The sequence below is a fragment of the Xiphophorus maculatus genome, chromosome 1, assembly GCF_002775205.1.
Source record: "Xiphophorus maculatus strain JP 163 A chromosome 1, X_maculatus-5.0-male, whole genome shotgun sequence".
Taxonomy (NCBI): Eukaryota; Metazoa; Chordata; class Actinopteri; order Cyprinodontiformes; family Poeciliidae; genus Xiphophorus; species Xiphophorus maculatus.
Genome location: NC_036443.1, coordinates 24,137,108 through 24,408,668, shown reverse-complemented (window position 1 = coordinate 24,408,668; position 271,561 = coordinate 24,137,108). Strand labels below are relative to the sequence as shown.

Genomic DNA, 271,561 nt, shown 5'->3' with positions numbered 1-271,561 from the left:
ATTTGTGCCGACGCTTCAACTTCCTGTTTGTCTTACTGTGTTGCACATTATGTTCTTTCTTCTTCACCAGAACCCCCTGCAGGAAACAATTATGCTGCCACCACCGTACTCTACAGTTGGGATGTTGTTGTTTTTAGGCTTGCAAGCTTCCTAAATTTTCCTCTAACTATAGCAATGGTCACTGAGACCAATAACTTTTTAATAAATGTCTATAAAAAATAAAAGGTCTTTATCTTTGAATATATTTGCAAACAGTAATCGCGTGATTTCAGACTGCTTGGAATAATGGCTTCTTCCTGTTTGAGTGGCCTTTAGGTCCACATGTCCGGTAAATGGCGGGCATTTACTTACCTGCTAGCTGCTTGCAGGGTTTGCCCAAGGTAACAATTAATGATGAACATCGACCCGAAGCCCCAACAAGTAGCTGGAGAAAGGTTTTAAGATGTTCGCCTCCTTATACACAGATACGAAGGTGAGTTTTACTTTCTTTAAACTTTGTGGCCAACATTAGCTTTAGCTTATGTGTAGTGGTTATAAAACTATTTTAGACAACCAAAAGGGAAAACAAGATCTAGTGATCTGCGATCGTTATTTTGGTCTTTCAAGTTCAGTGCTACAGACAGATACAGTAAAGGGTAGCCTAAGTTTAATAAAGTTTAAAAACAATGTATTTTTCTTTAATGTCACTTTTCCGGGTATGTTTGGTTATAATTCTTGAAAAGTTCAACCTTTTAGATTTTAAGTTATGAGGGTTTAATCATTCGAGTTTCGATTGGTTTTGTCTGATCGGATGTAGGGGAACGCGACGCTTCTGCTCCTCCATTACAACACTGGAGACGAAAGCAGTGACATCGTGTCCGTGTTTTTATTATTCCCCTACAGGTAGAGTTCGTACTACCTATTACAAGCCTTAAAAGTTATTGATTATGCTTGTTTAATGAACAGGGAGCGTTGTGGTGACTGTGATAACTAGCCTAAGAGCTACTATACTCACCTTAGCTTCCTGGTTAGCTGCGTCCTGTGTGTGCTAAGTTTGTTTTACTGTGTTAGCATAACCAGAATGGGTGTAATGTTTACTCAGTATGTGACAGTGTAATGTCTGAAACTGTTTTGAAATATTACCATTACAACACTGGAGACGAAAGCAGTGACATCGTGTCCGTGTTTTTATTATTCCCCTACAGATAGAGTCCTTACTCATAAGGGGCGTAACATTTTGGAGGCACCGCGCTGGGATTGAGTGAGACAAAGATTGACTTCTGCTAGGACCAGACGTCTCCAGCTCTCATTCAGCTCCCCTTAACTTACTTACCCAGGCCGACAACATCTACTGGACAACTGTGTGGCAGTGTGAGTTTCTGCAACCGATGGCAACAGTAATCTGAGGTTAACCTAAAGTGCCAGGAGTGCTGCAACCAAGGTTTAGCAAACAAACTACTGCTACAACAGAACACTGATCAGCTACCACAACGAAGATGGAGTCAACCGAGGTAGAGGCATTACAGTTGGAGATAATCGGACTTTTGTGCACACTGCCTGCAGAAAGCCTAACAGAACTGTGTGATTTTCTCACCATTGCTGGGCCAAAATTTGAACATGTGACAGGAAAGAATAGAACATCGCTCATCTTAATGATTAGTAATCATCTACAGAGTGATGAGTTCCAAAAGTTAGAGGATTTGGGAATGTCAGCATTTCTCTGCTTTAGAGATAAGATAACTGAGCTCCAAGTTGAGGCTACAGATATCCATGTAAAGGAACTTAAAGCAGCACGACACGAACAGCAGAATGAATATGATGAGATACTAGGCACTACATCAACAAAAACCAGACCTTCTCAGTCTCATGTACCATCCCAAATAAAACATACTCACGAGGAGGATGTACATAAAGTTCAGACTGCCATGTCCAGCCTTGGAATTCCAGCTTCAGCTCTACGTCAGACCCCTGCTGTATGGCACAAAGAATTTAAAATATCTGGACAAATTGGAGACCCAGGACAAAAGGATCGCCTCACATTTTCCAGTCTCGCACGACAGATTGAGCATGGCCTCCTCAAAGGCTTTCCAGAGACGGAGATTGTTGATGCTGTCATAAGGGCCATTGTCCCGGGGATGCAATTGCGGAGCTACCTAGAGGGAAAAAATGACCTTACTCTCCCCACTCTGAGAAGAATACTGCGCTGCCATTATCAGGAAAAAAGTGCAACAGAATTATATAAACAGCTGTCATCAGAAGCACAAAGCGTTAAAGAGACCCCTCAGAGTTTTCTCATCCGCACTCTAGACCTACGACAGAAGATTCTGTTTGCATCACAAGAGTCAGAGTCAGGCTTACGTTATGATCCAGTGCTAGTGCAGAACATGTTTCTCCATACAGTTATGACTGGTTTGTTGAATGATAACATAAAACGTGACCTTCAGCCATCTCTAGAACAAGCTGGTGTTTCTGATGAACTGTTATTTGAAAAGTTAAATATTGCATGTGCCTATGAAAGTGAGAGGCAGGACAAGAAAAAAATGCACGCACCACAGCGATCTGTGACTGTCCACTCTGCTCAGTCTGACTACACCACCACTGAGAAGAAGGACAAAATAAGCCAGTCGAGTCACAGTAAGAGTCAAACAGATATTCTCTCAGAACTGCAGGAGATGAAAGCAAACATGACCCTGCTTAAAGATCTGAAAGCTGAAGTGTCTTCTATTAAAGAGTCTATGCAGCAGCCCTCTTATCTGCAGAGGCAGCACCCAAGCCCGGTATCAGAACCAGATTGCACACCAGCACAATCAGCACCAGCTTACCACAACTCATCACAGACACACAAGCCTGCAATACATCATAGTTACCATCAAGCTACTCCAGTGCAATACAGCTACTTGCAACCCCATCCAACATATCACAATTATTTACCACCACCCTCAGGACAACATGATCATCTTCCACCCAATCAGAGATATGGAAATCAACGCCCCCTCTCCACAACTTCACCACGGCCTAGGAGGAGGTGCTACGCCTGCCAGCAGGAAAATTTGGAGGACTGCATTCATTGCTTCAGGTGTGGCAGCAGTGAACACTTCTCAGCTGGCTGCAGGATGAGGAGATCAGGCCAATTCAGAGGGAGTGCTTTAAACGAGCAAGGGTTACCCCAGCGGGGCAGGGAGTGACCACATCATCAGCAGTGCCCCAACTCTGTGCACACTGTGGTGCAAGCGGGTTAAAGGTGAGACTGAGACAATGTTCATCTTGTAAAAGTGTGTTATACTGTTCCGAGAGATGTCAACATGAACATTGGACTGTACATAAAAATCAATGCTCGACAGCTTCCTGTAGTACTGTCCAAGCCACACCACGAAAGAAAACCCAAGTTAAATTTGCTCCACTAGTTGGACAAAAATATTTGGTTGACTGCTATATCCAAGGTCAGCAAACTAGGGCATTGTGGGACTCTGGCTCACAAGTGACTGTAGTCAGTGAACAATGGAAAGCAGAACATCTGCCACATGTGACTTTGAGAGGCATTACTGAGATCATTGAAAACAGTGATACTTTGAATCTCATTGCAGCCAATGGCCAAAACATGCCGTACTTGGGATGGATAGAAGTCACATTCAAGCTAGCTGCAGATGGAGTCCCAACAACAGAGGTTGTTGTCCCTTCACTAGTAATTAAAGGCAACAGTCTTGCTCGCCCTATTATAGGTTCAAATGTCATTGGCCTGATAGTGGATACAGAGCTGCAGCAAAGCAAAGACACCAATAAACAGCAGTTAATCAAAGCTGTCCACGCAGCTTTTTCTGACTTTGAAATGGATGATGCTGAAGTGTTTGTGGCTAGAGTTGCTGCTGAACAGCAATTTTTGGAATATAATGTCAAGACCACCAGAGGACAAGTACATGTCCCAAAACACACATCAGTAAAAGTAGAGTGCCGTGTTAATGCAACCCTCTTACAGGAGACAACTCTGATCTTCGAACCCAGTGTCAACCCACAGTGGTCGGAAGGCCTAGAGTTCACTGACACCCTCTTAAAACTGGAGAAAGGTACAAAATCAGTTGTGATTGTGGATGTGCAAAACCCAACAGACCATGACATAATACTCTCTGGAAGGTCTGTTATTGGGACAGCACAGCCAGTCCAAGCAGTTTACCCGACGACAATCTTTGAACAGCCCTGCTCCACGTCCCCATCAACAGTTGCTAATGTAGAGGTGAGGAAACAACAAACCACTGATTGTGACTGGGACCCCCCAGTTAATTTGGATCATCTCAGTCCCCCTGAAAGAGATCTGGTTAAACAGATGTTGAGAGAGGAGTCAGGCTCCTTTTCCTGTTCCGATGATGATATTGGATGCATCGAGAACCTGCGACTGTCCATCTCACTGAAAGACACAGAACCTGTGGCCAAAACTTACCTCTCAGTTCCAAAACTATTATACCAAGAAATGAAGACCTATCTACATGATCTGATCACACAAGGTTGGGTGCGCAAATCGAATTCCCCCTATTCTTCTCCAGTGGTGTGTGTCCGAAAAAAAGATGGAAGCTTACGCCTTTGTATCGACTACCGTGAGTTGAACCATAAGACTGTACCAGACCGCCAGCCCATTCCCAGAGTACAGGACATTATGGATGGCCTGGGGGGCAACTCATGGTTTTCGCTGTTAGATCAAGGTAAAGCTTACCATCAGGGGTTTATGGCGGAACACAGTCAGCCCCTCACTGCTTTTGTGACCCCTTGGGGTTTATATGAATGGATTCGTATACCATTTGGTTTAATGAACGCACCAGCTGCCTTCCAGCGGTGCATGGAAGAATGTCTCGAGGGACTCAGGGATGAAATTTGCATTCCATACCTTGATGACATCCTTGTTTTCAGTAAGTCATTCGAAAGCCATGTTGAACATGTCAGAACTGTGCTTAGACGATTGAGAATGTATGGCATCAAGTTGAAGCCAGCCAAATGTGAAATGTTTCGGCATGAGGTTCGCTATCTTGGGCGGGTCATTTCATCAGAGGGCAGTAAAATCGACCCTGCTGATACCATTGCTGTCAGGGCCCTGAAAGACAAACGGCCAGCCACTGTGGGAGAACTGAGAGCCATTATGGGCCTTCTGAGCTATTATCGTCAGTATATTCGAGACTTTTCTCAAATAGCTGCCCCTCTTTATGATCTCATGAGAGCTCCTGCAGATTCAAATCAAAGTGACACACATGTTACAAGACAGAGACAGAATAAAAGAAAAACGGGGACTCCCTCCAACTTTCCCATTGTGTGGTCAGAAAACCACCAGCACTTGCTTGAGGAACTGTTGGATCACCTGGTGGAGCCACCAATCCTTGCCTTTCCTGATTTTAGTAAACCCTTTGTACTACACACAGATGCTTCCAATCTGGGTCTGGGGGCAGTTTTGTATCAGGAACAGGAAGGAAAAATGCGTGTAATAGCATATGCCTCGCGAACACTCACCAAATCTGAAAAAAACTACCATTTCCACTCTGGAAAATTGGAATTTCTTGCCTTAAAATGGGCTGTCTGTGAAAAATTTAGAGACTATTTGATTGGCTCATCATGCACTGTATATACAGATAATAATCCGCTCACTTATGTCTTGTCTACAGCGAAGTTGAATGCAACCGGGTGTCGGTGGGTGGCTGAATTAGCGGATTTTCACCTTACCATTCGATACCGACCAGGGAAAGAAAACATCGATGCAGACTGTCTGTCAAGGCTGCCAGTGGATATTAACACCATGATGGAACACTGTACTGAGGAAATGTCATCCCGTTCAGTTCAAGCAGTTGTACAGTCAGTTGAGGACCCAAGTTCCCATGCGGTGTGGTCCATGGCACTCTCTGCTCAATGTAAAGAAATCAGCACTTCACACCAGTCGCTTCTTTCATTGGAAGAGATTTGTCGAGCTCAGAGGGAAGATAAAAATATTGGCCCTGTGATTGAATATTGTCAGTTAAATAAAAAACCTGACAGAAAACAGCTAAAATCACTCAGCAAAGAGAGTAAAAGACTACTACACGAATGGGAAAAACTGATTTTGGATGATGACAGCATCCTGCGTCGAAAGACAGCCAAACGGATACAACTTGTTTTGCCTGAAAAGTACAAAGCAACCGTTATGAAGGAACTACATGATGGCATGGGACATCAAGGGGTTGATCGAACCACTTCATTGGTGAGAGAACGTTTCTTCTGGCCATACATGCAACATGACATTCAGCACTATGTGGCTCAGAGATGCACATGTATAAAACAGAAGAAACCAAGCCGAGAGGTCAGGGCGCCTCTTACTAATATTGTCACAACCCAGCCTTTTGAGTTGGTTTCTCTCGATTTCTTGCATGTTGACAAGTCAGCTGGCGGATATGAGTACATATTGGTCATAATTGATCATTTCTCAAGATTCGCCCAGGCTTACGCCACAACATCTAAGTCAGCAAAAACTGTGGCTGATAAACTTTTTAATGATTATGCATTGAAATTTGGATTCCCCCTACGTATTCATCACGATCAAGGTGGTGAATTCGAAAACCAGCTTATGTCACAACTAAAAAGAACCTCTGGAGTTTTGGGCTCGCGGACAACACCGTACCATCCTGAAGGCAACGGTCAAGTCGAACGTTTCAACCGTACACTCATACAAATGCTGAGGACCCTTACAGAGAAAGAGAAGTCCAACTGGAAAGAGTCACTGAACAGATTGATTTTTGCATACAATTGCACAAAATGTGAAGTCACTGGTTTTTCCCCCTTCTTTCTTCTGTTTGGAAGGACTCCAAGACTGCCGATTGATGTACTCTTCTGCTTGACACCAGAAACAGGTACACCTGATCACAGAGAGTACATGCGAAAATGGCGAGAAGGGATGCAACAAGCTTATGAGATAACACGGAACAATGCAAGAAAATCAGCTGAAAGAGGCAAAAGAAACCATGATTGCAAAATAAAGAGCTCAGAGCTGGAACCTGGAGACCGTGTCCTGGTTAGGAATTTGACCCCGAGAGGCGGGACTGGTAAACTCCGCAGTCATTGGGAGGACATCATCCACAAGGTTGTGCGGCGAGTAAATAAGGATGCTCCTGTATATGAGGTGGTACCTGAACAAGGAAAGGGGAGAGATAGTAGGATACTACACCGCAACCTCTTACTTCCCTGTGACCACCTACCTCTGGAAGTTCCCCTAAAAGTTGCCAGATCACGGAAAAAAGGTTCGACACAAACAAGTGACAGTGAACATAATAGTCAACAAAAGGACATCAGTGGTGAGGATTCAGAGGATGAATGGTTTTACTACCCATGCCCTGAGCCACACAACCGAACAGGTCCCACTGCTGAGGAGCACACTGATGTGTCGGCAGACCCTGAGCCCACATCAGCAAGGGGAGGGACAAGGCCAGAAGAGGACCGAGAGACGGTGTTAAATCTGGAGGAAGATCAAGCGATGCCTGACCTGCTCATGGAAGATGAAGCGCCTGAACAACTGGAAAATTGTGGAGACAACCCTCTACCACCATCCATGTCACCTCCTTCATGTGAGAACCACGGTGGAGATGAGCGAGTACAAGATAGGCCTAGGAGAGAACGGCGACCACCACGGCGATTTACCTATGATGAACTGGGTTGTCCATCTTGTTACAGTTTGGGACTTCCACCAAGGTCCACATATTGGCTTGACCCAGTGCACTATTGTGGACCCTTTCAAGCAAGGTCTATGTGGCCGGAGCCAGTTCAGGTGTCAACCTACGATCCTGTATTTGTGTATTGCTGATCCACCTTTTTCTTTTGGACTTAATTATTGGCATTTAAAGACTTTGATTAGGTCATGTGCCTGTGTATGGACCAAGTAATCTCTTTATGGTTTTATGGATTATATTTGTCATCTTACTCCTTTCCTTATTGGATGTCGAGGACAACATTTCTGTTGAAGGGGAGTGTGTAGTGGTTATAAAACTATTTTAGACAACCAAAAGGGAAAACAAGATCTAGTGATCTGCGATCGTTATTTTGGTCTTTCAAGTTCAGTGCTACAGACAGATACAGTAAAGGGTAGCCTAAGTTTAATAAAGTTTAAAAACAATGTATTTTTCTTTAATGTCACTTTTCCGGGTATGTTTGGTTATAATTCTTGAAAAGTTCAACCTTTTAGATTTTAAGTTATGAGGGTTTAATCATTCGAGTTTCGATTGGTTTTGTCTGATCGGATGTAGGGGAACGCGACGCTTCTGCTCCTCCATTACAACACTGGAGACGAAAGCAGTGACATCGTGTCCGTGTTTTTATTATTCCCCTACAGGTAGAGTTCGTACTACCTATTACAAGCCTTAAAAGTTATTGATTATGCTTGTTTAATGAACAGGGAGCGTTGTGGTGACTGTGATAACTAGCCTAAGAGCTACTATACTCACCTTAGCTTCCTGGTTAGCTGCGTCCTGTGTGTGCTAAGTTTGTTTTACTGTGTTAGCATAACCAGAATGGGTGTAATGTTTACTCAGTATGTGACAGTGTAATGTCTGAAACTGTTTTGAAATATTACCATTACAACACTGGAGACGAAAGCAGTGACATCGTGTCCGTGTTTTTATTATTCCCCTACAGATAGAGTCCTTACTCATAAGGGGCGTAACATATGCTAGTAGGCAACATTCTCGGACATTTTCATTATAAAAATGTGCCATTTCAGTATCTAAACATTTTCATGTTTTATTTTGTACTTATGTGTGTTTATTGTCGTTAGTGTCAGAGACCAAGTAACGGGGGATTTTAGGGTTCGGGCTTTTTTGCTTCCGAAGCAGGAAGCACAACAAGCCCATAGCTTAACAGTAGAGCAGCTCTGGTGTCACAGTTTGAATTCAGCTGACTGTTCAGGTTCAAAGTTGTTGCTTTTAGAAAAACTATGACCGTGTTCCTTAAGGTCTCCGTGTTATTACTTTTACATGCTTCTTGTGAAGCAGGACGGTGTTTACAGCAGTGTGTACATTTGGATCAGTTGCTCGGTTGTCTGGCTCTGGTCTGCTCTCTCGTTCCCATAAACTCTTTCAGGCTGAATACAGAAGTGATTCCATGGAAATAACACAGGAACGGCTCCTTTATTTACATTCCGTCTCCCCCCGGTACTTTTAGGCTGAAGAAGCTGATCTGGAGTGAAGTGAAGGCTGTAAACTTTGCTGTGCGGTGTTAGCTTTAACTGGTAGCAAAGCCGCCGTCTTCTTAATTCAGGATCGTTTGGAAATCCGTGAAAACTTAAAAGCCCATTATATTAGGAAGACAACAATGTTCACGGTATTGCTTTATTTGTGTCTGAAATACGACTTTGTCTTTTCTAGCTGTCATGGTAACTCAAGGCAGAAGCAAGAAAGCCGCATTTCGCTCATACGGATGTGACGTCAGCGCAGTACGTGCAAAGAGCTTCTCTTCAGCTTCTGCAAGTATTTTGGTTGATTTAACAACAAAACACATAAAACATGTTAATCTCTTGAGCAAAACACCTTCCCCTGGTGATTATTATTATCAGACTTGTGGAAGTTCATGATTCTCTTCCTTATATGTTGCCAAATTTGATTTGATTTTGCGATTAGGTAAAAAAAAAAAGGAAATGTTTTGTGTTAAAATGCACCCAGACGTGTCTCCATTTAATTCAGTGATTCCAAACATCATCATCTGATTTTCCAAAACTGCTATGTTGCAGACTAATATCAATGTTTGCAAATATCTCAATTTGAAGACAGTATTGTGAAATTTTCTAAAAGAAAAAAACAAAGCATATGTGGATTAAAAATGACAGACGTGTAGAAACAAAAGATTTTTATTGCAATATGTTAGTAAATCCAGTCAGAAAATGAACAGGTTGCTTCACAAAGGTAACAAGTGTTTTGGACCAATTTCACAGAAAACCCTTTATTTTAACCTTATCAATGGGTAACATACTGAAACATTTCTGAACGTGATGAAGCTTGGTAACACTGGATGCTTTGAGGCTCTACTTTTACACCTGATAAATTAAAAAGAGGTAACTTTTCCGTCAATATAACTGCATAAACACACTCTTTGGTCTGCAGCTAAACTAATATTTAAAAAAAACATTGCGTTCCTTGTGCAAAAACCTTTTTCTGCATTTTGGCTCACATGATTGTCAGGAAATTGTCTGAACAGCAGCAAAATCCTGCACATTGCACCGGATTATTTGGTCACCTCAGACTCTGCCTGAAAGATAGTAATTCTTTACATCATTCACAACAAGAGACATAAAAAATATCACATTAGATGAACTTCACTTCATAGATAGTTGTTTCTTTACTAAATAAAACAATCTCTGTGAAAATGCAGTCATTGTTCTTTACATTTTTCAAGACACATGTAGGGGAAAACTATTCTGTTTTGTTTGGTGAAACGGTAAATAAATGTAATTTGAAATATTAGGGAAGTATACTGGAGGGATGTTGGCAGTGACTGAACTATTCCATGGAACACTGAAGTGGGATTTCCAACTTAGTCATGCTGTTCTCATTCATCCTCTTGCTGCCATCTTCAGCCTGACTTTGAGCTGCAGCAGGGCGGCGGACTCGGAATAAACGTCGTGCCATCCTGTGCTCCCTCCTCCTCAACAGGACATTTTTCTGCGCCATCACACATCAAAACATTTTCCTGATATCGACGCTGGCGAAGGTTCTTCATTTGTTTTTCCTTCGTTGAAAATCTCCAGACTCTGGACTGGGTCTCAGCTGAACGGGGTTATTTTTTGGGAGTGTTTAGGTTGACATTCTGTTTGTAGTACCTTTGTTCAGTCACAGCATATCTAGCGCGAAGCTAGTGGGCGCCTCCGCTTCGGGACTTTCCGGTACTCCAGTCGATGAATATAAATGACAGGCTCATGATCATAAAGATGAAACCTAATGCTGCAAAGCATGCGGCCTGCAGGAGACATAAAGAGAATATCATGTGCCCATTAATTAGATTTAAAAATAGTAAAGCAAACATAAAACACAGTGAGTGTGTTTCACTAAACCTACGTTCACACAACAGGTAAATGCGGCCCAAATCTGCTATTTTTTTGCCCTTTTGTGACCTATACAACACTTTTTCAGTCTGAACAGCCTGATTCCGATCTTATCACCCAAATAAATATCTGACCTGTGCCGCTTCCACATGTGGTACTGATTTGTTTTCAAAGCGTCTGCAGTCTGAATAGTCACGTTGCATTTTATTCAGCTTTTTATGTCATTGATGTGAGAAATGCGTCATAATTCTGCACCAGAAGCGATAAATCAGGATGTAAACAATGGTTGAAAATTATGATCATAAACTTGTGGCAGAGGTCTGTGTAGCTGAATTGGGACACATCACAATCCAACCACTTCCGGTGCTGATCATTACGCATCCAAACAGGTTTCTCTATATAAATTACAGTCAAAACGCCACAAAAAGTCGTCACTATTAGTTGTGGTTTCTTTTTATTACCTTCCTCTGTCTTCTTACGATTTTGTCACGGTACTGTCGGCTCTCGTTGCTGAGTAAACTTTAGAATCGATCCGTAAACGGCTCCATCCATTATTACTTCCGTAAACAGGGCGCTGCTGTGTGACGTCAACGTCCTTCTGCGCATGGGGTTCGTTTTGGAAACGTGAACTTTTTCACACGGAAGTCTCACTGCGGTCAGGTTCAATCAAAATAGGAGAAAAACTTCGCCCAGAAACCACATTCGTGCGGCACGAACCGCTGCGTGCACCCCCCACAATAAATACCAAAACGTGCCGCTCGGTCTGGAGAGGGGAGCTGCTACTTCCGTTGCCGTTTCGTGTCACCATGGCGACGTTACCATGACAACGCTTATTTGATCGAAAAGCTACGCTCAAAAAAGCGTTTTAGCTGATTTATTTATTTATTAACTATGTGGAGCATACTGAATGTAGTAAGTCAACACGCTCTTGACAGCATTTAAGCTAATGTTTACACACCGAATGTTATTTTAGTCAACATGATAATCACCTGCATCCTACTGGTAGCATCAACATGCTAGTGATAGCCCTCATGCTAACGTTAATCTAGCACCTAAAATAAGCATTTTAGCTATTTTTTTAAATTTTATTTATGAAGCATGTTTATCATATACCACACATGCTACTGAGTAATTCCATGTTAGTCAACACAATAATGGTACTGACAGCATTTTAGTTCACACTAACATTGTTGGTAGTTTTCAGCATCAGAACGCTGGGTTCCAACCAACAAGCAAGCTTTGGTTAGTAGTATGACTGACCATGCAAAAAAACAAAAAAAAAACAAAACAGAATTAAGCAGCAAGACCTGCTGTAGCCTTAGATACGTACCTGAATCTTTGGTTTTGACTTGAAAGGCTCCTGGTCTTCAGGAACAATCCGAATGTAGAAAATAGCGGGTAGGATGAAAATGAGACTGGGGGCCGATGTGGCTCCTGCACAAGACAAGAACGGAAAGCAACAAGGATTTTTTATTGTAATTGGTTAATTTGACTGTAGAATATAAGTAAAGCACTGACAATGAAGTTTTACAACATTGAAAAATTAACTTATATCAGTTTTTCCATTCAAAAAGAGAGGATTTTGTATGTTATATAGAGTCACTAAACCACGAGTGATTAATTTTAAGCTCTTTTTTTAACCTGTTTTAATTAATAGATTCTCTCTCTACAGGGTTTTGTCTCAGACCAATTTAAAGGCCACTGAGATCCTGGAAGATATTGGTACTTTTGGTAATGTGGATAGGTACCAAATTTAAATTAGCACCTCCACAAAGCTTTTTTTTTTTTAGCAGAACCAAATTGTAAGTGTTGTAAAACTTTTGGCTACACTGTGGAAAAAACACAGTGGAACAACACCAGTAGATGTCATGACTCAACAATTCACCACCAACTGTGAAAACCTTGAAAAAAATTTAAAATCCTCTCTTTTTCTTTCCACTCAACTTTCTATTAATGTACTTCGATATAGCTCTTTGAAGAAGTAGCTTCTTTAGCAATGACGACTGTGAGTTATCCTCCTTGTGGACGGTGTCAAGTCCACAAGATTATTTAGACATGACACCATCTCTTTATTTTATTGGTCTCATGTTATATATTTATGTTTTTAAGGAACAAAATTATATGTTTTTATTAGCTGTAAATCATAAAAATCTAAATTAAGTTTCAAATTTATAACCCTTTACTTTTCAATACTCTAATTAAATGAGATGGACCTGAAATTTAGAGTGGAGTTCACACTATAGCATCTGCAGTGAGGCTCCTATTTCTTTTCCCTGCAGTGCGAACGTACCGATGACGCCAAAGATGTCCTTGATTGAAGGGACAAATATAACGAGCAAATTGACCACAAAGATGAGACTGAATGCAATGAGGATATGTCTGGCCCAGTGGAAAGGCTTATCAGGGAAGAAGATCTGGAGCACCGCTCTGCGAATCTACAAAAAAAATGAGATAAAAAGAAAGGGAAAACAAAATCAGTTCCTTTCAAACACAAACATTGAGCATAAAGACTGCAAAAAAAATCCTAAAACATTTAAAGAAAATTTTATGTGCTCTTTAAAGTGATTGGGAAAGAAAGATCAAGCAGTTTACAAAACTCATTAATTTGCTTAAAGGTTAGCTTAACTTGGTTTTAGCACAAAATCTTGACTTAAGTTTGTCGTATATATTTGTTACATAAATTAAAGACACATAATATTTAAGGATATTTACATACATTGTGTATCCTTCGAATGGCTACCATGCTCTTGAACTGATGCTAAACTAAGCTAAGCTACATGCAGGCCTTAAATTCACATTGGGATAATCTGATGACATCAAACTCATATTGATCTTTCACTTTAGGTATTTGCAAGAAAAATAGACTCACTTATAAAAAAAGGTTGAATAATTTTAACTGTAAAAAGTTAATTTAGTGTCATCTACAATCAGTTTTCTTTTTTCTTCTTGTGAACAAAACAAAACGGTTTTCATAACTTCTTGTTGCATCTGTAAGTTAAGAAGCAAAAGTTATTACAGAAGCTCCCCAGAGTCGATATGGCTAAAGGAAGTCGACCTATTTCCTTTGTTGTTACTGCGTCAGTTTCAGTACCCTGTTAGCATAAAGTCAAGATGGTAGATTAAAGATCCGATAAGCCCAAACAGTAAGAATTTGGACTGGGGGTAGGTTCAGCTTTGTTCAACGTAGGAACCCAAAATAGCTAAATTTGTCTAAGCTAAATCCAAAATTTAGCAACTTTAAATTCCAGGATTTAAAACTACTCTTAGGGTTTCAAATAATAAAATCTTAAGCAAATATATAAATTGCAGTTAAAACAAAAATACCCCCTTGCTATTGTCATACTTACATTTTTCATGTCATTAAGCAAATATAGGTATGTAATCTACATGTAGATTAAAAATAACCATCAGTTTGGTTAAAGCTGTGAAAGAAATTCATGTCTAAAGTTAACGATGAAATTGATAACTAAGATAAATTACTATTTTAAAACACTTTAAAAAATTGTCATACACTAAAAAATTTGAAAATTTAAATTGCCTTGAAAATGCAATTTAAGTCAAAAATTAAATTGCTTTGGTTGTAACTCAGAAATTAAAATTCATGGAGTTGTTTTAACAACAAGAGACAAGTTGTCTAAACATTGGTTTTTATGTTCATTAATCTTGAGCTGCGAGTTTTACCTTAATGATCTAATTTAAATAAAATAATTATTTCCCAATATGCAAGAAAATAATGCCCCCACCTGGTTAAAGAGCCACATTTCTCTGTTATTTTACTCACAATATGAAGTTAAAATATCTACTTATTTTACTTTAGAATCATTTAAACTCTTGTTTCAAACTGCATGAATAAAATTTCTGATCTGATAATGAATTTTATTAAACATCACAATGAATTCAGCTCAGAAACATTTAGTGTGAACAGGACATTATGCTCAAGTTGCATTAAAATAAACTTTTGCTTTAATAAGAGTCAGGATACAAAAACATGCCGCTAAGCATTCTGGGAAATAGCTTCCACTCCTGTTTTTTCCTCTTCTTTTAGTTTTTTTAAGTAATCTAAAAACTCTAGTTTATTCAACTATTGGAGGTTTGACAAAATTAATTAAAAGTTAACACAACTCACTACTGCAAGTTAATCTTTCATAAACTCACATATTTAGATTCAAAATCCAAAACTCACTAAATTTATTTGACTTAAAGAGTAGAAGAGAGCAGACACGACTAAATGCGGCTCAAATGTTTTACAGTGTGGCAGAGAATCAATCTCCCCTATTAATGTTTTCACTTTATGAAATTGTTAATCGAAGCTTTTCTAATTAACGGATGTTTTTTGGGGAAACTAAGGAACTGAACAGACAACAGGTGAAAAGAGACAAAGTCTAAAGATTAAACATAGACAAGAGCTTTAGTGGATTAGAAAGTTACTGAGAAAAAAGTAAATATTTCACCAATAAATTATTGGTTTGATTTTCTGCTCATTGGTTTTGTTGTGTAGTCTGTTAGATATGTGGGACCTATTATTGTACATCTGAATACTTTCCCACTGTTTCTTACCGGGAACAGAACCACGGGGACAGTGAGAGTGACGGCCACCAGTACAGCCAGACGCACGCAGAGAATCAGGACGTCCAGAGGATCCACTTTACTGTAGGTGTGAAGCAGCTCTGCCTCGACTCCAGCTACCCAGACAACACAAAACACTTTTCTCAATTTTTCCTCATTTGCTGCACTTTTCCAGACATAAGTGTTCGTATTTGTTTTCTGTCAGTGAATTGTCTCATGCTACACCAGTACTTCTCAAATAGTGTCAAAAAGTCTGGTTCTTTGAAATAAGTGAAATAAGACCATTCTTTAAATGGTCGTTTCAAAGTCCTGCGGCTGATTTTTTTTATTCTGATGTGTTAAAAAATTAAGTTTTTCCTTATTTATGAGTAATACCAACAATAACTTTACAAGACAAAGCATAAAAGCGTGAACGTAAAATGTTTTTATCCCTTCTGACAAGCTGATACATAAGCAACATTGTTGCAAATTTAAAATGTAAAACTATAAACTTCTGATAAACAAGCTGAATGCATTTTTATAATTTTAAAAGTTTTACTGTAAAATTGTACATCCCAGTGAATCATTTTAATTTTCTCTGTTGACTGAGCAGTCTTGATTAAATGTTACTGATTGAGTTAATGAACTGAATTTGGAAATTGTTTTGAAACTTAAAACAATAAAATGAGCTACTACCATATGGAGAGCAATGTCAGCCAAAATTAATTAATATAATTAAATAAATAGATGTGTAAATGAATAAATAAATAAAAAACAAATAAGTGTATAAATAAAATAAATAAATGTATAGATAAATAAGTAAACGAACAAATAATTGAATAAATATAATAATGAATGTATAAATAAAGAATAAATACATAAAATAATAAATAACTCAATACATAATTAGCTATGAATAAGAATAACAAAGCCAATTACTTATTTATTTAGTTTTGGCTGAAATGGCTCTCCATAGTTTTAATATTTGGGTCATTTAGTGGTGGAGCCAGTATGAAGTAAAGATAAATTATTAAATATGATCTGATCTGACAGAAAATAATTGAGAAACACTTTACTATGCTGTAAATGACATTTACAGCATATATGTAAAAAAAAATTTCAAATATTTATAAAAGTTACATATTGCAGCTTTAGAGAGAATCTTACCGTAAAAGGTGAGGTAACCGAAAATAGCGGTCAGCAGATACATGACAAACATCGCCAGGATGGAGATGTTGGCAACTTTCTGCATGCGCTTCTTGTTGGCACTGCAAGAGGGGAAAAAACTTTATTATCGCTGTTCTACATAGCAGAGACTGACTATGACGTCCTGACTTACTTCCGTAGCTCTGTGTAGATGGGCAACACCTCTGGGTGGCAGACAAAAGCGAAAGCTATGATCGGGATGGTGTACGCTGCCTAAACGCCATAACAAAGTAGAAGCCTGAATATCAGCGATCAGATGTTCGCAACACAGCTGTTGACACAACACTACACACACACTACTGTTGACTTTACACACTCTGGTGTGTACATGACCTGTGCAAAGCAGGACATGAAATGCACACGGCAATAAAGGCGATGTGGTGCTTTACTGACCTCGGAGTTGATGGTAAATAGTTTGGCATCACATGTTGAATTAAGCTTTGAGAAGTCATCATCATGAAGGCTTGTAGTATTACTGGAATCAAAGAAGCAGGGGAGGCTGAATTTCTTGTAGATGACCTGGACAAAATGCATCCACAAATTTATTAAAAGACAAATATTTGATGGGAGAGCAGCTGTTTATATTCTTTCTTTTCCATTTTGATGACTCACTGAAATAAGGAAAAACACCATGCAGGAGAGAGAGAAGCCACTTGTATAGCCAAGGTACCCTGGAGTCCAATAAAAAAGAAAATAACATGATTATTTAAGTTATTTTTTATCACTTTCAGAGTCAGACATGGAAACAGACAACAAAAATGTCTACATGAGAAGAGCATGAGGAGTGACAAAACAGCAGGCTCTTTTCCACTAGACCGCCTCGAACCGGTTCGATACCGGTCTTCTGTCAGAACGGGAAACATGCAGCGAGTACGGATGCGTGCGCATGCGCATTAAAATGTCCGCGACCGACAAGATACGACGAAAATAAGTCAATAAATTGTTTTAAATGATAATTACACGGATCAGCGCCGAAGCGACAGCGGACAGCAATCATTGATTGGCTCGTGATTTACGTCACTAAAAACTGCAATCGGCATTTAGCATTTAGCTGGTCCACACACCTTACCGGTTGGTGGCAGTAATGCTCACCCAATGTTTTTTTTTTGACAACCGTCAATAAATTTCAGTAAGAAGAAGAAGAAGCGTTTAGGCGGAGAGCTGTTCAGTATGACCGCGAATTAGCAGCGCTACTAGCCGCTAGCAGCTAGCCGTTCTGAAATACGGGGAATTTCTACAAGACAAAATAAAATATCTGGGTTTATTTTAATTGAATCCATCAGAACCAGGTCGTCGATGAAAACATTTGCTGAACACAGCTGCTGCGATAACAGCCCACCCACAGTAACGAGGAACAGATCGTACAATGGAGAAGCTCTGTGCCTGGTGGAAAACCGAGCTGCCCGTTAACCGGTTGGTGCGCGACGTGCCAGTGGAAAAGCGGCCAAAAGAAGGTGAGAGTGGCTGGCCGACGTACCGAGCTGCTTCATGAGTGCAAGGGGAAGAATGATGATGGCACTGACAATGATGATCAAATACCTTCCATCCAGGAACCATTCTCTGCGATTCGGCCACACAAACAGGTGAGAAAATCAGAATGCAATCAAGCAAAAAACGATGACAACAAAAAACTGAACGTGCCATGAGAGAAACCAAGAAGAAATGTGAAATAAATGCTTACCCTGTGTTTACGTGTTGTTTACCAAGAAAAGCTTGAATAACCAGAGGGAGCTCGGACTTTACAATGTAAAGATAACTGGACATGGCTGCAAACACATAAGAACGAGGTTATGTTGTTTATTTGTGTATACTGTATTTTGTGACAGCAAAACTATTATTTTTACTTTTTAATTCAAATATATGCAGTCATATTCATTAAATTAGAATATGCATTCTGGGGATCATTTGTGAAATTAAAAGTACCTTCCGAAAATAACTGTTAAGCATTAAAAATAGTTTTCATTATCTGTGAAAAATCACAATAAATAACAGGAAATAAAAGCTTGATAACATCAGTCTATGTGTAATTAATCTATATAATGTGATTCACACTGCAAAAAACACAAAATCTTAAGTTTTTTGGTCTATTTTCTAATTTAAATGTCTTAGTTTTGACTTATTTCAAATGTATTAACTTGCAAGTGATGTTTCAGCAATATATGGGAGCTTGTTTTAAATAAATAAGTCCCTAATATTGATGAATAAGTACTAGTTATAAGTAAAATCATCTACCAGTGGAACAAGTACTTTTTCATTACTAAATTAAAATAAGCTCGTATTTCTTGCAGAAAACTTACTTGTAAGTTACTTTTGCCTTATTTCGAGTGTACTCAGATATTTGCACTAGAAAGTAAACCAAAAATACTTGGTAGAACACTCAGTAAACTAGGTTACTGGAATAAATTAACTTTCCAATTATATTCCAATTTATTAAAAATGACTGTATATTGACATAGAAAAAAACCCCAAGATAATATAGAAATGCATCATAAGAGATTAATTAAAAATACCTCCAATATTGTGCACAGTGATGACGATGGCAGCTAGCATTTTCCCCGGGGGTCCAAAAGCTCGATTTCCTAGCTGCTCATACGCACGGATACCTGAAAACCAACCGTGGGAATAAATATTAAGACTCAATTTGCTGTCATCCATTTTTAAAGATGTGTTTTAAAGGGCTTAAAAGTATCTTTTATCACAGAAAAATAATCTCACACTGATTTTAGCTACAATCAGTTTTTCAGTAGTGGGAAAAAAAATCTCATGTCAATTTTGAGTGTCAACTTTGCATTATTTGGTAAATAATGACACTTCTAAAGAAAAGTTGCATTAAAATCAGCATTAAAAGTAAATTGAAAGAATCAACTTTGCATTAGAAGTGTAATTATTTACCAAATGACACTTCATGACAACAGTCAAGCATTCATGAAGCATTCATGACACTTCTTGTGTCATTCTTATCAAAAATTTTCTGTAAGAATAAATGATGACCCGTTTTTAGTTTGCTGTTAGAGGCCACCAAGTCTTTATTTAAGATGTTTTGGTATTTTGAAGAGTTCATGATGTCAAGCACTCTCAACAGGTTTCCAGAGTCTTTAGAAGAAAAACTTGCTCAAAGCATAACAGATTCCCCGCCATTGTTACCAGATGGAATGAGGTGTTTTTCTATCCATTAAATCCACCATTTATTTTAGACAAAACCTTACCTGGAGTATGTTTGGCAAAAGTAACCATTTTAGTCCTATTTTACCAATTCACACATCTTTAGTTAAAACTCAGCAGGGTTTCTGTTTACCTTCGAGATGGTAGGGCAGAAAAGGTGATTTCCTGGCTTTAATTAGTGTTTTGGTTGTAGATATGGGCGTCGAATCATTTTTTTGTGAGTATTTCTTGCTATATTTCAATGGCTTGTTCGATTGTCTTTCCAATTTTGAAGAACAGCTAAAAGAAATTGGTCTCAGTGTCACCTCCTAACTCTTCCCCTGGGAAACAAACTTGTGTGCCATGAAATAAAAGTTTCTAGACACTCAGATCGAGTAACATCTGAATAAAAAAATGCTTCAGTAACATTTCTTTTAAAGGGATATTGTTTAGAAATATTCTTCTTAATATCTGATTTTTCCCCCTATACTGAATAAATGTACAGAATACTAAAAAAATTTCAGAGTGAAATTAAACTACTTTTAGGCTTTTACAAATCTTTACCAGGGACGTCAAAAGTTTTCCTACTTATTAAGGCATAAGTGGAAAAGCTATGTAAGTTTAGTTGAGCCTCTTACCTACAACTCCGGCACATTTTAGCAGGAGGTGAATTGAATATGCAGACAGAAGAGCGATGAACAACAACAGGATTCTGAAAGACAAAAACCACATCTGTTGGCACTCAATCATAAAAGTAAAAAAAAAACAACAATAATTTGGATTAAACCATTTTTATAATAATTCCTGAGATTATCATTTCAGAACAGACACTTCCCACACCCACCACATGGTTCAGTCCAGCTCCAGGAAGGCGTGACCTGATCGGGTTTCTATATTTAACCATTTAAATCTGATTTACAGGAGCTGTCTGCTCCAACGCAGGTTCTGAGATCAGAACCTACCAGTAGAAAAGCTGTTCATGGCGTAACGCTGTTTACATTACACCTGAACCATAAACAGGATTCCAAGAAAGGCGAACGCGATTTCACAGAAACATTTCAACGAAACTTTGATCATTTTAACAAGATTGTCTAATAACCTGGGAATCTGAGCTGTATCAAATGACACATCTATCTATCTATCTATCTATCTATCTATCTATCTATCTATCTATCTATCTATCTATCTATCTATCTATCTATCTATCTATCTATCTATCTATCTATCTATCTATCTATCTATCTATCATATTTATTATTATCTTTATTATTAAATGTATTATTGATAATGGTAAGGATGATAAATATGAATTTATTAAAAATAAAATAATACTATTTTATAATAAAAAATTTAAGAAATATTTTTATTTATTATGAATACATTTATAATAAATAAAATATTTTATTATAAAGTAATAAAATAATATTTATTATAAAATAATACAATTATTTTATAAATAAAATAATTTATAGGAGTAGGAATACTGCTGTTATTCCTACTTAATAACGGCAGTAGGATTAACAACAATGTTAATTAAATTATTTTAAGAAATGTTCACTATTGGTATTTAATAATAATAATAATTTTATTTACTTATATTTTTACATCTTGGACAAACAATTGCATGAACATGTAAGAAATCTCACAATCTGTTAATTTTATTTGTCTACGATTCTAGAATATTATCTAATTCACATTGTACCTTTAATTAAATTTTTTAAAGATTACGTATTTGTGAAGTCATAAAGAAAAAGGCACAAAGTGGCTAGAAAAGCTGAGATAAAAGTACTACAAAATAAACAAAAAAGTGATTGAAACTCAAAAGAGAAAAATGTAAAATGTGCTGTCAGTAGATATAAGAAAATGTTTTCAAATAAGGATATTTTGTTAAAATCCTTTTACTTCCATTTGCAAACCACATGTTTCAGTCCACAACATAATTCCCAATAAACTCGCATGACAAACAGTCCTGCTGTAATTTTTAGAGAGCAATCAGGGATTCACCAAAAATCAAATAAGTATCACAAGCAGCTGATGAAATACAACACTGTGTAGTGTGTTTTCAGTCTGTGCACTGAGCAGATGGATAAAACAATTTAGTTTAGTTTACTCACATAAACAGAATGATTCCTGTGTTGGACATTGCATATGCGAGTCCCAGGATTCCACTGCCCATGATGGCGTTACTAAGGTTAAAGATGGACATGCCGAATGACGTCTTTCCCTCAAACTGAAACAAAAGACATGAAAATGTTTCTTTCTTTATGACAAAAAAAGAAAATCATTTAAAATGAAGGAGAAATATATGGTTGCGTTCACAGTGCTGCCTAAGGTGACCCAATTCCGACTTTTATTTTTTGCCTTTATGCGACCTGAATCTCATATTTTCAATACAATCTGAACAATACAGGTCAGATTTTTTTTTTTAATGCGACCCAGGTCACTTGGATATCCGATACGTATATCGATACGTATTCGATCTTTTCAAATGCGGTCAGGTCGCATTCACCGACCTGAACGTCACTGATACTCGGCCAACGTCTCTATTCTGCGTCCTGATATGCCCAAGCGGGAAGAAAAACAACAACCATGGCGGCTTAAGTTGTTAATGTGCTGCTTCGGTCGGACAACAGCTTTAAAATCGTAAGCTCTGCTCCACCGTTAGCATCCATGTTTACTTCGGAAAACACTGAGCACTTTTTCTTCTGCCTCCTCTTCTTCTTCTTTAGATTCTAACGGCAGCTTGCTGTTAAAATCACTGAACACTTCTTCCTTAGATTTTAATGGCAGCTTGTCGTTAGATTTTTTTTTTTCTCCCCTCCAGGGGTCTTTTTTGGGCTCTAGTGTCCCTTATATGAAAGTAGGCTGACAGGAAAGGGGGAAGGCCATGTGGCAAATATCGTGGGGTCCGGGAGTCGAACCCGCGACTTCCGCGTCGAGGACTCAAGGCCTCCAAACATGGGTCGCGCTATCCCCTACGCTACCACAGCACGCCCTTCTTTAGATTTAAACGGCAGCTTGCATCCATTATTAACACTGGACACGTCTTTGTCTTCGTCTTTTTTATGGCGATTGTGGCAAAACACTGAGCACGCGCTCTATTTGTGTCGATATTGCGCCCCCTACTGCGCGTGCGGGACACTTTCAGGTCTATTGCAGTTCACACTTTAGATCACGTACAGGTCAGAAGTGTGAACCATGCCAAAAAAATCCAGTTTGACAAAAAAAATAGGAATTGTGCCACTTCAGGCTGCTGTGTAAACGTAGCCTGAAACTCACATCTGTGAAGTGAACTTCTTTCTTTATGCTGGTTTTATGTGGGAGAAACTCAGAGTTTTCTTCCATGGCTTCAACTGAATCAAACCTACATTGGAGGAAGAGTCAAAGTGTTAACTTAAGATCAACTCGATGAACTTGATCGTCATTCTTGCTCACGTGGAGTTACTCACCCGTCATCTCTGCTGTGTCCATTCATCTTTTGAAGCTCCATTTTTATTTTACTTGCTGTGGTTGGGCTGGTTCTGGTTGAATGAGTCTTTGAAACTTGAAATGACTGGAAGCAGATAAACAAACGCCTCATTATTGACACATCCAAAAGAAATCCCTGCAAATCATAAAATCGCTTAAGTACGGGGAACCTTTGGTGTCAGCTGGATTGATTTGGACATTTAAACTCATAGAAAGTACAGACTAAGCCAAATTATCTTTCATCTTGAATCGTTATAGGGTGTATCTTACATTACATCTGAATGTATCACCTTCTCTCTCGTTTAACCTGCTTTTAAAGTTGAGATAAGATCTTGAAATGTATCTTACAGGAAGCACCAGCAGTATTATCTGCCTGATACAATCCTAATGCAACGGTGGCACACTTTTAAAGGTTATATAAGCATCATCGCCTGCCTACACTGCAAAAACACAAAATCTTACCAATATTTTTGGTCTATTTTCTAGTGCAACTGTCTTGGCACACTTGAAATAAGACAAAACTAATTTACAAGTAACTTTTAAGCAAGACATAGGAGCTTGTTTTAAGTCAATAATTCCTTGGTATTCATTTTAAAAACTACTAGCTCCATTGGCAGATTATTTCACTTATAAGAAATGTTCCCCATGTTATAAATGAACTAGTGCTTTTTCATCTATATTAAGAATTATTCACTTAAAAAAGCCATCTTGCTGAAAAGTTACTTTTAAGTTAGTTTGTCTTATTTCAAGTGCGCTAAATACTAAACCAAAAAGAAAAAGAATACAACACCTTTTCTTATTCAGTAGGGTTAACATTTTTTACTACCTAGTTAGAATAGAAACCAAAAAGACTGTAGTTTTTAGAGATAGGCATATCAGACTCAATCCACAGGGTTGTACAGCTGAGTCAGATCACTTTTTCAAAGATGTACATAATGTTAATCAATCAAATTTTATTTGTATAGCACATTTCAGCAGCAAGGCATTTCCAAGTGCTTTACATCATAACAAACACAAAAACACAAAGTCATGCAACATAGAATCAACATTCAAAACACGACATTAAATCAAGTGCCACCATTAAATTAGTACTTGATTAAGTTTCGAATACAATTCTAAACAAGTGGGTTTTTAGTCGAGATTTAAAGGAAGTCAGTGTTTCAGCTGTTTTACAGTTTTCTGGAAGTTTAAACAAATATTATGGCTGACTTAGATGTTTGGTGTTCATCCACGTCCCTTTACCCATTTGGTCAAGTTACAACAGGATTTTATTGGGATTTATTTATTGGAAAGTAGTGAAGACTTGTGAAATGTAAGAAAATTTGTGGTTTCTATATTTTCTTAAAGACTAAATGGATTTAAGTTCAGCCCCAATGAGTCAAAGCTTTTTTTAGAACCAGATATTGTAACACTAATAGCTGACAGTCCACGTGACATTTTTCTACTTTCTTCTTCTCAAAATAGTTCAAGCTCAGATAATTTGGATGGAAAGATTATCAATTGGAATTTGCTCTGGACTTTGATTGTGCCATGATAGCACATGAATATGCCTTTAATGTCGACAACATCGAAGGTTAAAGATGGACATGGTGGATAAAGTCTTTCCCTTAAACGGAAAGTAAAATTCCCAACAGTTTTACTTTCCTGCTGGAACACCAACTACAGAATAAAGTTCTTTACAGCTTCTAAGAGTTTTATTTCAGAGATTGTTGTGTTTTTAGCAATCTCGGTTTTCCCATAAACTCTGAAAATATCTCCACAGCATGATGTTACCTCCACCAAGTTTCTTTATTGCTGAGCTGTGAATCTCTGCAGCTCCTCCAGAGTTAACTTGGGCCTGTTGGCTGCTTCTGCTAGTTTAGGTGGATGGTAAAGTCTTGGTTTCTGGTTGCTTTACAAATATGCACTAATTTGGGTTTGTCCGTCACATAAAATGCTTATGAAATATATTGAAGTTTAATTGTATGAGTGCTTTTGGATCCACTGTTTCCAGGAAACATAAAATGTAGATCCAAGAAGTTCAACATTTGTTTTTAAGAGTTCTGCTTTCTAATTTAGAGATGTTAGAAACGGAAATCGGATGAACAAAGAACCTCTGCTTGGTGTTCTTTTAAACCTCGGTTAAGCAACTGGAGTCGCTTTTTAAAAATGTTTTAAAAATCATTATTGAATCCCAAGAAAGCTAATTTTACAAAACATATAGTCACAATATCTTAACGCTAATTTCAATATGAAGGAAAGACATGGTAAATAAAACAATAGTTACAACTGTATTTCCCAGAGAAAATGATCGGGATGAAAAATAGGATAATGTAAAGGAAAAAAAATAATAGTAAGAAATAGTTGAATAGTTTACTAAACGAGATTATAACTTGTAGTTGTAAAATGTTTGCACATTTGGCAAAAATGTGGTTGTTAAATAAGGAGATTTGTACATTTTCTGAATTCTCTGTTGGTTTTTTTGTTTGGCTTGCTTGGTTTTTAGAGAAATTTGTATAATAATTTGTCAAACATGTATGTAATTAATTACGAAATTGGCTTTTTACCAAGTAATAATTTGGTACCATGGATCTCACCTTTTAAAAGATTAATGAAACCTCTTTTTTTATAAATAAACAAAGAAATAACTACAAATACACAAACTAGAAACAGAAGAGAGTCTGTCACTAAAAATAAAATCAGATCTGAGTTTCACGTAGTCTATCCAACTTCTCCACCACATCCAGCCTTGTGATTGTTGTTTCTTCCATTTTATGCATGCTAAATGTTACATCCATCCATCATTTAGGGTTGGCTTGTCCTGTGGTAACCATTTTCTTGTAATGTTATTTTTACTTGCTGTTAAGACTGGAGCAGCTTTAAGTCACAAGGACTCGTGTTGCCCTAATCTCCTATGGGACGCGTAAAGCTGGCATGGACACCTCTGGGAAAACCCGCAGCTCTGTCCTCCGGCCCTCCAGGGTCATGGGATACTTCCTTGTTGCTCCAGAGTCAAACTTCCCCCTGGTTTCTCACATATGACCTCCAAAGGGCACTCTGTCACCAGACTTGACCCGCCGTCGAGAATTTCGTACAAAACCAGAATAATGAGCAGTTCTGTCGGCGTACAACCACCCATAGAAGTTGGCACTTGGTAGCAGCCGGCTACAGAGATAAACAAAGAGCGGCAGTGTAAATTGGTGCCGTTTAGACTAAATACAGGGTAGTGCTTTCCCAGAAGGCTAGCCTGAGGTCAGGTTTGGTTGGACTCACTTTCTTCAGCTGCATACCCTGTAACTTTCCCAGGGCGGACAGCCAATTCATGAAACCACTGAAAGCATACCAAATGTCAGGAACAGTTTGCAACTAAACAAGTCTTTTGTTGGGTTCTGACTCTTTAAAAGGCAACGTTTGCTCTGAGCAAGCTTCACATATTTTAATGAGGATGGAGACTAGGAGAGGGGGTGAGCAAACTAGTCAAACCTGGTTAACAAGGAGCACGACCCATCAAATACGTCTTCTGTTTGATTTTACACACAGACAAAACAGAATATGTGGATACCAGGCGATAAACACAATAGCAGCCCTGTTATTTTTATTCATAAATACCAATTAAGCTGACCCAAAATACCCTCTCTCTGTGCTCTCATTATAAAAACATCACAATAAGACATTAAATAAAATGTTCTCATTGAGAACAACATTTTCATTGACACACAGTAGATCATTCTTAATATTTGGCTGAGTGTGCCACATGGCTTTTGTCTGACGCAAGACTCACACACTATTGACAGTTAGCCCTTCCCTTCCCTTCCACATCATCTACAAACCAGTGAGACTCACACAGTTTAGCAGCAACTTACTCCAGATGTAGATCTCCTTTATGAAATAATAAATCCTGATGGAAGTTTGCCTAAGTTTTCCAGAATCCACCAGTGTCTGTGTGGAGTGTGGCTCCAGGGAGTCTCTCCAAAGCTCCTTGGTAGTGAAGAAAGGAGAGTGTGAGGGAGATTAGAGCCGGAGCAGGAAATGGGAACACCCATTTTTAACCCTTTGTTAAACCCCTCACAGGTGGTGTTAGAGCTGCACGTATGCAGGCAGGGATCCGTTTACCGCCGAAACGGTCCAAACACTGGTGGCTGTGTGAAGGCAATGAAGTGCCGGCTGTGTCCAGAGAAAGTGATTACTTCACAGAACCCCATTATTTATAACTATTTCTGTTAAAGACTTTGGTTCAAATCCCATCTTTTTGCTGCTGTTCTCTAAAAATTTTACTTTTTAATTTTTTTTACCCTCTTCTTCACTCTGTAAGTGGTGAGATAATTTAAGTTTGTCACAGGTAGAGTTTTAAACTTTTAATCAGCTGTGGATTTAAGTGAGTGGCTACTTACTGTAGCTACTGTTGAATAGCCGGTTATTTCTTTGAATGTGTGGCATGTTTTCTTGTCTTTCCCATTTAGAAAAGTGGATGAGTGGAACTTTAATGTGAGGTATTCATTTTACAAAAATGATTTTAACTGCATTTATTTCATAGGAATAATTATTTTATATGAACATGTTACTTATTAATGCTGGAACAGAGTCAAAATAAAAGCTGATATTTTATAACATAATATATAATCTACATTTTCAGCATGAGATTATTCTACTCAATGAAATTTATTTTAAGCTATTTGTATGCATTCCTTCTTTACCAGGAGTGTATAGAAATGCTAAAAACCATTTATTCTCAATAATTTTTCACATTTTTCCCACAAACTTCAATTTATTTGATTTGGATTCCGTGTAAGAAACCAATACTAAGTAGGGAATAGTAGTGAAGAGGAAGGAAACTGATTTTTAAAATGTTATGCAAAGGAAAAACCCTGGAATCCAGAGCAACCAATCGCCTTCAGGAGCCACTTAATTACTAATAATTACAGTTTTAAATCTCTACAGCTGTTCAATGACTGACAGACCACCAGTTAGGTATCCAAACTTTTAAGGGAGTGATGTTGGGTTAATCATTCAAAAATAATTTTTTTAGTACATTTTTATATCTACCAAGACCTGGTTTTCCACCTGCACTGAGCGCGTTAACCTGAGAGGTGTGGTGCGTTTTTGTTCGTCGCCTCACTGAGTAAATAGTTTCAATAAGAGTTACAGCTGCAGGCTTTTTCGGAATATATTTGAACCAACTATGCAAATCCAAAAGACCCAGTGAATTAAAATCAAGCCAGATTGGGATTATTTACAGTCAGATTCCTAATCAGTTTAGGTCTGGACTTTGACTGGGCCATTTAAACACATGAATACACTGCAAAAACACAAACTCTTACCAAGTATATTTGGTCTAGTTTCTAGTGCAGACATCTTAGTACATTTGGAATAAGACCAACTTAAAAGTAACCTTTTAGCAAGATATAGGGCAATGTGAAACTAATTTCTGTTTTGGGCCATATCAAAGATCTAAATGTTCTTAAAGGGCCGGTTGTGCCAGAATCTATTGCTAGAATCCATTAAACGGTTTAAATATCAATAAATAGCTGTTGATTTCAGCATTCAATAAGTAAAATATAATGAAACTAGAAAATTTCGGAAGAAATTTAGCCGGGGCCTGCCAAGGCGCGCCCGTCGGGCATGGGCCCGGCGTCGTCGCGCCACAAATCGGCGTCGACGCCAAAGGACGCCGCGACGTGATCAGTGGCACGCGGAGAACCGCAAGAACGTTAAGCGAGGCGGACGTGCACCGTTCGGTACGATTTAAAATGTTGTCGAGGCTTTTATTTTGGAAGTTTTGTTAACCTTCATTTCAAAGGGCCAAACTAATCCCATGCGTAATAGTCCTTGGGTTAAAATAGTTATATAATGCTCAAAACACAAGTAGCTGATGTAAAAATATTCAAGGCTTTTATTTTGAAATTTTCAGTATGCTTCATTTCAAAGGGCCAAACTAATACCACGTGTAACAGTGCTTTGGATGAAAAAGTCAAATAAAGCCAAAAAGAGCAATTACGTCATGTAAAATTATTCAAGGCTTTTATTTTGAAATTTTCAGAATGCTTCATTTCAAAGGGCCAAACTAATACCACGTGTAACAGTGCTTTGGATGAAAAAGTCAAATAAAGCCAAAAAGAGCAATTACCTGATGTAAAAATATTCAAGGCTTTTATTTTGAAATTATTATTATGCTCCATTTTAAAGTTCCAAACTAATCCCATGTGTAACAGTGCTTTGGATGAAAAGTCATATAAAGCCAAAAACAGCAATTACCTGATGTAAAAATATTCAAGGCTTTTATTTTGAAATTATTATTATTCTCCATTTTAAAGTTCCAAAGTAATCCCATGTGTAACAGTGCTTTGGATGAAAACGTCAAATAAAGCCAAAAACAGCAATTACCTGATGTAAAAATATTCAAGGCTTTTATTTTGAAATTATTATTATGCTCCATTTTAAAGTTCCGAACTAATCCCATGTGTAACATTGCTTTGGATGAAAAAGTCATATACGGCCAAAAAGAGCAATTACTTCATGTAAAATATTCAAGGCTTTTATTTTGAAATTTTCAGTATGCTTCATTTTAAAGTTCTGAACTAATACCACGTGTAAGAGTGCTTTGGATGAAAAAGTCAAATAAAGCCAAAAAGAGCAATTACGTCATGTAAAAATATTCAAGGCTTTTATTTTGAAACTTTTGTTAAGCTTCATTTCAAAGGGCCAAACTAATACCACGTGTAACAGTGCTTTGGATGAAAAAGTCAAATAAAGCCAAAAAGAGCAATTACATGATGTAAAAATATTCAAGGCTTTAATTTTGAAATTTTTGTTAATATTCATTTCAAAGGGCCAAACTAATACCATGTGTAACAGTGCTTTGGATGAAAAAGTCAAATAAAGCCAAAAAGAGCAATTACGTCATGTAAAAATATTCAAGGCTTTTATTTTGAAATTTGCAGGATGCTTCATTTCAAAGGGCCAAACTAATCCCATGCGTAATAGTCCTTCGGTTAAAATAGTTATATAATGCTCAAAACACAAGTAGCTGATGTAAAAATATTCAAGGCTTTTATTTTGAAATTTTTGTTAAGCTTCATTTTAAAGGGCCAAACTAATACCATGTGTAACAGTGCTTTGGATGAAAAAGTCAAATAAAGCCAAAAAAGAGCAATTACGTCATGTAAAAATATTCAGGGCTTTTATTGTGAAATTTTCAATATGCTTAATTTTAAAGTGTAAAACTAATCCCATGTGTAACAGTTACTGAGTTAAATCAGTTATATACAGCCCAAAGCAGCAAGTAGTTGTAAAGGCCAGTTCTCAGTCCTGATCTGTTTCAACTGAGGATAGATAGAACTACAACGATGCGTATTCGTAGTCCTAACCAGCAGCCAATAGCCTCTTGAGTTCCGTTGCTATGGCAAATAATGGTCTCAGCAGGTGTGAGCTCTGAGCTGTGAGCTCTCAAACACACAAGTGTGTTTGAGCAAACACACTTTACTGAAAAAAAGCATTGGAAACAAATCCTTCTTGTTCGGGAACCGTAATACATATTCGAAAAGCGTTTTAAGCGTATGACAGTTCAATGTGTCTTCTGCGATAGTCCCGAGATTCATATCTGTACCTCACTCAGAGCATTTACAGTGATGAGAGAAAGAAATGTTGTGCCCAGATATGAACCGAGGTCGGCTGTCACTCTAATATGAGCAAAAATGAGAAACTTTGGGTCGCTTAGAGGCAAATTGTGGACAAACCATAACTGGTATCGACGAGCCGTCTTCACTTTCGAAGAGATCACAGACGTATCTACAAAATGAAATTTGAATGGCATTTCTAGGTGAATTTGTGACGACACAGCAAATCCTCAAAAATAGGGTATTTCTAGGATTTTTCCCATTGAGTTATAATGGGGTTTTTTTCGTAGTTTTTTGCGAATTATGTCGCCATGTTAATCCCGAATCCCACCAAAAGTAATAGCTGGAATGGCGTGAATTTTCTGCACGTTTTGATACCTCTTTTGTAGGTGTGCACGCAGCGGTATGAGCCGCATTAACGGTTACGGATGAAAAATAAAGAATAATAATAATAAAGAAACTTTTCTTGGGAGAATAGCAATAGGTTCCTGCCATTGCGCCCCAATAATATTGAACACCTTTTCAGTCCATCCAGAATTTTGTGATGCTAATTTAGAAATATTTGTAAGAAATGTTTACAATATTTGCTCTAATGTATGATGTTAAATGTAACTTCTTATTAATCTCATTCGCAGTATAGATCCCCGACTACAACTTGACACCGAGTAAGGCTGAAGCAGCAGTCACTTAAACACAATATTTTGGGCCAATTTTGAGAAAAATGTGCACTACAATCAGAAACATTTTTTGATTTTGTGTGAGGTTGGTATAAATGGACTTATTGATGTATCTTAGACTTTAGAGGGCCACATAAAAAGCTACAGCGGGCCAGATTTGGCCCCTGGGCCTTGAGTTTGACACATGTGATAGAAAAGTTTATTTTATGTAAATAATTCCTTTATATTGATTAAAAAATACTTGTTCTATTGAGAGATAAATTCACATAAAACATCAGAAAATGTATTGTTATAAGTTAAATAGTTTGCCAATGGAACAATGACTTTTTAATCAATTATTTACTTAAAATTAGCCTCTATGTGTTGCTAAAAAGGTACTTTTAGGTTAGTTTGGTCTTATTTCAAGTTTTCTATGATGTTTGCACTAGAAACTAGACAAAAATACTTGGTAAAATTTTGTTCTTGTGGTGTATGACTTAAGCTAAACCATTCTGTTGTCCATTTGGCTGCATGTTTGTTGTTGTGAACCTCCACTGTAGTATCAAGTCGAAAGCTTTTCTTTCAGGATTGCTCTACATTTCCATCCATCCATCCATCTCTCTACCAACTCTGAGCCGCTTTATTGCTGCCTCTATGTTTCACGGTGAACATATTGTGTTCACAATGATGTTTATTCAATAAATGTTAACACTTATGCCCATATTTATGTCGCTTTATCCCATAACACACTACAAAAACACAAAAGTATTTTTGTCTAGTGGAAATATCTTAGTACACTTGATATAATAAAAAAATCTAAATTACAAGTAATTTTTCAGGATGTTGTATGATCTTACTTCCAGTAAATAATCCTTTATCATTGACTTTAAAAGGACTAGTTCCATTATTTAACTTATAACAAAACATTTTCCCAAGTTATAAGTGAAAAAATCTGCCAATGGAAGTAATAGGTTTAATCAATATTAAGGAGTTATTAAAGAATAAATCATTCTTAATGTTAATGACAAAATGCTTGTTCTATTGGCAGATAAATTAACTTATAAAATGGGAAACATTTCTTATTAGTGAAATAATCTGCCAATGGGACTAGTACTTTAAAAAAAAAAAATCAGTATTAAGGAATTATTGTCTTAAAACAAGCACATATATCTTTCTTAAGTTACTTGTAGGTTAGTGTTTTCCTTATGTCAAGTGTACAAAGATATTTACACTAAAAACCAGACCATAAATAGTAAGATTTTGTGTTTTTGCAATGCTAAAAAGTTACTGAAATGTGAAAATATATATATATCAATCCTCATAGGGGGGAATACTTCTACAAGGAAATGTAAATATTGACAATTCAAGCAAAGAAAAAAAATGGGAGAGTAGAGAATGCCATCTGAGGTTGCTGGTTTGCATCCTGCCCGTCGCCGTGGCGATGGTAATTAGCTTAGCAGATCAGTGCTTTTTCAGGATGCGTCACATGTGACTGAGGAGCTGCAGGTGCTGTTCTCAAAACAAACTACGAAACCTACACACACACGCAACAACGGAAGTGACACACAAAAACCCAATACCTCGACCGTCACCACAGCTCGGGCAGAAAGTCTTTCAGCCCTTTTCCCCTCCGACACAAAACATTTTCATATTTAGACGTCATGTGACACGTCAGCAAAGTAATAAAACACAAAGTGTACTCCAGCGTAAAGGTGGATTATGGAAACAAGACGAGTACCATCCAGTTGTGCTTTGAATTAGAAAACAAAATGGCACCAACTTGTGAGACATAACATTTCAGTTGGCTGATAAAGTTCAACTTAGAGATACAGGCTTTAACAGCACTCCCACTTTATCTCACTGTGACACAAAACTAGCTGGAAAAGATGTCGTTCAGTTACAGATTGTATCTAAGGCAAGTTTCCTCAGCTGGTGGAGTTTTTAATATCAGTCTTATAAGGCATAATCTTAAAGATAACACATATTTCCATCTATTTGCTGTTTATTTGCAGAGCCCATACACATGGTGTGATTATAGGAATTGAAAGAAACTTCACTTCTGATTTCAGGAATCAGTAACTTCAGAAGGTACAACTAGATACAGTTGTTCAACAAAGTATTTTTTGTTTCAGCAGCCATGATTTTCTACTTCTGCTTCGTCTTTTAAAATCCCACCTTTGCTCTGACCATTTCACCGGTAAGACTAGTCAGCATTAACTAATCCTTTAACAAAAATAATAATAAGAAAAATACTAAGAAAAGATATGAGTGTTATTTTTTAACCCTAATTCTATCACTAAATTCAAGTACTTTACTTTTCTTCTTTTCTTTTTTGTCACATCACCTCGCTACATATTTAAATCTGAAACACTTACAGAGGAAACGCTGAACACGTGGAGCGCTGTGAAGAGACCTCTGCTGCCGTCCACCTCTCACAGAAGAGGTTGACGTCTTTAGTCCAGACAGATGTGAAAGACAGGAAGGGGAAACGTCAAAATGTGGGGGCTGATTTATGCCCAAAGTATTATTTCCAAAGAAAACTGAAGTTGCAGCAAAGAATGAGCAGCTGAGAGGAAAAGATGGTGGAAGGGAAGAGAAGGTAGTGACTACGCGCGTAAAAATGTTCCTCCCCCCGCCACCCCTTTTTTTCCCCACTCGGGCTTACATACTGTACATAGTACTCTGTTACATAGTACTCTGTTGCATAGTACTCTGTTACATAGTACTCTGTTGCTTAACAATCCCATTTTTGGGAAAAAAAACAACCTTTAATATACTTCAAAATAGTTTATTTTTTAAAACCGTCCTCTAAAGTAACACAGGATAATGTCTGTGGATTTAAAACTGCATTTTCCCCTAAATAGTGAACTCATTGTCGTGCTTTATTATTGTGCTTATGCAGATATTACAGAAATGTACTTTTCATTTTATTTCAAAGCTTTAACTTTAGTTTTGAGCGTAAAACATTGCCATCCAGTGTGTAAAAATGGGTTTAATGTAACATTACTAACTAAGGGTGTATTCACAACAGTCCCATTTAGTCCGCTTCGTTTGGGAAGTGTGAATGCAAATTTGAACTCTAAAAAAGCAAACTCTGATCCGTCAGAACCTAGGTCTCGGTCCAGTGGAAGTGAACTCTGATGCGGTTGGAAGGCAGTGTGAATACAAACGGATCGGAGAACTGGTGATGCATGTCAATGGAGAAATCCTACCGCTTAAATCTGACACTGCTCCATTTTTGTTTACATTTTGTGAAGTTGCGCTGGTCTTCTTCAGAGGCTTATGGGTCAATTCCTTTACTAGTTCTTGGTGCAGCGCCGCCACATGCGATGGGGGGGAACAGGTTTTTCAGTTCGTTTGGGTCGTTTCACAGTGCAGCTGTGGCTGAAAATTAACAAATGTTGCAATTTTTGTCCCCAATCGAACCGAGACTACACGACTATCAGGTGTGCAAACACCCTAAGGTTCCCGAATTTTGCCATTTAGAATTTGTTAGTGAAATTTCTGACATTTTAGAAGGAAAAAAAAAGTAATTTAAGCAACCTTATGCAGTAAAAAAAAAACAGGACATCATTAGTAAAAAAAAATTAAGAAATTGTGGTTTCGTCTCCAGTTTCAATCCAAGGCTGGGTTGATGACAAAAAAAAACATTGTCACAAAATTACGGCTTAATTAATCTCAAACTGTATTTTAAAGGGTCTCTAAACAAAGAAGAAGATATTGAATATTCAGCATAGATTAGTCTGGAAACTTTATATTTTAGATGGGAGGTGATTAAATGCAGTCCAAATTTCATAAAAATACACTGAAACGTTCTTGTAAGTGTCACACTGCTTTTTGACTAGATATGGAAATAATCCATAAAAAAAACTTGGTGAGATCGATGGAATAGAAATGTATAAATAAAATAAACTAAGTTAGTTTGTTGACAGTTCATGCTGCATGAAAGGTTGTAGCTCTCTGAGCTGTGAGCCATTTTGTTCACATTAAAAGCAGACAAATTTTATATCTATTAGCAACAAATAGAGGTGGGAAATTATTGTGTCACTTCTCAAAAACGCTGGAATTATAAGTACCTGAAAATATATTTTTTTAAATCAGTTGGGATTGTTTCTTTTCCACTCTTGGTGCAAAGAGAGCATAAATATTCTGTCTCCTTGCATCTAATTAGTTTACAGTGTAGCTCATTTTATAATGCTTAAGCTTAAAATTTAGAGCAATAGTTTGACTATATCATAGTGAGAGATATTTTACCTTCACCTTTGCACTATTGTGAGAAATACAAAATGTTGTGCTAGATTTAAACAGTAATTAATCTAACATGTCAATCATTGTTCAACCTGTAGAATGTCTCAAAAGCTAAAAAAACAAATTTTAAGGGAATATTTTATACATACATTTGTTAAAACAGCTCAACATTAACATTAAACTAAAAATTTATTATTAGACAGCTGGAATCTATACATCTGTAACCTTTTATTTTGAAATGTCCTTAAAGATCAACAATTTATTTCTATTTGCATGGGAGTAAAAAGATAAAAAGGACTCATAGAATATAAAACTATTTTATTTTTAAGTCAAGACGAAATAAAAATCTATAAAAACAGTGAAATGAAGAGGCGTGTGAGTGTGATGGAGTTTTAACAGTCGCGCAACAGAAAACGTGTTACTTTCCTTTTTCTACCCACATGAAGAAGTTGCAGCGAGCCTCGGGGTTGGAAGCGTGTCCCTGAGGCCGTCCACACACAAAGAACTGTTTGCCCATGTTTGGGCCGTCTTTTCTCACAGTACGGAGCACACAGGGCTCCCTGTGCACCTTGCAGCAGGGGGCCGGGGGCGGCCCGTGAAGCACAGACTTCCAAAACACAGATGATGCCCCCTTCTTGACATCCGATTGCCCCTCAGGGAGCCCAGAGGCCGGCTGTTTGGCCTTCACCGCGCTGCCTGTTTCTCCTGCGGCGCTGCTGGTGCACAGCTGGGACGGAGCGTCAACAACAAGCTCAGTGTGTTCGGTCGTGCCGCCCGTTCCTGAACGCAGCTCACTGGTTGCGGATGCCTTTGGCTTGCTGTGTGATGAGGTAAATTGGTCCAGACCAGGTGTGTTTTCACATGGTTTAAGATCTGTGAGTTTGGGTTTGAAAAAAGAAAGGAGGTTACCCTGCGGCTTTGATGAGGTATTTGTTGTCTTTGACTTTTTCCCCTTTGGGGCAGCAGATTCTGACGCCAATGATCGTTTTTTACTGTCGCCACAAAACGGGTTCATGTTCTCCCTCTTTTCCTCCTCTTCCTGGGATCCAGGTAAAGCTTCCTTCGACTTCTGGTCCACCTTCACCAGGAAGCGAGAGAGTTTCTGCTGCTTGCCGGCAAACTCAGGCAGGTAGCGAGTGCAGAGGGGAGGAGGTTTGGAGCAGGGAAGAAGCGAACATTTCAGGTGCGCCCAAACGGGACAGTGATCGGAGCCCTCCACCTCCGGCATAATGTCTGCCCCCGAAAACTGCTCCTGGGCCAGCCGGTGGTCCGCAAATATATAATCAATACGAGTGCCGTAGTTAGTCTGTCGGGCTCCAGTGAGAGTGGACCAACAGGTGAAGGCGTTGGTACGAGTTGGGTGAAAGTAACGGAAGATGTCTATAAATTTTCCCATTTGGACACAATCTGTTGTCTCTGATTTTTTATGATGTTCTTCCTCTTCTTGGACGCTATTGTACAAAAAGCTATTCAGCCATTTCCTCCCAGGATTCTCAGCAAAATCCTCCTGTGAAATATAAGAAAAACATTTGATAATTGAGCAGGAACAGGTAGAGTAATGGCGAAAAGAAGGTGCAACCTCTTTCTATTCCAGGAATTAATGATTCTGATCATTTAAATCTAACCTCAAGAACAGAACAAAGACAAAATGAAAAAGCGGTGTGTCAAGCTAAGTATATCCTCACTGGTTGCATAAAACTTCAGAGGGAAAGTAGCAAAAAGGTCATCATATGATAAAATGAAATTCCCACATCTATACGCTACATATATATATTCCTTTATTTAATCAGGTAAACCCCATTGAGATCTAGATCTCATTTTCAAGAGGGACCTGAGCAAAAAATTTGCAATACATAGCAACGTGGTTACAAGATAAAAACAATTAATACATATGCACAAGTATAAAACAATAAAAACAATTTAAAAACAATGACACTGTTTCATAGAATCTTGTTGCCTATCTTTAAGAACTGCTCGAAATAAGTCCAGTGAAATCATTTCCGACATCTTAAGTTCAGACTGCAACTGATTCCATGCTGTGGGGGCCAACACACTGAATGCCTGCTTCCCCTTTTCAGTTCGAAAGCGTGGGACATGCAGAAGAATAATGTTATTGGAGCGAAGAGAACGAGAACTGATAGTTCATGCATAAGTTGTGGCAATTTGCTAATGTGTGGCAAAAAATCAGAGAGATGATCCAAAACGCTGCTGCTCGCGTTCTGACTAAAACCAGGAAGACAGAGCGCATCACCCTAGTTCTAAAGTCCCTACACTGACTCCCTGTAGCTCAGAGAATAGACTTTAAAATACTGCTGTTATTTTATGAATTACTGAATGGCTCAGCACCACAATACATTAAAGATCTGATGTTGTTGCATCAACCTTCCAGATCCCTAATGACTTCGTTTTTTTTTTTTGTTTTTATGATGAAAAGAACTTTGAACTGTCTTGTTACTGAAATGTGCTAACAAATAAATTTACTGATTGATTGATTGAATGTCAAAGCACGGATCTTTTCACCTCATAGTCTGGTAAACTCGGTTTGATTGAGACCAACATTGCAACATTTGCTACACTTTCAGCTGGTGGGGGTTGCTTTTATAGTCCACAGTGTCAAACGAACAGAACCATTTGAAAAACCTGTTCCTCTCCTCACCTGTGGTGGCGCTGCACCAAGAACTACTGAAGGAAAAGACTTGAAAACCTCCATAGAAGAGCGCAACTTCCTTCTTCATGAAGTGTAAATAAAATGGAGTGGTGAGATTTTAAAGTTTGTAGGCTTTCTCTTGAGTCTTTGAAAAACACTATTATATTAGTTTAAAAATGTACTTCAATCACAGCAGTTTTAAAGCTTTTACTTACAATATCTCTTGGGTCACAGTGATCTATCTGCTGGTGAGAAGTATTCACATCTCCTAAAACGATGACATGGCTGGAGAACAGAAAAGACAGTTTAGAAATTTGGTAGAAATAAGCAGAGGAATAGCAGAGTTAAAATGTAAACATTTTGTCAGATTACAACCACAAAGTTCAAAGAATTTCATTAGGATTTTATGTAACAGAGCAACAGAAAGTGGAAAATTAATTAAGTACAGCAGAAATGCTTCTGGAGGATTTCTCTGCCAGTTGGCACAACTAAAAGCAGAACCTTTTGACTTTTCACCTCAGATTAAATGGAGATTTTCTGTGAATTTAGGTCTGGACTTTGGCTGGGCCTTCATAACTCATGAATGTTTGAAAGAAAATGATGCTTTCACCACCATGCTTCACTGTGGGTATGGCGTTTTCATTGTGAGGTTCCGAGTTGGTAATCTATCACAAATAGTTTTTTTAAATGTAGGTCAAAAAGTTAAATTGTGGTCAAATCTGGCCACATCTCCTCCCATGATTGTCCTCTGCATGGCTTGTGAAACTTCAAATGGGAATTATTATGCAACTAGGTCAATGAAAGTCCACGATGATGCAACCTGCTGGGTTCCTCTAGTTTCCTTAGAAGATTTTTAAGCTATTTTGAATGATAAAGAGAGCTTGATTTATTGCTTGATAACTAGGATCAACTAGAATGTATGTGTGATTGAACTGAAATTACTTTTTTTTGGTAAAGTGCTTCAAAACGTTATTTGTTGTGAATTGGTGCTACATCATTAAGCTGAATTGAATTGTAGCTTTCTTTCTTGAAACGTTTCCATCAAGTTAAGATCTTTAGTGGTACATGACCATTTTCAAATTCTCCCACCTGAGCCGTGAATCTCTGCAGTGTTTCTTTACACTGAAAACAATGTAAATAAAAATATCAATGGTTATGGTTGTAACATGACAAAATGTAGAAACAAGGGTATTTCTATCAATAACTGCTGCCAATTATTTATGGACAAACATTTATATTTTAACTTTTGAAGCTGTAAAGTAGTAATAATATTAAAAGAAAAGTAGTTTGTGTTGCAATTGAAACGTTTGTGGTAAAAGCAGGAAACACCTGTGCCAAACTCTTCGTTCTACACTCACCTCCCGCCTTTTAATAACGCTTCGGCCCGACACTGTAGCAGCTTGTAGAACTGCAGCTTGAACTGCTTTCGCTCCGGCTTGTCTGGGTCAGCGCGTGGGCAGTAGACATTTATTACGGTAACAGTCTGCTCTGTGTCTTGACCCCTGTGGATGGGAAGCAAAAAAAAATAATCAAGCACTGCTAAAAATCAGATGGGTTGTTTTTAGAAGAATAAAGTTTGGGATGTGGTTAATATTAATTAATAACCAAAACATCTGAATGCAGAAACTAAATTCAGTCCCTATTCTAACAAATACATTTTTCATCCATCCATCCATCCATTTTCTGTACAGCCTTGTCCCTAGTGGGGTCGGGAGGGGTGCTGGTCTCCTAACGTTTAGGGCGAGAGGCGGGGTTCACCCTGGACAGGTCGCCAGTCTGTCGCAGGGCAACACAGAGACAGACAGGACACACAACCATACACACACTCACACCTAACAGTCATATTTTTGGACTGTGGGAGGAAGCCAGAGTACCCGGAGAGAACCCATGCATGCACAGGGAGAACATGCAAACTCCGTGCAGAAAGACCCTGGACCTGGAATCGAACCCAGGACCTTCTTGCTGCAAGGCAACAGTGCTACCAACTGCGCCACTGTGCAGAAAAAAATTTATTTTAAATTTTTCTCTTACATTATTTTGTGCTGCGTGATGACGGCTCGCCCCTCATTGTCCAAAAGCTGCAGCTCTTCACTTGAAAAGTCACGGTGGTCACCATAGCATCCAACAGCTCCTTCATGGTTGGTGAGCAGGCCTGTGAGTCCCTCTTCAGCAGCAGAAGGAGTGGCACTATCCCTGCAGTAAGTCGCAACACCTGTGAACACCAGGCATGGGGGAAAAAGGTGTTGACATAAGTTTATGAACTTCCTTGTTCTGCAGCACCTATCTTTAAATAAACACAGCAAATCTTCTTTATCATAGTTTGTGTGATTTTTATGGCTGGGAATGCTGAATAGATGCGTTGTAAACCTGAATAACCGCTGCGTCCTCGACTGTAGCTGAAATACGAGTTGTAGCCGTCAACAATAGCCGTCCGTTCATCCAGCAGGTCTCCTGAAAAGCATAAATGAGTTTAACCTTTTATTACTTTTCATAACAGAGCTCTGATTGGAGCACAATGTGCAGCAGTTTCTGTTTTTAACACTTACTTGTGACTTTTGTCTCCTGAACACAAATTATATCTGCGTCCAGGCTATCAAGAGCCATTTTTATCCCGCTTTTAAACGTCCTGATGCCGTTAATATTCCAGGTGACGAGCTTCATGGTTTCAGACTTAAACTAGAGAGCGGCAAAAAGCCACTGTGAAAAGCCGGAAGTAAACCGGATGTTGGGGCCGACGCAAGCGGAAGTCTACTTTTGCCTTTTTATTTTTCATTGGCATTTTATTAAAACGCTATTATTATTGATTTCAAGGTGCTTAAGTTTAATATTTATGAATTATACATGATTATATATTTTTCGGATAGAGACAGTAATAAGCACGACGCCGAGGTTGACGTTAGATTCTTAACTTTAGCTTCAGAGTCAGTCAGTAAAGGGCTATTTCATATATTTAAAGAATATGCAATCTTCAATATGCTCTGGATCAAAATTTAAGTTACTCATAATGGTCAAAGCTCAGCTGAATAATTTCATAACACTCACGGGATCTTTAAAATTGTGATTGGTATTTGGAAGATTATTCTCTCAGACAGAAAAGTACGAATAGTTTCTTGACACTGTAGATTAGTTACAAAATCACAGTGTGTGCTTAAAAGGAACTGACAAGCCTTTTAGAATAATGTAGTCTAAGTCTAAGATTAACTGAAATAATTTGGTGGTCAAACCAAAAAAAATGAGAAAACATTACAATTTCAATGTTTTTAAGTGTTTATATATTGTATATTTCATTGTGGAATAACATATTAGAGCTTTGAACGATGTAATTTCCTAAAAAGACAACACAAGAACTGAGTTGTCAAAAATATTTAATATTTTAAAAAGAGATAAATATGAAGCCTTGTGCAAAAATATTTTAAAGACTAAAATAAGAAAATTAATACAAATAAATAAGATCATTACAAAATAAATTCAGGCACACATTTAAACATTTTTCAGTGTGTAACTTATAAAAGTAATGCTTACAGTAGTTAATGTGCATGTTAGAAGAGGTTATAGTGTTACTGTCTTCACTTGAAATGGCACAAAAGGCTCAGTAGCGTGAAACCAGAAGTCTCAATTTAACATAAACTGTGGGTGTGTATCTGTGTCCAGTGTATTTTTGGCTAAACATCAGAATTAAATGGGATACATGCATTTTTGACGTGTCTGTAGATTATTCAGAAATTTCACACAAGTAAGAGTATCAATACTTTCATTATTGATGAATAATGAAAGTATTGATACTCATTATTACTCATTATTATTCATTATTGACTTCGCTATATTAGATAACGAAGTCAACAGAAAAATTAAAACCACTCCTAAAAGTAAATATACAAACAGACGTGCACTTTGTGTTCTTCTTTATTCACATGCAGTTCAGAACTTCTCTAACAACATTAAAAGTTCAAGTAAGTTAACTCAAATTTCGGAACCGATCACAGATTAAAACTGTGGTTCTATCTGCAGTACCCTGGTGGTACATAAGAGGGCGCCCCTGTGCCCTCACGTTTTCAGCGCGCGCTTGACACTCGACCCCTCCGCGAAACGAGGGAAGCAGGTGGGTTGGGAGGGAGGAAGGGGAGCGGCTGTTCGCTAAACCAAACCTGGTACCGCCGCTAACTAACGTGATCAGGAGACCGCTGTTGCTGAGCGCTCCTCTGGAAGGAGCAAGGTGGCGGTTTTGTGGCGGCAAGCGAGCTCCACCGTTGAAATAAAACAGCGAGGTGAGTACGTAGTTTGGCTACTGATGGCTGACTGTCCGGGCTAATTAGCTTGTCTGATAGGATTCAGCTGGGAGAGAGAGAGAGAGATAGAGATCTCTGTTTAGTTTAGTTAGTCCTCTGCTTTGAAAACGTATCAGATGTAGATGCTTGATCTCCAAACTCTGCCAGTAAGTCAACATTATGGCTTCATTTGCTGTGTAGATCACATTAAGCTAAGCAACCGATGCTAACAGTCTGGTCAGTGTCCTGTTTCTCTGTACCGGTGTCGTGTTCGGTTCTGTATCCCTGTCAGGCTATCTCTTATCATTTATATAACAGGTTAGTCTAAGAAAATCAGTAACATACGATTGAGTTCTTGTATTTGATACTAAGAGAGACTGCTTCGTGAGCTGGTAGCATCAGATGCTTTCAGGATGACTAACTAACTACATCATCTGGACGCTGGACAACAACCGGGGCAGCTGGTACACCCATCTTCGGTCGAAGGGTGTCGACGGCTCCCCACGTCAAAGAAACATAAATCCACGTTTGTTTGTTTGTTTGTTTTTTTAAACAATACTTTATTCTGTAACCGGCATCTGTAATTCCATAGTTTGGAAGCCAGGCAGATGCGAGAGGATTGAGCTCAGCCATCTCACTGCAATAATGGGATCCAGTTTCTGTTTGTCTGTCGCTGATGATCACAGGAGTCATTCATACCGAGCTTTAAATAATTTGAACGAGTCTAATGTGCTGTCTCTGAACGCAAACCCTTCAGTTTTACACGAGAGCATAAGCAGAGTCAGCGCTGAAACATGAGATGGACATGAAATGCTTACAGTTTGGTAATTTTAGACTTTAGCCTCACCAAGCAGAGGTTCAAGTTAAAACGCTTCCTAACTCAACTATTAACAATGTTCATGTTTGCCATTCTAGTAAAGTTGAGGCGCTGTGTAAGCTATACATAAAACATAATGAAACGATTTGCAAATTAAATAATAAAATGTAATAATAATAATAAAATGTAGCTTATTTGGTTTTGAAGTTTTAAATTTGTTTTTAACAACTGTCTACAAACGTCTGGGATCTGAAGAAGCAAATTGGTAAACCTGTCACAATAATACATTTTGCTGGATGTTAAATAATCCCAGAAGTTATTATGTTAAATGTTAATATTGTTGTTTTGAGACAATTTTCAAATAATATAATGGTAATGTCATAATAATGCAAGTACACCCTCTCAAAGAGCAACAAATCTTTACTTTCTAGCAAACATTTAACACTTGAACTGGAGGAAATTTTTATATCTAAAATAAATAAATAAAACAACAAATGAAATAGATACTGAAGTCTTTGTTAACACAACTTTACCCCAAAATGGAGGCTAGTTGAGACCATTGCACCAGACTGGAGCCTTTGGTCTTTGGTAGAAAGAGACGGAAACAATCAGTCGTGCAAATGGAAATGATCAAGTTTATTTTAATTTATCATGTGGTTGATTTATTCCTGCAGGCTTATTATGAGTTTATAGTGGAGGAAACTCCTTGAAACCCAACTAATGAACTGTAAAACCATGCTGCAACTAATGTTACCTTTTATGATGTGCTCCACCAGATATGGAGGCATTTTTTATTGTAATTTATTTTTGATTTATCTGACCAGACAACACGTTTCCACTCAAACTCTTTTTAAATCAGCTTTGTCTCAGGACCGCAGCTTTCCCATATGGTTTGTTCTTTGCATGGCAGAGCTTTAACCTACATTTGCGGATGGCTTGGCGGGTGGTTTACAGACAATTTGTGAAAACCTGTCTAGCGTTGTTGGCAACAGAACCATCCCAGGTGTCAATGTTGTGCCTCTCGTTTGCAGGGCGGTGGTTATGAGGGTAGAGGAGTAAGGGTGTGGCAGCGGATCGTCGGCAGATAAGCACGAGACCGGGTAAAGATGTTGGAGACGGATGCCGACCTGACGGGTGGAGAGGTCGAGGAGGATGTGGAAGCAGACATGGGCAGCAGTGACATGAAGGCCGAGGTGATGCGGCTCACCCTGGAGCTCCAAGAGGCGACGGAGGAAAAGCTGCAGGCCGCTCGGTACGGGCTGGTGGTGTTAGAAGAAAGCGCCGCCCTCAAGATGAAACACACGCAACTGGAAGAGGAACACGAATCCCTAAAGCTGGAGCTGCAGCAGCTCAGAGAGGTAAGACGAATGTGTTTGCCATCAATGTTTTAAATGATGCAACCATCAACAAACTCTAACTAAAAGGTCCAAGGTGAATTTTCTCAATGATGACATAATCATTTGATCCAGCATGGGTGATAAATTTACAGTGATGTGCTTCCATGACCTTTTAATCCCAGACTCAAAAGTCAGTAATCCTCCATTTATAAATATTGTTGTGTGATATAACTATAAGCCAACGGGATAATTTAATTCTACAATGTTGGCAGAAATGCAAATAACATAACGGTGCTATGTCACTACTCCTACTGATAATTTGAATTTTCACAGCTGAGGAGCGGCTCGCAGCGTTTCTCAAAGCCGTTTAAAAATTCCTCTTTTTCCTCTTTATATTTGCACCTTTATGAGTCATAGATTTAAATTTGTATTAATTATACTTTAGGAATTATTCCTCTAAAATAAAAGCTTGGCTTCATTTGTGGCCTAAAAGGAAATTAAACTTTGTCATGTATTGTCTGAGGCATCATGAGGATAGGATTATCAGGATGTCCACCGTTTGTTCAGAAACACATTGTACAGCTTTATGGGTTTAATTAGATGCAAACAGTAAACTCTGTGTCTCCCTGCGAGCTCTCACTTTCCCAGGAGGAATCCTGAACTCTAGTGGCATTCCTGTTGGTTGTTGGTTGGTTCTGACTGGAAACTCAGAAAATCTTGCTTCGTAGTGCGAACAGAACAAAACATTAGTGTTTTGCTCTTGCTAACAATGGTTTCCACTGGCTTTTACTCTGTTTTTGACTTGATTTGTTGACAAGTTGGCATATTCCCATCAATATGAATAGTAACTGGTAACAAATACTTAATTTTTTGGGGCAAAAAATTAAAATAAGGTAACATTTTGCACAATTGTACTTTATGTGCAAAAGAAAATACTCCATGGTGTTTAAAAAATGTCCACTATCCATCATACATAACACACTGGGGGTGCGGCCAACAGAATCCCAGACAACTGGGAGTGGGAGTTAAGTTTCATCTGGACTTCAGTACCATTTGTTTAAAAGGGCCAATCCCAACTGTTTGATCAGCCATTCCTAATACATTTTATTAATGTGTGTATTTTAGACCCTTGAGTTCAGAAATAATCAGAAACACTAGCATGTGAGGGAGATCAACATACTGTAAACTTTATGAAGAGGGAACCTCATCATGTTGTTTTATATTGTTCTAAATTAATTTTATTAAAGTGAAGAAATTTAATAGTCAAACTTTTGCTTAAAGGCATTCAAGACTCTTTGTCATAGGGCTGAAACGATCAATCGTGATGAGTTGATTTAAAAAAAAATAATTGTCAACTGATATAGTAATCAGTTAATTGTTAACTGGAGTATACAGAGCCTAAAACAGGCCATTAGCTAAATGAACGTTATACCCAGAGTAGTAAATAAGCTAAAACTGGAAGAAAAAATAATCTGGGTTTCCCCCAGAAAACTTGCTAAGCCTGGTTGTTGGGCGCTAGGGCAGCCAGTCATGTTTTTGAGTTAAAAATATTTAAAATTAACAAGAAATTTGTAAATATTACTTGATAATTATGTGTTATTGGAAGATTAATACCTGAACACCAACTGTAAAGTCTTTAAAAATGCAGACATTTTTAAAAAGACCTAAATAAATAAGCAATACTAAGCCTGGTGGGGGCACAAGTAAAGCCTGGTGGCCTGCCAGGCTTATAATGCACTGGTGGAAACCCTGAAATTTATACATTTTGCATTGAAGATAAACAAAAAAACCCTTTGTCTGTAAATATCTTATACCTAAAAGTTCTCAAATGTCAGATTTTGCTTCACCTGGTTCAAATTCTGCATAAAGAAAAATCTCCTATTAACCACCTTTCGCTATCCTTTTATTAATTAGTTGATCCAAAAACTAATCAACAGATTATTGAAATAACAATTGTCAGAAGAAGCTTTACAATTTATTTTTATGTGATTAATTGTCAGGATAATCATTAATTGAAGCCTTTCTTGGTAATAAATGTTGCAGAGAAACATAAAGGTATTTTTCAAACTCCATGTTAGGACAAGCACTTCCTGAAGGGTCACAAGCTTACAGAATTTTAATTCTTTCATAATCGGCTTAAACACAATTTCTTGGATATTCAAGATTTAAGGAAAGCAGTGTGAGCTAGTGCCTCCAATTAGCATTATTATGTAACAACAAAGCGCTTTCCAGTGAAACATTTTTCAGCGTTTATTTCATCAGTAGCCATCAGTGTTCTGCTTCCTGATTATACAAAGCTGCAAGTAGATGCATTATGCAGCTATAAGCCAAGCATTAGGCTTTTACTATATTTCTAGAGCACCATAGATAGGAACAAGACTATTAAAGCCTGCGTTTATTCCTATCTTTTTTATGAATCTAGGATAACTTTGAGTTGTCCTTGATTCATCCATCAACTCAGTGACTTTTTCACATAGATGCTTGTGAGATACTTCACGGTTTCCCTCCATTTTTTACTTCTTTTGTTTGTGTAAAGGCTTTTGCAGATTCTGTGAGCAGCCAGAAGCGTGCAGCTGCTGATGGAGAGTGTCGGGAAGAGAGCCTGCTGCAGGAGACGGCCTCCAAAGAGGCTGCCATGGCAACCCGGATGGAGGAAGTTCAGGCTGAGCTCAAACAGACGCGTCTTGCTCTGGGCAACGCCCACGCCGAGCTCGACAGGCTGGGGGGGCTCTCCATCCAGCTTAAGAAGGTACGCTGTGTATCCACCAATCAATCCTGTCGGAGCCTCTTGTATTCAGTTAATTAATCAATATATGAACTTTCCAGTCTGAATTGAAAGTTTTCCTATGTTCTGTAGGAATGTGAATGTCTGGAAGCGGAGAAGAACCATTTGAGGGATGAAATGAAGGAATATAAAGTACGTGAGCTGCGTCAGCTACAGGACAACGGCGAGCTGGAGGAAGAAAATATCTCCTTACAGAAACAAGTGTCTGTGCTAAAGGAAAACCAGGTCAGTTGTCATTTTGCCATTTTTGTTCCCGTTGCCTGTTGAGTTTGTGTTAATTGTGTGTATGTAACAGGGTTTTATTTTAACAATATTACAGATGTTAAGTTTGTCAAAATGTGTTTATTTTTTCTTTGAATTTATTTTGTTTAGTCAAGAAGTTGTTTCACATTTATTGGTGTTCAAAGCAATTTATCTATTTTATTTGTATATTTTAATATATTTCTAATATTGTATCAAAAAGGTGGTTAAATGAGAAACCTGTGGAATGTGAAAAAGTTTTAATCCGATTGTCTGAATAATCGATTACTAAAACAATCGTTTGCTGCTAAGCAGTTAGCTGCTTTCCAGCTACAGCTCTGTCCTAAAACAGCTCAGCAAGATTGCAGATAATATTTAAAATGTGTTTGGGGTTTATTTATACAGATGTGGGTTTGCTTTAAATAGCCTGCTGGGTCTGATGTGTTTACACAACCTTACAAGGATTTCCACCTGGGAAAACTCTGTTTATCTGTCCTTGCTCCCTTAGTTCTGTTTTAAATAAACTGGATGAACCAACTGCAGCACACGTCAAAGTGTTGCTACAATAAGATATGTCTTCTCATACGTTTTGTCTTAGCCACATATTTCGCCAACAAGAAAGGAGCTCTCTAAGCAGTCTGCCAAAAACTGGAATTTAAGTATTTCCCTGGCATTTAATGGATCTAGAAAACAGACACAGAGTTTGGGAAAATACTTAAATTTCCAGATTATATTCCTAAATCTAATTGTCTAAAGTTCTGTATGTCCATTTGTTCGTCTGTCCAGTTAGACATAAATTAATTTATTTATTCGTCTCTTTTTCCACCTGTTGGCCAAACACTAATTAGTTTGCCAATTTTTCCATTTCTACATCCTTAAATCTTACATAAGTCCATCTGTTTACCTTTGTGTCTGTCTGTTGGAGCCTGAAAAGAGTAAAATTTGTAATGTTTTTTAAGATAATAGTAAGGAGAAATATGAGAATTTCTGGTTGGGTGAAACTTTAGCTCTATTTAAAGAAAATACATATGTTCTCTGCTTTTAGGTGGAGTTTGAATCAATAAAGCTTGAGCTATCCCAGAAGAACGAAGAGCAAGATGAGCTGCGAGCGCAGCTGGATGAAGCCGCGAGGCTGAGGGAGATCGCAGAGCGGCAGCTGGACGAGGCCCTGGAAGCGCTGAAGGAGGAGCGGGAGCAGAAGAACAGTCTACGGCGGGAGCTCTCCGCCCTGACCCTCAACCCGTTCGACTCCGTGGGGAACCTGGAGCTCCATTTGGACCAGCTGGATGACAGCCAGGAGGAGGGCCGCGGGGGGCAGGGCGACGCTCAGGAAGAGACCCAGGACAGCAGTCACACCAACGGATCTGCACCCAGCTCCAAAAGCAACGGCCTCGTCCATCGCTACTCCACGCCGCGCAACAGCGACGTTTTCCTGCGTCCTCCAGCCTCAGGCCTGGTGTCTGACCTGCTGAGTGAGCTGCACTTTTCAGACAGTCAGAAACTAAAACAGCAGCTGCTACAGGTATGCAACAGAACCAGCCTTACTACTCATACAAATATTACCTTAATGATATTGAAAAAAACTTTCCCATTGAGTTTTAGAGGTGGAGTATTGTGTAAAATCCACCTTTTTGAGGTTTATGTCATGTTATAATGCCATTTCTTCATCAAAAAAGTTCATTCATGTTTGGGGTATCCTTAAACCTTTAAGCCCGGTAGTTGGGCAGTCATTCATCCAGCGGCCCGTCATGTTTTTGAGTTACAAAATGTTTAAAGTTGACAGGAAATTTTAAAATACCACTTGATAATTATGTTTTATTAAAAGACTGGAAGATAAACACCAACTATAAAGTCTAAAAAAATACAAACATTTAAAAAAAGACTTGAATAAATAAGCAATGCTTAGCCTGGTGGGGGCACAAGTAAATCCTGGTGGCCCGCCAGGCTTATATTACACTGGGGGAAACCCTGGGTGCCTGAACACTTGCTCTCACAAAGTTATTTCCACTGAACCCCTTCTTGGAGCTTCCACCCCACAGAAAACCTCCCGCCGCGCCTTCCCCTCTCAGCTCCTGCAGACTAGCGGCAGCATTAGTTAGTAAACACCTGGTGGAACTAGGTGTGGGTGTTTTTTGTATCGTTTATCTTGCTTTATGATAAATTTCATATTATAATAATTTTCCTAAATAAGCTTATTTATGACATAGGAATGTTTTTCAAGAACAGCGTTTGTGTTTGCAGGGCTATAATTGCTGTGACACACAGTTAAAGCCATAGTTACCTAAAAAAGAAACAATTCATATTTCTTATTGTCACTGAGCTCCTAAGAACAGTTGCAAACGGCATCATGGAGGAGCATTGTTGTGGTGACGTGCTGAAGGTGGAGTGTCGGAAAGAGCAGGAGCTTCTTAAAGAGACAGAAGCCCAATTTCAATTCATTAAATTACTTTTAAGTCACGTTTGGTATATGCAGAATTTTTACACTAGCTTAAAATAATAGATACTTGATTGAGCAATAAAATGGCATTATGCCTGGAAAATACAACGCATTTAAATAAAAATACTAAATTAGTATTTGGCTCAGTAATGGCTGATTTATGTTTCTCTTGATGGTTTTCTTTTTTATCTTTTATGATGGTGTGTTTTGTAGTTTAAAATTTAAGAGTGACAAAAAAGAAGGGGGTCAAATATTTTTTCACACTATCATACTCTAGGGCTGAGCACATTACTTTTGAACAAAAACACACCTGTTCATTCATCTTAAATGAGTACTTGTGTCTAATTATCAGCCTGCTCTTGACATCTTGTCTCTACCAAAACAAATCACTAATCTCATAAATCTATAGATTTTAGATGAAACTCCTCTTTGTCTGTTCAGGTTCAGTTAAATACTAACATCCATTATTGTCCCGAGTGAGGAAGTTTCAGCACCATTTAGTCTGTGTGACTAAGCTGTTATCTGGCACTTCCTGTTGGAAACCACATCCGCTGCACTGTTGCGTAACAACTGCTTCACTGAGAAATCTTAGTCCACTCCTAGTTATTGTCAACGCAGCTTCCTTCTAAGAGAATGTGTCTCGAATAATTAAGAACATATTGAGTTGTCCCTTCTCTTTGTTTGGAGGAAATACATTATGTATGAAGCACTTAAGTTGGGGGCTTGGGTTTAAAAGCTCCTGTCTAGCAGATGTTTGGTCTCTGGATCTGCATTAAAAATGCATCAAGAGGAAGAGGGAGGGAAGGTCTGAGAAATCATCCTTTTGTTTTCTTAAAATAAATAAATTCAGTTTGAATTATTTGAATGAAAACTATAAGTGGCTAGAGTTTTTTTTCTACTGATAACATTCGCTTAGAGGTTATTTTAGTGTTGTAGTTTAGCCGCCAGCCAGCAGAGGGCGCCGCTGGTTATCCTGAATCTGGTGTGAAACCGCCTGGGGAAAATCCCGGGTTCTTTCCAAAGGGATAACCTCTGACAGCCCCATTCAGCGTTACTGTCACGGCTCAGAATGATTGACAGGCTTCTAGCCACGTCCCCTCGGTTTGCGGCTCATTGGGGCTAATTTTGGTTGGCCCAGGACCATTTTAAAATGTTTTTTGTGTATTTGTGTGTATTTTCAGACAGAAAGGGAGAAATCCAGCCTAGGTAGCAAAGTGGAGGAACTGCAAATGCAGCTGATGATGTCCAAACAGGCTCTAAGTCAGCAGGAGGACAAGGTTGGCGCTCTCACTCAGCAGCTGGAAGCCGCGCAAAGTAGTCCGCATCCAAACCCGGAGGCAGAGGAGAGGCAGAAGGTGGAAACTGGAGAGGACGGCAGTGAGGGGTTCGACTACGAGGTTGACACTAAGAGCAAAGAGGTGCTGGAGGCACGAATGCGCGCGGCCAGCGAAGAGCTCCTGAAGCTGCGAGACGAACTCTCTCAGGCGGGCGCGCGGTACAACACCCTCGAGCAGAGATACAAGCAGGAGAAGGAGCGATGGCGGGGCGAGGCCCAGGAGCTGGCCGACAAGATCCGGCAGTGCATCAAGTCCAGCAAGCAGGATCAGGAGCGCATCGGCGAGCTGGAGAAAGAGATCGGAGCCACACGGAAAGTGGCGATCGATTCTGAAGGGCATCTGAGCGTCGCTCAGGAGGAGCTGTTGGCTTTCTCTGAGGAGCTGTCCAACCTCTACCACCACATCTGTGTGTGCAACAACATCACGCCCAAACGGGTCACCCTGGACTACTACCGGGACAGTGCTAGGGGTGGTGGCGGAGGAGGAGTGCGAAGGTCACACCACGTCTTCGCCCAACACAACGCTCAGAAGAAGCCTCGGGCAAACGACATGTTCATCTCCAAAGCTGCGGCGCTGCAGTTCATGGGCGAGGTGGACAGCGCAGGATCCAGCGCAGACTCGCTGACCTGTCCCGGGTCCCCCACTCTGGATTTCAGGGACCCGTCCAATGTATCCAACCTGGTTGCTGTCATCCGTTGCCAGATCAAGCACCTCAGGGTAAGAGGGCAGTGTTTATTTGTACAACACATTTCAGCAACAAGGCAGTTCAAAGTCCTTTACATCATAAAAACATCAGTCGTCAATTATGAAACAAGTAATGCACATATTAAAATCATCAAGCAGATGTACATAAAATATATTGATCAGTGTTCCAGTTATTATGAATCAAAGCCAGCTCTAAACTGGTGCCTGTTTAGCCTTGATTTAGAGGAACTCAGTGTTTCAGCTGTTTTACTGATTTCTTGATTTGTGGTGATAGAAGCTGAATGCTGCTTCTCCATGTTTGGTTCTGGTTTTGGGGATTCAGAGCAGGACCAGAAGACCTGAGAGGTCTGGAAGGTTGATACAACAGCAGATCTTTAATGTATTTTGTTGCTGAGCCATTCAGTGATTTATAAAATAACAGCAGGATTTAAAGTCTATTGTTTGAGCTACAGGGAGCCAGTGGAAGGACTGTAGAGTTGGGCTTATGTGCTCCATCTTCCTGGTTTTAGTCAGAACTCCAGCAGCAGCATTTTGGATCAGCTGCTGCTGAGGACTGATTTTTCAGGCAGACCTGTAAGGACACTGTTGCAGTAATCAACGCTGCTAAAGATAAACTCATGGATGAGTTTCTCTAGATCTCGCTGAGACATTAGTCCTCTATTCCTGGAAATGTTCTTCAGGTGATAGAAGGCTGACTTTGTAACCATCTCTATGTGGCTCTGAAGGTTCAGATCAGATCTCTAGTTAATTACTGTGATAACTGAAGCTGTGCATTGACTCTAGATTGTCCCTCTTTAGGTCCACAGATAATAACTTCAGTTTTTCTGGTATCTGGTGAAAGTTATGTCACATCCACACATTGATTTGTTCTAAGCATCTTTTTGGTGCTTGTATGAGTTCAGAGTCACCTGGTGACATTGTAATGTAGCATGTAAATGGTAAATATGAGGAGTCCCAGGATTGAACCTTGTTGGCAGCACCAGCTCATCTCTTACAAACAGGAATAAATCATTTCCAAATCTTATTTTCTGACTGCTACTAAAAGCCAGGCTGATATTCAGAGTGAAAGCTTTTTCCCCTGTACAGATTTCCTTGAAGCTGACATTGTGTTCAGACAGCAAATGTTCTTGAGCGCCTCTCAAATCCAGCGCCGGTTCAGGGCTGTGCTGACACGTGCCTGTGTGAGTTTGTTTGAATGGATTGGATTACCAGGGGTCAAAGTTGAGTTGTGGCCTCAGGAAAACACAATCCTTTGAGCAGACATTATCTGAAACACTGGAAAGCTTGTATTAGTTCTTTCTCTGAAGTGAAAAAGATTTCCATACACAAATTAATTCTACAACTGAGGGTGGGCATTTATCTTGTCATGTATCGTGATAAATTTCTTGTCATGTAATCGTTGTCGAGATAAATTCAAATTAATGTTCAAAGTGTCCAAATTGTCAGGATTGTTATGGATTGAAGTAATGAATAGTTCTTATTGTCACATTTATCTTTATCACAATAACAGTACAAAATATCATAACGAAACTTAGTCCAAATCGCCCACCTCTACTCTAGAAATTTGAAAGTTGTTGCTGAATATATTGTAAATAATATAGTGATTTGTTATTTTAAACTGTTGCAGAAGTGCAAGAGATTTAGCAAAGCAGAAAGAAATCCATTAAATCACTTTTCTCTATCCCTGTGTCCACTCAGGTGGCTGTGGACCTCTGCCGTCAGAGAGGAGCGATGCCGTACTCTGGGCTCAGCAGCAGCGAGGAGTCGGAGCGGGATACCGAAAGCCTTTTGGAGGAAGTCCTAAAACTCAAATCCCTTCTCAGCACAAAGAGAGAGCAGATTGCAACCCTGCGGACTGTCCTGAAGGCAAACAAGCAGGTAAACGAAGCTGCAGCACTTTTCCTCGTCTCTTAGGTTATTTGGTTATTCCAGCAGCATTATCCGTCAATTCAGGCTAAACTTTTGTGCAAAAATGTGAACGCATTATGTATAACCCATAGACCAGTGTTTCTCAAACTTCTTTTCAGGCTGAGGACCACTTTACCCCATTTAATAAACACTCACGGACCACCTAACCTGAAATTACCCCCACAATAATGCAACATCTTAATATATGCAACCTGAAATTAAATTTTTTGTCTCTTAACTAATATTGTTCCTCCAAATGTGAAGGGTGGTGCAATAAAACCATGAACAAGTCATTTTGAGTTATTTACAGATTCTGAAAGTATGGATTGTAAAAAGTTCTTTACTTCAAGTGTTGTGTGCACTAATAGCATTTTAGGACTATTTGTAATTTAGAAGCATAAGAAAAGAAAAATAGACTTGAGTTGTGTTGGCAAAAACAAACATTTTCTTTCAGCCAGTAGATAGCCGAACATAAATAATGTTATTTTAGGTGTTAAGATGCAGTTAGTCAGCGTGGGGCGCAGCGCTGCTCACCGCTTCAATGCTATTTATCATAAAAGCATTCAAAAACAAAAGTTCTACAACTCATCCTGAGAAACTTTCCACCATAATCTTCAGGCTTTCTTTTTAGTGACTCGGTCTTCAGTCATTTATCCATTATTTTTAAACGCAATCCTTTGGTAAGCTAACTGTAGCGTCACACTTTGAGCTAACAAATGGCAAATTAGCAGTTGTTACGCGGAGCACAGTTTGAAAAAGACTGCCATAGACATATCATAATCTCTTCCAGGAAGCATAATAAGCCATATCACTCTACTTCACCATGTTGGATGCATTAAGTTGCTACCATCTGATTGGCTAATATGCATATCGCCATCATCAGGTGTACCTAATAAAGGGGCCAGTGAGTTTCCCTTTTCCTTAGCACTTTGAATACTGAATGATTTTTAGACTTTCCAGAGCTGAAGCCCGCTTTCTCCTCCACTTGTTTATCTCATCTGACCTACTTCTGTCGTTTCTCTCGGTTACTCCAAACACTCCCCAGGTGATGCTTTTGTCTGGAATTGATATATTCCATGTTTATTTTCACGTCACACAGTTAAACTGATGATGCTGTTACTGGGACAGACTGGGCTCAGGACTCCGGTTCGTCTATAATAAAATATTCATAATACTGCATTAGATTTGGTTTGTCTTTACCATCACTGGAGTGATGCAGATTCTTGCTTAGCTTAGCATCGTCCTGTGATTCTGGTACCAACAGAACGCCTTAATGTTCTGTTTGAAGAAGCGACCCGCTGCTTTTCCTGATGTCAGTCAAACAGCATTCATTTATTTTTAGTCTGAACTGAAATGAACAACTCTGGTTCAGTCGTTTGGTCGTTTATCATATTTTTCATTATTTTTTTTTTTACATTTGTTTGCTTCAGTTTTTTAACTGTTTTTTCGCAGAACTTCTCCCAAATAATTCAGATAAAAAGTTTGTTTGTGTTAATGCCAAAACCACACTGTTAAAGAAATGCACCGCTGCTTTGTTGGTAAAGTCTCAGAAAAGCAAATATTGTTGTTGCATTCCATTTTTTTTGTTTGTTTTTTTTTTTAAATGTGCGAATGAAACCATTAAAAACTTCTTACTTCAAGGTTCGTACAGCTGCTTTTCAATTTGATGTTTCAAGATTAGGAAAGTGCTTGATTATTGTTAAAAGTCCTTTAAAGTGTTTGGTGATCAAACTGCTCGGTTTTGTTTTAAACGTAATTGGTTTGATCAAATGCCTAAATTTTGAAAACATTAAAGTTAAAACCAGATATTTTTATACAGCCAATAAAGACGCACACACAGTTTTTGTCACTGTGTAGTTAAAGTTACCAACATTATTTATATTTGCTAAATGCCAGAGAACCTGGGAAAATGTTTTTTTTAAATTTTATTTGTAACTTTGAATGCTGAGTTTAAGCATTTAATTTGAGCAAGAATGTGATTTACCATAAGGCGATTTGTTTCAACGTAATGGATATCTATTATTCCTAATAGACTTATTGAGCCCTATAATTGAAATAAAGGTTGAATATATTTTATAGGTTAAACAAAGTTATTAAAATTGGGGGATTTTTCTTTTGTTGAATAATGTTTAGTTCTCTGATCAGTCTGGTATTTGAGGTGTGTGTGAGATACTTCAAAACATAAAATTTAGTTATATTTTAGTCATAATTATGCTGTAGAGTACTTTCAAATAATATTTACATTAATAAATAATATCATATGTTGAATTGGGACTGTTTTCTTTAGTTCATTTGTTTATAACTCTAAATTTGGTGCTGGAAAAGTTTGAACACCTTCATTTGCTTGAATTTTACTGTGTGAAAGGTGCACAAACCTTGTTTAAACGTTTGATCTTGAGGTCGTTTTTGTTTTTGTCGTTCCAGACGGCTGAGTTGGCCTTGTCTAATCTGAAAACCAAGTACGAGACGGAGAAGAGCATGGTGTCGGAGACCATGATGAAACTGAGGAATGAGCTCAAAGCCCTGAAGGAGGACGCTGCCACCTTCTCGTCTCTCAGAGTCATGTTTGCCAGCAGGTAAGGTTTTTATTTATTTTATTACCCATTATAAGACCTGACAAAATATTTTAAAAAAATTTTTCTAGCACTAAATGCTTTGTAAAAGCACTCGTTAGTGGTTAATGAGCTTACTGGTCTTATTACACCCGTGCACGCTCCACAGTTTCACGTGAAGATTATAAGCCACATGCTCTGCCTTGTGCGGGGAAAAGGACGGGTCGATTTGTCCGGTTCAGGCGGGTCATGTTAGGGAGGAAGAGGTCCGAACGTTTGCGAGTAAAACTCAACAAAACCAAGATCACCAAACTCTCCCTCAATAAATTCCTCTGCTCAATTGGAAAGCAGTGATTATAGCAATGCAATAAACTAGAAATATGCATAATTCTCAGATTTATTTATTTTTATGTATGTATCAGGTGTTAAAGAGCTCAGAGGTTCCTGGACGAGTATCAGCTTGTCTGGTCCGTTTGCAGACATTTATGAGCTGCTACTTGATTATCCTTAAGAAGGATTCAAGAACAGACAGTAATCAAGGCCAGCTGAAGTCTGATCCAACTGATTACAGCTTTGGAAAAGGTTATGATTCAAGCCTAGGTTAGTGGTGCCACCATGTGGAGGGATGCTAGAACTGCACAAGGACGACTTGCCCTCCATTCACCTTCCTACTTTGTTTTGTTTTGTCTGTGGCTCTAAAACTCAACAAACTGTTGTTAAAGATGGTGATGAACATATGTAGCATCATAGGTTTTATAATTGTGGCATCAGTAATTTCAATCCTCGTTTTGTATGAAGAAAATCATGAATGTTCAGAAATTCCTGAAGTGATCAAAACGTCTTTTTTTTGTCGGTGTCAAACAATGCAATTAGAAATATTTTTGCACGATTGCATTCTTCTGCAGGCCATAATGTCACAAAGCGAAGTCTCAGATTGATTGACGATCTGCGTTCGTCTGCAAAAGTTCAGATTTTCCATCTGCAGCATTTTCTGTGTTGGAAATGCTCCTTGACGCTCAAATCAGATTTTGTCTGAATGCAGGATAAGTTGTTGTTTCAGTTTTCCGATGTAATTAGCAACATTTCAGATTCTAAAAGTCGTCTTATTTGCTGTGCTAGTTGGTATTTGTTGTAACACACTCACTTTGTCTTTAACCTGACTGTTTTTGTGCCTTTTGATGAGCTCCTGCCCGCCTGTTTGTGCATGCTGCATGTTGACCCTGTCCACGTCTTTCAGGTGCGATCAGTACGTCACCCAGCTGGACGAGATGCAGAGGCAGCTTGCCGCTGCTGAGGACGAGAAGAAGACTCTTAATTCCCTCCTGCGCATGGCCATCCAGCAGAAACTGGCCCTCACTCAGCGCCTGGAGGATCTGGAGGCTCCTCAGGCCCCCCGCAGCCTGAACAGCAGCCCCCGGCGCTCCCGGGCCAAGGAGCTAGCCGCCAAGTCGGGCCGGGCCTCGCGCAGCCCCCGCAGCAGCCCCGGCAGGCCCCAGCTGAGGAGCAGTCCGCGGGCCAGCCCCGTCCTCGGCAGCAGCGTCCCCGCCTCGGCCACCCACCACTTGCGAGCTCTAACCCGAAGTCTCCACACAAGCCCTGTAAGAACCTCCTCTTCTCTTTCTACCGACAACAGTTTTCACACGAGCAGCCGGTCCCACGGTGGCCAGGGTCTCCCAAGAGATGCCACCTTCATTAGAAGTCGTAGTATCAGTGATGTTTTTAATACGGAGGTGAGTCATAGACGTTCTCTGCCTCGTAAAGACTCCACCAGTTCTTTGAGCAGTAATTTAACAGTCAGTTCGAGTGATAGACGAAGGGCTGCGTCAGGCCGGAGAGCTTCGGTCCCTGTGCGCCAGGACACTTTCATCAAAACTCGCATTGCTTCTTCCTCTTCCAGCAGGCAGAAGTCTGCTTCCTCTTCACATGCTGATGATCTAACCTCCTCTAAAGCTTCGCGTGTGTATCCTAACACAGCTAAAGCATGGGGCGAAAGCCGGCAAAACCCAGACCCAAAAACACACCTAGACGCCTCTGTGAGGAAGAAGCAGAACAGGTCTAAAACCGTGCAAGGAGCAGCTGCTAGCAGCTACTTGTTGCCGTCAGAGTCGGCCCATTCACAGCCAAACTCCAGACACTCAGCGGCCCAAACAGTCGCGGCTCTGTCTGCTCACAACCTGCCTGGTAAGCCCAGGATGAGCGGAGTCTGCAGAGAGTCTAGAGGCAGATCTTCCACCGCCGTAAATAGAAGCACAGAGGAATCACACAGTGCTGCCAACAGGAACTGTGGTAATAAAAGTCAGGCTGCATCTTCCAGGGCCCGGAGCTCTCATTCTAAATGCTCTCGCAAGAAAAAGTAGCAGCTTTATGATTAGAAAGTATTATAAATATATGAGACGTTAAATTAGCTGCTTTGTATGTCTTCTGTTTTGTTTTGTTTTTTACCTTTGTTTTGGCAAGAGATTTGTAGGTTTAATTGGTTTATTGCTGATTGTTGCATGGCTTGTAGTGACTTGTAAAAGTTTTCATACCACTTGAACTTTTCCACATTTTGTCAAATTACAACCACAAACCTCTGTGTTTTATTGGGACTCTATTTGAGACAATTTCTCAACTCATTTCTACAAATTTAGGCTTTATGCATCAAAAGGCTGAAATTTTTTGCCCGTTATTTGCAAAACATCTCAGGGAACTACAGTTTTCACCCCACAAAATGACTAATACTTCAACATCTTTTACAGAGAGGCTTTTTTATTTTGCAGGGTGATTTGCAATATTAGTTTTGCTTCATGTATTGCAATTTCCTTCTACTCTTCTGTAACATTTTTACGTGACTCGGTGACCTGCAGATCTGATGTTTATGGACGGAGTTGCAAGAAAAAAGCCATGGCTTTCATGACCCCCCAAAATTAAATCCTATTGACAATTAAAATTATTTCTCTCTACTGGAACCAACATTCTGCTTACAATCAACACAGATTCATATAAAAATGAGCAGTAGCAACTTAAATGTGTTGCTTTAAGTCTTTTAAAGTGACAAATTCCATTTATAAACTCAGTTTTTAATTTTTATGACTGTTCAGACTGTGTGATTCTCAAGAAACGTTGCAAATGATTCATTGGGATGTGCATTTTCAGATTAAAGAGTAACTTTAAAAACTGTAAACATTGGTTATTTGTTAGCATAATCAGCTTATTCCATTCAAAAAGGTATGTAACTTTTTTTGTGCAAAATTTGCTCCGATATTTTTCTTTTTAGTTCCACAGACTTCTGTATCTCGTCTCCTCCGTCAGCTCTGTACCCTGGTGTGCCGGTGGAGGCTCCGTCTTCTACTGGGTTGAACATGTTGTTTGAGTGCTGCTGCCCCCTAGTGACTGGAGGCTTTATTGTTCGAGCATGAATAAAAAAGTTTTTTTAGGTTTCTATTTGTGGAGCTGGAATGAAAGTTATCTATTTCGATCTTTATACTTCAGATTTACTTTTTTTCACATAAAGTCTTCATAAAATACATTAAAGTTTGTGGTTGTAACCAAAACGTGGAAGTTGTAAGAATGATTTTGCGAGTAACTGTAGGACATTTGCTTGTCATTATCATTCACTCATATTATCAGTTCTTTTCTTTCTGATTAAGTTGAACTTAATGTTTTTGTTTTGTCTCTGTCTCCCCCTGTTTCCGTAGCGCTGAAACACTCCCACCATCACTCCAAAACCCCTCTGCTCCATAAGGACCAGTCTTCATCTTGTGACTTCCCTTCCACCCGGCTAATTCCTCCATCCTCCCTGCTTGACCTGAGACATCCTGTCCATCCCAGATATGACGCTGCATTAATCCCTCTCCGCCATGGAGTGAAAAAAAATCTGAAAAGATAAAAAAAAAAGACAGAAAATCTTCCATCCCAGCCTCTTGCTGTGGAGAAACCTGCATGCATCCTGGAGGAGGTTGAAGAGTCTAACCTGCTGCTCATTTCTCTCTCATTGATTGTGTCTGTTTTGTCTTTTTCAATGCGGTATATTGTGGTGAACCATCGACAGTATTTATTCTATAAACAGAATCTTTCTTGTACAGTATTTCCTATCCTCTGACTCAGATTCAAGGCTGTGATCTGTTCTCTGGAGGCGTTAACGTCCTCACACCCTCTTGCCTTTAACCTGGCAACCTTGTCCGGCCTCTATGGCTTTCTTTTGCATCAGAAAGACATTAGCTCCAGGTTTTCCCCCAGAAAACTGGCTAAGCCCAGTGGTTTGGCGCTAGGGCAGCCGTTCATCCAGCGGCACGTCATGTTTTTGAGTAAAAAAATGGTTAAAGTTGACAGGAAATTTGAAAATATCACTTGGTAATTATGTGTTACTGAAAGATTGGAAGATTAATACCAAAACAGCAACTATAAAGTCTTAAAAATGCATAAAAAACTTTAAAAAAAATTAAATAAATAAGCAATGCTTAGCCTGGTGGGGGCACATGTAAAGCCTGGTGGCCTGCCAGGCTTATAAAGCACTGGGGGAAACCCAATGATCGTTTCTTAAAATGAGCAGCGGAGATTTACCGACAGATCTAAGTGGAGCTTGCTGTTGTCGTTTAACTCCTACCTGTCTTTTTTTACTTTCTGACTTTCCTTGCCTGTCAGCTACACCCTTTAACTAGAGGTCAGTACACAAGATTGTTTTATGTGGAAATAGATCAGCCATAACGTCACCGACTCAGGTCAGAACCATAAATATTCAGATTGACAGTTTGAGAAGTCTTCAGTGGAGGTCTTACTTTACAAACTATGCAGACCGGTGCCTATTTCCTGCCTGACTTTTGGTTCAACACTAGCTGCGTTTCCATTACAAATGTGCGCAAATCTTGATTTTTAAAAAAAAAAAAAATTTTTTTAAGAGAGGGAGGTCATCCAGCCGATATCGTCCCTTGGCCTCCCCCTCAAACGGCTGCTTCCTCACCCCTTAGTACATGTAGATCTCCACTCCCGTCCTGATGTCTCGAGTGGCGAGGTGGGTTGGCTAGGCCTGGGAACTTTGCTAACACACATTTGACATTAAAGTTCTTGGAAGAATGGTTCATCATTCAGCCAAAGGTTGCCAGCTGCGGATGACATTCGCTCAGGTGGACCTGAGAGTTAATGCAGAGTTCCTTGTCCCCATACTGGGAAAAAGTAAATATATGATTTTTCTCCTGCCTTCAGGGACCCTTGGCAAACATTAAAAAAAAAACTGAAATAAATAAGCAATGCTTAGCCTGGTGGGGGCACATGTAAAGCCTGGTGGCCCGCCAGGCTTATAAAGGACTATTATTGTGCTTTATAAGCACTAACTTTTGGGGGAAGCCCTCAGCAGCACTAGTGACTTTACCACGGAAGTCACATAAGATGGACCACTTGGTGAATGCCTTGGTCGCAAAGACCCTGTGGAAGAGAAAATGCATTTAATTTATTGAATTAACATAATCACCTGGAATAAATAGAATTTTGAATAAGTTTGTTCGCGTGATAAGTCATTAAAAATTCGTCCGGTAGCGCTCACCATCTATCAGCCATCAGAGGAGACGTTGGAGTGACAAACCTCTGATAGGGAGCGGCTACATGTGCAGCAGTTTTTGCAATTTTACCGAAGAGTTATGGAGTTAACATTTTCAAATGATAAAGCTTTTAATGACGCTGTGAGAGATCTGGTGGCGCCAGCTGCGCATTGTCCACAAAAACCAAAAACAAACTGTTATCTTCCTCCTATTTCCTGTTGTCTTCATTGTTTCTGCCAGTAGTAATATCCGGTTGTCGATCACATGACTTGTGTGATGCGAATACAAGTCTTTCCATTGCAGTTTTGTGAATTAAGCTCGCAAAAACTTCATCTAAAAATTTGAGTTTATCCCAAATTGGCTTGTCTCTATTAAGCAAATTAATTTTTGTAATTTCGATTTGCGTATTTTTATGTTTGATGGAAACGCAGCTACTGGCTGCAGCTTCGTTAAGAAAAAAGCCATTTAATGTCCTAAACATCGAGCCGCTTTCGGGAGTTATCTTCTGTAAGAATCTCACTCGACATGAAACATCCCAGCATATTAGAAAAATCAAGAAGTTTATATGTTTCAGTTAATTAATTCAAAAAGTAAAACTTTGGTTTTTAAGATTATTGCTTCAAGCTAATGGAATCCTAACAGTTTCTTGGAAAATTGCTAAAGCCAGTAAAATTTCTGCATCAATGCATGAAGGTGATCACTGTGTGACAAATTGGTAACTTTTCTGTAATGTTGGATTGTTTCTCTATTAGCACAGCAGCAGTTTTGAGTGGTGTGTACACAAGCGTGATTGACACTCCTAAGACCCTCCTCTTGTCTCTGATTGGTTGTTGTTTTTTCTGACTGGGAGTGGTGTATTTCTGCAAATTGCAGTAAGACCACAAGGGGGAGCCAGAGGAGTTTTTTTTATTATTATTTCATTTATTTATTTTCACAGATTATCTGTTTCATAATCTATCAGGATATAGTGAAGGTTTCAACAACTATGTAAAAAAATTATTTTTATACCTACTGAAGCTTTAAACTAGGTTTTGGTTTGTTAGCGTCACCTTTTTTTGACATTTTTTTCTTCTGTCTAACTTTTAGCTAATGTGCTTAACTTTGACTAATTTTGCAAAAACATTTTGTTGTCTCAACAACTGATTGGCTCTTTTATTCGTCTTGCGTAATATTAGAATTTTCTGAGAAACAATTTGGATTTTCATTCGTTATGAGCCATAATTCTTAAAATTAAAGTAAATAAAGTCTTGTGAGATGAGTCTGTTTCATATTTTGAAATGATTTTCTGAAATAACTGAACTTTTTATTGATTATGGATTTTATTGGCATGCAGCTGTGTGTTTTGACAGGTTGAATTTAGATAAAGTAACGCTACATTTTCTTGTTTCTCTATTTTATTAGCTTCCATTAGCACTTCAGTCTTTCTGCTCTTTATTCTCTGCCACAGCTGATCAACAAACATTCACATTATGCATTTCAGATTAAATAGTTCTGTGCTGTAGTGTAAACGTATAGTAATCACAGTGAAGCTGCTGCTTGAGTCCGGTGTTTTCTAACTACGATAGTGTCTCCTGCTACTAGTGAAGATTTTGCCTGTTGAACATACTGTAGATTCCCCTGAAAATTTTAAATCTATTAATGCTATATGAAGAAAACTGCAGGTGGAGCGATATAAGTGCATGACTCTACGATAAAGGATTTCATTGTCGGGGCATCTCTGTGATCCAAGAGAGTCGCTTTATTCTGAAGGTCACCTGGTTCGTTGACATCATCTGGAAATCAAATCGTATCATTCTCAACTTATGAGAGAAACAATCAAATATTTGGAATTTTAATGAGGAAATATTTTAACAATTTACTGACCATTTGCTGCAACATCCTGCTTTTTCATTTCTGTGCCTTGGTTTTGGTCTTTTTTTTTTTTTTTTTTAAATTCTCCACATTGCAGTCATTGTTCAAACACTGTAGCTTTTATTGGTGTAAGAATTTGTTTTAACTGCTCTTGAAGTAGACTGAAGCTTTGATAAAGGCGACGTCTCATTTTGGTAAAATATTTTCACTTTTTAGCTCCTTTTGAGGATTAAGTAATCCTGAAATGTTATCTGCTGTATTTATTATGGAAAATTGCTGCTGTGTGGAAATAATAATGAAAAAACGGAGAAGTTTAATGTTCTGACTAAACAGTGAAAATGCTTTAACATAATGTCATGTTGCACTGAAGGTTGTAAAATTATCTATTTAACTCACCCTGTGGATAATTTATTGCCCTTTGCTGTATAATATTTTAACTGTATTTAAGTGGTTTGCATTTCCTGTAAATCAACTTGTTGTTCAAACACCAAACAAGCTGCCTGAGGGTCCTCAACTTTTTATGTAAATGCAAGTTGACCTTTGTTGACCTTCAGAAGAATAAAAAGCCGACACTGTACACAGTTTCAGTTTTGGGATGAGTTTGTGATCGTTATTTACACAGAAATAAGTTCTTAAATGCTTTTATTTTAAAAAAAACAACAAAACTTCAGATTGTAAGTGTCACTTACGGTGATGCAAACAATAATTGTATTTACACACCATAAATAAACATACAGTCGTTTTTCCCCTCATTTAAGTCGAATCTAAAACTTTTCTAGTTTTATATTAGAATTACCCAAATTATTCTATTTGTTTAAAGCCGGAAAACTTGCCGAGAACTTTTTGTTGTAACTTTTCTCAAATTCAAATGTTTCCATACATTTTAATTGACTATTTGCAAAAATCTGGTTTCAACAGCATATAATCACATGCAATGCAAATATTGGTATCAAGTTTTAAATTAAATTCAAGTGTTAAAGTTGAGAGTTTGCAGGAACTACTTGGTGCTTCATGAGTTTCCGTTTCTCAGGGGTAAAAATATGACGCGACACACTAGCCCATTTCGTTTTGCCTTTTTTCTTCAAGGTTAGATTACCAACATGCACAACTAACAGTTTGATAAGGGATTCAAAAGATGGCAAAGTGGCATATTTGTTCTGACATTTTAACAGCTGAAAAAAGCCTCATCTGTCCTACCATCACAAACATAAATGTACAGTTAGCTTATCTCCACATGGACTTTAACTAGAACTGTGTGCTTTGGTCAGATAAAGTTAAGATTTCGTTCAGCAACAAACACTCTAGGTGGGTTTAGCATGAAAGAGGATAAAAATTAAAAAAGATAATCTTATACTTATTGTTTGGCTGTTTTTCTTTGAAAGGCCTGGAGAATGTAAAGGTAATAATTGGATGTTTTAGTAGGATAATGATCCAAAACAAAGGATCAAGTCAACAGTGGAATGGTTAAATTTAAAGGAAAATTCATCAATCTAGAGACACTGCAAAGAGAAAAGGTCAAAGGTCTCACTGTGCTGCAGACATGTGAAATGTTCAAGCTGCCTTTCTGTAATGTTGATAAAAAAATATTTATAAAAAAGGTTTTTTTCACATTTCTCAAATTTAATGTGAATTTTAATTTTTCAGTGCAACTTTAATAAAGAATTTATTTTTTGTTTAAAGAGGCTTTTCTTATCTAGAGGTGAATATGAAGGCGGTTTATCTTGTAAACAATGTTAAAGGTTCTTTGTAGAACCAGTGTTTGTTTGGTTTTTGTCCCTTCTGGGTTGCTGTAGAAACATGTCTGTGAAACAAGATCTTTCTGTATGAAGAGCGTTAAAGGCTTACGCTGCTTGTGGCTACGCCTCTCATGCCTAATTCAGCAGCTAATCAGCGCGGGTCTCACAGGTGGATTTTCCACCCACTAATCTGTAAATAGAGAAGAAGTCACCATCTACCCTGTGAGAAAAATGCACCTCATGTTTTCACACAATCCTTTAGAAAAGAAAGTATTATTCTGTTCAAATCCGTGTTCCAGTCCGAAATGAAAAAAGACTTAGATTAAGGAACAGTTTTCCTGGGAAGCTGACCTCAGCAAAAATGTGCAAGTTTTCCCTAATTTTCATAATTGTGGTGCTTTGGAAAGATTTTTACTAAATCTCAGAGGTTTGCTTGTCTTGCTTTATGTAACAACCATACCGTAATACATAGAAAAGAATTTAAAAACACCAACAATGTTGACCAAAGTGCTGCACAATCCAGCCCAGCATAACAGCTAAAGAAGAGACAATATGCACAAAATATGAAAATGTTAAAAGGAAAGAAGCATAAAAAAAAACCAAAAACAAAACTAGTGCTGAATAAAACTGATGTCACATTGACGCCCGACCTTAATTTGAAAGTCAGAGGAAATATTTTAAACAAGATTAAAATAAAAGTAGAGGAGCAGGCCTTAACATTCATTTAATCATCTGATTGTCGGTTAATTCAGTGAAATGTTCATGTTTACTCTTGATGTTTTGTCACACGTTACCCAAACTCTGTAAAACTCTGTTATTTGGAATTTCAGAGTATTTCTCATTGGGATGTAAATCCAAAAATTATTTATTTAAAAACAACAATGAATGTAGTTTGACATCTTTTATTCTTCACGCTTTACAAATATGCGCTGTATTAAAATGTTAGTAACAATTAGTAACAAATTTCATTGTTACTAAAATATTAGTAACAATATCAGTTGTTACTAATATTTTAGTAACAATTTTTATTATTACTAAAATGTTAGTAACAATGTTCATCGTAACTGATGAAAAATGAAAACTGAACAAGATGTAACAATAAATATTTGTTTTTAAAAATGTTAAAACAATGTGAGTTTTGCTCTACACACACTTATTTAAAAGCTTTAATCAACCAGCATTTCTATAAAGGGCAGCAACATATCAGGCTATAATTGTGGATGTATTACAGTTGATTTATAAGCTAGCAATATCAGTAATAACAAAAACCTCAGTAGCCTAAAAAATACAAAGCTCAATTTAGAGCAACGGAAGTAATAATCTCTGGTCTAAAAGAGGCAAAGGTTAAAGCCTAAAATAAAAATCCTAATACATATTTAAAGCTTACGCTGCTTAATCTGATGTGGATTATTTCGCTCCAATGTGGGTTTGCGTTACAGCAGAAAGTCCAAGACGAGCGAGTTTATCGTTGGAGCTTGTTTTGAGCCGAACAAGTTAGAGCAATTTTATATCACAGATAAGGCAAATTTAAAATGAAATCGCAGCAATCTGAAGGAAACTCTCAGGATTTAGAGCTTCTTGGACGTTGTTTTGCATTCAGGCGTAAGGATTTGATAAAAATATGCTTTTAGTTCACAGGTTAGTTAAACAAGGCTTCACATTGGAACAGTCAGCTTCATTCATAACTACAACTCAACTCTTTTCATGCCAGATGGCTTTGCAACATTGCTGTGGATCTCTTTCAGTCATCTGGTATGGGTTTTCTTTTGCAATGTGCATGTGTTTACAGACATATTTAATCAAGTAGAATATGTGTCCCACTGAGGCTCATTTTATAGACTAAGAGTACTTTTAAAATAACTTTTAAGCAGGTATTAAGCACACTTTTCTGATTCAATGTCATGTTTTCATCAGCTCTAAGAAGAAAATAATCTCTGTTTTTTACAGAGATGGGTGCAGTATAAAAAATTGTACTCTGGTAAGATTAATACTACTTCAACATATGTATATTACTCAAGTAAAAGTAAAAAATAGCCGTCCAAGAAATGACTCTAATATGAGTAAAAAGAAAAGGTGTCAACAATAGTGTTCAGAGGCTGATCATTTTTTTTAAATTTCAGGTTGTAAATATTAAGATATTGTGTTATTATGGGGCGAGAGTGTTTTAAATAGGCTAAAAATGTTTGAGAAACTCTGTCCTAAATGTAATTTTCCCCCCAAAACGTTACTCAGGTAAATGTAACTCGCTGCTACCCAACTCTGGTCCTAAAGTATAAATATTATTTGTAAAAGATTTCCTTTAATGTCTGATTTTCTTCTGCTTGATTACATTTTCAAATCAGAGCAACAGCATGTCCTTTGTGGTCATCTGAGACATGTGACAGGGCTGCTGCCTATAACATACTGGGGTCTTTGTCTTATGAACTAAGGTTAAACAACAATTCATACAGAGCTGGAGCTTCTCATGCACTGCAAAAACACAAAATCTCACCAAGTATTTTCACAAATATATTAGACTTGAAATAAGATTGAACTACTTGTAATTAACCTTTCAGCAAATAAAAAGTGCTTGATTTAAGTCAATAATTCCTCAATATTGGTGAAAAAGTACTTATTCCATTAGCAGATTATTTCACTTATAACATGGGGAAAAATATCTGGTTATAAGTTAAATGAAATATCAATGGAATAAGTACTTTTTCCACCAATATTAAGGAATTATTGACTTAAAAAAGCTCTTTTTACCTGCCGAAAAGTTACTTGTAAGTTAGTTTTATTTTATTTCACATGTACTATGATATTTGAACTAAAAACTAGACTAAAAATACTTTTGTGTTTTTGCAGTACATGACAAGCTCCAGCTCTATATAAACTGTTTTTTTAACCTTAGTTCATAAGACCAATGTTATGTTATTTAATCACTATTGACTTAAAACAAGCTCCTATTTCTTGCTGAAAAGTTATTTGTAAGTTAATTTTATCTTATTTCAGTGTGCTAAGATATCTGCACTAAGAACTAGACAAAGTACCTGGTGAGATCTTGTGTTTTTGCTGCGTTTTTCTATTGCATGTTTCAGAGTTCAGTTAAAGCTCTTAAAAATCCCAGCATGAGCTCGTGCTGAACTCAGAGTCTGCGGTTAGACTGAGTGATCTGTTGCTCCTGTTTATAACAACAGAAAACCACCAAAGTTGTTTACAGCTCTCAGGCTCGACACCTTGTCTTTATGGACTGCAGAGTGTTTTAAGAAGTTTGTGTGCCTGCAGGGAGTGGTCAGAGGAAATCTGTTTTGTTTTGGCCCGACTGGAGCCCTGTGGGCGTGGGACTCGAGTTGCCATGTCAGGCTGCAGCCAATCAAACCGACTGAACGCTGTTGCTGTGTGCAGGGAAATTTAGGAAAAAGAAGAAGAGGAGGAGAGGGTTGTGGGGGTGGGGATGAGAGTCTTGAAGTTACTGCTAAAGTCCATGAAACTGGATTCTTGTGTTGGTCCTTGAGAGGAAAAAAAGAAAAGAAACGGGGGTTAGCTTTGTTGTTGGAGGTCAAATAGGTCAGAATCTTAAGTCATGTGATTTTACAGGGAATGGGGATGAAAGAATCAGTGTTTTGCTGCTTGTGGCGTCTCTCTAATGAATCGCTCATGGAGAAGGCAGAGACATTTGTCTGTTTCTCTTAAACGTGGAGAAAGTATGCGAGGAAGGCGGTCAGTGTGAGTTACGATGAAGCCCAGGAGCTCAGGAGAGAACGGCAGACGACTCAGGAAGACTCTTTAGTTACTCACTCACCCCATTCCTGCTGGTTGTTCTGGGTAAATTGTTATCGACAAGCTGATTTTCAAGTTTCTAATCTGGTGGTGTGTCTTAGAGCTTAACCAGAAGCTGGGAATTATTTATTTCGCTGCTGTGCTGAACCTGTAATTTCTTCCAGTTGTGAAGCTCTGAGCTGTGCACGCAGCCTTGTCACAGTTTAAATCTGTCTCGTGGTAAAACGTAGTCCTGGACAGAAGTAAACATTTGAGATTAGAGCATCTGCACTCACAGTTAAGAGTGACCAAACCCTGTTGATATAATCAGGATGAGCGCCAACGCCGACTTCTTCTAAATCATTTTGAGAAAAAAATACAAGAAAAACTGCATTGTGGTTTTTAAGTAATGTTAATATTGCATTGGATACAGCTCTGGTAAAAATGAAGAGCCCACTGCACTGAACCCCACTGAAAACCTCCTGGTTATTCCACCAAATATTGATTTCTGAACTCTTCCCGAGTTAAAACATTAGGATTGTTGTTTCTAAATGAATATAAACTTGTTTTATTTGCATTATTTGAGGTCTGAAAGCACTAGATCTTTTTGTGATGTTGACCATTTCTCATTTCCTGTAAATAAGTACTACATTGGAGAGTTGTCAGTAGTTCATAGAATAAAAGAACAATGTTCATTTTACTCAAACATATACCTATAAAAAGTAAAACCACAGAAATGGATCATTTTAAGTGGTCTCTTAATATTTTCCAGAATTGTATATTTTATATGTATATTATATATGAACAGTTCAAAAATATTTTCAAGACAGTTACTACAGTTTACTGCTGAATTAGTAAATAGTCAGAATTACACAGCAAAAAAACAAAGGAGAGATTATAATCAAATTACTGACATTTTTCCACCTTCTTTGACTGGACCTCAGATAAATACAGGCCTTGTAAACATATTTATATCTGTTTTATTATTATTATTATTTATTATTTTTGTCACATATAGTCAACCACAAACTTTGTGCTAATGTGTATTGACGACACAAACTAGCTCATAAGTATGAGGTGTATGAAGAAGTTCCTGGATTGTTTTTAACAAATAAAAGTGTCAAAAAAATACAATAAAATTTGAAAGAAAGAAATGGAAGAAAATCAGGTAAAGAAAGGGTTCATCAGAAAAGAGGCCAAGAAAGCCATGGTAACAGCCGTGTTGATCAACATGTCGCAGCGTCAGGCTGATATTTTCCTTCATGGAAACCGGCTAGAGTTGATGGAAGATGGATGGAGATAAATGTAATGGTCTAGATCAAAGGTATTAAACTCATTTTGGTTTTGGGCCGAATCAAGATCATAAATGCTCTTAAAGGGCCGGTTGTGCCAGAATGGATTGATAAAACCTGTTCACAAACTGTTAAAACATCAGCGAATTTTTTTGTGATTTTAAAAAAATCAAAGTTTTTGTGGTACTAATTTGGAAATATTTGCAATATTTGCACTTATTTATGATGGTAAATTTGACCTTTTAGTACTCGCTGTAAATATTGTGGGCTGTAATCTCAATTTAATTATGGCTGAGGCAGCTGTTTAGTACAAGTGTGAAAGTTTTTAAAAAATGTTGTGGAAAATCTGCAATTAACTCCCAATTACGTATTAGTGCAAAAAAGTGTGGGGATTTGTTGATTTTATGTGGATTTTCACGATAATTCGCAAAAAATGGAGGGACTGATTGCTATAATTTGGCAGTAAAAAGATAAAACTGCATTGATTTAATTGATAACATGATATTTAAGCACATTTAGTGTTTAGTTTAGAATCTAGAGGGCCACATAAAAGGCTGCGGCGGGCCGGATTTGGCCCACAGGCCTCAGGTTTGACACATAGATCAAAGCAAAAATGACAGAATGGCCCAGTCAAAACCCAGACACAAATAAAAATAAGATGAAGTTCTAAGATGCTCTCCATGCAGTCAGAAGTTGTTCTTATGTTAAACTATGAAGTGAAAACATGGAGGCTGTTGGTTTTGGGGGGATGGGCTCATGGCGTCTCCCACTGGCAACGCAGGATTCGAAGGCCACAATAATCCTGCGTGACAAGCCTCCATTTTGGAAAGGCACGTTTTCCCGATAACAGCTTTGTCTCGGTAGGAGGTTTTTGTGGTTTTGGGGTAACAAAACCAAACAACATTTTGCATATTTCCACAAAACGGAGTGAGGAGTAAAAACCGTCCATGTGCATAACCGGCCCGCGTGCAGCAGTGACCTTTCACCTACTAACACTGAGAGAATTAGAAAGCTGCACAGCTGAAATCCATGTGTTTAACAGGAACTGAAAAAACTATTTGTTCTCACCAGACTATTGTTCTTCTGAGATTTCACTGAGCTGGAGATGAGGAGGTGATGAAACACGCAGATAAACATCCCGTTATCTCAACTGGTCACAAGCGCAGCTGACAACAGCTGCCTGTCATTAAAAATAATAAATCCTACAGTTTTAAACTCAGTGTAGAGCTGGAAAATGTGCAAATAACTGACTTTTTATGCATGTTTGTTTCTGGAAACAGAACCTTTGCTCTGCTTAAGTCTGTGCGTTTCTCTTCTGACTCACCGTGTTTCAGTTCTGTCTGCAGCCTCCAGCTCAGAGGAGCACAGTGACCCTGCATGTGCCTAGTTCTGCTGGAGCCTCTGGAATCTGCTGCTAAGAGCTATTCTTACATTTACCTCACAATTTCATGAAGCATTTATTCCCACATGTCAGGTAAACTTTGAAGAAACTGTGATAAAACCCAGATGCTTTGAAAATATTAGGAAGAATCTAACAGCTGCTGGAAGGAAGGATCTGCGGTTAACGCTCATTTGTGCACCCAGGATGCAGAAGACTATCACTAAAGGAGCTCTGCACTTCTAGAAATGTTAGTTTTTGGCAATTCTTCTTTCCAAAATAGCTCAACCTCAGTGAGACTGGGTGCAGAGCATCTGCGGGAGTGTTTGAGTTTTAGCATTAGCTTTTTTCAGTTAATTTCCATTTACAATCTCAATGGATTGCAATACACTTATACATGTGTTTTCGCCAAGAAATGTAAATATATTTTTTCCCTTTTCCTTATAGATGCATTTTTGTCATGAAATGTATCCATATTATTTTTCTTTTTCTTATTTTTCATTTTTGTGATGCCTTTAAGTCGGTCAGTTTTTGTATCGGACGTTTCAGCAACGCGACAAAACACAATGAATTGAAAGGAACTGAAAACAAAGCGCCACCACGTTTAAAAAGGCATTTCCGGAACACATTAAGAAACTATAAACACTGTTTACCGCTGTTTCAGTAACTCAGATAACAGGGGTAAACAGCAGCTAAGCGGTGATGTCAGCGCTTATGATAGGAGCAGTGATAAGAGGCCCTTCCCTTCCACAGTGGGGCACTAGTGGGGGTTTTGAGTGGGCGTGGCCTCTCCGAGCGAGGTTTGTTTTCATGCTGCTGCTAGTTGAATCCTGCAGTAGCACAGACAGCAGCAGGAGCGAGGCGTGTTTACATATCTCCGTGCAGAAAAGAAAATGTCTTTTAAGACCGTGGGCACCGTGCTGACACGGACACTGTGGGCCCGGGGCAACAGGACCCCTCCACTCGCCAGATCCCCACGCGTGAACAGACTGTCCACCTCGTGCAGGGCGCTCGCAGGCTCGAAGCAAATAGGGAAAAACAAGGGGCAAAGTTGCAGCTCGGACACGGACAGGCCGAGCGGCGGAGACGCGCCGTCATCCAGCGAGCCGCCGCACAAATGCGGCAGCGGGGAGAAGAAGAGGCAGAAGGAGACCGTGGGCGCCCCGGGCGCCAGCGGCGTCAGGAGACGCTCGTTCACGTCCAACGCGGCGCCCATGGACCAGACGTCGTTCCTCTGGAGTCGTTACAACGACCTGAAGCGGCTGGTTTACGGTAAGCACAGGATCCCCCCTTTGTCCTCGTAACCCCCACCCCACCCCACGGAAAGCAGGCACCCCCTTTTCCACGTCACCAGGCAAATGAAGATGTTTATCTGTAGCCAGCGAGGACATTTTGTACGTTTGAGGATTCCCCTATTGCATCCTCATTTTGCAGATTTATGCTCGTTCATAAGTGCAGCTGGTCACTTCTGAGCTGAAGTTATTTTCAACGAGTCAGCATTATTTTCTACCGTCACAGATCAACTAAAACAGTCACTTTGTGTTGTAGTTTATCCACATTAATACATGAACCACTAGCCATCAGTCAATATTACTGAGGGTATTTATTTAGTAACAATGCTTGGTTGACTTCTGCCTGCAGAATCTGTGTTTTAAACCACTGGCACTCTGCAGGACTCCATTCCTTTTGGATTCATTTCTGGAAACTCCCAACAATTTTTATTCCTACAAGCGCATCATCCCAACTGTGTTCAGTTGGATAATAATGAAAAATGAATTAGATTTATGCGTTTGAGATCAGTTATTTATTGTTATGTGTGTGGTAGCCTCCCTGCACAATGAAATTCTTTGTTTACTGTTTGCATTTGCTTTAATGCATGAATTTGGATAATATTGTAGTCCCTCAGTTTCCTGTTGGATTTAAATTTTCTACCTCCATGACCTCTATACTTCATAGTTTATGTCTCTTTTATTTATTAACCAAAACGTTGTTATCTGTAGCATATAGGCATCAGGTTGGTGTTATGGAAAGAAAACTTACATCTTCACAGCTGATGCAATTAGAAGTTCTGTCCAACAAGAGATTTAGTTGGTTTTCTGCGGCCAAGCTGTAACCCTGTGTGTTGCTGCGCAGTTCCAGCCAGCTGGATGAATAAAGGTCTCGTGCACTTTCTCCTTACAAGTCAGACACTTTCGACTGTTTGGAAATATTTTGCTCCCTGACAAAACATGAGAAACTGTGAGGTTGAAATTACAGGAGCGCCACCTGCCACTGGCCAGCTGTTGATTAGCTGAATGCATGGAAGAAGGGAAGACCTGCAACAAAAATATTGAGTTTGAATAGCAATGTCTGGATTAATGTTTCATGATTTTGACTTAATTTTGTCCTTAATTCTGAACTGTATTACAAGGTTTCCCCCAGAAAACTTGCTAAGCTCGGTGGCTGGCTGCTTCATTCAGAAGCCCGTCGTGTTTTTGAGTTGAAAAATGTAAAAAAATTGGCAGGAAATTTTAAAATATCATTTGATAATCATGTTTTATTAAAAGATGGGAAGATCAATGCCTGGACACTAACTCTAAAGTCTTAAAAAATGCTAACAATTTAAAAAATATTTAAATAAATAAGCAGTGGTTTGTTTTATAAGCCTGGTGGCCCGCCAGGCTTATAATACACTAGGAGAAACCCTGGTATTTGATGTTAGAGGCTTATATCTGGGGCGTCAACTTAAATCTGATTACAACACTTTAACCTTAATCAATATCTTCTCTCATAGAAACTCGCAAGGAACTCTGTTGCACAAATATTATTTTTAATGTTCTCCGTTACGCAAAGTTGTGCTACTTTGCCTCTTGGCGGTAAAATAGTTTAAAACTTGCACAGTATATTTGCATTACAGGGTTGTTTACATTGGCTTGGCTGCAACTGTTAGCAGATCTGCAAACAAAGTAGAAGTCCAATGCAACAACCCTCTAAAGTAAACAAAACTGCTTAATTACAGTAAAACTCAAAAGGAGCATGGCGGCTTTTCTAAGAGTTGCTATTCCACCTATAAGGGTTTCATTATTACATTATTGCAGAAACGCTAATGCGGTTTTACATGTATGATTTTAGATTTTCTCTCTGACGTAAACTAATGTGCCTGTAACACTGTTTACAGTGGAGCGTGGAAGTACGTACAGTACCAGTACGCCACTGGGTACACTGTGTTTTTCCTGTCTGGGTGCGCTGCCTTTCTGAATGTTGACGCGCACAAAAAAAAAGAAAAAAAAAAAGAAGTTTTCTCAGCCGCCAACTTCTGCTGCAGATTCTCAACTAGAAAGCCAGTCATGCATTCCCTTCATGATTACAGTTTTACAGATTTTTATCTTGTGGATGAATGTCTTTGTGTGAAAAAAGAGGCGCTTTTAGCTGCAGGGCGTCCAGCCAGAGGGTTGCTGAACGCACGCCTGCTGCCCAGCTGCGGCGCTCATTGAACTGTCCCAGGAGGGAAGGTCATGACCCACTTTCCCACATAGATCTGATGTAGTGTTCGCTGATACAGTGTCAGCGGGGGCATTACCGTCCGAATGCAAACAGATGAATCTGTTCGCATCGTGTCGCGGCTTCTTAACTTGCTGGGCAGGAAGCGGATAAAGCAGAAGTAACCTGCGTTACAAGGCACTCAGGAGTGGCTTTCAGCCGCACATTTCAGTGCACAGAATGTTCTTTTTGGGCTCAATTAGTTTGGTCAAAAGTCAGTTGACATCTGAGAACTGCAGGCAGGTTACGCAATCCCCGCCGAGCTCGCCAGCCCCCGGCTGGAACGAAAACAGCAGCAGGAGAGTTTAACTTCTTTGCTCGCTGCAGAAGTGCAGAATCAGCAGCCGCTGTTAATCCTCACCTTGCCCACATAATCACAGGGTTTTCTTTCCCTCTTTACTCGAGTCATTGTTATCCCGTCTGATGTGATGTCAGTATTTGAACTCCCATCTGTCTCTCTCTCTGCTCAGACCTGATCCCTCCCGGTGCATGTAAAAGCCTGAACTCCTCGGTGATCTACGCCAACAACGAGGTCAGCTTGGAGGAAGTGGACATCTACGGCTTTGACTACGACTACACGTTGGCTCAGTACTCCAACGCGCTCAATGCGCTGATCTATGACACAGCTAAAGGATTCCTGATTGAGCACTTTAAGGTATTGAAATAAAACGAGCAGATTTGTAGAGGAAGGAAAATATGAATAACGCAGGTTTTAAAGTTGAGTTAATTTATGCACTTTGTGTTTCTGCATTGCAGTATCCTGAGGAAATTGCAAAATATGAGTACATTCCCAACTTTACTGTCCGAGGTCTTCACTATGACATCCAAAAGGTGAATATCTTAAATGTACTATTGCAGAAAAATCTGTGTGTATGCAGGTGTTTCTTAAATAGGAATACAATAAAAATATATTTCACTAATTTTTATCATGTAGGTCAGATTCCTTATGCATTATTTCAGTTGTTTATTTCTGTTAATTTAGCATGTTTGGTCCTGCAGCCAATGAAAGACCAGATTTCACAGACACTTACAATATTACTTATAAAAACTGACATTTTCTAAGTGATTATTGCCATGTCATGGCTTCCACAGTCAGGGGAAAAACTGCTGATTTAACAATTCCCCAGCAAAAGAATACACAAGACGGGGAAGGACACAAAAGGGTTAGGGTTATAAAGCACTGGGGGAAACTCGGCGTTAGCGATTGGGTAAAATCTAATCCAATTAAAACAGAGTCCATGCCTCCAGCAAACAATCGTTTCTCAGTACCCTCATCAAGTCCAAAGTAATTTTACACCACGTAAATCTACTATTAAATCAACCTGCACTCTGTTAGCTTAGCAGCAGTAACACAGGCTGATCAGCTTCATGCCTCCATGCTAGATGGACATTTATCGTATTGTTTATTATTTATCATGATAAATTTCTTATTATAATAAAAATTTGGATTTATTTTTGTCACAATAAATTCTAACTAACATTGTTTAAACCCCCTACAAAGCCACCTGTATTGTTGGGATAATTATGGTAGTTTTGCTATTTTCTCCAATGAAAATATCAATAAATATAAATTAATATGAAAATATGATTAAGTTCAGTTACAGTTACTTTTTTTATGCGACTGAAACGTATTACAAATATGAATGTAAGAGCAGTGTTTGTGTTTGTGAAGCTATGATTGCTGCAGACACAACAATACAGCAACCTAAAAAATGTATAAATAGTTCGTATTGTCACTTTTATTGTTATCACAATACTACCACAAAATATTGTGATGAAATTTGAAGTCCAAATGGCCAACTTCTACTCCACACTGCAAAAACACAAAATCCTGCCCAGTATTTTTGGTCTAGTTTCTAGTGCAAATATCTTATTACTCTTGTAATAAGATAAATTAACTCAAAAGAGTAACTTTTCAGTAAGATATATTAATGAAAAAGTACAATTTCTATTGTCAGATAAATTAACTTACATCTTGTTACAAGTGAATTAAACTAGTAAATTTCAATATTAAGAAATAATTTACTTTAAACAAGCTCTTATATCTTGCTGAAAAGTTCCTCTTGAGTTAGTTTTGTCTTAGATATTTGCACTAGAAACGAGACAAAAGTATTTGGTAAGATTTTGTGGTTTTGCAGTGCATGCTCAGGCTGAGTTTTGGGTTATTATAAGCTGTAAGTCATAATTATCACCACCCTGTTTAATCCACACAATAGATAACTTTTTTTAAATTCTCTGTTTGTTCAAGTAAAACCCTTTTTCGCTCCTCTGTAGGGACTCCTGATGAAAATTGATGCCTTCCATTACATTGAGCCAGGAACAGTGTACCGGTAGGAGCTGCCGATCTTTTCTATCTAAATAAAACACATTGATTTATTTCTGCTTCCCTGCTGCTCAAGGCAAAACATTGTTTGTTTTGTCAGATAATATTATCCTCTAAACAAAAATGTTGCTGCCCTCAGGGGTCTGAGTCCAGTGTCGGACGATGAGGTCCTTTATCTCTACGGGGGGACTTTCCACGTCCCGCTGTCGCAGGACAGTGGATTCTACGGAAAGGTTAGAAGGAGGTTTTTTTTAATTTAACGAATCATGTTTGTTTTCCTCAGCCACATTATTTTAGTTGTGAAACAACTTTTGAGCAATAGCTGGCATGTGTTCCAGTTACTTCACTTTGTTTTTGGATTTTCTCGCCGCTTCTTTCAAGTGTAATCGGTTTAGTGTGGCACTGGGCTCACCATGGTGCAGATTCTGCAGGAAAATAACAATAATAATCTCATCTGGCCACGGCTAAACAAGCAGAGGATGCAATCTGGCGGTGTTCTCAGATATTGGACAGCCTGGAGCATTGCATAAGTCCAAATCCTAACTTTGGGGATCTTGTTTATCCCATTGGCGTGATGAATCAGCTGGAAAGCAGCGTTCCCATCTCTGAAGCACTCTCTGGAAAGATTTCCTGTGTTCTTGATTTCCTCCGACTTGCACGCAGTCAGGAAAGGCAGAAGTCTTTACTGGACGTGGAAGTTGAGCCAACATGAGTCCAATTAAGAGCAATTACGAGTGAAATGTTGGGTTAGGTTGGCATTATTTCTTTGGGCAGACATTTTAAATCCAACTTTTTCCTAAATAAACTTAAGCAGAAAAGTTTTTGTGCGGCTGTAATCTCATTGCCTTTGTTTACAACGAGGCCTAATAGTGGCTAATACTGTTATGTTAATCCATTTTGGGCTGAATCGAGTAATCGGATCAATCGTAATGGGTTGATTATTCAAATAATTGTCAACTAATTTAGTAATCAATTAAACGTTAACTGGACTATATAGTTAACACATAGCAAAAGGACAGTTGATGAAAGAACAACTTGATTAAGCCAAAACTGTACAAAAATAAAAACATTTTGCATTTAAAATGGAAAAAACAAAATTGTCTATAAATATGTTCTACCGAGAACTCATGAAGTAACAATTTTAGCTTCACCAGGTAACATAGCACCTGTGGTATCCAGTTATTAATCAATTAATCCAAAAATGAATCAACAAATCAGACCTACAGTGTACTGATTCAAGCAGAAAGTGCTTATTTTTTTAGCTACAGATTCATCCTTTGCTAGAAATTATTAAGCATATGCTAAAAGAATGCTGCGTTGTTGCATTTTAAGCAATAAAATGTTTAGTTTTTTATTTAAAAAAAGGATTCATATGTTTTATTTGAATCTTTTAAAGTACTTCTAATATTGCATAAAAAGGTTGATGTGGTTAAATGAAATATCTGCTGAATGTGCCAATTTTATTTATTTGATTAATCGCCATAATAATTGACTATTAAAATAGTTGCTAGCTGGAACCCTAAATTAATTAAAAAAAAAAGGATTATGGATGCACAATATTGGATTTTTGGTCGATATCCGATATGCCGACATACTAAAACTCATTTGGCCAATAACCGATATCAATATTAATATTTTTTCCTATATCTACTTACCAAAACTACATGTCTGTCTTTACTGTGGAATTAAAATTCTGCATTCTCTTTGTCAGTTTAGCCTGCTGCCTAATGCAAAAGCTAAAAAGGACGCTGGAAATGATGCAACACTTTCAACTTGCACTTTAATTTCAAATTTATTCATGACATTTGCTCCCTCTAAGACAATGACAACACTGCTGCAGGCATCATTGTCACTGGTTTGTCATATAAAAAAACTCAGCGTATATTCTTCTATTCTATTTTGACAGAATATCCGATGTAAAATTTTACGGCTAACATCGGCCGATAATATCGTGCGTCCCTGAAATAAATAATAACTTCTTCCTGTTCGCAGGGACCGAAGGTGAAGCAGTTCATGGACATCTTCTCCATCCCAGAGATGACCCTCCTGGCCGTCGCCAACGACTTCTTCATTACCAACGACATCGAGTACGACCCGGTTCACCTCTTCAAAGATGTTTCTGTGAGTTCCTCTGCGTTTCCTCAGCATGTAGTTCATTCAGTGCTGGCAGTGAATGCAGCGCAGGGCAGGGCAGAGTGTGTATGTGACTGTTTTCACATCCAGTCCCGTAATCCTTCAGCTGGAGGCTCAGGAATCTGCTGAGCTGTGGCAACATTCACGAGCAAAGCCAAGAACAATCAGTGCTTTTCCTCTTCAGCTACAAACGTGTCATTTTCCGGGAACACCCGGGGAAAATCTAATAAAAAAAAAAGCTCACTGAAGGATTCCTAAATGTAATGCTCTGAATCCCAAAATCAGCTTGTTTTAAAGTTTAATATAGTTCTTACATTAAGTAATAATATCCGTTGGACCTTTTTCACATTTTGTCTCGTTACAACCACACACCAATGTTGAAAGGAAGGTCAAAGGTCATGTTTGAAGTTTGCCATAAGACATACAGGAGACACAGGAAGCATGTGGAAGATGGTCTCCTTCCAAAATGGAGCTGTTTTACACTTTGAGGTCAAAAACTAAACGTCACCTTGAACACAACAGTGAAACATTACGAGAATATCCAGAATATTACAACTTTATTCTCGTAATATTAAGACTTTATTTTCAAAATAGTATGACTTTATTCTTGTACGACTTTGTTCTTCGAATTATTTTCTTTATTCTCTTTGACTTTTTTGTAATTTTATGACTATATTCTCATGTTGTTATGACTTTATTCGTGTAATATTGTGACTTTATCCTCTTAAATTTATGGCTTTATTCTTGTACGACTCTATTCTCAAACTATTATGACTATTTTTTTTGTATTATGACTATTTTGTAATTTTATGACTTTATTCACGTAATATCTCTATTCTCTTAATTTTATGACTTTATTCTTGTACATCTTTATTCTCAAAATATGACTTTGTTCTTATAATTCCATGACTTCAAATCAAATTTTATTTCAGTGCTTTACATCATAAAAACACAAAAACACAGTTATGCCGTACTAAAAAAAGATTAAATAAAATTATGAGAATAAAATGATAATATAACGACAATAAAGTCAAAAAAGAATAAAGTAAATGTAATGTTTCAATTATTGATTCTGTGTTGCTCTTAATATCCTTTTGTAATCTGAGATAAAATCCAAACAAATTATACTCAGGTTTGTATTTTTAATGCAACAAACTTAAAGGTGTAAATACTTTTGCAAGGTGAATATGCAAAGAATATAAACAAATTTGTTTTTACACTGTAGGAAGCAATTGGCATGGTTCATCTCAAAGGTTACATGTACAAGTGGATCATGCAAGACCTTGGTAAGAAGCAACTTCCTCTCTTTTCTGCTTTAGTTCTTAACCTGCATGTTGCTGCACAAACTCAGCCACACTTTGCATCGTTTTCTCTCACAGACAAGTTTATTCTGAGAAAGGAAGAGACGGACGCTGTCCTTCATCGGTTGGTCAGTCAGGGGAAGAAGCTGTTCCTCATCACCAACAGTCCCTTCAGCTTTGTGTAAGTCTGAGCCCTGAGAGGTCTCCTGCTGCTGCAGTTCATTCTGACTCACAGGAAAGGAAATGCTAAAAAAAGAAAAGAAAGAAAAGCCATGTTGCAAGTTGTTATGCTGTATTTTTCCTCTCTGTGTAGGGATAAAGGAATGACGCACATGGTGGGGAAAAACTGGAGAGACTTTTTTGATGTTGTTATCGTGCAGGCAGATAAACCTCACTTCTTCACCGACTGTATCAAGTAAGTAACTGCTATTTTTTAAAGTTAATTGGAAAAGTAGTGATTAAAAGTAAACCTTTTTCATATTTTGCCACATTGTGGCCTCGAACCGGCTACATTTATACGAAACCGCTGCCAGGAAACTCCTGGTATTTTCGGATGTTTTTAATTTGGAAAAGGTTCCACGTTTAAACGGCGCCATCTTGCGTCAGCTGTAGTTGTTATGCTGGCCACGAGGTTAGGTTAGGTTAAACTTTATTAATCCCATAGGGAAATTAAGGTTATCTGTTGCTCGCACATTAATTCACATCCACACAACATTAAAATCGTACATCCGGAGACATCCATAAAAAATACAAGAATATAATAAATAAATACATTCCCACTAAAAGAAGTCTAGTAAAAGTGCTTAAATATGTTAAAATACTAGTTACCCCGTCTCCCTCCTTTCCCCCCCCCCACAAATAGCAGCATTGTAAAGCCTAATGGCCCGTGGGACAAAGGAGTTTTTAATCCTCTCGGTTGAACAACCCAGTGAGAGGAACCTGTCACTGAAGGAGCTCCTCTGGTTGGAGAAAACTGTGTACAGAGGATGGCTGGTGTTCTCCAAAATTAGACTGAGTTTAGACAGTGTCCTCTGTTCCACCACCGTCTCCACAGACTCCAGGCTCACACCGACCACGGAGATGGCGCTGTCATCTAAAAATATCACCAATTGCGCATGCGCTTTGCTTTTGACCCTTAGCTTCCTAGCTTACGCCTCATTAGCTTACGCCTCATTGAAAACAATAACGCGTCTCCCTCTCCCATGGATGATGGAACATATATATTCCTTATCAGAAATTACTACAGAAAAGTTTCATTAAGAGGCTTGGTTTCAAAAAGAGCCGGTTTTATAAGAAATTCTCCGATGTAACGGGACGCACCTCGGATCCGACCATTTTCATGGCGCTTCGGATCAATTTTTTGGTAAAGCGACTCGCATAATCGTGTCAAGGTTGTAACTCTAAGTTTAATAGACAGCTGCTGGTAAAAGGAAAGAAAGAAAGAAAACTCTAAAATTAATAAATAAACCTGGTCTTGTGTGTTTGTTTTTCACTTGCCAAGAAAATCATAATTTTTTTCCCAAACTTTCGTCATTGTTCACTTCAGCCTGACAAATATCATTCAGCGTTTTCCAATACATTCTGTGTATTTATAATTTTTTTTATTACTGATATAGAAGGATGGAAGCTAGCTGATAACAATGCAAACAAAAGAAAGAGATCAAATAAATTCATTCTTATGAGAAAGAAAAGTATAATGTAATGTATTAACGTTTATAGAACCTAAACAAACAAGCATTAAATCCACAAAACTGAAGGAGAGCATGCAAAACACTCAAATCTGTTTTCTGCTGCTCGGCGTTTAGTTTCAGAATATGATCTCAGCAACATGTTTTTGTTTCAGACCTTTCAGGCGCTTGGATAATAACGGAGACCTGCGGTGGGAAAAGATCAACCGTTTGGACAAAGGGCAGATCTATAAACAGGTTAGTAATACGTGTCTGTGTGCGGTTTTTCACTCTAGGTGTGTTACAAGATGCTGCAGCTGCATGCCTGTAAGTGAACTTGGTGTGTTTTGTTTTTCAGGGTAACTTGTTTGACTTCCTCAGACTGACCGGATGGCGAGGATCAAAGGTTCTTTACTTTGGAGATCATCTTTATAGCGACTTGGCTGTGAGTATGGAAGCTTGTTGATTTTTTTTTTTTTTCCCTCAGTAAAAGTTCACATTATGACTAAGCATTAGGAGAAACATGACTCAGTTCCTCTGTTCAATTTATCCGGTGGCGTCAGTGTGTGATTAAAGCAAAGTTGGAAATTTCATTGGAACATTTGCTGATGAGTCTTGACGACGTGACCTGAAGAAAATAAAAAACTTTTTTTTTATTTAACGTTGCTCTGAAGAAGATTTTTGTACATTTTGGTTAGCTTTGTGCAGTTTTTAACATTTTTTAAATTTGTTTTTTACTGATTTTACTAATAATTTAAGCATTAAACTGTATCTCTGGACAATTATGTTTTTATTCTTTGACTAAATGAGAAATTAAAATATTCAGATTGTGTATTTTTATCTGCACATTTAGAGTTCTTGCAATGTTAATGAAGTATTACAAGGTTTCAGTCTCATTTTAAGTCTGGATAATGAGAAAAAATAAGAGAATGGAACATTATTTGTATGTCCAGGTTTTAATTTCTTTTTAAAATGTTTAAAATGAGTGGATATGAACAGATCAAACCTCAGACCTGCACCTTGGACAGGATCAGCATTATATCAGTGGTTTCGTTATCTACTGTGGCAAAACTAGAGCTTGACATCTTAGACTCAACAAACCAGAAGTACAAGCTTGCGACTGTAGATGTTTCATGGTCAGATGCTGTGCATTTGATGAAACAGATAAAGACATCGATCAACATCATTTTGGTTTTTAATGCCACTTAAATCTTCAAACCTGAAGCAGCAGGGCTGATAAAATAAAGAAATCAATTTTATGCTCTATATGTCTTTAGTTATCTCTCCGCCTTTGTTGATTTTTTTTATTATTCAGAGTTAATTATTTATTGTGGATAAAACTTCTCTGCACTGTTGCTTCTCCCCAATGAAAAACAAACATTTTAAAATACCTCTGCTCACAGCCAGATAAGAAAACTGAAAGTTCATCCAACCTTTCTGTCTTTTTTTTTTTGTTGTTGCAGGATCTGATGTTGCGACACGGCTGGCGCACCGCAGCCATCGTCCCAGAACTGGAGCACGAAACCAAAATAGTGAGCGCGCACCGATACGCTGTGACCCTCACCTGGCTGCAGGCCCTGACCGGCCTGATGGAGCGGCTTCAGGTGAGCAGTCAACACCCAGTTCGCTCAGATATGTAATGTTTTTACAAGCACGATTCTGTTGACTAAACACAAATCTCGATCACCTGTTGAGCCGCTTTAGAACCCGCGCAGACATTTCCAGACAGCGAGGCCAAAGATTTTTTACAGTAAAATCTTCTTAATCAAATAAGCGGTATTTGTTTTGAATCTTTACGCAATAACAAGCCAGGAAGTTCTAGCATTTAAATCTGAATACAAAAGCTTTCCTCTTTTTAAAGGCAAAAAAAAAAGCAATTTTTTTCCAGAATGAGACTTTTTTTTTCTCTCTCAACAAACAGGAAGCCAAACTGCTCTCAGCAACTATAACAAAGCTATAATCTGCACCCTAATAGGGCTTGGCTTCTGAACAGGTCTGTCTAAACTTGTCCACAACAGGGAACGTGCTGAGCATTTTTAAACGAAATGACCTCAAACGCTTCGTCACTCAATTTCCTCAGTGACTTACTGTTCTTTATGTATTGAAGTAGTTTATATGTAGACACCTGCCAGTATTAGTAATGTTTTAGGACTGCAGGAGACCTTGATGGCGGCAAAGGGCTCATCACTAGTCTGTATTTACAGCAAGAAGAATTGGACAAAATAACCATAATCACATATTTTTCTTAGGATCTTTGATTTATGGGTGTTTTTTTCTGCATTATGAGAAAAGAACACAACATATTTTCTCATCTTGCCCCTTTGTATGTTGATTTTTAAAAGCGTTTATTTAAATTTGCACTCTCTGAAATATGTGTGTTAAACTCAAGGCCCGGGGGCCAAATCTGGCCCGCCGTGGCTTTTTATGTGGCCCTCTAGACTCCAAGTTACATCAATAAGTCCTTCCAGTTTTTCACAAATCTGCTAAATTCACACAAAATCAACAGATGACCCACATTTTTCTGATTTTACTGCAAAATTTTCTCAAAATTGGCCAAAAATATTAGATTTAATAGACTGCTGCCTCAGCCTTACTTAATGTCAAGTACTTCTATAAAAAAATATTCACATTTAACATTATATATTGGCACAAATAGTGTAAAACATTCTTACAAATATTTCTAAATTAACACCACAAAATAGTCCTGAATGGACTGATCAGTGTGAAAAGATGTTTGACATTATTTCATTTTAAGAAAAACGTATTGAATGCAGAAATAAACAGATGTTTATTGATATTTTAACAGTTTAATGGGTTTTATTTATACATTCTGGCACAACTGGCCCTTTAAGAAGATTAATATTTGTAATATGGCCCAAATAAAAATGAGTCTGACACATCCAACCTTTCCATCAGATCCGGTTTTATAGCAAAAGTTGCAAATTTTCACAAAAACTGACTTTTTGAGCTTTTCATAACCAAAGCTGTGCACCGATTTCTCTCTGAAGTGAAGACGTAACGTATGTGGCAGTAGTAAAGGAGAAGAAGCAATGCCGAGTAAAATTAGACAGACACAAAGTCATGAAGTACTTATTAGGAAGCCGCCACACACAAGTGACCTCTGTCACCTTTCCTTATGGAGGAAATGCCTTCAGAGACAAAACTTCAGTTTACATGCCTCTGCAGGATCATGTGGAACCTTTTGAGCTCCACATTCAGCAACTGTTTGCATTTTTAACTTTAACTAAAGATGAGATAACACTTTTCTCATGACAGAAATAATCATTGCGGAACTGCCTCAGTCTGATGTTTGAATGCATCTGTAATATTTCAGACACACCGTGACCCAGCCTCCAAAAAAGTTTTTCTGGAATGGCAGAAAGAAAGAGAAGAACTGCGGTGAGTCTCTAAACTTGCCTTTTAGTCCAAAGCTCCACCCAGTAAACCCACTGACCTCTGACAGTCTACACAGTGCTTCCTGTTGCCAAGTGCAGCCCCTATACAAAACAATCCTTTCTATAGCCTTTTGTGTCGCCCTATACATCTAGTCTGCTCTGTGACGTCTGCATGCAAAGTAATGTCGTGCTACAAGCATAAACTGAAAGTTTTTGGCCTCTTTACTCCATTCTGATTACTGCTTAGCTTTCAGGAGTTGTTCGTTTATGTGGACAGTCATTTCTTTATAGGTTTCCACTTTCCCTTGCAGCTTGTTCATTAATGTTCTTGAATAAAACACTCAGACTTTATTAGCCTAATTGAGTAACTTCTGAATTTAGTGACTGCATAATAAAAAGGGACCTAACTACACTTTTCCTATTAAAATAGCATGTGATTATTGTGCATGATCATGTTTTTTGAATGTTTTTCTTGGCTTTTTATGCTTTAAGTCTGTAAATATGGAAGTTTTTAAAAAAAAGTGTTTCAGAAAATGTTTCAGACTATGTCTGAAGAATCTCAATTTTCCAAGTTTTCATATTCAAGAAGATTTAAAAGTAGTAATTTTGTTCCAGATGTATTATTATACATCATTGCAAAACGTAGGCTACATACTAGCTTGGTTTTATCTAAACATGTGTTGATTTTTTTTTTTAAAGCGAAATTTGCGCTGTGGACTAGCTAACCCTATGTAGGAGAGAGGCTTTTAGGTCAAAATAGGTAACAGATTTAATCTGCCTTATACAATATTAACGTTTAAACTTTTCAGATTAATCACACGCCCTATTAAAAAGATAAACAAGTAGGAAATGTCTTTAAAGGCGAGTATAAGCATGTATTTGTATTAACTTCTCTTACAAATTTGTATCCCTCAGGGTGATGACAAAGAACCTGTTCAACCCTCAGTTTGGCAGCATCTTCAGAACATGCCACAACCCCACCTACTTCTCCAGACGCCTCAGCCGATTCTCAGACATCTACATGGCTTCTCTCAGCTGCCTGCTGAACTACGACCCCTCGTACACCTTCTACCCCCGCCGCACGCCCCTCCAGCACGAAGCCCCCCTGTGGATGGATCAGCTGTGCACCGGCTGCATGAAGACACCCCACATCGATGACATGGCCAGCATTCGATGAGAGCTGTGCTCTCCCCGCTGACTCTTTGGACACATTTTAGGTCAAAAGTGGCAAACACTTGAGGTAGCCGGAGCATTTAGTTCCTTTTAACAGGGTCTGTTTTTATCCAAGAAGGTGCTGCACAATTCCTTCCACTGGACACTGCTCACTCGTAGAGGAAACCTCCTCACTGGGTCCACTGGACGGCGCTGTAGAGCTACAGTTGACGTGTCAATGAAATGTGGTACAAGATTGACAGAGGATTGGTGAGAATGGGGAAGCTGTTTAATACTAAGCTGCATCGCACAAATAAAGAACTAAAATCTTTTATAATTCTGTGTTTACCTTATTAACCCCAACGTGCTGTACTCTTCGTGTAATTACAGGTGCAGCAATGAACAAAATACCTCACTATGTTGAACATAATCAGTGGCGCATGGAGTGGAAACTAACCGTTTAGTGATTTGCATATGGATTGTGACTTCTTCAATCTGATTGGTCGGTTGGTTGCTAGGCAGCACAGCGTTCGTTGCTCGCCTGAAGACGACGGCAGAGGCCGAGTACAGCTGCTAAGTTACACTTTAGCGCTGGTGAGTGAAATGTTTCGGAGCGAAGGCTGCGGCGGTTATTAACCTACAGGAGCTGCTGCTGCTAATTTAACCAAAACAGCGACACAAGTCTGGGTCCAACTGTTTTTTTTTGGTTTTGGTTTTGTTTTGTCGCGCTGTCCCGCCTTTCTGGAACCAACTGTGTACTTCCTGTTGCTCTTTTTGTTTTGATGCAGTGTGAGATTTGTTGTGATGGGAGTTATCAATAAATGCATACAGCTAACAGAGTGGTTCATGTTTACTTTTATCCGCATTTTATGGTAGTTATTTTTATACCGACCATGAAAGGTTCTGGATGCTGGCTTGGATGCAAAAGCATGTCAAGATGTTTCACATTAATTAATTTTTTTTGAATATTTATAGATATTTTCAGTCATTGTGTATACTTTTGAGACTAGTTAGCAACCTGGTAGTCAAACTGCCTTGAAAACAATATTTCACAAACTATTATTACTATTTCAAAATATAGAACATCTACAAACCTGCCGATAAATTAGGTCTGCACCACATATCGCAAATGTATCGTTATTGCAATAAATCAACTAATAAGTACAGTCCGTTCAGGCTCTCTGTGTAATTAATATAGCTCTTGATACTTAAAGCTGCAGAATTTCACTGGTGTTCTTTGGTTTAAACCAAACATTTCAAATAATTAATAATAAAATATATTTCCATGTCCCTTTTGACAATCATTTTTCTGATCCACGGTGGCAGCAGAAACTTTTAAGTCATTTTATTCACAAACATGTTTTTAAAAAGTAACTTTTTCCTTCAAGCTGCCACTAAGCTTACTTTTCATTTAGCCTATTTTTATTGTACTTCTGCAATATTTCAAATTTCTAGGATATTAAATGTTAAGTTTTCATTATAAGTGGAAAATCATCATAATGAACAGAAATAAAGGCTTGAAAGATCAACCTGTCTGTAATTAAAGTGTAAAATGTATTTCACCAAGTATTTATGTTAATGAAATTAAGGAACTTTTGAAATAATGTTCCTATTCATGCACCTGCATGTTCATGTATCATCTGAACATTTAAAACTGTTAAATAGTTCAAATGCATTAATATACTTGGGGTGGACTGTTTTTAATCTTATCTACCTATCATACTTGACCAACTGATGATAATTCTACATTAATTTAATATTTAACACATAATGAGGTCAAACAGCTTTTTATATGAGTGGGAAACAGATTTAACAGTGAAACAGTGAATTGGTCACTTACTGGTGTTTGCATTTCATGCTTCTGTGACTCCAGTCTGAATTTGAGGGGGGGTTTTTCTCCATGCTAGCCGACCTCTTCCACGCAATCGATTGGAAATCAGGAAATTAGATGAGAAGCTTCACTTTAATGAGCAACAAATGAGGTGGAACAAATGTATTTTACACAGCGTTGTTAGGGAACACTTAATATCCTGTAAATTACATGCAATGAATAGAGAAACCTCTTCAGCACTGATTTGTATGACATCTGCTCAGATTGTAGTGTTTGACAAATTTTAAATTCCTTTCTCCTTTTTATCTATTTTTACATTTCACCATTTTGTTGTGGCTTCTCATGTTGAACTTTCTTCCTCAGAGCCTTGGTGTCTGTCCATGAACAGCTGCACGCTCTGGTTTGTGTGCTCAGACAGCCACTCCCAATGCGCCGCAGCCTTTTCTATTATTAAACGTAACAGGACCTTTGCTTTCACAGCTAGAAATCTCAACGTTTGAGACATTCCCAGTGATGGAGGATACTCCATCCCTCCGCCTTGCAAAACTAAAACAACAGAAAGAGAAGCCCCCCCTCTGTGGAGAACTCACAGTCCTTCATGGCTCAGGTTTCTCTATTGTCATTCTTTAAAAGCAGCACCAAACCACAACATGTTTATTTTTTATTCATGTGGTTTGCCTTTCTGCCAACAACCACTGAATAAACAGACGGGTAAAGCTCTGCTGAAGGTGGAGATCTTTAGGTGGAGCTTTAGCAAACAGATTGTGAACATGAGCCGTAAAGATGGCCGCCTTAATGTAGAGACCAGTCGGTCTGTCTCCAAAAATCAATATTTTGTCATGAGTACATGTAGTAATTTGGGATAATTTAAAAAAGATGACCAAAGACTTGATTAAACTACAGCTTTGAATGTGTTTTCTCCAATTTTATATTTCACTATAAATTTGCTCATTTAGACTTGAAGCATGTTAGATGTGGTCCGGCTTAAAAGTTATTTTCTCATTTTTGTCCTTAACTTTGTTTTCTGCAACAATGCTTTGATAGGGAACCTTTTTTTTTTGTATGTAATTATCGACCCTTTGCAGGTGACGTCACTCTATTCGAAACTCCGCCCACTCCACCAAGATGGACGTCCAAACAAAAACGCACCTATGGTGGCCTAATATCGCTTTTATTTAGTTGCTTTCGCAGTAAAAAGTCACCGGAAGCTGCGCGGTAGGCTGCACGAACAGACAAGGATGAAAACCAAGCTTGTCATTTTATTTTGTAACTTTTAACGAGGAAAAATACAGCAGCGATTTATAGCAGTCGTCAATCTTAATGGCGTTAATGTTTTTTAAAAAGGTTTTGTTGGCTCCAGTGGCCTTCATTTGACAGATAATCGACAGGAAAGTGGGCAATGAGAAGGGAAAGACATGCGGCAAAGGTCGCCAGGCCGGGAATCGAACCTGCGACGGCCGCGTTGAGGACTAAGGCCTCCATATATGGGCTGTGTTTCACCCTTGCGTCACCACAGCACCCCCCCATGGCGTTAATATTAACGTTCATATACTTTAAAAGTAATCATGATTACAAAGATCAAATTTTGCATTATGGCGAAGGTAACAGTTAGTAACCATGGAGATAATGCCGCACCGTCATGTAGCCTAGCATGTAGGAGGAAAAAACTGGTTAGCATCTCGTCGTCTGTACGTTTTTAATGCTGCTCCAGTTTATGGGAAATGCTGTTTATGACATAGTGACATAAATTATGTGGTGTGAATTCAGGCAAAGTTGGAAATCTGATCAACACGTGAGGAGGGACGAAGTATGGGTCGCTTTCTGAGCCAGCTGTTTCATGCTTCTGTAAATACCGCCATCTATAAGCCCCAACCAGGTGAGTTACGTTCACAGGCAAATTAGCTCGACTCAAACAAGTGGAAGGCCAGGAATAAACTGACTAAAACAACTTGGGAAAACAGCTTCAGTCTTATGTCCGTCATGGCGTCTTGAATAATTAAGTGACGTAGTTGCGAACGGTCAATATTTTATCACTATTTAAAACTTGAAAGATATTTGCTTGACTTTCTTTAAAGGATTGTTAAGTTTTACAACACAGTTTAAGTGATTTATTTTTGTCATGTTTTCTAAGCACATTCGATTAGAAAAGTTTTGTACAGGATTGAACATGTCTAGGAAAGAAAAGCAAACACTGTGAGCCTGAGATTGTTTATCCTAAATTTAATCTTGATGCAAAATAAAACCGTTTCAATTATTATAAATTATTGTCATCCTAAATAAATGACTTAAAATACTGATTCACGAAATCAAAGCACTGAGTGGTTTACTGTCTTTTTTCCTTTTTGTGATGTTTAGAGAGTTTCTAAGAAAAGGAAATTTAAGATTCATTCAAACTTCTTTTTAGAAAATGGATGCATCGCTTTCCTACATCACTAAATTATTCATGTGCACGCTGTATTTTTGAGCCATCCTCGCTCAGAGGAGGATTTCTCCAAAAACTACAGGAAATAGCTTATTACAGTGAAAGCAAGCTGCCTCTTTGATCGTCCTGAATTGAACCGTCGTCGTTCCCACTTCTGCACCTCACATTTATTCTGGATTTCCGCCACAGATTGCACCTGTGCTGTGCATGATAATTGAGTGTTTGCTTGACTTTTTGATGTCAGTCTTATTAGCAGCCAGCCACTGGTTATTTCCCCCCCTATATTTCCTGGAAAGGATCTGTCTTTGTTATGCTCTTACTCCTTAGAGAGGTACTGCACCCTTGGAAGTAGCCTCTCTTAAAATGTGAGCACTCTTGAGTGCATAGCATGCAAGACTAATTCTTTAATTTGGAGGGTTGGATTTGATGCAATGTCATTGCGACTCTGTCGGGACGCATCAAGATTAAATTCAGTTGGACTCAATAATAAATGTCTGGCATACTTTCAATGATGCAGAGTGCAGGAACGGTAGATTAATTTCCTGCTGTGAGATTTTTGTATGAAGAACGCTGAGTTGATACCTTATTATTGATCCTGATACCTTCCTGCTGGCTTTATTGACTCTTCTTCTGCTCCATATCTGTCTCAGAGGTCATAATTGCTTTTTTTATTTTTTATATTAAGTCTTTATTTAGCCAGATAAAAAACCCATTCAGATCAACATCTCTTTTACAAGGAAGACTTGGCAAGAAAGACGGCAGCAGCACACATCTTAATAGACAGTAAAGTAAACAGAAATAACAAAAATAGACATTAGAAATAAATAAAATGTGAACAAATTGACAATGAAGGGCGATATTTAAGATTTAAAACACAAAGGCACTGCTGACAGGATATTCCTTTGTCCGTTTTTTTAAAAATTGGTGAAAAGCTTCAGCTCTGCTTGGGATTTTATTCATGAATTTGAGAGAGGAACATTTTTGATCAAAACAGAGACATTGCATTTGAATTAGCAGCAGAGTGGGTTGTTAACATTTATTCATCATTCAACACAAATTGCCTTCCTTCCTCAGCCCACTTGTGAATGAGTATTTATAGATTTGCTTAAAAGAACATATTCTCATTTGACTCGATTTGCTGTTCAGCACTAATGATCTCGTTTCCGCACCACTGAGCTGTTCGACTGGGGAAGGGATCCCACTTGTAGGAATATTTTTTAGTTCTACATTTTTAGAGCTATTGAATTCTCACAGCGACGACCTTTCAAGGTAACCCTTTGATTGTGCGCTTCACAGATTAGCTCAGCATCACTGGAAGGTTGTTCGTTGCAGGACACCCAGCATATTTCCTGACTCATCAGCAAGCCCTTCTGCCCTGCAGGACACTCCTGTGTACACAAATGCAGACGTTTTGAAATTATTTTTGGAAATACCAGCTGTTACGAAGCAGCGACTGTCTCTGCCTACGCACATCCACAGGGCTTTTTTGTACTTTGGCATGCGAAACAGATGACAAATCCAAGATTTTGTCTTGGGGATTAAAGTGTTTTTTTATTTTTATTTATTTGATTCCATCTTTGTAAATGTTTCTCCTTTAGATCAACTTTGACTTTTGGTTTTTATACCTAAAAAGACTTAGAGTGGGATTGAAAAAAAGTAAAACAATGATGTTGAGATAAGTTGTTTGAATAAGCTCTAAATTATGTTGAAAGCATAAAACCCAACATGACAAGAACAAAATCTTACATAACAACCAGAACATTGCTATGTGCTGACAATGTTCAAAACATAAAATTATGTTCTGAAAACAATATATTTGTTGCGATATATTGCAACGTCATTCGCTGTCAAATATATAAGATGGAAACTTGTATTGAACCATTTAATCATTTACATAATTTGCTGAAAATACATAGTTTCCACAAATCTGAACCGGAAGTGATCCACACCATCTTAGTAGGCAAGTGGATGGACAACGAAAGCCTCACCTGCCATCATTGTGCATTGTATGTCAATGCATTGTGTCAGTGCATTGTGCGTCATTTTTTCAAGCCCACTCTAAATCTTTTTAGGTATAAAACCATAAATTATATTGCAGCGGCAGCGCGGCTGTGCATATGGAATAATAGTCTTTTTGCCCGCCAGCAATGTCCGCATGCGCGAAATTTCCTTATGTAAACAATAACATGCAAGGGGTCTATATTTGTAAATCTGATTATGAATAAGTTAGTGCCTTAACCTCACCACACGTCACTGGTTTAGATATAATTATATATATATAGATTTAATTATACATATATACACTGCTCAAAAAAATAAGGGGAACACTCAAATAACACATCCTAGATCTGTCATGAAGTGGTGAGGTGAGGGATAGTGAGGCAGACGCAGCGGACCCAGGTAAGATGAATAATGATATTTAATGGCGAAAACACAGTCCAAAACAACAGGCAGCTCACACAGAGACGCATCGACAAGACATTGACAAGGACCCGACGAGGAACAAGGAACACAGGTGGAGTTAAATACATGGGAGGGTAATCACAGAAACGAGACACACCTGGGAAACAATCAAGGGGAGGACAGGACAACGAAGAGACTCAAGGACACAGAAAACTCCAAATAAACACAGAAAAACACAGATCCTGACAGTACCCCCCCTCAAGGGCGGCTACCAGACACCCAAAAAAAACCACCAAAAAAAAAACACAACAAGGGTGGGCAGAGGGGCGCTGGACGGGGGGCCAGAGTCCAGAAACAATAACAAAAAACGACCCAACGGAGTGGGCGGAGGCACAGGAAGGGCCAAGAGTCCAAAAACAACAAAAAACTACCCACAGGGTGGGCGGAGGCAAAGGAGGCGGGAACCACGGAGGTGGTCTGGCGGTCGTCCGCGGCGGCGGGAACCACGGAGGTGGTCCGGCGGCCGTCCGGGGCGCTGGAGGCGGGAACCACGGAGGCGGTCCGGCGTCTAACGTCTAGACGTTAGGCGTCTAGACGTGTAGATGTTAGGCGTCTAGACGTGTAGACGTTAGGCGTCTAGACGTTAGGCGTCTAGACGTCAGGCGTCTAGACGTTTGGCGTCTAGACGTGTAGACGTTAGGCGTCTAGACGTGTAGACGTTATGTGTCTAGACGTTAGGCGTCTAGACGTTAGGCGTCTAGACGTTAGGCACCTAGACGTTAGGTTTCTAGACGTCTAGACGTTAGGCGTCTAGACGTCAGGCGTCTAGACTTTAGGCGTCTAGACGTCAGGCGTCTAGATGTTAGGCGTCTAGACGTTAGGCACCTAGACGTTAGGTTTCTAGACGTCTAGACGTTAGGCGTCTAGACGTCAGGCGTCTATACATCAGGCGTCTAGACGTCTGGCGTCTAGACGTCAGGCGTCTAGACGTCAGGCGTCTAGACGTGTAGACGTCAGGCGTCTAGACGTGTAGACGTTAGGCGTCTAGATGTGTAGACATTAGGCGTCTAGACGTCAGGCGCCTAGACGTCAGGCGTCTAGACGTGTAGACGTTAGGCGTCTAGACGTGTAGACGTCAGGCGTCTAGACTTGTAGACGTCAGGCGTCTAGACGTTAGGCGTCTAGACGTTGACGACTAGACGTTAGGCGTCTAGACGTCTAACGTCTGGACGTCTAACGTCTAGACTTTGACGTCTAGACTTTAGATGTTTAGACGTTAGACGTCTAGACTTTGACATCTAGACATTGACGTCTAGACGTTAGACGTCCAGACATTGACGTCTAGACGGCTAATGTCTAGACGTCAATGTGTAGACGTCCAACGTCTAGACGTTCTTCTACAGGACAACGAAGAGACTCAAGGACACAGAAAACTCTAAATAACACAGAAAAACACAGATCCTGACAAGATCTGAATGAAAGAAATATTCTCATTGAATACTTTGTTATGTACAAAGTTGAATGTGCTGACAACAAAATCACACAAAAATCATCAATGGAAATCAAATTTATTAACCAATGGAGGCCTGGATTTGGAGCCACACACAAAATTAAAGTGAAATAACACTACACGCTGATCCAACTTTAATGTAATGTCCTTAAAACAAGTCAAAATGAGGCTCAGTATTGTGTGTGGCCTCCACGTGCCTGTATGACCTCCCTACAACGCCTGGGCATGCTCCTGATGAGGTGGCGGATGGTCTCCTGAGGGATCTCCTCCCAGACCTGGACTAAAGCATCCGCCAACTCCTGGACAGTCTGTGGTGCAACGTGACGTTGGTGGATGGAGCGAGACATGATGTCCCAGATGTGCTCAATCGGATTCAGGTCTGGGGAACGGGCTGGCCAGTCCATAGCTTCAATGCCTTCATCTTGCAGGAACTGCTGACACACTCCAGCCACATGAGGTCTAGCATTGTCCTGCATTAGGAGGAACCCAGGGCCAACCGCACCAGCATATGGTCTCACAAGGGGTCTGAGGATCTCATCTCGGTACCTAATGGCAGTCAGGCTACCTCTGGTGAGCACATGGAGGGCTGTGCGGCCCTCCAAAGAAATGCCACCCCACACCATTACTGACCCACTGCCAAACCGGTCATGCTGAAGGATGTTGCAGGCAGTAAACCGCTCTCCACGGCGTCTCCAGACTCTGTCACATGTGCTCAGTGTGAACCTGCTTTCATCTGTGAAGAGCACAAGGCGCCAGTGGCGAATTTGTCAATCCTGGTGTTCTCTGGCAAATGCCAAGCGTCCTGCACGGTGTTGGGCTGTGAGCACAACCCCCATCTGTGGACGTCGGGCCCTCATACCATCCTCATGGAGTCGGTTTCTAACCGTTTGTGCAGACACATGCACATTTGTGGCCTGCTGGAGGTCATTTATCAGGGCTCTGGCAGTGCTCCTCCTGTTCCTTCTTGCACAAAGGCAGAGGTAGCGGTCCTGCTGCTGGGTTGTTGCCCTCCTACGGCCTCCTCCACGTCTCCTGGTGTACTGGCCTGTCTCCTGGTAGCGCCTCCAGCCTCTGGACACTACGCTGACAGACACAGCAAACCTTCTTGCCACAGCTCGCATTGATGTGCCATCCTGGATGAGCTGCACTACCTGAGCCACTTGCGTGGGTTGTGGAGTCCGTCTCATGCTACCACAAGTGTGAAAGCACCACCAACATTCAAAACTGACCAAAACATCAGCCAGACAGCATAGGTACTGAGAAGTGGTCTGTGGTCCCAACTGCAGAACCACCCCCTTATTGAGTGTGTCTTGCTAATAGCCAATAATTTCCACCTGTTGTCTATTCCATTTGCACAACAGCAGGTGAAATTGATTGTCAATCAGTGTTGCTTCCTAAGTGGACAGTTTGATTTCACAGAAGTTTGATTTACTTGGAGTTATATTGTGTTGTTTAAGTGTTCCCTTTATTTTTTTGAGCAGTGTATTTATCCGTATATGTATAGAGAGGAAGATATATATACATAGGTTGATATTGATATGTAGTATTTATATATATTTATAGAGACATATATATAGAGAGATCGATATCAATATGTACATATATATAGATATCTATATAGAGATTTATTTATACATACATATCCATATATGTATAGAGAGGAAGATATATATAGATTGATATCGATATGTAGATATATATATATACGTACATATATATATATCTATATATAGATTTATATATATTTATAGAGAGGCAGATATAGATAGATATATCTTGCCCAGAAGGATAGTTTTCAAAAAAAATTTCCAATTTGTATAGTTTAGACTTCTTAAAGGCTCTTTTTGTTCCATGTTGTTTACATTTTCTTTGTCCAAATCTCCCTTTAATTAATAAATGTCATTGTCTTATTTTCTGTTTAGAATTAGAAATAAAAATCTTACAATGAATGAACATGAGTACTGATGTTGAACGTGGGGGAAGCCGGAGCACCCGGAGTGAACCCACAGCTACACAGGGAGACGTTTCCCACTGTGCAGTCCTGGCTTTTTCATATTAAAATGTCCAATTAACAACAACAGTAGCTCTTTTTCCAATTAGCGCCAACCACCCAACCCACACATGGCCCCACCCCCCTTTTACTATATAATATACTGGAGACATAAATTGATGTCTAAGCTGGATGGACGTTACTTCTGTCTTTGAACTGGCGCAGACATGATGGAGTTAGAGCCTTTTTGATTCGCCTCCACAGAGAAATCTTTTTCATGGGGCTCTCTTCTTGTTCAGAGACGTTGTTCTGCTCAGCTGACTCTCCAGCTGCTTGAGTCTCTGATTCCTCAGGTGTTGTTTGGATTCCCTCTTTGTTTAATGTAACCTTTATCTGTGGAGGCGTTGTTCTCTGTTTTTCTATGAGACCACGCTCCCGTTTTGTGCAAACTACAGGAACCCTACCTGTTACGTCTTCTGAGACTTTGCAAGGTTTTGTCTCTATTTGCTCAGAAGCTGTCTGTGGGATCTCTAGTGTTTCTAAATCTGTCTTTGGTGTCTTAATGTTGTGGATCAAGTTTTGATCCGTCTCTATTTTATTTACAACGGTTTCTAGTTTAGCTTTCTTTGCCGTCTTTCTCTTTTTCATGCATTCTGATTTAGTCAATGGCCTTTTCTCATCTGGCTGATCCCCATTCTGTTGTATTTCAGTCACCATTTCGTCTTCAGTCGCCTGCTGTAGTTCACCAATCACTGTTTCATTTCTATGAATCTCAGGTATGATGGAGGCTGTCTGATCCCCAACTATTTCGGAAAAGAAGTTTTCCGGTATCGAAACTTCATCTTGTTCAGTGTCTTCCACAGAAACTTTATCATTGTTGAGGGTCTCCGGCTCACAGGCTGCTTTCATTGCTGCCTTTCTTTTGTTCTTGCACTTAGATTTCTTTGATGGTTTTTTGTCATCTTGCTGGTCCCCACTTAGTTGGGTTTCAGAGACAGTTTCTTCTTCATTGATCTGCTCTACTTTAGCGATCTCTGTTTTAATCATATGAATATATGTTTTAATGGAGGCTATATGATCCACAACTGTTCCTAGTATAGAAACTTCCTGTTCACCGTTTTCATTATTGGGGATCTCCAGCTCACAGGCAGCTTTCATTGCTGACTCTGTCCTGTTCTTACCTGTAGATCTCTTGAATATCTTGGTCAGCTGATCCTGATGCCCATTCAGTTGTGTTTCAGAGGGCTGTTTTTTTTTATCAATAAAGAGAGCTCAGTTTGTGTCGAAATATTTTGATAAACTGGTTTTAATGGATAACTGGATTCCAGCACATCCATCTCAGTTTGAGTTGAAGTTGTTCGACTGACTGGTTTTACTGCATAGCTGGTTTCCTGTAAATCCATCTCAGTTTGTGTTGAAGCAGATTGACAATTTGCTGTTTTCTGCTTTGGGATTTCTTGCAAATCTGTCTGAGTCTGAACAGAAACCACTGACTTCTTGTTTTGTCTGCTCTCTGAGAGTCCTTTCCTCGCCAGCTCTTGCTGTTGTCTAAGTTTAGCATTTAGTTTTTTATTTGTATCGAACATCTCATCAAGCTGTTTCATTAAGTATTTCTGCATTTCGTTGTCCGACAGTTTCAAGTTACCTCTGGTTTCCAGCACATCCATCTCTGTTTGCGTTGAAATTGTTCGACTGACTGGTTTTAATGGATATCTGGTTTCCTGTCCTTCCATCTCTGTTTGTACCGAAGCAGATTGATAATTTAATGTTTTCTTCTTTGGGATGTCTTGTGAATCTCTCTGAATTTGAGCAGAAATAATTGAATTCTTGCTTTGTCTGCTCTCTGACAGTAGTTTCCTCACCAGCTCTTGCTGCTGTATAAGTTTAGCACTTAGTTTTTTATTTGTATCGAACATCTCATCAAGCTCTGTCATTAAGTATTTCTGCATTTCTTTGTATCCCAATTCAGTCTCCTTAAATTTGGCAAGACACGAACAGTTTGTTTGACTTGTCTTGTCAGAAGAGTGGGGCAAATTTTGAATTTCATTTAAACACCCTCTTTGAACATTTTCTGCAGTCTGATCATCAGGAACCTCAGTTAAATTGTCTGCCTGGATGTTGTCCTTGGGCTTACCTGTAGAAGGACTTTTCTTGCCTTTTTGATCCAGTGTCTCCAGCGCTTTGGCGATCGATTCATTTTCAGTCACCAGTGACACGTCCTGCGGTTCAGTATTTTCAGCAGAAACCTTAAGCTCTTGCTGCTCCAACCAGACTGCAAATGGCACCTTCTTCGTCTTGCGCTTGAGCGGATTGGGTGGCTGTAATTCCCTATCGACAATATTGTCAGATGCAACGTCTTCGACTCTAGGTTGGTTGGAATCCATTGTATCCTTTGCTTGTTTCAGATTCTAAGCTAAAATCACTTCTCTAGAAACTCTGTATAGATTTCATGTTAAGTTTGATGTCAATCTCCAAATAAAATGTGCACCAAAAAAGTTCATGAAAAAAAGTGGAAAATTTTACAGCTAAGATAGATAGACTGCTAAATAAATTCTCAAGAGAAACGTGTCAACAACTGCTACTAAACGAGCTTATATAATCGCTGGTAAATGGACTGAACTTATATAGCGCTTTTCCAGTCATTTTGACCACTCAAAGCGCTTTACACTACTACTGTTTTAGTCACATTCACCCAGTCGCACTCACAAACACATTAATATACCGATACGTAGATTGGTAGGCATTTTGGGGTTAAGTGCATTGCCCAGAAGCACATTGACATGTGGCAGGAGGAAGCTGGAATCGAACCTACAACCTTCCGATCGCAAGACAACTACTCTACCATAGAGCCACAGTCGCCCTGGTGATGTCAGAACTCTGCCTTCGGAGTTGTATTGTGATGTCACATTGTGGCTTGATGTTCAGAGCGGGCTAGTTTGATGGATTTTTTATTAACATGATGGATAAGCGCGCAACCTGACTGCAGAAAGAGTCAGTGGGCTTTTAAACTGTCACTGGTTGCCATAGTTACCATTGACTTGCGGTCAGGGGAGGCAAGTGAGGCAGAGCAACACCTGTCATAATGGAAACATATAATGATAAAATAATTTATATTGCTATTTTCACCCTGTGGTTTGTACTGTAAAGTAATTATTTTTTATTTAGCTTAACCAATTTTGATTGGTTAAGCTAAATAATATATGAACTGATTTTCCATAATTTTGCTTATGTATTTAATGTATAGTGTTTCTTGTCACCAACTGTGTGTGTAACGTGTTTCGTGTGCTGAGGAGCGATCAGAAACGGCAGAGAACAGATTTTAGGTGAGGCAGGCAGTTCTCTTGCCTCATGTCAGGGGGCGCTCATGATCCCAGACAATGTGACTCCACGCCTGCAGATTAAGAGACAGTAACAGCGAGCTAGCCATACAGTAAAGTCAAGTGCAACGATATATTTATAGTTTTCTCCTCGTACCACAGCAATCACTTATTAATAATGGCAAAATAAACATTAAGCCTAAAACCATGTTACTGCAACAGGCTGAATGTTCTGCTCTTTGTGTGGGAAATATTTCAGTGTTTTTTTTAGGGACGTTGTTGTCAGTTGCTATGGTGTAACACTCACAATGTGTTTACAGCTAATAGAAAAGATAATAAGACCAGTGCTAGGTTCGGCTACGGGAGTAGAGAAATGTGTAAGTGCCATAGACCAGAAAATAAGTTTAAGCTGCCTGCTTATTATTTGTTGAAAAGAAAAGAAACAACATTACAAACAGTTGACGTACAGTGACAAAATTCAATCCAAAATAGTTTCCCTGTTTCTTTCAGAATATTGTATTTAATCCCTGTTTGAAATTTAAACCTAATGTTAGGTATTAAAGGATACTATTTATTTTAACCTAGGTTATAGATCTATTTAAGTTCAAGTTGATACTGTTAATCTATTTAATTTACAGTTTGGTTGTTTTTTTATCTTTTTAAATCTATTTTAATTATTTAGAATTCTTTTAAGAAGTTAAGGTTCTTTAATTTCCTATTTTAACCATTTCTTGTTTCTATTATAACCCAACAGACAATTTTACATTCCACACACTAACAATAGATATTGAATGTGGTTCGAGAAGAGAAAAAAAACAACAAAACACAACAGAAACAATACAGCAAAAGACCGAATAACTTGTGCTTCAAATCAATGTCTTTCCTCTCTGATGATCCTCTGATTTCTCTGAATCCACTGTTTTTTTCAGCAGGAAAACATGGGCAGGTCATACCAGTTGGATGATTCCAACGTCCGCGTAGCTCCTGCTAGGCGGCAGTTACAGGACTCCTGGGTTACGGCTCGCCATCTTGTTTCTCACTAGCGGACTCAAAGTCAGAATTCAAATAAGATACACCTTTTAACTCACCAAGTCTAGTTCTGTAACATATAACACTCAGAACGCAGTCAGTAAAAAAAATGCAGAAAGCTCCTCCTCCAAAAATGGAAAAGGTTTCCCGACAACAGGTAGACTTTTTAATCGTCGATTTTCTCTTATCTCTCTCTCTTTCACAGCACAATTCTTAGCTTCTTCGTTCTCTCTGCTTCTTCTTTGCGCTCTCTGCTTCTTCTTCTTCGCGCCAGAGAACGGAGCAACCCGGTTGGCTGAAGCATGTCACATGGGCTACACATCAATGTGACCCTTCAGAATAAGAGATTTTACTCAACTTGACCGTTTTAGCTGCTGACAAAATAAATCTCCGTTTTATATGGTTTTAAACTAAATAAAATATAACATGAAATACAGCATTTATAATGTCTGTAATTATTATTTTTATATTTTTAACTATTTTAAGATCTATTTATTCTCTATTTATTTTCTATTAATGCATTTTATAGCTATTTTTATGAAAAGGCTTATATATAGTGAGGGCTATGTTAACCTGGGTTACAATGGCAACGAGTCTTGAGTTTAAACGGGTTTTCCCTTTGCTGTGGAGCACAGCACGAAATTAATAATGCCTAAATTTCCATGTTTCATTGAGTCAACTGAATTATTATATCGCGGCGGCACGGCTATGGATGGCATGTAAAAGAATGGTTTTTGCCTTCCAGCGTTGTCCACATGAACGAAATTTCCTTATGCAAAAAATAACATGCAGGTATATACTGTACACTCATGATTTCAGACTGTGGCAGGAAGCCAGAGTGCCAGGAGAGACACCTGAAGATTTCTTTTTGATATTTTACTCATGAAATTCTATTGCAAAATGTATTTCTGACATTTTGTAATTAAATGTCGGAAATACATTTAATTATTTTTGAGCCTTTATTCTGAAATAAAGGCTCTAGTAAAGTGGGTTATGAGAAAGGGGATTCAAACCCAGGACTTTTCTTGTTGCAAGGCAATAGTGCTCCCAACTGAGCCACTGTGCAACCATTTTATTCACAAAATTAATGTTTTACTCACACTTAAGAGAATTTAGAGACCAATTAACTAAACAATCATGATTTTAGGCTGTGGCAGGAACCCGGAGTGCCCGGAGAAAAACCTACAAACAGGAAACCTGTAAAATCTTTTTACCCTTTAATCCCATAAATCTTTGTTTTTCTGGTCGTGAATGTTTCAGTAACTGAACCCATCAGGACACACATGTTCTATCCCAGTCTCAAACTCCTCCAGCCTCAAAGAACTTGCTTATTTTCTCATCTGGGATATTTTCTGAGAATACATAGTTTCCACAAATATGAATCAGGAGTGATCGACGCCATCTTAGTAGGCAAGTGGATGCACAATGATGGAAAAATATGTGCATGTAGAATATAGTCCTTTTGCCCTTCAGCGTTGTCCGCATGTGCGCAATTTCCTTCTATATAGGGGGTTCTATATGTGTAAATCTGATTATGATGAAGTTAGTGCCTCACCAGCTTTGCACCTCACATCACTGGTATATATATATATATATATATATACATATATATATATATACAGTATATATACAAAGAGAGAAAGACATTGATATCGGCATGTAGATATATATAGTTGTCTATATATCTATAGACATCTATATATATTTATAGTGAGACATATATATATAAAGAGAGAGCTTGATATCAATATATATATATCCATCCATCCATCCATCCATCCATCCATCCATCCATCTTCTTCCACTTATCCGAGGTCGGGTCACGGGGGTAGCAGCTTCAGAAGGGAGGCCCAGACTTCCCTCTCCCCGGCCACTTCTTCCAGCTCTTCCGGGGGAATCCCGAGGCGTTCCCAGGCCAGACGAGAGACATAGTCCCTCCAGCGTGTCCTGGGTCTTCCCCGGGGCCTCCTCCCAGTGGGACGTGCCTGGAACACCTCATCAGGGAGGCATCCAGGAGGCATCCTGACCAGATGCCCGAGCCACCTCAACTGGCTCCTCTCGATGTGAAGGAGCAGCGGCTCTACTCTGAGTCCCTCCGGGATGACTGAGCTTCTCACCCTATCTCTAAGGGAGAGCCCAGCCACCCTACGGAGAAAACCCATTTTGGCCGCCTGCATCCGCGATCTCGTTCTTTCGGTCATGACCCAAAGCTCATGACCATAGATGAGGGTGGGAACGTAGATCGACCGATAAATCGAGAGCTTCGCTTTTTGGCTCAGCTCTTTCTTCACCACGACGGACCGGTACAACGCCCGCTTAACGGCAGACGCTGCGCCAATCCGCCTGTCAACCTCCCGCTCCCTTCTTCCCCCATTTGTAAACAAGATCCCGAGATACTTGAACTCCTCCACTTGGGGCAAGACACCCCCCCTGACCCGGAGAAGGCACTCTACCCTTTTTTGGCTCAAGACCATGGCCTCGGATTTGGAGGCACTGATCCCCATCCCGGCCGCTTCACACTCGGCTGCGAACCGCTCCAGCGAGAGCTGCAGATCACGACCTGATGAAGCCAAAAGGACCACATCGTCTGCAAAAAGCAGAGATGACATCCTAAGGCCACCAAATCAGATCCCCTCAACACCTTGGCTGCGCCTAGAAATTCTGTCCATGAAAGTGATGAACAGAATCGGTGACAAAGGGCAGCCCTGGCGGAGTCCAACTCTCACCGGAAACGAGCCCGACTTACTGCCGGCAATGCGGACCAGACTCTGACACCGGTCATACAGGGACCTGACAGCCCGTATCAAAGGGCCCGGTACCCCATACTCCCGGAGAACCCCCCACAGGGCTCCCCGAGGGACACGGTCGAACGCCTTCTCCAAGTCCACAAAACACATGTAGACTGGTTGGGCGAACTCCCATGCGCCCTCCAGGACCCTGCCGAGGGTGTAGAGCTGGTCCAGTGTTCCACGACCAGGACGAAAACCACACTGCTCTTCCTGAATCCGAGGTTCGACTATCCGACGGACCCTCCTCTCCAGGACCCCCGAATAGACCTTGCCAGGGAGGCTTAAGAGTGTGACCCCTCTATAATTGGAGCACACCCTCCGGTCCCCCTTTTTGAACAGGGGAACCACCACCCCACTCTGCCAATCCAGGGGAAAAGCCCCCGATGTCCATGCGATACTGCAGAGTCGCGTCAACCAACACAACCCTACAACATCCAGAGCCTTAAGGAACTCCAGGCGGATCTCATCCACCCCCGGGCCTTGCCACTGAGGAGCTTTTTAACCACCTCGGTGACCTCGTCCCCAGAGATTGGAGAGCCCAACCCAGAGTCCCCAGGCTCCGCTTCCTCAATGGAAGGCATGTTGGTGGGATTGAGGAGGTCTTCGAAGTACTCTGCCCACCAGCCCACAACGTCCCGAGTAGAGGTCAGCAGCACACCATCCCCACTATAAACAGTGTTGGTGCTGCACCACTTCCCCCCCCCGAGACGCCGGATGGTGGACCAGAATCGCCTCGAAGCCGTACGGAAGTCTTTCTCCATGGCCTCTCCAAACTCCTGCCATGCCCGAGTTTTTGCCTCAGCAACCACCCGAGCCGCATGCCGCTTCGCCCGCCGGTACCCATCAGCTGCTTCCGGAGTCCCACAGGCCAAAAAGGCCCGATAGGACTCCTTCTTCAGCCTGACGGCATCCCTCACCGAAGGTGTCCACCAACGGATTCGAGGGTTGCCGCCGCGACAGGCACCGACAACCTTGCGGCCACAGCTCCGATCGGCCGCCTCGACAATGGAGGCACGGAACATGGTCCACTCAGACTCCATGTCCCCCACCTCCCCCGGTACGTGTTCGAAATTTTGCCGGAGATGGGAGTTGAAGCTCCGTCTCACAGGGGATTCCGCCAGGCGTTCCCAGCAGACCCTCACAACACGTTTGGGCCTGCCAGGTCTGACCGGCTTTCTCCCCCACCACCGGAGCCAACTCACCACCAGGTAGTGGTCAGTGGACAGCTCCGCACCTCTCTTCACCCGAGTGTCCAAGACATACGGCCGCAGATCCGATGAAACGATGACAAAGTCGATCATCGAACTGCGGCCTAGGGTGTCCTGGTGCCAAGTGCACATATGGACACCCTTATGCTTGAACATGGTGTTTGTTATGGACAATCCATGACGAGCACAGAAGTCCAGCAACAGAACACCGCTCGAGTTCAGGTCGGGCAGGCTGTTCCTCCCAACCACGCCCCTCCAGGTCTCACTGTCGTTGCCCACGTGAACATTGAAGTCCCCCAGCAGAACAAGGGAGTCCCCAGGAGGAGCACTCTCCAGTACCCCCTCTAAGGACTCCAAAAAGGGTGGGTAATCTGAACTGTCGTTTGGCCCGTAAGCACAAACGACAGTCAGAACCCGTCCCCCCACCCGTAGGCGGAGGGATGCTACCCCCTCGTTCACCGGGGTAGACCCCAACGTACAGGCGCCGAGATGGGGAGCAACAAGTATGCCCACTCCTGCCCGACGTCTCTCACCCTGGGCAACTCCAGAGTGGAAGTATGTCCAGCCCCTCTCAAGGAGACTGGTTCCAGAACCAGAGCCATGCGTCGAGGTGAGACCGACTATTTCTAGCCGGAACCTCTCGACCTCACGCACTAGCTCCGGCTCCTTCCCCACCAGAGAGGTGACATTCCACATCCCAAGAGCCAGCTTCTGCAACCGAGGATCGGACCGCCAGGGTCCCCTCCCTTGGCCGCCACCCATCACACAGTGCACCCGACCCCTTCGGCCCCTCTCACAGGTGGTGGGCCCATGGGAGGGGGGGCCCATGTTTCCTCTTCGGGCTGAGCCCGGCCGGGCTCCATGGGTAAAAGCCCGGCCACCAGACGCTCGCCATCGTGCCCCCCCTCCAGGCCTGGCTCCAGAGTGGGGCCCCGGTGACCCGCGTCCGGGCGAGGGAACACCAAGTCCAAGGTTTTCCTTTGTCATTGGGGTCTTCGGGCTGCGCTTTGTCTGGTCCCTCACCTAGGACCTGTCTGCCTTGGGTGACCCTACCAGGGGCATGAAGCCCCAGACAGCATAGCTCCTAGGATCATTGGGACACTCAAACCCCTCCACCCCGATAAGGTGGCAGTCCAAGGAGGAGATATATATATATATATATATATATATATAAATTTAGATATAGATATCTTATATGACTTTGATATATAATTTAGTTATCTTGCCCAGAAGGATAAATAGTTTTCAAATTTTTTTCCAATTTGTATAGTTTATACATCTTAAACCAGGGGTCTCAAACTCCAGTCCTTGAGGGCCGCAGTCCTGCAACTTTTAGATGTGCCTCTGCTGCACCACACCTGAATAGAATAACTAGGTCATTAGTGAGGCTGGGAGAACTGATCTACACAAGGAGGAGGTAATTAAGCCATTTCATTCCAGTGTTTTGTACCTGTGGCACATCTAAAAACTGTAGGACAGCGGCCCTCGAGGGCTGGAGTTTGAGACCCCTGTCTTAAAGGCTCTTTTTGTTCCATGTTGTTCACATTTTCTTTTTCCAAATCCCCCTTTAATTAATACATGTGGTTGTCTTATTTTCTGTTTAGAATTAGAAATAAAAATCTTACAATGAATGAACATGAGTACTGATGTTGAACGTGGGGGAAGCCGGAGCACCCGGAGTGAACCCACAGCTACACAGGGAGACGTTTCCCACCGTGCAGTCCTGTTTTTTTAATATTAAAATGTCCAATTAACAACAACAGTAGCTCTTTTTCCAATTAGCGCCAACCACCCAACCCACACATGGCCCCACCCCCCTTTTAAATCTAATATACTGGAGACATAAATTGATGTCTAAGCTGGATGGACGTTACTTCTGTCTTTGAACTGGCGCAGACATGATGGAGTTAGAGCCTTTTTGATTCGCCTCCACAGAGAAATCTTTTTCATGGGGCTCTCTTCTTGTTCAGAGACGTTCTGCTCAGCTGATTCTCCAGCTGGTCGAGTTTCTGATTCCTGAGATGTTGCTTGGATTCCATCTTCGTTAAATGTAACCTTTATCTGTGGAGGCGATGTTCTCTGTTTTTCTACAAGGCCACTCTCCCCTTCTGTGGAAACTACAGGAACCCTACCTGTTACGTCTTCTGAAACTTTGCAAGCTTTCATTGCTGCTTTTCTCTTCTTCTTACGTTTATATTTCTTTGACGGTTTTCTCTCATTTAGTTGTGTTGTGGATACCGTTTCTTCCTTGGTCGCCTGCTGTGGTTTACCGATGACTGTTTCATTTGTGTGAATCTCATTTTTGATGGTAGCTCTCTGATCCCCAACTGTTTCTGGTATAGAAACTTCTTGTAGTTCACTGTTTGCTCCAGAAATGTTTTCATTATTGACAGCTTTCAATTCACAGGCAGCTTTCATTGCTGCCTTTCTCTTGTTCTTACGTTTATATTTCTTTGATGGTTTTCTCACATCTTGCTGGCCTCCATTTATTTGGGTTTCAGAGACCGATTCTTCTTCAGTGATCTGCTGTACTTTATCAATCTCTGTTCCTTTTGTATGAATCTCATTCTTAATGGAGACTCTCTGATCCTCAACTATTTCCGGTACTGAAACTTTTTGTTTACTGTTTTCTCCATTAATGTTTTCATTTTTGAGGGTCTCCAGCTTACAGGCAGCTTTCATTGATGCCTTTCTCTTGTTCTTACGTTTATATTTCTTCAATGGCTTTTTCTCATCTTGTTGGCCCTCACTTTGTTGTTTTGTGGAGACAGTTTCTTCTTCCATCGCCTCCTGTGGTTTACCGATGACAGTTTTATTTGCATGAATCTCATTTTTGATGGTAGCTGTCTGATCCCCAGCTGTTTCTGGTACTGAAATGTCTTGTTGGTCACTGTTTGCTCCAGAAACCTTTTCAATTTTAAGGGTTTCCAATTTAGATGCAGCTTTCATTGCTGACTCTGTCCTGTTCTTACCCGTAGATCTCTTGAATATCTTGGTCTGCCGATCCTGATGCCCATTCAGTTGTGTTTCAAAGGGCTGTTTTTTTAGCAATAAAAAGAGCTCAGTTTGTGTCGAAATTGTTTGATAAACTGGTTTTATTTGGCATCTGGATTCCAAGACATCCATCTCAGTTTGCGTAGAAATTGTTCGTCGGACTGGTTTCAAGTGACATCTGGTTTCCAGCACATCCATCTCAGTTTGCGTTGAGACGGTTTGACAGACTGGTTTTAAAGGATACCTGGTTTCCTGTACATCCATTTCTGTTTGTACTGAAGCAGATTGATAACTGACTGTTTTCTGCTTAGGGCTTTCTTGTGAATCTGTCTGAATATGAACGGAAACCATTGACTTCTTTCTTTGTCTTCTCTCTGAGAGTACTTTCCTCATCATATCTTTCTCCTGTCTAAGTTTAGCATTTAGCTTTTTGTTTATGTCGAACATCTCATCAAGCTGTTTCATTAAGTATTTCTGTACTTCGATGTATCCCAATTCAGTCTCCTTAAATTTGGCAAGACACGAACACTTTGCTTGACTTGTTGTCTTTTCAAAAGAATGGGGCAAATTTTGAATTTCATTTAAACACCCTCTTTGAACATTTTCCGCTGTTTTATTATCAGGAACCTTGGGTGTCTTGGGTGGCTGTAATTCCCTTTCAACAATGTTGTCGGATGCAACGTCTTCGACTCTAGGTTGGTTGGACTCCATCGTATCCTTTTCTTGTTTCAGGTTCTAAGTTAAAATCACTTCGCTAGAAACTAGGTAAAGATTTCACGTTAAGCTTGATGTAAATCTCCAAATGAAATGTGCACCAAACAAAGTTGAAAATCTTACTGTGAACTGCTAAATAAACTCTCAAGAGAAACGTGTCAACAACGGCTGCTAGACGGTTGTGATGAAAGTAGATGATGTGAGGCGCTTATATAATCGCTGGTGATGTCAGAATTCTGCCTCTTTAGTTATATTGTGATGTCACATTGTGATGTCACAGTGTCGTTTGATATTCAGAGCGGGCTAGTTTGATGGATTTTTTATTAACACGATGGATAAGCGCGCAACCTGACTGCAGAAAGAGTCAGTGGGCTTTTAAACTGTCACTGGTTGCCATAGTTACCATTGACTTGCGGTCAGGGGAGGCAAGTGAGGCAGAGCCACACCTGTCATAATGGAAAAATACAATTATAATCTGCCAGAGGAACGAGTACTTTTGATAAATATTAAGGAATTATTGATTTTAAAAAACCCTTTTAGATCTTCCTGAAAAGTTACTTGTAAGTAACTGTCTTAATTTAAGATATTTGCCCTAGCAACTAAACCAAAGATACTTGATAAGATTATGTTTTTGCAGTGTTCAGAGCAATGTGCAGAGATATCTCTCCGTCTCCCAAAGTATTTATGAAATGCTTAATCTGATCAGAGCATCTTCTTCCACATTTAAAAAACTTTAAATAAACTTAGCTTATTTCAACAATTCCCTCCTCCATAAATAGCAAATTTGTGAGGTGTACGACAGAGCCGTGAATCTCTGTTAATTTCTGCTTTGATGATCTTTTTGCCAGGTATACCCATTTGAAAATAATTACAAAAACTGTATTTTTTCCCCCCACTTTTCAGTTATGCTTTACAATGTGTTGGCCTATCACATAAAATCCTGATAAAACACATAACGTGACTGATGCGTGGCTGCTTCAGTAGTTGGAACCGTTCCTCTCAAGAAAAAGCTCTTCCTTTAAAGTCATAGTTGAGGCCTTTCTGAGTGGATTTCCATGTCCTGCCTCTGAACCATGCTCTCTCTGTAAACTGTAAAACACTCCACAGATGCAGAAAATGTCCAGCAGAGGGCACTTTGACTCTGTCTGCTGAGATGCACTCATCACACTTTAATAATAAATGCATGCTGATGTACATGTTGCAACTTTCCTGTGCCTCCACATACAGACGAATTGGTCCATCATACAGTGATGTTTTGGTGGAAAATAAATAGTTTAAATTCAGTTTTCCCAGCGTGAGTTGAAAGCAAAGGGACTATAAGTTACCCTTTGGCTGTTTGTTATTTCTAAACCCAGCCAAGGGATTTAAAGTGGAGTGCTTTTTGGGCTCGGTCTGTCGGTGCTGTGGCGAGTGATCTATTGATCACCTGGCAAAGGGACAAAGTCTTCCTTAGTCGCAGGGATTCATCAATCGTGGAGCTGCCAGCAGAGAGATAGTATGGCACTGAAAATCTATTAGAAGAGAAATAGATCTTTCTCTGCAACGCAGATCAATATGCAACATGTCCTTGTGGCTGTTCCTTTATTCTCTGTCCAATCATAATTGTGTGAAGGAGATTGGCTGCCACGATATATTGATTACATAATCAATGCAGAATTGATGTCAAAATTAACTTATTGGTCCCTTCTTAGAAATCCGATGATGTCATTTATTATTTAAACAATAAGATGGACTGATGAAAACTATTGAAATGAGAACAAAGAAATTACAAACATGGCAAAAACACAAATTCTAATCAAGTATTTTTGATCCAGTTTCTGGTGAAAATATCTGAGTACACCTGAAACAAGACAAAAATATCATACAAGTGACTTTTCAGTCAATAATTCCTTAATATTGATGAAAAGTACCAGTTCCACTGGCAGATTTTTTCACTTATGAGAAAAATGTGTTCTGCCAGTGGAATAGTACTTTTCTTTAACAGGGACATCTAATAAGAAGATAAATGAAGTGAAATGCAGCACAATCCTGGGGTAAAACTCTGTTGGAGGCTGCAAAAGATTTAAACTGCTGCAGCCAGAGTTGGTTTAGATTAAAATCTGGTCATGTGTTAGAATAGCTCGATAGGAGTCCAGAATGTTCTCCATCCATTCTGGCTGAAACTGACTTGTCTGCAAACACAATTAAGCAAAAAACATTAGATATGAAAAGCAAAGTACTAACTGCAGTGAAAGTCGAAAGCAAGACACAGAAGCTGGTTTTGAGTAAATAATTTCTTAATATTGATGAAAAGTATCAACCAATTCCGTTTTTGTTTCTGTATCTGATCTTTTCATGACGGTCTGAACAACACAAGTCGGATTTTTTTTTCCAATGCGACCCAGGCCGATATCCGATACCTATCCGATTCAAATGTGACCTAACGTCCAGGTCGCATCCATCCGACCTGAACGTCACTGATGCGCCAAACGTCATTATTCTGCGTCCTCTGCAAGCGGGAAGAAGAATAACAACCATGGAGGATTATAATGAGGATTAAGTTGTTTATATGCTGCTTTGGTCGGCAACAACTCCCAATATGTAAGCTATGCTTTACTGTTAGCATCCACGTTTACTTCCGTAAACACTGAGCACTTTTCTTCTTTTTAGTGGTTAACAAAACACTGAGCACGCTGATGTTATTGCGCCCTCTACTGGGCATGCCGGACACTTTCAGATCGTTTGCCCGTTCACACTGGAGATCACATACAGGTCGTCTATATTTGGAAGTGTGAATGACCAAAGGGAAGAAAAAAAAAATCCTTTTTGACAAGAAAATCGGAATTGGTTCACTTCATCCTTCAGTGTGAACGCAGTCTTAGTTCCACTGACAGATTATTTCACTTACAGCATGGGGAAAATATCTTGTTCTAAGTAAAACAATCTGCCAGTGGAACAAGTACTTTTTAAAATCAATATTACTTAAAACAAGCTCCTATGTCTTACTGAAAAGTTACTTGTATGTTAGGTTTATCTTATTTCAAGTCTACTAAGATATTTGCTCTAGAAACTGGACCAGTAATACTTGGTAAGATTTTGTGGTTTTGCAGTGTAAAAGCAGGATAGAGCTAATTTCCCCTCCTCTGTCCACCATATTATTCTGGCCCTGAGTCGTGCAAGCTATGAAAGGCCACAGTGTGCGAGATGAGGCTGTTTGTGGTTTCTCCCAGGGGCCAGAGTGACATGTGACCTCAGCAGGAGGAGGATGTGTTCGGTTCCTCCCCATCAGACAGACAGCGATCCATACTGTAACATCTTGTATCATTTTCAGTTGTCTGTTTTGTGGTGTGTTCAAAGCATGTTTAAAGTCCAGCAGAGGAAGTGAAAGTGATATATTTTTATAAATGTGTTGCATGAAGTGTAGAAGGGAGGAGAAGTGCTGAATTACAAATCAAATATGACACCTAATCCACCCTCAAATCTCTCACTGTGACAGTGTGGCATTAAAAAAAGCCCCCCGCCGCCTCCCCAGTGTGTCCTATCAGGTAATTCGAACCATCCAAAAATAACAAATGGCTTTAAATAATGTGCCTCGGCAGCAGCCGTGCCTGCTTACGCTCAGAGAGCTGCTGGAGCTGGAAAAGTGCATTGAAAATGGGATCTTCACTGAGCTAAAGCGCGGATTATTTCCTCATGCTTCAAAGCACAAATGGCCTTTGAATGTTCGCTCCCTTAAATATTTGCATGGCACCCCTTCCTCTACGAACTCTCCCTCTTTAAACATCCAAGTGCACCCAGTGTGTGAGCTCCTCGTTCATTCAGATTAAGGAAAATATTTACGATGTAAACAGCACAGTGGTCACAAGCAGCACAGAGTAAATATTGGGGATTGATTGAGCTCTCTCCTTTTCATCAAGTCTGTATCTTTTTGGAGTGGAAACAAACAAAAACAGCCTCTGGTTGAACCCCTGATTTGAGATATTTTTAATGGTAACAAACCAGAGAAAAACCATGTCAGTCATCTGCATTTTCAATTTCATTTCTAGATTTATTTATTTTTTTGCAAAAGACCAACAAAAAGTAGCCCAAGATTGTAAAGCAGAAAGAAAATTATGGATTTTAAAGTTGTTGGGTTTTTTTTTTTAAATAATTTGACTCACCTTAATAAAAAGAGGGCCAAAACGGATAGATGCAAAATATATTTGTGGTAAAATACAAATAAAAATTAATACTGCACACACCATCACAAAAAAACAAAACAAAACAAGAGATCTCTTTTTCTTTTATTGTCAGTCAACACAAAGTGTTGTGAAAATAATAATAAAAACGGACATTTTTTACAAAATTCTTGGGAATTCAAATGTTGACAATTTTCAACTTTTGAATCTCAGAAAATTACAAAAGTTGCAAATTAATTTCAATTTATGATTCTTTTGTAGATAAAGAAATTAATGTAGCTACTTTATTTGCTTGATTTCATTTTTTTTTCTACTTTTGATTCAACAATTTTGGCCCACATGACAAAAGGTTTGGACACCCCTGGTCTGTGCTAACCTTTGAACATCTTGTGAGGCTGCAGGATGAAAACAATGAGAAAAGCACAAAACTAGCAGATAAAATTGATGCGTTTTAAATTTTATACTCGTATAAGGCAAACACATTAAATTATATAGAGAAAATTAAGTTCTGGCCAGATTGAACAATATGCCCATCAAAAATACTTGCTATGTAGTTGCATAAACAACATCCGCTTCCTTAAAGGCAGGTATGTCCTTCATCTTCTCAGCAGATTTCCTGCGAGGTGAAAGCAGGACTGAGGATGAATGAGAGGTTTTTACCTCTGTTCTGTCCACTCCCTCTCATCTTTTATGTCCTGCGGAGCAGGCATGCTCCAGCATCTATCCTCGCTGCTATCCTTTCGTTGGCACAGGCTGGAAATAAATTATTGAGTTTATGGGGCAGTATTTTAGTCAGTCACATACACCGAGTGGGAGGAAATGTGCTTTTTATGCCTATAGTTACAACAAAATCAATCAGTGCAAGTTTAAATACGTTGATGTTGTCCAAAATCTGTGTTTTGGCTGTTTTTAGCCATTTTACTTTGTTGTTGTGACAAAGACTTGTAGTTATTTGTCAGGGATCTCAGTTTGTTTACCCTTGGGAGTCTTTTTCTGCGCATATACTTTCTGTTTTTGGACAAAAGAAGAGCCTGAACTGCATGCAGCTCTGGGACTTGTTCCAGAGGTGATGTGATTAAGGCTTCTGTCTGGGCAGCGCCCATTTAAATGTCTTAAAAACATTACTGCTACTTTAGCTAATTGAATTATAGAGAGAGATGACTGACACTTCTAACAAAGCTGACATGTGAAATCAACAATGTGTCACCTAAATACCCCAGGCTGTGTTTATACTGTTCTAAAAAGCGCCCAAAGTTTAGATATTACATCTTCAGACTGACTTCACCTCCTGAATGGGTCTGAGTGCATATTTTAAACGCAGAGGAAATCTCAAATTCAGAATGTTTCAAAATGTTTTTTTGATTTTTGTCGACTTCAGTCGAAGGAACATAAGTAGATAAGTCAGAAAGTAAGACAATGCTTGGTTAGACTTCTGCATAATTTGAAATTGTTTGCAAACAAAGGGGACGTAGGACGATGTGCATTCAGTTCCCTTTTCGTCTGATGGCTATTTTTAATATAAGGATTCTGCAGGTTGTGAAGCTCCTACATGAAATTAACTTGGTTATAATATTCAGACAATGTGTCACTTTAAACACAGCTTTATCTCTTGATTCTACAGATCTGACGTAACATATACAGCTCCATGTGTAATAAATTCTCTTTTTGCTCCTTTTATTGCTATTTTGAGCTGCACTGAAATGATAGGCAACTTTAACCTGATTCCTTTGTGTTTTGATATGACTCCTTGATAATTCAGCCTGGAACAGATTACAGTGCAGTTCTATTTAAAAGTGTACTGACTAAACTGTGATTGTAACATTTAATGAGTAGTTTGTGCAAAAACCTAAAGTACAGCTTTGAAGGCCGTGCACAGAAAAGTACATTGTGGTTTTTAAGAATTAGACACCTTGAGACAAAAACTGGCATGTTTTGAAAGTTGTAAAACCCCAGCATACACAGCTTTGAACTGCTATTGCCAGTCATATCAATATTTGTTATCTGACACTTTCTTAGAAGCAAGGGATGTCCAAAGTGTGGCCTGGGGGCCGTTTGTGGCCCTCGGACTAATTTTGTGCGGCCCCAAACTGCAATTAAAAAAATTCAACAAATTTACCCACAGATGCAGATGGAGAGTTTTAATTTGTAATCAGTAAATATTGGGCGTCTTTATTTGCTTGATTTTAGGTTATTTTCTTTGGCTCGCCACTCTACGTTTGAGTCTAAATTTTTGGCGTAAAGTTTGGACACCCCTGTTTCGAGCCATGCATCTGTCCAGAACAATTACTACACGGCAAAGAAGCAAAACCAACACAATCAGCCAAGAACTGTGAGGATTTTAAAATAAAGCAGTGATGTAATTATGGAGCAGTGATGTAATTATGGAGCAATGATGTAATTGTCTTTCAGCCTGATTGTGGCTGTTTCATAAACCCATTGATTAATTAAGTGCTCAGTAACCAGAAGTGCTTTGCAGTTAATGTGATGCAGGCATCACCGTTGGTACTCTGAGATTTTTACTTCCTAGATTGGTGCTTTTTTTTTTGATGGATTTATGATTAAAAGCTAGATTAAGTGTCTTCCAACTAATAACAGTCATATTTCTTACCCGTCTCTGCTCCTTATGACGCTGACCTTCCATAAAAAACAACGTGAACGCTTTGACAGTCAGCACCTTTCAGACAGCTGGCTGAAGCTTGATCTCGGTCCCTTTTATTCAATAATCTGGGGCAGCATTAATGCATCGTTGTCGACGCTGGTCGTTAATCAGGCGCAACAGGAAAGTCCAGAGACTCAATTTAATCAGTGCAGATGCAGTGAAAGCACTGCAGGCATAACTCTGAGTTAACATTCCCCTTTGTGTGCACGCCAGAGGCTTGCAGAAGATGAAGAGATAAGAAAGTCGTTCAGAGGTCGTCACCTGCCGTGCGGTACGCAGGAGTGGAGCAGTTCAGCAGAGAACATGTCCGTTATTGAGACATATCTGAGGAATGCTCATCTGATGTCTACAACTTGTTGGATTAGCTGTCCTGTTGTGGAAAAAGAGGAAGAACCGGTGCTACTAGACTGTTACATAAAGTCAAACTCTCACTGATATGCTTCCTTTTAGAAGAAAAAAGCTGAATTATCTGACTTACATTGTTTTTTGAGTGCATTTAAATGAATAAAACAAATTTAACTTAAAGTGTTTTCTCTGTATGCCTATAATACACACATTTAACATATTATGTGGACGTTTGGGGCTAATTTACAGCCATTGTAATACAAAATGTAATACAAAAAAAAAATCTATATGAATACTACAGAAAGTGAGATACTGGGAACACACAAACCCGTTATTTTTTAAATCAAATGTCCTGAAATTCTGGGATCGTGTAACATTTAAAACTGTACGATTCATGTTTAAAGTAACTTTGACACAAAATAAGAAAGGTTTTGTGGCAGAGAGGGGGAAGGAAATTTAAATATAAAAAGCAATATATTAGAACAACCAAAAGAGCTTTTGTCCATCAGTGTGGATTGAATGATGAGTTTTAAAAAAAGTACAAATATAAGCCATAAACAGTTATGAACCAGAAATGCTTAAAAATGTATAAATAACTGTACATTTAAGGAGGAGAATGTGAGATTTAAGTGGAAATAATTTAAGTTTATCAGGTGTTTGGAGATTTGAATGTTTATAAGTTGATGAGAGAGAGGCAGGAAATCATAAGATGTATCGATACCTGCTCCTTTTCGGACAAGTAATGTACAATTGCACGTCGATCGTGCGTGATAATTGTTTTAATTTCTATCAGAAATAAATAAATAACATAAACAAGAGGGAGGGCACGTCGTGTTTGTGTGGAAAGCTTGTCACTGCGTCTCCTGGTCAGCAGCCCCCGCTTCTTCACAGCCTTCCTCCTCAGTGTCCTCCTCATCCTCTTTCTTCTCTGTCCGTGAAGGAGGCGTGGGGGCTAAAAGAGGAAGAGGAGGAGGAGGAGGCAGGGCATGTCAGGCTTTGGGGAGTGGAGCACAGGCGGCAGGCAGTGCATACAAACACACACCCCGACACGCACACAAACACGCTCAGTCAGCGTAAGTGAACCAAGCGCCGGCTCCACTCAGCTGTGAGTTGACTGGCTCTGTTTTCGCCAGTATGCCGCAGAGGAAGAGGAGTTTCACTTTTGGAGCCTATGGAGGGTAAGAATGAATGAGACTGATTCCTAATGACTCGCTTTAATGTGTGACTGAGTCTGAGTCTCTGTTATTAGCTGCTGCTTCGGTGACTGCGGAATATTTTCTACTTTGCCGTTCCTACACGGGAATGATGTCATTTTTATCGCCTTATTCCTGCATGTCTTTCTTGGTGTATTTATATCTTTTACTAATATTGTTCAAGTATGAGATTTTGATACTTGAACGGGATCAGTGTGACCAATAAATGAACTTAAAATGGGGGGAAATAAAACATTCCAATAGTATTAATCTACAGAAAAAGACAGCAGTTATACATATATATATATATATATATATTTTTTTTTTAGATATTCTTGCTTCTTATTCAGCATTTTTTAAGGTTTGTTGGCTTTTGCTGCGGCATTTTCTTTATTTTCTCTGACATACTCGAATGTTTGCAGGACACAAAGCATTAGTCAGCAAGTATTTTTGATGGGCATGAGGTAAATAGGTGTCCCGGTGCAACTGTTGCCTGGCAGAAGAGATCGATTGTGTGTTTGTGTTTGAAAATGGCCTGCAGAATGTCTTAAATATACGCTACTGTTAATTAAGAGGTTGCTAAAATGACCGAGCGGTACCAGCATTGGTACACACAGAACAAATGTTCTGAATTTTCCTGTTCAGATCACGAACTCTTGGCCTGAAAAATGATCCCATGTGTGAAGAAGGCTTGTAATTCTCCAGAGGAAAGTGCATGCTGAGCATGAACGCAGCTTTGCACTTTTTTTCCGCCTGCCAGCATATTCAGGTTTCCAGTTGTCAACGTTGCGAACATGTTTATGTACATGCAGTGTTGATGCTGACAGAAAAAAATCATAAACTTTTAAGACGGCAGCTTCGCTCTTGATCTGAGGAAAAGTTGTTGCTGCAATTAGGCATGTCACGATAATTAATAAATCAATTAATCTCATGAGAAATTAAACCAAGCTCGCTTGCATAATTTATCGTTTTTCTCTTTTTCTTCCAAAACTGGATGATAAAAGTCTATTTGGTCTCAAATATCCTTTATTTTGAAAGGCAGTTTTGCTTACAAAAACTTCACAATTAATTATATTTTTTGTTTCCGTTGTTTTGTTTGTTTATTTTTGGATATTTAAAATGTCTCCCAGTTCCAGTGTTAAATGTTCAATAGTATTTAAAGCTTATTGATCTTTGAGAATGGGTTCTTGCATTATTATACAGTTCTATTACTTTAAAATGGTCTCAAAACAACAATATTATAGTTTATCGTGATAACTTCTGGGACGATTTATCGTCCAGCAAAATTTGTTATCGTGGCAGACTTAGCTGTAATTTTTCAATAATTTTATGGACGAGCATATCTTGTTTTCACCAATATTCACGTTTGAATCTCAAACCCTTTCATTTGGGGTGCCACAGGGTTTATCTTTAGTACCCCTTCTATTTGCTGATACATTCATCGTGGAGAGTCAAACTCATTTTCGTTTTGGGCCAAATCAAGATCATAAAGGCTCTTAAAGGGCTGGTTGTACCACAATGTATTGATAAAACTTGGTCACAAACTGTTAGAATATCAATAAATTCTTAAAATTGAATAATATTATTGAAAAAATTTTCAGTTCCCTCAGGATTTTGCAATTCTTCTTGTAATTTTTTTAATACCAAAAATCAAAGTGTTTGTGGTTCTAATTTGGAAATATTTGCGATATTTGCACAAATTTATGACGGTGAATTTGACTTTTTATTACTCTCTGTGTAGCTCATGGAATTTAATCTGACATCAGTTAAAGTTGAGGCAGCTGTTCAGTACAGTAAAGAAAGTTTTTGACAATTTGAGAAAAATCCACAATAAACTCTCAATTGTTAGCACAGAAAAGTGCTAAATTTTGCTTGAATTTTGACGCTAACTCTCCAGGAGGGACTGATTGATAACGTTTGTTAGTAAATAGATAAAAACTGCATTGATTTGATTGATGGCATAATATTTAAGCACACTTAGTGTGTTGTCTAGAATCTAGAGGGCCACATAAGAAGCTACGGCGGGCCGATTTGGCCCACAGATTTGGCCTTGAGTTTGACACATGTTGTCTCGGGCTTATAATAAAAAAAAGTTTGATCTTTTTTAACCTCTTTATGCTGATGACTCCTGCTGCTTTGGCTCTCTGAATACCACAATGTTTGATGAAATGGCTGACTCGTATCGTGATTAACACTTGCATTCGGACATTTTGTTATTGTCCCTGACCTCTACATCGTTCTGCTTACATCTCCGACCCCTCAGTGCTTCATATCTCATCTTGTAATCTGAGATCACCTGGTCACAGGTTGTATTAACACCAGAGGAGATGGATCTTTAAAATTAATGGCACCTTGGTTGTGAATTGGGCTTTTTCATTATTTTTGTTAGAAAATCCTTAATTTGATCAGTTATGATAGCTTTATTCTGTTTTATGTTATGTATGGTTTGTTTTAACCCGATTTATATATATACAGCTCTGTTAAAACTGAAGAGCCCACTGCACTGAACCCGACTGAAAACCTCCTGGTTATTCCACCAAATATTGATTTTTGAGTTAAAACATCAGTATTGTTGTTTCTAAATCAATAGAAACTTGTTTTCTTTGCATTATTTGAGACCTGAAAGCATTGAATCTTCTTCGTTATTTTGACCGTTTCTCATTTTCTGCAAATAAAAGCAAAATTTTTGCTTGGAATTTCAGAGACATGTTGTCAATAGTTCATGGAATAAAAGAACAATGTTCATTTTCCTCAAACTTATACCTATAAAAAATAAAATCAGAGAAACTGATAGTTTTGCAGTGGTCTCTTCATTTTAGAGCTGTACATCTATTTATTTAACCTTTTATAGTTTACTTTGTGGTAGTTATCTGTAAAAGTCACAAACCTCTGTTTAAAAACATTGTGCCACTCTTTCAAAGGTTGAACAAGACATTAAAACGTTTGTCACTAATTAATTTTCTGTTGCTTCTTATTATGTTACTTCTGTCTAGTGAGTTGGTGTCCAACCCAAGGTTTCTGTTCTGTGTTTAACTAAAAGGCGTTTCCAAAGCTTTTAAAGAAACTTTATTGCATTTGCTCTTGTTAGACAGGACAGAAAGGTTAAAACTGAGAATATAATCCAGTTTCTTTCACTTCCATTCATGCAGAAACCAACGCTGCTTGGGCTGATACATATTTTCACTACATTATTTGTTTTACTTGCTGCTCATTACCGTTAGCAGCTCATCTTGAGCCGTTTTCACCCAAGAAAACATCTATTGTGTGAACAGGTCAGGTTTTTGTCTGTTAAAATATAAACAGCTGCTTCTCTCTTTGGGTTTCATTCATGCAATACTTGGCAGTAATGCAAAAAGTACACTTTAAAGCTTCAGGCCAGAAGAAATGACAAACAGTCACAACTTTAGTGCTGCAAGAAACATTTTAAATACTAATTTCTGCCTTTGTATCACACACTTCTTTTTGTATTTCTTTAATACTCTTTTTATTTTGTTGGTTTCACATTGACTGTTCCTCGAGAACTTTAACTTTCAGTTGTTTGGAATCAGTTTTCAACTCGTGCTGAGTCAGTCTGATTGTAATCTTACTCAGAAATGTTTCTCCAGAGGGGAAATATGTGTTGAAATCTGAAAGAAAACAGGTAGTGACAACAACTGCTGTGGCTGTTGAAGTGAACAGCTGTGAGACTATTTATTGTGCCTTGTCATCATCTTTATGATATGAAGAGGGGTAAAGGTGACACATGAAAGTATTTATAGGTAGGTGTTTTATAACAGCACTATTCAGACTTGAAAGACAAGCCTTCAATACGGGAGATTTACTTTTTAAGTTTTCAATCTGCTGTATAAAGAGAGCAGATGTTTCCAACAAAACAGACTAAAGTTGTAGCAGAACTGCACTAGATTATCTTCATTTATGTTAGTCCAATGAGATTGTAGCGTGGTTGTTACTCCGGTCTGTGCTGGTGGAGAAAAGCTAAATTAAAAGGCAAAGCTCTTGTTTATATTCAGGTGAGGACTAGAGAAAAGTCAACCTGCTCAACTGTTACAATCTCATACTTTAAGGAGTTAACGAGGATACTTTTTGGATACTTCCACAAAGTGTATACTTGAACACTCCATCACAGTATTGAAGCCTAAAGTAGCATTCATCCCATTGGTTGTGGCTGTGTTTTCAAAGAATAAGGAAAGTGAAACAGAAAATAGAGATAGGAAATGGTTGATCAAATGCTAACACTTCCAAGAGTATCAAATCAAATCAAATTTTATTTGTATAGCACATTTCAGCAGCAAGGCATTTCAAAGTGCTTTACATCATATCAAACACAGAAACACAATGCAACATAGAATCAACAATCAAAACACGACATTAAGTCAAGTTCCATCAATAAATTTGTAATTGATTACGTTTCAAATACAATCCTAAACAGGTGGGATATTATCGGAGGAGACGCACAAAACTATCACTGCACCTGACCCACAAGAACACAACCACATCTCCAACGTACATCATGTGCCTGTCACAAAACCAACACAAACCACACAAATACAGTCCACATGCCCATAATGTGCATGGCCCACTAAAACAGCTGACCTATTCTACTGGTTTTTTTTCTTTACAAATTATGCTAAATTATAAAAATGGGAAAACAAAGCCTACCCGTGTGACCCACAGGAGGTGGAGGATGGAGATTCCCATGTTCAGGTGGTGTATAAGGTGTCCAGAAGAAAGTCCAGAAGGTGAAGCAACAGTATATGCTTAATTTCTACTCTTTGGGCAAACATTTAGACTAGATTTAACTGTTTAACCCACAGTTTTAGCACGATGCTCAGAAAGAGTGCGGCAGATGTCACGGTTGTCCAACCTGATAACCCGTCAGCTCTTCAGTTCGCAAAACCACAAAGAAAAAGTTAATAAACCAGCGACCCCACCAGAACCGTGCTTGTGATAAAAAGCTCAGGCAGGATCCAAACAACCGCCGGAGGGATCAAACTCTGCTCATTAATTTTTAGCTTACAGAAAAAGCGCCAAGCCATCAAATAAGCAAAAGTAATCTGATGTACCTGTGCCCACCCCACAGACTCACACAGATGCGGGCTTCATACAAGACGCTTTGACACAAAATATCTATTTTCTCTGCAATTTTGTTAATTGCAAAGAGGATTAGATAATAAACAAAACAATCCCATAACTATTTACGTAAAGGAAAATCTCAAGGTAAGCTGCATAGCTTCACGCGCTACTGCCAGAAGGGTTGGAGGTGATTCAGACGTCTTTTCATACGCTTAGGAAGTGTTCCAACTAGGAGAAGAGGTGTATGCTGAGCCAAAGAACGGATGCATAGATTGGTCTGCTGTATTTGACCTCGTTATTTGTTGTTTGTTTCATCTTCTGCAGCTAGTGGAACAATTGATTGAAGACAGTGGGGGAGTGAACGAGCTTTCTATTTTAAGCAAACTGTAATTTTTTTTGTATGTGGCAGTGGCCTGGAAAGGCATTACTCTTGACATTTTGGTATGTCAGCCTGATAGATCAGCGGGGGATGTGTAATACACCCTGCCTGCTTCATTTTATTGGCATTCAATGAAAGAAATGCAGTCGCCAAGGAGCTCAAGATACAAGACACCGCTCTCCCAATCAACCTTTGATGCAGCTGGTATTTGTTTTGCACAAGGTAGATCATGACCTCGCTGAGAATTGCTATTTTCTACAAAAAGGTTTGCAGTCCAGATTGATCATGTAGTTGTAAAAATAACTTTTTTCTGTCTATTACTTGTAGAAGATCACATGTTTGTTAATAAGATGATGCATACTGTAGCTATGTGGCTTTGTCTGGTGGCTCTGCTCATAAACTCCTAATCATGACAGAGCTATGAACTGCTAAATGAGCGCCCTCACAGTCTGAACAATGAAGCTCTATGTTGCATAGAAAAGCTGGAAGAATGCTCGTCAGTCCTGTGAAAAAAAGAAAACAGCTGAATGGAAAGATCGGCATTGTTTTGAAATCTGAGATGTTCTCTGTTGTTATTGGTAAGGTCATCTGGTTATTTGAAAAATGCCATTCCTGCAAGTAAACAAGAGGACAAAAAAAATGAGAATAGTTTGGTTTAATCTGCAGATTCTGAGAGGAATTTAACATTTTACTCTGAATGAAAAAATGTTTCTTTATATTCATATATTTAAATCAGCTGTTTTTGACAACCTGTTGTTTAAACCTTACACTGTAAAACATTTGAAGGTGGTTTAATTTGAAAATGAAAGTCCACCTCCTGCCTTAAAAGTGCAATTAAAGTCAACAATTAAATTATTTTGGTTTTAACTCAGAAATTAAAGTTCATGAAGTTGATTTAACAACAAATACAAGTTGTCTAAACATTGTTTTTAAGTTAATAAATCTTGAATTGTGGATTTTAACGTAATGCTGCGATTTAAACCAAATAATTATTTCACAATATACAAGAAAAAAACTTCCCTCACAAAGTTAAAGAGCCACATTTCTCTGTTATTTTAACTCACATTATCAAGTTAAAATATCTACTTATTTTACTTTAGAATAATTTAAATTCTTGTTTCAAATTGCAAGAACAAAATTTCTGATCTGATAATGAATTTTATTAAATATTACAATGAATTCAGCTCAGAAACATTTAGTATGAACAGGACATTATCATCAAGCATTAAAATAAACATTTCCTTTAATAACACACAAGAGTCAGATCAATATAACACACTTCCAAGCTGCTAAGCACTCTGAGAAATAGTTCATACTCCTGTCTTTTTCTTCTTTCAGTTTTTTAAGTGCTAACCTAAAAACTCTAGTTTATTCAACTCTGGGAGGTCTGACAAAATGAATAAAAAGTTAATAAAAATTATTACTGTACGTTTATCTCACACATTTAGGTTCAAAATCTAAAACTCGCTAAATTTATTTGACTTAAAGAGCAGGTGAGAGTAGACAAACTAAATGCAGCTCAAATGTTTTACAGTGTACTGCATTAAGACAAAAGACAACAGCGGACAAACTAATTTTGTTTGAACAAAGGTAAACGTTGACATGATTAAAGATGACTGTGCAGCAAAGCAGAGCTGCTGGAGGCCAGGCAGCGCGTTCAAGCACCCTTCTGAGGGCAGTGGCCAAACAAACAGCAGTTGCAGGGCAACCAGAGGGCCCTTCAAGGGCCCTGAAGGGGGCCCACCATGCATATTTACTGTAACAGTCACATTCACATTCATATCTACAACCGCAAACCATCTGTAACAAATAGGAAGCCGAGGCATGTTAGCTTTAGTCATCTGTCTAATGTTGACCATAACTCTAATGTTCAATTAATTTTTTCTTGACTATGAGTATAAAATCATGAACAAGTCTGTGGGATAATTGGGGTGTCAAACTCATTTTCATTTTGGGACAGATCAAAAATGTTCTTAAAGGGCCGGTTGTGGCAGAATATATTGATAAAGCCAATTAAATGGTTAAAATATCAACAAATAGTCGTTCCTCCAGGATCTTGTGATTGTTTTAGTGCTTTGTAGTAATCAAAATGACAGATTCTGTGGTGCCAAGATAAAACTGATTGTAAAGACGTTTTGTGATAATGTATGACGTTAAATGTGACTTTTTATTACTCACCGTTTCGTATTTTGGACCAATTTTGGAAATATTTGCAGTAAAATCTGAAAAAAAATTGTAGATTTGTTGAACTTGTGTGAATTTTGCAGATCTGTGAAAAACTGGAAGAACTTATTGATGTAACTTGGAGTCCAGAGGGCCACATAAAAAGATTAAGTGGGCCAGATTTGGCCCCCTGGCCTTGAGTTTGACACATGTGTTGAAAAGCATCATGACAGTAAATCAGGAGTGTCCAAAGTGTGGTCGGGGGACCATTTGTGGCCCTTGGGTTGAGTTTTGCGGCCCCCATCTCCAGATCAAAGATGATATAAATTTGACAGCACAGATGATTAATGTAGATTTTTTATTTTTAGTCAAGGTACCGGTAAATTAACTATAAACATAATTTTCTTAGAATAGAAAATGTTGAGTACAACACAAAGTATTTGTCTTTTTATAACTAAACTTTTATAAACCTATAAAAAATGCAAAATGAAAATTCAACTTTGCTCCTCCTCAACTAGCTTTTATTTAATTTATTTAATAATAAAACCTAAATGCTTTTCTGTTAATACAGCAAAAACTTTCTAAAGTTTTACAATGAAAAATGTCTCTTTCCTACAAAAAACAAACACAAAAAAATCTACTTTACTTCCTTGAATTTATTTTTATTTTCTTGGCCCACAAGTACTTTTTACTCAACTATTTTGGTCCTTGTGAATAAACGTTTGGACACGCCTTCAGTAAATCCTTAATACATTATATTAAAACTTAGAAATGTCCTTTTTCAGTGCATTTAGAAAGGTTTTACAGAATTTCCTTTTACATTCTGTGTTTTTATAGAAATTTATTTGACAGTACAACAGAAAGTAGTGAACTGTAAATGTGTGGTGAACATTTTTACTCAGCCCCCTTCATTCTGATACCCCCAAATGAAACTGCCTAATTTATAAATCCATCTCTGTATGAATATAACTGTCATTAAATACAAGGCAAAGCTACAGGAAATCCTTACAAAGTCTAATTATCCACCCGTAATATCAATGGAAAGGTTTCTATGAATCATGTGTGAGTGGCCCAGTCAAAGTTCAAACCTTAATTCAACAATAAATATGTGGTAAAACCTTCAAATTAATGTTCACAGAGATTCTCCATCCAGTATGACTTAGATTGTAGCTATTATTTTAATGGGAACATATTATACTTTTTAATATTTCAATACAAATTTAGAATAATAAAATATGAATAACACTGAATCAAAGATCAAAACTTCCCTGATCCACAAAAAGACACAAATCAATGAATTATTAAAATCATTCATTGATATATAATCAGAGAATCAAGAAACGATTATCACACATGCGTCAAGCACACAAACGTTGTTGGTTTACGCTGGACTCTTGTCATAAATATCCCTGTGGAACCGATGTGTGTTTGTTACGGTGTTTCTTACTGTACCGCGGCGCCAAATGAGGACATTCAGCGTCTTTGTGCTCATTTCTGTGGGCTGAATGAGCCCATTGACAGCAGCTCAGTCAGCCCACACAGGCTGCCCAGATCTGCTCACGTTTACTATTGTTTTGACAATGTTTCTGTTGGTTATTAATAAAGAGCATTTTTCAGAACTACGAGCCTTTAGAGCGTCTCAGTGTCAACTGTTGTTTCAATATTACGTAGAAAAATGTGAAATGAGGGTCTGATGTGGATGTTAATGTGAGTAAGACGGATCCAATGGTTTTAGATTCGAGGTTATAATAGTTTAAAACTAACAAAATAGCAAAAACTAAAAAACTGAAAGATTTTGTTAACTAAAAATAAAATGGTAAATAATGGTGAGAAAACTATAACTAACTTGAACTATGTCATGCATTTATAAAAGTAACTAAAACATGCTATAATTATAGATATACTATCCTTCATTTTTTGTGTTTATCAATTTTTTTATTAGCCTTTCAAATTTAAATAGATGTTTTATTTGGTACACAAGCAGCTTATGTCATTTGTCAGCACTAATCCACAAAATGGCAACAGCAAAAGTTGTGAGGAAACACCAGTCAGTTGTTCAGCAATAATTTAATATATCTTTTTGAAAATGGAATTTTCTGTTGAGCCCAATCGATGTAAATATAATCATAATACAATACTTTGACCTTTTTGCCTAAAAAATTACAGTAACTTAAAAACTGAAGAAAAAATAAACTATATTTAGTATTTAATTAATAAAAACTAATAAACATATTCTGACTAATTAAAGCTAAATGAATTAGACCACATGTGTCAAATTGAAGGCCTGAGGGCCGGATCTGGCCCGCTGCAGCTCTTTATGTTGCCCTCTAGACTCCAGATTACATCAATAAGTCACTGCAGGTTTTAACCATTCTACAAAATTCACATAGAATCAACAGATCCGCAAATGTTTTCAGATTTTACTGCAATTTTCTCTCAGAATTAGTCATAAACATTGGATTTAAGTGACTGCTGTCTGAGCCTTACTTGATGTCAAGTTATAATCCGTGACCGATACGGCGATTAATAAAAAGTCACGTTTAATATCATACATTAGTGCAAATATCGCAAGAAATCCTTACAAATGTTTCTAAATTAGCACCACAAAATCTGTGATTTTGATTACAAAAAAAATGTTTAAGAAACACTTTCTGAATGCTGAAACAAACATGTATTTATTGATATTCTAACAGTTTAATGGGGATAATCAATACATTCTGGAACAACCAGCCCTTTAAGTGTATTCAGATTCTTGATATGACCCAAAATGAAAATGAGTTTGACAAACGAAAAAGTCACGACAAAATAAAACTAAACTATAACCCTGGTTAAGCTGCTTTTAAATTAAACTTACAACATTTGCCATGGACTGCTAAAGAATTACATAAATGTATGTAATGTGGGCTGCACAATGGTGCGGTTGGTAGCACTGTTGCCTTGCAGCAAGAAGGTCCTGGGTTCAATTCCCGGCCCAGGGTCTTTTTGCATGGAGTTTGCATGTGTTGCATGTGGAGTTTGGGTTCTCTCCAGGTGCTCCGGCTTCCTCCCACAGTCCAAAAACATGACTGTCAGGTAAATTGGTCTCTCTAAATTCTCCCTAGGTGTGTGTGTGCATGGTTGTTTGTCCTGTCTGTCTCTGTGTTGCCCTGCGACAGACTGGCGACCTGTCCAGGGTGACCCCGCCTCTCGCCCAGAATGTTAGCTGGAGATAGACACCAGCACACCTCCCGATCCCTCTAAGGGACAAGGGTGTTCAGAAAACGGATGGATGGATATTTCAGGATGTCATTTATTGCCATAGACAGCACAGAAAGATACAGTCTGTATAAATGTGGTGTAGGATAGTCTGCCATTTGTGTGAAGTGAAGCGAGATCACATGATTGGTCATTTCTCTGTCAGGGTTTGCATCCCCACCCCCTCATTCTCCTGTCAAACTTCCCTTTCCCCACTGTTGTGCTGCACTTTCTGTGTTTTTGCTGTCAACACATATTTTTATCCAGAACCAGGGAGAAGTGTTGCCTGGAGAATTGGGTTGTCTCCTACTTTCTGTCTGAATCGGTCCGTTCAATAAAACACTAAGGCGTCATGCTCAGTAACATCCGCTAAAACAATGTTCAGACTTTCTCACATGTTTTCTGCTGTTTGAAATTAGGATGTAAGCTTCATTAAAAGGTTATTTTCTTAAAGAGGGAGGTCAGATTTTTTTCATAAAGAATTTATGAGAAGTCAGTATCTTATCTGAAGTTGAAACTTCTCTGAGAATCTTCATTAGGATAGAACTGAGATTAATCAGATGCATTCATCCATCCTTTACAGTTCATAAGTTTACAGTAGATCAAGGGTGTCCAAACTTTTTGTCACGTGGGACAAAACTGTAGACTCAACTGTAGTTGCGGGCCAAAAAAGTCCAACTAAAATCAAGCAAATAAAGACGCCCGATACTTACTGTAGAGCCAAAACGTGAAAGGGATTTTTACAACAATGTATTAGGGAAATGGTAGATGGAAAATAGGAGTACATTTCTGCCACAGACTCAGAAATTTTGTGATTAATCTCAGAAAATTTGTAGAAACTTTTCATCCATCCATCCATCCATCCATCCATCCATCCATCCATCCATCCATCCATCCATTTTCTTCCGCTTATCCGGGGTCAGGTCACGGGGGTAGCAGCTTCAGAAGGGAGGCCCAGACTTCCCTCTCCCAGCCACTTGTTCTAGCTCCTCCGGGGGAATCCCAAGCCGTTCCCAGGCCAGCCGAGAGACATAGTCTCTCCAGGGTGTCCTGGGCCTCCTCCCGGTGGGATGTGCCAGGAACACCTCACCAGGGAGGCGTCCAGGGGGCATCCTGACCAGATACCTGAGCCACCTCAACTGGCTCCTCTCGCTGTGAAGGAGCAGCGGCTCTACTCTGAGTCCCTCCTGAATGACTGAGCTTCTCACCCTATCTCTAAGGGAGAGCCCAGCCACCCTACGGAGAAAACCCATTTCGGCCGCTTGTATCCGTGATCTCTTTCTTTCGGTCATGACCCAAAGCTCATGACCATAGATGAGGGTGGGAATGTAGATCGACCGGTAAATCGAGAGCTTCGCTTTTTGGCTCAGCTCTCTCTTCACCACGATGGACCGGTACAACGCCTGCTTGACGGCAGATGCTGCGCCAATCCGCCTGTCGATCTCCCGCTCCCTTCTTCCCTCATTCGTGAACAAGATCCCAAGATACTTGAACTCCTCCACTTGGGGCAGGACACCCCCCCCCCCCCCCCGACCCAGAGAAGGTACCTTCTCCGGGAAGTAGAAATTTTTCGACAATTGAAATTCAGAAATGTCCATGTTTTTTTCTAGAAAATTTGTGACATTACTCTCAAAATGTTGGGGTTTTATTGGCAGAAATGTAGCAAAATTTGCACATTTTCTGCATTGAAAGAAAAATAATTTTCATGACGGCCTGAACCAGGCCACTTGGATATCCGATACGTATGTGAACATCATTGATACTCGACAAACGTCACTACTCTGCGTCCTGATGCGCGAAAACGGGGAGAAAAACAACAACCATGACGGAAAATAATGAGAATAAAATAATGTTAATATGTTGTTCTGCTCGGACAACAACTTTAACATCATAAGCTGTTAGCATTGTTAGCATCCATGTTTACTTCCACAAACACTAAGCACTTCTTTTTTTTATCGCTGTTAGAAAAACTCAGAGCACAGTCTGTTCGTGTGACGTTATTGCGACCTCTTCTGTGCATGCGGGACACTTTCAGGCTGTTTGGGTCAGTTCAGGCTGCAGTGTGAACGTAGCCTTAGTTAGCAACTGATGGTGTATGGAAAGGTCCGAAGTCCCAGGATGATTGGGTAAAGTTTAGTTAGGTTATGATCTGTTTACAGTGTTTCTTACATTTTGGGTTAGAAAAATCCTGAAGGAACATGCCGCAGCGCCAGATTTATGTCCGAGTAATGAGTCGTGATTTTTAAGCTGGATTTCTTCAGGCTGGATTTACTTGCTGTGAGCAATGTCGCTGATTTGATACGCACTAATGGCCTCGGCTAATTTTTAAAGTGAGGGAAATGTTAAAAAAAAGTTTGCAGAGAGAGGGAGGAAATCTCATGCAGATGAAGTGGACCTACTTTCTTGTAAAGTGCCACAGCTGTTGACACTGGTGGGTCTCTCCTTGAGCTTTCTCATCCCTCCTGGATGTTTGTTTCCATGACTACCACTGGGTAGGCTGATACCTTAAAAGCAAGGAGGAATCACAAATTTTGGTGTAATATTTGCATGTATTGCTAAGCTTTTAAAATGTTGTCATTCATGTGGACTATTATTACATCTCCCAATGGGATTAGGTGTAAAAACTTTACTCAAAACGCAGATTATACGAACCCATTTGACTTTCCGTATTATATGGTATAAATTCCACTTTATTACAGAAGTATTCACATAACTTACACTTTTTCACAGCTTTTCACATTACAACTACAAAATAAATTATGTATATTTACTGGAAAAATAAATATGGTTCTTAACTTTTAATATTTTTTTTCAAATACAAAAGTGTTTTTAGTACAACTAATTACCATAAAAGAGTGACAGAGCAGAAAGCGAATATATAAAATCAAATTAGATCAAACTTCTCCCCTTACATAAAAACATGGAGAATAGGTGACAATGAAACTACAGCCAGATCTACAGTGGAAAGATTTAGATCAAGTCACATTCAGATGTTAGGATGGCCTAGTCAAAGTCCAGCTCAAAATCCAACTGAGAATCTATTATGAATCTCTTTAGGGACTTCTGAGTAATTACAGGCAAATAGAAAAAGTATGTGACACTTTTCAGATTTTTATACGTTAAAAACCATGTGTTATAATTTGAATTTTGATTTATCGTTGTCACAATAAATTACAATTAATGATCTTAAAAACCCCCAAACTATCCACATTTTCTAGATGGATAGTTTTGCTTTTTTTCCTCCACCGTTTGTTCAATGAGAGCATCAGTAAATATGAATAAATTAGAAAATATGATTACCTCAGATACTGTGTGCAGTAAAAATCACACTTTTTTATGTGACTGGTGTCCTGAAGAAGCAAATTGCATATGGGAATTGTGAATTGTATAAAGTTCACTAAAAATAAGTAATAAATAATTAAAAAAAAAATAAAATCAGAATAGTGCAGCACAAAGCATAACTCCGGAGTTATGCTTTGTGCATAAATTCAATAGATTGTAGCGTTAAATGTGATGTATGTGAGCACATTGAAGAGATAGGAAGACTTTTATGATTTATTTAAACACCTTATATATAATACCTGTTATCTAGAACCTACTTTCACTGGCAAATCATTTGTGCAGCAGTATCTGTCCTCTGTCTCAACTGCTGAGTTTTATGTTTTTCTACTCACTCAAACTGTTTATTTAATATTTGCTCCAAAGATTTTGATATTCCCGCTTGGAGCCTCGCTCTTTATTCCCGGCACACCCTGCTTGATCTCATTTTATGGGAATTTTATAAAACTTGAGAAGGGATGAGCAGCAGAGGAAGAAGTTCAGAAAAATGTTTTTGCAAGTGATTCATGCAAAAACAAACTTTCTCTCCAGACTTCAGTTCCCCTCGTACCTGGCTCCAGGCCCTGTTTCCTGTAACTAACTCTGTTTTCCGATAAGGAGGAAGTTTTAAGCTTTCATTTGATTCTTTTGCAAATTTCTCACCAGAAAAGGAGAAGTCCTAACTTTGTTTTTTACTTTTGGTTCCAGCGTCTCCTCTTTTTGGGTTTATTGCGATTGGCTGCGGTTTTGTTTGTTATTGTTGAATGAATAAATTAGAAGCCAGTTTTTGCCATTACTATTGTTCTTTGCATTCCTTTCATTCCACTTCTTTTAGGGAATAAGTAGAAATAGTTACAAAAGTTTGAATGATTGACTTCATATTTCACTTTCCTTTTCCCTTGAAAAAGAAAGTTGCTCTTGCAGAACAAAAATATGTTTCATTTCAACACAACATATCCCCATATTATGGCCTGATTATTACTTCTGTTTTATAATAAATATACAGACGTAGATGTTGAGCCACAGGGTTCTGTGTCTCAACATGAAGACAGATGATCTGTTAATTTGAAGGTCTCAACATACACTTATCCCCATTTAACCTCTCCATTTTTCATCATCATATGAGCCTCCATTAAAATAACAAAAAATAAATAACTTCAGTCAGTCTGTTTAAGAATAAAGAGTAGAAATGGCACATTGCTTTAGCTAACAGGTATAAAAGTTGCTGGAGTGATCAGCAGATATGAAAGTGCGATAAAGGCAGACCATTTACCTTTATAGCACTTTGTAGTACGTTTGTTTAGCTACCAGTTAGTACTGCCTTCCCTTCAAATTTATCTTGTAAGTTGAAACTCAGAACTGGAAATGACTCTACTTCTGAGTTGCAAGTCAGGAAATGATGGGATTTGCTGATTTTTTTCTTTCTTCAGTTTTTTATACATCAAAGCACTAAAAGAACATGTTTCCATATAGGCATTGTACAGTAGTTATTTTGCCACTAGTTTAATGCGATACAAGCTTTCAGAAGTACAAATAAAATTACTGCTGAAACTTTACATCAAAATAACAATATAATAATAATAATAAATAATAATATATGACTAACGTTCATATATTTTTTTAATTAGAAAGATATCAAATATAGCATTATGAAGAAGGCGTATCTAACCATTGGTAACCATGGAGACAGTGCCGCCCCGTCATGTTAGCCTAGCATGAATGAACAAAGCTGGTTAGCATCTCGTTTTTTGTATGTTTTAAGGCTGCTGCGGTTTAAGGGGAAACGCTATTTATGACATAGTGACATAAATAATGTGGTGTGAATTCAGGCAAAGTCGGTAATTTGATCAACACGTCAGGAGTGAGGAGATATGGGTCGGTTTCTAAGCTAGCTGTGTCAAACATTTGTAAATCCCGCCGTCTTTGAGCCCCAACCAGGTGATTTACGTTCACAGACTCAGACTTAAACAAGCAGAAACCAAGGTTAAACTGGCAAAAATAACTTGGGAAAACTATTTCTGTCGCTTCGTTCAATACTATGGTCCCTTATTCTGACGTCCGTCATGGCGCGTCGAGTGATTAAGTGACGTAGTTGCAAACGGTCAATAAAACTAGAATTTTGTTGGAGACTATCAACGTTTCCATTAGAATCTGACTCAGAAGATCAACATTTTAATCTTATGAATACTACGAATCAACCTAATCCCCAAATTATTCAGTCTCCTGAAAGATTTTGGGTTTAAATTTAAGAATAAATACTTTTTGATTTAAACCAACATCTTTCTTCTAACTGGAATAAATAATTGCATTTTGGAGAGGCCCAGGCCTCATGTCTTGACATGAAGCTGAATTTATGGAGGATCAAAATATTACAGTGATGCCAAGAAAAACCTGGAGTTCATCCCAAATAATACATTTATAAGATACTGGTAGAAAGGTGCAAAAAGCTGATCAACAATTATAAAAAGAATTTAATTGCTTTAATGCCAACAAATATTTTTCCTATGATTATGAAAAAGATATAAATAGTCTTGGACTTGTAATTTTAATGAAAGGGAAATGAGAACATAGTCATTTTGCAACTTCTTTGTTGAATTGTATAATTTCAAATTTAAATCAGCCAGCAGTATCATTCTGGGCTTTATTGTACCACCCAGCTCTGGTTACCCAGCTGTCATTTGGACTGTACTTTTTTATTTTATTTTTGGAGTTGTTTTACTTGCAATAATTAGTCAAAATTTCTATGTTCAAAGTTGGAAAAATCTACTAAAGTTAGAACCAGATATGTCCCAAATCTGTCCAAAATTCAGTATCCAGTTTGGCTTTTTTAAATATAAATAGTTTCCAAAGTGGTGATGGCAGACTGCATCACTTAATTCGAGTCTTGAACTATTATGTCTGTAGTTGTTGGAATATTCCTTAGGGTTTCAATGTGTGAAAACAGAGGGAAAATATATTATCCTTGGCTTGTTTTGCTAAGTTAGAATCACAACAACGAGTGAATTGTGCCTCCAGAATGCAGTCAACTCATTACTAGTTCAACGCTCCGAGACAAATCTACCACAACATAACTCACAAAACTAAAAAAGTGATCATAGCAAGGTGGCACTGTGTTGTTGGTGTTTAGATTTGTGACAGGAAGAGTCTGACTTCTGTCCAGAAAATTTTTATTTAATATTTTTTATATAGGTTTGCTTTCTAAGTATGCAGATATTTTAGCACATGAACAACATTAACTTTTCATTGTGTCGCGTCTGCATGTTTGCTACAGCAGCTGCAGCCATGAATCACCTTCATCACATAGTGACTGTTGATATTGGGAAAGTTTCCTCTGTTTTTATCTATGTGACATTTCTGTTGATAAAAACATGAACGAATGCTTTAGAGGCGTTTACAAAGCTAATCCTTCAGGACTGAGGGATTTTTTTTCTACACATGTACTGCCATCTATTGGCAGAAAGTGGTTTCACATTTTCATCCTTCAAAGTCTCCCACACTAAATTATGATACTGTTTCTGGTGTGGGTGTTACACTGACCCATATTTATAGAACATGTATCAAAAGCAGAGCCACGAAATGTTTCACAAAACAATTAATCTATAAAAGAACCAATTTTTGCTATAAAAATGGCTTTTTTCAATATTAAGACCAAAAAGAGTTTTGAGGATTTTGTTTTATTTCTCCAATTAAATCCTTCTTGACAATAAAAGAAAAATAGACATTCTCTGATAGAGTGTCATTTTGAAACAAATAATGAAGGGATTACAAGATCTTCCCCATTTATGCATCAAATAGATGTTCCTAATTATGTGATATTTACAAAACTAAAAAAAAATGCAGCACAGGACAGAGTGTCTGTTGGCTGGCAGAGTGTTTTTCATTATGTTATTTTCATTTACATAATGAAAATAACTAGTAAAGAAAACAATTTGAGAATTTAAAAAAAGCAGGGACGGAAGACTAATGTGAACTAATTGTGGCAAGAATTTAATCAATAAATCACAATAAAAAAGCCATAAAAACGAATCAAAGCATGTAATATATGAAGGCCTGGTTGCTAAAAGATGATGCTGAAAATATTCTGATATTAAATAAACAGTTTGGTGTCAGAATAAGGAAGATAGAAATCGGGACAGGCTGTCAAATGAGAAAATGCTTAAAGTTGGGATTTAAAGGAGGGCAATGATTCATCTGACCTGATTTCTTCTGGCAGGTCTTACCAGATCCTTGGGGTCTTGACTTCAAGTGCAGAAAGACCTCTGCCCGAGGATCTTGGCACACGCCTGCACATATAGCTCAGAGAAGACAAAAGAGGGATGCGACAGAGGCCATGAAAGGCCACAAAAGCAATCAGTATAATGAGATTTAGGCTCTGATTCAGGAACAGATGACACATTTCTTCTTGTCTTGACAGTGAGTTATGAGCCTTACAGCTAAAACTCAACCAGGATAAAATTCACTTTGTCTTAAAAAGAAAAAGAACAGAGAAATAATCAGCATCTAATTCCTGAAAATGATACTTCAACAGATGGCAAGAGGCACTTCAGTGCAGCTATTTTAGCTTTTTCAGATGAGGTTGGCTAAAGTGTGTGCAATGCAAAAGCATTTCTCAAGTCTTTCAGGAGTCGCCTGTTTCACTTCCTTGATACTCCCAGTAAATCAAAGCCACTTTCCAAATTTTTAATAGTAAATAATTTAGAAAACCATGTACCATTCCAGCTGATCTGAAATGACACATGAAATCTTTTCTGCAGGGTTAATTTATGTGCCAGCAGGTGATGCTAATGTGCTTTTGACTGTCAATAAAAAGTTTTATTGAAGAACTGCTTCAAGTGGTACAGAAGAGGATTACGGCCACTGAAAAAATATAATCTGACTTTAATCTCAGAATTCAAATTTTGTGTCAATTTACGTCAAAATCCAACATTAATATATAAAACGGATCACATAACTACACTTTCCTTGTTAGGATTTGTAACCTTCCACTTTATTTATACTGAAAGCCTAACTAAAGTATGAATCCTGACCTGAATCTTGACTAGATTTATTTGATGGTTCATAAACAATTGAAACAATTCTGATTCTGTGAAATATGTTTTTTTCCCCCCCAAAAAATTTGAATTCAAAATTTAAAAATACTTAATTGATTCCAGAGGGAAATAAAATGTCCAGGTACACGGCATCCAAAACAAGAAAAAACAGTTGTCAATAAAAAAAGATATATTTTCCACAGAAAGCCAGGAATGAGTACAGAGCTACTCCAACATGCTGCCACCCTGAGCGGTGCAAGTCTAGATATGTTGTCCCTAATCCTCTTCCGTACAATAGAGCCTTTAAAATGCGCTTTTCATCTGCTATTTTTAATCTATTTTAGGGTAAATAATCTGAAAGAGAGTGTAATGCTGTTTCTGTTTTGTGCTTTTTTAAAGAGTGGACAAGACCTTCTCCAAGGCAAGAAGTATTTGGTGAGTACTTCATCAATTTCAATCTAAATACTTTGTGACAGGACTCTGAACAGAAAAAGGAAGCTATGTTTTACAAGTTCCTTTAAAAAGAAAACCCAACCCGGTTTGAAAACATTGTGTCTCTCTGGAGTGGAGTTCGGTGTCAGTGACTCAGACTGTCCTTGTGATGTACGAATGTGTGGATCCGTCCACCAGCTCCACTGTAAGTAAGACGAATGAGGCTGTGAAAGGTAGAGCGGATCAGTCCATGCTGCTGTTTGTGCAGAGCTGCCAAGGTTAGAGAGAGCTGTGTGTGACACACACAGGCCAACAGGGATGTGAGCATGCACACGACCCGCCGCTGATGCAGGAACACAGCGACGGTACCACTGAGTGGTACTTTACCACAGAAATCATCACACCTTCCCACTGGAATACAATAGAGGGGGATCACTCTTGACAGCCAGGCCTGAATTACTCAGTGACTGGCCCAGTTTGCACCGGCTACAGCCTGACTGTCCGTCAGCTGCATCTGCTTCAAACCTAATGCCCGCATCGTGTCTAAAGAAGGCAATAGAGATAAAGAGGAAGATCGAAAACTGAATACAAAACAGCACAGGAGATAAAAGAATGAAGAGGGAGGGAAGGATAAAAGACTGGATGAGATGACTCGAAGAAGAGAGATGGTCATGTCTGCTTTACATCAAAGAAGAAAAGTAGGATAATACGAGTCTCTCTTTAAAATTCTGAGAACACTGCAGGATGGATTGGTTGGCACTTTTCCACTGTGTCACTGTAACCTTTTACCGTAACGGGAACAGATTCACAGGAGGAGAGGTGACTGCAAAACTTGTTGTTTGTGGCAACGTTTAAGCCGCCTGATTACTGTGTACAGAGTCATCCTCTTAGAACAGAAAAGAATAGAAATAGACTTTACTGTTGCACAAAAAGGAAATTCAGGTATAGCAGCAGCATTAAATGTTCACACAAAAAAGGTCTTAAAGTGCTAAAACTATATATATAAAAATAAGATTAACAAGATAACATAAAAATTACAATTATTGTGAAAGACCAAGCAAAGACAAAAAAAATAAATAAAATCGGATTTCACAAAAAATCAGAATTGAGCATTAAAAGGATCCAGGATTAGTTGAACATGTTGGCCTAAATATGTTACAATTTTCCTATTACATAAAATAATGCTGTTTGTGATATGCCAAAACTCCTAATTACTTCAAAAATGTACATCTTTTGTTATATTTTCACCCATGGAGGTTGCCATTTTTTCACCGATGGGTTGATGAGACAGATAATCTGTGAAAAGATCAATCTCATCCACCTCCTCCCTGAGCTACTATTGCCGTCTGAAGAAATGCACCACTACAACCAATCCGAGCCAGCAGGAGGGTCTTAGCGTTGTCAATCAACCTCATGTAGTTGCTGTTTAATGTGTTAATTGTGAAGAAGCAACTTAGCATCCTAGGAAATCTCCACCATCATCAATGGCCATGCTAATTAGCATTAGCATTCACAACAGCTTCTCCTAGCTGGTGTATAGCAGAAAGGTTGAGGAGGATATGTAAAAAATATAATTTTTAAAAAGTTACATACTGCAGCTGTAAGGCTTAGGAAAGTAGAGACCTTGTTTCATTGTGAACTGTAATTTCTAATCTAAAGCTCAGCATGCTGCATGTGCTCTCAGTGGGTAATTGTTCTTAATCTGTTCCATGTATTCAGTGTCAGGAATTGTTCAGGTTTCTGGGTCTTATAGCTGATTAAACGTTAAATGACCATCTCCCATCTGGTGGGTCATACACAATAAATAGATGATCCTCCAGCCCTGTTTTCATGCTCTCCAGGGAGGCCTGTAATTGGTTGTAATCCGGTCTTGCTAAGCTCCCTCGATGGGAGGAAATGGGAGAGGAGGGTTAGTGTGGATAATGGCTACACTGAGATGTTCTCGGAGGGGCCTCTCTCCTTCTCTATCTCTGCACAAATGAACATACATTCAGACACAAAGTGCACTCCGGCCCCTTGTCCCTGAAGCATGATGGATGGATTACTGGAGCTGGTTACTCCCTGCCTAGTGTTTGAAAGGGCTCTGCTGATGCCAATGCTGCCGTACATGTGCTTCAGCACAGATAACTTACCGAAAGCATAGGCTTAACTTTTGACCAACCTTTTGGTGTCACTTTTGCTGGAAATGAACAATTTAGACAAGACTTAAGAAGTTAGTATCCGTCTTAATGGTTAGGGTGGAAGTCCTAACTCTGATTTTCTCTTATCACTTATCAAGTTAAATACTGCCGCTTTCTGTCCAGACCTATTTTTTTAAGTAAAAAAAAAAGTCCATCTTCTATTTTCAAAGGATTCTTGTTTTTGAATGGACTTCAAATTCAATTCCTCAGAATCCTCACCCCTCTGATTGTGCTAATCGATATTAGGTGTCACTGTAAACACCTCTGTGTTTATGTTTACTGCCCCGTCTCCAAATATTCCTCTTCCTACCACACGTTCAGTTGTGACAGGTGTCAGTTCACTCGTTCACACCGATCAGCGCGCGTCTAGCTGAGCTGTCTGAAAGAGCGACCGTGGTGGGAGAGCACGCTGTCAAGGCCGATGAAGACAAGACTTTCTCCTTGTGAGTCTCCTGCTGTCTGACCAAATATAGCACGGGAGTGACAAGCTCGCCCCTGGTTCTGCTCGTCTCAGTAATCCAAGTGCTGCCGTGTCATCCATCATCCGGCACCAGTAACAGATGTCTTTAAAAAAAACATAAAGCTCAGATGACAGCCGGCTACTGAAGGCGGAGATAAGAGCCAGACGACTACGACCGGACATTTGAAATTTATGTTATCGGAATTTTGCAGCTTTTCAGTTTTAAAGTTTTCCTCTTAACCTGCAGAAACTTTTGTTTGTACTGCAGAGATGTTTCGACTTGAGTTGAGACAAGGTATCCTCAGGTATTTAGGAGACAGGGCCTGTCTCTTTATTGATGGCTCTGTCCTTCAGGATATGTTCTTGGGGACACTATTTTCCTTTTGGAGCCAGTTTATTGACATTAAATGTGAAATGACTGGTCTGGTAAGGCAGAGCGCTGAAGGACGTTTCATCTTTTCCACCGCAAACGAGAAAAAAAAAACATATGCCCTGTTTATCTTTATTAAAAGAAATTAATATGTATTGCACACCAGTACCAGATTGTAATTTCAATATCACCATAGCAAACATCTGTTTGACTGAAATGTCCCAGGGGTTTCTTAATCTAAACAGACTTTAAACTGGGAGTGTTTGAATCAACATCATCTATTAGAAACAGGTATTTGTTATGAAACATGGCTTCCCATGGTAGGAGCTGCAGGTTTTGATGAATCCATGAAAAAACAAAACAAAAAACCCCAAAACAAACTCACCACACTGTTTATATTCCCTTGCAAAGCCAGGCCTTTAAAGATAATTTGATTTTGCAAACCTCGCCTCAACAATCAAAACCAATGGGCTCCACTAAGAAGCTGCCAAGCACTCTGAAAATTAAAGTAATTGATGCCTGCAAGGTGGGAGACACCTAGTAGAAGACAGCAAAGTGTTGCAAGGAACCCGTCTGCTCAGGGTCTGCTTAATGCTATTAAGAAATAGGAGACTTGTGCTCTGGGAGATTGTGAAGACTTTATGATGGAGCTGCTTGCAGAATTGCAAAGAAGGCAAATAGAAATCCGCATGAATCCATGATAGTCTTCGGACAATTTAGTTATTATTCCGCACTATTTATTTTATTTTTTTTACTTTTGCCATCAGATATGCAAAAATGTTAAACTTTTATGACGGGTTCTTTAGGAAAAAGCTCTTACAAATATATCCATAACCCTTGAGATTATCTACCTTTGATCATTGCAACCACAATTTTTAGTTTAGTCCCATAAGATTTTGGATTCCTTAAGAAGATGAAAAATAATCTAAAAAAGAAATCTATACAATTACCTCTTATTGGTTCGGTTGTTTGGCTAAATTACCTCCAATATGACCTGATTATGTCAATGACCAAATTTTAAAATAACTTTTTTACCATAAACATACTTTGTCTTTCTGCTTGACTTGAAATCCTTTACAGTACATCAACCTTATAGTTTCATTATCTAACTCAAATGCTGCACGATTGTCAAAACAATCACAATCAAAGCCACAGCAGGGCTCAGACAAACTGCAGAGAAACCTTGGTGGGGATGCAGAGTTCACTTTAGTGTGGATGTGATTGGCACTCCTTTTTTGCCTTGCAAATGTCCTGATTAAACCAGGTAATTTGTTTAAGAGTAAGGAGAGGCAGGCTTTAAGGCATTTAAACCCAGCAGGGAAAGCCTTTAACGTCATGCTGCTTGAAAACTTAGAATTAGGTTTATTTATTTAATGTAAAACATTTATGTAACTCTATTAGTTCATGGAGTGAAAGTGGCGTGAAAAAGTGTTAATATCTCTTGATGTTTTCCAGTTTGTCATGAACTGGAAAATAAGTTTTCCAGTTTGTCATGAACAAACTGGAAAACATCCAGTTTTTTTTATTTAAAGGGAAACCACAACCACAAACGTCAATGCATTTTATTGCAAATTTAAATTACAGAGTAGTATGTAAGCATAAAGCAAAAGGAAACTGATACATGGATGAAGAAATTATTCACTGCCAAATTCAAACATTTTGGCATCCATTTGTATTCAGTTCCATTTACTTGGATACCCCAAAGTAAAATCCTGGTTGTCCAAGTCCTTAATTGGTAAGTTAAGTCAATTTGTGTGTAAATTGATATCAGTATAAACCCAGCTCTTCTCTAAAGGCCTCAGTTTGTTAGCTAACATTAGCTAACAAACTGAAACAAAACTAAATAGATTAAGGCACACAGTCAAAACCTTGCTGATAAAGTTTTAAAGCACGGTAACTTTATAAATTACTATCCCAAAGTTTGTTTATCTCATAGAGCAAAGTTCATCGGAAAATGGAAAGAGTGTGGCACAAGTGCAAACCAACCAAGATGTAACTCTTCAAATAATTTGACAGACCAGTCAAGGAGAATATTAATCTGAGAAACAGTCAGACCAGTAGCACCTGCAGCTGTATGGCTGTACGCACTCTGCGTACCTTGAGATTTTCCTTTAAGTAAAAAAAAAAAAGAAAATAGTTATTGGATTTTTTTTATTATTTAACCCTCTTTAACTAAATTATTAACAAAATTGTGGAGACAAAAAAGGTCTTTTGTGTCAAAACATCCTGTACGTAGTCCACATCTGTGTGCATCTGTTGGGATGGGCCTAAAATTACGTTTTATTGGTCAGTTTTGTTTGCTTTTGTTTATTTGGTGGCTTGCTGCTGTTTCTGTAAGCTAAGTGTGACTATAGGGTGTCTATGCAGTAAAGCTAGCTAAAAATTAATAACCAGCCTCTGAACCATCCCGCAGTTCGAGGGGTGAGTGATCCCTGCCTGAACTTTTTACCATGTGTGTGGTTCTGGTGGGGTCGCTGGTTTAGAAAGAGCAAATATTTATTTATTCAGATGTAAAGCTGTTAGAAACTAAATCGTATAAAGCAACATTCCTTCAGTTGTGCTTCAACATCCATGGCCTGTTGCATAAAACCCCAATAAACTACAGAAAATTTGTAGCTAAAATGTGATAAATGATCAAAAAACTACAAAGTTATGAACACTTTTGTAAAAGCTCTTTATGTGCATAAGGAGAGGAAGTAAGAAAACTTTTCTGGGGTGATGCTCAGAGCTGTTTTGCAGCATGCCTCCTGTGACTCATTACCGTTTGTCATACCCCAGTCCCCAAACCCTCCTCTACTAAGGCTCACAAGTACTAATTAAATCTTTCCTTGAACAAACATGCACTTGTTAATTAATTAAACTTAATATATACAGTATATACAGTATATATACAGTATATATATAATTCCAATAAATCATTGACACTTGATTCACATTGAGCACACATCCTGACTCTTTTGTTTGTCTGGCTGTAATCCCTTTGGAATTACGGGATCCAGTGAGCTTTAGCAGCATTTGAGCTTGGGTCTCAAAGGATGTTATCTAACACTTTTTTGATTGAGAAAAGCTTCCCAAAAGCTGAAACTGAGCGGCGAGGCGAGGATACAGGAGCAGAATGATGGGAAAACTTTGGGATGGCAGTGATTCTCCAAGGATCCGAGCAGAAGGGAAGGAGCAGAGGCTATTTCACCGGGCTAATGGGATGGGAATCCCTGATAGCGAGGTCAGGCGGAAGGGATTACCTCTGGGTCTCTGTAGAGGACACAGAAACAGGAGGGTGCTGTCAGTTTAAAACCAATTATCCATGTCCACACAAGCAAAACATAAAGCTCTACAAGACTCTGTCTTTTCGTTCTCTATTTTTATATTATTTTTGTATTTTTTTTAAAAACTATGTGCGTAATCTGTCCCAGAATTGGTATGAGCCCGCTGCACTGATCTATGGTAAAATTCCAGCTAAATTTAATCAGATTTTAGGCAGGGCATTCTTATTAGATCATGTTTTTTTTTTATCTATAAGCTCAAAGCACTCAATCAACCCATCCAAATTTCGGCGTGCTTTTTAAGGAAATAAAACGACCACCCTCTTACTTCGTTTTATGAATAAAAAAAAATACTGGAATCTGACAAATTGCTAAGCTTGTTTCAATTTTACAGCTTGCTTTCTAATCCATGAAGCTTTGGATGACACCAGCAGTATTTGTTTGTTTCCGTACGCAGCAGCTCCTAATAGAGCCCGGCACGAGGGCTGTGCTGTAATCCCTTATTATCTGCTCATGTCTGACACACAAAACGCACACCGCACACACACCGGACCTCGGTTCAGGTACCGACTATAAGAGGCCGCCTGAGGAGCAGACTGACGGGAAAAGGCTCTGCATAAAAAGACACAGCTTCTGACATTAGTCGAGTGTCTCCTGGGAACTGTGCATGTCAGATTAGTGCAGGAAACGCACATGCTCACAGGAGATTTCATCAGACTCATTATAGTAATTAAAAACCTCCCCACTCAGGGATTCTCATTCCACACAATGAGCTTTATGGAAGTTGTAATGCTTGTTCAACCTTTGGGAGTTTAATGTTAAACTAAATCACACTGTTTCATATACTTTTTTGGAACAAATGTGAAAAAAAAAAAATTTGTTGGCACTGCAGGGAAAGACATGTGAAAAGAAGCCTTGAAATAAACCTTTAAAGTAAGAAGCTTTTTAAAAAAAAAAAAAACTAACAAAAAAAACTTTCACAGTTATTTGTGCCCCTGAGAATAATTTAAAAATAAATATTTGCTTAACTTTTTAAAGTTGATTAGTGTTTATAATATTAATCTGTACCTTTCTGTTTTCCTGGGATTTAAAAATGATTTTCTTTTAACAAAACATTTTCTTTTAACAAAACAACTCGCATGTCATGACAATAATCCCATAACAACATAAATTCAGAATGGTTTCAGGCATAAAGCAGGGAAGTTGGTAGGAAGAAAAATGGTTAACAATCCTCTGTATGCTCAAAAGTATGTGAAAAGTTACCGACCCTTTGCGCGTGACATCACTCTCTTCGAAACTCGGCCAACTCGCCATGACTGACATAAAAATAACCTAGACGCTCCTGTAAAGCCAGCCAAAAAACGCATATATGGTGGCCTAATATCGCTTTTATTCAGTTGATTTCGCAGTAAAAATGGTCACAGGTTGCTGCGCGGTCATTATCGAAAACCTTCGACATAATCGTGGATTTGCAGCGAACACGGTATACAAGGTAAGAAGACTAAAGTTTATTTATTTTGAGAAGGTTCGAATCTGACCCTTGGTAACCATGGCGACAATCGTGCTACACAATGATGCTAGGCAATATCATGTAGTCAGAATTCTGACTTTAATCTCAAAATTCTGACTTTAATCTCAAAATTTTGATTTTAATCTCGAAATTCTGACTTTAATCTCAGAATTCTGACTTTAATCTCGGAATTCTGACTTTAATCTCAAAATTCTGACTTTAATCTCGGAATTCTGACTTTAATCTCAAAATTCTGACTTTAATCTCGGAATTCTGACTTTAATCTCAAAATTCTGACTTTAATCTCGGAATTCTGACTTTAATCTCAAAATTCTGACTTTAATCTCGGAATTCTGACTTTAATCTCAAAATTCTGACTTTAATCTCGGAATTCTGACTTTAATCTCAAAATTCTGACTTTAATCTCAGAATTCTGACTTTAATCTCAAAATTCTGACTTTAATCTCGGAATTCTGACTTTAATCTCAAAATTCTGACTTTAATCTCAGAATTCTGACTTTAATCTCAGAATTATTTTTTTTTTTTGGTGGCCCTAATCCTCTTCTGTACAGAACAAGAATCAAACACGGAGTACTAACATTTAGCTTTATACTTTACTAATCTGGAATAAACTTAGAAAATACTATCTACTTAGCAACCCAGAACAACTGGAACATTTTAAAGTCTAGTTTTTCTTTTGCTTTGCTTGTTATTGTGCTTGTGTTGTTTTCCTTCTAATTCATGTAAAGCACTTTGAACTGCCTTGAGGTGCTTTATAAAAAAGTGCTATATAAATAAAGCTTCTTCTCCTTCATCATCTAAGTGTTAGATAGTAGTAATTGTGATAAAAAATGTTTTCCCCTAATATGTGATGAAATAAATTCTTATATTTTAAGTGTTTTTACAAATACTATCAGTAGTGCCAATAAATGGAACCGTGACTGTATTTTTATAATCATGAATGGTCATGTACATTTGTGTTTTTTTTCAACATGTAGCCCATGTTGGTTGCCCTAGCAACAGCTCCTCCAAGCTCATGAGACAGCATGGGATTGAAGGATAGCCCCTTTCCCTCAATAATCCCTACTTTCTCTTTCCAAGCAGCTGAAATGGGGGAGGGTTGCTACTTTGATGGGTGGAAGGGTAGCAAGTATTATAGGCTCAGTGGGACTGTAGTGGAGCTTCAGGTTTCAAACATGAATGAAGGATGTAGATGCAATGTAGGAAAAGACAACTAAAGAGTGCAGATGCGTGTTGGGGTGTGTGTGTGAGAGAGAGAGAGTGGTGAAGAGAAGAGGGGTGTGAGTGGGAGGGTTGAGAGGAAAGGAGGAGAATAAGAGAGGATGCTGGCTGGGAGTATATTGCAGTCTGAAGAGCTGAGAGTGAGACCAGCAGGTGAGCGACGGATGAGGAGCGAGTGAGCAGAGCGGAGCAGCAGAGACAGAGAGGATCACCGAGCTCAGGCAGGAGGAGGGGGAGGCTCAGGCGGTGAGTCATCGGTCCAGAGTGCGGGTCGCTGTCCGGACTTCACGGGGAGCGCCTGGCTTCCTGCAGCCACTCTCTCTCTGTGTGAGAGTAAGTTTGCAGCTCTGCTCTGAGCTGGACGTCAGGCTGTCCCCATGAATCTCCGGACGGTTTTCGTGCTGCTCCCGTTTACCAGCTGGGGTGTGTTATGTAATTTGAAGTGGTGTTTGTGCAGCGAACCGATCTGGGCTCTTGTGGTGCAGCTCACGTTTATGAAAAGGGAGTTTGAAGTTGAGATTTTTAACTCTCGTTTTGATCTGAATCTTTCTAGGAATTTGTTTTCTCCAGTTTGTCTCATTTTATGAGTGCAAGTTTGCACCAATATTCCCTACACAACATATTCTTTAAATAGATCTCCAGTCATAAATTTACCCTTAATGTGTGCCTCTGTGTTCTCCATCGATCTGCGGAGGATCGGTGAGAGTGAAGAGTCCAGGGCGGCTGATGCCCGGTCGTATTGACCTCTCGCGGGGAGAGCTGCTCGGGAAGACGTGGTTTCTTGTTAACTTGAGAACCGGATCATGTTCAGAATTGTTCCCATTTCATTTGGATGCTTTCTTGATTGCACAGTCGCTCGTTGTGTAATAGCTTTGAGGCAGCGCTGGATGTTAATGATTCATGCTCTGTTTTCTTCACCTACATTTGAGTCTGAGTGCACTCAACAAATGTGAGCCCAGATTTGAGTCACTGTTTGCCTTTTCCACAGCCTCCACAGCGGCTCCAAGCATTCCCTCTGCTGTACCGTCATTGTATTCTTGCAGAATTAATCGCTTTTGGCTCAGAAGCGTTCATTTCTCAAGAGGTTGTGCTCTGAATATTACTTTATCTGGAGTGCACAACACCTTCTACATGCAGGGAAAATGATATATTTTTCACTGCCGGGGCTTCAGCTTTCTTTCATCATCAAAGACAGCAATATTTAGATTCAGTTTCTATTATTAATGCATCAGGATAATTTCAGGTCGTCTTTCATGCTTTTTTAAACTGACTTAATTCATTAAACAAACTTCAGCAGAAAGTGGCCCCCTGTCAGTGCACATTCATCAAAGTTGTTGTGGAGAAAAAGCCAACCTGGTTAAGTTTAGAACAAAGGATGCGTGAAAACAGCTTTGCCATCAGCAATTTGCAACTTGACTGAATTAGAGAAGAGAGAAAACTTTTGAATAAATGTGAAGCTTTTCATATTGTGTCCCCTGGTCGATTAAGTATTTTTTATTTGCAGCTCTTCGAACTAAAAGAAAGGTGGAAAAAAAACATCCAGAAATGTTTAGTCTTTTAATTTTGTATAAGCAAAAAAAAAACAAAAATGCTTGTTAATATTAGAGTAACATCTTGTTATTTAGTCACAAAGGTAACCGACTAAAATTGAAATTAAAATTCTGTGGAGGATTTCTGAAATTTAATTTTTACTCAATCTTTGTCTGCTGTGCTTGGATTTTAGCTGATGATAATTTCTCTTTAGAAAACATTTGTAATAAAAATATTCTTTGGTCATCTATGCCTTGAGCAGTTGTTAAATATGTATGTTAGGAGCAGAGGCAATGTGACTCCACATTGTGGGAGAGCAGTTGGTGTTGCTGTTTTATTTTAAAACAAGGACAACTGGCTCTAGCATATGACATTGCTGATTAGCTGTGTGTATGGTTAGAGTGGCTAGTGTGGCTAGCACGGAAAAAAAACAAACTATTTCTTATCCTTCTTGCATTTCAATGACAGTGGGAGATATGCTGCCTTAGATAAATAGAGCTCCAGCATCGTCTTACTAACCATTTGGACCAACTACTTCAAGCTGCAGCAATTTTTTTTTGTACTTTTCCTGCTTTCATCCACAAAACTTCACAATTGCAGCAAAGATAACAACATTACATAATCTCTCACAACATTGTGCAAGCACTCTGTGCTGAGGAAGGTTCACTTACTTTGGGATTCTCAAAAATGAAAGTGAAACTGATGGCATGACCTACGTTTTGATTAATTTAGCAAATAATTATCTGAGTTCTCGAAACTGAATTTGCTGGTGCTCAGTTGGTGTTGTATGGAAAAATACAACAAGACGGTTATGTCACAGCAAAATTATTGAACCACGTTCTGACACAACTCATACACTGTGAATTGAACCCAACTATTTAAATCAGGAGTTCATCAAAACACACATACCAAAATTTCATGTTTCACCAAATCTGCTTCACTTCTATAACTATATTTGATATGTCAACGTACATCGGCAAGATAGGAAAAAGAAAGGCAGTACCTTAACCCCAAGTCTAAGATTTCCGATATATACAGTATATATATAATTTTAGCATGTGCTGTGGCAGATGTTTAAGGCTCAAAAGGATAAAATAAAGCAACTTTGCTGTATTTGATTCTGCCTTTCTATTTTCTGCTGAAAGTCTCATTCTGTTGCAAACTGAACAAACTACAGACACATCTCCACATGTTTTACTATATATGACTTTATTTTATTTTACTTTATTCTTCCTCACTGAGTATCAGTCAAATGAAGTCAAGTCATTTCTGCAAAAAAGCATTTATAGTAACGTTACAGAGTCACCAAAACAAACATTAAGCATCACATTTCCTCAAATTCCACTATCTAAATAATCAATACACGCCAAATGTGTTGATCAGTGTTCAATTTTCTACTTTCTAACTTCCAGAATCGTTTAAAGACGGTTACAAAGTCAGCCTTCTATCACCTGAATAACATTTCCAGGATTAAAGAACTAATGTCCCAGCAAGATCTAGAAAAACCCATATAATACAAGTGTTTATCTTTAGCGTGTTGATTTTTTGGTTCTCCATGTTTGGTTCTGGTTCTGGTTCTGCAGAGCAGTCTCTACAGCAACTTGGTGGTGCTTAGCTTGGTGCTGTCACTGATCAGAAAAAGAACAGACATTTAAATTTACGACAGGGCGGTTATCCATCAGGGTTAATCCAATAAAAAAATTGCCCGGTTACAGCCACCAGACTGTTTCTTATGGTATATCTTGTTAAAATAAATAAAAATGTTCAAAAGTAAAACATTTAAAATACATCTGATCAACATAAAAAGATTTAGATAGCTGTAGTCCGTAAATGAATGATTCGGGATTTACACCGACATGAAATGTATAGTTTCCGTCTTTTCTTAGAAATTCAATTCCAATTTTCAGTGTGTCTAAATTAAAGAAGAAAGCCTCCAGCCAGAGCAGTGTTTCAAACACAAGTGCCTCTTCTGGTAACCTTCCCCATGACATTACCTTTTCGCTGTTCGATCTCAGACTAAGTGACCTTTTCTGACCAAATCTTTTTCTTGCATCTCTCTGATTGTAGGAAACAAGATGGGGCTGACCCCCGAATTTCTGCACCAATAGAGCCCCAGCTGTTGCAGCCTGAACTGACACACAGCACCTCACCTCTTCACAAGGTAGGGAGAGGGGACCCAGGGGCATTAAGTCTGAACCGTGACCCCCTGACCTTATCTGTGTGACCCCCTCTGTCTGTGATCCTTTGTTATTATCAGTCTCCTCACATTCTGTCTCGTGTTCTTTTGTCTGATGTGCTTTTCAGTCCCGCCTTCTTTTGTATAACTTGTGTAATTAAAGCACACAAAGCTCTGTGGCTGCAATTATTATGTTTGACTGACTTGATTAATAAAGGCCTATTTTTAGCAGGAAATAGTCAGCCTCACGCTGACAAATTTTCGCTCCAAGCTGAACGAGCATGATTCCATCAAAACCCACAAGTCACAGCCCATAACAGGACTTGTCTTTTTTTCATTTCAAAAGACATTGTCACCCATAACATCATCAGTCATGGGCGATTAAAATAGATCGCAGCTGAGGCGGATTCACTTTAGAGTTTAGCTCATTGTCAGTCCTAAAAATATATCACAGGGCCGGATGTATTTGTTGGCACCGCTTGTAACGATGGACAGAAGCCTAAAGATTGATTTGGCTTTCATTTCAGAAGATTTCACAAAAATCCAACCTTTAATTTGGGCATATTGTTAAATACTCATTAAAAAGTAGAAATAGAGCAATCCTTTTGCCACGTAATCAATATCAATAAATAATACATCTGATAAAATATTCAATAATTTCAGTGAACTTTGACCCAGAATTGCATGGCATTCTGGGGGATGAAGGCAGAGGAATGACTTTAACCGCTCAGGGCTAGCTAAGCAAGCTTAGTGACATCAACTCACTCTCTCACTCTTTGGTTACCTAGCAACGACCTGTTGAGGAACAAGTTTTCATGCCTCATAACTGCTTTATGGAGTAGTGAAAACTGTGGGCAAAACAGGATAGTTTTTGATTTAAGTAATTCAGATAATTAAAACAAAAAAACGAATAAATAATTATTATGGTGACACGTTTTTCAGCCATATTGTCCAGCCCTTCATCGAAGCTGTCCAGGACAAAGCAGACTTTATTCCTTGAGCTGTTAAGACTATAATCTCTACTTTAGTGTCTTTATATTTAATCTCAGACATAGAATTTTGACTTTTATCGAACACGTGAACATTTGAAATTAAAATTTTAGTCTTTAAGTTTAACCTGAGGCAATGTTGTTGCCTCAGGTTAAACTTAAACACAGCGGTGGTAATAAACTTAAGTATTGTAAAATGTTGAAACATTTACATTTCTTTCTGTTCTATCTTTTGTGTATCCACTCAAGTTATTATTAAATCCAGATTTGAGTCTGTAACAGTCAAATAGGCCATTTTTGTTTTAAAACCAAATACAGAAGGAAGTTCTAAATTTCTGACTGCAGAGGATTTATATTTATTCAACATAATTTTGGAACAAATCAGGGAAAATTTATTCACTTTCACCTTCACAGCTTCAAGCAAATCCACCAAACCACTGAAAACCTTCAGGCTTACCTTTTCCACATTGAATAAATTAGATGTGGGAAGAAAAACCTGCCAGGGGTATTTTGTGAAAATAAAATTTAGATAGAGCTACACTGTGTTCGTGATCGTAAGCGGATAACATCTCAGTTATGTCAGATTGGTTTTCTAAGGGATTTTCTCACTATCCAACATTTCTCACTACCTGACTTAATCTGTGCGTGGCAGGGGAAGTGGGGAGAAAAAAGGATTAGGAATGGGAGAAATTCGAAGCTGGGTTGTTGAAGAGTCACTCTTGATCGCTGCAGCACTCTGAAGGTATCTCACACCTGCTAGTCTCGTTATGCAACTAGGAAAAATATTGGAAACCTCATCCTTTTGCAGGTCTTTGACAGCAAAACAGTAGAGAATATGGTTTAAATTCATTTATTTTATAAATTACCTCAGTTTTTTGAGAAAATTAATGGAAAGCATAGGAATGAATACGCATCAGCTTAATAGGGCAAGACTCAGAGGGACTGTATCAGTTTAATCAGAGGAGCTCTGCAAAAAAAACAGGTCAATCTGCAATTAACCCCACCAGGTCTTACAGTACATACTCAAACTAGTACTGTACTTGTACATTTTCATGAAGACAAACAAAGCCACCTGCATTCTTCAAAAGTTTTTTTTTTTGTCAAAAGCTTTGAATGTCATGAAAATAATTAGCTGTTTTACATAAACCTTAGTCGTTAACCTTTGCTTTGCTTTTTGAGGAAGTTTCATGATTCAACCCTCCTTCATTCAACCATCTATATCAGATATTATTAAAGCAAATTGCAGTAGTTCCGCCAAATATATTTTGATTCAAAGAAAACTATTTCAGTCCTAATGAGCTCTGTGAGGCTGCAGAGAGTTGCAGCTGAAACATCAGGAGGGTAGAGGTGGCGTTGTGTGTTTAATCTGTGCATTGTCATAATGACGATCCTACTAGCTCTCATAATGAAAGGTTGCAGCTCTCACACCTGCTGTCTATGCTGGTCCGACTCCCCAGAGATCCTCCCCCACTTCCTCCTCTGTGTCTGCAAAATGAAGCGGGTGCATGCCGTCTTCTCGCTATTCATTATGTTTATACATGCAGTGCCTTGTAAAAGTATTCACACCTACACATTTTGTCGTATTTATTTATTTCAAACAGGTTTTTAAAAATAAAGACAACAAGCAGCCAATAGGACAAGAGAAATCTGGCGTACATAACCAAGAACAAAAATAATTTACTTATCACTACTTTTCTGTTTAAAAAGGAGTAGGAAGAAGTGATTTATTTATCTCAATTTCATGAAATATTTTACTTGCCGCCTCAATAATTATCAGAAATTTGTATATTAAATACATGATTTGGTATTAATTTGCCTGTTTGATTTATTGTGCTAAAGAACCTACAAATAAGCTATATTACATAAAACAGAATAATTACAAACTGACCCATAATAATAATAGTAATAATGACAATTGTGAATAACAACCGGACATAATTATCAACTTCTTGCCAATGTACACCATAAAATGTACTTCATGATCTGAGTTCTCTAACAAACAAAATAAAATAAACTAATGATGATAATAATGACAGTAAGATAACAATATGCTTCTAATTATGATACTACATATTATATATATATATATATATTTTTTTTAATTTAATTTAATTAAATTTTATGTATGTATATATTTTTTTCAAATTTCCTGCAAAAGATTTGTGGCATGCTGATTTATTCTACCATTTTTACCCTGATACCCCTAAATAAAATCCAGTGTGACCAACTGATTTCTGGAGTCACTAAGTCAGTATAAAGCGTCCCGCTGTGTGTAATTTAATTTCAGTGAGCTGTAATCCATCTGTTCTGAGAAGGATTTAGAGATTTGTAAGAGAACATTAGTGACCAATCAGCATCATGAGGACCAAGGAACACACCAAACAGGTAAAGATAAACATGTTGTAAATAGTTGCTAGGTTACAGAATAATATCATAAATCCCAGTCAGGGGAACTGAAACAGTAACTTTGGAGGAGCTGCAGAGATCAGCAGCTCAAGACGGATAATTTTTGAAAAGACGGCTTTCATCATGCAATCTTTCCTTCCTGGAGAAATGTAAAGAAGTATAAAAATATGTAATTTGCAAGCAGACACAGCAAATGTGTGGAGGAAAGTTAACGCATCACATCGACCTGAACGTGACATTCACCATGAAGCATTAGTAAAGCATATTAGTTGATTTAAAACAGGGACAGCATGCAAAAAATATTAAAAAAAGATGGAAAGTTAGTTTCTATCTGTAGTTCCTGACTATGTGAGTTAATAAAACAGTTTTAAGCAATCATAAAAGTTCATTGAAAGTTTCATCTACCGTATATACAATCACTGTACTGTCATAAAATTGCCCAACTTCTGCTCTGGAAGATTTCTAATAACACTTTCCTGACATTACAAAGAAAGTCATTCAGGTCAGGGGACAGTTTAAGACTTCCTGGGACTTTGTTCCATTCTCTAATGCCTTTGAATGAGAAAACTGTCTGCAAATGTGGAGCTACCTTTGGGTTTTCTGTAGTCATTACTGTTGGTGGAGCTGGAGCTCCTGGTTGTGAACTCAGAGCAGAACTGGAAAACGTTTTTCAATGCTGAAGCAGTGGTATTACTCATCATTTTAAAATAAGCAGCACTTTAGAAGAACGCATCTTCATTAAACACAGAAAGCCTATTCACAAAACCTACTAGAGGCTGTGGTGGAAGTTCACTTCGTAGCATTTTGACCCTGACCAAGTATGTGGAAATATTACAGGGTATCTATACTAGATTCTCACCAATTTAGTCATCTGTTGCCACATTTTCCTTTTCTGTGTTGTTAAATCTTGCTACCCTTTTGTTAGTTGTTAGTTACAACCGTTTATGACAGCAGAGACGTTGGACTCCACCTCCAGCTGTCAGTCAGGATGCACATAGTGTTTAACGAGAGGCGGATGATGTGATCCTGATTTCATCCTGTAACTCTCCAAAGAGTTAAAGACTAGCAAAGACCTAACTTCACACTGAGGATTGCTTATCTACGTAGATTTCAGGCTTTGCACTGCAAGCCGGCTGATGACACAGCGTGTATCTGCCTGAGGATCTTGCCTCCGGGTTTTAGTCATCAGGGATGTAGCTTTAGTTCAGGATGCAGTTACCTGTCTGAGTTGGCAGGGAAGCTCAGTAGTCGTGACGAGTTGAAATCCGACGTTCTAAAGTTAGTGACAGTGAAGTGCTTTGAAGCTGCAGGATTTTAGTTTTCAGTGAGGCGAACAGAAACGATGGCGGAAAACCTTCGCAGTCGCCAACATCATCCGATGGTGACAAAGACACACTGGAGGAAACCGAGCATTGTAAGTGATTTTATTTTGAAAACACTGCAAATCTTCAACAGAAGTTAAACAGAACAGAATGAAAATTAAGTCCAAAGCCATTCACTTTATGCTAAATAATTTTTAAATTTTACACAGATGTACATTTTGTTGTGTGAAAAATGTTAAAGTTTTCTAACGTTTTAGTGAAAAGCCAGGAATCGTGCAGAAGCTCTGAGCTTTTCTGCTCCTAATCTTTGGTTGCAGCCAGAATTGTTTACTTTCAGGGTTTGTGGCAGACTATTGTTTGCACATGGTGGAGAACTTTACTCAAACTCACACAAAGCTAAGACATGATTGCTCTGTACACAGAGTACTTGTGTCGGGCTTTGCGGGTCGTAGCATTCAGCCGTCTCTTAACTACACCGGGTCGATAAAGTCCACGGATTGGTGCTGCTCATTGTCAGCTGTTTCAGGAATGTTTTGCATGTAAAAACCCAGTAATACTACAAGGCGTTGCCAGGGAGGGTTGTTCAGATGATTTGCATGGAGCATGTGTAGGGTGAGGCAATTACAGGTAGAAAAAAAAAAGCATTTTTTGCAAAAAGGTAAAATGTTTGGACAGATGTGAAAAGCAATTACAGCTATAAATACTAATCAGGTGATTTCAGAAGGCAGTAAAACTAACTATTTTGTTTTTATGCCACAATTTTTTTGTATACTTCACGTTGTATTTGTCTCTCATACATAATCCTGAAAGAAACACTACTTGAAATTTATAAAGGCAATTGGCTGAACTGGATTTTATTCTAGGGTGTCAGAATAAAATCCTCAGAGGTTTATTTGCTAAAAATATTTTGAAAACCAATATCATTTTCTTCCTTCTTTTTTTCAGTTATGTGCTTTCTGTTGATTTGTCACATAAAATCCCAACATGTTGAATTTTGTTGCTGTTTAGATACTTTTACAAGTATTATAGTCATTTTTTACCTAATACTTAAACCTTAAAATAGTCTGTTGCAGAAAACTAAAAGGTATTACCGTATGCCCTTTTGATAAAATACACAGATTTGACCAATTCCTTGTATTCAGAAGTTTATTTGCTAAAAATGTTTTGAAAACAAATATTTTCTTCCGTCTTTTTTCTTTTTAATCCTGTGCTTTCTGTTGATTTGCCACATAAAATCCCAACATGAATAATTTAGTTGTTGTTTAGATAGTAACAATACATTTACAAGTATTATAGTCATTTTTAGCTAATAGTTAAACCTTAAAATAATTTGTTGCAGAAAACTGAAAGGTATTACTATCTGTATTTGATGAAATACTGCAGAACTGATGTTTGGTCCTACGTGATTACCAAATAAAATGGTAATCACAAAAGAAGCTTAATCAATTAAGCTTCTTTTAAAGTAAACATTCACGTCTGTCAGATGAACTCAGACATGTCATCTCCTCTCCTCAGACCACAGATTTATTTGAAATGATTGAAAAGATGCAGGTAAGATGATGCATAGATCCGTGTATTTCCGTCTCGCCGCACTAAGCTGAAAACACTAACCAGCCGGTCTATCTCTTTCTAATTCTGCTGAATCTCTTCCTGGCGATGACACTCCTTATCTTTTTCTGTTTTGTTTTTGTTACTGAATTGAATCTTGAGTCTTGCTGGTTTCACACCAGCTGCTTTTCCTCAGCGTCGCTACCAATGTTCTGGTGGAGACATTGGCTGACAGCGCTGTAAGCTTATTATCTCAGTTCAAACACTATCTCCTGATTTTCTGAAGCTTTTGGAAGGATGTTTTAATAAGTCATGAAATCCCACACAGAAGAGGCTAAACAGTTCTATGATGGAGCTTATCAAAAGGCACAGCATTTCTGCGTGTTTGCAGTTTATGCTCCAGTGATGGCGTACACACATTAGTCATAATTTTCAAAAATATCAAAAGCACTGCAGACAAGAAAGCTTCCAGAAGCTTTCACATATTTCATGTCTTGCTGTTGCTTTTTGTGCAAACAAATATATTTCTTTCGACGGAAACAGAGCTGCATAATATATATTTACCTTAATAAAGTCTAGCCTTGTCATGACTGCAACACCATTTCTCCATTTCTGCATCCCCTCTCCCTGTTGTCTATCACACACACAAACACCCACACACACACCTGAGTGAGAATGGCTGTGAAGTATTTCCACCCAACTTTGCATTTTTGTAAGCCTCCAGCGTCCAATTCCCACACTTCTGCAGTTTGTTTACTACTTTGCTTCCACTCCCCACCCTACACTGTCCTCTAGTCTTTCAGTATCCCTTCCCCGTCTATGAAACGTATCTGTTTCAGTTTTTTTTCCATCTGTCCCTCTTTGACACTGCTTTGCTTCCTGCCTCACGTCTCCTGGGAGAAGTCTGCCGTTATATAACGAGTTTGATCCTTTTCTCCCAGTTTGTTGCGTTTTATTTTTAGACTATGATTATTACACTGCTCTGCGAACATTGTTTTTGTGTGTTTGTACTGGGACGTTTTCTTGTGTGCGATTTCTTCTTTTATTGTCTTCTACCTGTGACAGGGCAGCAGGATGGATGAGCAGAGATGCGCCTTTCCTCCACCTCTGAAGGTACGACTTTGCTTTCACAGGCACTTTATTTTTAATTATATATAACCCACACTGAAATATCTATGTAACATTGTAGTTCTGCTGAATTGTTGAATGAATGATTTGAACAAAACTTTGAATGGATTCTTTAATAATGGGATTAATAATAGGATATAAGAAAGATTACATAACAGCTATATAACTACTCTATCAGTGTATATTTAGAATATATTTTTATTATTTGATTTTTTTTTCAGACTGAAGAGGATTACATTCCATATCCAAGTGTTCATGAGGTGGGAAAAACTCATCTTTTTTTACATTGAGAGAAAAATTTGATCACCTGCTGATTCTGTATGTTATTTATCTTGCGAGGAAATGAACAGTTTCTAATTTTTAATGCTTACTCCATGTTTATTAAAGAAAAACAGATCAGTCACAGACATAGCATTACATAATACATAGTTTAAAAGTCGAGAAAATGTGTATCTAGTCCTTTAGTAGAACATTGCTTAGTATTTGTCGGAGAAGAAAATATGTTGCATCCATCACTAAGATATTTCTTACAGATGGTTTTCCATTTTTGCACACAAAAATGTGAGTTTTGGTGCATTTCTGCTTATAGAAACTTTATACTTGCTCGTGGTCATTTTGCCTCAACCTACTTCAATTTGTACCATCAAACAAACAACTTTGTGCAGATTTTCTAAGCCATATAGTATTAAGTTATTTTTCATGATCGTTAAGTATTCTGACAATGAAATAAATCAAAATTCTGCACTGTTTTATATTAGAAACATCACCATCTTTCTCATGCCATTAGAATTTAATTTGCATGGATTTCTAGACTGAAGTTTTTTTGATTTTATTATAAATTTACTTTTTGGTTTCAGGTATTTTTATTTTTTTTTTTACCAGGTGCTTCTTGCAGATTCTCCTCTGACAGCCTTTTGGTCTTGGCCAAGGGTACAGAGAGGTAGAAAAGAAAGATATTGATTTTGTGAACTGGTGTGCATTATATCGTGACAAATAGTGATTACTGATCAGGAGTGATTAACTCATTAATCTGGAGGTTAAATGGGCGTGTAGCAAATCTGGAAGCCAGAAATAAGGCTGGGTTTTAGATGATCAAATATATTTCACTTAATACCATCTAGTGCATTTTCACCTTCTTTATGGATTTTCTTTCTCTGCATTTAAAAGAAACGAGAGAAAAAAGCTACAAAACCAACAGGGAATCAAATTGCTCTCTCTCTCTCTCTCTCAAGTTTTTGCAGTGCTGATTTTCACCCATATATTCAACAGGTGTTGGGAAGAAAAAGCCCCTTTCCTCTCATCCTGCTGCCACAGTTTGGTGGTTACTGGATTGAGGGAACCAACCATGAGCTGAGTGAAGCTGGGGACCCGGAGCAGCACCGACCGCCGTCACCCAGCAGCCGCACTAAACTGGAATGTAACACAACGGCCACACTGTACAGGAAACACTTCCTGGGCAAGGTGAGCTGCATGACATGCAAATTATATTTACAATATCAATGCAGCTTCTTCTCTTTTGATCTGAACTTTACCAAAAATGGTGAAAAACACTTAGATTGTTGTAGGAAAGCCAGACTTTGCATTTGCAAGTGGCATCCTCAATGCATGGAAGTCATACAGAAACACACCAACAACAGGTATCATTTTTGTCATAAAAACACAAACTAAACCTTTCTGGGCTTAGTATTTATTTCTATGTCTGAAGAGAAGATTCCTGGGAAAACACAAGTCTGGTACTTCTTTGTTCCATCCTCAGACTGACAGCTTGTACTATATTTACATTCAGAGCTGTTCAAACTTAAAGCTGGAACTTTATTGTTGAATATTGCAGTAATATCTTCAACCTTCTTTTTCTTTTTTTTATCATCTCACAACTTTCTGTGAAATTCAGAAATTCAGGCCAGTTTATGTAAAATATATCTCTTTCCTGTGGAGCGTAAATGAAAAACATTTGAAATAAAAGCAGCATCCAAGCAGTCTTTTCCGAAGGTAAAACTGCAGTAATGATTGCGATTCAATATTTAGGGCGCCTCAGTTTAAACTGAACAATAAAAGAATAAAGATAGCATGGTTTTTAGTTTCCTCTGCTATATTTTGGCGTCTCTAAAAGATTGAATACAAAGTATTAAGTACAGATAGTATTTATCACGGATTAGAGAAGCACAATCTCATGTCGGCCTCCTAAACTCAAGTTACCACACACAAATGTGACACAAGGACAGGAACACATAAATGTAAAAGATGTCACGTAACGAGTCCAGCCTTTGTGTGCGTAGCAAATGAACTGAACCATTTACAAATAGGAAGATGTTGAAAAAAAATGGCATTAAGGCCGTAAAAGTTCAAGGGTGTTCCTGTTTACTTGTGAGATTCTATGTTTTATGTTTCTGCGCTTCATTGTGAGGATTCAGCTGTTTGTGGTCTTTGCTGAAACAGAGACTCGCAAACTGACCTCCACTTCTAGTTTTAGGAGGATGTTTTGCATTTATCAGAGTATTACTTACGTAATTTTTAGGAAACATAAAGGAGTTGGCTTTACAGAGTGCCAAAAGAGCCACAGTTTAATACATAAATGAGTCATTAAATGTTTTTAGAAGTAATGGATATAAAATGTAAAAAAAATGAATTAATACACAAATTGCTAATGATTTAAATGTGTCAGTGATGAGATAAAAAATAAATATTTGAAATTTATTAATTAAAGGTTACAGTTTTGTAAAAAAATTAAGAGACCACCGCACTGAAAACCTCCTGGTTTTTCCACCAAATATTGATTTCTGAACTCTTCCTGAGTTAAAACATTAATATTGTTGTTTCTAAATGAATATGAACTTGTTTTATTTGCATTATTTGAGAACTGAAAGCCCTGCATCCTTCTTGTTATTTTGACTTTTTCTCATTTTTTGCAAATAAATACTACATTAGTTCATAGAATAAAAGAACAACCTATTCATATAAAGAGTAAAATCAGAGAAACTGATTATTTTAAGTGATCTCGTACTTTTTTCCAGAACTGTATATAAGACCATATACTTTAGTATTTAATTATTTGTGCTGTGAAGTTGTTTAAACGGTTTAAACATTAGTGTCTCATCAAATAGATGCTAATGTTTAACTGTTAAACCTGCACAGCAACTCAGTGTCAGATGAGTTTTATTATTAGGAGCAGAAGAAGTCAAACCATTTTACTGTGATGTTTCAGGCTGGAAGATAATATGAATTTGCAATGCGTCGCATTATGCAATGAATTATTCTACAGGCTTAAAGGGAAACGATTATTAAGTAAAATAATAAAATATGTTTTCAGTGAATAAGCATCCAGTTTTGGTTGTGAAATACTTGGTTTGTTGTATAGTTTATAAATAATCTGTTGGTTTTCCGTTTTTAATGATTTAAGTACTTAATTGGGGAACATTTAAACCTCCAAAGTTAGTTGGTAATAATAAAAAAATAAACCTGGTGTTTAACATTCTTAAAATCTCTTTTTCTGTGTGTAAAGTCTTAGTTGAAAGGGTAAATAGGTTAAAATATAATGTGTTTACTCACTAATTTGCATTTGCAGGTTCTTCCACTGAGAATTTCACCATTTTTCCACCCATGCTGTAAATGTGCTCAGGTGTTAATCTGAGTTTGAGCGGGAGAAAACATCTTGTGCAATTAAACACGGATGTATCTTAAGATGTTTTCCACATCTGTATTAGAGACGTTAACAAATTTGTCTGTGTTTGTCTGGTGGAAGTACTGCAGCAAAAGGACATATGCATTGATTATCTGGGTTTGTTTTTGATGAATACTAATGGCGTTGCGCTAACTCTGTGCCCTCAGGAGCACTTTAATTACTATTCACTGGACAGTTCCCTCGGACATCTGGTGTTCTCCATAAAATATGATGAGATTGGTGACCAGGAACATCTCCGCCTCATGCTCAGGTAACACTCAGTATGTATGTATGTGTGCAGCCTGTGTGATTCTCAGCTTTACAAAGAACTGTTGTACAGGCTTAAAGGAAAATTCACCACTTTCAGCAGCTGAAGAGCTTCAGCAAATGCAGCGTAATAATTTTTCTCCTGAAATCCCCTGTGTGGTGATGATGTGTGACTGGATGGACGTGTCGTCCTGCTGTTACTGCAGCAGTCATAAAGCTAAAGAGAGTGTCAACAGAGCTGTCATCTCCAACGACGGAGTAACAGATGGACAATTTAGGCCAGCGAGTGGGTGTGATTGGAGGGACAGAAGGCAAAGAAAGGGGAAGACTGACGATTGGTTTTTGTTCTGTAGCATCTGATGGATGAATTATTGCTTTATAACTTCAACAGAACCAAGCTGAAAACCTACCAAGATGTGATCCCCATTTCCTGCCTAACAGAGTTTCCCAACGTGGTCCAAATGGCCAAGGTGAGAAGAGATGCATTTCTGTGAACAATAACTGATCAGTTGTCTCATCCTGACTTTTTCTTTATTTTGAAAATTTAAACCCAAGCTGGTCTGTGAGGAAGTCAACGTGGACCGCTTTTACCCTGTCCTCTATCCAAAAGTAAGTTGGCATCACCAGTTTTGCATTTGTCTCTCTCAATAATTTAAAATTTAAATAGTTTGACAAGCAGTAGTGGGCATTACGGCAGTGTCAAGAAGTATATATAATGATTTAACTATTCCACAAGCCTCAGTGTATTTTATTTATATGTCACAAGATACACCAAAAAGACAAAGAAGCCATTCACAGTTCCTCTGGTCACATATAACCAAGTTTGGACATTTTGGTTTTCTTGCAAAGTTCCATCTATGGCAGAAATAAAACACTGCACATCAGCCTTGACACATTTTCATAGTGAAACATGGTAGTAACAGCATTTCAATCTGGAGAGACTCAGACGGAGATGAGAAGACAATTAGAAGAGTTTATTGACAAACAGAATTTAAAGTCTTTGGCGCTCGGGCCCCGGCTGGGGATAACGGTTATCGCAGCGTTAGCGATAGGCTTCAGATGAGCATCCCCGATGCTGTTAGGAACGTCATCCCCCAAAAAGAGGCCGAGGCCGGGGCCGAGGCCGTGAATATAAGGCAGAAAGTAAAAGGGGGAAAGAAGTTGCGCTGACTTTGGCTACCGAGTTAATAACGTAAAGGACGTGACATGACAGTTAAAGGAGAGGGAGAGTAGGACGGGAAGTGAAGACCAGCTGGGAATGCTGCAGGGTAAGAGGCGGTAGAATACACAAAACACAGGGCATAGGGACGTGGTGTGAGAGCCGGCTGGGGATACGGCAGGACAAGGGAGGAAGGGATGTTGGGAGGTGACGGCCGGCTGAGGACACAACGGGGCATGGAGTTGCAGAACGCAGGGCATAGGGATGCTGGAGGATGAGCCGGCTGGAAATGCTGCGGGACTAGTGGGATGGACGTGGGCTGGCGATAGTTGGCAGAGGACACGGCAGGGCATGATGATAGGAAAGCCGGCGGGGAATGCGTGGGGTGAGAATGAAGGGATAGAAGCAGGGCTTAGAAGAGGGGATGCTGGTTTAAAAAACGCCAGCATTAACTAAAGAGGGTTGTAGGATGAGGGGAGCAGGGCATAAGAAAGGGGATGCTGGTTGAAAAACGCCAGCATTAACTAAAGGAGGGTGTAGGATGAGGGGAGCAGGGCATAAGACAGGGGATGCTGGTTGAAAAACGCCAGCATTAACTAAAGAGGGGTGTAGGATGAGGGGAGCAGGGCATAAGACAGGGGATGCTGGTTGAAAAACGCCAGCATTAACTAAAGAGGGGTGTAGGATAGAGGGAGCAGGGCATATGATGGGGGATGCTGGTTAAAAAACGCCAGCATTAACTAAAGCAGGGTATAGGATAGAGGGAGCAGGGCTTAAGATAAAGGGATGCATTGAATAGAGGAGATGGAGCAGGGAAAAGGATACGGGGCAGCTGGCTAGAAAAAGAAGCCAGCTGATAGCGGCAGGGCTTAGGAGGTAACGAAGACATGGAAGGGACCAGCAGAGGAAGGAACAGGACAAGGGATGAGGGGCAGCTGGTTAGAAAAAGAAGCAAGCTGGAAGCGGAGCGAGGCATTAGAGGAGAGAGGCAGATGGCTGAAGGACAGCTGGGAATGGTTCGAGGCATAGGGAGAAGTGCCGCTGGGAGAAGAGTGATCACTATGGGTGAGCGGGTACACAGCGGGGCAAGAGAAGGTGGAATGCTGATGGGTGAAGGCCAGTAGAGGTGAAATAATGATACTATGGAGTGATATTACTGATAGAGAATGAAATCCCCCCAAAAAGAGCTGAGGCCGGGGCCGAAGCTCAGAATTAGAGGCAGGAGGGGCTAGGCTAACTAGGGGCTTACAGGCTGTGTCTCGAGGAGTAATTAGAAGATGATTGCAGAGATAGAGGTAAGAGACGAGAAGATGGTAGATGAAGGTGAACAAAGGTAAAGTGGATGCTATGAGAAGATATGTTAGCTGGTGAAAGGAAGCTAGCTGTGGGATATTGAGATAGCGAAAAGAGGATGGGAGAATGAATAGACTAGAGTGAGAAAATAACTGCCTGCTACTGAAGGTGGGATGCTGATGCTAGGATCAGACTCAGAGGGTGACGTTAGAGGAAACGGGCGAAAGACAAGATCATTCTAGAATGAACCCGAAAATAAAAGTGTGAAGGACGATGAGGGGAAGGACATGCATCACGTTTGCTGCATAAGAGTGTGCACTTTTGCCTGAGGTTGACCAACCACCACCAGTGGATCGTGCAGTGCTCATCTGGCACTGAGGGAAGCTGCGAACACGGAGGAGAGATACTCATTACGTGAAAAGAATGCTGAAGATGAACTGGGGATTTTTATATATATATGCCCATATATAAATTATGTACAATTTTTTGCACTTATTGGAATAAAGAACAATGACTCGCCAGATCTAGATCATCATCCATGTGTTTATCTTCAGTTACATTGGTTACTGCCACGCGACTTCGCGGGTCTTTCCGACAAATCAATCGAACGCTGCAGCTGATCAGAAATGCTACTGATCGCATTCTCGCTAAAACCAGGAAGATGGAGCACGAAACGCCAGTTTTAAGATCCCGACACTGGCTCCCTGTTGTCCAAAAAATCGACTTTGAAATACCGTTGTTAGTTTGCAAATCACTGAACGACTTGGCACCACGAAACAATGAGGATCTGCCGTAAAGCATCAACCTCCCAGGCTCATGAGGTCTTTCGGTTTGAGCCGGTCTACGACCCTGGGACCAGGCCAGAAAGAGAAGGAGCATTCAGAATCTAAACCCCGCGGATTGGAGCAACTCCCGGGAGACCCTAAAACAGCTGAAACACGACTTTGATTAATCTCGACTAAAACCCGCCTGTTTAGAATGTATTGGAAACATGCTCAATTACAAAATTAATGATGGAACTTGACTTGATATCATATTTTGTTTGTTGCTTCCCTATGCATGACTTTGGTTCATGAGCTGTTATGATATAAAAGCACTTGCGCTGATGACACCTTGCTGCTAAAAAGCTTTGTTGAGTGAGATCTTTAAATACTACAGCAGCCACGAGCATCCGGTAAGGGATGAGAGGAGAGATTTCTGGTTCGAAATTTATTAAATAGAGCTGAGAGTGGTCTACGAGAAATACGGAAGATGAGACAAATGAAGCTATTATTTTCACTCGCTATGGAGTCAATTTTTTTTTTTTTTTTTTTTTTTTTTGTACCAGCAGATGGCAGCGAGACGACAAATAAACCGCAAAAACGTTATCGTGATGATAACTCTTTAGATTGTCATACCTGAATTTAAGTTGCTCGTATATACGAATCCTGCTTGAACGCGGAGAAAACTTACTTTTATTCGTTGACCCGCTCCCGGTCTCTTGAACAAACAGCTCTGAACGGCCTCTAACGATAACTTCATAACGCTGAACGTGAGCTCTTACAACAACGGCTGATGCAGCTTGAGAGTACAGGAATCAAGGTAAATGTGAATCGGACGGTTTCCTGAGCTCTTAAAGCGCAGTTATGTTAATCCATTTACGACATGCTATACGATAGGAATTTGATTGATTGATTTGGCTGGCTAGTTGAAAAGTGCCGTGCGACTACTTGACTTGGACCCAGGCGATGATGAGGGGGTTTGGTTCCTTTATAAAAGCCGTGGCTTCAGGGCGGCTTGTAAGTGCTGATGGCCGTGTTAACGAATCCGTAAGGGAAACCGGAGGGTGCTTTATGATGATTAGTTCAGAAGCGAGATGGAACGAACGCATCTGAGCCTGGAACCTGAGTGAGCTAGAGAACGAGCTGAGTGAACCAGGAAGTGGCAGGATAATCTGAGAAAAATGGTATGCAGATTTCAGATGAGAGATGAAGCGTAAAAGCACTGGACGGGACATGAGCTTGAAATATGAGAAAATGGGACAGCTTGCTTATTAGCGGAGAACCGCCCTGGCTCAGGATAAAATTTAACGGGTAGGGCGAAATGAATCTACGAGGCTGAACATGTACCACAACATCGGTAGCCTGCAGGCTACTTGTCAACGAGCTTAAGGTATTACTGGAGTCAACTCTTAGCCATCTGTATTACTAGAGTCGACTTTCAGCTATCTGTATTACTAGAGTCGACTTTCAGCTATCTGAATTACTAGAGTCACCTTTTAGCTAACTGAATTACTAGAGTCACCTTTTAGCTAACTGAATTACTAGAGTCACCTTTTAGCTAACTGAATTACTAGAGTCACCTTTTAGCTAACTGAAGTGCTAGAGTCGCCTTTTAGCTAACTGAATTACTAGAGTCACCTTTTAGCTAACTGAAGTGCTAGAGTCGCCTTTTAGCTAACTGAAGTGCTAGAGTCGCCTTTTAGCTAACTGAAGTGCTAGAGTCGCCTTTTAGCTAACTGAAGTGCTAGAGTCGCCTTTTAGCTAACTGAAGTGCTAGAGTCGCCTTTTAGCTAACTGAAGTGCTAGAGTCGCCTTTTAGCTAACTGAAGTGCTAGAGTCGCCTTTTAGCTAACTGTATTTATGAGAGTGAACTTTTAGCTATGATTGCCTGTATCAAAACGGCCCTATTCGCCTCAGTCGGTTGGTTTGGGGAAACATTTGCACGGTTCTTTGCGTGTGCTGATTGTTGCCGAGGTTCTAACGCGCCTGCGCTCTCCTTCGCTGCCCTCGGGGTAACCCAGCGCGAGCGTCTCAGCACTCGTGATGCGTTTAAAGGCGGCTTGGAGAAAAAGGCCACGACATGAAAACATCAGATAAGCAGTTTTAACTGCGAAAAGAGCGAGAACACATGCATGGGAAGTACAGAAGCCCCCAATGTAACAAATTGATGTAAGAATGATGAAGTTTGGAACGCAGCCCGAAAGGCGCATGCGAGTAGGGCCTGCGAGTTCAGGAAGGGGATGAACTAATAAAGTTCCTACGTTTTGTCGCGTTGTAAAGAGTGAAAGAGGCACGTGAAGGCTACGTCTTACCCCCGAAGCCCGAGGCGGGCGTGGCGTGGGAAGTCCGATGGGAGGTGCTGATGAGCGGGCTGACAGCGGCCATGCGGATTTGAGCCGAAGCGGGGAACCAGTGGGAAGGCGGTGCGATGAACGCTGGCGGTGGAAAGGAAGATGGTGGACGATGAGCTGGGAGGAAACGGCAGCGTAGATCGAAGCAGCGAGACGTTGCGGCCCGGCCGGGGCGGAGAAAGGCTGCCAGGGGATGTATGCGATGTAGACAGTGGGATTATGTGTCCACTTGCCAGAGACAGATCGTGAAGCGGGTGGCATAGGAGCGAGGGCCGGTAGATCCCAGATCGGCGAGAGAGCGGCGGGAGAAGCTGTTTGGAATGAATGAGGCCTGGACCGGGAGGAACTCTTCTTCCATCTGAGGAGCGTCTGAAGGAAAAGAAGGCGCCGAGCCCGCGGATAAGCGGCTTTTGTGACTGACATTAGAGGTGGAAGGACGAGCAATAACGACGAAAAGGATCTGGTGAGATAGCTGACTGACAGCTGAGGCGTGCAGCTGAACAGGTTGAGCTCGGCTGGAGAGCGAAGGACGCCATGAATGAAGGTCCTTATCAGCTGGGACTTGGTCGGTGATTGGACGTGACGTGGCTTGGTCCGGCGTTGATAGGTCGACGATTGTGGGCAGGTCGCTTCAATTAACGGGTCCCGGTGGGGATAAAAGAGTCTTCCAGTTTGAATTTGCGCCTAGGCTTCATTTCAATCTGGAGAGACTCAGACGGAGATGAGAAGACAATTAGAAGAGTTTATTGACAAACAGAATTTAAAGTCTTTGGCGCTCGGGCCCCGGCTGGGGATAACGGTTATCGCAGCGTTAGCGATAGGCTTCAGATGAGCATCCCCGATGCTGTTAGGAACGTCATCCCCCGGGGCCCGGCACTGGTGGTGGAGGTTGAAGAAGGGTGCGGGCCTCAGGACCGGGCGAATGGAGGAGAAGGGGTGGTGGTGGGTTGAGCTCGGCTGGAGAGCGAAGGACGCCATGAATGAAGGTCCTTATCAGCTGGGACTTGGTCGGTGATTGGACGTGACGTGGCTTGGTCCGGCGTTGATAGGTCGACGATTGTGGGCAGGTCGCTTCAATTAACGGGTCCCGGTGGGGATAAAAGAGTCTTCCAGTTTGAATTTGCGCCTAGGCTTCATGATGCTGTGGAGATGCTAGTGTTAAGCAGGGGCAGAAATGCTAGTCGGGGTTGATGGGAAGTGGGATGGAGCTAAAGACCGGACAAAATAGGAAGAAAACCCATGAGAGGCTGAGATTTGACTTAAAAACTGCTCACAGACCCAATCTGATGTAAGTTGATCTACTTTGCTTATTATTTCCAGCAGATTCAGTTTCTAGACGTCCAACACTGACAGAGTCATAATCTAAGGGGCTTCCAGCTGTAATCACAGATCCATAAATGTACTTTATAAGTCTGAATAAAATGCACAAAACTCTTTCCAGATATTTTTCTAAAATAATTAAGACATCCATATCACTTCATCACCAATTTGTTCTTTTACTTCTGAATTTTTTAAAACCAAACTACTGAGACAAATTATTCAGAACTGGCTGACTAAAAACTCAACATATCCACTAAAATAAGTCTCACACTGAATTTGTTGAGTAAAATTTTGCAAATCATTTGCATACCTTCGATGCACAGAAAAGAATCGAAGGGAACGTAAGAAATACTTGCTAATCAAGCTCAATTGGTTGCAATCAATCAGCCCTTATCAAGAAGATGGTTGACAAAAAATGCCTTTTGTGTGTGTTTCTTTAGGCTTCAAGACTCATCGTCACATTTGACGAACATGTGATCAGCAACAACTTCAAATTTGGGGTCATCTACCAAAGGTTCGGACAGGTGAGTAACAGAGCAGGTGTGCTGCAGGAATGCCTGGAACCTGCTGTTCGTGTTCCTCCTGTGAACAATGAGCATGCATATTCAATGCAATTTCTTATTTTCCTCAAGGAAGCTGATTATGCTCAGTCCGTCTTGTGCTAATTATGTCTTTCTGTCAAAGCCAGTCATTGTTGCTGCCTTCAGCTCACCCTCTCATTTTCTGAGCCAATCAGTTCTTTTGTGTCAGGGAGCAGAGCTGGAAGGACGAAAGAGCAACTCTGAGCTATTCCAAGAAAACCTGCAGGTTCTGATAGGCACGTGTTGATAAGACCTCAGAGTAGCCGCTTTTAATTTTAACAAAGACTCTCTGGTTAGGGTGACATTCAGGAACTAAGAAGATTATAAACAAAGGCAGCTTCTTCCTTCTTTATTCTGCCTGTTTTAAGGTAATAACTCCTCTTCTCACTATCAACTGATCATCACAGTTTAAGCTAAGAGGATTGTAACCACAAGCTCCCTCATCTCTGAAGGTTCTGTCTAATTTGGCTGCCATATTGAAGTTATCACAGCACAATATGCGTATCTTTATTTTTTGTGCTTGTGCCATAACTGCTGCTCTGCCAAACAAATGTTCTCTGCCGCTCTTCTCAGTCCTTCTACTTGATATTATTAAACTAGACTTGGAAAGTGCTATTGGAATTCATTCACCTTTTCAAAAAGTTATTTTTCACTTTAAAACTATAAACACTAAAGTATTTTCTTGGAATTGCACATAATCAAAAAAAAACAAAAACTAGGAATTTCATTTTAGAAGTAAAGCCTATAAATTTATCGTTTGCGTTTACATTTATCCATATTTACTTTCATAAACTTAAATAATGTGCAACCAGATTATCTTTATAACTCCCTAGCTGTACAAATCCTTCAGAAGGTTGTTTTAGAGAACAATGGTGAAATAAATTGCATTAAAATCAACAAGAAACACAGCAGAAAGGTCAGTAATAAAGTTGCGGAGAGATTTAAAACAGGGATGGGTTAAAAAAATTACAAGATTTGAACATCTCACAGTTAACTGTTCATTGGTTTACATGCAAAACCCCATGTGTGAACACTATTCCCTCATTCTATGAGATGTTTTTTTCTTAAGGATCTGCAGAAAAGATCAGAATTTTAATGTTTTGAATATCAAAATTCATGTAGGTAGAATAATTACAAAATAACAAAATCAGTCAAAAGAAACTATTTTCCGAATAGATTTCTTTCAATATAAAACTTAAGAAAAAGTCGTTTGACTAAAACGACCTTTTCATTCAGTGGAGTTATTCACAATAGGTTGAGAATCCAGAAATTTTACTGAAGTACGAGTACTGACTGAACCTTCATAATACAATTACTCAAGTAAAAGTAAAGAGGACAGCATAGCAAAAATACTCCTAAAGTTCATTTGCACACACAAAATCCCAATGTAGTACATTCAGCTCGTAACAAACGAAGAGCCCACTACACTGAATCCCATTAAAAACCTCCTGGTTATTCCACCAGATATTGATTTCTGAACTCCTCCTGACTTAAAACATTAGTACTGTTGTTTCTACATGAATATGAACTCGTTTTCTTTGCATTATTTCAGACCTGAAAGCACTGCATCTTTTTCGTTATTTTGATTCATTTTCTGCAAATAGATACTAATTTTTTTGCTTGGAATTTTGGAGACATGTTGTCAGTAGTTCATAGAATAAAAGATCAATGTTCATTTTATTCAAACATTTACCTATAAAAAGTGAAATCAGAGAAACTGATCTTTTGAAGTGGTTTCTTTTTTTTCTTCCAGAGCTGTATATGTGTGGTTGTAATGTTATAATGTTTATGAGATATGAATATGTTTGCAAGAATTTTTATTTTTCTATCTGCTTCTCTGGATTCAGACGTCAGAAGAGGAGCTGTTTGGCAACAGCGAAGAAAGTCCTGCCTTTGTTGAGTTCCTGGAGTTTCTGGGAGAAAAGATTGAGCTACATAATTTTAAAGGGTAAGAGTCAAACAATAGTTGTCAAGGCTCTAAACGAACTCCACCATACTCCTATTTGCCTCCCATCATGCACGCTGCAGGAGTAAATGGTCACGCTTTCTGCAGTGATGGTGGAATATCCTGTTAGACATGCTTCTGTTTACTTGCAGTTTCCGCGGAGGGTTAGATGTGACTCATGGGCAGACTGGCACCGAATCCGTCTACTGCAACTACCGCAACAAAGAGGTCATGTTCCATGTGTCCACAAAGCTGCCTTACACAGAGGGGGACACGCAGCAGGTAATGCAACACCATGGGACACTGACACACCTTCCGAGATTCATATCAAGCGGTCAGACAAGTTCCCCTCTGGGGATAACAGTACACCATTTCCCTGTTTACCCACGCTGAGTTAGAAAACAGAAATGCATAAAATGTACACATGATCCATTACCGTTTGCATATGTGAGCTGATTTTACAGTTCTCGTGTGTCGTTTTTTTTCTCACACACAAATACTGATTAGTAAATGCTAGTTTACACACTCCAGCATGTCACATTTTGTACGGACACAGATGGGAATGTCTGTGTTAACATGCTCAGCCTCCCAGCCAGCAGTAGTGGGTGTTATATATATGCCAGATTGACCTAAAACAGCGAACTCGTCTGGCTGACTTCAAGAGAAATAGCGCCTCTTTGTGGTGGTTTGCAAATTTACGTGCTGGCAACTGAAAGCAGAATGCATTTGCTCTTTAATGTTTGCATTTTCTGAAAATGGAGGGTATTCATCTGATAGATGAAATATAGAACTACATCCTTTACACCTGCTGTATTTTATTTATAGTTGCTTGTGGTTCTTTTGCTTTATACAATTGGAAATGTGCAAATTTTACAAGCTTAATGTCATAAATTATGAAGGCGTTCTTGATTATGTTCCCAGAATACTTGAGAACTAATTAGCAGTGGGGTTTGTTTTTTGGCTTTGAAGTTAAACTTTAGGCATTACACATTTTTCGTATTTCTGTTAGTTTCCGTCCACAAACAGTGGTTTGCTTGAAAGAAAAAAAGTCAAGTTTTCATCTCATCTGAGCAGAGCTGTGTGCTCTATATGACTTGCAGAAAACTGCAGGTGGGACTCTGCAGTAGTTTTCTTTTCTCCACTCTTCTGTAAAAGCCTGATTTGTAGAGGTCATGTCTGCAAAGATTCTCCCACCTGAGCTGTAGTTGTCTGCAGGTCCTCCAGAGTTAACATGGGACTATCTGCTTCTCTTCCTAATACAGAATATAAATTCTGCTTTACACTTCTCTATAGATTTAATTCTGTGTTTTTTGGTCTTATGTTGCTGTTTGTTCGCTAATGTTCTCTTAACAAGAGACTTTCACAGAATAATTGAATTTATACTGACATAAAACTACCCTTGCTTGTGCTTTTTATTAGTTACTTCTGAAGTTAATTGCAATACATTTTACTTAGGAGTGTCAGAGTAAAGGAGGTTGCATGCCTTCTAGTTTTAAGACATCTATTGGTGAGAACCATTGGTTTCCATCTATTACATTACTTTGTGGTTTTAAGATGAAAAAAAGTGATCACAAACTTGAAACATTTGCAGATTTCATGTTAAATATAACCACAAGCTCGTCCTGGGGATTTGTTGCTACAGTTGCAGAGAAAAAGGCACATAGGCAACGACATCGTGGCCATCGTATTCCAAGAGGAGAATACTCCCTTTGTGCCGGATATGATCGCCTCCAACTTCCTTCACGCTTACGTCGTGGTCCAGGTGGTCAGCCCCTGCTCTGACAACGTTGTCTACAAGGTAATCTCCTCACTTTCCTTCTTTCTGCTTCTTCCAGATAGTTAATGTGAGTAATTATTCTTCGGCCTTAATATTTGTTCCCAGGTTTCAGTCACGGCTCGGGATGATGTTCCTTTCTTTGGTCCAGCTCTGCCAAACCCGGCCATGTTTAAAAAAGTAAGAGAAACACAAAGCTTAAGAATCAACCTTGTCATCATATTTTAATTTCAAACTGCTTTCCTCTCTCTGCTTTGCTTTCATTTAGGGCCCTGAATTTCACGAGTTTCTGTTTACAAAGCTAATCAATGCAGAATATGCGTGCTACAAAGCTGAAAAGTTTGCAAAGCTTGAGGTGGGTTCTTGAACATTTTTTGTCAAACATAAAAAAATCTGCACATTCAATTTGTTTTTCATTCTCTCTTTTGCATTTGCGTGTTTTGGTTTCAGGAGCGAACACGATCAGCTTTGCTTGAAACGCTTTATGAGGAACTCCATGTGAACAGCCAGGCCATAATGGGAGTTGGAGGAGAGGACGACAAGCTGGAAAATGGGAATGCAGGAGGAGGGGGATTTTTTGAATCCTTTAAGGTAAACAGAGAGTCAGATGCACAAACTGCACTGCCATAAGAAACTATGTAAAAGCAAAGTCCTGTTTGAAATGTGCAAATCTTTAATCCAGGTCCAACATACTTTAACGTAATTTAGGATTACATTTTGTATGTTTTGAGTGTTTCCACAGACATTTTACTGGCTAATGAAAAAGGAATTTTCACCATTCTTGTTGTATTGATCTGCAACCTTTAGAGGTGCTGCTGCAATTAGTTATTTGGAGACAGCCCCTTGTTTCCAGGCTTATTTAAGCCTGAATAACCGGCTGCCGTCTGTAACTTTATCAAGCAGACAGAATTGAGCAAGATATCGATTTTCTCCATAATTCACTGCACAAAAGAAAATATTTGTATTTTCAAAAATGTCAGCCTATCCATACGGCAGATATTGCTTTTGCTGGTATTATAAAATGATAAAGATCAATGTTATAACACTGACGCATTGACTTTTTGTGACCTTTGTTTTTTAATACCTGTCATTGGATTTTTCTTATGGCTTTTCTCTGGCAGCTCAGGCTCTTGACACTTGTACACAAGCTGGGCTGTAAGAGCTTTATCACTGTCTCCCAGTTGGTGTTAAATCTGAATGAAGTGGATTTCTGCAGCTCTTTGCTCCTCTTTGCTTCCCAGCTTTTCTTCCTCGTGCATCCCGGCAGTAACTTGACGCTGCGCTCTCTGCATGCCTCTGTGCTGCCACACTTTTTCACGACGCTGTCACCAATTCAGAGCGAGCGGGCGGATTTTGGATTGCTCTGCTTCTCCGCTGCGTTACATCCAACTGGATTTAACGACTTTTAGCAGCTTGGTGGTTTGACATCTGCTCACTCTTTCTTTGTCATCCTGCCATCTACCTAAATATAATAACTCATCAGCAGAGCTGTCTGCTTCTTCCTTTTCTGTCAGTGGTAGTCAAAGACGTGATCCCGGTACCTGTAGGGGACAAATATCAGTGCCATCTGAATGTATCTCCTCCTCCTCATCTCTTTCTGTAGCGGGTGATTCGCGGTAGGAGCCAGTCAATGGATGCCATGAGTCTAACTTTAAAGAAGCCATATGCAGTCTCCAATAACCTGAGCAGCCACAGTCCTGCAGAGAGCCCTAAATTCCCTGGGATAGTAAGTACAGTGCCTGTCTTCGCCTCAACTAAGGCGAACCTTGCTACCTCTGCCTCCTCCAGCACCTCTACTAGCGTATCGCCTCTTCCTCACACGCTTGCTGCATTAACTTCTCACATTGACGCACCTTTCCTTCAGCCGAGGAGATCAATAACGGACTGCTTTGGTCTGGAAGCTGCCTCTCATGTTGCAATTAGTTATGAACTGTCTGCAAGATGGAGTGAGAGGAAACTGAGTGGTTATCAGGCTCGTGGTGATGGTTTGGGGTTAAAGCTGTCCTTTTTAAATCCTAAAGCATCTGCATTCTTCCTTCACAAAACACAAAATCTTACCAAGTAGTTTTGACCTATTTTCTAGTACAAATATCTTACTTGAAATCAGACAAAACTAGTTTACAAGTAACCTTTTCTAGTACTTGTGCTAGTTCTTTTCATCGATATTAAGGAATTATTGACTTAGAACAAACATCCCACTGACATGTTAGTTTTGTTTTATTTCAAGTGTCTAATATCTTCACTAGAAACCAAACCAAAATTACTTGGTAAGATTTTGTGTTTTGCATTGTAATACAAGCATAATAAATCTCTAATGTGTTCCAATATTTTGCTAACAATATGTCTGCTATTATGTGCACAATACGTTAAGCATGGGTTCAGTTGATAAGCACAGAAAATTGTTGAATGAAGAAAAGGATGAGAACCTTGTAACGTTGCCTTATTTCAGGATGTTTGTAGGCTAAATTAACTAATTCAAAGCATCATTGTTGTTTCAGCTCTTTAGTCTAACAATAGTACTTTTCTAATCTGAGCTGTTTACAAGGTTTTTATCCGATGTTACCGTTGCATTCGATTTACATCCACCCATCATGGGCATTACTATCCTAATAATGGCATTTATGTTAGATGTATTTGGAGAGACCTGGCTTCTATCTGTATGAGTTTCCTTTCCAACACAAGTTAGGATGTGTTTTTCTGACCATTTTTGGTCCGTTGTTGCCAGCGTGCTAACAACACACTAGCAATAACAGTTCAAATTCATCATTTAAAAACCTCAAATTATTTTTATATTCATGCCCATGATAGCTGCATGCAAACCTCTGAACATACAGCTCTGGAAAAAAATAATAGGCCACTTAAAGTGATCAGTTCCCTTGATTTTACTCTTTATATGTACAGTATATATTTGAGTAAAATGAACATTGTTCTTTTATTCTATGAACTGCTGACATGTCTGAAATTCCAAGCAAAAATGTTGTTTTTATTTACAGAAAATGGGAAATAGGCAAAATAACAATCAAGAAGCAGAGCTTTCAGACCTCAGATAATGCAAAGAAAAGTTCATATTCATTTAGAAACAACATTACTAATGTTTTAACTCAGGAAGAGTTCAGAAATCAAGATTTGGTGGAATAACCAGGAGGTTTTCAGTCGGGTTCAGTGCAGGACTCTTAGTTTTTTCCAGAGCTGAACAATGGGGAAAAACAGACAGATACATTGAACAGGATTTATTGTTGCAACCATCAGTAAAAATGATTTCTTTCTTTTTGAGAAGACGCTCTCTAACGGTGTTTAGCATATTATGATGACACCTAAGAATACTTTATCGTCCGCTCCTCTCTGCTGCTTTTTTTAATCTCTTCTTCATCATCTTCCTCACAGGCATATGTGGCTTACATAACCGGTTCATCATGTCTCTCTCCCATTCAGCTGCCTGTGTTGCCCACGGAGCCAGACTGTCTCCATTTGTATTCTCTAGTTAACTTATGTTTGACTGACATGACTTACTGCATGAAATCTCATATATATTTGTATAAATCTCATGTTTTCTCTCCTCTTCCTCCTCATCTCTCTTTTTTTGTGTCATCACCATCCTCTCCTCCTCCTCACTCTTTCTTCTTCTCTTCCTGTCTGCCTCAGTCATTGCTTGTCCCAGGCAAAAGTCCCAGTAAATATGGACGCCGTGGCAGTGCCATAGGGATAGGAACAGTAGAAGAGGTTCATGTCTAATTACTAACTACTTTCTAACTTATTTCTGCTGCTTTCTGTTGCTTTTATTTGTCTGCATGGCCCCACTGCATCAAGGCCGAACATGATTCCCTGCACATTTCAGCTCCTCTTAATTCCTTTTGGAAATCTAATCATTTGAATTGTTTCGTTTTAAAAATCACCCAGAAAATTAAGAAAATGACAGATCCAAAATGATATTTAAAGGCTAAAGTTCATTTTAAAACTGACACACTTTTTCTCATTTTACTGTTTTCTGCTTTGCTGCAGTAGGTTCTATCTTTCTACAGTGTTTCTCTACTTTGTTTATGTCCAATTAGTTAATTCAAATGATTCAGTAAGCCCCCCTTACAGAGGTTTCACAAAGAGAATTGCCTTGCTGCTCTCTGAAGCCGCACAAAATTAAAATCTTTTTTAAGTTCCTAATTTGAGACCTTTAAAATGGAGACTGAATGAACAAAGCGGCTGCTGAGGAAGCATATTTACAGCCAGGCTCTGCAGCCTTTAAACTCATCTTTTATCTCCCGCTTCAGCGCGCTGTTCTCTGACAGGGGGGACTTTCACCTGCTATTGGCATGAAACGCTTATCTCTCCCTATTTTTCCTCGTCTTTGTAGCACCTGATAAGCCACATATTACCCCGATAAATCAGAAAGACGTGTTTTTGGAATTTGCTTTCCTTTTAAATAAAATTTAGACTGTGTTGTGGATCGGAATAGAACTTTAGAAAGTATTCCCACAGTCTGACACTGATTTTCTGCTCTCCCTGCCAGTCTCTGATTATCCCGGGAAAAAGCCCAACAAGGAAGAAGTCAGGTCCTTTCAGCTCCAGGCGAAGCAGCGCCATTGGGATTGAAAACATCCAAGAAGTCCAGGAGAGAAGGTGGATGGAGACTGTTGTTTATTATTACTGTTCTTTGAACTTGTTCTCATTTTGTCACATTACAACAACAAATGTCAAGATATTTTATGTTATAAACTAACACCGAGTAGTGCGTATTTGTGAAGAGGAAGGAGAATGATAAATATTGTCATCTTCCTAAAATAATGAACGATGTCATGTTTTGCCAAAAAATTTAAATAAAAAAATCACCACCTCTTTTTACCAAAGATAATTTGGACAAAAAAAAACCTCACTAATAATCCATTATTTTATGAAGATATTGAAAAGTATGACATGTATCTATATTATTTCTTTCTGCTCTGGTGCCTTTAGACAATCTACATTTAATATTCACCTGTGCATAATTTCATCTCAGTATAAGACCAGCTGTTCTGTGAAAGCCTCTGAAGTTTATTAGTGAATAAACAGCATCAAATGAACTTGAAATAAGACAAAACTAACATTCAAGTAACTATTCAGCAAGATATAAGAGCTTGTTTTAAGTCAATATTTCTTAATATTGATTTTAAAAAGCAGTTTTATGTCAGAAAATGTCTTGTTATAAGTAAAATAATCTGCCAATGGAACTACAACACGTGTCAAACTCAAGGCCTGAGGGCCAAATTTGGCCCGGTGTAGCTTTTTATGTGGCCCTTTAGTCTCCAGATTACATCAGTAGGTCCATCCAGTTTTTCACAAATATGCAAAATTCACACAAAATCAGCAAATCTCCACATTTTGCTGATGTGGAGCAAAATCAGCAAAATGTGATTTTTGCTGATTTTGCAAAATCAGCAAAAATCACGTTATAGTCAAGTTATAGTCTGTAATTGATACGACGATTAAGAAAAAGTCACATTTAATATTGCAAAACTTCCTTACAAACATTTTTAAATTGGCACCACAAAATTTGTAATTTTGATTGCAATAAAAGACTAAAACAATCACAAAATCCTGAAGGAACGGCTATTTATTGGTATTTTAATTAGTTTTATCAATACATTCTGGCACAACCGGCCCTTTAAGAACATTCAGAGTTTTGATATGACCCAAAATGGAAATGAGTTTGACAGCTATGAACTAGAAAGTCCATTGGCAGATTATCCCACAATTTGAACATCCAGTAGTGGTTATCCTTTATCTAAAGTTGGGAATGGTATTGCCACAACTGCTGAACAATCAATGTTTACCAAAATGACCGGCCTGTGTATGAATCAGTACAGCAGCCAGGAGGAGCTGCAGAGATCCACAATGAGTACCTGCAGCACTCTTGGTTGCTTTGTTGGTCATTTCTAACATTAGTTTTTTAAAGCTTTGTAGAAAACACATTTTTTGTATTTTCTGTAGCAGCAGAGACACATCTCCAAACACTCAGAAGACTCCTGACAGTGGCCATGTTTCTCAAGACCCAAAATCCGACAACTCAGACCAGAGCTCTCCTGAGGTCCTCACAACCACCAAGAACAGGTGAGCATAACAGATTGCAGCAGCATAGCATGTTTTTTTTTTTTTAGCAGAACTTGTCATGCGTCGCCTTGCATAAGCATGGCACCATGTTGTAGTGCTGTGTGTGATGCATCAGAGAGTGGTAACCCAGGGTGCAGCTCCTATCTCTGTGGCAGGACCCCTTCCATCCCTGAGGGCAACGACCTCTCTCGTTCCTCGTCCAACGCCAGCAGCTTTGCCAGTGTGGTTGAGGAGAACGAAGCCGAGGCAGCAGAGGACTACGACACAGGCATGGTGAGTGAGAAACTCTGCAGTATGTAACTTTAATTTAAAAAATATGTTTTTTACTTGTTTGTTAAAACTATCTCCATATTGTGACAGTTTTAACAAACCTCTTCCTCCCTGTCCTCCTGTTGTCCTTCTGAAGAAATGCACCGCTCCCAACCAAAAACAACCAATCAGAATGAGGAGGAGGGTCTTAGCGCTGTCAATCAACTCATGTACTCGCAGCTAAATGTGCTAATGGCAGAGATTCAACTCACCATTACAGGAAAACTGTTTATCCGCCATCATCAGTGGTTATGCTAATTAGCCTGAGCATTCATGATAGGCTATGAGCAATATGCAGTGTAGCAATAAGAAAGAGGGAATGATCAGCGCCATGTGGAGGGGTGATTGGCAGCGCTAAGACCCTCCTCCTGGTTCTGATTGGTTGTTTTTGGTCGGGAGCGGTGCATTTCTTCAGAAGGACAACAGTAGCACAGGGAGGAAGAAGTTTTGTTAAAACTGTCACGACGTGGAGACAGTTTCAACAAATATGTTTTTTTTTAAATAAAAGTTTACAAATATGTGAAAAATACTTTTTAAAAGTTTCGTACTGCAGCTTTAAGTCTCTTGTGACCCCCAGGAGAGTCTGTCATCAGCCGGGACGCCTCACAAGCGCGACTCCCTCACCTACAGCACCTGGTTGGAGGACAGCATCAGCTGCACCAGCAGCAACAGTCGTGGCAGCTCTCCAGGTTAAAACCTTGTGCAGTCTATTATAAATGACATAAGAGCAATAATTTTTAGACACCATGCAACACTATAATAAACAATAGTCAGTTCATTTTGGTTACTACTCAATGTTACCATTAGCAAAAGTCCCCATTTCTGATAACAGTGAACTCTAAAGATAAAGTTGCAAAGAGATTTTTCATGTGAAACACAGAAAAAAGAAAAAGTCCCTCTTGTGGCAACATTATGAGATCTTTGCAGGTTGCAGATTCATCATTATAATGAGAGTTTCTGGAGCCTTCGGGAAAAACAACTAACCTCAATTTCTTTTTCTGAAACTGCAGAGAAAATATCCTGCTAAGAAAAATACTTTTTAAAAATATGATGTACATGTCAGTTTTTGTGATAAGTAGTTCCCAAGTATCATAAAAGAATAAGGCTTACCTTGTAAAAAATATACTTAACCCTTAACCTTTTCACATTGCATCACATAACTAAAGACTTTAATGCCTTTTATTGGGATGTAATGTGACAGACTAATACAAAGCAAAGCAAAAGTTGTATGCATTTTACTATAAATTATACATGTTTTTAACCCTTTCATGCATAGCGTTCCTAAAAGCCATTTTTTTGTGCGATTCATCAGCCGTGGCCCAACAGGAAACCCAAAGAGACACAACCGGAACGCCACGTACTGGCTGGATACATCATATACATCACTATACATAATTCTCCACTTTGTATTGGCCTATCGCATAAAATTTCAATAAAATATGTTAAAGTTTGTTGTTGTATTGTGACAAAAAGCAGTCACTGAGGTTGATTTTACTTCCTCTGCTGTCCTGTCCCTCAGGGCCTGGTAAATCTGATCGAGGGAAAGCCGCCGACATTCGGATCAAACTAGAACGATCACATGACCATCAGTCATCAGTGAGTCACCTGCAGTTATTTTATGTTTTCCACTTACAAATTTCTGCATGTTTTTTATATCTGTGATTTATTAGTCTTTTATTTGATTATTTGTGCTTCTCTTTGTGCAGAACTGTTAGCCCTGCCCACCTGATTATATCCTGAATCTCCATCTTCAGGTTGGACTTATATCATTCAACACTCTTACTATGATCAAATGGAATAGACATCCTGTATAAAAATATAAGTGATCATACGTTGCTGGTGAGTTGTAACCAATTACCTGTTTTCTCCCCAAAGCAGTCCCATATGTCTCACACCTTTTGAGAACCATGCATTTGACATGACGGGTGAAAAGAAGGAGAACGATGATGAAGATGAGAGAGGACTATCAGCATTTGGCTGCTCAGGGAGGACATGCATCCAGAAACCCAGAGGACACTAGGAAGGGTTACGCACAAAAAGGGGCCAGATTTTTTTCCTTCCACTCATTTCTTTGCCTGTTTCCACATCCGTTGCCTGGTTGTACTTTTTATTATTTTTTTATTTTCCTGGCCTTTGTTGTAGTTGTAGAAGTGCACATTTGATCTGCAAGTGTAAATGTTTTATCTGTGAAAATGTCACTTTTGTTTAGTTGTCTTGTTGAAGTCATGGCGTTCTGGCTGTAAAACGTACAGACTCTTAGCTGTCATTGTGAGGAAACCTTCAGACGAAAGATAAAGACAGTTTAAAGGGCATTTATCATCATGTTTAAAATTTCACCTTTTAAAATTAGGCTTTTTGTTTCACAATGGCAAAAGATTCCTTTCCATTTCTGAAGTGGAGCAATATGTAAAGATATGTGAAAAAAGGAAAATAATAACCAAGAATGCAAGTTGCAAAAGAGTGATGACATTATGTGTTGGACCCTGCACACGACAGACACAATAACATGTTTTTTAGACGATAAATTGTCCCAGATATTATTGCGATAAACGATTATATTGTTGTTTTATAGATAATAAAGAAAATATTGATAACGCAAGTTCTCAGAAGTCAACAAGCTTTGATTTTGATCAGAACATTTCACATTGAAACAAGATTTTAAATATCCAAAATAAAACACAAACCAAAAACAATAAACAAAACATAAATAAAAACCACACACAACCAAAACTATAAATAAGTATATTATCATCAGAATGGCAATTATTTAGCTTATTTTTTTATCATTTAAATTACATTGAGAAATCTACTGAATAGATAATTGTTTTGGAAAACATGAGTTCTTACCTCATTGTTTCCACCAATTTGTGTAAAGGAATATAAGTGCAAGTTGTATTTATTTATTTATGCTTTTCTAGTGTTAAAGTACAATGACATTTGCCCTTTAAGGTTTTTCGCTTAATAACAATCTCTAATATAAATTCTGAAGGATTTAGCACGTAACGTACATCAGAAAAGTTTACTTGTGTAAAATCCAAAGAGAAGAACATGATTGATGCACTAAGACACTTTCTATCTACTTTCTCCAAATTAAGCACATTTAGCAAACGATAACAGTTTACTGGAAAGATGAATCTCGACTGATACTCTTAAAGTTTTCTTGGCCTTCAAGTTTATGTTACCTCAATATTTCCACCCACATTCTCGCCTCCCAAAATACATCAATTGTATTAGATTAAATAATAGTCAAACTTGATTCGAGGAACTGAAGAATTGGTTGCATTGCCTGTAGTAATAAGTCACTGCCTGTATGACCAATATAGTCATAGTCATGTTATTTTCTTACTTCTGTCTTTCTCTAACCATGTTTTTATTTTTTCCTTGGTTCCTGGTGAAGTGTGAGTTACACGGTACCGCTCTGGTGATAACACTCAGCGTCTTGTCATTCAGCTTGTATATGTTGCTTTGGTGTAATTGTAGTCTTTACCTGTGATGCCTAGCTTGTTTCAGGGCTCTAACCTTGTTCAGTGCAGTAAGTTTGCAATGCAAATATGATCAAACCATGTATATTTATTTGCTTTAAAAGTGACTAAATCCAAACTAAGCTACTGGTTTTGTGTACATATATATAAATTTGACAGGAGTACATATATTTATAGCCGGTGGATTTTCAATTGGGAGGAGCAACACCATAAGTTTACTGCCAAGTTAAATATTTACTGTTGTTTTATGTCATGTATTCTTGATTTCAGATTTTATTTTGACAGTTTTGTAGATTTTTAAAGGTTTTCAGACTGTAAAAGGGAAAATGTCTCTGTACATCCCATTGACCATTTCAGTTGCCTTATATCACACAATGACAGTGTAAAGAAAGCCAGTGTAGGCAACAGTTAAGTCATCAGGATTTCCAATGAAATGAATGTTTTGTTTTTGCTTGTTTTTACTGTAAATAAATACCCCAAGAAGTTTAAAGTTTGCTGGACATTGTTTTTACAAACACACACATGCACACACAATCTTCACAAAGCCAAAGAGAAACTTCTTTTAACTAAATGATTCGATGGGAATTTTATTCCCCCAGAATAAAATTAGAGGATTCTGACAGTCCAGGTTTCACATGCGGAACCAAATAGGGGAAGCAGACGACTTCAGGCATAAGTCAAATAGCCACAAAGAAACTTAATGTAATCATGATTAAAAATAAATCTGCTCATGGAACAAATGACTCAGTGGAAACATGTCTCCATAGAGGTTCACAATAATGCAAATTCACAAAAAAATAAATACAAAATATGGGCATATCTGCTGTTGATATTGTCACATCATACACTTAAAATAGTTCTGATCATAAATTATTTTCCTTAAACATTTTTCTAATAGGTTTATAGTAATTTGATGTAATTAAAGACTGTCCTATATTGTGCTATTTTCATTTAATATTAAAGATGGTTTGATTAAAGTGGAATGACATATTTTTATGTGTTTTTTTCACATGTACTGCTGTAGCTCAAAATCTGTGTTGTTTAGACAGTGCTAAACATATAAACATGTAATTGTGTAGGATAAATATCTGTTTGTTGTCCTCAACGTTCCGTTTATTTTGGAGGAAGAACTTTTTAAAACTACAATTTAACTCATTCTCTGGTTAAGCGTGGTGATGTATTAGTGTTTCTTCTTGAGACACTGTTGAACTCCATCAGATCCACAAAATAATTGTCTATATCAAGAGGTGGTTCACATCTAGACACAATACTTCCACAGCCATCTTATATTCCAGATACAAATACTATAGATATGGAATAAATACAAAACTACTTTAAAACATAAACTAAAAATGGTCTCTTGTTTATATTCTGGTCACTTATAGTTACGCCTACGTGAGAAGAGAGTATTAGATTATTAAGGCTTGGTAGCGGACTGTGTATTATATACAAACTTTTTTCATATTATTTTGTAAATGTGATGTTTTTCGGTTTGCCCTACAACCACAAAAATGGAAATAAGCTATAGTTCATTATTTTCACTATAATTGCAACCCATTTTCAAAGGTCTATCAATAATCAATCATTTTTCAGACTCGGGCAGAGTAAGCTCTCGACAATTTTTATTTAGCTGTGCCCGCCATTCGTTCATGTCCAAATTCAGGGTATTGGCGTCATTCGGTTCTCGCGGAACCATTGTTCTGTAGTCGAAACAGGAAACGTAGTAAACACATGTCGCACCTACCGGAAGTTAAATTCCTAAGTCACATTGACAAGGAAACCCGGTCACGAAAATATTTGGTAATGTAACATTTATTTTCATTTCATATATTGTCAGTAGTTGTGTTGTCGTTCTGTTTAACACGGGACTTTATTACTCTTATGGAGGAATATTCCGTAATGTAACGATTTTTAAATCCGCATCCACAGTTAGCTGGATAGCTAGTAGCAAAGCATCCTTTCAAATACGAAAAATGCCGTTATTGCTATGGTTTCTTGGCTTGGAAAGGGCTGAATGGACTCTGGTTCTACTTTCAGTTTATTTTATTCTGTTGTTTGATCAATTTGCATTACTGTCTGTGCATACTCTGAATTTTATTTGGCTAATTTTGTGTCACTGTGAAATATATTATCCGCAGTCTGGATTATTTTACGCAACATTCCCTGATCTACAAACCCAGCTGCAAATAACTCTTGCATTGTTTTAAGACAGAATAGTTTGCTTAAATTTGAGAGCTGGAAACAAAATATTCTTGCCTTTATTTTGTAAATCTCTCTTCATAAACTAATCAATCAGATTAACCTTTACTCGCTTTCTGAATAAACTGTGATGCAGCAGGGACACAACTAAGACTGATCATTTCATTATTCTTTCTAATTACCTCCGTTTAATTGTATTTATCCTTTGTTTTGCTTAATTTGACAACGCAGTTGTGACTAATTCAGCTCTATCTTGTTTGCAGGACCTCTGATGAAACAACCCATTACTGATGAATTTATTTAGTTGATCGTTGATGATGTTTGCCTTGAGAGTTGTCCCACGTTTATTAAGTAGAACAACCAGTAAGTATCAACAAAAACACAATAAAAATTTCACTATTATTCTAAATTTTTTCCTATATGCCTCCTGAGAAAATTGAAGCTTAGGAAAAAAAAAATTGTATTTTTCTCTGTAGCTATTACCTGGTGATAATAGTTCCAACAGCTTTCCAGGAAAACTTTTTCAGTACTAAAATCTGGCATTAATCATTTAATGTGCCCTTGACTTTTTCTACATCTCAAAAGGAACACTTACTTAAAAATGTGAGCTAAACATTGCATGATTTAAAATTATTTTTCCACATGTGGCATGCATCTAATTGCCTTCCACTGCGACTAAAGCTGCAGGTCTTTTTAGTGGTTTATCTTTAATATCTTTGTTCATTTAGAGAGTGAAATGTTTGATGATTCATCTTTGTGGAAAAAGAAAAGCTTAAACTCTTCTCAGATTGAAAGTTGAACCAGGTTCTGTCTCTGTTGGATATTATTTTATATTTTTGCTCAGCTGTTCTAACAACTGAATTTTATCTTTGATTGTGGCTTTATGTTTGGGGTAGACCTGGAATGTGAACCTCTTGACTAAACTCAAGTCTTTTTTGACCCCTTAAGTTTTCTTGGAGTATTGTTTCCTACCGTTTAGTTTCCCAATACTCTTACCAAGGGACAGTAAAAAACTACGTCTCATTCTATGTCTGACACCATGTATAAAATGGGTAAACATTTATTTCTAAATCTGTATAAGATAGCTAAAATCTGCAAGACTATAAGTTTAAAGTTGGCCCTTTTTTATGTTTCTCAGTTGCATTAAGGACATGACAGAAACCTGTTTTTTATTATCTACCTATGCAGCTGTGCTCAAACATTTCACATCACTAAAAGTTTGGATACAAAGGGTTGCAGTTGCATTGTGTGAAGTTTAAAAATTGAGTTGAAATGATCATACTTTGGAAAACCATCTTAAATTACTCTTTCTCTTTTAATTCCCAGGTGGAGTTCAGGTTCATGGAGGGATTCCATCTTCCTGCTCATCGCTACAGCAGAAACTAAGAAATTACTCGACAGCAGCAGACAACACGCCTCCTCCGCGATGGGTCCAGCTTGAGCCGGAGCTGGAAGAGGCTCTGGTGCCACGGAAGCTTTCGGTGAGTCCGCTGGAAAGCTGGCTCTCTCTCCGCTACTCCCTACCGCCGCTGCTGCAGTCGGCGCCGCCGCAGGGAGACGTAGAGCTGCTGCAAGAGAAGCTGCTGCCGCCGATCTCTGTGCCCGTTTTGGAGGACGGGGAGGGCTCAGCAACACCCATGAGATGTAAGAATGTTTTAGAGATCCGGCGGCGAAAGATGAACCGGCATAAGTACAAGAAGCTGCAAAAACGGACTAAATTCTTGAAGAGGAAAGTTTTGGAGAGCAGGGGGAGAAGAAAGCAGGTGAGGAGCAAATGGTTGAATGTAGCCCTGCTGTTGTCTTTCTCTATGTGTGAGCTCTTGTCAGATAAGCTTGGTTATTTATGTTGTGTGCAGAAAAGATTTGAGGAGGATCTTGAGAGGATATGGAAGCGAGCCGGACTGAAGAAAGCTCCGGACGGCTGGGCCGCACCTAAGATCTTTATTAAACAACATGGAAAAAAAAGGAACTGAGAAACACTAAAAACAAATGTTTAGTCTGTGTTGCATCATTCCCACCAGCTGACCCTGAACACCTCTCTTCATCGCCAGGTCATAAGGTCATAATCCCTGCGGGTTCGATTAAGTTCTGCAAATTCATCGTCTAAATAAAGATCTCACTCTCATTTCACTCAACATGTTTTTCTTTTGTTCCTTTTTCTACGTCCAGTACTTTGAATAATTATTTAGAATCCTTTGACTTTTTCACATTTTGTCATATTACAGTCAGAAACAACAGTTAATTTGATAAAGCAAAACAAAAAGGATAATGGTGGCATGGGAGAAAATTTTGAAATATTTTATTGATCCCAAAGGGAAATTAAATGTAACTCATATTAACTAATTTTTTTTCCAAAGAGTTATTGTAGACGATGATGGCTGTGGGCACAATGAATCTGCTGCAGCAGTCTGTATTACAGTGAATTTGAAAAAGCCTCTGACTAAAGACGCTGTTTTTCTTATGAAGTCTCATGTAGAGTATGGTCAGAGTTGTTTCTAATTCTATTGATTTTATGCAAAATAATTTTTTGCACCGTCATCCCTAATTGCTCCACAGTAGTCCCCAGAACAGAACCTGATGTGATAGTTTTTAAAAATAATTCTACAAATAAAAAGTCTGAAATGTCTGACATGCTTTAATGTTCATCCCAAATGAGTCAATCCCATTTTTCTGCCAGCTTTACCGACTCTTGATTGCAAAAAAAAAAGAAGGCAAAATTCAGTCAGATTGGGGAGAATCGATGAAACTGATTTAATAAAGAAGTCGATTCTTTATTTGAATTAGATTTGTACTTTGACTGGGCCAATCTAACACATTAATATGCTGTGGTGTATTCCAGCCTCAAACAAGTTTTCTTCCAGGACTTTTTGATCTCCATTCATCTTACTCTGAACTTCCTCTCTGTCCCTGCTGAAGATGATGACGATGCTTCATGTTTCACATTTTGGGCAGTGGTAGGTTTCTGCCACATTCCCATAATGCATTGCATGTCGGCCAGAAGATTTAATTTAGCTCTCAGCCAAGGAGAGCATCTTTTATTTTCCCACGGTTGCTGCATGGCTTGTGGAAAAGGGACTGGCTTCTTTCAGCATTGGATTTCCATTTTCCACTCAGCCGTAAAGATCAGGTAGGTAACCAGTCGGTCTAATTCATTGGTTTTCACGATGCTGTTAATTTTCTGGACCTTCATGGATCAGCTATATTTATTCAGAGGTTTTAAAAATGAAGCAACTCTTATTTATGGCTATTCGATTACATGGAAGTGATTACAGATCTTTCGTTAAAGACTTGGAAAACCCATATCGCTTTCCTTCCACTGTAATTATGAGCTATTTTGTGACGATATATCAATTAAACCGCAAATAAAATAAGATGTAGTTCGTGGTTTAGGTTCAAAGGTTGTGATTTTTGTTAGTGCCATACACTAGATGGCGATATTGCGCCGTTACATAAACTAAGTAAACGTGACATAATTTGGTTTTGAGTGGTTCGGTCTCCAAAAGGCATTTTGATAATCCTTTAATAATGGGTTTATGAGTTTGGAAAAATCTGCAAAGATTCTTCTGGACTTCTACGAGCGAGTTTTGTTTAACTTAAAAAAAGAAGAAGACGGGAAGTTTTTCCATCTGGGAAAAACTATCATGGAATACGCGCGAAAAGAAACCAGAGTCCAAACAACAGGCTGTAAAATGTCGGGGGCAAATGTTTCAACAGCATTCATGCGGAGACTTTGGAAAGAAACAAACATTTTCTTGGAATAAGGTTTTGTTTATAGTGTAAAAGAAAAACAATGTGATATCTCTTGTAAGAATAAATGTGTTTGCGAGTCTTTTAGATGGGGATTAAAACACATATTTGCACCTTTTCTTTGTTTTCATGACCTTTTTTTAAAAGTTGGTGTGTGTGTGTAGGGGTGTGTGTGTGTGTGTGGCCCAGCGGGCCGGAGCTGTGGCAGGGTTGAATTTCATGGCCTGGTGAAGGTGGAGCTTGTGGAGCTTCCAGCCTGCAGGAACCCAGCAGAACCCAGCTGCAGCTTCGCAAAATCTTCAGTGTTTCAACTGATGTGCACAACAACACCACCTCTGACGGAGCCACACATCTGCTGCAAGCGCCGAGGAGAAGATGCGCCTAGATATGAATCTCCTACTGAGTAAGTTCCTTGTTTTGTTGTTGTTTTTTTTAATTTTCATTTTTTTTATCATTCTTGCAGAACTTGAAAAAAGTCACAAAGGAATGTTTGTTTTAATTGGATCCAGGTTACGAAGAAAGAAAAAGCTGTCAAGATATATATCCACTTAAACAATAGAGATTAAGTCATAAAATCTGATGACAAGTGGGTAGTTACACTGATGACAGCAGCAACACAGAGGGCCACATGTAAACTTGTGTTTTGTGGTTAACAATATGCTGGTTAGGGCAGCAGAAAATGACACACTGAGGTGTTTTTCTCCCAGGAGGGTCAGATCAGCTGAGAGAAAACCATATTTTACTGTGTTCATCCGGAAACCCGTCATGTTTCATGCTTGATTGGTGACTGTAATAAAATAAAACCCTCACAAGAGCTGATTTTCCCCCCCAACAAGCATATATCGTTAACCTAGCATTAATACTTTTTAGATACACTGAGTTTTTATACAAGTTTCTTTCTTTTTTAGGTTCAATCAATAGTTGCTTCTGGCCTTTTTTTTTTTGCTTTTGTTGCAGTTGTGCTGGTGGCATTTTTTGTTTCTTTTGCTGTGTTTCTAACAGAGAAATTAGGGAGTTATTACACTGAGAAAAGCCCATAATGCAGGATAGAAATTAAACAAAATAAAAATGTTTTTTTCTGTATAATTCATTATAAACAAACTGGGTTTTTAACTTTTACTGCCACCTAACCTCATGTAGTATTAAGAAGTCTACTGTATTTTGTGTGTAAAAAGAGAGCTGAAAAACACCAACTTAATTTGGGAAATATATAATAAAACTTCATTAAGTTACTAAAATAGTTCCTAAGTTATTTAGTTAACTTCCTGGTGTTGTTTTTCATATATTAAATCTCAAATAGACCTTTGTATGTATTTATGTCTCAGGAAACAAACTCTTTTCAGATTTTCTGTTCTGAATAAAAAAGATTGAGTTTTTTACTCATAAAACATAAACCTCAGCCTTCATCATGGCTGTTTTGGCTACGACTGACTCCGTCCTGCTTTTGCACTTTTGCAGTGATCTCAATGTTGGGTTTTTTTATGGATTCAGCCCAATGTGTTTCCAGTTAGCTGCAGACTGAGAGCAGGAGTCAGCACAATCCAGCAGCCGGTGATTATATGTGTCAGTAATGAGTGTTTTCACCACAAGTGGGTCGCTCTGGGTCCGGGGCGACGTGGAGCAGGAGGAGGGGGTTTCATCCGCAGCATGTTTATGATGGTCGGGTCTGTTTTAATGATCGGCCACAAACAGCAGAGCAGCTTGGAAAAGATGAGAACTGCTGTTTGGATTTGGACTGTAGCTGCATGCAGCCAGTCATTGGAGACAGAAAATGACAGGGAAAGAAGAATAAGTGTGTTTAGACTCTGAGACCAGTCACCCTTCATCCCACTCCGTCCAGCTTAAAGTGGCCCACACATCACAATGTCATCAAATAGTGCTTTTATTTTTATAGGTTTGATTCAGCTGTTGCACCTTATGACAAACAACATTCTTCACATCACACAAGACCACTAAAAATGTTTTTACGTTCAATAAATTAGAATATTAATGCAAAGTTCATTTATTTTAGCAACTTTATCGCAAAGATAAACAAATTGTATTGATTAATTACACAGAATTAAACATTTAAAAGGATTTATTTTTGTTAATTGTGATGATGTTCCACTTACAGCTAATGAAAATATGACTTTTAAAATTAAAACATCAATAAAAGAATATATTTAGGAAAAAACATAAATGTGGACTTAATGAAACATATGTTAAATACCTACTTTAAGGTTATTTTTAAAAGGCAGATAATATTTAATCTGACAAACGAGACTTATTGGGACTTAAAATTAAGAGACTGCTTAAAATGATCTATTTCTCTGATTTTACATTTTATAGGTATATGTTTTAGTAAAATGAACATTGTTCTTTTATTTGATATTTTATTTTCTTAGTATTTATTTGCAGAAAATTAGAAATGGGCAAAATAAGGAAAAAGACACAGTGCTTTCAGATCTCAAATAATACAAAAAAACAAGTTCATATTCATTTAGAAACTACAATACTAATGTTTTAACTCAGGAAGAGTTCAGAAATCAGTATTTGGTGGAATAACCAGGAGGTTTTCATGTGCAACGTATTGAACATGACTGTACTATGTTATGGCTTACACAGTAATGCGAAGACTCCTGACTTGACGGTTGTTCATCAAAAAGACAGAAAAAATGAGTAATTGCATAAGAAGTCGCCTGTACACAAAATGTTGTGTCCAACAAGGTTGATGGAAAGTTAAGTGGAAGAAAAAAACTGCAGCCTCGAGAGATTTGTGAAACCAAGACAATTCAAGAGTTACACGGAGAATGAAAAATATGCATTATTGTTTTAACTGAACATTGTAATTATCAGAGAAACTGAATCAACACTTAGCTATCAGGTATAATTACAAAAGTAAACACTTGAAATATATCGCTCTGGATGTAATGAATCTGTATAATATGAATTAAAATTTTTAAATATAATTGTTGAAATAAAAAAAGTTTTTAAAGACATTCAGACTTATGTAGATGCCTTGTTTTTAGGTGGAAATGTTTTGATAAAGCTAACCTTGAATGCTATTTCTAAAACTCATCTCTGTCTTCAATTCACTCACCATGTCTCAGTTTGTGCTTGAATGTCTAGCTGACTCTGCAGACAAACATTTGTCACGCTTAGACTTGTGACTACATGATGAGTAACCCACACCCTCACATAACTCATGAATGACAACATTTCTGCTTACAGATCAAATTTATTTTTTACAACTTCACTTTTCTTTACCTTTCAGGATTCTCCTTCTGCTTCATGCGGTTCGAGTGACAGCAGCCATTTGCTAAATATCTGTTATTATCTCCGGTAATTCAGTAGCACGTAGTTAACCTCTAAAACAGTCTGATGAGTCAGTGCCAGTGTTTTATAAGAGACAATTACAGGGGCTGAGGCACTTTTGTTTCAACATCTGCATGAAAGTATGCTTCAGTGAAAGAAAATAAGTCAGTAAAGTTTTCCAGAATGAGGTGTTGTATGTAGGGTCGGCGCGGCTGCCAGATCAGATTTTTACGTTTTAGAAATGTAATAAAAAAGTCCCAGAGTTTTTCAGCTATACCTGCAGCATCTTACAAGTTTTTTTGTGTTATTTGTAGGTCTAAAAACACATGGCAGATCATTTTTGTTTAAAATATGTGACAATATGAGACCTGGATACTAGGGGTGCACCGATTTGTTGGGCAGCCGATTTATCGGTGCAGATTTTCGTAACTTTAGGAGATCGGTGACTGACCAATTTTACATGTGAAGCCAATCTTATCTACTTTGGCAAAGGACTAAAAATCAACTGCTGTCCTGATTTGCTCTCCAGTGAAAAACAGGTTTGACTGACAGATCGGCCCACCAGGTCATGTCTGCAAGATTACAGTTAAAAATTGTCTCTCCATTGTTGCCAATTCAGCAACTTTCTTGCTATAATGAGCAAAATTTCATACGAAATAAAATCGGTATCGTCCAAAATTGGAATTGGCAGGTTAAGCTTTTTAAAAGATTGGTAATCGGCGATCAATGTCAAATTTATTTATATAGCACTTTAAAAACTGGCTTAAAACTGCACCAAAGTGCTGTACAAAAATGACAGTAAAATAAGTTGATGAAAAGATAAAGAAAAATAATATGAGAAAAAATATACTATAAGTATAACGTTAAAATAATAAGAGTAATAATAAGTAAAAACACACACAAGAAAGAAAAAACAGAAATCAGATCGGCCACAAAACTGCAATCGGTGCAAACCTACTGCAAAATTCAAACAATTTTCTGTGAAAATAATAGAAATTAAAGTAAACTAATGTTTTAAATACGATTAAAAAACAAAGAAAGTTTTTAGTTTAAAATGCAAAGCATGTAATACTTTACTGTAATTACTGTGACTGCTAAAATGTTACAAAACTTAGATTTTTATACTTACAATCCAAATTTATTTCTTTTTCCGACTTATAAAAAAAAGCCGGTTGCCACTTTTATATGTTCCACCCTAAAATGAAAAGCTAATATTAGTCATTCTAGATTCCATATCTGGTCTGTTTTTGTATTTATTCTCCAGAAATGTTGCTTTCCAAAATTTATTTTTCTTGTAAGTTAGAGAAAAATAGCAGCCTGCTGACAGGAAGTGGGAGAGGCGCATGTGTCACTCTATGCATCATACAGCCAGCTAAGTAAACTGGGATTTTTTTGTCTAGCAACTCATTAAAAATATTCTGTGTTGTAGAAGTTGTAGGAAACAATGGGTCAGAGGTTTTTATCAGGCCGATTCTGTGTTTTTCCCCCCTGTTTCATGTAAAAAAAAAATGATTACAATGCAACAGATTCTGTAATTTTTTCCAAAGAATCTTCAAATATGCACAAAATAGAGTTTGATCTATTTACAAAAGTCAATAGTTACTCTTAAACACTGAACAATGCACAGACCTCAATCTGCGTTTTCCAGATGTTTTTTCTTCTTGTCCAATAAGAACATTCAACACAAGCTACAAAACCGTGCAACAGCACTTGGGTTTTTATGGCTTGGTGTTTTCATTGGATGTCCAGAGGAAACACAGGTGTTTGGTCAGGTTGCTGGATGTCGGAGAACAGGCTGTGGGTTGAATTAGAGCCTCTGCAGGATCACGGCCCTGCAGAAAGCCATCCGCTGTCACCATGAATAGAGGCTCTGTGTGCTCTGGCAGCATCCACCTCCACTGGCCTTTCAGTAAACAGACAGCCAAAAAGCACAGAGTGATTAGAAATAGCAAGTGAGCAAGTAGGAAAGTCACCAGAAGAAGAAAATACAAACAATAAAATTTTCCAGGGTATATTGTACGTATTTAGGGATGTTTTTCTGAGTGACTCCACTTTGGGATTTTAGTTTCACCATATTGTTTTTTTTTTTTTTTTTACATTCTCTCTTCTGTGACTTTGAACTGAACCCACATCTGCTGAATCAGAAAGTTTTTACTGTCTTGGCAGTGCAGATCCAAAAAGCAGTACTGCAGCTTTAAGGATGGCAGAGCCTGACACAAAGTGGTGAAAAAGTATTTGCTCCCTTAAAAAAAATGTCTATTTTTTATGTTTTTGGATCATAAATTCTGATATCAGTCAAAGATAAGTTGAGTAAATACAAAAAACAATTGTCAAATCTAGGTTTTATTTATTAGTATATTATGTTATCAAACTTCTTTTTGTGATTATCACATGTATTAGAGAACTTAATTTAAATTTATCTGCAACTCTGTGGCCTGAATCCAACATCCAACATGAGGCTAAAATGTATCAAACAGCAACAAATTTTGCCCCAAAATAAAGAAATTCAAGAATAGATGAGAAACAAAGGTGGGTTAATTTGCCCTTCTCAGTGTCTGACAGGCGGTAGAGGTTGGCCCGCTTTGCCCTGTGTATTGTCTTGAAGGCATAACGCCAGGTTAAACAGTGGAACAGATTAGTTTCCTCCACATCAACAGAAGTTTGTGAAGCTATGTTATGTGTTTTATTCAGTGTGATAACTCACATTTTGTCAAGAGTGTTTATTTTTCCAAGGTTAATTACACTTAGTTGCAAAAAAATATTTTTTGGAAGTTTGCTATGTTTTTTCCAACAGAATTAGGACTATTTTGGTCAGGTTTTTATTCTAATTTGATTTAGAGAACTCCAATCTTCTGACTAAATTGATTAAATTTTTATGACATTATCACAGTGTATTAATTAAACAGGTTAGGACCGCCTCTGTTTCTAAGGTGCTGTTACTCCAGTAAGCCACACTGAGGGAAGTGACCGACCCAAAAGAACCCAGGACAAGATTTTAATAAAAGCATCAAAATCTAAACACCATGTCTTTTTTTTTCCAGTTCTTGCCGTTTTCTTCCTGCCACAAGGTAAAATATTCATCCTTCTGAGCAATGTCTTCATGAAAGACGAATTTCTAATGAATTTATGTAAATGTGTTAATGCGTTGTGTCAGCTTGGGGTCAAAGCAGCAGGCCTGCTGTGGTGGAGGCCAAGAACATCACCCTCCCTGCAGGCTCCGAGGCCGTCCTGCCCTGCCACAGCCCCCGCATGGTGTGGACCCAGGACAGGCTGAAGGACCGACAGAGGGTGGTCCACTGGGACGTCTTCCACAGCAGCCCTGAATATTCGGTGGAGCGGATTCTGGACATGTCGCCTGGAGCTCGGCAGAGGGTTTACAATGGCTTTAATAAGGGACGCGTCTCCATCCCGGACTCGGCTTTCACCGACGGAAACTTCTCGCTCATCATCAACAGTGAGGCTGTTTTGGTTTTCTGTAGCGCTACAGTGCCTCGTAAAAGTTTTAACAACCGCTGAATTTTTTATGTTTACATTCGCAAACTTCAGCGTGAAACATGGAAAATTGCTGGGGGGTTTTTATTATCTCAAAAACTGTGTTTTGGGGTATCTGTCAACCAACTTCGCTGCAAAAATAAAACATTTTACCAAGTATTTTTGGTCTAGTTTCTAGAACAAATATCTTAGTACACTTCACATAAGACAAATATAACTTATAAGTAAATTTTTAGCAAGCTATAGAGGCTTGTTTTATGTCAATGATTCCTTATATTGATGTTCCGTTGTCAGATTATGTCACTGGCAACAAGACATTTTTCCCATGTTACAAGTTAATTTATCTGCCAATATAAATAGTAAGGAATTACTTACTTAAACCAAGCACTTATTTCTTGCTGAAAAGTTGCATTTAAGTTAGTTTGTATTAAGATATTTGCACTAGAAACTAGACAAAATTACTTAGTAAGATTTTGTGTTTTTGCAGTGCACAATTTTCTGTTTATTCGGTCAGTACTTAATACATCTGACACAAAATAGCGCTAAAACTGAATGATGTAATTTTTTTTAATTCAGCATATTATGAAGATTTTAGCCATTTATGATATGGAAAGACAGTTTGCCCTCTTTATACAGGAAAAAACTGTGGTTTTTAAGAAAATAGCAGCTTATCAATTAATCATTAGTCAATTGATCAGATCAACCAACTCTATATTAAATCATTAATTGATAACTTGCAGCCCAACTTGCAAACATTTATAATAATTGTTGAGCAGGGTTTTCCCCAGTAAAACTAGCTGAGCCTGGTGGTAGGGGGCGCTGTAGGGCTGTCATCCAACGGCCTACCGTGTTATAAGTTAGAAAATGTTTAAAGTTGACAGAAAATTTGGAAAATATCACTAGGTAATTATGTTATTACCTAACCCTAACCACCAACTGTAAAGTATTTAAAGAGACAAACGTTAAAAACATAAATTAAATAGATATACAATGCTTAGCCTGGCGGGGTTGCAAGTAAAGCCTGGTGGCCCGCCAGGCTTATAATAGAGGGAAACCGTGGTTGAGTGTTTTTTAAATTATTTGTTGTCTTTCAGATGTTGTAAACACAGACAAAGGAGTTTATACCTGCAACTTGCACCACCACTACTGTCAGATTCACGAGTCCATTCAGATCCAGCTCAACGTCACCAAGTCAGGTGAGGCCATCAGGCGGTGCAGCAGAATAATTCAAACTATCAGCTGAGATTCACAATGATGTGGTTTTTCCAGCTCGGAAAGAGAAGCGCTACTGGGACGGAGAGAAGAATGTGTTGGTGGTGCTGCTGGGCAGCTCCATCGTGCTGCCCTGTGTGAACCGCCGGGCCCTCTGGAGAGACGGCCTCCAGGAGGACCAGCAGCAGGTGGCGCACTGGGACTTCCAGCCCCCCGGGGTGCGTCCCAACAAGGCTGATCGACTGGTGGACCTCTACGCCTCCGGAGAGCGACGGGATTACGGGCCTTTGTTTGCCCAGAGCAAGATGAGGGTGGCAGAGGACGCATTCACGTACGGCGACTTCTCACTGTCCATCTCTGACCTGATGCCTGAGGATAAAGGCCTGTATTCCTGCAACCTGCACCACCACTACTGCGGTCTGCACGAGAGGCGCATCTTCAGGCTGACCGTGGGACCTTCGCTGCCGCGTGAACCCACAACGCCTCCGAGAATCTTCTTGAACGATGAGCTGGAACCAAGTAAGTGAGTCAGGCTTAAGGGAGTTCGACCAGAGATTTGTTTTTCGGGCATCTACTTCTCCTGTTTTCCTCTCTTGGCTTCCTGGTAATATTGTGGACAGAGGGAGTTGATTGCTCTGGGTGTTTTTCATATTTACCCTCATAGTTGGTCAGTTAACTCAGACTTTGCTCCTGCCAAGTTTCTCCTCAGTCCTCCCTGTTTTTTCTGCTTGAGCTAAAGAGGGAGGAGGTTCTGTTGAAGGAATGTAGAGACCAGTTGAGTGAGAAAGAAAGGAAGAGGTGAAAGGAAAAGGAGGCAAATCTTTCTGTAGGTTGATGACCACTAATGTGGGATTTTTTGAATCAGTTTTTTTTTTTTGCCTTTCTTTCTTCAGAAGCTTTAAACCGCCTGCAGCGGAAGTGGTGTAAATTTCCCCACCAACTGTTTTATATTTTACAACGCTTTGTGTAGCTTCACACATTTTAACTGCGCTTACTTGAAGGAGCAGACCAAAAAAAGTGCTGCAATTTTGGTGTTAGGGTGGGGATATCGTGCCTTTTTGTTCTCCTTTAACCTAATTTTCCAGAAAGTCCCGGCCCTCTGTCTAGACCAGTGCGGTATCGGCTCTGCTGTTTATTCTTTCTCAAGCAGCCTCTGCTGCTCTGCTGATGTGTATCGGCGTCTGGCAGGGCCATGTTTACTCGCAGTCAGAGGAAGTCCATCTACATCTGTTCTACATTTGGGCCAGCTGTTACATGAAAGAACAAAGCGAGGCTGAATGCATATCAGACTATAGATTCTCCTCCCCTCCTCAATAGCTGCCAGCCCGTTTAATAACTCTATAAATTACGCTGAGAGGAAAAGAAATGCACACGTGGAGCCGTGGGATCCAAATTTGTACGAGGTGTTCAGCCTCTCTTCCCACGCCATCGAGCTAATCTCGAACGGTTTGCTCTCTCCCAGGTTTCCTAGCACTTTTTATCAGAAACGACAAATGTCAGGAGAGTTTTTCTTTTTCACGCTGCAATCGCTCATGTCAAGTACAAACCGACTGTGTCCTCCTTATCACAAAGAAAACATTTTGCAAGCTGTCAACAATTCAGCTTCAATCTCAGTCTTTGAAAATGAAGATGCTTTTCTTCGGTTCATTGACTTGCAAATGATTCATGGTCCGCTGAGCAAAAGAAAACAACATGAAAAACAAAAGAGAGAGCGAGTTTCTGCGAGCAGCATATGTGAAATAGCCTTTGACGCGAACAGACTCGTCTGATCTGTCAGGATGATGTTAATGGGCGGCTCCGGCTCTCTGCAGGTCAGTTGTACTCCACAGAGACACTGACCTCAGACTTGTCTCCATTTGCATGCATATTAGGTACATTATACAGTGGCAGCTGATAATTAGCTCCAGCAGTGGGTGGTGGAGGTGTTTTATCTTTTATTTTTTCTTCACGTTTGGCTGGTTTCAGAAGCCAGAGGTTTCCTAATCAGTTACGCCATCTTTCTAGTTTCAAGGAAAGACAAAAAAACCCCTCTCTTCTCCACCTGGACGATTTGCTTTCATCACAAAAACAAAGTTGTCTTCATCCTGTTGCCCGTTTACTGCCCAGCACTGAGCTGAATGATTTATTTTCCACTCACGCAGCAGCTGGATTTCTGGGTGTTTGCGAGAAGACTTAAAAATTGCTGTGAATGGAAAACTAATGCAGACACGCAGGCTGACCACATCACTGAAATTGCCTCGGCTTCCTCACATTTCTCCTCTTTTCTGGTCAGTCTGTGTTTTTACTGAGGAGAAGAAAAAAATAACAGCTGCATGACACCGGGCCTGGAAGCCATTACGCCGTTCTGACATTTAACTTTCCCCCTTTTCTCTGGAGGGAGTAAGAACTATTCGATGCGTTTTCTTTCCAAAGGTATTCAGACCCTTTAAACCTTTTCACCTTTAAGTGTAAATATTTCTTAGATATATGAAGTATATGTGGCTGTAATATTGATATATTACAGCCGCATGTTTCCCAGCGTGTCTTTACAAGCTTTGCACATCTGGACTTGAATACTTGCTAAACCTAAATCTTATGTTTTTAATTGGATTTAGCTCTGTGTTGACTGAGCCCAACACTTGAATGTGCTTTGATTTTAAAGTAATCATCGTATGTCTTGCTATATGTTAAGAGTCTAGATCTCTGCATCAGTCTCAAGGTTTTTGTTTGTTTTTTAAAATTATTTTGTATTTAGCTTCATCCATCTTCTTCTTCTCATCAGCTCTGAACAGCTTCCCTTCCCCTACTGGAGAAAAGCATTCCCCAAGCATAATGCTGCTTCCGCCATGTTTGAATGTTATGCTCATGATAATAACCAGCCCTAGTTTCTGCCACAAATAACATTTTGCACATATTTCACTTACGGTATCATCTGAGCAGAGCTCTTTCTTCCCCCTCTTATGTTAACTGTATTTATTAATCAGGTGGCATTTAAAGGAAATTTAAATGCACTGGATTTTATTTATGGGCATCAAAGCACGCTGCACATTTCAGAATTTTGGTGGCTAAAAATATTTTTAAACCATTTTTCTTCCATTTCACAATTATGCACTGATTTGCATTAGAGTTTAAGCTATACTAACAGTAACTTGTTATCATTTAAATGGTTATCTCTTCAGTTAAAGTTGCATCACTTTTCCTGAAGGTCCTTGTAGCGGCTAAAATCCTATATTTTAGGCTACTGGTTGCGTGGGTTTTACATGCGCTCAATTAAGATTCATCATGCCAATCTTCAGTTTGACTTATAATAAAGTCATTTATTGTCAGAACAATGTCTGTTGTCTAACTATTTCCATTTAGATCCACATAAATTCGACATCAATCCAAACCAAGCACAGTAGAAAACTGTTGCCTCTTCCCATTAACACCTGAGCAGAATCATGGTTGACTTTAAATAACCCCATCCCCCATCAGACACTCAGAACTCAAAATGAAATACGCCCCCTGGTGGCAATAAACAGAGGAAAGGATAAATGCCTCCTACAGTCTTTGTTTGATTTCCCCCCCCCTTTTTCTGCCTCCAGAGACGGAGGAGGTTTCAGAGGACAGCCCCCGTGTGGTAAACGTCTTCCTCCCTGAACAACGGGGTTATTTCGTGCAGCACCTGGGCTACTTCCTGGCAACCTTCCTGCTGCTGGCTTTCATTGTCATCGCTGTCATCGTGTTGACTAGGCGACAGAAAAAGAGAGGTAATCTGTTTGTTTTGTTTGCTTTTAGCTGCAGTCTTTCATTGTATTTTGATGTTTTCTCTGAATATTTAATGTATTTTCATTCTGATCACTGGTTGCTTGTTTCAGGGTTGGAGTACGAAGTGGGTAGATCTGTTGGGTAAGACATGGTTCTTTACTAAATACTAAAATATTCTCCTTTTTACGTTATGCTAATAAGAGTGCCTATGTAGTGAAGGAGTACTCATTTTAACCCAGAAAAGGAATTAGATTAGTCACTCTTTAGCTTATTTTTTTAAGAAACTGTAGAGTACTCACTATTTAGACCAATATTGTACTTCTTGGTTAGTTTTTTAGATTATTATGCAGCCCAGAAAAGGAATTGGAACAAACTTAGAATCCAGAAAAAAAATTCTTCCAGAGCAGGAACATTTAGTTTTTATTATTACTTACTGTGGAGTACTCATTAGTTTTACGAATTTAGAGCACAGTTATTTAGCAACCCAGAACAAGGATTAGAACAAACTTAGAATCCAGAAAGACTAACTTAGCATCTACATTTAAGACTCCTGTTCTTCCAGCCCACAAAAGGAATTAGACCAGAGGATACTTATCACCCTGAACAGGAGCACCTAGTTTACATACTTTAGATCAACATTAGATTATTTTTCTTCTTTTGCTCTTTCCTTTGGTTTGTTATTTTGTTTGTATTTCCTTTTAATTCCTGTAAAGCACTTCGTATTGCCTTGTTGCTGAAAATGTGCTATAGAAATAAAATGACCTTACCTTATGTGTTTGCAGGGGGACTATGATCAGTGAAGGTGAGATAGCATTAGACTGCACAGAGATGAGGACTTACAACCAAGACTCCTTGAATTCAGGTACACTGAACCTAATTTATCCTCAAGCAGCAAATGCACGTGACTTCTTCTGGCTACTAATGTGCTTTTTTTTTTGTCTGGTTACCCATGTGTTTTCTCCCGACTCCACAGAATTCAAAAACAACCTACTGAAAGAAAGAGATATGGTGAAAGAGTGCAATAAGGGTGAGACATTTTTCAATGCAAGTGCAGGAAAACACAAGCAGACACCGAAAGCTGAAGACTGTCCTCTTTTTCTTGCAGAATTCGATGGGAAGATGTGGAAGTGAGCGAGGCATTTCTAAGATGCTGCTGGCAGGTCCAGGGCAAACACTGGCGGCGTAAAGAACGACGGAGAGAAAGAAGGAAAAAAATAAAATAATGACACAGGAAATCCAGGAGAAAACACAGGAGGATTACTCCCTCTGCTGTAACAAGAGCAAACAAAGCTTTTCCACGTTTAAAGGCTTTACTGTTTCTTTTTTACCCCCTTTTTCTTATATATGTACAGCTTGCAGTTTGATCAACAAAACTATATGGTTAGCTAGATTTTGTCCACATTTATTTTTTTCAGTTATTGTTGTTTAAAAGCATTCAGTTTTTTGCGATATGTGCTATGCATGCTCTCAGATCACTCTTTTTTTTATTTTCTAAATTTTTTTTACTTTCAATCTTTTGCAGAAATTCAGCTGTACTGTAATATGTAAACTACACAATACAATACAATTCGGTCTTATTTATAGAGCACTTTAAAGTAACACTATTGGGAAAAGTCCTGTTCCCCAAAACAAATAAAACAGACAAAAACAAGTCAATAATTAAAACATTAAAGCTAACACCTCAAGCTGAGTCAAAAGCCAAAAAGCTATGATAAAAATAAAATATACGGTCAGTTTATGATTGAGATACATGTTTAAGTGATTAACCTTAATACGGGCAGTGTGGTTCTCAGCCCAGGGTGTTATTTAGTTGGGAGGTTTTAATGCTTATCTGCTTGTCCAGTCCATTGGGGAATGAGTGCCCCCCAGTGTTGGGAAGGCAAAAAACGTTCACCTCCGGAAGCCTAAGTCGACCACAACACATATTTCTTCCAAATGCAGCAGTTTACTTTATTTAATGTGCTCATCTAGCTTCACATCTAACTCTTTTGGTTATTATAATTCACAAATATGTGCAGCATCAGGGTGAATTAGCTCAGTTCTGACTCTGACATGGCAATGTTTTGAGATTGAGATGCAGATTATGGCCTGCAAACTCATTTTGTGGAGGGTAAAAAATATTAGCTGCTAAAACTTGGAGGTTATTGGGAAGTTACAGTCCATGACTGATAAGGTGAGTGATAAAAAGTCATATTTAACGTCATACACTAACGCAAATGTCATAAACATTCCTCACAAATATTGCTGAATGGGCACCACAAAATCTGCGATTTTGATTTCAAAATAACACAAAAGCAATCACAAAATAGTGAAGGGACAGCTAATTATTAATATTTTAACAGTTTAATGGGTTTTATCAATACATTCTGGCACAAATATTTAACTTCAATTTTGATATGGCCCAAAATGAAAGTTTGTAGAGGGTTTGTGTGCACATGGCGAAGCTCATCCAGGTATTTGTATGTCTTTTAATGAACAAATAAAGAACCCCAACTTATTTTCTTCCTCAAACTTCCCATTTAAAAGTTTTTCCTCAAAAGGAAAATTCATTTATTTCTAACTAACAGTGATCAGAACTGAGGGTTCAGTCAGTGGAAACTCAGGAAATATCTGAATATTACAGTAAAAGATTAAATTGGGGACTTGAAGATGTCATGACCTGGTTAGTACATGACTAATTTTATTAAGGTAACCTGCATGCCAAGCTTACATTTACTATGAACTGTGTAGCTTCTGTCAGGTATTTGTGTCTGTTATTGTAAATCACAAGCGATAGCCCAGTCTGTCAATTATTTGCAGTGCCTGTTTCTCTGAAATAAAGATTTTCTTTCATTTCAAATATTTTCTTTGGATTAATTAACAGAGCTCGGAAAAAGATGTAACTGTGGTCTAAAGATAAATCATAAAATTTAGCTCTTTGGTCACTGAAATGTATTCAAAATGTCAAGTAATTAATTTAAAAATCGAATCTATTTTATTCTCATACAATATTTTGTTTCGTTACACACAGATATATCTAAAATCCTTGTTTTATTTCATTTTTAAATTGTGATGATTATGACCTGTATCAATAAAATTCCAAATTAAAAATTTTCAAGATTTTTAAAATGGTTTTTTTCCTAAAATAAAATTGAATTAAAAAATTTAATTAATAATTTTAGTTTCAATTTAAAATTTAATTAAATGTAATTAAAATGTTTATTAAAATTAATAAAATAATTCAATTAAAATCAAAACAAAAAATTTACTTTTTTTTTTTTTTACAAAAACTGATCATAATACTGACTTTTAAATTAAGAAACGTTATGTTATGGACTACACAATCATGGGAAGACTACTGATTTTAAAATATTTCAGCAGCTACTGACAAAAAAGGACAAGCAGCAAGGATTGAAAGTTGAGTGGAAGGAAAAAAGTGAGGTGGACAAAGACTCATGAGTAAAAGCAAAGCCCATCTGCTGAATCTGGAGAAGATTTGCAAGGCGTAAACTGTGGCCAGAGTCAGTTCTTCCAGAGAAATGTCCCTGCAGAGAAACATCCAGGACTTGGATTTGAACGATGACATTCATTGATCTGCTTCTGAATCAGAAACAACATTGGAACCGTCTTACCTGGGCTAAGGAGAAAAAGGACGAAGGACTTTTAGATTAAAGGGAATTTTTCATTTCATTTGTAACATAAGTTTAAGTTTTGGGAGCCGTGTCAGTTCAGGTGTTGACCCACCGAGTTTTATCAAGTCCAAAGTCAACATTGTTATCGACTGGCACATTTTAGACAGGAAAGCTTCATGGAGATTCTGATTCCAGTTTCCACCATGGCTTGGTACCCTAAAACTACCAGTAACTGGTTTGACTGGGTAAACTGGCCTGAGTCCCACAGAGAACCTAGAGTATTGTCCAGAGGAAGATAATCTGAGCTACACTAATATCTTAGGAATTGTATCTGTAAGAAAAAACACATTATATAGATAATTTATACACAGATGTTTCAAAGTCTTGGTTTCTGTTAATTGTCCATTTACAGCTAATGAAAACATGACATGTAAAATTAGAAAATGATATCATACCAATAAAAAAAATACAAATAAATATGTGTACTTAATGAAAAGCATGTTTAAGTTTAATGTGACTCATGCTCATAGAATATATATTTGAGTTTGTTAAATATAATATTTTACAGTAGGCTGAGATGAATGTATTAGAAGTACTTGTTTGGTCATTTAAAATATTTAGATTTTCTCAGAAATTTGACTTTTGGTTTGTCTTTAGCTGTAAGCCATAATAATCTTAATCAGACTTTTTGAAACGGGGCCAAAACTGTAAAGTTAAAAGTATTCATGGGCCACAAAAATTGTATCTGTTTTGTAATAAGAAATTGCAAAAACAATTATTTCAATTAATTAACAATTAATCAAACAAAGTACACAATAGCTTAAAGAAATGTACTAGCCTGATTTCTTTACAGGAATCTTCTCTAAATCGTTTTAGATATATTCTAGGCTACAAGAACATGATATGAATGAGTCCCTTCTTAAAAAAACAAACAAAAAAACCCCCCAAAACTATTTTAACCTATATTTAATACTTTTGAGTAAAAGTTACTGTATGTTTGAGATGCTACGCATTGTCATATTATGTAAAATTAAAACAAAAATTTAATTTTTGTGCTGTTCTTTTAAAGATTTCTAGTTTAAGATTATTTAAATTTGTTTGCATCCTTTTTAATCAGTGAAAATTTCACTTTAATTTGCTTGAAGCAGAACAGTTTGGTGAAATAAATCTGCAATAAATATCTCCTGATCTAAATTAACTGTAACAAAATCACTTTCTACCGTTTCAGTTTGACTAAAATGACTAAAAACAAATTAATTTATAAAATATATTATCTATTGTGATGCATCTTTATTTTTTGATGTAAAAAAACTAAATAACAAGACGTGCCTATAGCTTATTTGCGCTTTATTAGACCGTTTCTTTGTTTCCTGTACAGTGGGGTGAGGGGGTTGTGTAAGACGCAGCTCAGACTCGCCACTAGATGGCAGCACTGTCTAACCAATTAGAAAAATAGCAATATTCCCAACTCCATATCGCAAGGATGTGGACTGTCCCTTCCTGTTTTAGTGCCGAGAGAGCCACCGTAGCGCCTCAGACAGTAGCAGGAATACAGGCACCCACAACGCGATTATGTCCGGATTTTCGCCGCGTTCGTCGGGCACACGGAGCCGCACTACGCGCCGCGGGCTGCGCCGCTTTCGCTGTTAGGCGACGCGGTTATGCTGTTCTCCCGGTAGCTGGTAACATAGCAGGCCTGTTTATTGCGCTGCCAACCCTTGTTCCTTTCCTGTGTCAATGATTGTCCTCCCCTCAGTCTCTCATGGCGGAGACTAAAATAATATATCACATAGACGAGGAGGAGACTCCTTATCTGGTCAAGCTGTCTGTTCCTCCGGAGAAAGTCACTTTAGCGGATTTTAAAAATGTCCTCAACAACCGACCCGTCAATAGCTACAAATTCTTCTTTAAATCCATGGACCAGGATTTTGGGTAAGTGGCCGGTTGTTATTATTATTATTTGATCTTTTTTTTTTCCTTCCATTATTATCCAGCTCGGGTTGCTGGGTTTCAGGGCCCAGATAGATGGAACATCAATTGAGTCGGGCTGCAGCCTTGTTACCTGCGTGTAAATTGTAGTTGCATGTCTGTCTCCATGCTCCTGGCACCTGCTCATTATTCCAGGCTGCCCTGCGCTCAGCGGAGGAGGCACACGAGTTGTTTGAAGTGATACCAGATCCGTCCGGAGCCCTAATGACGCTGCTCTGCACGGATTACGCACACAGACCAGACCAGAACCCCCTGCTCCTCTTATTAATGACAATATCCCAACCAGCTGCAGCAGCGTGAGGGTCTGACAAAAGGTTCATGCCCAAGTTCTCAGGTTTCAAAATATTTGGCCTTTCTTTCACTTTCCCCTTCGCGGATTAGTCACAGCATGTGGAGTTTTTTTCTTCCTTTTCTGTTTCCAGAGGTCTGCTTAGCTCATTAGGGCTATCATAGGAATTAATGTGCAAAGCAGGTGAATCCTGTGAATAATAACCCTCAAATATTCAACTTCTTAAAGCCTTCTTCTAAACAAACCAATGAATATAAATTAGTAATGCGCGGATTAAGCTTGGCTCGTACCGATTCCCAGTTTTCCTCCAGGACTGACTTTCCGATTCTGATTTTCATCGATTCGTCTCACACTATTGCATTCAGTTAGTTGTTAATCAGTATATTTTCTTTTTATAAAAGTACATTTTTTTCAATATCTAAGACATTTAAATGTAAATCAAATTTATAAGTATAAAAACAAAAACGGTGGAAATCGGAAACTCTTTCTAAGCCATTTGAGCTGCAAAACCGCACAATTTATGATGTGCAGCTAATACATAAGCCCAGGACTACTCATGTGTTCCAGTTGTTGTTTTATTGCCTTTGCTGTTTAGCTAATAACTTTATAAAAATTAATCTAACTTTGTTCCTTCCTCGTCTACTTTTAGAATACTTCTCCTGTGATGGAAAAAGCTTTTTGAGCTTAGAAACTTTGATTATGGTTAGGATTATTAGTATTCCACAGTTTTTTGCACGAGGAATATTAAAAAAATGTTCTGCTTACATTTCAAAATGAGATTAAATTAATTTATTGTGCGATATTTAGCAGAAATGTTGCCCTATTTTGGTAATGTATCTTTTTGATAATGAATATGTTTTATTTCTACCTATATGCAGCGAAAGATTAATATTACAAAAAGTTTGCGATGAATCTTATCACATTTTTCTAATTCTAGGTAAACCTTATAATTACCTTATTCTGATCTCTAGTGGTTTTGAAAACACCAGGAAACAACATGATTATCCCCATTTATTCATCAATGTTTACACGTTTTCTGACTTTTAATAAGCTTAATATGTTTATTGGTTTGATGCATTTATCAAATAGGCAGAATCAATGTAAAATCTAAATATTTGAGCTGCTGATTATCAATTAGAACTGCTTGGAAAACATTGCGAGACTCCCATGGATCTATAAAAATGCTTGTTTGTTCTTTTCGAGGAAAAACAAAACATTGCTTTACTTGTTTATCCCAGAGTAATAGTGGTTAAATGACACTCAAATTACCATAATGGAGACAAAGTGTTGCATTTAACATGTTTAAATAAGTTCTCTTTTAAAAGAAATAGAGCATGTAGAATAGGAATGTTAGCAAAGAATCACACCAAATTCGAATTTCCAGTTTTGTTCAATAGCTAAGATGTCGTTTCTAATTGGTATTTAGGAACTAATCGATTAGAAGATATAAGAACAGCAGTAAAACATTTTAAGCCTTTTTTGTGAGTGTTCATTAGCTGTTTTAATAATAGAAAGAGGAGATCTCGCTATAAAATGGTTTTATGGTTACTTTAAAACAAAGACAAATGACGCTAAGATTAGCATCTTTTATTAGCAATTAGTGCAGGTAGCCTGAGCAGCTAACTTTGTTCCAGTGTACACTGTTGCTCTTTTCTAAGCTTCCCTGCTTTGCTGAGTTTTTTAGAAAACCTCACTAATACCGAAAGTAGATTCATTTGTGTTTCTTGGAAGAGAAAGATTGGGTACTTTAGTCTGCTGACATCCGTTAAATTTGAATATTTGAATATTGAATTTTATTTTATTTTTTTCAGTTTTCCTTTCACGTTTCTTGTCCTCACCTTGTAACTTTGTCCTGGCTTTCAGGAATCCCAGCAGGTCTCCAGTTTGCTCAGTCAGCCAGCGGATGAAGTGTGTGTCATATGTGGGCACGGGTCACATTAATATGCAGTGCTGTAATCGTGAGCATAGTTGGAGGAAGTGATTCCACAGAGCCAAACATCACTTATTTCCACTGCGTTCTGGCCTGACGAGGGAAACTGGCTCTTCCTGGTCGGCGGAGTGCTTTGTCCCCGGCTCTGGCTTCCTGCCTTCTCGCTGCAGGCCGGGCTTCTCGCTGGGCCTCAGGTGATCAACAAGCAGATTATGGAAACAAACAAAGCATATTTGCTCACTCCACATGGAGACATGACTCCATTTTCCTGAGCACTTTGCTATGAACGCCAGACGTTCTTGCATGATTGTGCACCGAACGGCATATTTCCACACTGAGAAAAACAACAACAAAAAACCAAAAAAAAGGCATCTCGACATTCACTGCAGGCTTTGAGTTGAGGGTAAACGTCCAGGCACTCTTATAGGCCTTATAGTACTGGCACAGTATGGAAGTGAAGCCAGTCAAAGGCTAAGAGAAAAACGACGCTTTGTGGTAGCCATACTGGCTGTGCTGCATCCAGACAGACAGTATGGCTGCCGGAGAATTAGCAACCACAGAATAAGAGTGCAGCGCAGAGAGGGAAAACATCAAATCCCCTTGCAGTTATATTCAGTGTTTGAAATGTAAATGAGCAGTCAGTGCTTGGTCCTCTGTAGTAGACCCCCTGTTGTGCAGAAGGGGGGAAAAAAAGCCAATTTCTTGAAGGATTTCTGGACTACATTTATGCTTGCCATATCAGCTCTTAAAGCGACCGCCACACAGATTTGGTAAACGTTTTGCAACCTGAACGTATGTGAGCTCACCACAGAGAACATGGCATTTCAGGTTCCCCAGAATGCATTTCACCACCAGCTACAGCATTTGTATCCACACATCAGAGAACAGCAACGTAAACAATGCATTTTGTGCAGATTTATGCTTAATTTATTTTGGTTTTTCACGTTACAATCCTCTGTCTGTCAGGACGGATAAAACAGAAAGGAATCACGTTTGGTTTGTAGTGACACAACCCACTCGCCTTGTCTTTTCGGAAACTTCAAGGTGACGTTGCAGAGTTTCGCCGTCGCCGCTCTCAGTGGTGAGTGGGTTCGAGACCTCACTATAATTCAAGTCACAGAGACTCTCTGGTACTGAGGAAGCAGCCAAGCTGAAGGTCTGAAAGAAACAGACTTGTTTGTGACTCAGAAAGTAGAGGGGCTGGCAGGGGGATCTATCTTTTGCAGAGATTGTGATGCAGAGCTTCTGTAGTTGAAAGGATGAAATTCTGCAGCTTTTTGCTCAGATGTGCTCCTTTATCTCCTCACGTGCTTTTGAGGACAAATTTGAAGGCTGTGCTGCAGTTTGTTGTCATACAGCGTAAACAGCAACATTTCCACTGTGGTAATGAATTCATGATAGTGAAATTCATTACCATGAGGGAGAGAATGTTGACTAAACTATCACATTTTAGGATTTAATGCTGTAAACAATGTTATTACAATTAAATCTATAAAATATAAATGTGAAAAAAGATTGAGGTAGTTCTTAAACAAATGTAAATTGAAGGACATTTTATTAGTTCTGTATATTTATCAGATCTGCTTTTCATTTTGACATAAGATTTAAACTTTAGCTTCATCCTGTTAGCATCCAGATTCCTCAGGTCTTCTGGAAAATGTGTTCAGATAAAACCCAAAGTAAGAACAAAAATCTGTGAGCTGTACTGTAATTTTCAGAACAGTCTTACTGAAGACTTGAGGACTATTGTTGTATTTAATAGAAAACTTAAGATTAATCCTTTTAGCTTGGCTTTTGGCTAAGCTTTGGTAATTAGGATTAATTATTTATTATCAAGTCTTATGCAAAGTTATCATTTGAGTTATAAAGTTATCGACTTTATTTCTTTTTTTGTGATGTATTCCCGTGATTAATCAAATTTATCGCCGTTGTTTGAATTAAATGCATCTACTTAAATGCCGATGGAGGAAAAATTGACAGATTATAATCTCTTTGCTCGTCTATCGATGCAGATAAGCCCAAAATTATTCACGCCCCTGGCAAATTTAGGTTTGAAATTATTTCCTTTCTACCATGAAGTTTTTAACGGAAAATGACATAATTTAAGTATCCCTTAAAAGAGAATAGAACAATATTTTTGGAATCATTTTTCAGTTTTTAATTACTTTTTTCATCAAAATGGCATGCTGAGGTCGGAAGGCCACTTTACCATCACCCTAATCTTAACTTCCTCCACATTTTAAAAAAATCAAATTCACGTTCAAACTAAAGGATTGTTTTAAACTTTAATCTGCTGTGTTTCTCCTCAAAATGGTAATATAAATGGAGATAAATTTATAATTTAGTACAAAAGTCTGAAACTTTTACAACCCAAAGAGCCATGTTTGCTTATTTAGAGCAACAAATATCACCTGAACTTTAAAAAGTACAACAAATTTACAAACAGTAGATACTTATCTGAAAATTTAAATTGTATTTTTTTTGAAAGAACCACAATTATCTGTCTGTTTTAGACTTTTAAATAAAGAAAAATTGAGGTTTGGAAAAAGTGGATTGATGTATTTACTATGTGATGTTGTGTGTGTGTTTTTTTAAAGCACATAACCTCCAACCTCATGACAAAAAAATAAAAGATCTACAGAAATATTACTTGTTCTTTTACTGCTGTGCTGTTGTGGAAATCCAGTTTATTTATTCCATGTAAAAACTTGCATTTGTTTTGATATTTCTATTTAAAAACATGAGTTCCTTCTCTATCATTTTTAGACAAATATTTAGAGCCACAGCGGGAGGTTCAAAGAGCCACTTAAAGCTGCAGAGCCGCGTGTAACAATCTCCTTATCTACTGAGGCTGTTTCTAATCCTTCTACCTACAAATATTCAGCTTTTTTGATTCTGCCCACCTCAGACTGCTGCTGTGTGCTGATTTCTACCTCCTTCTGCTTTTTGGTTCAGGCTCAAAGTTTCCCACCGTGTTCTTCTTTCAAATCCCAAACAAACACGCCTTGATCTTCTCCAGATGGGAAAATATCTGCTGCAAAATATTTTATAATTGTCAGGGTGTAACTTGTGCCATTAACCTGTAAAGTCTGCTGAAGCAGTCCAGTGTAATGACTGAGTGGCAGCTTCACACCAGACTGCGCGTCTCTCCACACGTGGTTTGTTTGTGTAACATTTTTAGTGCCTGAGCATGTTACCAGTTCAAGAGGGCAACGCAAACTGGTCCTGATATCAGATGGAAGCTGTTAAAGATGTGATCTGGTGCAGATTGAAAATCCAGCAGCTCAGTCCTGACAAACAGAAGGAAGAAGCATGGCTGCTGTGTTATTTATACAGACCACTCCCACTTCCTCTCAAGTCACCTTACAGCTGTGGAGAAGAGGATGCAAACACTTCCTAGCTAGCGAGCAGCCGGCCCGGGACGGCCGGGTTCTCGTCTCCCTCCCGTTTCCTCCCTGAGGTGGAACAGGCCACAGCGGCAGAGTCTTTGCTCTGCGGTTTCCATAAGGCTGCCTTATCTCTGCCCACCACTCCCAGCTATACAGCTCCCACAGCATCGCGCACACACGTCAAAACAACAACAAAAAACTTGGCTAATCGTTTCAGTTAGCGGGGAAATTCTGGCAAACATGAAGTGCTGGAGAAAAAAAAGGAAGCTGTAAAGTCGCTGCCAAAGACACCCCTGCGTAAAATCTTCTTAGGATTTTCTGCTGCTCAAGTCGTGCCTCTCCCTTTTTATAAATCCTGTTCAAAGCCAAGGAGCTAATGTGAGATCTCCACAGAGTTTTAGAAACACTTGGTCGTAACAAATCAGGGAAAATCCCAAGAAATAAAACCACATAAAGACATGCAGGAGAGCAATAAGCTGAAAACTGCCAAATATGTCACTGTAAGCCACTTCACACACTTTCCCCTCTGCTAGCGCGACAGACCAAGCAGGTGTGGAGTCTCCTCGCTGCTGAACTGTGTCCCAGCAGGTCAAAGGGTAACTGTCAGGTATTTTTGTTGGGAATTTACTGCTGAATGCAGCGAGGGAGCCTCTCACACCGGAGGACTCTATTAATACACAGTGCAGCGCCCTGACACGTTGTCACCATCGCTCTGACTCATCCATCTGTTCATTCATCCATCCATCTCTCAACTATTGAATAATTATGCAGCAGGAATTTACAAACAGCAACTGACTGTTTACTTATTAGGGATTTCCTCTAATTTCACCCAAATACAGTTGAAAAAGAGATGAATCATATTTTTTCTCACTGTCTGACATTGATTCAGACTCTATTGTTCCTGTTGCTACGATTTTATTTAGGATCCCATAAGTCCAATCTATTTGCTAAATGCCAGAATGATGATGGAGATCCTTTTTTAAAAGAATTGAAATTTACAAAGGCACATGTGTTTCATTACTACAGCGGTGTCAAACTCATTTTCGGTTTGGACCAAATCAAGATCATGAATGCTCTTAAAGGGCCGGTTGTGCCAGAATGTATTGATAAAACGTGTTTACAAACTGTTAAAATATCAATAAATTCTTAAAATTAAATATTATTGAACATATTTTCAGTCCCTCCAGGATTTCACAATTCTTCTTGTGATTTTTTGCAATAAATATCAAATTGTTTGTAGTACTAATTTGGAAATATTTACAATATTTTGTGCTTGTTTATTTATTTGCTCATTGATTTGATCGATAACATAATATTTAAGAACCCTTAATGTTTAGTCTAGAATCTAGAGGGCCACATAAAATGCTACGGCGGGCCGGATTTGGCCAGTGGGCCTCGAGTTTGACACCTGTGCATTAGTATTTAATCGAATTGCTTTTTAACTTGCATGACGTTTTGGGTATCCCATCTTCTAGATTAAAGCAGCAATATGTAACTTTTATTAAAAATAAAAAAAGGTTTTTACATATTTATTAAAACTGTCACCATGTTGTGACAGTGTAATATGACACAGATAATCTGTGAAAAGATCAATCCCCTACACCTCTTCCCTGAGCTACTGTTACCGTCTAAAGAAATGTACTGCTCACAACCAAAACCAACCTATCAGACCCAGGAGGCGGGTCTTAGCGCTGTCAATCAACCTTTCTAATGCTTTTCAATGTGTTAATGGTGGATAAACATGCTACCGTTACAGGAAAATCATTTATACACCATTATCAGTGCCCATGATGAGGAGGCACGCACAGGGTGATTGACAGCCCTAAGACCCGCCTCTTGGCTGTGATTGGTTACTTCTAGTTAGCAACCAATCTGAGCTTGAATTTTTTTTACAGATTATCAGTCTCATTCTATACTGTCACAACAGTTTCAACAAATGTGTAAAAAATATATTTTTTTATACATTTGTATAAAATGTACACAATACTAGTTAAAGCTGCAGTTACATACTGCAGCTTTAACTAGTATTGGAGTGAAATATCCTTTTTCCAACCGTTTTAAAAGCTTGGTGAGTGGTTTGGGTTCATCTTGTTGATTACATTTATCAAATGTTAGCGGCATCTGTGTGTATCTTTAGCTGTCCAGCCCTTGAAGCTCATTGTGAATCATGAAAAGCTTTGCAGGTTATCATTTCTGATTTATGACCTTTCAAACATGATATTTCAACTCACCTCGTTGTGCCCGGTGCAAGCAGGCAAACAAACTTGATGTCCAAGTGTTACTGATACGGACTCAAAGTGGCACCAGTGCTGCTCTTTAAAGCTCACCGTGACTTAAAGCTGTCAGAGCCATTTTGAAAAATGTGACTGTCAAAGTGTGAATGTGGCTCTGTGCTCGCCAGCGCTGTGTGAAAGTGCAGCGCTTCCTGGTTAACTAAGGTGATTCTGTCTCTCTGCCTCCCAGTCCTGCAACTTATGTGTCGTCCCTCTCCACAGGGTCGTCAAAGAGGAGATTTCCGACGACAACGCCAAGCTGCCGTGCTTCAACGGGCGGGTGGTGTCCTGGGTAAGTGAGATGGGTGGTGCAGCCTCGCTCTCCCTTTCTGCCTCGGCTGCATGTGAAACGCAGATCATTCAGTTGTAGAAATGTTGCACCTCCTTAGAGACTCTTAAAAATTTGGCCTCGCCACTCAGCCGAAGAGTAGAGGTGTAAGTGGGGCCATTAGATATTAACACCCTCCTCTTCTGCATTGAATACTGTTACTCTAATCTTATCAGCTAATGCGCTGTTGAATTAAGTAACCCTGTAGCGTTTGTGGCGCCGGACTATAAACATGAACTAAAGCTCCCATTTGGGAACAATAAAAAGGTTTGTGGTAAGATTTACATCTTCATCTTTGTTTTTCCCTACAGGACACAATATTTCAGTTAAAGCGTTTAACACTGATCTAAAACTAAAGTATACGATGTATAATTTAGTTTGACAGGCCACTTATCCAATCAGCTTCATGGATCTTTTGTGTTGCTGCTACGTTTTATTTTATTTTGTTACTTTCCTTTATTGATCTCTGCGGGGGAAATCATTATTCTGCTAGCCTGCCTCCATGGGAGGTCAGAGGTCAAAATTAACCACACTGTGTTGGCCATGCACTTGTTAGGGACTGCCATACTCAATAAGAGTTAATTAGCGTAGACGGTCACTGACAGCAGGACCTAAGGTATTGACTAACGCCTGAGTCTGTGCAACTTTACGACAGCGCTCATTCATTTACTTGTATTTATTTATGACGGGGGACAGTGCTAAAATTAAAACAAAGTAATTGTTGCTCCGCACATCGGCTCTCTAGCCAGTGGCTAATATGCAGATCAGTCACTAATTGGTCATCAAAAGCTATGAAATTAAATCAAGATCAAACAACTAAAAGTAACAGTTTAAAAGTTACTCATAGGCGTTGAGATTCGATGGTAACTTTAAGTAATAATACACATTTAAAACCAAAAAACACATTTCTTCTTAAATGGCCGTAGTAATGATCGCTACAATTTGTTTGTTGTTTTGTTTTTAAATCTTTATATTCTACATTTAAAATCTCCGCCTGGATATTTTTTGCTTATTTTAACTGTACGCAGTTCTTTAAATATATTTGCCCATTTATCCCCTCAGATGGGGTGAAATTACCGTAATAACCCGATATTAGCTGGAAGGCGCAACATCTCTCCTTTCAGAAACTGCTGGAATTTTTCAGATTGTACAAAGTGTGGTGGAATTACGGTACTGCTAATTTGGCTGGATCGCTACGTTTAGGACTTAAAGGGTTAATAATTACACATTAGGAAAATGTAGACTAAACGGCCATTAAATCTAGTAATTTTTAGTTTCTTATTGAGCGGAAAATAATACAGTATTACAAGCTGATACTTACTAATTAGCTGACTTATTTGCGTAATTAGCTAGCTAGCGTGCAGTGAGCTTCGTTACAAATATTTCGCCCAATTGTAATTTTAAAACAGTAATATCTTCAAAAAGTAATTTGTGGCGCCCCTTTAGTTTCCACACAGTGACAAGGACAAAGAGCCAAAGCTCTGTTTCTGTAAGTGAGAGAAAAGTGATGGAGTCCTTTTCTGCCGCTGACCGGCGGTGGCAGCAACAGCTGGGGGAGGGGCAGCGCCTCGTTTGTGAAAGAAATCGAGATGCTTTTGCAGGAATCTTATTAAAAATACATTACACTGTAAGAGCCCAAATGAAGGCAAACAATGTTGTTTTAAAACCTATTAAAACCTTTGGTATACCTTCATTATGGTAACATGTCATTTTAATGTTTTTCAAAACGTTTCTCATTGTAAAGAGAAATATTTCTGAGATTGTTATTGACCTTTTTTAAAAAAAAAAAAAAAAGCTTAAAGGTTTCAGCATTCATTATTATTATTAGTGTGTGAAGTGTCTTCAATAGTTCACTCAAAGTTTAACAGATATTGATAACTGTTAGTTATAATTTCTCACATCTAATTTATGTCATATAAATTATACTTAAAGCTGAAATTCTGTTGCTAAACCATAAATATTTTTCTTAATACAGAGTTTCTTGTCTTCTGTGTATTATTTGGTTGGTTTTATCTGATATACTACACTTATGTATGTATTTTCTCTATTTCTGAGCTGTAGTGTAATAATTTTTATCACTTGTATTTTCGCATTTTTGGAGACGGTTCTTTAAAACTTTATACAAAGGAACTGTAGAACAGCATCTATAAAGTATTTTGCGGGGTTTTGCTTGCAAATATAGATTTTACATGTACTTCAACCAGAGATACATACTAATTTGACTGAAATGTGAATATCTGATTTGACTGAAGCGAACCGTACAGTTACATTAGGATCCAAATTGTGTACAAACTAATTTGCAAACAGTGGAGCAAAAATAATTAATAATCACAGCCAGATTGTCCTCAAATGTAGTAAAAAACATCATTTATGACTACATAGTTGGTCTTTCTTAGGAAATAGTTTCAGTTTTAAATTTAATCGATGTCAGTTGCAGTTCAGTTTTAGTTCTGCAAGTAATAAATGTTTTGCTGAGCCCTCGTACAGAGAAGGCTGTTTGCTGTAGGTGCTGCTTGTGACCTTGTTTCCCGGTGATTTAAAAAGGAGGAAAATCACTGAATGCATGAAGGTATTTGCAGCATGAAATAGGAGATGGTCTCTGATTTATCTGAAGGTATGCAAGTTTTTTGCAAATCTGCTTAACATCTCGAGATGCTCCTCAAACTTTAGAGACTTTAAAAGAGAAAATTGAAATTTTTTAAATTGTTATATGAAACATGACTTTTCAAACTATGCTGAGCTAGACTCTAAACCTAGAAAGAAGTTTTGTTAAAGCAGATGCTATTAAATTATTATCAACTAAATACAAAGCTGTTTTATCACCATACATCTGGAAACCTGCACTGGTATTTGATTTTGGCAAATTTAGAGTTTGTCACCTAACATGAAGAGAACCAAGAAGTGAAGTTTAATTTTCCAAAATAAGCAGCTCTTAAACATGCTTCCCACATTTAATACACATTTCTTTATTGAAATTGTTTATTATTAGTCTGATGTTAAATGTTGTGTTTTTTTAATGAATTTTTGATGAATCAATCTGTTCCATTAGGAACCCGTGCTAAATTGTATAAAATTTCTTGTGACCCATTTCATCAGTGTTCAGAGTTCTCATGTGAATCTGAGTCAAAAAATGTTTTTATGTTTGTCAGATTGTCAGTTCATCAGAGAAAATCATTGGAAGTCAATTTTTATTCATCCACTTGATTTAAAGAAATGTCCAATTTCGCATATTGTAAAAACGTTGTACTGAATTAAACAGAGCAAAGTATATTATTGCTATTCTAGTTGTGTTCTCGGGGAAAAGTTCCAGATCAAATCTGCAATTACTAAGATCAAACAGAACACGGCAGGAAGTAATAATGTTGCAGACTTTTTGAAAATATCAATTCTCTAAAAGCAGAACAAGACTTCTCGACTGCTTTTATGGGAATCTACTTTCACCCAAATGACTCCTTGGATTAAAATAATGACAATCTTTTCTGTCACAGAACAAAGGGACACTTTCTATAGAATATGGTCAAAGTGGATGGAAAAACCTTAAGTCTGTTAGATCTGATTTTTGATTTACCTTGCTGCCACTCCCACCCAAGTTCTTGTTTGCTTGTTTTTGTTGTGTTTCTTTTATATACACTGCTCAAAAAAATAAAGGGAACTTAAACAGGTGTTTAACACTTAAAGTGTTCCCTTTATTTTTTTGAGCAGTATATATATGTATATATATATATACAGTACAGACCAAACGTTTGGACACAACTGTGTCCTTCAGTTGTGTCCTTCTCATTGAATTCAATGAGAAAGTGTGTCCAAACGTTTGGTCTGTACTGTATACAGTACAGACCAAACGTTTGGACACACCTTTTAATTCAAAGAGTTTCCTTTATTTTCATGACTATTGACATTGTAGATTCACACTGAAGGCATCAAAACTATGAATAACACATGTGGAAATATGTACTAAACAAAAAAGTGTAAAACAACTGAAAATACCCCTTATATTCTAGTTTCTTCAAAGTAGCAACCTTTTGCTGTGATTACTACTTTGCACACACTCTGCATTTTCTTGATGAGCTTCAAGAGGTCGTCACCTGAAATGGTTTTCACTTCATAGGTCAACCTGCCCTGTCAGGTTAATAAGTGGGATTTATTGCCTTATAAATAGTCATGAAAATAAAGAAAACCCATTGAATTAGAAAGGTGTGTCGAAACGTTTGGTCTGTACTGTATATATATATATATATATACATATACTGTATATATATAAAAACAAAAGCAATATAATGTAATTATGTTATTATAATATAACATATGCTATCTCACAAAAAGAAATCTTATAAAAAAAGATTAATCGTTGTCCCTGCAGCTGCTCATTGCTATAACCTTCACTACTCTGGTTCAGATGAAAGAATGGCATCATTGTTTTGTAAAAGCATTTTGAGACTGTAGTTTTAAAGCATTTTCCTGTTTTCACTGCTAACCACTGCAGTTATCATAATTTTTTCCTAAAAGATATTACCTCTGACTGCACTTCTGCAAATCAGAAATAACTCTGATCATTTATCCTCCTGCTCCCTCTCAGCTGGTCCTGGCAGAGAGCGCTCACTCTGATGGAGGGTCTCAGTGCACGGAGAGCCACCCAGAGCTTCCCCCTCCCCTCGAGAGAACGGGGGGCATCGGAGACTCGCGACCCCCGTCCTTCCAGTAAGTAGGCTGTCTGCTGCATGTCATGCATGCATGCAGGCGTGTTGGCAGATGTTTCCATGCGCCACCCGGGCCGTTTCTGCTGCAGCCGGTCCATATGTGCTAATTAAAAATCATCGTCGTTGTCGTCATCGACTCGTATGGGAAGTGTAGGTGGCCGCTCACGCTGAGGTGTGATTATGTAGCATGAAGAAGTGTCCTGAAGTGTTGGAGAAGGCACGGGTGTGAGAATTTCTCCCACCCACGCAGCCATGAAGCGGCGAGTCGCTCCAGCCATCTATGTAAACATGATGCGCTCGCCGTCAGGGCTGCTGATGCTTGAAATAGCCTCTGCAGCGTAAACATCTTCAGGCAAATACTTGCTCTCAGTGAGACCCATTGTGTTCAGTCACTCAGAGCATTCATCCGTTGCACGGCTAATAAAGAAGTGCAGGCCCCCAAAAACACATCAAAGGTCAGAAATAGAGCCGGGCCGTGGCCACCTCGGCCCAGACTTTAACTTAAACCTGGCTGATTATAAAATATCACACCGGTCACCAAGTGGCCGCTAAATTTAGCTGGCAGGGCAGCAGAGGCCGTTACAACGCTGCAGCAATAAGACTGAGGCTCTATATTGAGAACATGCAATCTGTCATGTCGCAGTCTGTCTCTTTATCCACTGTTTGACATCTCAGCTCGCTTTTGCCCTCTATGGACCGCTCCCCGCAGCCTGGCTGTCAGCCTGGCTGATGATTTTATTGTTCCCAGCCAGATTTCACTGCTGCCACCTTGTGGCGCTAATGGCAACGCAGTCCTTCCTCGCAGTGCCTCATTTCCCTCCACCCCTCTTCCTCCTGCGCTCACTCTTTCTCTTTCTCTCTTTACCGTCAGGCCTTTCTCTCAAAGCAGCGTTACCTTTGCTTATCCAGCCGTTTCTACCTCTCTTGAATATTATTACCACTCCATTACTTCTTTGTCTTTTATTCATGCATTTCACGTGTTTCTCCGCATGAATAGCTTTATTTGAAAAATAGGTGTTTGGAGCTGAGAAAGGGACACACAACTGATGTGGCTGTGCTTGCTAATCCGGATTAAAGCACGCATCTCTATTTCCCAAGAGAGGGGCAGCGACGACGGGCAGCGGTAGGGGGAGAACGAAAGGGGGCGTATATTGAAAGAGGGGCAGCATTTGTTCACCGCTGTATCTGAGATAATCTCCCCCCGGATCAGCGGCCATCGACACCTCTCGCTCCTGTCTAATCTGCGCCGCTGTTCGTATTTGCATGCGTGCGCTGACCTGCGCCAGGTGCACCCATTAGTTCTTTGCAGCAGAAGCGTGCGAGCACGCCCCATTGAGCTCTTCATCCCGCTGAGTGAACACGGCATACACAGAGTCCTGTCTGCTCTGTTATGTTTAATTTGCATGGATTATCCACACACACCGCCGCTGAGCTATGAGAGGTTATTGTTTTTAAACAAGGCTGGGTGATGTTTGAAAAGGAGAGATGTCATTTGAGGTTGTTTTCACACCTGATAGTCCGGTAGACTCGGTTGGATTGGGGAGCAAAATTGCAACATTTGTGGCATTTTACGCTGTCTCACTGCAGACTTCAAACTAGCTTGTTCTCCACCTTGCCTGTTGGTGGCGCTCCAACTTGAATCAGATAAGGAAACGACAGGAAAATCTCAGAAGAAGACACAACCGCAACTTCCTTCTTCACAAAATGTAAAGAAAAACGGAGTGGCGTCAGATTTTAGTGATCTCTTTTGTCTTTGGTATAAGACCAAGAGTCGTTTCTCCTACTAGCATTAGACTCGGATTTGTTTTGATTGCATTTACCCAGAATGCACTGCGCTATAGTTCACTTCTGACTTTTGGAATAGTTTCCGATTTACATATGTATATATATTTATTTATACACATATAGCACCAGAGTTCACTTCAATCAAACCCAGACTAACTGTTTTGGTCCACATCAGTTTGATTATGCATTCACACCTCCTCAAATGAACCGGACTTTGTAGATAAACAAACTAGAGTTTGATTAAAGTAGACTAAATATGGCAGGGTGCAGATGCACACATTCTACCTGTGATTTTTCATGCAGGTGTTTCTCACCTGCCTAAGTGTGTGTGACAGACAGTTGAGTTCTCACCAGCTTCAGGTTTCCAAGGAGCCCAGTGGCAGTTTGAGTCCCCCGGTGCCTGAGGCCGCCATGTTTCCAGCCCACTGACTGAATAACAATCCTCTCTCCTCCCAGAGCTGAAGTACACAGGCAGGCCCGTTGCTTTGCCCACACCTGATCTACCACTTTTCACTTTTTACGTGATCCGTCACTCTTCCCCATCCGTCTCTCCCCAAATCACGCTCCAGGCACCATCTGGGCTTTTCAATAGATCTCATTAATACCAGCATTGTCCGGAACGGCTCCCTCTCAGGCTATGTGGTCATTAATGACACTTAGTGCGAAACACATCACATGCCGCAGAACAATGCATCTGCTATTTTGGCCCCAGAGGGAGTGAATTTGAAACAGAGTGGCGATACGAGCAGCATATTCCCCTGCGGCCGAATGGCACAGGAACTGATATTGTAGCACATGGAAGGATGCTGGAGGTTTTGTTTAGGAGTGCCTGGTCGACTGGAGAGTTACTTCAAAACGTTCCGTGTGGCAGCGTTGTTTGAAACCCCCCCAAAAAAACCAAAGTGTCCCGGTGTGTGTGTTGCAGTGCCAACGCAGTGAGCAGCCGCGACGGCCTGGACACGGAAACGGGGACGGAGTCTCTGCTGAGCCACCGCAGGGAGCGAGAGAGAGAGCGCGCACGCAGGAGAGCGAGAGAGACCGAGCGTGAGTATTATCAGACAGACGCAGATTGACATGGTAAAAAAGTCTCATTATCTCGTCATTTTTTTGGTGTCATTACATCTCAGTATTCCCTACTGTAATTTGTAAACCAGGGGTGTCCGAAGTCTAACCTCAGTTCTGGAATTGAGCCAATCTGGTCTGCAAACATAGCTTTTTGATGGAGATGTACACTTTTCCATCTTTTAGGGCTTTTTTTCCACAGATATGCAAGTAATATTTTCTCAGATTTTCTTAAATGGTCAATGCAAATGATGGTCAGTATAATTTTCAAGTCATGAAAGGAAATCTTGCAAGATCTTCCTTATGTTCTGTATCTGCAATTATTTACTGATCCTTTTTCTGTATTTAAATAAAAATGTAAAATTATGTTTATTACTGAGTGGAAGCAGGAGTACCTGGAGAGAACCCACACATGCACAGAGAGAACATGCAGGAAGACTCTGGCTGGGATTTGAACCCAGGACTTTTTTTGCTGAAAGGCTGTGATCAGTAGTAAAGGTTAATAAAAGCTTCACTACAATTGGTTTCAGTAAATTTGATTAAACCAAATCAAAACAAATGAAAGCAATTTCAGATTTTACAAGGGAACCATTTACTATCTGGTTTCCACTTTACAGCAGCCAACTGTACAGGGTATCGGCCACATAAAATGGTGATTGTGGTCATAATGTGACCAAAATCAAGACACAGCGTAACTTTGCAGAAGGTTCTAGTGGTACGACTCGTTCTATAACCGCTTCACATTCTCTGTAGGAAGAAAATAAGAAGCGAATTAGTTCACTGTGGGTTAAAGTTTCTGGAATTTACTGTCTTGCCCAATAATCATCTGCTTTCCACGTCTCAGGATTCTGATTTCCTCCTGCCAGTCACACTCCAGTCTGAACGATGGTTAGATCTGGTCATAAGACTGCTTTTTATGAAACATTGGTGGGAAATCTGCAGGAGTTGTTTCTGAAATACAAACCACTCTGACATTATGTACTTGACTAAAGAGAGGATTTAGGTGAAACATGAGTCACAGATTGTGCTGCTTGCACTCTGCTGTTGCTGTTTACAGCTGAACTGGATTTCGCTCTCCCTCTGTGTGTCTCCCCCGTCCTCCTCACAGCGAGCCAGGCTCCCTACTTCCTGCGCCGCTGGCTCATTAACCCAATACTCATTAATTTATGTGGTGCAATTAGGATGGCAGATCAGCATCAGTTTGGGGTTGTAGGAAGGGCTCTCACATGCTGGAATTACATTCAACCATATTATTAATACAACTGCATGTATAAAGTGATCACTTCTTTAACGTTTCCATATTTTGCTACTTTCTAGCCACAAAGTTGAGTGTGTTATATAATAGACCAAAACAGAGTAGAAGAAACTGCATTTCAGTCAACTTTACTCTTAATTCCACCTGAATAAAATCAAATGCATTCAGAAGCCTTCTAATTTATAGAGTTAATCTTTATGTATTCTATTCTCTGTATAACCCATCTGTTCTTTTACAGTCTCAGAGATTTGTCAGAAAATATTAATGAACAAACGGCATCAGATGGATCATAGGTTAAAGATGTGGAGACGTTTAAAACAGGAACAAGTTATACAACAACTCTTTTATCCAAAAATAGAATGGCACAGAAAGAGCTGGCCACTTATGTTAGCCGACAGAGAAGGAGCCTGGAGTCTGGAGAAGCTCAGGTTTGAGATTTAAGTTGACAGGGTAATTATTATTCCTGCATTCTCCAAATCTGGTCCTCATGGAAGAGAAAAACGCAGAAAATATGTGGAATAAAATGCTCTGGTCAGATGAGACCAAAATTTATCTTTTTAAGCAGAATAATTTTAAATTATTCTGCTTTTTATCTGGCTATTTTTATAGAGGGATGGGCAAAAATGTCCATCTATAGATGGGAAAAAAATAAAACTTACAGATGCACCAAATACAAACTCAGTAGGTGATATCGATATAAATACATGCCACATTTTTAAGATTTTTTCCCAGCTGTACCAGTATGTGCTATTTTCTGCTGGTCTGCCCCATAAAGTCCCAGTAGAATAGCCTGAAGTTTGAGTGTAAATTCCTCTGCAGGACTTTCTCTCTCTGCTTTCCCAGAGATTTATCTTCTAATGCTCTGCTGGATTTTGTTAGGATCTTGATTTGGCAACAGATTCCTTCTCACTGCTGTTACAAGCAAACTGAACATCTGCTGTTTTGGCTTTGTTTTCGGGTGAGATGTAACCCAGACGAACAAACTGGGCATCTTCCTGCTTCCTCCACTCCATTTTCTGGTGGGTTACCACATCCTACGCGACTCTTCGGCGAAACCCAGCCCCTCTTCCCGTCTCGCTGCCCCTTATTGCCTGGATGTTTGTTGGAGCTAATTAAATGAAACCACCAGAGGGAGCCAAGATGGCCCCTGAGGGTTCACCAGCAGCTCAGCAGCTCATCAATCTGGCAAGCAGGACCTGGTGAAATATAATTCGGTTTGTCTGAGTGTGAAGAGCTGGATGTGAAGACATATGAAGCAGGAAGTGGCAGCGCCCCACCTTGCTGCCTCGCTGCCGGCAGCATCATGATGAGCAGCAGGAATTTCCCTGACACCTTATCCATACGCTTTAGGTGATTCCTCCTTAGTGTGAGAATGCTCACTGTTGCACGGTGATGAGTTGTTTGTAGCTCCACCAAACTCATCTCCTCATATTTGATGATTAAAAAAAAAAAAAAAAAGATGCTGTTGGATATTTTACAGATCTCGAGGGGGAAAAGTGTGATGCGGATTTCGTTATTTTTCAGGTCTGCAAATGTATAGAAAAAGAAGATAATCTGGAAAAAAATAGCGCTTATTAATTTTAGTAAACACTAAACGTGGTGCCCTCTCCTCCATTTTGTTTTTCCTGTTTTCCTTCCTTCCCTCCGTCATACCTGTTTCTCTTCTTGTTTTGTTTCTTGTGTCCTACCTCCTTTCCTTCTTTTTGTTAAATATTTCCTTCCTTCCTCCTTTTATATCCTTACTTTTGTTCCTCATTGTTCCTTGGATCCCTCCTTACATATTTTCATCGTTCCTTCATTCATTCTTACTTTCTTCATCTGCACATCCTTCCCAAACTAGTGAACTATAATATCTTACACTGAACATAAACACAGATGCACGTAAATGTTTGGAAACATTTTAGATGAAAAATGTTAAGAAACCAATTTGTGATCCAAATGGCATCATGGAATCTGGAAAAAAAACCTAATTTCAATGCATTTTTTCTAATAAAAGAGAAAAACGTGTTGAGAGTGCTGCTTTTGCATTAATTGTAATGATGTTCCCTGCTGTCTGGATTGAGGTCAAAGAAAATACAGCTAAGCCAAAGCACTTTTGCCAGTATTAAAGTATTAACAGAGAGCAGAAAGGAAAAAACAGCCTCTGAAATTAAACCGCTCTCTTTTCGTTTTAAAGGAGTCTTGGATTTCTTTTAATGATATAAGTGGTGTATGATTATTTAAGCTTAAATAAAGTTGTTTTTTACCTGAAGAAAACGGCTGCAGGTCGCCTATAATCCCAAAACCAATGTTCTTTGTTGTTGTTTGGTGGAATCCTGTCATCTGATTGGTTGGAGGCAGATTAGTTTGAGGGTCTACTGTATAGCTGCGTGCCATATGAGGAGTGAGTGAGCGAGGGAGGAAAGGAGGAGGAAATACTTTCTCTTCACTCTTTTCTCACTTTGTCACTTTGGGATGGACTTCCAGCTGAGGTGAGGTGACGTTTAAATAACGATTCAGGACTCATTTACTGGAAACATTAGCGTTTCTTTGTGATTCGTTATATAGTGGGGTTTTTTTGTCAAAATATAACATCGTAATGATTATTTAGTTACAATTCTTTACTTCCTATCAGTGTGTTATGAATCATGCAATATCTGTAATTCATATATTAACAGTTTAGTGGAGTGTCTTTGAGGTAAAATGCTCACTTGATTTCGAGGATTTCTGCTTATTCTCCTTACTGTTTATGTCTCTGTTGTAGATGAACTGTGAGCAGCCAGCTGGTGGCTGAGGCTTAGAGAGTGGCTGGCATCACAAAGACGCACATTTTCAGTCTGGCTCCGTGAACCTGCACATTTGTTTTTCTTTCTTTTTTTTTTTTGCTCTGTTTTGTTGTTATATTGTGGGGAAAGAAATATGCCTGGGTGAGAATCCTGACCCGTTCATGTGCAGTAGCTCAGCTTTCGTCAGGGCGGAGCTAGCCATGGAAACCCCGGCGTGGCTGGAATGTTTTACTCGCTCGAGGCGAAAACACGGGCGGCCACGCCTTTCTCGCCTCTTGACACCTTTCCGGCAAGTCCGCTGTTACCCCGAGAAAGCGCCGCCTCAAAGGCAATGTACGTACAGATTGGGGCAAGAATTTCTCCAAACTTTAGGAGCTGCACTTCCAGTTTCCGCTCTTAAAAACCTCTCTTGTGTATGGTTTTGTTGCTCCCTGATTCCTGCTTTTCCCTCTCATTCTGATCCAAGCCTACGATGAGCAACCTGACCTCAGATTCTAACTCACAGCGCGTCTTCTGCTCTCTTTCTCTGCAGTCCCTCGCATCAACGGTCACTCTAAATCCGAGCGCACCGCCAGGGACTCGGCCATGGGTTACGACAGCGCCTCGGTAATGAGCAGCGAGCTGGATTCCAGCTCATTTGTTGACAGCGAGGAGGATGAGGATGCCAGCAGGTAACGTGACACCTCACATCATAAGATGTACTTCTAAGCCCCTCAAACACTGAAAGAAACGTGTGGGGGCGGAGATAGCGATGCACGCAAGTCATGGTGGGTCACATATGGTTCTGTTAAAATGGTCAAAATTTCAGATATCAAACAAATGTTACTATCAGATGAAGAAACACTCAATAAATGCATTTTTAAAAATAATTTAATGTATCAAAGGGAAAAAAGTCGACCAAACCGACCTGGTCCTAAATGAAAAATAATCGTTCCCTAAAAATAACGATTTTTAGGGATTCCTCCAACTCAATAATCAGAGTTGGAGGAGTTTTCCATTCTACTCTGCAGATTTTTTAAAATTCAGGTGCAGTGAAGAGTTTTAGATCAATTGGATTTAAGTTTAGACTTTGAGTAGGCCACTCTAGGCGAGTTTGGTCATGTGACAGTGATGGCAATGCAGCGCAGTATTGTGGGAATCAGAGAAACAGTAAAGTCAGTGAATTATATATGTAATAAATATTGGTATATATTGCATATAGGTGGGGTGCTCTGGTGGCACAGGGGTTAAGTACAACCCACATAAGGAGGCCTTAGTCCTCGATTCAGCCGTCGCAGGTTCGATTCCCAGCCTGGTGACCTGTGATGCATGTCTTCCCCCTTCTCTCATTACCCGCTTTCCTGTCAGTTCACTATCTGAACTGTCAGTTCTGATAGTTCACTGGCCTGTAGAGCCAATAAAACCTTTAAAAAATACATTTATATTGCATATGGATCATAAAGGCAATACTAATGCTGGATATCAGTACCGGTGATTTTATATTTGTGCATCCCTAAAACAAACATCTGTTTATCAGATGTTTTAAGAGAATAGGCTTTACTTTACAGCTTTATGATTTAAAATTCTACAACTGTAAGTTTAATCGAATAACATATGATTAATTACATAATTATTGTTATAAAATATTTTTGCTTTGACTTTTGGTTGTTTGTCTTGTTTCTCTCTATGCTGCCTTGTGATGGATAGAAACGCGTCGATCCATTTTTTTTTACTGCCGATACGATACAAATATCTGAGATTTAGTGTCGGCCGATACCGACCTGATGCAGCAAAACTTTGCTGAAATGACTTAAAATGTTTCTTTTTTTTAAAATCAAAGACATAAATGTACTGTTTTACAATTTTATTTTCTAACTCTGCATCAGTAAAGCACATTTAAATATAACAATAGCTTCACTAGCTTGATCAAACATTTAAAAACAACTTTAATTTGGTCAGTCAATAACAGCCATTCTACAATAAATAATAAAGAAAGTGAAACAATAGGTTGACCACGTTGGTCAAACATGAAAAAATAAACTGCAATCAACATATAATGTGAAATAAATAGTAAAGCATAGAATTATACTGAATAGATTTGCCTTTATTGATCGAGCTCATTCTCACTAATACCCAAAGATTTATTTCAATATCAGGACCAATACAGATGTAAATATTCAGTCGGTTTGTCTCTATTGATGAATTATTTTACAAGCAGTTACAGTCCAAGTTTATTGTTTTTCTGTGGTTGCCTGCAAACAAAACATTACATTTCTCCACTCAACCTTGACTCTCTCACGTATTTAATTATCAATGTCAATTGAAGTTGGCTCCCAAAAGTAAAACAGCTTAGGGACTGAAGCGGTCTTAGGGCAGCTTGCTTTTATCGACTTGGCCTTTTAATCGGCTACATCTCATTTTCCCTCTCATTCTGTTTCTGAAACACCATCTTCCCTCCTTGTGTTTCAGGCTCAGCAGCTCCACAGAACAAAGTTCTTCTTCGCAGCTCATGCGCAGACACAAGCGGCGCAGACGGAGACACAAAATGGCCAAGATAGACCGGGTACGCACTTCTAAGCCCCATCACCGCCAGAGCACAAATGAACGCTGACGCCGAGCAGCGGAAAGCGATGAGAGAGCTGATTGATATGGACTCTGTGTCACTTTTTATTTACCTCTTTCTCCCTTTCTAGTCTTCATCTTTCAGCAGTATCACAGACTCCACCATGAGCCTCAACATCATCACCGTCACACTCAACATGGGTAAATGAGATTTGCACGTTGCCTTTTAGTTTTTTTCTTTATTTCTTACTCCTCACACTTTTTTTTCTTTGCTTTTTGACAGAGAAATACAACTTCCTGGGCATCAGTATTGTAGGCCAGAGTAACGACCGGGGAGATGGCGGCATTTACATCGGCTCCATCATGAAGGGAGGAGCCGTGGCTGCTGACGGCAGAATAGAACCAGGAGACATGCTCCTGCAGGTACACCTCCACTTTTACAAATTGTTTGTGATGAATTGAAAAATCATGATAAGTATCTGTCTTCTTCACGTACACCAGTGACTCGTTAGCTGCCACAGTTAATGCGTCACAGATGAGACGAAAAGTCATGAATGTGTCTGCGCCTGTGGTTTTTAAAGCATATCGATAACCACATCTTATTCACTTCCGTAGCAAGGCTTTTATGTTGCAGTTTTCCTTTCTGCGGTTGCCGTCTTGTGATCTCTGTACGTCAAGAGTTTTGTTGTTACGCATCGTCTGAAGCACGTGAAGGCTGATTGTATTTTCTGTGATCGCTGCATTTTATGTACGGTTTAGGATTTGTATGAATCTGAAGGCCATAAAGCTCTAAACACACCATTGTAAACAGAAACATCCAAGCTTCCTCTCTCACCAAAATGTTTAAAATGACTTCTAGGTCCTAAAAATCCACACAGTGAAACCTGACCTTAATGTTTTGTATGTGCACCAGGTAAATGATGTGAATTTTGAGAACATGAGCAACGATGACGCTGTGAGGATCCTGAGAGAAATCGTTTCTAAGACTGGGTAAGAGCATCGAACTCACTCAGTTACTGTTGGAGAACAGCATCGATTCGTCCAAAACTTTCTGTTTGTGCTTTGTAAAAAACATTAAATGCTTCAGTTATATCAAAAAGTTGGATTTATATTACTACAAAATAATTTTTTTAAAGATTGTTGAGGCATGCCGGCTGTCAAATTGTCACATATCTCCCTTACATCTTTATTGTAATACATTGCTAATACATGCAATCCATATTTACTGTCACCCTCATTAAGATTTGCTAAAAAAAAAACGACTTCATTTTTTACTGAAGTGGTTTAAAATAATCTTGTCTTTCCTATTTTTAAAATTAGACGACAGAACTACATCTGTGTCAGATCTTATGAATACTGATTAAAGGATCATTGTTCAGCAAAAAAAGTTAAATATAAATATTTTAAAAAGCTTCAGTTATGGTTAGTTTATAGGAATTGCTCTGAGTTTTTCTAATGTTACAGCTGACTTTTCCCACAAATGCACTAAAATTAAATGGTGGATTTTTTTCTAAATATTTCAGTGTGAAATTATGCTGCAGCAGTAAAAGATTCACTTATTTTAATTTTTTTGGCACATTTTCACACAGATTTGAATAAATATGAAGGCAGATGTTGGTTTACGACCTATTGGGGTTTCCATAGTTACACCCAAACCTGCTAATGTATAATATTCATATACAGCGGCATCACCAATTTGTACTAAACTGTTTTTCAGCTTATTATTATTTAAATGTAATTAAATACTATTTAATAAATCTGATTATCTGTACGTAAAGAGGAACAACAATTTTAATTAATAAAATTTTCAGACTTTGTCTTTTATTTTTTAATATGCCTCTCCACTCTTTTCAGTTTATAGCTTATATTTGCAGATGTTTGTGTTTTTACCCTTTACTTATTTTTAAATTCTTCTTTTTTAGCCCTATTAGTCTCACTGTTGCCAAATGTTGGGATCCGTCTCCGCGAAGTTACTTCACCATCCCTCGTGGTAAGATCTTCCTCGGTCACGCAAGATGACTCTCGCAAAAAGTATTCACACCCCTTGAACTTGGTCACATCATTACCACAAACTTCAGAGTAATTCAATGTGTTTAGCAAAAACACAAGGTAATGCGTAACAGAAAAGTTTTCTGTGCATTTGTATGCAAACCCTTAAGTCCGCACTCAACCACCGTTGCTGCAATTACATGTACCAGATGTTTGGACTTCTCTATTAAAAGAAAAGCGTAGCCGCAGCATGACTCTGCAACTTCCACTTTTCAGAAGAGTCTGCTCAGAATGACATGCAGTGTTAGCTTTCTGAAAGATTGCATGAAATTTCTGTTTTCTTCTCAATTAATTGTCGTTTACTGTGTCTTAACATGGCATGTGGCTTCATCCAGAACTTCCTCTGGCTTCTTTAAAACGGTGACTTTCTGATTGCCTCTCTTACGTAATCATCCTCTTGTTTGTTGTCAGATTAAACTCTGATGATCTTAACAGATGAATGTACTAATTAGGTGACCACAAATTTTTTCTTTACATCACAATTACCCTGCTTTATGTTGATCTATCACATAAAATCCCAAGAAAAGGCACTTAAATTTGTGGTTGCAATAAGATAAAATTAAACAAGGGTGTAAATATTTTTGCAAGGTAAAATGTTGAGTTAGTTACCTGAGCATTTTTGTTTAATATACTCAGCGGAGCCAGTGAGACCCATCGACCCTGCAGCCTGGATTTCTCACACCACAGCGCTGACGGGACCTTTTCCACATTACGGTAAAGACAGCCAGAGTCTTCTTTATGAAAACACGTTGAGTAATAATTCAGATTCTGGTAAACGTATATATATATTTTCCCCCATTCTTTCTCTATCTCAGAATTTGATGACCTGCCCCTGTCTGTTGGTAAAACAGACATGGCAACCATTGTGAAGGTGATGCAGCTGCCTGACTCTGGCCTGGAGATACGCGACAGGATGTGGCTGAAGATCACCATCGCCAATGCCGTCATAGGTGAGAAGAGCAGAGCAAAACGTTACAAGTACACGCATTCTGTGGTTTTAAAGCCAATTTACTGTAAGTCGCACAGAACTGAACAGAAACTACAAAAGATATTCACTACACACAATGTTGTGCGCTGTGATGGTATCAAAATTACTAGTGCTTGCACATCGTAGTCTCTGGGGTCACTTTGTTGTGTCAGCAGCATTTCCAGCGTGTGTCGCAGCTGGAGCTACCATATCTGCGTGTTTCTGTGTGTGTGTTGCTGCGTTTAGGTGCTGATGTGGTGGACTGGCTTTACTCCAGAGTGGAGGGCTTCAAGGACCGGCGAGATGCAAGGAAGTACGCGAGCAGTCTGCTGAAACATGGCTACCTGAGACACACCGTCAACAAAATCACCTTCTCCGAACAGTGCTACTACACATTTGGGGACCTCTGCCAAAGTATAGATGCTTATTCCTTTATAATTGAGCCCCTCTGTTACTTCTTTATGCTTATTTGATCCTTCTCTCCCGCTTTAAGACATGGCGTCACTCAATCTGAATGAGGGATCCAGTGGCGGAGGCTCTGAGCAGGACACGTTGGCGCCGCTACCTCCCACCACCAACCCCTGGCCTCTTGGCGGGCAGCCGTTCCCCTACCCTCCGTTTACGTCGGCGCCCCCCTGCTTCCCGCCGGGATACTCCGACCCGTGCCACAGTTTCCACAGCGGGAGCGCCGGCAGCCAGCACAGTGAGGGTGAGCAGCGACGATGGCGCAAGACGGGCCCCCTCGGTTTTCCATCACCAAATCATTAATTAATGTAATCTGACTCAAACTGTCTGTCACACGACGTCCGTGTTAGCAAGCGTGTGACTCATGCTTAACGCTAGCCGTTCTGGCCCTTTGCTTTTGGATTGCCTTCTCCATCGTTCAGTCTGTGTTTTCTAAAACGCTTCCTGTTGTCGTCAAGGTCAGTCATGAGTGCGTTGAGTCACGCAGCGGACAGCTCTGCAGTACTGGGTGTGTACAAAACGCTATAAGACATCTGATCAGCCGTGTGATCCGGAATCACAAGCAAATCCCATCTGTTTCTCTATGAGTTCTCAGATGATCTTGGTGATGCATGATTTTTATTTTTTATTTTTTTGCATTGAAAGAGCGCAGAGAGCCTGAAGGTTTTGGGGGGAAGAGGGTTGGAGTGGGAATATTAAACTGATCTATTCAGCTAAGCTATCGGTTTGTTTTTCATCACTGTGAGTGATTCATCTAAGCATGGCCATATCTTGCTTTCAGCCATTCTTTTCACCAGTCTTTGCAAGAACGGAGAAAACAGACTTAAGAGAAAGGAGGGGTAGCCGCTGCGCTGCAAAAACACAAAAACCTACCAGATAATTTTGGTCTAGTTTCTAGAGCAAATATTTGGTACATTTGAAATAAGGCAAATTTAACTCACAATTAACTTTTAAGCGAGATATAGGAGCTTGTTTTTAAATCAGAAATACTGTAATATTGATGGGGAAAGTGGCAGATTTTGTCACTTCACTACCAAGCCATTATTCCCTTGTTATAAGTGAAATAATCTGCTAGTGGAGCTAATACTTTTTCATCAATATTAAGGAATTATTGACTTAAAATAAGCTCCTATGACTTGCTAAAAAGTGTTAATTTTGTCTTATTTGCACTAGAAACCAGACCAAAAATACTTGGTAATATTTTGTGGTTTTTTTGCATTGTATTTATGCTAGAACATAATTTGTTTAGTCATATGCATGTGTTTGTTTTTGTTGGATTATAAGCCATGATTTATTCAGCTGGACAGGGACAGGAAAGCAGCAGGAAGCGGAGTTAGTTGAAAGGCAGTGGAGCAGGTTTAGGATGGGGACGTCTGGCCGGTGAGGTGTGTGTAATCCTGTTGTTCCCTCTGTTTCTGCTGGGCTACGGTAGACTGAAGGAGGAGGTAGTCCCAGGACACTGGGGGAACCGGTAAGCCTGCTAACCCCCTCTCCTCCTCCTCCTCCTCCTCCTCATCTTTCTCCTCTGCTGCTCTTCTCACTCACCATCCAGTCTCGCTCTCCCTCTGTCCTCTCATCTTTTTCTCCCACACTCAGCATTCTCCACCTATCATACCGCAGCTTTAAGGTTTTCTCTTTCTTCTCTTCTCCCTCCATCCTTTGCCAGCTCCATGATTTTTTTTCTGTTCCTGTGTATCCTTTGTGTGACTCTCCTGACAGTCGATTTCTCCCTCTCTGCACCTTTGGGCATGCGTTTGTTCTGTGCGCTGGGAGGTGCATGATGCAGGATGATCAATCTTGAGGCTTGTGCTGCTTGGGGACAATCATGCACCACTTTACCCAGTGCTGTTGGGCTCATTGCAGGAGTTGAAATGTTGTTTTTGCAACGTGTGGTACACCTCCATCAGTGTAAGCAGCACAGCTGCGCTAAAACCGCCTTTTTGAGGTAGATTTGACGATCTACTTAGTAAGTTACTGAAACGAGTTGTGCTTTTTCTGATGCTGGTGTGTCACGTTTGTTTGTGCAGTGCCTTGCAGACATATTCAAGCCACTTGACCCTTTTCATGGTGCATTACAACCACAAATATTATCGTATTTATTGAGATTTTATCTTGTAAATCAATATAGTAGAGCATTGTGGTGGATGACTGGTTTCAGGTTTTTAGACGTATTTACATCCGAATGTCTCTACCAGCTTCATGGAGACTACTTCTTTTTTCTGAAACTTGCTGCAGATTTTTAATTGAATTGTGGGGTACAGACTTTGACTAGGCCATTCAAACACATAAAAATACTTGGATTACGTCATTCTTTTGTAGCTTTGGGTGTGTGTTTAGGGTTGTTTCATGTTTTTTTCACCCTGTAACATGTTTTTACCCTGCATCCATCTACCCATATAATCTGATCCCCATCCTTCTCTCTACCCCCACAGCATTATGCTGCCACAACTGTGGGGATGGAGATGTGCATATAGCATTTACTTGTTGTCCAAAACATTAATTTTCCATTCCATGTGCCTCAAATGGCTCTTAAATCATTTGTAGTAAAAAAGTAATACTAATGTGTTTGAATAAAGATATGATTGTGATTTTTGATGGGATGATTTCACTAAATATACACAAAAGATGACTCCAAAACAACCGGTGATATTTTTTTATGTCTTTTTTTAAAAACCGTTTGTTCTTTCAGAATCAGCTTTGTAGTCCAAGGCTGTGAGCCCAAAGAAAACATTTGACTTTGATTTCAACCGATCACAGTGTAAAGACATATCTATATGTCTTATATACAGTATATATAAAATATATATATTTTAGAGGAAATAAAGGATTTTTTTAATAGCATTTTCTACAAATATAGTAAAAGACAATCTATAAATCCACTTTATTGCAAAACTTTTTCGTCTGATGATGGTTTTTTGAAAGCGAAAACGCATTTTTTATTGTGATCTATCAAAATTAAAGCTCATGTAACATTTGTCGCCCAAAACAAGTTTTATTTGGATGCATTGAAGTTCAAAATGGCTCTTTGTTTGGAAGAAAATTCCAAAACTATTTAATTTCTTAACGTAAAATAGATTTAATTTTCTGGTTGCAATGTAACAATTTGTTAAGAAAATTAAAAATTCAAGTGGTATGAATGTTTTTCCAAGCGCTGCTTTCACTGTGAATGTTTGTGTCTTTAGAAACAGCAGCTGCAGGATGATTGTAGTTGTGGTGGATCTTTAAGCTCAAACCTTTGACTTAATCATGTTTGCTCTTGACTGGTGACTCTTTCCTAGATAGCCTTATAAAATGTCACATCTTAAACAATAAGCTTTAATGTATATTATCCGGTTTAGAGTTTCAGCTGACAAAGTCTCCTCTAAGCTGTTGTTTAATGTGTGACCTTTTACTATTTTCCTGCAATCAGTTTCTGGTTCTGAGTCAGCTCCATCCGATCTGTTGCAGCTGCCACTCAGTGTGTTTTGGGCTGTTTTCTGCAAATGCTGCAAAAGGCCCGCTTGAAACATCTTTTTTTCTTCTTCTTCTTTGTTTTTGTCAACAGGAAGTCGAAGCAGCGGATCGAACCCCAGCGCAGGCAAAGACAGACGCTCCCCGCAGGAGAAGGCTCAGAGGACGACGTGCTGCGAGTCGGAGTCGGGCGTCCGCGGAGCGAGGCGGGGCGACCGCTCCGCCAGCCAGATGAGCCACCACAGCCACGCCAGGTCGAGCCTGAGTCACAGCCACTCGCACAGGAGCCACTCGCTGTCCCAGAGCAACCACCCCTCCTTCGGCTACAGCCACACCCCCTTCACGCAGGCGGGGCCGGGCTCCTGCGCGCAGAGCGAGCGGAGCCACGCCTCCTCCTACGGACCTCCTGGCTTGCCTCCCCCTTACTGTCTAGCTCGCCTCGCCCCCAAACCCTCGGTGAGCAGCAGCACGCCCCCCGGAGCGCCACCGGGGAGAGAGCTGGCGTCCGTTCCCCCGGAGCTCACCGCCAGCCGCCAGTCGTTCCAGCACGCCATGGGCAACCCCTGTGAGTTTTTTGTGGACATCATGTGACAGGACAGTGCCTTCAAAAACAAAACAAAAACACAGTGAGCACAAAACAATCCTCCCTGAACTCACTTGCGTGCTTTTCTTTTTTCTCCTCAATCGTTTGAGCGCCCTTAAAGCTTCTGTATGTAACTTTTATAAAAAAAAAAAGTTTTTTCTTTTTATTATTTCTTAAAACTGTCATGACAGTATAGTATGAGAGACAAAATATGAAATATTCAACTTCCTCTACCCCTTCCCTGCAGAAATACACAGTTTGGTCAGAAACAACCAATCACAGGCAGGAGGAGGGTCTTATCGCTGCCAATCATGCTCATGTACCTACTTCTCACACTGTCCTCCTTACTCTCTACTATGCTACATCTTCTTCCAGGTAGCAGAACCGGTCATGAGTATTTAGTTTAATTAGCAAAATCAATATACAGATGAAAAAATTAAATGTACCAACAAATCTGCCCAGGTTTCCTTTATTTTATATATCTCATCTACCTCGACAAACGTCTGAAAATGAACCGCTGAGACTTGACTGACAGACCCACCAGCTCATGTCTGCACTTTTGCAGATACAAATAGTGACTCTACTGTTACCAACTCACTGGATTTCTTGCTACATTTATCAACATTTCAGACCAACAGTAGAATCAGCAGGTCAGGCTTTTTAAAGATCATAACCAGAAAACTGTAATCGGCGCAGGAAGAGGCAAAATTCCTGTGGGATTATATAAAGTCTCCACCTAAATATTATAGAGAAAATATAATCCAAGAATGCAATGCCTCATCAGTCGATCATTAATTTATTAAATACAATCATATTGAAAAAATAAAAAACATCTGCAAAGCATTAATGAAAATTAAAAAAAATATGTAATAATGAAAAAAGTTACACAATTCAGTACAGTTTTAAATAACGTTTAAACTCTTAAAGGTCTTTTACAGAATGCTAAGGCTAGTTAGCATGACCACCAATGATAATGGATAAACAGTTTTCCTTTAACAATAAGTTTGTTTGAGCAGCACATGGCCAAGCTTGATTGACAGCACTAAGACCCTCCTCCTAGCTCTGATTGGTTGTTTTTGGCATTTCTTTAGACAGCAATAGTAACACTATGAGGAGGTAGAGGTCTCATATTAACCTATCACAACATGGTGACAGTTTTAGTGAATGTATAAAAAACAGATTTATTTTTTAATTAAAGTTACGTACCGCAGCTTTACGTCCAGAATGTAGATACCACCCAGGCCCCTCTGTGGCCCCTCTGTGGCCCCTCAGCTTCCCGATGTCCACAGAAAGGAATACGGGCTGCGATAGCACAAAGGAAGGATTCTTCTCGCTCACAAGCACAGGTGCTCCACCTGAACCCCGCGCCCTTTTTTTTACGGACATGTACAGTTTGTGAAACGTTTGTGCTGTTTGATGTGGTGACGTCTTCGAAGCTACCACGCAGATATTCTGGGGTAAAACCTCGGACATCGTCTGTTCAGCGAGACCTTTACCTTGGCTGGAACTGGATCTCAATCCCCCAGACCCAGAACCCAAAACTCTGGACTTACGTCTGTTTGTGTCCAAACCTCCACCGTTTCTGGGGCTTCTTCGCCAGCAGCTTACCTGAGCTCCGACTTGCCAACACTAACCGAGATCTGTGGACCCAACAACCGGCTGCCAGTTTGACCAAGGCTGCGTCGTGCATGTCTGAACTGCTTTAAAGAAATTTTATGAATTAATTTTGTTTGAAGTATTAGCTAAACTGGAGGGGAGGAGGTTCCCTCTTGTTCTAAAGGATAAATCCGTACACTGGAAGATTTTGTGATTTATTTATGTGGTCATGTTGCGTTGATGATGTTCTCACAGTTTGTCTCCTCTAAGCCTCCTGACAGACAATCAGACATCACCCTTTGTGAATCAGAGGCTACTTTCTGCTCTCAGCCATTTTCTGTCAAACGTGCAGTAGGTGTCAAAAGTCTACACACCCCTGTAACTGCAAAAGGTTCTAAATAAACCAGTTTTAGAACCTTTCCCACTTTTAATGTAAACATATTTTCTCCATTATTCAACTGGAAAACAAGTAATTCTGTCAGAAGGTGAAATATACAAAAGATAAATGCGGCACTTACCTGGTTGCATAAGTTTCCACAACATTAAATGAATGAACTTGATTCAGTCTTCTTGAGTTCATATCAGACATGAATTATAGAGAATTTCATGAACGTCAAATCAATTTCAGCTGTGCCAGAAGGATTTTCCTCACATTTGCATTATTTAGCTAAAGCAGAAGCTTAAGCAGAGAATAACAAAAGATCTTAACAATGTCAAGTACTTTTTCAGAAGAAAAATAATTATATTTACATTAACATAAATCAGTAGTTAGAGAAAATATATAACACTCAAACTGGATTTTTTTTTTTAACATAAGAGTTTCATGCGGTCTAGCAACAAGTTGAATTAAATCTCCAAAAATCCTGTGGAACTAATGACTTATGATTGGATGAAACCAAATTACAATGAAAAACACAACATTCCCCAAACAGGAAATTGTAAAAAAAAAAAAAACCAACAAACATTAAGGTGGAAAAAGCTCTGAAATAATTGATCAAACTGTCACATTTTCACGTCACGAGAAACTTCCGTTTCACCAGGAGTGTGTGGACGTTTTACATGCACTGCGTCGTTTTTCCCATCAGGTGAGACGACCTGGACATTTCCAACACTTTGATTTAAGCACAGTGACACCAGCAGAAATGTGAGCACAACTATCCAACTGCCAAACCAGTTTGCTGTTGCAGCGTCGTAAGAAGTCGGTGAGAGAAGCCGGCGCCTCGCATTATGTGGTGGATCGCTCTTTCTTATGTCAGAGCTGTTTATGTTGCCAATTCTCTGTTTGTTTGTGATTACCATCAGTTTCTTCTCATTTCACATGAGTTTAAAGTGACTTCGAGGGGAATCCTGGCCAACAGAATAACCAATCCCCTTGCCAAACAACGGCAAACCCCTGACGCATCTACTAAAAGAATATCTACAACAGGGAACTAACACTCTAGTTTTATGAGCACTTTTTCATTTTGTCTCTCCCTTTAAGTATGAAACACTGTTTGCAATCAAAGCTTTCTCTTTCATTTTGTATCGTTACAAAAGAAGAATAAAATGTACATAGAAATTTATTATATATAAGAATTAAAAATATATCTGTTCAACTTTTTGTCTTTATTGTCCTTTTCTAATCTTGCACATGATAAATCACTGGAATCATACAAACACACACTGTGCTTAGTCAATTGTTGACGCCCCAATTGATTGGTCACAGATGAAGAAAGAAACAAATTTCCTCAGCTAAATGAAATTATTTTTATTCAATATTTGAATGAGTTTAGGGAGAATTCAAAACCCTGATTGATAGTTCTATGTTTTTTGAAATCATCAGAACGTTTTGCTTAACTTTTAAAGTTTTTCAGTAATTAAGTGAAGCTTTCCTTCGCTGCTTTTGTTACGTAGGAGGAGGAAACCTCGGCTGTCCATCCCTCTAACACTTTCCAGCAAGAGCAAAAAAAACAACAACATGTATTCCAAACTCCTCCCATAACAGAGCTCCTAAATACTAAGACTATTAGCTTAGCCACACTTTAGTGGAACCCAGTGCAGCCAGCAGTTTGGTATTCAAGATCTAGATCGAATTCATCTGAGTATTAGTGAGGTTAAAAACAGAACCAAAAAGGAGAGATTTGCTCTTTCTTTACCACAAAGCTGCAGGTGAGGCACCAATCTGTTTCCTGCTGTAACCTGAATGTGCAGTAAAACAGTATTTTACGCTGGGTTAGGGTTTGGGAAGTTGACAGGTGTAAGGACTTGAGGTAGTGATTTCTAGACAACTAAGTCTGAACATGTCCAAAACTGCAGCTCCATTTATATCTATATATATAAAAAAAACTGGTTCAAGGAAGGAACAGTCTTAAGGTCATGGGCACATGTGATCTGATCCAAAAGATGACTGACTCTAGCTCAGGCTGCTAGAGATGCAAATTCTGGTTTTGATAGAAAACTATCAGAATATAACGCAGTTCTACTGAGTACCGTAGTCCGGGCCTCCACAACTTCTGCTTTACCATCCTATCGGATTTTACTTTCACATCAAACCCAAAATCTTATCTTGAAAATAAGGAGCCTTGCCTACTAAAATTAATTAAAGACTCCTGCATCAAGATTGTGTAAACTGCATTAACACCACAAGATGGAGACACTCTGCACTAATAGTGAAACAAAAGTTTAATTTCTCACAAGAAAATGTATTTTGAACTTTGAGACGCCATATATATAAATATATATATTTTTTGGCAGCGGTATCATCGATGCTCCACTGGGAAGAAAATGGCGGTAAAAGTAAAATAAAATAATAATAACAATAATAAAAACGCGCCACACCAAACGTGTCATGATCTAATCTGCGTTCACAGTTCACGCTAACACCCTCCTGCGTGGAAACTCCGAGTTGGGTGTACTTTCCCAGTGGGTAGACGTTACTTTCACAATGTTCAGACACCCAAAATGCAGCTCGAGACCACCGGTTAACGTGTCCCACCAACCACACGCGCGCACGCGCGCGCAGACACTTACAGACAGGCGCGTGAAAGGAACGTTCCCACTCACGAGAGGGGCGTCAGTGGTCAGGAAGGAAGTGACGTCGGGTATTCGATATTTTATCACTCAGCTGCAGAGGCAGATTAAACAGCGGGTCGAAATATCAGAGGCGACCTATTTTAAACAGCTCGCGTCTGTAAAATTAAAAGCGCAAATAAAAATAAGTTGTCTTTTTCTATCAGAGCTGACGCGACTGTCACCGAACCTACATGTCAGCCTACATGCGACTACATGCAGTCATTTACCAGCAGGCTGAACGTTAATGATACTTACCGAACGATTTAGGAGTATTTCCCAAGTCAGTATGTTAATAGGAGGAGGGGGGGGGGGGGGGGGAGTTTACATCGCCTCACAGCGGGCAGGGGGCAAGGGGGCGTTTAGGGGTAAGAGTGGGAAGTGTTTCTGAGACTTTTGACATCATATTTGTGCAATCTGTACATAGAGGGAGGTGAATCAAAACTTGCGTGTTTCTTTAGAAGGTCAAAGATCATCTTTTATATGTCAGGGGAATGTGACAAGAAAATGACACAGAGGTGATTTGGTAATGATGTTTGAATTGTTGTTGTTGATTACCTTACTATGAGTGCTGGTATGCCATAAATTTCCCAAATTTAAGACTTACTGGAAGGAAACAGTCTTTTAAGAGGAAATAGATAACAATCATTTATTTTAGTTAGATTTATTTTCACTTAAAAAAAAAACAGCATTGGGCTTTTATTTTCAGTTTTGCTATCTCAAAACAATATGTGTGATTTAGAAAGAAACGGAATTTTTTAAAACTTCAGGCTTAATCAGTGTCACATGGTGTAAAGCGATCATAAATTGTATTTCACATAATTCATCAGCATGCTTGCTTGACTCAATACAATGAAAATATGAAAAGACGTGTATGATATCATCTTTACCCGTAAAAAAAAAAAAAAAACAGTTTTTAAATCCACTGAATCTATTGTGTGGCACAGTTTAGGTTTCTTTTTTTTCTTTTTATTTCATTTGTTGTGGACTCAAGTGAAAAGTTGGTGTACACTGGAAACTGTTGTGAAAAAATCCACACCGGGTGCGATTGTTATCTAACAAGAACCCTGGAATCAACATTATCAGGTCAGGTTTGTTTCTGCGCATGGCTGTTCATGTTGAAGGGAGAAGAATGAAGGCTAATCTGTCTGATCTGTCTCCTGGAACAAAAAGATCCAGATTCAGGAACGAAACCAGTTTCCAGTTTTTTTTTGGCGAGAGCAAAAATAACCCAAATGATGATGATTTTCCCATTCTATAAATCCATCACATATGAATCTAGAAAAGTGTAACGCACATAAAATCACTTTTATGTTGGTTGTGCAAACTACTGAAGACAGGTTTGTTATGAATTATGACGGCCGTGTTTAGGGGAAAGTTTTTCCCATGCAGGAGCATCAAAAATTGTCACGCATGGGACTTCCAGGTTAAAGTGGGTCATGTTTGCGGTTCCGCTTCCTGCTGAAAAAGCCAGGATGGGAGTGTTGGCGCTATTTATTCTTTATTTCTTTATCCATTTGAATTTTGTTAGTTTATTCTTAAATTTCTAGTTTTTGTATTATTTGCAGAGTTTATTTGCAGGTGAATAATTGTTGATTCTATTTATCTTTTGTTTTATTATTTGTTCTTATTTATTTGTTTTCTAAGACAGGAAGTAAGGTGGATCAGTCCACTTTCTATAAGCGTAGGGGCCTGGTAAAGGACCAGCAGGCATTTGGGTTTGGGGCCTATGGTTTTTACCAGAGCCACAGAAGTAGACAGGAGAACAAAGAAAAGTTTGAACGTTGTAAATTTTTGCTGAAAAGGAAAAATAAAAGCAACCAAGATAATCAACAAGTTTGGACATTAAACTTCTTTTGCCTGCGTAAAGAATCTTGACCCCAGTGCCTTATAGTGGCTGATAAACTTTTATTGGATGTTTGGTTTGACAAACAATCGCCACTACAGGGAGATTTAAAAAATCAGAGAAATGTTTGACCTCTTTTTCCAGCTTTAACAAGGAATGGAGTGAAATATTAGTCTCAAATAGATGGAAACAGAAGAAACTTTAATTGATCCAAATTGTCACAAGAATATTGAGAGTAAAAGCATCCAGACATATATGATACATCTTATATCATCGGGGTAAATGGTGTCGTTTGTTCTGCTTTTCCTGCTGCAACAGTTCTACATCTTTACATCATTTATTGTGCCTGACTTTCACTGAAATAAATTTTTTTTCTCTTTTTAAAGTGCTAAAGAAATGCAAGAATGTCATTTTAATTCAACTTGTGTTCAAATTTGAGAAATAAAAGAGCTTCAGCTTTCATCAGCTTTATGCCCCGCCCCCCCCAGTCATAAAAGGCAAGCCCAGCTGGTGGTGCGCTGAGTCTGAGCACAGAAAGGCTTACCAGACAGCGCTTCAGCTGGATACAACCTCATCTCAGTGAAGCTGATAGAGTCTATGCTCAGAGTAACACATCAGAAAAAGCGAGCATTTATTTCTTGGATTATCTCTGCGTTTTGGGAGCTGACACTTCAGGATGGCCGGGTTCTTCTGGATGCTGGGTCTCACTCTTCTCGCTCAGGGCTTTCTGTGTATCCTTGGAGACGTTGAAGTTGGCTGCAAGAAATGGGTTCCAGACACACAGGTCAAAGGCAACATTAAGTGTGTTGAATGTCATCCTGGTGAGTGGAAAATCAAAGAATGAAACAATATTTTGTTAGTTTTATGCATATTATAAGTGATTGTGTAATTAGAAGGAATGTAACAAGAAAAAAAATGCAGTTAACATTTACAGTGTTTGACATTTTTGGTGAAAATAAAAAGGCACAAGTTCTCAAATTTGCTTGAATTGCTCTGTAACCTTTAAACAGACAAATGTAAATGGAAAGAAAAAAAAGTAGTATTCCTGGCTTTGGGGAGTTCCTCTGTGGTGGCTGCATGTGACCAAATATAGTTTCAGTGGTTTTTCACCTAATCCCACAACAAACGCTTGGCTGATACGACTGATTAATCCAGTCTGGGATTCCTCTGACTAACAGGATTCACTCAGATGTTTAACGGCTATGATTCACAGTTGTCAGAGTTCTGATTTGCTGGGGGAGATAACCATGTACATAAATCATACAGTGTAGATACTCAGAGCTGTTGGTGTCTGATTTGTGATTTTTCATGCGTGGATTTCTTTGCAGGGAATCGGGTGGCCCAACAGTCTGGCACAAATCCTCAAGCGCTTTGCACTCCGTGTGAACGTGGAACTTATACACTTAAGTCTTTGGCGTTTGAATGCGCATCATGCACCCAGTGTATTGGTATGTTATGGCATTAAGGAGAAATATACATTTTTATTGTAGCTCTATCTCATTCTAATTTCTCATTTCCATATTTTGCAGGCGCTCTTGTCCATTTGAAAGATTGTACCCCCAAAAGTAACACACAGTGCGGGTGTAAAAAAGGTCTTCGCTGTGGAAACGCAGAATGTTCCTTCTGCGTGGACGAGTGTGGAAAAGGACAGGAACCTACGAAAAAGCGTATGTATATCTGTAAATATTGGGTTGTGGCCATTGAGCAAACTTGATGTTTTGGAAATCAGCTTAAAAATAACCCAAACTATCTTTTACAGGTGACTGTGCGCCTTGTCCTAAAGGAACCTTTAATGACCAAATTCACCAGAAGTGTAAACCCTTCAGTACCAGGTGAGTTATCTTTCTCCCTTAAACTTTTTTTTTTTTTTTGGCTGCTCAAATGCTGATTTAACAGAGACAAATTAAACTAACTGGGATTCTTTACTCAAAGGTGTCCAGATCCAACTCATATTATTGTATTCAAAGGAAATATATCTTCTGACATCCTATGTGAATTTCCACAACCTCCGACAACTCTACCCGTGACCAATCCAGAGAAACCTGGTAAGAGAGGAACCAGTAGATGCTGTTGAACTTTTATGCTGATTTTCAGTGACAGTAAAATGTATCTTCTTGCTTTGAAGACGGGAACAAAGAACATCCATGGCCGATGGAGTCATTTGCGGCCATTGGGGCTCTGATGATGTGCCTGGTCGTCTTTATCGTCCTTGTGTCGGCGCTGATCCATTGCAATGGCAAAAAGGAAAAGGCACAAAGAACTCCCTCAAAAACACCCATTGTTATTAGTAACCCTTCAGGTAATGATCATTTATTTTTAAACCTCTTCAACGAAACAGTATCCAAACACAGTGCGAGAGTATTAACTTTTGTCATGTTATTTTCCCTTGTTTCTTAGATGAGCCAAGGACATTGATTGCTATTGAATGCAGTTTTCATGAAGCCCAGCAGGAGCAGGGAAACAGCACAGAGTCACTCATATCTAAGGACTCGGAGCAGGAATTTGTGTGAATGCAAGCAAAGTGGCATCTACAGCTGAGGAAAACATTTTTATCCTAACAAGATGGGATTCTTTGCCAAACTGAGCCATAAGTTTGAAAGATTTTGACCTAAAGAAGACGTAGAGCTGAAATGACAGAACGACGATGACATCCCTCTACTGGTTGTTTACTATTTATCCTTTGACTGTAAATACAATCACAAGAGGAAGGGGAATTCTGAGATGGGGGGGAAACCAAGTGGACTTTAACTGTGACTTTTTTTAATGCAAATAACAGCAGCCACTGTTCTTCCCCTACTGGAGGACAAAGCAGCTTTATCAAGTATTTTAAAACACTGCACCCTACTTGACATTTAAGTCTTAGAGATTCTTCGTAAAGTGTAGGTATAGTGACGCTGGTAACTGTTTAAGCTATCATTTCTGTGGAAAAAAGTGTGTTGTATAGGGCACGCTACAGTGTTGTTCAATTTGAAAGTACAGTGCAAGTGGGCGTTCAGCTTTTAGTCATTTGTCATACCGAGCCCACGTACGCCTTCCTGGTGCAAATGTTAGCCTTTACCTTCGTTCCATTGATCAACCTAGTTACCTACTGGTTTTTTTTAGTTGTTGTCTTTTCTGCTGTGTGTGTGGAGCGTATTGTCTGGTTATTAATAGTGTAAGTACGTAAACAAGGCCAAGAGACAACAGCGCTGCTTTTGATGAGCTGAAACCACAGATTTACATGCATGCTATAAAAAGACAAAACAATTTCCTGCCCCACTGATTGCCAGTGAATCAGACATTTCTTACTTTAGTTCAGTTAGTTACCAGCAGTAAATAATTGAGAAAATTGTTAATGCATACACCAAGACTCCAGTGCTTTTAAACAACGTGATCAAACCCAGTTGATGACGACGTAGCTTTGTCAGCTTCTGATTGGTTGATTCAGAATATTTGATTTGAATGGATGTATATACCTGTGAGTGTAAACGTCAAACAGACTACTGTACTTACAAAAACGGGTTTTCGAGGAGGTCAGTGATCCTAAGTATACATTTAAATTAATTTCGACCGACTCGGTTACACCTGTAGCTTATGGAAGCAGATCTTTTGACCAAAGTGATGCATCTTAGTGCAATTCTACTAAATATGACTAAATGTACTAAATGTACTAACTTGTTACGAAATGTTATGCCTTTTTTAAGGATTGTGTGCCTGTATCTGGTTTCAACTGTAAAACTTGTAGCTATATTTCACTTCCAAGTAGCAACGAGAGATTTAACTTGGTTAATCGTGAATGTACTAATGTAGCCAGTTGGCTGTAAAAGTTGCATTACAACACAGCATAAAACCTGATGTTAACAAAAACTTCATGGGCTTTCCAGCTGTTGCTTAATTGTTAATCAGAAAAAAGTCCAGAAGGGGTTTTCCCATTTTGTCCTTAGGGGTTCAACCAGCAATGAGTCTTCAGACTGGATGAATTTAACAACAACAAAAACGTAGGATAAGGACAAGCAACTTGACTCATGCCTCTTACACAACAGGGATCACAAGTAACCTTTAAGGTCATTCATTAGTCATGGCTCGAGTTCATTTCAGTGTCATATCAAAGAGATAAAAACTTTGCAGCTTTAACTTCAATTATAGATCAACTCAAGGCTTCAGGGTCAAGTGGAAACCCCCACTGCCGTTTTGTTTCCTGTAAAACTCCTGCACTTGAGCAAAGTAGGTGGCCGGGGAAGATAAGACCAACAGGAAGGGTTGCGTTTTTGTTTCTTTCTTCTTTCGTTTTTTTAAAAGCCGCATTTCTGGCTCGAACTGTAGCAGGCGTTATTTCTTAACAAGATGGAACAAAGAAATATTGTGTGTGGGCTTCTGGTGGAAACAAAGTAAGCCCACATCTATTGTAATTTATCACACAAGTGTGTAGACTATGAGTCACTGGTCTCAGGGGGCGACGGGCAAAATTCACAAGTGTTGTCCTGAGAAGAGCCAAGACATACGCTGATTGTAGCACTTTATTTGCTCTGTCATCTGCTGCCTAAGGCGAATGACGCACTCCTAAAAATCTTTTCCACCGTTTATTGAAGTCAGAAAATGGATTCATTCTGTGTTGTATTTAAAGTTTTACATTGTACTGTTATCACATTTTTCAAACACCAAATAAATGATATATATATTTTTTTATTTGTTGTGCTTTTATACAGAACAGCTGGGAATAAAAACAGACTATTCTCCAGCAATAGGAGAATTCCTTATATATGCAAGTACATATATAAGGAAAAAAAGAGGAGGAAGTAAAGCACAAAGAAGTAATTTCAGATCAAACAACAGGAACAAAAAAAAAATCCCAAAGTTTTTACTCATTAGAACGCATATTAGTGCCTGGTATGAGGTAATTTCCCACATAAAACAACCAGATCTTTGGTGTCACAGTTCACCGAATAAAAAAATGTAGCAGAAAGATCAACATGATTGTAGGAGGTTTTAGTGTTGGAGCTCATCCTGTTAAAAAGACTGTTTTGTTTTGTTTTGTAAAAGCGTCTATACTACGTATGTTTTCCACATTCCTCATGTTACAACCCCAAACATGAGAAGACGTTGGGGGATTTTATGTGAAAGCCCAACACAAAGTAGCAACTCTGACTGTCATCTGCTCCTTTGTATCTGGAAATGTGAAGTAAAGGGATAATTTTGTGTGCAAATCTGAAAAGTGTGGCATTTGAGCAACAAGCGGTTGTTCATTTGTAAGCGTAGACATTACATAATGTAGATTTTTACTTGTAAAGCCTTTTTAAAACAGACAACTCCGTGTTTATCTGTCATGAAAAGCCAGTAAAATACACTGCTTTGTGGTTTAAACGTGACAAAATGTCAAAAGAAAAACGAAGAAAAAAAAAAAAAGAGGCATGAATACTTCTTTCAGCAATGAATTAAAAAAAACTTCTAATGTTTTTAGCAGTTTTCATTCTCAGGTTAGTTCATTTGATTGTCACTGTACAGCTGTAAACAATAACACTTGAAAACAAACACAAAGGGAGCACACATGCAAGTGCAGGTGATTAAAAACCATTTCACGTGCCATCAACATAATCTCTCTTCCCTTTTGGCTTCGGAGTAAATAGTTTGTGGTTAAACCAAACTGAAAGGTGTCGTTTGGGGCTTTTATCCAAATCCCAGCCAGGAAACTTCAAACGAATTGTATCTGAAATAATTAATGTCAGGCGCTCTGACTTCAGCTCATATAAAAACCGAAAGGGTAGACTTGTCACAACATTTGGCTACTTATAAAACAGCAAATAATAATGCTATTATTGTTAAATTAAACACTAAATATACACATTTTAAAAAGTACTTCAACAAATTAAACATTTCCCTTTTGGTTCTAGTATCCAATAATAATGCGTCCTTGCTTTACTAATCTAAAGTGCTTGTCTTTGTTTTTCTTTCAGTTTTTGATGATAAAGCAATAAACAATGAGAACCCTTTGTCAGATTAAAATGATCTTATAAAAAACCCCATTTCCCATCAGCACAATCTGTTTAAATTTATTGTTGCTTGCATCCTTCCCTTTTCTCTTTGGGTTTACTCCGTCCAGATTTATCCGCCTGTCGTTTTGTCGGTGGTATGAACGTCGGCTCCTCCAGGGTTAGGTCCTGTAAGCCGGATTGGGCTGTGGGGAGCGCCTCACTGGTTTGACCTGTAATTGAAACAAACGTTGTGAACACAAAGTTATTGTTTCAACTGTGTAATGATGAGACTCATCTGTCCTGTTTGTTACCACTTTGCCCTGCTTGGAAGCTCTCTGGGACGTGCACTCGCCCCTGGTAGGTCGGGTCCAGCTCCTCTGCTATGTTTCTCATCTGCTGAGCTTTTCTGCAACGGCAGCATCTGTCAGTTTGTTAAATGCATAACACAGAATCGATGCTTTAATAATACAGATACATTATTTTCTTACGGTATGGCGTGAACAGGGCTGGGTGGCTGGTTGTCTGGTGAGCAGTCTTCAGTCGGGGAGGGGAGACCCTCCGAGTCGAGTCTTTCTCGATACACCTGAAGAAGAAGACATAGATCCTTTTGATCCTTTTATTTATAAAACTAATTAAACTTTTATTTCCTGGTGCACAGAGCACGCGTACCTGTCTTTCTCTTGCGGCTCGCCTGTCGTGGTGATTGATCATCGCTCTGTGTTCATGCCAAGATCCTGGCCCTTCCAGTTCACGAGATCTTCGCTTTGCCTTAATTTCCTGCTTCTGCATAAAACGTGCAATTTCCTACAACAAAACAAAACAAAAACAAAAAATAAAGGTAGGCTATTACACAAGAATTTAAAAAATATTGTTATGAACAAAACACAGGAATTCGCCATTGTACCTCATCTTGTGCAACCTGAGCTACCCTGAAGTCCCCCTCTGGATAGGAATTGCGTAAAGATGTCTGTAAAGAAAGTAAAGAACATTATTTCTTTTCATTTTCCTCCTGTAACAAAATCTTCACCTTCAGCACCTTGTAAAAGTATTAACACCCCTTAAAATTTGTCCACATTTCTCATGTTACATCCACAAATGTCACTGTCTTATTGGGGTTTTAAGTAGTAGACCAACACAAAGTAAGTGCAGGATTTTAGTGGAAGGATTTTGGTACTTGTTTTTCCTTTCAAATAATCTGAAAAGTGTGGCCTGCATTGGTATTTTCCCCATCCTGGTTCAATGCAGTTACAGCTGGTAGTCCTTTGAGGAAAGTCTCTAACAGTTTTCCACATCTTGAGACAAATGTTTGCTGTTTTATCCTCACAAAATAAGAGGTTTGATGGGATTTGTCTGAAAACAAAGCATCAATGCTCAATTAGATTAAGATCTGGACTTTAATTAGGCCATTCGAACTCTCAAATAGGCTTTGACCTGTAGGTTGTAGTTCTGGCTGTACGTTTCAGATTGTTGTCCTGCCAGAGGCTGAATCTCGACTTGTTTCAAGTAAATTTACTGTCAAATAAACTCCGACCACCTTCCCTGTCCTTCCCCACAGCAGGATGCTGTCGGCAACATTTTTCTCAGTGGTGACTATGTGTTCACTGTTAATCTGCCATTGCTACTGTTTGTAGGTTTGTAAATGCTTAATTTTAAAACCATCCAAACATAAACATCCATCTGCATGTTTCTGTGCCTTCTAGAAGGCCTGTGGTAAACTTTAAGTATGATTATGAGTACTTATGATTTAAGTATGGATTTCTTTCAGCGTTTGTCACTCATCTCTAAAGAGCAAATTTATGCAGTGTGCGCTAGGACATTTTATTGTTAGGTAATATATAGACTCTGAACCTAGCAAACTTGTCTGGGCTAGTTCGCTAGGTTCACCCAATATCAGATGTTATTTAGCAGCAGCAGCAGCTTGGGAACCAGACTACCTTGTCAGGTGTGAACTCTGTCCTACTCAGGACTTGCTCTGACTTGTTCATGACTGTCTGATCTCGTGATTTTGTTGTGGAAAAAAAGAACTATTACCAAGCACAGTCAGGTGAAATCACTCAATCAGGTTTATTTGTATATCGTGCACAATACAGAGAGCTTGTAGGACAATTAATGAAGCAGTTCTGGGTGAAAACCCCTCCCAGGCATAGACAACACATGAGCTTTATACCGAGGATAAGGGATCCAAAACAAACGGGCGAGACAGTCTGGTTCTGATGCAGCTGTAGAAAACAACTTCCAACCTTGTACATGTAACCCAAATAGCTTTATCCGGTGGAAATGTACAAGAATTTAGAATAAACCCAGAGCAATATAACTAGCAGATATTACCTTATAATAATTTTCTACTACAGATTTTGATTTAGAAGTGTTTGGCAATTAATTGTTTTCACAACAACTGGAAACAGTCCCACAACCTGAAACTCTCCAGAGTTACCATGGCTACCCGTCTTTATCCTGCCTATTAATTTGTGACAATAAGGCCTCATTAGATTTGCACGTGTCGCATTCTTTTCATTTTTAGATTGAACATTTTTTTATAACCAAACTTCTCCACAACTTTATTCCAGTCATGTCTGCTTTGTTCTTTGGTCTTCACGATGCTAATTGTTCATTAATGTTCTGTAGAAAATGTTTGAGCTTCACATAACTGCTGGCTTTATAAAGAGTAGGGCTGCAACGATTCCTCGAATGATTCGAGTTCCTCGATTATAAAAATTCCTCGAGGAAAATTACCTGCCCCGAAGCTTCGTTAAATGATGTTTTATTATGTAGCGCACCGTGTTCCGGCCGGGTGATTTTTTCTGTTGCGCAACGCTCTCACTTTCGCAAATTAGTTGTTGACGAAAGCTAAGCGCTAGTAGTATAAAGTTCTGGGGTATTTCATTGAGTTATGCCCGAGTACAGCAGCCCTTCTCCTCCCAGAGCTGCTGCCTGGTGGTGATGAAGAGCGAACGGCGGTGATGTAAGTGTAGCTTTAAGGACAAACCAGAAAATAAATTTCATATCGCAAAAAATGGGCGGCAGAGCGCATCGTGGCAGTACATAGCTGGTAGGTGTGTTTCAGTCGCTCATATGGACATAAAAGCTACAGATGGCTGGACAAAGTGAGAGTTCACCTATTAAATGGACTGAAGATGAATACATAAACTAAAGACTGGAATATAAATAGTTTTGGAGTGTCTTTGTGAGCATGCATCTTTATTATTAAATTGAATATTTCAGATTTTTATACATTTTTTGTCCAGGTCAACTTAAAAAGTGAGCTATTATTGTTACATGTTAATTTTCTAAACTACAGAAAAGCAATAGTAAAGAGTCACAAATACAAAACTTTAAGCCAATGTTGACATCCGATAGTAATACTGCTGTTATGGTAGAATTTATCAATATTTTATTTGATCAAATTTTTATTTGATTACTCAATTAATCGTCAGAATAATTAATAGAATATTAGTTTCGATTACCAAAATAGTCGTTTACAACAGCCCTAATACTGAGATTAAATTAAATTTAACGAGCGTGGCTTCTGTTTACTGACTGGATGACTAAATAATTTTATTTAGGAGTGAAAGAAATACCTTTTATTTGTGAAAAACAATTTAAAAATAGAAAAAGAATCAATTTAAAATTTCTCAAAACATATCCTTTCCTTTTGTGCTATAAAAATGCTTTTTTTTTTTGTTCGTCTATCTTCCAAAATCCTAACAGTAGTGTTTGTGGTTTTCCAAAGGCATTTATATAATCTGTAAAACGTCTTCGATCCCTTACCCTCCTTAGCTGTTTATCTTCCTCCTCCTGAAGCTTGCGGGCCAGTTCTTCATCTTGTAGGACCTGATTCAAGTCTCCCGGATCCAGGCCTGCCTCGCTTGGCTCTAGTTGCAGAGAAGCCCCTAAGCGGGGAAAACTCACTGTGATTACAGTGAAATGTATCACAAGATTGATCAAAAAAATTTATGACTCAAAGCCCAAGGTTATTTGGAATCACACCAAGAAATGAGAGGATGAAGTTGGAGAAGTCACTTTGCAGATCAAGACTTGATTGGTAAAACTGCAGGCACTGAAGAGATATAAAGTTTCTAGACTGAAAACAGAAAAAAATTCTCACTTCAGACACCAGAGCCACAGGTAAAGCCCACTCCCACAGCAATGACTTAGTAAAGATTAAGAGATCATTGGAAGTGTTCCCCTGTACAGATTTAGAGTTGGCTGCAGGTCGGGGTGTTACCTGCTGCTATGTGCCTCGACCTGTGTCTGGTCGAACCCCTGCTGCTGCTGAAGCTTTGGCTACGATGTAGCGCTCGTCGCCTTGGACGCTCTGCTCTTCTCTCCGCCTCCTGCTCCTCATCTGAGCTCAACGTTTCTTCTGTGATCTTGTGCCAATGCCTGCGTTCGCTCGTCACCCTCTTTACTCTGGTATGATTCGCTTTTCTCTCTCTGTTATTCTCAATGTTTACGTATTTGTGTTCGCTCCAACTTGTGCCTCTGTCAAAGATAAGAGGCTCTCCACTATTGCGGTCACAAACCTCTCTGTTATAATTACGCCTGTCTTGGTCTGCTCTGTGATCTCTCCCAAAGCTTTCTCCGCGTGACAATCTCCTCCTCTGCCTGATATCTCCATGGAAACTGTGCCTAGTGGCGGCGGCTCGTTGGAAGGCTCTCTGATGTGGTTGGGAGTCACCATAGGAGACCTCACTCCCATAAAGCACCTGGCTGTCTCTTCTTTGAGGCCTTATCTGCAGCGGCGCCCCACTGCCACCAACCTTCACAGGCACACCTCTCTCCTGCAGAATGTGGCCGAGCATCTCCCACACCTTCAGGCTGTCATTCTGCTGCCTAATCGGTTCTCTCGGATCATCCTGAAAGCGGACGTGTTTATCTGGGTTCTCCTTGCAGCTCCAGGTTCTTGCCAGGTCTCTGTTTCTGTGTCTGCTTCGGTTGTGTACGCTCACCGATTCGCTGCGGCGACATCGCCTTTCGCAGGCCTCGGCTGGCCTACTATCTGCTTCCTGAGTCCTGCCTTCATGTTCATCGCTGTCATATTCCACATTCCTAGATATCCTGGATTGCACGTTATCATTTTTGTAATAGTCTTCCTCAAAGTTTTTGCTCTCCTCCTTTCTGCCTGTTAAGTCCTTTGCGAAGCTGCTGCGAGTGCACAGACTTCTGTAATTCCTCTCTTGCGGGGGTCTTAAAGAAGTCTGTTGTAGACGAGGTGCAGTATTTGCTCTGTCATACAGTCGCCGGGCCCAAAGAGAGAGCTGTTCAGTAAAAACAGTGTCCGAGTCTTCTGAATCCTCATTCACAGGCTCTCTGAGCTCAGGCCTTCTTTGCCTGCTGGTATCTACATGCCCTTGATTTGACCATGAAGTTGTGCTGCTCTGAGATGCTGCTCCCCTGGGAGAACTAGTCTGAGGCCCAGTTAACACTGAACCACGATGAGTGGTAGAATGCTGCCACCTGCTGGTGACAGGCGAGTACTGCTGCTGTCCTCGGTGAGGGCTGCTGAATGTGTGGTGGTGAGAGGACGGCAGCGCAGGATCACTGGTGCTACCTTTAGCATTGATAAACATGCAAACAAAAGCAATAGGGATGGGAGAGTCTGTTAGTGGATGGTGAAAGACAAGTGCAGTTAATAACAAACCTAAACAGAATTAAAAAAGCTGCAAGTGCAAGAGTTATACAAGTAGCTTTACACCTTTAACAGAAATGTTTTCTATTTACAGATAGCAATGTGAAGCATGCTTAAAAACACAACATGCGACGCAAATAACAGATTGAGAGCAAAACTACTGCTTCGAATCTGTTCTCAGACAAAGGACATGCTTTGAAAAATATCAAAGTGATATTTTTGTGCCATTACACTTTGATTCACATCTTTCATACACAAACAAACACAAAAGATTGTATTTTACTCCAACCGAGTTGTAATTAAGACAATACACCAGAGCTGATCCAATATATGCCTAACTGGACCATCTATCATCTGTAACCCAGAAATGAGACTCCATGTCACTTCGGCTATGATCCAAGACCAGAAAAACTTCTAAAGAGGCAACAAAAACAAAACCTAGCTATACAAAAAACAAACAATCAATCAATCAATCAATCAATCAATCAAAATGGCTGTCAATTTGTCAAAATAAAAAAATGTACCTTCATGAAAATCCTCCTGGTCTTGACTCCTCCTCCTGACCTGCTGCTCCTCCTCTTCCTGCAGCTGTTTAGCTATTTCCTGTGAAAACACATTCATACGTAGTACTTTATTAAATCAGTTTCAATGTATTTTAAATCAGGATTACTGTAATATTTCCATTTGTTAAATTTCAGAATAATGAATGAAGGAGAGAGTTTTCTCCTGATGACTTTGTGCCATCATCCTTTGGAAGATCAACGGAGAAATTCATTACCACCATAGAACAAGCTTAGTACCAACATGGGCTGAAAAGCCACGCAGGGAAGAAGAAGACAACATAAAGAGTCAGGTAACAGTTTGAAAGTCAATGTAGGGACAAATAACTTTTTGGATACACCATGTGGTCTGTTGAAACTAAAACTGAAGCGTCAGGCTGTAAAGACCATTGTTAAATTCAGAGGAAAAAGGAATAAGCTTCAAAGCTTTGTGGTGTGGGGGAGTTTTGAAGCAGGAGGGAGTGGGTCTCTAAACAGATTAGAAGAAATAATAAGGTAAAAACATTATGTAGAAGTATTAAACCACCAAATCAAGAGAGAAGTTATAGTTTGGCTACATTATTATTAAGAAATTTAGCAAAAAAAAAAAAATAGTTAATCTAATTTAACGCCAGACAGTAAGAAAAAAAAGGTTGCACTTTTTTTTTTCCATACGAAGTTTTGAAAGTATCTGGTTGCAACTGTATGATCACGCTTAATTTGGAGTAAAATTTTCAGTAGTGAATAATAGTTTTTTTTAGTGTATCATCAACATCTTGCATTGGATTACATTTTAAAATAGTTTCTCAATTCTATCTACCAGGGACTGAAAAGCTTCTCAGACACATGAGAGGCAGGAACAGAATTATCTGAGAAATACAAATGTCAACCGAGACACTAAAAACAATACAAAGTGAAGAGAGCAACAATCAGGATCTTCTCAGTCTACTGTCCTATTTTTAACTCTTAATACACATAGAAAATCTAAACAGTGCTGGATAACAAGCAGCTTTCATCAGCTGTTAATTATTATTAATTTAATCCATTTACTGATTAGTTCTCTAACTAAATACTAAAATCTTACTGTTTTTATAAAGTGTTATGAATCATCTCTCATCTATGGGTGTTTTCCGTCTGAATTAATCAGCAAAACTCTTTCCCTCCAGTTGTTTTAAGCAAGCAGCCAGGTCTGACATGAACACCAATAAAAGGAAATGCAGATATAAAATGGCTGGCATGTAACACTGTCTGTTGGGATTGTTTTGTCATTTCTACTAAAACTTGTGATGGGAAAGACGATTCAAAGCAACTTTGATTCTTGAATCACTGTTACTTTCAGCCAGCAGAGGGCAGTGTTGCATAAACTGAAACAAGACAGTAACTTCATCACATAAGAACAAAACATTCAAAAAAGCATCTTATACACCCTATTTATCTCTTTGTTTTGGATTATAATTTTACTTAAAACAAAGAAGAAGCAATTTAATATTTTACTTCTTAATTTATTTATTCCTGGGAAACTGTTTCAGACTAACAAAGTGACAAAAAAAAATCTAATCATACAGACTACATTCAGGAGGAGATGATCTTTCATTCCTGACTGGTACAAGTCAACAGGACACACAGTGATAACACGCTGCCATATAGGATATGGAGTTAGTGATATTTTGTGATCGGGGTTAAAAAACCCACCGCTTGGTCTCTGTCCTCTCTGAGGTGAAGGCCGTGTAACACCTGGGTGCTGCTTCCTAAGAAAAGCAACTAATTATGTTCTTCAAAGATCAGCAAATTCTCCTTGTGTATTTCATGAAGTCTCTCTATAGGCTTCTTTTGCAATATAAATCAAAACAAACAGCAAGCACAGCTCCTTTTTGTCTGCAGCAGGGGCCACTTTGCCAACATCAGCACATAATTAGCAGCTTGCCATGACAGGTTAGGTATTTAGAGCCACAGGGATCTGGCATTTAAAACTGCACACCCCAACGCCTTCTGTGTCTTAATTAAAGACAACCTAATGGGAGGCAAATGTTTATCAACCACTTTGGATTGGCCAGTTATTAAATAAGATATTAAGAGACCTCAGCACAAGGCCTGATGGTTTGTTTGGTTTTAAAATAAACATTTACATCGATGCATATGCAAGAGGTAAACAGGCCTAAAGAAAACGTGAAAAAACTTCAATTACTGCAAGTTGTTTCTCTATAAATTAGAATATATTGCTTTTAAAAAAACAAACAACTTTGTTTCGTCTTAACATTTAGTCAATTTCAGGTCAGTTATATTACCAAAATGATTTCTATATGCTAAACGCTTTCTTGTTATTCACAGGTTTACATAAATGTCCTTTGTATTTGGTAGAACTGCTTTTGTAAAGTGTGTTGGGTATCTTTCCACAAGCTTATCACACAGTGTGTTGCTCACACACACACACCTTTTCAGCTCCGCCTAAAAATTTCCATAGGCCTAAAATAAAGGCTTTCTCGTGACCACTTCAAAACATCGACTTTGTAACAAATTTTCCTGTATGACTGGGGTTACTGCTCATTTGGGAGACTCATTTTTGCCTATATTCTTCTCAGATGTTTCTTCAATATCTATATGTAACCATATTTCTATTTGGTGAAGGGTGCCAGCAAAATACAGCTACAACATGATGCTGCCACCATAGCACCTCACAGTTGGGATGGTGTTGTCAGGCTTCCACATTTCCCCTCCAAATCATGATAACTATTGCAAAAGACTCAACTATACAAGAGCGCCACAGTGCTCAAAAAACCCAAACTATGATACAACCACTGTCACTCTTTCCTCAGGAAATTGAGTCAGCTTTATTAAAGTGGATTTGTCTCTTTCAACATTCAACTAAGAGTATAAGCATGAATTTAAACCTGACCCTTTCAGCAAAGTTGAATGGCACTCACTGTCTTTCAAGAATGTGCTTTTATACACAGACTTGTCTAGAAAAAGGAAACTGCCGCGTAAAGAAAAATATTATGGTGGAGTGTCCTTGAAGCACAGAGTGCTGGACCAGATGGGGAGTTTTACTGCAGAGCGATTTTTTTTTCTTTGCCGTATGCAGCGTAGCTGTTTATTTCTAATGTTCTAACATAACCCAGGGTGAAGTTTTAGGATTGGCCTATAGGGGGAAGATGAAAACAAGCTAGAGGTGATTGATGCTTGCCATCTGGCCCCACCATCATGTCCAGACAACATTCTGTTCCATGTAACAGCTTTCCCTGTTTTGTTTTTTTAAGCAATAAAACACACTGATCAGTTTCAAAAACAACAAGCATTAAGAATAACCTTAGGTCTCTAGTTAGTTAGGTAAAACCCTGTCAAGATTAGAAAAATACAGATGCATCCAAAGATGAAAATAATTTCCCTCCAATGCACTGCAAAAACACTTACCAGTATTTTTGTCTAATTTCTGGTGCAAATATCTTGGTATGCTTTAAATAAGACAAAACCAGCTTACACGTAAATTTTCAGCAAGATATGGGAGCTTGTTTTAAGTCAATAATTCCTTAATATTGATGAAAATGTACTAGTTCCATTTGCAGATTATATCACTTATAAAAAGCCAGTTTCCCTTGTTATAAGTGAAATATTCTGCCAGTGGATCTAGTACTTTTTTGTCAATAATAATGAATTATTTACTTAAACCAAGCTCCTATATCTTGCTGAAAATGTACTTTTAAGTTAGTTGTGTCTTTTTTCAAGGGTAATAAAATATTCGCACTAGAAACTAGACAAAAACATAAGATTTTGTGTTTTGCAATTAACTGTGAAAATCTTGCAAAACTAACTGAGAATACTCTAATGGTTTAAATGTAGAATTAGCCACCAGAGAAATCGCTTCAGGAATCATCCAGATGAGCAGCTGACAGGTTGGGTCTCTGGTTAACAGCTGGCTTGTCTCCTGCAACCATCTAGAGCAGGGGTCCCCAAACTTTCTCCTGTGAGGGCCACATAACTTGTCCCTTCTCTGATGGGGGGCCGGGGTCAGTTTGTAACAGAAAAAGTGTGACGATTGTAAGAGTGCTAAACATAAAAATGTATTGTTTTTCAGAAAGCACAATCAAATAACCTTTTCTGGATTCTTCAGAGAACAAAAGTCAGGAAATAACACTATTTATGAAATAAATAATAACCAAATAACACTGGGTTCTCCACATAAAAAAAAGGGTTAGGGTAAATTATATGCATGTATAAAATAGTTACTAACTAGTATTTAATAATAAATAAAGTTCATTACTAAGGAACATTTATTTTATTGCAAAAGTCCAACTTATCAAATAAAAATGCACATATATGAAAATACTCTGGTATTGTTCAGAGGGCCGGACCAAATGTGGAGGCGGGCCGCATCTGGCCCGCGGGCCGTAGTTTGGGGACCACTGATCTAGAGGGACAGCGAGTTCATCCCAGAACCACTTTTCTGCAGTTGCTAGCAATTACTGACTCAGGTAGTTATGAGAGTGAAAGCAAAGTTGAGCATATTTCGCTCCCTGATCTGTTCTTGACAGGCAAAGGTCCAGAGTGTCATATTTTCTTGTAGAAATGTGATTTTCTCATTAATTCACCAAACATGTTCTACTTTTAGTCTAATGTCTGAAAGTGATTAGAAACCTGTAAGTGATTTAGTTAACCCTTGTAGACCGAACGTAGCGGTGACGATCCAGCCAAATCTGCAATACCGTAATTCCACCACACTTTGCGCAATCTGAAAAATTCCAACAGTTTCTGAAAGGGGAGACGTTGCACTTTCCAGCCAATATTGGGTTATTATGGTAATTTCACCCCCGCTTTAGCAGGAAGTGAAATTAATCTGAGGGGCGCTCTTTTGGTAAATTACGAAAAGTACTGCTAGATATTGAAAGTAGTTGTTATGGATAAATTGGCAAATATATTTACTCACAGGACATTTAAAAATCTCTGTACAATTAAAATAACCAGGTGGATATTTGAAATCAAGACTCAAAGGCTTAAGTTATGATTAATTAGCATTAGCATTTGTTTTTTCTAATTTTAATAAATAGACCATTCAATCACCATTGTCTGAATAAAGTATAATTTTCTTCTTTCAATCCATTGTGCTCTAAAAACTGTAGCTCAAAAAGGAGCTGAATGTCAAGTTAAAATGTGCAACTTTCTTGTTTTTGTATAGATTCTTCCAAATACTTGTTTGGCCACCACAAACAAGGAATTGTACTTTTTAGGAGTAAATGACCAGCAATAACATGAGAAAGTCTTGGCATTTTTACTTGCTTATTGTGTAGCAATAATCAAAAGTTTATTTTTATAATGTAGATTGACTTTACCAAGTTTTTGTCCAGTTTTGGTTCAGTACAACGTGGCAGAGGTTTAAGATATCGTTAACATAATTGGCATCTTTTCACAATTTGTTTGTTAGCCCCTTACTGTTCCAATGGTAGGCTGCCAGCTGGTAACTACACCCTTTGCCTCATAAACAAATGTTTTACGCGTGACTCAAACTCTTTAAATTGCCCCAAAGTTGATGTTCTTGGGGATTAATAGTAACATTTAAAGAATAAGCTTGCCTGTGTGGTCGTCTGGACACAGAAAGATCCGTATTTTTGTTATTACTAAACTTCCAAACAATCCAGTTCAATAAAATGTTCCAGAGCAAACGGCTAAGTCATTTCAATGTAACCAGCAGCTATGCAAAACCGATTATGTATTATTCTACCTTACAAGTGTTGTTTACATGTAAACAAAAAAATCCAGCATCCTTAACCTGAGACTGAACCTGAATCCTATTAGCACCTCCATGTGAAGACACCATATGTGAAGACTGATGCTCTTATATATAGACTGTTTTTATAAAGAAAAAACATAAAACATCTTAGAGATAAGTTGTGCAAGTTATTAATGGTGCTATTAAGCTATGAGTTGGTAAGGATTTGATTGTTGCATTTTCCTGGTACTCTATGTGCATTCCTGACTTTTGGGAAATTAAATTTTTATCACCATATTAAAAACAGGAACAAACAACACTAAAACATCTCCAATTTACATATTATGGAAGTTTTCCTAACATATAAATAACATATAAATATAAACATATAAATCTGTTATAAAAAGATTTTTTTTAAGTATAAAATTTATTGCATGTATGCACAACACACCTCATCGTCCTGCTCCCTCCTGTGTACCTCCTCAGCGCGTCGCTGGAGCTCTTCTTGAATCACCCGGGCGTATTCAAAGTCCTGCTCCTCCCTGTGCAACAGGAAAGGAAATGGCTTCTTATGCTCATGAATTACTAAAACAAATAATCTGATCTCAGAGCAAACACACTGCATGTGGGAAATTCCCCACAATATATTTTTGGAGCATCAGAGTGAGTTGAGAGAGAAGCTGGAGTGACTTACATTTGTCTGGAAACCTGTCTGAGCAGGGCGCTCTGCTGAGCCCGCTGCTGCTCCTCCTCTTGCTGCAGCCTCCGGGCTACCCGGATGTCATTTTGCACCAGTTGGTTCTTTTGGATATTGGTGGTGTAGTATTGTTCAACTAAAGGCAGAGAACAAAAAGATAATATATACCAATATAAATTGGATCTGATTTGCTTTGGACTTTAAATGTATCCTACAAGAAACAAATACTTTTCCTGTGCAAAGAGTCATGCAAATAATGATTGTTAAGTAACAGTAATACTGAATTACAGTTCAATGCAATCAAGCAGCTCAGTTACTTGGTATTGTGAGGTTTAGCTATTTATACATGATTCATTTTATACTTACTCTCCTGCTCTTGTAGGCTGTGTGCCAACACTCCATCCTCAAGCACAGCAAAGTTCTGGCAAACTGAAACAACAGATACCAGAATCACTTCAGTGTCCAGTCAACAGTTGTTAAATATTTAGCAACAATAAAAGATGAATTATTAATATAAAATTTAACTAAACCAAATGCTCAACCATGTGGGACACCAGCTGAAAAGCATATTTGGATTTACAACTTCCTATTTGACTAAATCAACAAACTACAGGAAATTGAAGTGACGTAATTTGTCTAATTCCACGGTAACTGTGGACATTGTTTTCATATTTAAAGGAACATAACACAACAATCCCACATGAATCCATTGAATTAGGTAAGCATGATATATCGGCATCAACAGTTACGTCGGCCGTTGTTAGTCAATTTTTAACACTTCAGTACCGATAATTACAATTGTGCAGATTTTAATAAACGATATTTATTCCCATTTTACTGTTTGTGTCAATGTGGTTGTTTCGAAATGGTCAGAAATAGATCAGTAAATATTAATACTGGACTTTGATATTGGCCCAAATTTTCACATCGGTGCATCCTTACATCAAACCTTATAACCTCAGGCCTGAGACTAAAGTGCATTGGATTCAGCAAGAACAGATTTAAGATGATCTAATATTTGATTCGCAACAGGTTTTTCCAACACTTCAGACATTTACAGTACAAATCAACACATGATCACTATATTTTAATACAACTAAATCAGTTTTCAGTGCACTGATCTCTTTAAACGTAATTTTTCCTACTCTATAAACACAATCAGCTCATGTGAAGTTTTCAACAATCGGAGCACGTTAGTCTATTCTGCTTCAGATACTGATTATAGCACATATATAGTCTATGTTTTAATTTGCTAGCATCTTGTTCACATTTTTAGCATTGTTTTGCAGGAGCAATTGAAAGGAAAAAAATAAACTCTCCAAGACTCTTGGTCGCTTCAGGATGACTTGAGAATAGTTTTTTATTTTAATAACTGCTTTTGACACAAAGGCTAAACAGTGCAACTATCATTTTTACATAAATTACAGCCTAAGTAGATTTCAGTGTCTGTGAAATCTGGATTCTAACAAGACACAGACTTTTAATCAAAGCACACATGTGGCTAAAATTAGCACTCATCACTTATTTCACAAAGATGTGTGTGCACAGCCGTTTCTCAATTTAAAGCAATGTTTTGCTGAAAAACTCTTTTAAGATTCAAGCGATTGGTAGCAGGCGTGGATATAACAAACAAATGAGCATGCAAAGTTTGTGAGCTATAACCTGCTGCCTCTAAAAACAGAAAGTGATCTGGTTCAACATATTAAGGCACTGAGGCAAACAGAGTTTAAATCTTATTTTATGAAACTAATATCTGCTGCCTATGATGTAAATCATAATTTATCAGCCATTATATCTATGTTATTCCATAGAAAGACATGACAGAAACTAAAACACAGCCTGAGTGTTTACACATCTGTCAAACAAACTGAAGAGTAACTCAAATAAAGAGACGGCACCATTGCTGCATTTCCTTCCTCTCAATTTCTAAAGCTCTCAATAACTCAGTGATCAGATAAAAATGCCAAACAAGCTACCAGGTTTTAAAAAAGTAGGTTATTTACAATAAAGGCTTTGAAATACAAAGTGAGTAGCAAATGACACGACTCAATGTGAGGGTAACATACTGAGGTTATGTGCAGACAGCAGGAGCCATCTGTGCAGCTCACTCACAACTGAAACATTCAGAATTTGACTCCTTCCACACTTGAAGACTGTTTTTCTGCGTTTATATTTCTGTGCCCTTTCAAACTGCCTGCTGTGTTTTTAAACTCGACACTTATTGACAACTATAGTGTCCCAAAAATGTTGCTATAATTCAGAAAACCAGACACATAAAACCCCAAAATTACAGACCATAGAAACACTAGTTACAAAACATAATGGGGGAAAAAAAACTAGAATAAAAAAAAAATAAAATAAATAAAGTTATTCAAAATTGTGCATACTCTTGCAGTTTTTCTGAGTGTCAGTCTTCTCATAGTTTTAAGGTGAAGCTTTTAGAAATTCACTGGTTCTGTTTTTGTTTGTCTTTGTTGTTTCGTGTTTTGGTCCATAAGGGCCACCATAAACGTTTTAATTGCTTTCAGATTCACACATAAATTACCGGTAACACTTTTTCCCACTTTAGCAACCACAAAGTTTCTACATCTGTTCAAGCTCAACATGTCATATTTCAAATATCTCCAGGTTTAATGCCCAATGTTTGACACCTACAGTCAGACGTTTGTTCAAATAACAGCAGATAAGTTTAGTGATCAAGCTTGCATGCATGTCATTGCTTGTTAGAGATTTTATTTGTCTTTTTTTTATATGACTAAGGGAATGAGACAGGGCATAAAATGTGAAAATGTGGATGTTGTGTCACACCATTTCTTTTCTTCCAAACTTTTTCAGATTTAGAAAACCTCAGAAGAAGATTTACTTCTTCTGACTTTTAAATACCGCAGAGAAACTCTGTGAACCAGATCAAATCAGGTTTTCATTATTCATCCAACAACAAAGAACTGCTCTGGAGTTAATAACCAGCACAGCTGCCTAACAAATCATTTTGTCATCGTTCTAGCGGTATATCACACATGGCTGTTAGGAATGCCATATTTTGTACCATTGCTTTTACCAGGTGTTATGTTGTTTTCACTGCGTCATTTTTCCTTGCCTAATAATCTCCTGGCCATCTACAGAAAGCGGTTAAATGCTCTAAACATATTATTTTCTATTAGTCAAAAAGTTATTAGCCGACTCAATCAGAAAATGGATGAGAGTTTCCTTCTATCAGAATCACTTCAAACAATTTGAATAACATTTTTCTATTCATTGCTGTGACATTTGACCAGTGTGAGAGCATTGACGCTCTCACGCTCTTATACCAGATATCCTTAAGTTATGACTTTGTTAGCACAAACTTTTTTGTCATGTCCAAAAGTCTGTGGAAGCCTGTTTTAGCTGTTGCATCCTTTGAGGTTATCGGATGGATAAAAGGTTAACAACAGAGCGTTATTTACTTCAAGTAAATATATTCTAACGCCCCCCAAAGGCAGGAGGATGTAAAGCATTCACCCTATTATATGGAGCATCGCAATAATAGATGTTTCAAACCTGGCAAATATGTTCAGAGAGCACTGGAAGCAGAGATTAGAAAGACAGGAGTGAGGAAAACATGGATTCATCACAACTGTCATTTTAATTTAATAGTGCAATAGACTGTGATCATTTGTGCAGCACTATGTGCGATCAAGTGCTACTGAATACACAAAGCAAAACTGATTTTCGTTTTTTTTTTTTTTTGCTGTAGACAAGAAAGAAGTTATATTTTTGTAGAGAACCAGCCCAGACACCACTAAGCCCTGACGGGGTCAGTTTACACCAAAAATGAAACCCATTTGCCCCTGGAAGCGTCAAACTATCCCAACAAAGATATTCATTGCCACTTACACCTGTTGTGGAGCTTAGGGGAATATCCGCTAAATGGATCTCCAACCTGCATGTCGGCGAGGGAGGGGCTGAATTTAAGTCTTAGCCTCATCCGGCAGGGCAAAGTGACAGCTCGGAACAGTTCCCTTTTAATTCCAGCACAGACAGAAGAGCTGGCAGATGGAGAGATGGGGAAAAAATGGCGCGTCTTGTCTGGCATGAGCCTAAAGGAGGGTGTGGTTGTGTCTGAAATGTAGTTTAACTTGTTTTTCCTAACTCCTTTAAAGTGTGGTCACATTACGCCTTGTGTGTGACAATGACCGCTGAACAGGTTTAGAGAAAGAAAGTGTAGCATTCAGGCCTGATGGTAAAAGAAAAAAACATATGTTCAGCGCAAATCCAGGGGCGACTACCGTAAGCTTCTTAACAACGGCTTCTAACAAGCCTGTCTGTTTTCTAAGAGGATAGTAAATCAGAAAGCACACATTAGGTTGCAATGTTTATACACAAGAGGGTAAATGTTAGGCACTCTATTGTTAGATAATTACTGAACAGGAAACTATGACCTGCATTATTTTTGATGAACAGCTTCAACCTACTGAGGAGAGCTGACAGAAAATCATTCAGGACAAAATTATGCAGATTATGATAGGCATGCAGCTCCAGGGAGCAACACTTCACACACACAGAGACAGTTTTCTTCCATCTCCATTGCTACTTGGATAGCTGCAGTAGTGAGAGCCTGCCAACAAAGAAAGCAGCAAAAGGAGAAAATGACAAGGGTTCTATTTTCAGCCAAAATGTCCCACTGACCGCCCACACACACACTCTCTCTCCACCTCTCTGGACCGCTCCGTTTCTCCTCGCTTTTTCCTTTTCCTGCAAAAGTTTTACCCACAGACAGCTTGCCTGTGGCACGGCTCAAAGCGTCTTGTGGAGAACTGCTCCCGAGCAGCACCAGAAGTAGACCTCGCTGTCGTTGAGAACAAAGGGAGGTGAGGGGGGTAATGGGACTGGAGGGGTCAGCTGGAGAGACTGAAATTAGGAATGAGTGAGAGGTGGGGGAATTCCAGTGGGAGCTGCGATCCCAAAGCACATCAGGGCTGTGTCAAGAGGAGCCAGAGGAGAGCCAAAACAGGAATAGATAAGGGGGAGGGAGCAACAAAAACAAAGAGAGCTGGCTTAGCCAAGACACTTCTAGCTAAAAAAAACAAAAAAAACAACACAATGTAGGTGAAAAGGGACAAGGCTCTTGGGAATTCCAGCAACATCGAGATGTTAACCAAACAAGCCCGGTGCCAGCAAGTTCAGAAGATCTGACTGGTCAAAGTGGATAATATTGTGCAGGGTGGGGGGGCGAATTATCCTGAACAGACATACTGATTTACATACTGCTATTGTTCCGCTGACAAGTTTATAGATGCTATTACATGCTTTGTTTGTGCGTTTCCCTCGGCTCGATTAAGCATGAAAACTGCAGAGCTGCACAGAGTGGCCTTTGTGTGTGGAAACAAGAGTGGAGTGCTGAATTATCTCCCCTGATAAAAGACATGCAGACCTACTCCTAACCCATTCATTAGTGTGGACATGCCAAAGACAGAGCCAACCATCTATATCCAAGCCACAGCTCAGAAATTCCTAACCACTGAGTGTTTTCCTATTCACAAGCAAGCAAGGGCAGCATTTTTTGGTCTGCAATGTAATTTTAAATACTTTTGCAGCAGTATTAAGTGACTTGGCTTAAAACAACAACAAAAAAACATTTTAATTTCTCTTTGTGATTTGTGGTTTGTAATTGTGAAGAGGATGGAATCCATGGACATATTTTACAAATAAAATCTGAAACGCTTGGCGCACATTTGCATTCTGCCCCCCTCCTCTAGTGAATACTTTATAAAACCACATATCAGTGCAATTAGAGCAAGTTTTTTCACATCCGCAGACCAAAACGTTTGCTCATTCCTAAATAAATTAGTTATTTATCAAGTCTTGCCACAAATTCATAATTAAATTTGTCTGATTGGGGACTTAATTACAAAATATGGATATTTTGAATCCATCAAATCTGACCAGCTTCTTTGTCACCACTGAAGAAAAGCATCCTCAAAGCACGTCACATTTTGCATGCAGGCCAGAAAGTTTATTTTGTTTGATCTCACCAGGTGCTCAACTGCTTGTGACAAACTGCAAACTGAACTTTTTGATGCTTTCTTTCAACATGGCTTTAGCTTGCAACTCTACAACAATCAACAGACATGTTCACCTGAGCTGTTAATCTCTGCAGCTCTTCACCAGTTCAGGAGTTAGCGGTTCAGTTCAGGTAGACATAGATGACTTGATAAGTGTGCATCTGTGCCATACTTCTTCCATTTATAGACGATGAAAGGTGTTCTAAACGTATCATATTGTTCTATAACAAAGCCCTATCCTAAATGTCTCCATAACTCTGGGTTTTATTCATGGGTGATAAATCAATTTCATCAATTAATTAAATTCTTTTTTTTTATGAAGATTTAAATTTGGGAAAATCTGTATCCCCCCCCATTTTCGTGGCTCTTCTAGTTCAGAGTGATGTCGGCCCACCCAGCCGCCACCGTCTTGTTTTACCGCTTGTATTTATCTGGTCTTTGAGTTCAGGATAACTCCCAGAATGGTGATTTGAACATATGTTGTCATTTCTAATTTCTTTTTTTTTTTTTAAAAGACAGGGAGAGATTTTTTTTTAATTAAAATAGTAAATTGGATGAAAATTGATCTGAAAAAAATCTGAGCTCTTATTTCAAGACATATCACATCCCTACATGACAGTCTTTACAGATTTCTACTGAAAGGATTTTGACACTTTTCATTTCATCATTATGCACAACGTTTTGCTAGTCTATTGCACAAAATACCAATAAAATACATTGAATTGTGTGGTGGTGACAGAGCAAAATGTGAAAAAAGGTCAAATCGAAAAGCTACTTTACAAAGCCATTGTATATCAGTAAAGATAACCTAAATAACTAGGACACATAAGGATCCTTATGTATTTTGCATTCAAAGCATCAAGTTTTTCAGTCATTCCCTAATGTTTATCTGCCCTCAGCATACCAGCGAAGTCAACGACAAATCCAGTTGTGTACAGTAGAATCAGTGAACCTTTGTGTGGAAAATTCCCTCCTACTCTAGCCCACTGGTATCATCCTCTTCCTGCATAGATGGAGCCAAAGAAACGAGCCACAGGAAGTCTACACTGCTCACTGAAATGAGTCAAAACACGGCGTTATCAAGAACACCGAGACTTTTCTAACGAACTTGACCTTTGGGCTGAATAAAAAGACTATTACAAGTCAATTAACAGACATTTAACAGCTGCAGCGGTTAGCTTGTTTACAAAAGATAGTTGTTGAATGTTTCTTCCAAGGATTTGTAGAAAATAAATATGAGTTTTTTGTGATTTTAGGTCACACGTTAGAAACAAAACTTAGAATTTCATCTTTCAAAATGCCAAAACTTTTAATTCCATGACATTGATGTCATTCAAAAGTTCTTTCAATAACTTTTCAGGTAAGCAGCTGTTTTGTGATACAAACAAATTCTGCTGACATACCTGCCAATTTATTAGGCACATCTAAGAAATTGTTTTGTTAATACAAATAGCAAGTCACCCAGTCACATGACAACAATTTAATACTTGTTGAGCATCATAACAGTCAAGAAAATGATGCAAGTGACTTTGAACGTGGCATAGTTGTTTTTGGTTTGAATATTTTAAAAACTGATTGTCTCCTGGAAGCTTCACACACAACCGTCTCTCAGCTTTACAGAGAATCGTCCTAAAATATAAAAATATTCAGAGTGGCGGCTGTGGATGGAAATATGACACAACAGTTGAGCTGAAAGGAAATCAGGTGGACTGGTTCAAGATAATAGAAAAAGTTTGCTGTGGCTCAAATAACAACTCATTGCAACCAACGTTCCCGGAGGACCATCTCTGAAAACACAACGTGTTGAACTTTGAAACAGATGGGCGACAGCAGCAACGGTATCAAGTGCTACTTCTGTCAGCGACGAACAGGAAACTGAGACGACAATTGGAAAACATGGAACGGCCCAATGAGTCTTTATCTCCGAGTCTGAATTGGACGCATCCAGCTTTGAATCAATTTTCAGGCTGCTTGGGTTGTAATAGTGTTTTCTTTGCACGTTTTCAGCCCCTTGATGCCAACTGAACATCCTTTAAACACTATCTGAGCATTAATACTGTCCGCATCACTGTACAGATCTCCATATGGCTACTTCCAACAGGATAATGCAACATTTACTCCATATCATGAACAATTAAGACAGTTCTGACAGTAGAAGTGTGTCCTAGCGAGGTATAACAAATGAAATAGTCCTTGTAACGAATGAAATAGTCCTTGTAGCGCAGTGTGCAGTTTAGTAACAGAGGCTGGTTTCTTACCACACTGACTTCTTTCCAGCACATACTTTCCAAGCACTTGTGGCTCTATCAAGGCTGCAATTATATATTTCAGTGTGTGTGAGTGTGTGTTTACCTTCTTGGACACGTGGAAGGTTGGACTGGTCGATCTCCAGCTCTGCCATCTCTGCCCCCACTTTCACTCCTTCATGGTGTTTTAGAAGACCCTGACACATCACAAAGGGGGGTGTGTTATGGGAAATAATTAAATGAGTCTTGTAGCAAAACAGAGGAGTGAAAAATGAAACATTCTGAAAACACTTGAGTACTTAAATATGTAACTTAGTCAGCGTGGAAGGTGTGGAGACAGAAGAGTACAGTGTTTGCAACAGTGTAAACAAATATGTCGGCAACGTAACAAGCCAATAATCGATACAGGTAAAATTATAATAAACCTACCAGCTTCCAGCTCGCTGCCCACGAAGGCCGCCGTGTCGTATATGTGTGTACACGCAGCTTATTCAACAAGTACCCAACATAACAACGAAGTGTCAACTTCTCCAAGCTCTGTTCAGTCCCACCTTCCTTCTTCTCCCTTCCTCCTTCCTCTTTTGTGGATCTCAGCAAATTATCGGAGCTGTCACCAGCGCGCCTGGCCGTCTCTAACGCCTGTGGTTTCGGTGTGAAGCCTTCGGGAAAGCGGCGGTGCTTGACCCCGACAGAAACAAAGAGGTGTCGGCTCGGTGAGAGAAACCAGAGGGGACAAAGTTTAGCCAGCAGTCTGTGGGGCTGTTCCTTCACAGCTCCTGTTCGGCGGCGGCGGCGGGGGCGGTCATTCAATGCTGCCTTCACGTACACCTTCAGCCTCCGAATCTTCATTATTCAAATTTAATCAGCTGGAGAAGTGTTTGCTAACATTAGCTTGGCGCGTTCAAGCCTGTTTTAATTAACACCAGTGAATATTAGATTGGGAAAAAAAGGTGAAATATGTTGACTAAACAAGCTTAGTAGACAGAAACAATTGAATCAATCAACGTTCTCCCAGCCGTCATCACCTTACAGATGGTTCTCACGCATTTAATTAATCCAAATGATCCAGACACTCAAATTTCCTTTGAAGAAGTCTAAAAGTTGAGACATTAAACACTTTTTAAGTTTTATATGTTATTGTGAACCGTATCATCATCAAACAAAACTCATCTAAACCCCAAAAGTGCCATTTTAGAAATATGTGTAATGTGAGAGCTGGTCATAAACTAACCTCACGTTTGATGCAGAAATTTCAGAAATGTACAAAAACTGGGTTACATTTCTTTCCATCCGTGCTATTCGGTTCTACACCACTGATTATTTAAAGCCTGTAAGGTTTCAGGGCATGTCTGTGGTTTCAGACTAGGATATTAAAGGATCAAAAACGAAGAGCTTCAGTAGAAATGTCAGCTTTACCCACAAGAACAAATATCTTAAGTTAATAGCTTCCTAAAGAAAACGTTGCCCTCTAGTGGTTGTTGTAAGATCAACAACCGTGGAAACGAATGGTCACATAAAAAAAATAAATAATCTTATGTAGAAGTTTTCCATCAAGAAAATAAAAGTCATCTGTCTCTTAAACAAATGAATAAATGAACGATTTAACCAACAAACGATTTAACTAAGATGCTATTGTGCTGCAATGACTCACAATAGTATATAGTATTTCTAATGTAATAATTTCTGACTGATTTTAGATCCTATTCCAGTGTAACAACAAAGAAAGTGATAAAGGCAAAGTGCTCCTCATGAATTAAATGTTTTGGTAAAAACATTTAATTATCCAACACTAAACAACAGCATTTTAATTTTGAAAAGGAATGTTGTTGTTTTTTTGTTTTTTTTACAAAATACACAACTCCTTTTTTTCAAATGATACAGGATATAACAGCAACACTATAATTCAAAGTATTTGAGAGGTGTTGTAAGGACACAACAAACCATTTATTAAAAGGTAAAAACAACTAGCATTGCCACTTTAAGCAATCTTGTTA

At 38.8% G+C, this 271,561-nt stretch overlaps 10 protein-coding genes across 27 annotated transcripts; 7 read left to right on the top strand and 3 right to left on the bottom strand.

Moving 5' to 3' along the window:
• Positions 1 to 9,798: 9,798 nt before the first annotated feature.
• LOC102232231 (sodium-coupled neutral amino acid transporter 3-like) lies at positions 9,799 to 34,217 on the bottom strand. 2 transcript variants are annotated; one of them, XM_023341525.1, is made up of 16 exons: positions 33,989 to 34,217; positions 23,347 to 23,450; positions 23,177 to 23,261; positions 22,012 to 22,127; positions 20,536 to 20,609; positions 19,267 to 19,359; positions 18,438 to 18,522; positions 18,234 to 18,316; positions 17,369 to 17,427; positions 17,150 to 17,275; positions 16,890 to 16,969; positions 16,718 to 16,818; positions 15,563 to 15,687; positions 13,296 to 13,440; positions 12,336 to 12,439; positions 9,799 to 10,920 (listed from the first exon to the last, which is right to left on the bottom strand). In XM_023341525.1, exons 2-16 carry the CDS (start codon positions 23,385 to 23,387, stop codon positions 10,816 to 10,818), a joined length of 1,422 nt encoding a protein of 473 aa, XP_023197293.1. In that variant the 5' UTR covers positions 23,388 to 23,450; positions 33,989 to 34,217; the 3' UTR covers positions 9,799 to 10,815. The 2 variants fall into 2 exon arrangements, with proteins under 2 accessions (XP_023197293.1, XP_023197299.1); XM_023341531.1 differs by lacking the exon at positions 33,989 to 34,217 and adding an exon at positions 27,208 to 27,343.
• A 1,952-nt stretch (positions 34,218 to 36,169) lies between these two features.
• apex2 (apurinic/apyrimidinic endodeoxyribonuclease 2) lies at positions 36,170 to 41,213 on the bottom strand. Its single transcript, XM_023329601.1, has 6 exons — positions 41,055 to 41,213; positions 40,876 to 40,959; positions 40,540 to 40,720; positions 39,867 to 40,010; positions 38,724 to 38,793; positions 36,170 to 37,368 (listed from the first exon to the last, which is right to left on the bottom strand). Exons 1-6 carry the CDS (start codon positions 41,167 to 41,169, stop codon positions 36,280 to 36,282), a joined length of 1,683 nt encoding a protein of 560 aa, XP_023185369.1. The 5' UTR covers positions 41,170 to 41,213; the 3' UTR covers positions 36,170 to 36,279.
• A 1,380-nt stretch (positions 41,214 to 42,593) lies between these two features.
• LOC102234875 (protein bicaudal D homolog 2-like) lies at positions 42,594 to 64,837 on the top strand. Its single transcript, XM_023335220.1, has 10 exons — positions 42,594 to 42,773; positions 44,622 to 44,948; positions 47,464 to 47,676; positions 47,785 to 47,937; positions 48,998 to 49,474; positions 51,571 to 52,443; positions 54,130 to 54,309; positions 56,764 to 56,915; positions 58,129 to 58,489; positions 60,569 to 64,837. The coding sequence occupies exons 2-10, from the start codon at positions 44,697 to 44,699 to the stop codon at positions 60,572 to 60,574; spliced, it is 2,667 nt and encodes an 888-aa protein (XP_023190988.1). The 5' UTR covers positions 42,594 to 42,773; positions 44,622 to 44,696; the 3' UTR covers positions 60,575 to 64,837.
• An 8,346-nt stretch (positions 64,838 to 73,183) lies between these two features.
• On the top strand, positions 73,184 to 88,724 carry nt5dc2 (5'-nucleotidase domain containing 2). The gene is made up of 14 exons (XM_005801757.3): positions 73,184 to 73,671; positions 76,389 to 76,573; positions 76,675 to 76,749; positions 78,193 to 78,248; positions 78,381 to 78,474; positions 80,234 to 80,362; positions 81,600 to 81,660; positions 81,754 to 81,856; positions 81,989 to 82,090; positions 83,519 to 83,600; positions 83,701 to 83,787; positions 84,806 to 84,946; positions 86,677 to 86,741; positions 87,653 to 88,724. Exons 1-14 carry the CDS (start codon positions 73,293 to 73,295, stop codon positions 87,912 to 87,914), a joined length of 1,821 nt encoding a protein of 606 aa, XP_005801814.1. The 5' UTR covers positions 73,184 to 73,292; the 3' UTR covers positions 87,915 to 88,724.
• Positions 88,725 to 118,238: 29,514 nt separating this feature from the next.
• Positions 118,239 to 182,294, top strand: LOC102223169 (rap1 GTPase-activating protein 1-like). 11 transcript variants are annotated; one of them, XM_023333116.1, is made up of 26 exons: positions 118,239 to 118,435; positions 138,047 to 138,082; positions 150,702 to 150,795; positions 157,043 to 157,078; positions 158,141 to 158,188; positions 158,425 to 158,463; positions 159,473 to 159,664; positions 162,029 to 162,132; positions 162,520 to 162,598; positions 162,684 to 162,737; positions 169,453 to 169,536; positions 171,441 to 171,541; positions 171,691 to 171,820; positions 173,181 to 173,336; positions 173,421 to 173,492; positions 173,581 to 173,667; positions 173,763 to 173,903; positions 174,916 to 175,038; positions 176,955 to 177,032; positions 177,814 to 177,923; positions 179,274 to 179,390; positions 179,528 to 179,663; positions 180,277 to 180,388; positions 181,219 to 181,295; positions 181,406 to 181,453; positions 181,575 to 182,294. In XM_023333116.1, exons 1-25 carry the CDS (start codon positions 118,392 to 118,394, stop codon positions 181,412 to 181,414), a joined length of 2,259 nt encoding a protein of 752 aa, XP_023188884.1. In that variant the 5' UTR covers positions 118,239 to 118,391; the 3' UTR covers positions 181,415 to 181,453; positions 181,575 to 182,294. The 11 variants fall into 11 exon arrangements, with proteins under 11 accessions (XP_023188884.1, XP_023188889.1, XP_023188893.1 ...); XM_023333121.1 differs by having other exon boundaries at positions 179,271 to 179,390; positions 179,546 to 179,663; XM_023333112.1 differs by having other exon boundaries at positions 118,240 to 118,435; positions 179,271 to 179,390; positions 181,578 to 182,294.
• A 2,599-nt stretch (positions 182,295 to 184,893) lies between these two features.
• Positions 184,894 to 187,515, top strand: aurkaip1 (aurora kinase A interacting protein 1). Its single transcript, XM_014474989.2, has 4 exons — positions 184,894 to 184,981; positions 185,644 to 185,743; positions 186,707 to 187,143; positions 187,237 to 187,515. Exons 2-4 carry the CDS (start codon positions 185,695 to 185,697, stop codon positions 187,351 to 187,353), a joined length of 603 nt encoding a protein of 200 aa, XP_014330475.2. The 5' UTR covers positions 184,894 to 184,981; positions 185,644 to 185,694; the 3' UTR covers positions 187,354 to 187,515.
• A 1,771-nt stretch (positions 187,516 to 189,286) lies between these two features.
• On the top strand, positions 189,287 to 203,690 carry LOC102222919 (matrix remodeling-associated protein 8). The gene is made up of 10 exons (XM_023341230.1): positions 189,287 to 189,530; positions 195,463 to 195,489; positions 195,576 to 195,875; positions 197,008 to 197,109; positions 197,183 to 197,644; positions 200,689 to 200,853; positions 200,962 to 200,992; positions 201,634 to 201,713; positions 201,825 to 201,878; positions 201,957 to 203,690. Exons 1-10 carry the CDS (start codon positions 189,503 to 189,505, stop codon positions 201,980 to 201,982), a joined length of 1,275 nt encoding a protein of 424 aa, XP_023196998.1. The 5' UTR covers positions 189,287 to 189,502; the 3' UTR covers positions 201,983 to 203,690.
• Positions 203,691 to 205,914: 2,224 nt separating this feature from the next.
• dvl1 (dishevelled segment polarity protein 1) lies at positions 205,915 to 238,869 on the top strand. 5 transcript variants are annotated; one of them, XR_002752799.1, is made up of 17 exons: positions 205,915 to 206,394; positions 214,555 to 214,624; positions 219,237 to 219,358; positions 222,068 to 222,186; positions 226,757 to 226,895; positions 228,673 to 228,766; positions 228,897 to 228,966; positions 229,049 to 229,188; positions 229,679 to 229,755; positions 230,688 to 230,755; positions 231,451 to 231,528; positions 231,630 to 231,764; positions 232,028 to 232,195; positions 232,275 to 232,490; positions 232,705 to 232,754; positions 233,679 to 233,717; positions 235,791 to 235,874. XR_002752799.1 is itself a non-coding variant. In XM_023334311.1 (16 exons), the coding sequence occupies exons 1-15, from the start codon at positions 206,225 to 206,227 to the stop codon at positions 233,681 to 233,683; spliced, it is 1,671 nt and encodes a 556-aa protein (XP_023190079.1). In that variant the 5' UTR covers positions 205,915 to 206,224; the 3' UTR covers positions 233,684 to 233,717; positions 235,791 to 235,874. The 5 variants fall into 5 exon arrangements, 4 of the variants coding, with proteins under 4 accessions (XP_023190079.1, XP_023190072.1, XP_023190060.1 ...); XM_023334311.1 differs by lacking the exon at positions 232,705 to 232,754; XM_023334304.1 differs by lacking the exons at positions 233,679 to 233,717; positions 235,791 to 235,874 and having other exon boundaries at positions 232,705 to 233,364.
• Positions 238,870 to 243,005: 4,136 nt separating this feature from the next.
• Positions 243,006 to 247,664, top strand: LOC102235902 (tumor necrosis factor receptor superfamily member 9-like). Its single transcript, XM_005801760.2, has 7 exons — positions 243,006 to 243,590; positions 244,098 to 244,217; positions 244,299 to 244,436; positions 244,529 to 244,601; positions 244,702 to 244,814; positions 244,895 to 245,068; positions 245,167 to 247,664. The coding sequence occupies exons 1-7, from the start codon at positions 243,446 to 243,448 to the stop codon at positions 245,277 to 245,279; spliced, it is 876 nt and encodes a 291-aa protein (XP_005801817.1). The 5' UTR covers positions 243,006 to 243,445; the 3' UTR covers positions 245,280 to 247,664.
• LOC102236152 (coiled-coil domain-containing protein 50-like) lies at positions 247,416 to 270,431 on the bottom strand. 3 transcript variants are annotated; one of them, XM_023334401.1, is made up of 13 exons: positions 269,997 to 270,431; positions 269,674 to 269,764; positions 261,647 to 261,709; positions 261,278 to 261,416; positions 261,035 to 261,125; positions 254,871 to 254,949; positions 252,943 to 254,268; positions 252,486 to 252,607; positions 249,622 to 249,684; positions 249,387 to 249,521; positions 249,206 to 249,300; positions 249,029 to 249,123; positions 247,416 to 248,947 (listed from the first exon to the last, which is right to left on the bottom strand). In XM_023334401.1, the coding sequence occupies exons 1-13, from the start codon at positions 270,414 to 270,416 to the stop codon at positions 248,796 to 248,798; spliced, it is 2,871 nt and encodes a 956-aa protein (XP_023190169.1). In that variant the 5' UTR covers positions 270,417 to 270,431; the 3' UTR covers positions 247,416 to 248,795. The 3 variants fall into 3 exon arrangements, with proteins under 3 accessions (XP_023190169.1, XP_023190171.1, XP_023190176.1); XM_023334403.1 differs by having other exon boundaries at positions 252,486 to 252,589; XM_023334408.1 differs by lacking the exon at positions 252,943 to 254,268.
• Positions 270,432 to 271,561: the final 1,130 nt, after the last annotated feature.

Coding starts and splice junctions, on each gene's coding strand:
- LOC102232231 (XM_023341525.1), bottom strand. CDS start 23,387: ATGGAGCTTCAAAAGATGAATGGACACAGCAGAGATGACGG. Junction 15,688..16,717: donor CGGTTACCTCACCTTTTACG/GTAAGATTCTCT, acceptor TTGTCTGGGTAG/CTGGAGTCGAGGCAGAGCTG. Junction 12,440..13,295: donor GGACATCTTTGGCGTCATCG/GTACGTTCGCAC, acceptor TGTCTTGTGCAG/GAGCCACATCGGCCCCCAGT.
- apex2 (XM_023329601.1), bottom strand. CDS start 41,169: ATGAAGCTCGTCACCTGGAATATTAACGGCATCAGGACGTTTAAAAGC. Junction 38,794..39,866: donor GCGTTATTAAAAGGCGGGAG/GTGAGTGTAGAA, acceptor TCTGTTCTCCAG/CCATGTCATCGTTTTAGGAG. Junction 37,369..38,723: donor ACTGTGACCCAAGAGATATT/GTAAGTAAAAGC, acceptor TATATTTCACAG/GAGGATTTTGCTGAGAATCC.
- LOC102234875 (XM_023335220.1), top strand. CDS start 44,697: ATGTTGGAGACGGATGCCGACCTGACGGGTGGAGAGGTCGAGGAGGAT. Junction 47,938..48,997: donor CTGTGCTAAAGGAAAACCAG/GTCAGTTGTCAT, acceptor CTCTGCTTTTAG/GTGGAGTTTGAATCAATAAA. Junction 56,916..58,128: donor AGAGTCATGTTTGCCAGCAG/GTAAGGTTTTTA, acceptor CACGTCTTTCAG/GTGCGATCAGTACGTCACCC.
- nt5dc2 (XM_005801757.3), top strand. CDS start 73,293: ATGTCTTTTAAGACCGTGGGCACCGTGCTGACACGGACACTGTGGGCC. Junction 73,672..76,388: donor CCTGAAGCGGCTGGTTTACG/GTAAGCACAGGA, acceptor CTCTCTGCTCAG/ACCTGATCCCTCCCGGTGCA. Junction 86,742..87,652: donor AAAGAAAGAGAAGAACTGCG/GTGAGTCTCTAA, acceptor TGTATCCCTCAG/GGTGATGACAAAGAACCTGT.
- LOC102223169 (XM_023333112.1), top strand. CDS start 118,392: ATGCCGCAGAGGAAGAGGAGTTTCACTTTTGGAGCCTATGGAGG. Junction 158,464..159,472: donor CATATCCAAGTGTTCATGAG/GTGGGAAAAACT, acceptor TATATTCAACAG/GTGTTGGGAAGAAAAAGCCC. Junction 177,924..179,270: donor CAAGAAGTCCAGGAGAGAAG/GTGGATGGAGAC, acceptor TATTTTCTGTAG/CAGCAGAGACACATCTCCAA.
- aurkaip1 (XM_014474989.2), top strand. CDS start 185,695: ATGATGTTTGCCTTGAGAGTTGTCCCACGTTTATTAAGTAGAACAACC. Junction 185,744..186,706: donor TTTATTAAGTAGAACAACCA/GTAAGTATCAAC, acceptor TTTAATTCCCAG/GTGGAGTTCAGGTTCATGGA. Junction 187,144..187,236: donor GCAGGGGGAGAAGAAAGCAG/GTGAGGAGCAAA, acceptor TGTTGTGTGCAG/AAAAGATTTGAGGAGGATCT.
- LOC102222919 (XM_023341230.1), top strand. CDS start 189,503: ATGCGCCTAGATATGAATCTCCTACTGA. Junction 197,645..200,688: donor GAACGATGAGCTGGAACCAA/GTAAGTGAGTCA, acceptor TTCTGCCTCCAG/AGACGGAGGAGGTTTCAGAG. Junction 201,714..201,824: donor CCAAGACTCCTTGAATTCAG/GTACACTGAACC, acceptor CCGACTCCACAG/AATTCAAAAACAACCTACTG.
- dvl1 (XM_023334292.1), top strand. CDS start 206,225: ATGGCGGAGACTAAAATAATATATCACATAGACGAGGAGGAGACTCCT. Junction 226,896..228,672: donor GAGGATGAGGATGCCAGCAG/GTAACGTGACAC, acceptor CTTGTGTTTCAG/GCTCAGCAGCTCCACAGAAC. Junction 231,765..232,027: donor CATCGCCAATGCCGTCATAG/GTGAGAAGAGCA, acceptor TGCTGCGTTTAG/GTGCTGATGTGGTGGACTGG.
- LOC102235902 (XM_005801760.2), top strand. CDS start 243,446: ATGGCCGGGTTCTTCTGGATGCTGGGTCTCACTCTTCTCGCTCAGGGC. Junction 244,437..244,528: donor ACAGGAACCTACGAAAAAGC/GTATGTATATCT, acceptor TATCTTTTACAG/GTGACTGTGCGCCTTGTCCT. Junction 245,069..245,166: donor TGTTATTAGTAACCCTTCAG/GTAATGATCATT, acceptor CTTGTTTCTTAG/ATGAGCCAAGGACATTGATT.
- LOC102236152 (XM_023334401.1), bottom strand. CDS start 270,416: ATGAAGATTCGGAGGCTGAAGGTGTACGTGAAGGCAGCATTGAATGAC. Junction 269,765..269,996: donor GGGCAGCGAGCTGGAAGCTG/GTAGGTTTATTA, acceptor GTGATGTGTCAG/GGTCTTCTAAAACACCATGA. Junction 261,126..261,277: donor AGACAGGTTTCCAGACAAAT/GTAAGTCACTCC, acceptor CCTGTTGCACAG/GGAGGAGCAGGACTTTGAAT.